At 41.6% G+C, this 288,358-nt stretch overlaps 1 protein-coding gene and 2 long non-coding RNA genes across 11 annotated transcripts; 1 reads left to right on the top strand and 2 right to left on the bottom strand.

The window, feature by feature from the left end:
• Positions 1-18,019: 18,019 nt before the first annotated feature.
• On the bottom strand, positions 18,020-21,662 carry LOC131273443 (uncharacterized). Its single transcript, XR_009180662.2, has 3 exons — positions 21,224-21,662; positions 20,159-20,291; positions 18,020-19,063 (listed from the first exon to the last, which is right to left on the bottom strand). It is a non-coding gene; the product is annotated as an uncharacterized lncRNA (long non-coding RNA).
• A 37,697-nt stretch (positions 21,663-59,359) lies between these two features.
• On the bottom strand, positions 59,360-186,328 carry TSC22D1 (TSC22 domain family member 1). 9 transcript variants are annotated; one of them, XM_004457868.5, is made up of 4 exons: positions 185,635-186,304; positions 182,152-185,204; positions 61,811-61,862; positions 59,360-60,766 (listed from the first exon to the last, which is right to left on the bottom strand). In XM_004457868.5, the coding sequence occupies exons 2-4, from the start codon at positions 185,019-185,021 to the stop codon at positions 60,509-60,511; spliced, it is 3,180 nt and encodes a 1,059-aa protein (XP_004457925.1). In that variant the 5' UTR covers positions 185,022-185,204; positions 185,635-186,304; the 3' UTR covers positions 59,360-60,508. The 9 variants fall into 9 exon arrangements, 7 of the variants coding, with proteins under 7 accessions (XP_004457925.1, XP_012380329.1, XP_071064370.1 ...); XM_012524875.4 differs by lacking the exon at positions 185,635-186,304 and having other exon boundaries at positions 182,152-182,195; positions 182,559-185,485; XM_071208271.1 differs by lacking the exons at positions 59,360-60,766; positions 61,811-61,862; positions 185,635-186,304 and adding exons at positions 123,785-123,922; positions 124,239-124,329 and having other exon boundaries at positions 182,152-182,195; positions 182,559-185,534.
• On the top strand, positions 71,527-200,985 carry LOC131273444 (uncharacterized). The gene is made up of 4 exons (XR_009180663.2): positions 71,527-72,041; positions 113,708-113,767; positions 120,406-120,468; positions 200,325-200,985. It is a non-coding gene; the product is annotated as an uncharacterized lncRNA (long non-coding RNA).
• Positions 200,986-288,358: the final 87,373 nt, after the last annotated feature.

The following is a 288,358-nucleotide window of genomic DNA, read 5'->3' on the forward strand; positions in this document are numbered from 1 at the left end:
ATTCCCTTACCAGGTTCCTGGTACTCTACCCAAGGTAATTTTAGAAGATGTGGTTGAGCACTGCAAGCTACCGGTATGTCATAAAATTCCTGCTGTAAGCATGGATTAATGCAGGGGAACTTCCAGCTCCAGTGGAGTTTCCTCTCCCCTGCTAATCTTCCCATCTCAAAAGAACAAGGAGTGGTCCCCTTTTGGCCCCATGGTTACTCTGGAACACCGCTTCAGAACTTGGCCCTAGCTCACCTGCCCAAGGACCTCTGGAATAAGGCAGCTGTGGCTCAACCTCTAGCTACAGAAGGCTGAGGAAGGGATAAGACTTACGCTGGGAGGGAAAACTCTTCTTAGCAAATGATGAGCTTTCAAGGAAAAAACAAGACTGAATCCGCAGAGGAACAGGCCTGGCTGCAGAGGGCTGAAGGGGCAGTATGGGGTGGGAGGGGAGAGTGGGGGTGGTAAAGGGAAGGTTGCAGGGAGATTTCCTTGCCCAAAAACAACAGCGAGAACTCTATGGAAGGACATAAAAATGTACAGCAATTTCATTTCCAGGAATTTACTCTGCAGATATACTTGAACAAGTACATAAAGACATATGTACAAGCTTTTCCATTAAAGCATTGTTGGCAACCACAAGAAAATGGAAATAACCATCTACTAATAGAGTTCGACATATACTGCATAATCATACTATCATGCAACCACGAGATAGAAAACCGGCTAGTCACCTGGTTTTACTTAAGTAGATAGGACAGTATTGTCAATAAATTAAGTGGGAAGCAAGTGATAGAACAGTTTGTATAGTATGATTCCATTCTTTAAACAGAATTTACCACCAGCCATATATATATACTGGCTGTATGACCCAGCAACCCCATTTCTAGGTATATGCCCAAAGGAACTGAAAGCAGGGACTCAAATAGAAATCTGTACACCACTGTTCAGAGCAGCATTAGTCATAAGAGCCAAAAGGTGGATGCAACCCGAGTTTCTATCAACAGATGACTGGATAAACAGAATGTGGTGTTTACATACAAGGGGGTAAAATTCTGTCGTAAAAAGGAATGAAGTTCTGATGCATGCTACAACATGGATGCACCTTGAAGAAATCCTTCTGAGCGCAAGCAGTCAAAAGGGCAATTACTGTATGATCTCACTTGTGTGAAATAAGCAGAATATGCAAATGCAGAGAATCCAGAGATTACAGGTTACCAGGAGTGCAAGGGAGGGGGAAGAGGGAGCTATTGCTTAATGGGGAGAGAGGTTCTGTTCGGGGTGATGGAAATTTTTCAGTAATGGATCCGGGTGATAGTAGCACAACAATAAAATATAATTAATACCACCCAATTGTAGACTTGAAAGGGGTTAAAATTTTGACTTGCGTATATATGTTACCACAATATAAAGTTATAAAACAATGAAAAAATACTGGAAGGATAGCCTAGAAATTGTTTACCATATTAATTCACTGGAATTCATAGGGGGTGGCAGGGGGCAAGGAAAGGGAGACTTTTACTTTTCAGTTTATATCCTTATATCCATGTGGTTACCATGAGTATGCAATCTATTTATAATTAAAACTAATTTATGAATGTTGTCAGAATGAAACATAGGAGGAAAAAGGAAGAAAATTGGTCAACATCAAACAGGAGTCAAAAGCCAAGAAATCCTTTTTGCCCAGCACAGGTGGCTCGCCCGAGCCTGCGGGAAGGCAGCTGGGAAGACTTTCCTGCTTGAAGGTCCAAAGGGAAAAGCATCTCTGTCCACAGCTCTTCCTTGATGTCCCTCAGAGTCAGGCCTGTACTGAATTGGGGCCAGGACCCGCCTTCTGCCTTCGGCCCAGACATTGGAGTATAATGGGAGAGAGGCGGGTAGGCCAGCGGCACATCTGGGCTTCAGGTCACAGCCTGGCTGAGCCAGTCCAATGATATAGGGAGGCCGCCCCCTCAACAAAAAAGCTGAAAGTTGGTGGCTATTAAAAGCGCGAGGCCGGAGGAGGGCGGACTTGGTGTGTAGCCCTGGCCGTGATCCCGTGGTGGCCGTGGTGGTAAGAGGCCAAACAACCAGCCTGTACTCCTGACCCTAGTCGAGTCTCTTCTTTGGGGTTAGCCCAGAGCAGACTGTGTTAAAGCAGCAGGCAGGCAAGGAGGAGGCAGGGTTGGGGGGGAGGCTCAGGGGTCAGAAGGAGCACCCCCTGACTTCCCACAGACCAAGGGGCCTTTTATGGGCACACACAGCCTGGGGTGCGAACCCACGGCTCTCCTTGCCCACACAGCCGGCCCTGCTCGCCTGCGCCCCGACACCGGCTCGCCCCATCCCAGGGCACCAAGGCTTTTGTTGAAGTTTTCTTTTTTTTCCCTCCTCCAGCTCCCACAGGCTAGCCCCAACTGTTGAGCAGCAAGGACAGTGCGGGGCTAGAGGCTGTTTCCCCACCTGCCTGGCCAGACCATCTCCAGGGATTGAAGGGAGGAGGGGCTGTGAGGCAGGAATCGCTTCAGTTTTTATCCCACAACTGCGGGGGAGACGGTCAGCCTGGGAGTCCACACTCAGACCTCATGGACAAGGGTGCCCAGCAAATCCCATCCGGAGGCCCAAGCCTGGTCCGACTCGAATGGACCGCGGGCCCATCTTCCACCTCCATCCTCAGCCCCCGCCAGCCCCAGCCCCTGGCCCAGGCGGCTTGGTTTTCTCCCTATTACGAAGCGTTCCTTTGAACAACACTCTGAGGACGGTTCCGCAGTGGGGCACCCTCGTGTGGGGTCCGGGGAAGAGGAATTCCTCTAGGCCACCCCCCAACCGCCCGGGGCCTAGCGTGTCCCAGTTGCCGGGTGCTCCTTGACGGAGGCCCTGTCCTGTACAGCCCTCGGCCATGGGGCGGCGGTGCAGGGGAGACCGCACGGCCTGGCCCGAACGCGGCCACCCCGATCCCTTCCCCAGGCCCGGGCTGAGTCCCCGCTCGGTGACGCCGGGAGCGGCTGCGCCCGGGTCCCCCCACGCGCTCATAAAAGCCCGCGGCCGCCCCGAACCCTCGGCCCCGCGGCGTTCGGCCGCCGGATTCCGACCCCGCCGGGTCCCCGTGGCCCGAGCGACTCGGCGCGCAGCGCTCCGGCCCCTGGGCGCGCCCCGACCGCTGGGTGCGGGGAGGACGCGCCGCGGCGCCTGCCTCGGTGGCCGCGCAGGTTAGGGAGCTGGCGGGACCGGAAGGATAACGAGGAAGTGGGAGAGGGTTTCCTGAGATGAGCGATTACTTCCGTCCGGGCTCTGGCCTCTCCCGGGAGCCGGCTGGCGGGGGGTCGCGCTCGGGGTGCGCGGGGCTCGCGGGCCACGCCTAGCCACCTGCAGGGCCCGGCGAGCGCGGCGGCCGCGTGGCCCGGGCGGGGCGCGCTCGCCCCGGCGGCGGGGCTGACGCGGGGAGATCCTTGCAGGTGGGAGGCGGAAGCGTTTCCCGGCGCCCGAGCCATGGTGGCCAAGCAGCGGATCCGGATGGCTAACGAGAAGCACAGCAAGAACATCACCCAGCGCGGCAACGTCGCCAAAACCCTGGTGAGGCGGGGCCGCGCCGCGGCGGCCGGCGGGGGCGGGGCGGCCGCGCGTCTCGCTGTCCTCGTGGGGCCGAGCACCCTGGGGGGTCGGGGGTCGTGGCCCCCTTGGGGGTGGCTGCCGGGGTACCCTGACGCGACGGGGCCTCCCCGGGAACGAACGGGCCCGTTGTCCCTGGGAAAAGCAGGAAGCCGCATCCTTAGGGGACAGTGGAGCCAGAGCCTTGACACGGGGCCCGGAGTGTAGTAGGTGCTAGGATGTTTGTTGAATGAATAAAAGAAAGGGTAAGTGGGGACCATGTCTCATCTCCGCTTCCCAGACCCTACGCCTTGGCCCAACGGATGGGGCCTCTTTGCAATGGTCTGTCTCGTGCAAGTTGAAAGACAGCAGTGAGATTTGGACCCTCATCTCCCTCCATCCTCTTTGACCTCTTCTCCAGGGAGGCCTCTTACCCCCGGGCTAAAGTTTAAAGGCAACTTCCCGTTGTCCCGCTTGTGAACTCAGGCTCATCCTGATGGTATCACCTAGAACTCGAGACACTGCCAGGGACTCTGAGCCCCCCAAAACTGTAGAATAAAGCCTTACATTGGGACTTTTAAATAAAACACAGGGGTTTCTTTTAGCAAATCAGAATCTCTGCAACGGAAAGTGCCAGGCCTGTAACTTTTGGACATTCAGAGGCATGAGTTGTTTGAGTGGGTGGGTACTGCTGGTCTCCCAGGCTCTGAGCAAAGGCGCCTGGAATCTATTAGCCCATAAAGTTAAAATGAAAGTTCCAGCTGAAGCTTGGGGTTTGGCTGGAAAAGCTTGCTGATCTGATGAGGCAATTCCTTTAGCCAAAGAAATTATGCTGGTTTGATTAACTGAGCAAAGAGCTGGATCCACAATCAGCACACCAGAATTCTTGCAAAAACAAGCAAGACTGTGGTGGAGAAATCTTAGGATTAAGCTCAACTTTACCCAGAGTTTTACACACCGCTGCAAGCTTAAATTCTCCTTAAAATTTTCTCATTCCTGGGTTAGTCATTTACTTGAGATTGAGGCAGCAAAATGCCAATGTGCCTTCAAATTGGAACCAGTTTTCCCAGAGATCTAAGTCTTTCTTATGTATTTTTATTCAGAAAAATAAAATGCTGTCCGAATTCATGTTGAAAAAATGTTTTAATTGACATCAAAGCATGCAGGGTTTTATTTTGCTAGAGCAAGTCTTCCCAGATTCCTTGCCTACTGGTTCACTTACTTCTAAGTGATTCTTAAAAGTAATTCTTTTTACTGAACTAAGGAACCAGAGTTCTGTTGTTAGCTAAACTAAGTTGACAGCTTATCTGAGCACGGAAGTAGTAATAGAACAAAAACTCATTTGCAGAGCTGTGTTATCATTAGGCTGGGTAGAATCAAATGTGTGCCACCTTCATGCTTCTCAAGACCACTAGAAATTGTTTGGAACCTGAAACAAAAATTATTGGCTCCAAAATATTAAAAGAAAATGGAACATTGGGGGAGAAACTGTTTAAGTGTCTAGAAAATTTAACTAGTCACCTCCAATTCCACTCTTCTTTCATAAAGCTGCATTTAAATTATATTTAATGTGAGATGTGAGTGTATTTTAATAGGTTTTGATATACCATGTGGCAGGCCCTCCAAGAGTGCCTGGCATCAATGAGGATTTTTAAACAGCCCTACTGAAACTTTAGTGAAAGTTTTCCAAACCAAGTCACAATATATGTTTACTTTCAAATGGTTGGAGGGCCTGTTTGGTTAACTTTATTGTAAATGAAGCAGCATCTAAAAAGTAAGTGAAAGTATCCTTCAAAAAGAAAGTCTCTAAGTCCTAAATCTCATTTTCCCAATTACAGGTCAAATATGATTATACTTTGATAGATGTTAACTTGTAAAGACAACTTGTTCAGGATGAAATCAATAAGATTCCAACTGAAAATTTAAGCTAATAGTTCAAAAGTAAACTCTTTTATTGCAAGCAGAAGCTTCAGTATTTCATTATTACCTAATAGCTATAGGGTCAGTTAGTGTGATTGTCCCAAATCACAGAAAAATCCAAGAACGAGAGAAATGGAGTTTGCATTTCATAATTTTACAGTAGCATCATCTCCAGTAACAACTTTTCCAGAATGAAGGGAGAATTTACACTTCAGAGTTCTGAGTTACTCAGCTGGTATCTCATCAAAGTAAAAGCCATCCTGTCATTTTAGAGCCTTGGGAAGTGGCAAACTCCTGTTTGAAATGAATCATGTCATTTGTGGACAGCAACTGCTTTTCTTACCTAGTCCCATGGCACATGTGAATTGTCCCAATGGAATTATGCTGGACACCCACTCCTTCCAAGAAAGGTTAACCCAAAGCTCTCAAAAAAAGATATATTGGTATTATAATCAACCAGGTGTTCTTAATGAGTCACTGGGAAATGCCATCAAAAAGGTTTCTGTGTTATATGCTCCAAGTCCCACATGCTCATAATTTGTGTTTTTCTGCAAAATAAGAATAAATTTGGCAGAGCGGATATGGCTCAAATGGTTGAGCACCTGCTTCCCACATGGGAGGTCCCAGGTTCAGTTCCTGGTGCCTCCAACAACAGCAACAACAACAACAACAACAAGCAAACAAATGAAAAAGCCAACTCAGGGGAACCATTGTGGATCAGTGGTTGAGCACCGTCTTCCCACGTATGAGGTCCTGGGTTCAACCCCTGGCCTTGGTACCAAAAAAAAGAATAAATTTGGAACCTGTAGTAAACCAGTAATTCATTTACAAGCTCCTGTGTTCACTTATTGGTCATGTTGGAAATAGAGCTAAAATAGCATTTTTAAAATAGTATCACTGGAACAACAGCAACAAAATTGGTTTCTGGTCAAGAATGTCCTTTTGTTAAGAAGGTGGTGGGAGAAGGTGATGAGGGATAAATTTCATACTCTGTTCTGATCATTTTATTTAATATCTCTATGATTTACTTGATCCAATCTTGACCTGGCCCTAAAAGACAAAGAATGACACAATGGAAACTCTGATTAAAGTTATCTTATGCAGTTACTGAATACTGATTTTGTCCTTTGTCTGGTCAAGAGCAACTACCTTTTCTCTAGACAAATGCTTTGACATCATGTTGGCATGGTGGCAGATATACTTCCAAGCATCTCAATGACAGAGAAGTGAATGGTTCCTTTTTTTTCCCCCCTACTCAAAGTCTATCTGCCATTGACACTTCAATCCATACTTCTCTATTAGGAGAAGTGGAGGTACAACCCTTCCACCATTTGAGAAGTATTAATAAAAAGGATAATAACCATCTTAGACCCTGTCTTTACTTAAAACTAAGAAATTTTAGTTAACCAAATTTGTATGCTGATTCTCTCTTCAGCAAATATTTATTGAGTGTCTAGTGTGTTTGAGTTCTGTGCCAGGCATTGTTTTATATTGATACATGAAAGAGGCACAGAGTCTACCCTCCTGGGGCCCACAGTCTATGAGTAGAAAGCCATTAAACACATTATCACAGAATTAAACATAGAGCTAGAAACTATGATAAATGCTATCACGAAAAAGTACCTGGTGATATAAGTAACAAGTGAACCCAATTGAGACTGAAGAGGGAATGTAACAGGTAAGCTGAGAACCTAAGAATTTTTGCCTCCCTGTTAAAAAATGAGTTATTGAACTTATATTGAATAGAACCTATTTTTGGCCCAAGCTAATAAGAAAAATATTTGGCGAATTTTTTTATTTTTGTCTACCTTCTTTCTTCTCCCTTCTTATTTGAGAAACCCACTGCTTTTTCTGATGCCTCTCTCAGAAAGTGTTTCTTATTCCATTGATTAATTTGGTGTTAAGGGGCCAAACCCTGCCTGCAAATAGACTTAGAGAGTTTGAAAAGAGCATGTATGCAGGGCTACCTTCAGGCAAGTACAGCAGTCCCTTTCCACTTCCCAGGGAATGCAGAGATTGCTCCACTGCACAAACTTTGTTACGGCTGAGCAGCTTCATTATGAAATGCTGCTTCTCTCACCTCTACTCACAGTTACTGCAATACTTGTGGTGTTCCCAGGATTTCCACTGCACTGACTCCCCCCCCCCACGCCCTTTTTTTTTGCATGTAGAAGGTTTTGAGAAAATACTGTACTCTGTGACCCTGCTTGGATTTCACTGACATGGGAATAAAGATGAATCCACTTGTGGGAAGCACTCAGGCACTGTCATGAGGCAGGCATAAACTGAATCCCAGCCCTTGTTCTAGTCAACATAAACTTTGAACCTCAGTTTCTCAGCTACAAAATGGAGATAATACTTGCCTTGCAGAGAGTCCTCGATACTGGAAATAATGGATGTGGAGTATAAAATATAGTATTATGCTTTTAATAAGTAAAAGCAGTTATTAATATAGCTTTGGCTTCCAAGTCACTCTACTGGTTTATGTGCGTATGCCCCATCTGTCCCTAGTTCAGGCCACAGGTTCATTGAGTTCCAGTGTGTTAATAAGCTTATTGAATCTTAGCAACCTATCTTGGTCCTTGATAATTGACTTATCTATATCTCAGCCACCTACCCCCACTAGAGCCACTGAGGGCTGAGACCAGGTCTTCCTTGTTCAAAGTCGAATCCCCAGACCCAGCACAGTGCCTGGTGCTGACTGAATGAGCGAGCCTAATCCCACTTTCTTCTGTTGCCTTTTAGAGGCCGCAAGAAGAGAAGTATCCTGTTGGACCATGGCTGCTGGCACTGTTTGTTTTTGTTGTCTGCGGCTCAGGTATGAGTTTTTCCCTGAACTTATAGCCCACTGTCCTTCAAGACACTGTCCTTCCAAAACAGATGTTTTCTTCCCAAGGTAAAGAGGAAAAACAACATATCAGCCCGTGTGTGATCCAAGTAAATCGCTCCTTTCAGCCTTAATCTAATGAGCTTTGAACTTGTTTCGATTAGAGCAGACCAAATATGGGTAGAGACAGAACTGATCTACTATTAAATCATAATCATAAAATGATTAGGTGGAGCAATTGAATTGGCTGTGTACATTTTAGAGTTCAGTTCAGGATTCCTAGGAAGACATCGCCTAAAAAGGGCATATGGAGCAGAAAGTGGAGCACCTGTCTGCCTGAGATAAGCTCACATTCCAGACGGAGGAAGAGCCCTGAAGCCCTAGGAAGCAGCTCTCCTGATAGAACCAAGCCTTTGACCTGAGTCTTCAAGGCACGGTTACCTGCGAGGGCAAGTTCAGAGAGCTTTGCTTAACACACACACAGAAACACACAAGGTGGGGGGAGATTTGAGCACAAGTATCGTGAAGTTGTTTCTAGGAGGATCATGTCACGGGGAGCCTTGCCATGGTTCCTGGTCCCCATGAGTTGGGTGTCTGCCATCCTGGTGAGTAGAGGTCAGTTCAAAGGACAACGTGCTCAATTCTGCAGAAAGTCTCCTCCATTTCTGTATTGCTCTACTTCTGTTAGAAATGTCTGTCCTTTTTTGAACTGCACTGTGCTGTCTTCAAACCTCTACAGTTCAAGTCTAGTTTCCTAGAAGGACACAGGAGGAACTCAATCTCTTCTGAACATCTTGACTCTTTAGAGGTTTTAAAGATGACTGCCTAGTGGTTCCTTCTGCAAACTAACTTCCCCAGTTCTGGTAACCTAAGATGTGTTTCTAGCCAGGCCAGTTCTTTTCCATTCTATGTGTCTGATGCCTGAGGTTTCAACCACAGTTTTTTTGTTTGTTTTCTGATTATCAAACATGTTTCAGGGACCATCTTAGCAGTTCTTTCTGTCTCCTGACTGTGCTCCTTTGCACTCTCTCTCTCTAGCTCACTCTTGCTCTCCTCCTTCTAGATACCCTCAGTGACTCTCTTAAACTGTAGCATTTGCAGCTGCAGAAGGTGGTCTTGGAGTGGTATTGCCCTTGATTTTGCCGCTCTGGTCTAGTAAGATGGCCTGAGCTTGCAGTTACTTTTTTAGTCTCAGCACATTGTTGACTTGTGAGAAGCTAATGGTCAGCCAGGCCTGACCCAGCTCTTCCCGTAAACTTCCTGCAAGCCTCGGAATGCATCTAACCTGTCCAAAGTGATTCCCTACCACCTTCACACATTGTTTTATTTTCTCCATGGCCATAATCAGCATTTGAAGTTATTTAATTTTCTTACTTAGCCATTTTCCCCCACTAGATTGTAAGCTCAGGCAGGCAGTGTTTATTTTCCTTTAAATTTATAGAGTCTAGCACAGTATGTAGTACACAGTAAGTGCTCAGTAGATATGGGTAGAAGGATAGGTGAATAAAATTAGATGTTCTCCACACTGTAGATATCCAGTTGATTTTCTGAGACCTAATATAAAACTTCATGATGATTTCTATCAAAATTTTACTAAGTTGTCTTTCTACAAAGTGGTCATTGAGTCTGGAAACAGACAAATATACATAATAAATGACTTACTGATGTTACATGACAAGAGACAACACGGTCAATGACGTTTCATGGTACATTCAATGTCTTGTCCCTCGTTTAGCAGCACAGAGTTAAAGCACTGTACACAATTGCGATATTTGCCTCTAATGATTCCTGTCTCTCTTTTTCACCAGCAAAACAAAGCCAAAACTGTGCCTTTAGCATGCCACAGAAGATATAAGCAAGAGAACCCATCTCTATCTAACGGTTATCTATGTTTTCAGACCTCATGGCCAACCTTAGCTCATTAGATCTTGAACCTTGAGCCTTCCATCTTATTGTCTTTCTTTTCCAACTTTATAGTCTGGGCAAGTATATTTTCCACCAAGTCACTTACCAAGTCTAGATGTAGGGAACCCCCCTCCCCAACCCAGGGCCCTTTCAGGCTGCCTTTGAACCTCTAAGCAAAACTCACTCAAACAGTAGTCATTTCTGGGGACCCCTCTGTGGGCCCCGCAGGGTGCGGGGCTGTGGAAATGCACACGCCTGCAGGGGCTGGCAGGGGCCTCCGGGAGGCAGATAAGGAGGCTGTCAGTTGTAGGCAGAGTAAGAGGGCAGCGGTGATAGTGGTGTGCCCTGAGGGCTTGGGGAGCTCGGATAAGGGACTATAAATCAGACTGGCCCTAGAGAACGTTTCTGAGGGGAGGTGCTGTTTGAGCTGAAGGCTATTCCAAGTGAGGGAACGTGGTCCACTCAGAAACAAGGAGTTCAGCATGGCCCAAGTCCCAGCTCCAGGAATCTGTGAGTCCAGTCGTGTAGCCCCTGTTGTCAAGGCTCTAACTAGATACAGTCAGGGTATTATATTCTTTTTGGGCTTTGAGATACATAGTAACTATAACTCTCTCCAGTCAGCTCCTTTAGGTACTATGGGAAAAAAAACAATAGAGATATTTGGTCTGGCTTATTTTTCTCAAACCCATGGTAGTTCTTAATATCCATCACTCCTTTTTGCAAAGAGCTTAAGAACCATATACTGAATTTTCAGCCCAAACTTTTGCTGGGCTTATTGATATACCTGCCAGGAGCTATATCTTTCCTATTTGGGTAAACTCAACATTTTAGAGTTGCTGCCAATCCCTGTAGCTTCCCAGGGTTGCATCCATTGGCTCTGAAACCCAATGTGTAGGTTTGTCCAGGGGTCTGGGATGGGAGCCTACCGGGCCTGGAAATTTGGGCTCCACCTGGCGAAAAGGACATAATAACCACTTACTGTCACACCACACCCCCATCCCTGAATGTTCAGTGCGCCTCTAATGAAGCCTGTTCCAATCCTCTCAGAAGACAGTTTGGATAGACATAAAATGGAAGTTGAGTCATCGTATTCTCTCTGTCCTATTAACATGATATCCTGGTCCCTAAGCAATGGGCCTCATCCCGTTTTCAATCACAACTAAAAATAATCCACTGTCACCATCCCCCTCCTTTTTTTACTTTTTTTTTTTTTTTGGTGCCAACTTTAGCATTTTTGCAAGCCTCAGCTCAAATCAGGCGCTGTTCCCACAGAAATGTGTCACTCTTCTCAGCCTGTCCTTGGTAACGTGCCCTCCCTTCTCTCTCGGTCCGCATCCTCCTAAACTGAGCACATCGTGGAAAACCAGCCCGCCCCCACCCCCACCTCTGTGGGGTCAGCCCCGAGTCCCTACATCTGGAGAACACCCACCCCCTCTGGACATTCTCCCTTTTCAGGGTCTCAGGCTGTAGGGTCCGACCTCTCTTCTCTCTACATTTAAGAAAATGTGTGATGTCCTCGAGTCACGCCATCGTGCCAGGTGCTCTGCTTTACCTGCGCGCCCTCCTGCAGGTGCCACGGCCGTGAGGCCCCTCAGCGCGGTCCGTCTGGTTCTGTTCTGGTTTTGTGATCCGAGTAGGAAAGGCGGCCTCCGGCCTCACTGCCTCCCCCGACTGGCTGACTGTCGTCTGCCCAGCACGGGTTCTCTGGCCTTTTATACTCCCTCACCATGCCCTGAGTTTCTCAGTTTCCATCCTTTGCCTGCGGGCACTCCTCTCTGGCCCTTTCCATTACATCTATTTCCTATTGCAAGCCCAGGTCCCACTTCACCAAGTGCCAGCAAGACCTCTTTGAGATTGTATTTCCCTCTTTGAGCCCATGTTGTTGGTTTTCCATATTTTGTACATTTTTATACAGACACTAAGGTGAAATCTTCTAATATTAGTGAAACTGTTGATGACTCTCTGAGTCCCTTGAAACACTCCTTTGCTTTCATGACCTTACTCTCTGAACTCACTTTTCCAAGTGATGGTGGCTTGGACAACGGGCGCTCTTTAGAGATAATGCCAGTACACCTGGAATAAATCCATAGCCAGGCCAGGCAAGTGATAAAGGAAGACACGGTTGGTTGGTTTTCCTAACGAAATTCTGAAAAGAATTAAGACTGGTAAAAGAAAAACATGTAGATTCACTTACCAGTCACTCCCTTCTGCCATTTAATGTGGGAAAGCTGTGAACCCCTCCGAGAAGCAATGAGACCCCTTGATTGTAGGGGTGACGAGCTGCCTCTTGGCTCTTTTCACTTGAACTTCTGCTCCCTTAGTGCTTTGGGGCCGATAAAAGTGAAATCAGGAAAAGGAAGAGGAACCAGGAGAGCAGAACCAGAACACTGGCCCAGGGGCCGCAGGCATGTCAAGCACCCAGGGAGCGGCCGCCCTCCCTGCACTTGCTCCCTGCCTAGGTCCCCGCTCACTGGGCAGTTTGGGTGCACGAGCGCAGAGTTGGGGGAGGCTATCTAAAGAGAGCCCTCTTCAGAGTAAGTCAGCTTCCTCTTCCAAGGTTGCAGAAGTTCTTTTCCACAAAGGACTTCTTTGAAAACCAACAGATTGGCAGCAGGGGACAAGGGAGTTCCGAGGAGGCTAGTTTGGGGATCTGCCAGGTTGGGGTTCGAAGCCTGGGTTTGCTGTTTTCCAGCGGAATACCCTCTGTCCTGGTTTCCTTGATCTAGAAAATGGGCATAGTAAGAGCCCCTCAAGAAGTGGTCCCTGGGAGAGCGGCTGTGAGTGCCTGACCCATAGGCAGCTCAGACCTGGAGCTGCAGCCCTACCCACCCACATCCTCCTGGCCTTCCTGGAAAACCAGGGCACTATGGGAATGCAGGACCCTGCTCGTCCCCCCGAGCTGTGCCTCTGATTGGCAGGCTGGGCCTCCACCACCGATGGTGGACCCGGCCTCCCCTCCAAAGAGTTGTCTGAGCCCTCTAAGTGATGGCACTTCTGGTGCAGGCTATTTTCCTGTGTGATAAAGCCAGACTTTCTGACTTCCCTGCTTGGGGAAAGAAGCGCTAACCTGCAGCCCCAAATCAATGAATAGTGATTTGTACTTTGAGTAGAATTTCAGAAATAGGATGTGAGGTTCAGTTCCTTAAAGCAAACTGTTTTGCTATAGAAATTGTCGTTGAGATAACAACATTTCTGAACAGTGTGTTCTTTCGAGATACAGGGCTGTCCAGATGGGACGTCTCAGGGCCGTATCCCGTGTTGTTTAATTTAGAAACTGGCTGTAGTGTCCATATTCTGTCGATGATGCCAGAAACCTAAAACCTGTTTCTCAATCGAATACCTGTTATGGGTCCCTCAGATTAGCATTTCAAATAGACCGGATTTTTTGGTTCGGATCTTGGCGTGGGATTTTGTTTAAAAGAGCTCGAGCCTTTTTAACGGGCCTCTTTTGTCCTGACCTGCTCCCCAGACCCAGATCCACAGTGAAGAGCCATGACTGAGGGGCCCCAGTGGGGGGCTTCGCCGTTTTCTCTCCCTTTGTGTGAAAGCATTCTCTTCCATTTCTGCAGGTGGTGGGGCCTCTTTCCAGATAAGCCCTCTCGGTCAAGGTTTGGAAACCCGCCTCTGTGCAGGAGGGTGGGATGGCTTCTGAAGAGAGCGCATTTTTATCTCGGCACTCAGAGAGAGGCATGGCTGGATGCCCTCTGGGAATACCCACTCACAGAAGCAGCCACACAGACGCGACCACCGCCATCGACCCCAGACACTTGCAGGCTTGCTATACCTGGTGTGCTGTTTTGTTTTTCCTATCCCTTTTCTCCCCAGCTCTGTTAAAAGTGAAATTGAAAAGGATTCTCAGGCACACACCAGGGCTGGGTGGGGGAGTGAATGGCAGTTGATTAACAATGTCTGCCACGGACACAGCAAAGCCGCCTCCTTGTCTTTGTTTTTTTTGTGTGTTTTTTTTAAGATTATTTATTTTGTATTTATTTTTCCCCCCGCCCCCCCCAGTTGTCTGCTCTCTGTCCATTCGCTGTGTGTTCTTTTGTGTCCGCTTCTGTTGTTGTCAGCGGCACAGGAATCTGTGTTTCTCTTTGTTGCATCATCTTGCTGTGGCAGCTCTCCGTGTGGGTGGTGCCATTCCTGGGCAGGCTGCACTTTCTTTCACGCTGGGCGGCTTTCCTTATGGGGTGCACTCCTTACACCCCTGTGTGGCACGGCACCCCTGTGTGGCACGGCACTCCTTGCGCACATCAGCACTGCGTGTGGGCCAGCTCCACACGGGTCAAGGAGGCCCAGGGTTTGAAACTCCCATGTGGTAGGTGGATGCCCTATCCATTGAGCCAAGTCCGCTTCCCCCTCCTTGTCTTTGGCTTCCCTGGCTGACTCCCCTCCTCTCTAATGGGAGTGGCACAGTCTTCCCAGGACGACCGTGCGCAGCGTTTTTCAGCTTTCTCCTCCAGCCAGACTGCCTCCTGGGCTGGGTCTTTTCCCTGGCCTCCCAGCTGGTGCGGTGACTCTCTGTGGAGAGCCAGCAGCTGCGTGTCCCTCGTGGTTTGGTGGTGGTATTTACCTCCTGTGAGCCCTCAAATGAGTGTCACAGTAGGTAAGCTGTAAGGAAGCGGCAGTCTGAGGTCGCGCTCTGGCTTTGCAATGCAGTTGTATCCTCCTCTGCCCCTACCCTTCAATTATGGTTTTAACTGCAGTCAATGGAATTGCCATTTGATTCACATCATCCTTTGATTCTCCGAGGGAAACCCTTAAATACCAGCCATGCCCGGCTCCTCCTTCGGAAGATTTCCCTCTCAGGTATTCCCAATTTCAATTTTCTCTCTCTCTGGCCACCCCTGATATTCGTTTCCTGGTTAGTGCGTATGAGAAAATTGTTTAAAATTGTGATGGTGGTAATACATAGACAACATAAAATTTCCCATTGTCACCATTTTCAGGTCTACCCTTCAGTCATACTCTTTCTCAGTGTTGCACTGCTATTACCACCACCCATTTCCAAATCTTTTCCATCATAGGTTATGAGAATTTGAAACCAGTGTTCTTGAAATGTCCAAGCTTTCCACCCCATCAAAGAGAAACCTCTAGGGTACTAGGATTAGCGGCTTTTATTGCCTTCTTCATAACTTTCTACATCTTCCAGATTTGTCAATGAGCGTAAATTACTTCCCTAATCAGAAAAAAAATTAAATGCAGTTCAAAACCAAAATCTCTAGACTAATGGTTTTCAGGGAAGCTACAGAATTCTTTGTTCAAATCTTAGAGGGAAGCAAATGAAAAGGTAAGTGTTCTGGTCGAAGTGGGGCATCCGCGTGTGTGGGTGCTCGTGTGGGCGTGCACGTGTGTGAGTGTGTGTGCGTGTGCCTGCGGAGAGGATATCGCCCTCTGTTGCTGCATATGCAGATTTTCTCATCCCTAGAGGGAAACACACGTCTGGACCCTCTTTGCCAATCAAATGGGGGCTTGTGTCTGGCCACACGGGCTTCTGTTATCAGGGAGCCAAAGCCTTTCAGCCGCGAGCCTGCGAGGTTTACGTGGCACCATCGGTTGTGAGTAGCTCCACTGTGTGCAGGCAGGGACGTTCTTTTTGTCTGTCAGTGTAACAGACTCTCCCCTTGCTTGTGTCTGTTGCACCGGGGAGTAAAGGGCGGGTGGAGAGAGACAGATAACACATCACTGCCCGTCCCTTTACTCAGGACAGTCTTTTCAGAAGAGTCGTGAAGGAGTGCTTCTCTGGGGCCTCCTTGGCTGGGCCTCCTCCCCTTCTCCCAGCCTCCTGCCTCAGATGGTCCAACCTTTGTGTATGCCCTGGAGGCCCCTGCATTTCTGGAAGGACCAACACAACCCTGGACTGGCTGTTCTGTTAAGGATGGTATGGAGAGGGGGAGCTCGTAAGCCTCATGTGTACTGGAACCTATGGGGGCCAGGAGCCTCCCCTCTCAGTGCCCCCCTCACTGCCTCCCCTGGGAGGCCCCTGTGTACTTTGGCAACAGCTAGGAAGGTCCTTTGCGAACTCCCAGCTCCTCTCTGAACTGTCCCAAGGACAGAAGATTTGAGGGAGCATGGGGGTCTGTGTTTGTGTGTTCATTGGTTGAAAGCCACCGAATTACAGTGTCCTTGGGCGATAGAGTGACAGCTTGGTGGCCAAGAGCTTCAGTGCCAAGGCCTTCACTCTTGGTTCTACCACAGACGAGCTGCGTGGTCTCACCCAAGTTACTCACACCTGCCCTAAGCCTGCTCTCCCGTTCTCGAAAGGGTGCGATAGGAGTTCCTACCTCCTAGGTAGGAACGAGCCCTGAGGAGGACCAAATGGGGCAGGGCTTAGCAGGAGTTTGGTCATGGCTTTAGCAATGCTTGTCTCTGTTGTCATTATGTTTCTGGCCCTTTGTCTACTGCTGCCCCACCTCTTAACCCACCCAGCAAGGGTTCTGACGGAGGATGACAAAGATTCTGAATCTTATAAGGAAAGAAAGATAACATTTTGACCTTCCCGGTGGCATTGAGAAACAGCCCCAATAAGAGATTTTACCTATCTACATTAAAAAGAGATTTTATTTTAAGGAATTGGCTCACATGATTGTGGGACTGGCAAGTCTGAAATCTATAGGGTGAGCTGGCAGGCTGGAAATTCAGGCCGGAGCTAAGGTCACAGTTTCGAGGCAGAATGTCTTCTTTGTCAGGAAACCTCAGTGTGTGTTCTTAAGGCTTTCAGTGGATTGACAGAGGCCCAGCCACCTTATCAGGGGTGATCTCCTTTACTCAAATGGGAGGAGGCCCAGCCAAGAACGCCCCATAACATTGTAGATGTTAACCACGTCTACAGAATACCTTCACAGAACCTTGTAGACTAGTGTTTGATTGGATAACTGATTTCTATAGCCTAGCCAAGTTATCACACAAAACTAACCATCACAGAAGGTGAGAAGATTTGTAGCATAACTCTGAGATATTGAGGAGCTCATGTGAGCCGAGCCCAGCAGCCACCTGGACAGGTAGGTGGTACGGTTTGTAAGCCAGAAGGTCAGTGATCTTACCACAGCAAGGGCAGCTGGAACCACTCCTCTCCTTCTAGAAAGAACTCTATCAATTAGCCTGTGGGGTGAGCAAGATCTGTACCTACAACTATTATGACGATCATTTCTTGAGTACTTATTATACTGCTAAGATGTGCACGTACATGTCCCTTACAGTCGCACAATCCTTATGAAAAAGCTATTATGTTTTTACAGGTCACAAAACTGAGGCTCATAGAGGAAATCAGTCAAGGTACCATAGCTAAAGATGAGAAAACTAGTGTTCAAGCCTAGTTCTTTGAGATTCCAAAACCCATCTTCTTTCTATTACTCTACATTCCTTCTATTTTTCTCCTTCTCTAAAAGTAATATGGAGCAGAAGAGTTCTTTCAGCAACTCTAAGCATTGAGCACTCAACTGTGTGTTGAAAAGAATCCTTACTTTTTCCCTGTCAAAAAATAGTTGCCTTTTCCATTGGTTGCAGTTGTGCAGCCATCCTGGAATGCTCCAAGGTGGATAAAACCTTGACCCACCTATGGGCTGCTTTTTGCTTGGGCCACCAATGCCCCCACTCACCTTACTCTTTTCTGGACACTTGCTCCAGGGCAGACTTGAATTTTCCATATTTGATGGTCGACCTGCCTTTCCTGGACACTGGCAGAACTTTCCCGAAATTGTGGGCCTCAGAGGGAGTCCCTCCCCTCAGACTCGGCACATGGGATGCTCGAGGAACCGGAGAGCCCTGGAGAAACCCTTGCTTGTCACCGCGGAGGACATCCATCTACTCTGGAACCCCTTCCTTGGATCTGAGATGACAATCTGGAGAAGATGTCTCACCAGCCATTGGCTCCCTCAAGGTGACCCCTCATCCCCCCTTGTTCTGTGCCACCCTCTGCTCTGGTGCATTTGGGGATCCTGTCACCAGCCTCTTTCTGGGAAGAGCTTTCTACTGTCTGCCATTTGAATGTGGATAGGAACCACTGCACTCTGCAAATCATATCACTTCTCTGTATAGTACCTGCCTGTCCTCACCTTTCCTTGGCCTCTCTTTTTTTCCCATTTTCTCCATCGCTGGAGATGCTGCCAGAAAATGGTACCCTGCCTTTGACTTTCTTTGTGCTTATTCTTTTAAAGCATAATGACCCATCTTTGCAATGCTTTCTCCCCTAACTCTTTGTCTCCCCTGGCCCATAACTTTTCTTACCAGCTCTTTCAGAACTTTTTTCCCATCATTTTCATTTTTTTCTTAATTAATCAGAGTTGCATGACTTCTAGGGTTACTTTATCTTCCTAAAGTTTTTCTGGCCTGTCTTAATCCCTTTTCTCAGCATCTTCCTTGATCCCATTTATCGTTCCCTACTATTTTCAGTAAAAGTGATTTGATAAAGCTTGCAATCATCTGGCAGGGCTCCGACTTCCTGCCAGTTTCTTCTAGGACCCACTTGTGCCCTCTCTATGTCCTCTTGACTCCTTGTATATTCATCTCCCTCCTGGCTGGCATTGGTCAGTCCCCAGGGTAAGAATGGGTTGGGATGAAACAGTCCAGGCCTTAAGGAGTTTATGGTCTATCATGACTTTGCATCCCCTCCAAGGACTGGGCTCTTGGGACATTTGAATGTGCAGGCTGCAATTTGTTGCTGACTCTTTTGGTTTGAAAAGTAATCATTTGAGTTTTTTAAAAGGTATTTCCCTCCATGGTTTTTGCAATTATTCACCTTTTGTTTATCCAAAATGTATTTATTGAGGCTTCTACTTTGTGCCAGGTGCTGAGCCAGGCTCAGAGGTAGAGTGATGACTAAAATCATACATGGTTCCTTCTTTTCTGGAGCTTTACAGTCTAGTGGGGAAGAAAGATGAGTTAATCAAGTAATCACACTAAAACATGTAAAGTCTCAGCTGGAAAAATGTTTGTAGGAGAGGTGCATGGGGCGATGAAACATACATGCAAAGGACTGATGTTTTGGGGGTAAGTGGTTCTCCAAATGTGATCCCTGGACCAGCAGCATCACTGGGGAACTTGCAAAAAATATATAAATTCTTGGACCCCACCAAAAACCTACTGGATTAGAACCTCCAATGGAGGGGCTCAGCATCTGTGTTTTCATGTACCCTGGTGAGGCATACTCCAGTTTGAGAACCACTGCTCCAGGTGCTCATTCCGAAGAAAGAACTTTTGGATTATGAAAGATAACTAGGCAGTAGGGAAGTGGGAAAGTAGTTGAGACAGAAAGACCCGTGAGGTTCTGAAAGAACTTCAACATTTATGTTTAATGGTCCAATGGGGGAGGATGACCCTTAGAGGGAAGAGCTGAAAAGAAGGAGGAAAATGAGAAGAATATGACTTCTCAGATGTTGAGGGAGGAGAATGTTCAAGGGGGGATCACTCAGAGGTGTTGAATGAGGGGGTAAGGCAAGAGGAGGCTGAAGATCACTTGGTGGATTGAGTGATGCCAAGGTCATTAGGACTGTTCGAGAGACATCTCAGAGGCGGGAAGAGAGCAGGAGCTAGAGGGAAATGGATTCAGAGGGGGTAGAGACAGTGAGTCTAGACAGCTCTGGAACGGTTGACTGCAAAGAGGAGGAGGGCACTGTTGAAGGGAGATGTGAAATCAGGAGTGTTCCCGTTGGTTTGATTTTTGAACGGGAATGATGCTAACAGGGTAAAAGCCTAAGGATTTGGTTGAGAAGGGGTTTGAGAAGACATGAGGTTAGCTAAGGGCCAGGATCCAAAACACAGGTGGAGGGTGCCTTTGCTCGTTGACTCTAGAGTTCCAGCTCCAGCCTGGAATTTTCTCTGCACCCTTCCCAGGGCCAGATCCAGGGAATCCTGCCATCCCTTCCGTCTTGGCTGCCCACCTCCCTGCCGTCTCACCAGCCCACAGCCCCTTATCCTGCAGCCTGCTCTGCTGTTTTCTCCACTTTGTTCACCCACCGTTCAGTTATTAACTTGTCAGGGCCCAGACTTCCCACTCATCTCCGTCTTTGAACTTGCTGATGACTCCCTTCCTGTTCGACGCCTTGGAAAGTCATCCTTTGGAGGGCTGGAGCGACTCCGCAGATCAAAACTGACAGGCACACAGAATTAGAGGGAATATAATTGCATAAAATGTTGAAGGCTTTTGAAAGATGTTGCCACAACTGGAAGAAGGGAGACTAAACCACCTTCTCTCCATTATCTTAGAGGTGGAGGCAAATGGTGAACTTGAAGTAGACTTTATTCCCCGTGATTTCTCCAGAGGTCTCAGTTTCAAGGGTCTCCTGTACACACACTAAGGAGGAACCAGAGGGTCCTGACGTGTTAGTGCACGGGTTCAGTGAGCATCAGAAATCATTTTTAAAAGCAGATGCAAAGACATAGGTAAATAGCCTTGATGTATTACATTGCTACTCTAAGACCAGCAATATTTTGTCCACCATTTTTTTTTTCAAGGAATTTTCAGCAGTTACTTAAAAAGAATTGAGTGGTTTTATGGTTGCCTAGAACTTTTTTTTTTAAAGATTTATTTTTTATTTATTTCTCTCCCCTTCTCCCCGCCCCCACCTAGAACTTTTTAAGTCATGAATTAACTTGACTGAGAGATATACAGACTGTGTTCAATGACCTACACCACACTGATCGTTTTTCTTGTCTAAGGACAGGATAAAGGGAGAAATGACATTTTTGAGTACCTGTTATGCGCAGATCTTTTACTTATGTCACCTTATTTATTCCTTGCAATCCTTTGAGATACATAGCATCTATAGCATTACAAATTGAGAAATTAGGACTCAAGAGCGTTTTAGTAATTTTCCAAGGTTAACCCCTGCAGAGGGTGGCAGAGTTTGTACTTAAGCTTTGTTCTATATGTACATGCATAGAGGACCCAGCAGTGGTTGTTGACTTAATAGTAATAATAATATAGCAAGAGCTACCACACCTTGAATCCTCAACATATGAGGAACCTTCGTACAGTTCTCATTTAATCCCTTAAAATAAAGGAAACAGGCTTTTACTTACCAGTCACACAATTATTCAATGAAGAACGGGATTCAAACCTAGTTCCATCTGACTGAAACTCTGCTCGGAAGTAAGCTGGTTTCTCAAGCCCAGCGATGTTTCCCCGATGCCAAGAACGAGGCCTGAGGCATGGTAGCTGTAAATATTTTTTTGGTCTAATGTTGCTGAGTATACAGCTGCCTTCCAACCTGTCTATTGAGCCAGACTAAAGAATGTTTATTTAATTTCCACTCCGCGTCAACCTTGGTAGGAGAGAGCAGAGAGGGAAGATATTTTTGCGGGCTTATTAATTTTGGTGGCATACTCTTATCCATCTAGCAACTTGGCCTGTTAAGACCCACCCAAGAACCACGAATAAGCCAAGAAAAGCTCTGAGAGAGCCAGGATTAAATATCACCAGTGGACGAACCCTGGTTTCCGGGCCCCGCACCTCCTCGGTTTATCAGGCGGGGGCCCGAGGTGAACACCCGGCCAGGAGCTAATCCGTGCTGCTGTCGGTGAGGGACAGCTGGCATCCTAGAGGGTGACATGCAGTCCCAAGACACATTTGCCTCGAGGGTGCTGGGCGGCCAGAGAGCCCGCCCCGTGGGTCTGTTCCAAGCACCTGGCCTGCCTTCCCGGCACAGACGCTGTTTGTTTGACAGGTCAAGGCTATTTTTGCCAAGGCTGACTGGCCGGCCTGTTCAGTGGACGCAGGCTGCTGGGAAGCCCCCGCACCCCTCTCCCCTGCAGGAAAATCTTTCGGGGGCCGGGAGCCAAATCTCCTCTCAGCGCCTGAGTGATTTCTGGTGAAATTAGCAGGAGTTATCTGGATAAAAACCCCAGCGGCGGCCATCAGCAGACCGAGCCAGCCCGACTTTTTGCAAGAAACTCACTGACCCCTTGTTCCTGTCGCTCCTTGTTAGGAAGTCTCTAATCAGCTGGGTGCCAACGTGTGCAGGGCCCCGGCTCGGCGGAAGCCGGGCTGGGATTGGCGCCCCTGCCGTGGGCTGTCTGGTGTCTGAGCCGTCTCGTTTTCCCGTTGCAGCCATCTTCCAGATCATTCAGAGCATACGGATGGGCATGTGAGACGGCCCCGGGATCCGGCCCCGCCGGCCTTCTGGGGGCCGCAGGACCCCGGCAGCTCCTCGCCGGCTCTCCGTGGGAAACTCACAAGCCACAGAGAAGAGTAAAACAAACAAACCCGCTCCCTCAGTTGCACCTCATTTCCTCGTGGATGTCAGGCCAGCTGCCTTCTCGCGGGACATCTGGGTGCTCAGGCGGAAAGGACATGTCACTTTTCTCTTGACTGGCTCGGTAGCCACGGGTGGCAGAGCCCTCTCTTTCTTTCCCCTCCGTGTCCCTCATGTGTGCATGCGACCCTCGGAACAATGGCTGGTTTACTTTCTATGGCTCCAGTCCCTCCTCCATTGGGAGTTGCTTTTACAAATAAATGTCTTTGTTCAACCTTATACCCTTTGTGGGTCACAGTGAGGAAACTGGAGTGAAGAAAATATCAGAATCGCTCAAGAGGGGTTGGGTCAGGGGAGGGACACTTGATGAGGCCGTTGGAGGAGGGTCAGGGAATCTGTGGCCTGGAAACCAGAGCTGGATTTACCCAGCAGGGCCCCAGCAAACACTCGCTTTGCCTGAAAGGACGCCCCAGGCAGCTCCAAGGACCTAGGGTTCCCACACATTCTTTTTTTGGGGGTTGTACTTTTTTTCGGTCCAGAAAAGATGCTGACAGGGTGTGTTCAAGTTTGCTCCGCGGTGTCTCCTCAGGGCTGGCCTCAGGATTGAGCAGAGCCGACACCACAGGCCTCTGGGAAAGTGGCTGACGCACAGAGTGGGAATGCTCCTTGCTGGGTGGGGGGCGGTGGTGGGAGTGACGGGGGAGCACCCTGCTGTTGAGGGGAAGCCCCCCTCTTGCTGGTCAGCCTACCTCAGCGTGGGGGGCAGGGCGCCTGGTAAAATGCAGATTCTTGGGCTCCCCCTCAAGCCTCCGAGTCAAAAGCGCTGCACGCAGGGCTAAGAATAAGTGCTTTCAGCCAGCTCTCTGGGTGACGCTTATGCGCTGGAAATATCGAGAGCCTCTGACCCTGACAGAGCCCAGCCAAGGAGGGAAAGGGTCTTTGTGGCATTCCAGAGACGTGCAGGCTTGCCGCTGAGGCAGGGAGGGGTCGAGACTTGGCCTTCTTATATTCAGACTTCTGATACTGAGAAATGACGTTAGAGGTGCAGCTGCCCAGACCACTGGCAGGACTAAGAAAAGAGGAGCACCGGGCAACATTTTCATTTTTTTAAAATTCCATCTTGGAGTTCTTGGCATTTTTTTTTTCCTGTTCCTTAATATTGTGAGAGGTTTTCAAAGGAAAGTGGGAGAGGCAGCCAGGGCCTCTTTCCGCCACTTAAGAGCTTAATTGTGAATGGCTGTGGTGGTTTGGCACTATGACCCCCTAGAAAAGCATGTTTTTAAACTGAATCCATTCCCGTGAGTGGGAACCCACTGCCGGTAGGACTTTTAGATGAGGCTGCTTCACTTAAGGTGGGGCCCCGCTGAATCAGGGTGGGTCTTAATCCTGTTACCCGAGGACTTATTAGCACAGTGAAATTCAGACAGAGAGGGAGACAGCCCTGGAAGCTAGAAGCTGAAGGGCAACCACCAGAAGTGAAGGAAGAGGCCAGGAGAGCGGCACGTGCGTTGCCACGTCACGGGGGAGCCCAGGACCGAGGATGGCGGCCGCCAGCCTCAGAACGCCAGGCTCCAGGAAGAAAGCATTGCCTTGATTTGGACTTGCCCTAGCCTCAAAACCACGTGCCCTTAAATGCCCATGATTTAAGCAACCATTGTCTGGTATTTGCTTGAGCAGTCAAGGAAGCGAAAACAGTGGCGGGCTTTGAGTTAGAGGGAGAGGTTTTCTTGTCCTCCAGAGATTTTCACTCTAGACCCTTCAGTGATGTGCCCTCAGCTTTTCTCCTGGCCTCAAAGTTCTCCTCCCAAAGCTGCCCTCCCTTCCTCTCTTCATTTCCCGCTGGGAAGAGCAGGGCTTACTCAGGATTAGCCGCCCCAGGGCCATCTACCACCCAGGGCTCCCCCACCGCCTGCCCCTCCGAAAGAGGTAGAAGACACACACACCCCCACCCCACCCCCATAGATGCAGGGCGAGCTGGCCCTGCACCCTGCTGGCTCTGCATGGCCACCCACCTCCGGACCACCCAATAAGACCAGTGTTCTGTGGAAGAGCAGGTGGCTGTCTGCCACGAGGCCCCAAGAAGAGAAGTGCCTGGCCTTCAGGTTGTCGAGTGGCACCCGCCTGCACACACTTGCTGGCTCCCATGGAGCACCGGCCTCTCTTCCTTCCCTAATGCCAACAAAGGCACACCTACCAGTGTGTCGTTAAAGCCATGACTGGGTCCTAGCTTGGGGTTTATCGTTGACTAGGTGATCTTTATATTTAAAGAGATATCATTTGGACTTTCCCTCAACTGTAAGAAAGGGAAACTGAAACTGGGACAGATTCGGCTTCAGATAAAGCCAGCTCATGTCGGGGTGACACACTGTGACCAGCCACGTCAGCTGCTCTGCACACCATGGCTGGTGATGGCTTTAGCTCCCCCGCGTGTGTGGTCGTCCACAAACTGGCATTCTATTAGCTTCCAGGTAGCCTTTCTTAAGAACTTGTATAGGACAGTCTGCCTTCCCTGGTGACTTCTTCCATCTGTCCTTTGAAACTGCCTTTTAAACAGTCAGAATAAGCAAATTAGGGGAGCAGTTGATTGCAGCTCTACAGCAAAGACTTACAAACATTTCGCCAGGACACATAGTAAATTTTACAGGGCCACCTGATGCACCAAACACCACAACTTAAACAAGTATCCTTACCCCAGAAGATACATTCTGTTTCTTCCTAGGCTACTTACATACTTTTAAGGCTGGTTACACCTCCTCAGATGATTTTATAATTAAATGATTTTATAAATCATCCTCAGATGATTTTATAACTCACGAACATGTTTGGAGAAGCACTGCTCTTCAGGGAACAAGGAAGCCCTTTGTAGAAGACAGGTGAGGATGGCTCATGAGGTAAGGCAGTTGGAATCCTGCATCTGGGGATAAAACTGAGGACACATCTCAGTCACGGGCAATCAACACCTCCAGTAGCCCGGGATAAATGACTTCTCTGGGGAGTTCAGGTAGGTGACAGTTTGAATATGGTGACTCCCCAAAAGACAAAAATGATGTTTTTGAACTAATCCCTTCCTTTGGGTGTGGGACTCTTTTGATTGGACTACCTCAGTGAGGGGTGACTCGGGTCGAGTCTCTGCCCTCTTGCTGGGTCTGATAAAAATGAAGACGCAGAGAGGAACACAGGAAAAGGAAGCCGCCGCATTTGATCCCGCTGTGTATAGAGCAGACTCTAGGTTCGCCCACAGCCGAGCTCAAGGACAGAACCCCAAGAGGCTCAAAGAGCTGAAACCCAGGGAGAGATGAGCCATTTGCCTGATAGATCACAGCTGAACTCGGGAAGAAAGCAGAGCAGCCGAGCTTGAGAGAGGAGCCTGGAAAGAGACAAGCCTGGCTTATCGGTGCCCAGCTGGCCTCAGCTGAGCTCTGGGAAACAGTAGATTCTGGAGGGGAAGGCAGGGACCTGGGCAGAGATCGGTGGCCTCTGGCTGCTGACTTTGGTGAGAAAGCACTTCTGATGGTGCCTTGATTTGGACATTTCAGCCTTGGAACTGTAAGCTTTTACCACAATTAAATCCCCTTTATAAGAGCCAACCTATTTTTGGTACTCTGCATCAGCAGCTCTTTGGCAAACTAAAACAAGGTACGTTGGCAGATTTTGCAGAGAGAGCTGGAAGCAGAATTGGGGGACCAGGTGAACTTGCTGATCTAGCACCGCCTTGAGCCCCTGGAAACCATGTGCATCAAACATCAGATTCTATTTGTCGGCATTCACTTGCTGCACAGCACAGTCCCTGGGTGTGGGGAAGCTCCTCGAAGCATTCAGCCCACCCAGCCTGCAGCTGAAAATTGAACTCTCTGGGGAGAACATCCATGCATGTGTTTTTTAAAATATCATTAAGGAGGGGGAGTAACATGACGATCTCAATGAAGTAGCCAAGCTATTCAAAATCCACAAAGACTGAAGCCACACAGTGGACTGGGCAAGCACCTCACCTGTAAGCAGGTGGGATGGGGAAAGCAACCTTTTTATTCAGCAAAGTCCTTCTGTGTGTAAGGGTGTGAATGGTCAAGTCCTTTGTGTATATTTTCAATCATGTAGATGAATTCCTAAGGTTCACATGACAAAAATAAAACCTGATTCTTCTAAAAAATATATATATGTGTATATATATATATATATATATATATATATATATATATATATATATACACACACATGTCCAGATGATTCCGATGCTCTTCTACCAATTGGCATTTGGAAACCACTTCACTAGCAAACTCAGTTTAATGAAGCCAAAGCAGGCACCCAAAAGTAATGTCCCACCAAGCAAACACTGCACCAGCCCTAACCCACAAGGAGCCTACCTCCTTCAACGTTGTTAAGCATTTCAGGGTGCTCCACAGAGCTCAGTGTGATGACGCACTGTCTTTTGCTTTTCTCCAGGTTTTGTGTGTGTTTATCACCCCAGACGGGGGCACAAGCGGTTAGCACAACGTAGAAGCATGCTTAATAGGGGAGCTAAGGACTTTTTCCAGCTTCCTGCCCTCCAGGACACAATTGCAGACTCTACGGGTTTCAGGGGAGGCCAGTTGTAAGGATGCATATGCCCACTGCTTCAGAAGTGCGGAAACTCCCGGCGAAAGTACACTCAGAGATGTAGACTGCACTTTGTTATAAGACCATTCCCAGCCTATCCAGACACAAAACTATTCAGACATGACATCCCTGTGGCTATTCCACACCTCGTCCCCTAGGGTTTTAGGGGCAAAATGTCCTTCAGGTGATGATCTTTATTGTACACAATCATGTCAGACTTCAGCTGCAAAAAAGCATATCGATAGTTCTCAGCTGCAGTTCCCTTTCCTTGAGAAATTTTCAAGTCCTGAGGCTTCCATCTGCCAATCTTGGACCATGACCTGCTCTCCAGGGGTAAGAAGACTTTTTTCCATCAAGGATCGATAATAAATATTTAGATAATAAATATGGTATTGAAACTGCTCAATTGTATCATTGCAGCTTGAAAGCCACTATCAACCATGTGTAATCCAGTGGCCATGGCTGTATTTCATTAAAACTTTGTTTACTAAAACAAGTGGACCTCACAAAGTCAGAGTTGCCCACCCCTGCTCTTGAGTAGAAGTTCTCAAAGTGTGGTCCCCTGACCAGCCCTATCAGCCTCTCCTACAAACTTGCTAGAAATGTACATCCTCGGGACCTAACCCAGACCTACTGAATCAGAAGATCTGGGGGTAAGGATGAGTAGCTTGGGTTCTAAAAGCTCTCCAGGTGATGCTCATGCAAGCTCAAGTTTGAGAACTGCTGCTCTAGATCTTGCAGCAAACCTAATGGTTCCAGGAAGTTTTTCCACCATTGGCTAGACCCCCACTTAGCTTCTTCCTCTTCATCCCTCACAACTTTAGATATATGAATAGTACTTAATTAACTATTACATGCCTAGAGCTTGGCTCTCTGCTTCAAGTTCCCATGTTTTGTCTGTCAATTAGATTGAACATTCCCCTGAAAGAAAAGTCTGCATCTTTGACATCTTCTGTCTCTATCCACCATTACCAGCCTTTATTAGCTTCCTGGATCTTAGAGAAGATAGCTAAGCACAGAATTTTCATCCTAAAATCAGTTTTCAAGAATATACATTGGATGCTGTGGTAGTTTGAAGCTTTTGTGGACCCCCCAAAAAGATCATGTTCTTATAGCTAATCCATTCCTGTGGATGTGAACCTGTTGTAGGTGGACCTTCCTTTCAATTAGGTTACTTCAGTAGGGCTTGACCCAGGGCAGGTCTTAGTCCTCTTACCGGACACATTTATAAATGGGATGAATAGAAAGAAGAAGAAAGAAAAGACATGGAAGCTGAGACAGAGGCTCAGGAGCCCAGAGAAACCCCCAGAGAGTAAGTCCCAAGAGCAAGAAGGTGAAATCAGTTGAACCTAGGAGAGAGAAAACCACAGGAGCAGAGAGAAAGCCAGAGGAAGCCAGAGCTGAAGGCAACGAGACCTGGAGAGAAGGGGGAGACAGCAGATGCCGCCCTTGTGCCCTGCTATGTGACAGGAGTCCAGGATCACTGGCAGCCAGTCTTTGGGGATAAAAGGATCACCAGATGAAGCCTTGAGTTGGACATTTTCACAGCCTCAGAACTTTAAGCTTACAAGTTAATAAATTCCCATCATAATAGCCAACCCATTTCTGGTATATTGCTCTTGGTAACTTTTAGCAAACTAAAACAGGTGCCCACTATGTACCAGGCTCTGTCTTAAGGTACTAAGACTCTGCCTTCCTAGAACTTACATTCTTGTGGTATATGCAATAAATGTATGAATATACCAGTAAGTGCTTTGAAGAAGAACAAATCAGGAGAATGCAATGGCGACTATGGGTGGATGGGATTTTAGACAGCATCATCAGAGGAAAGCTGAGATGAAAACTGTCTTAGTTGGCCAGAGCTGCTATGACAAATACCACTCAATGGGTTGGCATAAACACACGAATTCATTTGCTTCCAGTTTTCGAGGCCAGAAGTCCCAAATCAAGGAGTGGGCAAGGATATGCTTTCTCTCCAAGCCTATAGCATTCTGGTGCTGGCTCACTGCAACTACAGGGTTCCTGACTTGCACCTCTGCCTTTGTCATGTGGTGATGGCCTTCATCCCTCCTGTGGCTTTCTCTGACTGACTGCATCCAAATCTCCTTTCTTGATTAGGTCTCCATTAATCTGGATTCAGACCCACCCTGATTCAATCTGGGGGCACCTCAACTAATGATATCTTCAAGAGGTGCTACTTACAAATGGGTTCACGCCACACCCACAACAACAGAGATTGAGTGTTCTGTGGTTCTCTGACTAAGATTAAAAGCATATCTTTTGTCGGGGTACATGATTCAATCTACCACAATGTCAATGAGTTTTGATGAACTTAGAACATGCAGGGAGTGGTTAGAACATGGGAGGTCCCAGGTTCAATTATAGGTGCTTTGTAAAAAAAAAAAACAAAAACAAAAAACCCCACACAAAACAAAGGAACAAATTCAGGGAGCCAATGTGGCTCAGTGGGTTGAGTGCTGGCTTCCCACTTACCAAGTCCTGAGTTCAATCCCCAGTCCCCAGTACTTGCAAAAACAAAAACATAAAACAACATGTGGGCCTTTTGATACGGTCATCACCACAGATGGGGCTGTAGGAGTACCTCTTTCTATATTACTAGGTATTACTGCTGTGCTGCAGTGTGACTAGAACCAAAAAACCTCAGTGGCTTAGCACAATCAACATTTGCTTCTGTCTCTCCCAAGTCTGAGGCAACCTGAGGGGCTCACCTCTACCTGATAGCTGAGTGATTCAGGCTCTGACACCTTCACTAATGCTTTCAAAGTCTCCACAGCATGGAGAGAGAGGTAGGGACAGAAGTGATACTTCATGTGTACTCACCACCCATTGGCCCAGAGTAGTCACATGGCTTCCAGCTGTCTGCAAAGAAGACTGGGAAATGGGGTGCACACGGCTAGTTGGTGAACTCTGCTTCTGCCACAATATGCCACTCATGATCGTCTCGGTATTACATGATGGTAAGATGCAAGGTTGACTTGAGGTCAATCTTCTAACCATCACCTCCTCTTAGGAACCTAGTCTCACCAGCACCTTTTGCCTCTAGAGCCCATCTGTGCACAGCTCACAGATGGTGGCTGAGACAAGGCTAGCTGTGGGCCCTGGGTAGATGACCATTTCATTCATCACCCAAGCCAGGATACCTTTTAAACATCAAAGTGGGTACTACTAATAATTACACCAGGATGCCAGGAATAAATGGAGACTGCCCTGGACAAATCAGGACATAGGTTAGCATGGCCATGGAGAGCTGCACAAACCCTCATCTCAAGGGGCACTGGATTAAGTCGGAAAGTTCTGCATTCCCACAATTCCATTGTTCATTGTATAGGGCAGTCTCTCCTAGAAGAAATTGAGAATTTAAATAATAAAAGTGATATGGGGGAAGTGAATGTGGCTCAAGCAGTTGAGTGCCCACTAACATGGGAGGTCCCAGTGCCTCCTAAAGAAGACAAGCAAGATAGCAAGCTGGCGTGAGAGGCTGATACAACAAGATGATGCATGGAAATGATGCAGAGAGGAGACCCAAAGAGGAAACACAGTGAGAGACACAACAAGCAGGGAGCAGAGATGGCTCAAGTAATTGACTGCCTCCCTTGCATATGGGAGTTCCCAGGTTTGGTTCCTGGTGCCTCCTAAAAAGAAGACAAGTAGACATAGACAGCACACAACGAATGGACAGAGAGAGCAGAGAGAGTGCAAAACAATGGGGGGAGGGGTAAATAAATAAATAAATAAAATGAATCTTTTTTTAAAAAAGTGATACGTGTAGTTAGTTTGCCTTGGCAGAGCTGTGAGGAACTTTTTGGCAATGAACACAAGGGCTATCATTTATCATACCCCAATAGTGGGGAGTGGACATCAGGGACGGGATGTAGAGGCAAAGCAAAGTTTAATGGGGTAGGGGTGAGCAACCCCATTCTTTCTGGAAAGTAACAGGCAACCTTCAGCCCTGCGTGGTGACATCTTGAAAGTCCCCAGGACATGCAGTGATAACACAAAGACTTCTATTTTAGGTTAATTGACAGAAACAAAATCTAAGTATTGCATCCGAACACAAAGACATCTGAGCAGAACAAATGGTTTTACAACTGGCAATGAAATTTTTATTATAACATCCATTCTTTTTTTTTTTTTTTAGAAATTGTGAGTTTACAAAACAATCATGTATACCATGCAGGATTCCATACATTGCCCCATCACAAACACCTTGCATTGTTGTGATACATTTGTTACAGCTGATGAAAGAACATCGTCATATTACTGTAAGCTATACTCTATAGCTTATATTTGGGGTATTTTCCCCACAAACCATCCTGTTATTAACACCATGTCCTAGTACTGTATATTTGTTTTGGTTAGTGAGGGAACCTTCTCATATTTGCACTGTTAACCACAGTCTGTCCTTCACCACGGGGCCTACTGTGTTAAACAGTCCCCTCCCTTGCACTATCCATCCAAATTCTACCCTCAGTGGCTTTCAGTTTCATCACAGAGATGTGCTGTCATCAGCTCAGTCCATTTCAGGATGTTTTTCCTTACTCTGAAACATTTATTCTTGATGGGAATATGAGTAAGGGAAAAGAAAAGTTACTGCTAAGAAGAAAAAGTCAAAAATAAGCAAACAGTCGTCACCCCAATTTTGCTGCAAAACATGTCTTAAGCATTTCATCCTCTTTACAATCTCTCTAGACACTTCCTTTGCAGTCTTTGGTGAGCTGGGCAGATTTGTTTCACAACCCACATTTAGGGAGCGCTTACTGTGTGCCAGACCTTGTTCAGGTACGTAGCTATATTAGCTTGTTTAATCCTCAGGCAGGTACTACAGAAGAGATGCAGAGACTTGAAAAAGTCGTGCTGCTAGCAGAGGCAAGTTGGCATTCAGATCCCAGCAGGCTATCTCCAACATCTGTGCTCTTTGCCACTGCCTCTTCCAAAGGCCCTGCTGACATCAAGAGCTGATTTACTTTTTGTTTGTTTTTCTTTGCTATATAATCAAGACATGAAACAGTGCCCAGCGCTCAGTAACTTTTTGTGAAATGAATGAATGGATGAACCACGAAGAACTCGCCTCTTGGTGAGCGCCACATTGGAGAGGGCAGGATAGAGGCACAGAAAGAGCACCGGCCCTGAAGTCAGCGGGCTGGGGTCACCAGGCTCCTGCCATCTCTTCGCTTCTGTGGACCTTGCTTTGGTCATCAGTGCACTTGGAGGTGCCCTGCCCTCCACATCATAGGGCTGTGTGGGAAACAAATGATAGGACGTGCGTGGTGCTGCTTTGAAAGAAACCATGCAGCGCTATCCAAATGATATCTCTCCATATAATTATACATACGTAATGATTGCCTGCAATCGTATGATAATATAATAATTGCTCCTCAGGTGGGTGGGGACAGCACGGAGCAAAACGTTGCTTCCTATCCGTAGTCCTGCCTCCACCAGGGCCCTACCTTAGAGCATGCTCTCGGCAGCGAGAACGTCCAGGAGGTGTGGGGGCGCCACACAATCCAGATGCGGGGGAAGAGCTCAGAGTTTGTAGACACCGCCACCCGGTCAGGGTCGGGATTTCACAGGTCATGGCTCTTAACAGTAATTTCTAGAGGTGGAGGTTAGGCAAGATTGGAAAGTAATCTGGGTTATCTGGCAATCTTGGTATCTGTTCAGAGGCCAAACTGATGGCTGGTTTAATTTTGACTTTTTTGTTTATCTTTAAACCTCCTACTATGTTATTCCTGGAGAGAATGGAGATGGGCTATGCAGTTGATTCACCCGAACCTGAGATTCAAAGAGAAGGGAGAGAAAGGAAAAAAGGGAGAAAGGGAAAGAGGGAAGAAAGGAGGGAGGAAAAAGAAAGGGAAAGGATTTTCTAACATTTTGGTGCTTCACTTGTTATGGCTGGATATAGTTTGCTGGGCCTGGTTCCAGTGTGCAGCATCTTACACTGCCCACAACCTCACTCTTCACTGGCAGGACCACACCTCAGGGAGATGCTTTTAGGTAGGGATGGGTGAAACTTGTCCTGTCCCAAGACCTGTACTGATTCTGCCTGGGAAGGGACTGATTTTCCCCATTTTGTTTGTTTTAAATCTGGCTACCATTTTGATAAGCCATCTTCAGCCTAGATAAACTTGGGGGCAGTGGGGGAAGGGTGAGAGTAGAAAAAAGGAACATTTCCAGCAACAAGGCAAGAATAGGAGTATCAGGGATCCAGACAGACACAGGAAAAGTTTTGGCAGGACAGGCAGTCTTGGGAGCTGAATAAAGTAGCCCCCCATCCTGCACTCCAAGGCCAGGGCTCCTCAGGCCCCAGGATCCTGCAATCTTCCCTTTCACCCTGGAGCTTATGGCAAAAACCATTGTCCTCCTGAAGTCAAGGTGGCTGCCAGACACACCATGACCTTCAACTTGAGATTGTCACAGAAAATATCTGCATATTAGAAATAGGTCTACAAAACTGGTGTTCCTGTTGTTCTCTCTTCTCTTTCTCTCTCACACACTATTCTGGAAAGTTATTTGGTAAGATAAAAAGAAGGGGAAAGCTGGTCCCCGCTCAACACATGGGAAGACTTGGGAATTTTTTATACAGTAAGAAAAAACTTTTTTGGTCCCCTGTGCATGCTGCTTTCTGTCTTCCAGCAAGTCCTGCTGGCAAAGGGTGGCAAGGGGACAGACAGGACTGCTGCCCTGGGAATTAAGGCCATTCAGGGCCAGAAGTCACCAAACCCGTACTTCAAGGGACGTTTCTCCTGCTTCCATTTCCAGATTGGCCGGGAGCCTAGGCTTGGCTCTTCGAAAGACGTGCGTCCATTTCAGTCTGAGTCAGACAGACGAGAAGGAGATGTGTCTCCCCATTTTCTGGTATCAGGGCTGCCACCTGAGATCCTCACTCATTTGTGCAGGGAAGGGTTCCCGCTGCTTTCCAGCCGGCCGGTCTCCCATGGGCTGAAGAGGGGAAGGCCGCTGTCGGCATGGTCTGGCTTTGGCTGTGCACGTGTGTGTTTAAGAGTTGGGAATACATTCTTCATTCATTTAAAATCTGCCTCCCCGACTAGAATGGAACTTCCTGGAAGGTAGAAATCCCATTTTCTTCCCCCAGCCCATCTACAAATGACCACATTCGCGTGGGTGCTGGGTGGTAGTCGCTTCGAGTTCTTTGACAAAAGGAGGAAACGTTTTGTAGTCTGCCTGTTATTGTCCTGTAAGGTATTAGGGGATTAAACCAATGCTGAAGGGGAACTTTTATTTTAAATCTCACCGACAGTGCTCCAGCAGCCCCTGTCCTCCCCTAGGTCTCCCCCACTCCCTCCAGAATGTCCAGCTGGCCCCTGCTCCGTGGCCAGGGCTGCTGCTTTCATTTGACCACACCGGGTAGTTGGAAAAGATGTGAAAGGTACTGGGGGGGGGGGGGGGCTCAAGCAGGTGCTCGGAGTTCCAGCCGGAGCCCCCAAGGTCAAGGCCGGCTCCCCAGGACCCCTGCTCCCGGAGCGTCCTAGCTCGAGGGTCAACAGCTGGTCCCCAGGGGACAGTGACTGCCGCCGCCGGGCCTGAGGCGCCCTCACCTTGGGTCCAAGGTGCCACCGGGGCCTGAGGACGCCCGCACGCGGCTGTCCCTGGCAGCCGGGAGGACGGGGAAGCGCAGGGAGCCTGAGCCGCAGCGCGTACAACAGCCCGGAAGGCTCTCGGCAAGGGCTCCTGCTCGCCGCCCCTCGGCAGCCTGGCAGCCGTCCTGGGGGTCGGCGGGGCTCCTCCGCCTTGGTCGGGTCCTCTCCCTCCACCTCTCCCCGTCCCTCCCTTCCCCCTCTTTCTCTCCCCCTCCGCCTTTCCTCCTCCCTCCGTGCCCTCCTCCCTCCCCTCGCCCCCAGCTCTCTCTCTAACCCACCCCCCCCCCCACCTCCCTCTGTCCCTCCCTTTCCCTGTCCGGGTCTCAGTCTCTTCCTAGGAGCTGCGGTCACTGCTCTAGGTTCTAACAAGGCTACTTAGTCTCTCCTTTGAAATGCAAAGTAAGGCCGGGCTGGGGGCTCAGCGCCCTTCCCTCTTCCAGCTCCTTGAAGGGCAGCCGGCCCGGGCGCTGCGGGGTGCCTCCCTCCGCGCCCCACTCGCCTGAGCCCCGTGCCCCCTTCCCCGGCCAAGCTCAGGCTCCGTGCGCCTGTCTCCCTTGCCTGCCGCCCTTCCAGCCCCTTCCCTGCCTGCCCTCCCTGCCGCCCTTCCAGCCCCTTCCTTGCCTCCCCCTCCCTGCCGCCCCGCCGCCCCCTCCCTGCCTCCCTGCCCTGCCTCCCTGCCCTGCCTCCCTGCCTCCCTGCCCTGCCGCCCCCGCTGCCTTTTAACCACCGTCCCCGCAGCGCGAGGGCGCGGGGCAAACGCCAGCCGTTACCGGGTTTGCCTGTTCGCTTTGCGCGGCTGAGCGCGGAGGTGGGGAAGGGGGCAGCTGGTGGGGACACCGTTTGGGGGGACGGCCGCGGCCCGAGCCAGCCCGTCCAGCCCCTTCCAGCAGGACTCTTGTTGGGGGCTACAAGAAAATGCGTTTTTAAATAAACGTTAACCAAAGCGTCCCTGTGACGACCTGGATTGTAAATCAGTGTAGGTGGCTTGGGAGTCCCCCCCATGCCGGTCCCCCCGGGGCCTGCACTAATGGTGGGACTCGGTCAAAAGCCGCTCGGGGCGGGAGCTCCCGCTCGTCTTGGAAGGAACCGCACCCTGAGAGCCTTTCTGGGGGCTGCAGTGACCCAGGACCCACCCGGGCCGCAGGGGGCCACAGGCTGTGCGGGGGTGGGGGGCCCTCCTGGCATCCACGCGTCTGGAAAGCAGCCCCGCTCCCCCCAGAGACGCGGCGAAAGCCCAGCGGGGCGCAGAGCGGGGCGCCCCCAGCCTCCTGGCCGGGCCGCCCGCGCCCCACGTCCTGCCCCGGCCCGGGCAGGTTCTCCAGGCCCGGGGCGCGGGGGCGCTGCGGGGAACCCAGGAGGCTCCTGCACCCCGGCCGGCGCCGCTCTCCAGGCCGGCGCCGCTCTCCAGACGTGAAAGCTCCCGGGGCCTGGGGGAACTGGGGAGCCCTTCCCAGGTGTGGGACCCGGGTTCTTCCTCCCTCCTCCCACCCCGCCCTGTCTCTCTCCACCTCTCCCCCTCCCTTGGACTCACACACACATGCACGCACACTCCTTGAGCTTCTCTCTCACACAAACACACAACATGCACCATGGCTCACACACACACACACAGACTTTGGGCCTTTCACACACACACACCTTGGCCTCACACATGTGCGTGTACACACACACACCTTGGCCTCTCTTACATACATGCACACACACATACCTTGCATCTCTCACACACACACACTGTGGGACTCTCACACACATACTCTGGGCCTCTCTCACGCACACCTGCACATACCCCTTGACCTCTCACACACACGCACACACACAGACTTTGGGCCTCTCACACACACATACCCCACACACACACATACCCCCCACACAACCTGTAGGACTTTCATTCACTCACACACACCTTGAGCCTCTCTCACACACACACCGTGGGACTCTCTCTAACACAAACACACATACACCTTGGCCTTTCTCACACACACACACCTTGGCATCTGCCGCACACATGTGCACACACACCCCTAGGCTTCTGTCATGCACACATGTGCACACACACCCCTAGGCTTCTGTCATGCACACATGTGCACACACACCCCTAGGCTTCTGTCATGCACACATGTGCACACACACCCCTAGGCTTCTGTCATGCACACATGTGCACACACACCCCTAGACGCCTCTCAGGCACACGTGCACACACACACCCCTAGGCCTCTCCCACAAACACATGTGCACACACACCCCTAGGCCTCTCCCACACATATGCACACACACACCCCTAGGCCTCTGTCACATACACATGTGCACACACACCTAGGCCTCTCTCACACACATGTGCACACACACCCCAAGGCCTCTCTCTTGCACACATGTACATACACACCCCTAGGCCTCTCTCACACACATATACACATACCCTTAGGCCTCTCTCACACACACATGTACACACACCCCTAGGCCTCTCTCACACACAGTCCAATCTGTGCTCTTTAGTCTCAGAAGCGAAGAGCCCCTCAGCCACACTCTTGCTGAGCCCCTGGAGTTCCCCTACGCTCCTCGTCCCGGGGTGCCCTGAAGTGTCTTGGCCCTGAGACAGCCCTGACAGGATTCAAGTTCGTGGGGAGGAAGGCAAGCTCTGCGCCTCTGAGGCACAGGGCCAGGCCCGTCTGGGTGAGGGGCCGCCCTCTGTCCTCGGCTCGGCTCCAGCCTTAGAGATGAGTGATGGCGAAGGGCAGAGGGCAAAGGGCAAAGGGCAAGACAAAAGACAGTGTCCTGAGCCTTTCTTTCCTGGCACCAGGCCACGGTGGCAGCGGTGCTGAATGGAGACCCAGGAGCGCGGTCTCTCATCCCGCCTCCGTCCTGATGTCCGGCAGGCCGTTGACCTTCTGGGTTGCTGTTTCTCCCCCAGGGAGTTGGGTTATATCAGCTTTTATCCTAGGGGCCCTGCCCTTTGTCCTTGCAAAACCACAGAGAAGCCCACGATGTGACTCAGACCAGCCCACCTGACACCCTCCTCCCTACAACGGCACTCTCCAGATTTGCTCATCTAATAAGCTCTTAGGGAGTGCTGACCACGTGCCCACGTGGGTATGGGGATACAGGAATGCTGAGCCCGGGAGCCCTGCCCACCGGGAGCTTACATCCAGAGGGGGGGGGAGAGACCTGTAAACACAAAAACAGGGGACTTCTCAGCAGGTCCCACGTTCAAGGCTCAGTGAGCAGCTCGAGGAAGAGGGGTTGAGTCTGTGGGTCAAAAAGATGGCCAGAGGGAAACGGACTTGGCCCAGTGGTTAGGGCGTTCGTCTACCACATGGAGGTCAGCAATTCAAACCCCGGGCCTCCTTGACCCGTGTGGAGCTGGCCCATGCGCAGTGCTGATGTGCGCAAGGAGTGCCCTGCCACGCAGGGGTGTCCCCCGCGAAGGGGAGCCCCACGTGCAAGGAGTGCACCCGTAAGGAGAGCCGCCCAGCGGGAAGGAAAGTGCAGCCTGCCCAGGAATGGCGCCACCCACACTTCCCGTGCCACTGATGACAACAGAAGCGGACAAAGAAACAAGACGCAGCAAATAGACACCGAGAACAGACAACCGGGGGAGGGGGGGAATTAAATAAATAAATAAATCTTTAAAAAAAAAAAAAAAAAAAAGATGGCCAGGACTTGACATGGGCTGGGGTGGGGTGAAGAGGGACAGAGGGGGCTGCCCAGATGGCTGTGGTTCGAGGCCGCTGTGGCTTGAATTGTGTCCTCCAGAAAGAAGAGTCTCACCCTGGGTAGCTGTGAAAGGGAGCGTATTTGAAAGTGGGGTCTTCGCAGTCGTCATCAAGTAGAGATGAGGTCACAGTGGATTAGGGTTGGGCCTCGTAAGTGGAGGGGTCCCTATGTGTGGAGGGAGATTGGGAGCCACTTGTGGAGGGGTGAAGGCCATGCAGAGAACGAGGCAGCGGGTGGAACGAGGAGGCTATGAGGCAAGGGGTGCCCAGGGCGGCAGGCGCCAGGTGCCCCGGAGCACTCTCCCCTGCAAGTTCAGCCCCTGCCAGCACCTTGACTTTGCACTTCGGCCTCTGGAACTGTGAGGGAGTAAGTTTCTGTTGTTTTAAGCCTCCCCGTTTGGGGTCCTTTGTTACAGCAGCCCCAGGAAATTAAGACAGAGGCCCTACTGCTATCCCCCAGCATAAGGAGCCCTCTTTGTGGTCTCGGGGCTTTTGGGGTGCCCTTCTGTCACCCAGAAAACTTTTCCCGTAAGTATTTTCATGGCTCGAATCTCCTCCAGTCTCTTTCCCAATGTCTTGTCCTCCAAAAGCCTTTCGTCGCTAAAGCAATGTTCTCACCTGTACGCGTCAAGCACGCACATACCTAACCAGCGCTGCCTCCCTGGCGCTATTTTCCCACCGTCTCCCCTTCAGTGCACATATATTGGCTTGTTTGTTTCTCTTCTGATCTCCCCGCTAGAACATAAGGCTCAAGAGCGCAGGGACTCCGCTTGGTTCACTGTGGTCTCCCGAGCAGGTGCCGCTGTCAATCTTATTGGAAAGAATGACCGACACACAAGTGAGTGGATGGTCTGTCAGGCTCTCCATGCTCCGCCTTGGATCTGAGGCCACACCTCCAGCTTGTCACCATCTCGTCACCAACCCTTTTCCTCAGGTTGCGCTCACTCACTCACGCGCTCTCCCCTCCCCTCCCCTCCCCTCTCCTCTCCTTTCCCTCTTTCTCTCTCTCTCTCCCCCCTCCCCTCCTCATTTCTTTCTCTCAGGAACTGCAGGGGAGGGGATATCAGGTTGAAGACAGGATTTGAGGATTTGATTCAGACTCTCAGCTAAATAACATCTCAGCTCTCACCATCTTCTACCCTTTTAACTTGGCTTTACGGTCTAGATACGAGGAGAGTAACAGATGGCACGGTAGGAGGGGAGATTCAATTTTATAAAACATATAACTCAGTTTCTAAAATAGAATCATACCATTTTTGAGGGGGGACCACAGACTGAACCTGCAACATCGAGAGCATATCTGATTGCCAATGGATCAGATGGCCCTGGGGGCAGTCGGCCCCTGGGGGGCAAGGCTACATTGTCCCCTTGGTCTAGCTCTCCTAGATCCAGGCCACCAAGAAGGGCTTTTCCTGAGAAGGAAAAGGAGCTGTTGGCAGCAGCAACAACTGAGAGGCCCGGGCATGCTGGGGCCAGCGCACAAGATGCGCTTTCCTCTTTGGATTGTTCTGGAACCTGATGGGTGCAGCCGGCACTCGGAGACAATGGTCCTTGCCATCGACTCTTAGGAACCTGATGCTGAAAATTTCTCGTGTATTTCAGCATGTTTTAAGAGCTCCATATCCCCTACCCTACCTTTCACAAATTAGGCTAAAACCTAAAGGAAGGCTGACTTTGAGGATGAATTCTATGAAAAAGCGAAGCTGTGATAGAATGGAATTTTCGTTTGAGGCAAGTAGGCAATCTCCCATTAAATGCAGCACCACTGTCCCTTGGAATCGCCCTCTCCAGCACGGAGGGAGTGCTAAAGGTCATGCAAGGCCAGTGTTTCTTAAGCTGTGGGTTGCAATCCTTAATCCTTGCCTGGGTCATGAAATCAATTTCACAGTCCATAACCAGGATTTAATCTAAAAAATGATGTAGAACAGAACTGAGTAGAAAGGATCACGGTGCGTCACACAGCACAACGGTAAAGCACCGCTTCGTGAAACCTCCCGTGCCATTATAAATAAATATGTGTGTGTATGCTGCCGTGCAGTAGGAGGTAGGTTGCTCGCCATGAAGACCTGGTCAAAAAATTTGGAAACTGTTCTGCTAGTCCATTTTCCATAGAAGGCTCTGCAGGTCTCTCTCCAGCCTCTGCTTAATCCTCCCCTGATTCCTGAGTTTATGGTGTGCCCATGGTGGGGGAGCACTGAGCTGAGTACTGGGGAACAAAGATGAATAGGATCCTGTGTTTGTCCAGCTCTTGCCGGGAGCCAGGTGGCACTCTCTAATTGGGAAATCTGAGGCGAGTTTAATAAAGGAACTATTTAGAAAGGTGAGGGCGGGTAGAGCGAAACCTAGAGAGACAGTGCAGGACTGCGGGGCTGTTACCAGCAGAGCGAGGGTGGAAGGATGAAGGAAGGGAGATGCTTCTAGAACCCAGAGAGAGGGCCGTGGGGACAGGCACTGTTGGCCTCCGCTCGGGAAGGCAGCCAGCTTGCAGTAGCCCTGCAGAGAAGGGGCTGGAGGGGTACATCTCCCAGCCTCACTCTCCTCTCTCCCTCCCACTGGCCAAACCCAACCAGAAGCCAGTGGCCAGGATGTCAGGGACACCATTCTCATTAAAGGAGCAGGGTGAAGGAGGGTGGAGAGGGAAGGTGGAGGGACAGAGAACGATAAGCAGCAAAACAAGATCCCTGCTCTCCAGGAACTTACATGTGACGCATGAGAAGGTATCCCACCAAAACAACAGCGTACAGCGCAGGGGAACCACCAAGGCACTGTGCTGCATGACATGAGCCAGGCACAAAAAGACAAATATTGTAGGACTCCACTAGAAAAAGGGAAATTCATAGAACAGAGAATAATTGGCGGATACCAGGCGCTAGTGGAGGAGGAATGGGGGCTTATGGCTTAACTGGTGCAGATTTTCTGTTTAGAGTGACAAAAAAGTTTTGGTAACAGAAGGTGGTGATGGTAGCAAAGTATTATGAATGTGATTAATTCCAAGAATTGTATATTTAAAAGTGGTTAAAATGAGAAATTCTCTGTTTTATATATAACCACAATAAAACTAAAAAGGGAGATATTGCTAATCTGTACCAGGGAAATAAAAAGAAAAAAGAAAACAGAACAAAAACCCAAGTTAGGCCATGCTGGAAGAGAGCATGGACCTTCTGGAAGCACCAGTGAAGAAGCTCTTGACTCTTCAGGAAAGACTGGAGGAGGCTTCTTGGATCCGTGCTTTGGGGAACCACCTCCCCTGCTTTCCTCGCTCCCTGTGGTCCAGGCAGGAGCTCATCAGGGTGCCTTGACCAGTGGCAAGGTAGCCAATCACAGAGCGGCCTTATTCCCCGGCCTCCGTGATTGGTCCAGGGAGGGCAGGGGCCCAGAGCCCAGCCCCTCAGTCTTCCCTGGGGATCTTCAGCTAGTGAGGAAATGGCCTCTTGCCCCTGAATTCAGGTTGCCAGGAGGATGCAGAGTTTGAATAATGTACAGTTGGAATTGTCAGCTGCTATTCGACGTAGGAAAAACCCGGGGTGGGATGGAGCATCTTCTTGTTGGAAAATGGTTTACATTCAGGATTGCCTTATACTCAAGCATATACCGCCTTAGTGCCAATGCTTTCTCATTTGAAGTGCGTTTGGGCTGAGTTTCCAGCCCAGCGAAGTCTCGAAAGAAGAGTAAGAGCTCACCAGGCAAAGGAAACTACATGTGCAAACGTGTGGACACGGGAAAGCGCAGGGCAGGTTGAGGGAACTGCTGGCCCTGGGGCCTGGCCAGAGCCCAGGGTGCTAGTGAAGGGGGACTGGGATCAGGTCGAAGGGTGGGCTTGGATCAGGTGGTGACAGGCCTGAGTAGGGCTTCATTAGGTTGTTCTTTCTTTCTTAGAGAAGTCGTGGGTTTACAGAACAATCTCGCATATAATGCAGGACTCCCACACACCCCCCACCACCAACACCTTGCACTGGTGTGGAACATTCGTTACAATTGATGATTGTACATTTTTGTAATTGTACTATTTTTTTTTTTAAAGATTTATTTTTATTTATTTAATTCCCCTCCCCTCCCCCGGTTGTCTGTTCTCTGTGTCTCTGTGTCTTTTTGCTGCATCTTGTTTCTTTGTCTGCTTCTTTTGTCCTCAGTGGCACGGGAAGTGTGGGCGGCGCCATTCCTGGGCAGGCTGCACTTTCTTTGGCACTAGTCGGCTCTCCTTACGGGGCGCACTCCTTGCGCATGGGACTCCCCTACGCGGGGGACACCCCTGTGTGGCAGGGCACTCCTTGTGCGCATCAGCACTGTGCATGGGCCAGCTCCACATGGGTCAAGGAGGCCCGGGGTTTGAACCGCAGACCTCCCATGTGGTAGACGGACGCCCTAACCACTGGGCCAAAGTCCGTTTCCCTGTAATTGTACTATTAACTAAAGTCCGTGGTTTAAGGTAGGGTTCACTGTGTAGTATAGTTCTATGGATATATATATTTTTTTAATTCATTGTTTCCACATATATACTAGGGTTTTAATCAGGGGAGTGACAGAAACAGATGTACATTTTCGAAAGCACATCCTGAGAGCTGATTGGAGGGTGGTCTTAGGGGAATAGTCTTAGAGGAGGGGGGAAGCTGCAAAGGTCTAGGGAAGGAACGACGGGTGCCAGAGCTCAGCTGGGGACACTGAGGCACGGAGGGCAGTGCCCAGGGCCAAGAGGGATTCAAGGAGGAGAAAGAAGGCAGGATGCGAGTCAAGACTCTGCATTTGGTGAGAGGCGATTGGGGGCAGGAATGGAATCTTGCTTCACCTGTGCCCCACATCTCATAAAATGGGGACCTTCTCCTTCCCAGAACACATTCTGAGCTGCTCCCTCAACTTCTATGACATGGGGCCCAGGAGAGGACCTCCTGCCCCAGGCATGGTGTGACTGGTGGAGAATGCAACAAGGCACGTTTTTAGGACTGCAGCCCGTGGGTCCCCACGATTTTCTTGGAAGTCATTTCATGGTAGTGACTCACGGGGCGTATATTCTTGCCTAAAACCTCTAAGTCTTTTTTTTCACATAAGCTCCGGATCACTTTTTAATGAGCTCGTGAATATTTTTACGAGTGCATAGTTCTTCTGAAACTCCTGAAACGCTGGTCTAGGCCATGACGCTTAGCCTGCCTTCCCTGCCTCTGAACACCGTGCATTTCCAGTTTAATTCAACAAGCAAGTATGCCAGGAAGGTTCTGGAATGGATACCGTGGGAAATGCTCGACGAGGACATGCTCTTGTTTGCGGGGAGCTGAAAGTCTAGTGCGGCACAGAGAGAGAATGATTAAAGATCCGAAACGACCTCTCATGGTGAAATGTCACTGTGGTGAGCCTGCCAGGATTTCTTAGGTTCTGGAAAAACCCTCACCGTGTGTTTCACCAGAGCATCTGCCCGGCTCAGCACGGCTGACCTTCTAAGGGCCGGTTAACGTTGTCTGCATCATGGGTGAATCTGTGACCGGCACCTGAGAACAGGTTTCTGGATCCAGAGGTATGTCCGGTTGTCCTCTGCTTTCTCTTTTCTGGGGTTGATCTTTTGTTTTGCTTATTTCCAAAATCTCACTAACTCTCACAGATACACTCTCCAGGGGGTGGTGATAGAAAGTAGACTTCCTCCTACGCCCGCCAGGGGCAAGTTGTATGAAAACTAGCTTGAATTCCCCCTTTCCCCCTTCTCCTTGCCTCCTGTTCAGGTAACCTCCTGCTGCGATCAGCTCAGCCATAGGTTGGCCCGAAGGAAAGGCAACGCAGAACTTTACAAAATAAAAGGATAGCGAGAAAGACGAGAGAGGAGATAAAGGTGGGACCAGGGGACTCACGGCTTCTGGAACTGAGAGCCTTGACCCTAGGTTCCACCTTGTCTTTATCGGAAACTACCAAGCAGCTGTGTGTTATCTGAACTGCAACATCATTTACAATAACAGGGAACAACTGCTACATCTATAATAAGGCAACGTCTACAATAGAACGGGTGAAACGCCAGGGGGTGGGGAGAGGGAAGGGAAGGGAAGAAAAAAAATTTTTTTTAAAGAGAACTGACGTGGGAGGTTGTAGGAAAAAGAGTTTCACCCGTTCTATTGTACCCACCTGGCTAGCCATCGTAGACAGGGCCTCCTGAAGCTGCTGTTATAGGTACCGTGTCGCCCCAATAGGATGAGGCTGCCCCACAGGCCTGAGAGAGAGAACCCGGGAGTCACGGGAGGAGAAAGAAAAGCACATACCATGGGATGGTGTGACACTTTGAAGATCTTCTGTGAATCCCCAAAAGAGAGCTAATCCATTCCTGTGGGTGTGAGACCCTTTTGCCTGGACCGGCCAGTGAGGCGTGACTCAGGTTGAGTTTCCGCCCTTTTGATGGAGCTGGTAGAAAACCGAGGACAGAGAGCGGCACGGGGGCAGAGGAGCCACCACATTATCCTGCCCTGCCCTGTGAGAGGGAGGATTGCTGGGAAACAGAAGCTCCGCGAGGCTCAAGGAGAGGCCCGGGCAGCGACGAGCCGTGGGCCTGCCAGCCCGCAGCTGAACGGGAAGGAAGCAGAGCCGCGAGACGGAGAGCCGAGGCCTGCAAAGAGGGCGGCCTGTGCTGGTGCCACAGCTGAGCTCTGGGAGCCGGCGATTCAGGGGGGGGCGTGTGGGGGCAGAGCTCGGCGGCCTTCCTGCTTCACCCCGCAGCGGGACGACAGGCTCCCCAGGAGCGGACTTTGGTGAGAAAGCCCTTGTGACGGTGCCTTGGTTTGGGCATTTCCCAGCCATGGTCTTGTACACTTTTATCCCAATAAATTTCCCATGAAAAGAGCCAACCCATTTGGGAAACTAAAGCAGATGGGGCAGCCAAGGAGCCCCCAGGATCACACAGCCAGCCCCCCAACACTACGACCTACGGGGAGGAAGCAAGCCTTGCCGATAGCTTGATTTTGGAAGGTCTTTTAGCTTCAAAAACTACAAGCCAGTCAATTCCATCTTTTCAGCCGACCTATTGTGTGGCATCTGTGATGGCAGCTCAGGCAACCTGAGACAAGGGAGGGGGCAGGGGGTGTGTAGAGGCCACTCTGGGAGCAGAGAGCAGAGCTCTCCAGCCCAGCCTCCAGGTCACGGGAGGCTTCCCAGAGGGACCCCTGAGCTGAGCCCTGGAAGGTGACAGAGGGGCAGAAAACGGCTGGTCCAAGGAAGGGGGGAGCTCGGCTTCTCTACACGTAGAGGGTGATAAAGGTCGATGGGATTTGAGGAGGGTGAGAGACAGAAGGAGTTTGGGTTTTTATCTAAGGATAGGAGGAAGCCATTGAAAAACTTCAAGGCAGAAGTGATATGATCAGATGGCCATAGTTCCTTTCTGTGATTGCCTGGAAGCTCAGAACCAAACCTGCAGCCACTGCCAGCAACGACAGAGGGTCACAGGTGTGCATTCTGGAGGTGAGTTCACTCTTCTTTCATCTTAGAGCAGGGTTTCTGAACGTCTTTTGTTCCAGGGACCCCTTTGCCAGTCAAGTGAAAACCATGGACCCCTTACTAAGTCCACATATAATGTGTATTATTTAATAAACATATCACACCTGCACCAACACGTCCCCAAAAGAATCATGTGTTTTGGGATTTCAATTCTAGCTCACGGACCCCTTAAGAGCCCCTAGCTTAGATGCTCATTTATTAACTCTTTAGCTTGTTGTGCTCTAGGCATCTTGGCAAGCCACATCAAATATAAATAAATAAGCCATGTTAGTGCATTGACTCTCATCACAGCCCTTGAGTCAAACATTTGTACCCCCACTTTAGAGAGGAGAAAACTCAGGCTCGGAAAAGTTGTCGCGCAAATGCCTGCGCGGCGAGCGATGATTCTAACCTAAGTGAGTCATTTTACAGTGGGTTCAGCTGAGGCCCAGAGAGGGTGGGTGGATCCCTAAGATCACACAGCAAGTTCACAGAGTTTGGGACTCGACGGGGGTTGACGTGTACCTAGAAATGTCTGGTATGGTGTTTACAGTGGCGCTTTGTTCATTAGGAAACACAAATAGTACCTGTTTAATGTGGCTTGCTCATAAAACTAAGGTATGTTTAGAAGGTCTGGTAAGGAATTATTTGAAAAATATTTTTAAACCACAGCCCTGGGAATGGTTCCACCCATGATTCTGCCCCAAGACTCCTGATCCAGAGAGAAATGGAGCTAGAAAACGTTCTTTTTTTAAAAGATTTATTTATTTATTTCTCTCCCCTTCTTCCCCCCCCCCGCCCCGGTTGTCTGTTCTCTGTGTCTATTTGCTGCGTCTTCTTTGTCCGCTTCTGTTGTTGTCAGCGGCACAGGAATCTGTGTTTCTTTTTGTTGCATCTCTTGTTGTGTCAGCTCTCCGTGTGTGTGTGGCGCCATTCCTGGGCAGGCTGCACTTTCTTTTGTGCTGGGGGCTCTCCTTACGGGGTACACTCCTTGCGCGTGGGGCTCCCCTTCACGGGGGACACCCCTGCGTGGCACAGCACTCCTTGAGCGCATCAGCACTGCGCATGGACCAGCTCCACACGGTTCAAGGAGGCCCAGGGTTTGAACCGTGGACCTCCCATGTGGTAGGCGGATGCCCTAACCACTGGGCCATGTCCGCTTCCCTAGAAAGCATTCCTGTGTGCTCCTTGGGGTCCCAGCTCCCTTCAGACTGAGCACTCCCCCCGGGCTATGCCATCCTCTCCTAAGGCTCCAGCCGTCACTTACCACCTGAGAGCCCACAGGTGAATATGCACGAGCGCCTTAGACCTCAGGCACTTACACACCAGGCATTGCTCTAAGCACAGTAATACCTGGTCTCATTTAATCATCATCGCAACCTACTGTGATCCACCTTGTAGAGAGGAAACCGAGGCACAGAGAGGTCAAATGCCTTGCCCAAGGTGGCGGGCAGTCGCGGTGGACTGGCACACACGCACCGGGCTCTGGACACACACTGGACACATGCTGGGTGTCACACTTTTCTCTCCTGACTCCGTATCCTTATGTCCAGGTACCTACTGGGCTCCCCAGCCAGGATGTCCCATCAGCAACTGCACGGGACCCAGCGTCTTGCCTCCGAGCATGTGTGTTGCCTGGGGCGGGAGGTACCTGGCCCTCCTTCCATTTCCTGACCTACCACCTTCTGCCCATCACGGATGCTCCCCAGACCCGTGCGCTCCTCCCAGCTTCATGGCCATTGCACGTGGCTGTGGTTTCCCAAGTGGCCTCTGAGCTAGTGTCAGCCACTGCCACTGCCTAGCCCCTTGCCCCCAACCCACCCTCCCCTCGAAGGTCAACATAGGATTTCCAAAGGGGCAAAAATGGGCCCGTTTCCACCTGCTTCGATGCCCTTGAGTGTGAACCTGGGCTCCGGCTGGATAACCAGGTCGCAGGTCAGCTTGTGCTGTTCTTAGCCTTGTCAGATGTAGGTGTGGTATTTGCATGTGTCTCCAGACTCCTGGTGTGGCATGTGGCGTCTGGGCCTGGGGATGAGTGGTGGGCTCAGGGAGCTTGGAAGGCCTGGACTTGACCTCTGCCTCCTGCAGTTCTCAGCTGAGGGACACGGGCCAGTTACTTCTCTCCACTGGTGACTTGAATCCACCAGGCCTGCAAAGGGCAAATCTTTTACCCAGCAACCCACAAATCCCTCTCCTCCATTCTCTACCCAGTCGCAATGTTCCTCCCCGGAAGGACCCACTGACTCAAGCGGGGGCTGCTGCAGCACAGCTGTCCTCCCGAGCTTCCTGCCGGCTCAGCTCGCCCGGCCAGTGCTCCCCGGGCTGCGGAGATGTCCTCTTGCACTCAGTCCACCCCGTCCTTCAGGGTCCGTCCCGTGGGGCCTCCTTTTGGAAGTAGTCCCTGATGTCGCCCCGCGCCCCAGGCAGATGTGGCGGTTTCCTCCTCCATGTCTCACGTTTTATCCCCCATCTCCCGTCCCTGCCGACGCGGGGACCAGGTGATGCTCACAGTTGTGGCACCAGCACTTGCGCTGAATGAAGCAGCGAGTGGATAGGTGAATGAATGAGTGGCCCCCGCTCCTCTCTCCTCCCCACCTCTCTCCCACTCTTCCCTCTTTCACCACCCATCAGTTCGGGTTCCAGTGCTGGCTCGGCCACTAACTCTCGATTACGGATAAATGCCTTCTGGCCCCATGGACTCAGTGCCCCCTCATTAAGAAAGGGGGGAGGGCTAGCGCCAGGGGCTGCTTAGGGACCCTCCCTGCTCCTCTATACTGTGGTTCTGTTCTGTAACTTTGGGTCAGTATCTCCTGGGTTGGAGGAGTCCTCCAAGGTCATACTCTCTGCCCCAGGCACCGACCCGGGTCTCGGTTTGGTCAATAGCTCACCCACTGCCCAGACAGAATTAATTCTTCTGCCTTCTGTGCCCACAATGCCTCAAAGTATAATGATGATAAGGGAGATAGCATTTTCCATGATAATTTTTTTTTCTAGATTTATTTTTTATTTATTTATTCCCCCGCCCCTTGCGGCTTGCTCGCTTTCTGTGTCCATTCGCTGCATGTTTCTGTCTGCTTGTCTCCCTTTGTTGCGTCACCCTTGCTGCGCCGGCTCTCCGCAGGCGTGGGCTGTCAGCGCGGACCAGTTTGCCTTCACACGGAGGCCCTGGGACAAGAACTCAGGGCCTCCCATATGGCAGATGGGAGCCCAATTGATTGAGCCACAGCCGCTTCCCCATGATAATTTTTACTGTATCTGTCTTTGCCGCTGGACTGTGGCTCCTTAAAAGCAGAAGTAGAGTGGTATTTGTTGTTGTTGTTTTTAAAGATTTTTTTTTTTTTAATTTACTTCATTTTTCTTTATTTATGCCCCCTTCCTCCAGGTGGTTCTCTCGTCTGTCCGCTCACCGTCTGCTCCCCTTCTCCAGAAGGCACTGGGAACCAATCCCGGGACCTCCCACCTGAGGGGCCACATCCACCCCGTGGGCCACAGCGTCTGGTTTGTGGCCTCTGCTCATTGCAAGGGGGTGAATCCAGCTCTGCTGTGGTGGCTTCCAGCTGTCATGTGGGGGTGGAGTCTAGCTCTTTTGTGGAGGCGTCTAGCTCTGTTGAGGCAGGAGCTCCTCTTCTTTTAGGAGACACTGGGATCGGAACCCAGGGCCTCCCATGTAGTAGGCGGGCACCCAGGTGGTTGAGCCACACCCGCTTTCCTAGAGTGTTTCTATATTGGCATCCACAGCACCTAGGGGACTCCCTCAGCTTGGCACATTGTGGGTGCTTAATAAATATGGTGGGGTTTTTCAGTGGTTGTTTTTGTGAGGTGCCAGTTCTAGGGATTGAACTCGGGACCTCGTGTGTGGGAAGCTGGTGCTCAACCACTGAGTCGCATTGGCTCCCTTGAGTTGGTTTCTTCGTTTGTTGGCTTGTTTTTTTGTTCGTTTTTAGGAGGCACTGGGGACCGAACCGGGGACTTCCCAGATGGAGAGCCGGCACTCAACCGCTTGAGCCACGTCTGCTCCCACCGTGGGTTTTATAAATGAAGGAACAAATCATAGCATCATCTGTAGAAACACCAGATCCTTTAGGGCCTGCTGTCAGGGTCAAGTGGCCAAGAGCTCTGAAAGAGAAAAGCAGTCGTGTCCTCTCTGCTGTGGTGGGCCCACTTGGTGCCGTGCTGGGGTGGGGGTGGGGAGCTGGGTGGGAGGAGGGACTGTGGGCTTTGTGCCGTGGGGTGGCCCAAATTACGTACCCCAACGCAGATATGTTCCTAATCTTAATCCCTTTCCTGTGGGGGTGAACACAAATGGAATCTCTCGATGACATTATTTTAAATGACAGTGTGGCCAACTGACTGAGCTAGAGTCTTACTCTGGGTTGCTGGAGGCCTAGGGAGGAAGCCGCAAGGGAGGAGCTGGAGGTCCACAGAACCTAAAAGAGAAGGGAGAGGTGACACCAGGTGACACCAGGCAGGCCATTAAAGCCACGGAAGCCTAAGGGTCGCTGGCAGCTGGGACCAGACCGTTTCGGACTTTGGGGAGGAAGCATTGCCTTGCTGACACCTGATTTTGACCTTCTCCTAGCATCAAACCTTGAGCCAATAAATTCCTATTGTTTAAGCCAACCCATTGTATGCTCTTTCTCATAGCAGCCTGGCAAACTAAGACATGCTATATCTGACTCAGTCAGGACCTGCTCTTCCTTTGTGGTTTCTTAAAGGACAGAGAGTCCCTTTGGAGCCCACCAGCCAAGCTTGATAGCCTGAGAAGAGTCTGGGGCAGGGTCATGCCTGATGCTGCTTTCTGGAGGGGACGGGATTCCTGGGCCAGCCCTGAACTGTGCCGCCACATGCAACGTCTTTGGGGCATACCTTAAGGGGATGGGCAGACTCTAACACTGGGGGCAGCCAGGGGCCCTGGACACGTTCCACAGGAAGGGGCTGCCCATCTTTAGGAAGCTGCCAAAATGGTGACTGAGAGCACAGACTTTGGTGTTGGACAAACCTGGTTTGAATCACACCAGCTCTTTATTTTTTTTTTTTTTTTTTTTTTTTTTTTAAAGATTTATTTATTTAATTTCCCCCCCTCCCCTGGTTGTCTGTTCTTGGTGTCTATTTGCTGCGTCTTGTTTCTTTGTCCGCTTCTGTTGTCGTCAGCGGCACGGGAAGTGTGGGCGGCGCCATTCCTGGGCAGGCTGCTCTTTCTTTTCACGCTGGGTGGCTTTCCTCACGGGCGCACTCCTTGCGCGTGGGGCTCCCCCACGCGGGGGACACCCTTGCGTGGCACGGCACTCCTTGCGCGCATCAGCGCTGCGCATGGCCAGCTCCACACGGGTCAAGGAGGCCCGGGGTTTGAACCGCGGACCTCCCATGTGGTAGACGGACGCCCTAACCACTGGGCCAAAGTCCGTTTCCCCCAGCTCTTTAAATTAGACTTGGCAGGTGGCTCATTCACTCTCCTTCTGTAATACAAGGGTACTAAGACCTTCTTCATAGGGCTGGTGTGAAGAATAAGTGAGATACTGTATTTCCAATGCTAAGCACATAGTGAAGGCTCAATAGCTTGTACAAATTGTGGTAAATTGGTTCCATTTTCCTTTCCCTAGCAGGAGATGAACAATTTTCATACTCTGGTCCAGTTTGATCATTTTACATCTGTGATGGTTTGGAACTCTATGCATCCCAGAAAAACGTGTATTTAATTTTAATCCATTCCTGTGGGGTTAAGTGGGACCTTTTAATGGGGTTACTTTAGTTAAAAGTGTGGCCCACCTCACACACAATGGGTCTTAATGTGTTACTGGAGTCCTTTACAAGCAGAACGAAATTCAGAGAGATAGAGAGAAAGCACTGGAGGCAAGGAGTGGAAAATCACTGGAACCTGGAGGAGAATGGAGAGGCCGCCATGTGCGCTGCCGTGTGACGGAGGAGCCAAGGACCCAGGGTCACCAGCCAACCCCAGAATGCAGTGTTCAGAAAGACAGCGTTGCCTTGAGGATGCCTTGATTTGGACTTTTTCCTGGCCTCAAATCTGAGCCGTTAAATTCCCATTGTTTAAGCCATCTGTTTGTATTGTATTTGCTTGAGCAGCCTAGGAAACTAAAACATCTATAAAGGAGCTGGCCTAACTGCTCATTTCCAATAGTTTGGATCTAGAAAGAAAAAAAAGATAATAGAACATGATCGACCCAGCTCCCTTTTTAAAGGGTTTGAATTATGTGAATTTTAAAAGAAGGGTTAAAATGAATTAAGCCACAAAATTTTACGCATCAGGTGTTAAAGAGTCTGGCTTTGGAAACACAACTTTGAATGCCCATCAGAACCAGAGCCAGGCAGGAAGCAGAGGAGAGAAGGATGCTGGTAACCGACAGTGCGGGGCCATGGAAAGTGTGGTGGTGGACGGTGGCCTGGAGGGCCCAAGCCGCGTAGAGAGTGGACAGAGCCACAGCTGATGGCTCCATTCACAAGAGAAGCTGGGACAATATCCCAGTTTCACAAGGGATATCACTAATTTACTTTTTTTTTTTTCCCCCTTTTCTAAATGCCTTGAATAAATGTGTCTCAGAGCCAGCTCTGGTCAGTGGGCCTGGTGTTTCTGTGATGTTGATCTCAGCTCACCTCTTGCCAGTGGTGTTTCTCCAAAAAGGACTCTACAAGTACGGCCGCCAAATTCTCCCTGCATAGAAGAGTTTCCCTGAACTCTTAGGAGGGTGCTTCATTCCCATTAACACGGAGAGGGAGGCGATTGTTTTTGATAATGATGCCAAAAAGTAATGTTATTTTATAGCTCTTTCAAAAGTCTACCTTAAGATTCACCTGTATCTGGAAGCCCTCGGTGATTTCTTCATTTTACTCCAATCGCTGCTCTTTGGCGCTGACACACTCAATCTGCACTGTTGTGATGGTTTGCTTTGTGATATTACTTCAGGTATTTGACGTGTTCATGTATTAGTTAAGGTAACAGATGTAAAAATGTATGCCTGAAACCTCATAAAAGTTTGGTTTTTGCTCTCACAGAACAAGCCTGAGCAGTTCTAGGTTGGGGGATGAGGAGGCAGGAGAAGGGCTCAGTTCTACTCAGTCCTTCAGGGTTATCTGGCACTGCCATCGCCATCAGGCAATTCTCAAAGTGGCTGTAAAACTGTCTCCAGCCAGTTGGCTAACAGGGAAAGACCGTGGAGGACTGACTGTCCACTGCATGGGACATTTTCATTTATCAGTTCTGATTTCTGCCCACAGCCCCTGGCTAGCATCTGGTCACATGGAATCCTCACCCAGCTGCATAACGCAGTCTGCATGCCCAGCAAGAGGAGGTTTTTTGGTAAACAGGCAACAGATCCAAGTATCTGTTGCGCCCACAGATCCCACTCTCCCTTCCCAGGTGCGTCAACCCAAAGTCCCCTCCAGCTTCTGTACCCGGCTCCAACTCCAAGAACTGCAGGAAGGAACGGGCCTGGATGTGACTCGCAGAGACCTGGCAGCCTATCAACTGCCAATGACGCTCCCCTCCTCCGAGAGTGCACGATGGTGGAGCCGGGACGTGATAGCTGCAATAACGCTGCCTCTAGGAAAATGGAAGCGCGGGAGACACAGCGGATCCCAGGTGCCAGCCCCTGTGAAATCCTGCTAGCCAGGCAGTGCGAAGACCCCCGGACCCTGGCAGTGGGGGAAGTTGCCTGATGGGCCCCTGATTCTGCTCTCAGAGAGGAAATCCCTGGCTCACTGTGCCCCACAGCTCTGGGCTCCTCCCTCTGGGAGGATTTCCTTGTCCAGTATCCTCCGTGGCCATGTCTAAAATGGGTACTGGGGAGAATGGTCTGTTGGGGAGCTATTCAGCTTAGGTGCCCACTCTACCCACTTCCGGCTCATGTGAGATTGGGGGCCTGAGTGCTGTTTGAAGCCTTGAACAAAGTTTTGTTATTGTTGTTGTTGTTGAAGTCTGGGTTTGTGTTTTCCTTGGCAGGAAGCCACCCTCAAAGACTTTGTAGGCTTCTCCCTGTTTGCTTCCTGTCAGTTCAACGTGTCAGTATCAAGACCCAAAATATTTTCCTGGACATATTTCCCAAGCCTGTTTTATGTGTTGTTCCTTCCTCTCCCCTCCTTCCAAGAGCTGAACCGTGGCCGCCTAGAAGCCATCTGAAACTAAAGATAGGGGAGTCCAGACACTTAATCTGTCTTTGCTGAAGGGATAAGCACCTTGTTTAACTGAAGAGTCTGACTGGGACTTGGTTGCTTTTTTTAAGCCCTATTTCCCACTCTAGGCAGTCTAAAAATAATAGGCTTTTCCATCATGAGGCAGCCCCCAATTGTGCACTTTTTACTCCCTCCTTTCCTTTCTACTTGCCAACTGGCTAGTTTTTTCCTCAGCTCGCCATTTTCTTGAAGTCTTTTGCTAAACACAGCGTGGAGCAACAGGCCGCAGCCAGTTCTGGCTCCTCAGGGCCACACTCTCACTGGGCACGGTCTTGGTCAGTCCTCTCCGTTGTCACATGCAAGGTTTATACAATGCTTTGCCCCCCAGCAATGTGGGTCTCGATCTCTCCAGGTCCAGACACTTCATCACCACCCACAACCCAACTGTGAAGTCAATGCCATATATCTTGGGGCTTTGCCACAGCAGCACCCCACTTGGGCATACTTACTTCCCTGGCAGTTAAGGTAACGCTGAGCAGACTCTATGATACCCAGTACCTGCAGTAGTTGCTCATGTAAGGCTAGTGGTTGGCTGGACAGGGCACCCTACTCCACAGCCATGTGGTCATCTCCACGGTCACCATGCTTCCCTCTGTCCAGTCAGTGGAACGGGAAGGAGCACGGCATATCACTGAGAAGATGTCGTACCCTCTTATGGGTCAAGTCTTGAAGTGGCGCTTGGCCACTTGGGCTCTCAAACCTCTGACCAAACTGAGTCAATGGTCAGACCTACCCCAAAGGAGCGTGGGAAAGGTCATTTAGCGGTGTGTCCAGCAGGAGAAATTGGATCAAGGGCAACCAACTTGTCCTGGTGTACCTGGGACTCCCCGAGTTTTAGCACTGAAAGCCCCACATTCGAGGAAGCCCCAGGGCAAACCAGTTAGGATTGGTCACCCTAAAAGTCTCCATCCCCTTCTCACTCCCCTTAAGGCGAGAAGCTAAGTCCTCTGCTTTCTTTGTCTGCAGTGACTACCTACCCCATATCAGGGATGGATCTAATGCACTGGTGAGACGATAGGGCAGATTTCATAAAATTTGGGACAGGTGTGATATTACCTTGTAGCACACACATCTGCAAATGCTGACTTTGTCCCTAAATGAAGCCACTATAAAATCTAATAGTACCACTACCATGAGGGGGTGCAACCTGTTGAACAAGAGTTCAGAAAAGAATTCCTAAAATATTTTTGCTAAAAGGTTCATCTGGCAAGGAAAAGCAAGGGAATGCTTCAGATATATCACGCAGGCAAATTTTCATTGATGTTAAAGGCAGCTATGTGAGTTATCCTTGAGGGCAGGGACTCGCATGTTCACTATCATATCTCGGGCACGGAGGAGGAACTCAATAACCATTCTCTACAGAAATCAAAACATCGCATATCAGGTAGCCTGTGCCCACTCCTCTAGTCAAAAAGAAGAGGCTGTTTTTGTGTGTGTGTGTTTTTTTTTTTTTTTGAGTTGAAGTGAGAGCTGCCACTTAAGGCAGGAGTCTGGTTCTTGACACAATCAAAAGATAAAAAGTAGGGGGTGAAAACGCATGGCCTTTGGGCCAGATCAGGGAAGAAGATGTCATTTGGTCTACACGAAATCAGGAAATCAGGAGTTTTTGCTTTGAAGATGTCATGTTGCAGAGAATGAGGAAAATATGAAAGGACAAATGCTGGATGATCTCACTGATATGAAATAATTAGAGTAGGCAAATTCATAAAATCAGAAAGCAGAATATAAGTTTCCAGGGGTTGGGATGGGGGTGGGACTTTGGGACTTAATGCTTAAATTGTAGAGCTTCTATTTGGGGTGATGGAGAAGTTTTGGTAATGACTGGCGGTGATGATAGCACATTGTCAACGTCGTTTAACAGCACTTAAATAAATATATGAACATGGTTAAGGTGGAGGTTTTGGGTTCTGTATATGTTATTGGAATTTTAAAAAAGCAAAAAAAAAACAAAAAACAACCACCCATAGGGCTGTACAACACAGTGAATCCAAATGCAAACCATGAACTGTAATGAACAGTATGATTATAAAAATGATTTCACCAAATGTAACAAATGTACTATACTAATGCATGGTGTTCCTAATAGGAGAGTGTATGGGAACCCTATCTTATGCATGATTTTTCCATAAACCTACAACTTGTCTAATAAAAAATATAAAGTTTATATCTGTGGATGAAAATAAAATCAGGAATTTTCAAGCAGAAACGTGGATCTCTGGACTTTGAAACAATGGAATTCAAGATAATGCTTGAATTCCCATATAGCAGCAGGGTGGAGCTCAGTAGCCGCCGCCCCAAGGTGGGCCAGATGTTCTCCAACCGCCAGCCACTACCACTTTCCGTTGCTTTATTCACTTCGCTCTAGGACTTGTCAGGTCCTATGGACATCTGCGTCCCACACCTGGTTTAAAGTGCACATTTCTGGTGTAGCAGTTTTGTACATTTTAATATGGCCATGGAAACTTCCAGTAGCTGTTGAGAGGGGTTGATTACTAATCCCGGTGACTAAGGTCTACCTGGCCTTCCATAGCATTGGAAGAGGTTTCCCCCATCATGATGTTAATAATTTTAGACATATATATATGCCACCTGTAATTGTTCATTTACCTCCACCAGTATTTTCAAACATGGACAATTCCCAATTCACATAAATAAACGGTTGCCTTTTGGTGCTGTTTTTTTTAGATAAGGAAGAAATGGTGCGCTTCTGTCCATATTCTAAAGGGCATTTTCTCCTGTTTGTTTTTATAATAAAATATAAACAACCATTACCATTATCAAATGCTAAATCACCTATTAGAAAATAAACTGCCAGTTTTATTCTTAGGGAAAATACGAACTTAAAACAGAGGATGACTCAAAACTCACAGTAACACCCAAAATTCACTTGTATACTTCCTCCAAACCAATTTCTGTGCTTTCAGCTTCCCAGTGTTAGCCCTTTCAAAAACACTGTGGAAGACAGCATGTCCCTGTTTCAAGCATGAGGAAACAGACTATACTAACAAGTAACTTGCCGAGTTAGGTTTAAAGCCAAATTAATTTCATGCATTTTAGCTCAAGAAGTTAAATGAGCAAACCAAAACCTTAATTCCTTCTCCTCCAAAAGTTAAAGGAATAAAATAACGCCATTATTTTTTTTAAAAATCACAGGACTGCAGTATCTCATGGCAGGACAGAATCTCAATGATCTGATCCAACTCCTAATTTTACAAATGCAGGTCAGAGAGGATCCATTCCTTGCCCAAAGGTCAACTAGCTGGTCACTGCAGGGCCAAGCTTGCATTCTTTTCCCACACGGCAGTGCACGAAGCTTATCCCACACAATCTGCTTCCAGGTTCTATTCCTGGGCATGGCACATGCCTCCGTTTTCTGGTAATCTCTTAAGAGGAAACTTCATTTTCTCTACCTCGTTTCTGATCTTTATGCCCGTGTTTGCAGTCTGAGATGGTTTGGAAGTTGACGTCTAAAGCAATCATGCTGACAAGGCCGCTGATAGCCTAAACAACTATTTTACGTAAGGGGTCTTTGTAGTGTCTGTGGTGAAGTGAAATTTCATTTCTAATTTCAGTTATAATTAACAATATTACATTTCTTACATGTGTCAAGACACATTTAAAATTGATTCTGGCATTGCATAGTCATCACATAATGAAAATTAAATTTTTGCTTTTAAAGTATGCAAAAAAAAAAAAAAGGCCCAGAATTACTAAATTATGAACACCGTTAATTTGAAACAGAAAGCATTTTGTTAAAATCAGGTAAAATTCCTTGTTTCTTCTTCACTGAACAGTGGTCCTTCCTGCTGGAATGGATGATGTCATGAACACCCAGCGCGGGTACAACATTCCATTCCCTTTAGAAATCCTTCTGCTCCAGTGAACAGAAGTGTGACATAATCAATTACATAACAACTCTCAGGCCAACAAGAGCTAATCAGGTCTAAAGGCAAATAGTAAATTGCCTTATGTAGAAGCCAATCAATTTACTTAGTAATGACTGAAAGGAGGATCATATGTGGGAAAATATATTTTGATTTTAATAATTCTCACTTGAATGTTTGATGCAAGTATTTTAACTGTATTTTGAGTACAAATTTCACATACAATATTCACCCACCAAAGTTCCACAGGACTTGTACTTTTTAAATTAAAAGGGCCACAAATTCCATTAAATAATGGAGATGGTTTCCATTATCTTAATACACTGACATGAAAGATCTTAAGTTTCCTACAGTTGCTGCCTTTGGTATTGAGGATCATTAAAAACAAAATCTGAAATGCCTGGGGATCTGCCTAGTATGGTTTTCTTTTTACAGGCAATGCAATTGCTGTTGCTGTCCATTTAAAAGCAAAGCTATACAACCTTCAAACTAATAGGACAAAGATTTAAGTTCTCTCCAAATTCCCTCACACCTCTCTATGGCAGCTGCCCTCAGCCTGCTGGGAGTCAGGTGCTTGAACTCAGGCTTGGGTTGCCACCTCCTTACCTTGTTGTTTTGAGCCTCCAAACACCTGCACACCACCCAACAATTCTTTTCAGGGACCTTGGAGGTCCCATGCACCTATCAAAACCCTGCCAGCTCTACATCAGAGAAATGGTGGGCTCAGGTTAAGTCCTCGTCCTGCAAGGGCTCAGATACGCCTTGGAAGCTTAGGATGCCCCAGGCCCCATGGGTGGAGGGCTGTCCCTGAGCCCACCGTCCCCCCCCAAAGTTCACATGCACACCAACTGTGCTTAGAGCAGAGCCCTGCTCAGGCTCTCTTCAGGCGTCCCTTGGCTTAAGGATTCCACCACATGCTTTTTCATTTCAACCTCGACTTAAGGAACCAACTGGGAGAGACTTCCGTGCTCTTCTGCTTGCGCCAGCTATCCAGCCCAGGAGACGCCCTTTGCCACACCCAGACAGGAATCCTCCTCTCTCGCCTGGAGCCCTCTGGGAGGCGGGAACTCATTCCACACTAGGGACGAATCCCAGACGCAGGCAACAGAGTCCCAAGCTTCCCTCTCTGTAACTTCCATCTTCAGATTCTAAAGGTACTTATTGGAATTATATACGGAGTAAGGTTCCCTTCCTTTTCAGTTCAGTGAACATCAGATTAAGATTTTCATGGGCTTCTACAGTTCTACGTCCACAGGGATACCTCCCAACCCCCTACACGTCACCAGCCCAGAGGGCAGAGGGACCTGCCCAGGTCACAGAGTTAGAATTAGATGCTTGCCTCCACTAGGTTTCTTCCCTTGTTGGCCAAACAACGTAGTGTCTACTTCTTGGAACTCCACAGTTAAGCCGTTTGCACCCCTACTTTGTCCAGCCCTTTCTTTTCCCCTCAAGATTTTACCAAACTGTTTTAACTTGACCTGGAACTATTTGTGAAAATAGCTACAATTACGTTAACACTGTAATATGCAAACACTTGTTAATCAACATTTTATATGCTTTATTGAAAGTTGACAAGTGCAACAGTTAAATACAGTGACACCTTACAGCTGTGTCGAAAACATGCACAGGAACATATGCATAGAACTACTATACAAGTAAGAGGCAGAAGCCCTACTGGGAGGTCATCTCATCAGCTAGAACTCATCGGTTCTCAAAGTATTCAACTGGCTCAATCAAAAACACTTTGGTGAACAGGGATTTACTTCAGGATATTCAGCAGCTAGAAGATTGCAGATTACACAGACTAACTGTGCCAAATCCTTCAAATTTCTTGAGGTGTGGTTTTCGTCACGTAGCGTTTTATATGTAGGTCTCTATAGAAAAGACACGCCACACCTCTTCAGACAGCTGATGAAACATCTACGTTTCAATCTGTACAACCTAAACAGTAGTTACAGTCTTCTATGGTACAAAATAGTTACACTACGTACACAAATATACAAGAAGCAAAAACAACCTTCATGGTGAGACAGCCCAGGTTCCAGCTATCTGTCACCATTTAGTCACACTAATCGCCTTGTGTCGTCCACGGTCTCGAAAAGAGGCACAGTACTGTTGGCTGCACAGACTTTGGTGACCGTCGTCAATCTGCGCACTGGACTGTGTTCCCCCTCCTTCTAGGTGAGACTACGCAGCAGTCTGTACTTGTACCTCCCTTTCAAGTCCTCCTGGAGTTGAGCAGGGGGGCGGGGAAGTCCGGCGGGGAGCACTGCTTCACAGCCCCGCGGTAACCCACCTGCAGGCCTGCAGGCCGGAGAGACGTCGCGCAGGTGGAGGTGGGGGCAGGGGAGGGACGGCAAGACACAGGTCCCTCAGCAGGACTCAAACCATTTCTCAGCTATTTGCCAGGCTGCGTAAGGTCCCAGTATATCCATGCTAATTCTCTGATTAACCTTTCATTCGCCCAGCTAAGAAATTTCTTCAAGCCAAAAGCATATGACTGTTTAATACTGGGAGGAAAAAAAAAGAGACAGAGAGAATGGCATTTATCAGTCTCACGTCTCTTCTTCTGCAGCCAGCAGTGAAATGGGCGACTGTGGAGGCGGATTCCTGCTGGGACGTCTTCTCGGGCTGCTCGGTTCAGTTCGGGTGGCGTCAGCCAGTTCTGCAGGGCCGAGGGGGGCTACGCCGTGGGTCCCGAGCCCTGGGACGCGGGCTGGGCAGGGGGCTGCGTGGGCCCCTGCGGCTGCGAGGTGGCAGGCGGGGAGCCAGTCTGCAGCTGGGCCTGGAACTGGGCGAGCTGCTCAGGACTGGCCAGCGTCTTCAGCAGATTGTTTTCCTGCTCCAGCTGGGAGTTTTTCTCTATGAGTTCTTTGATTTGTTCCTTGAGCACCTCCACTTCCTCTCTAACCGCATACATCAAATGGCTTTTCACCAGATCCTGAAAGGGCAGGGAGGGGAGAAAGGTTTAACCGAGTGTCCCGCCTTCCAGGCACTACTGGGTTTCTACAGCCTGGCGCGCCGGGCTCTCCTCGCCGGCACCAAGCCCGCCTGCACGCCCGCCCGGCGGGACCCTCAACAAGGCTCACCTGGACGCGGGCGGCTCCTTTAAGGCCTACGGGTGCTCGGCGGCCCCAGGCCAGGAATTCAGGCTCCCGGGTTTCCCGGGCGACCCGGCTGGGGCTGGCGGGCCCCGCCCCGCGCCCGCGGCCGCCCCGCAGCCCCAGCTGCAGCCGGCTCGGCGGGGCGCGCTGCCGCAGTTCCCCCACCCCGCCCCCCGCGCGCCGGGGCTGACGTCACAGAAACCTGGGCCGACACCGCGGCCAATGGGCGCCCGAGCTATTTATAGCTCGGCATTAAAGGTTCGGAGTTTGCCTAGCAACAGCGGGCAGAGAATCCCGTGAGAAGAGCCACAGGCGCTGCTCCAATAACAAAGAACGGCCGAGGCGGAAATGAAAAGGAGGAGAAGCCCCGGCGCAGGCTGCGAAAGCCAAACTTTGCGCCGGCTCTTCTCCGTCGCGCAGTCGCCCCTGTCCCTGGGGACCCGGTGCACAGTTTAGAGGGCCCGTCCTCGAGGTCCCCGCTTCTGGGGTTTTCACCTCCGCCCCCCCCCCTCCAGCTCCCTAGTAAACCTCAGGATCCTAGGAGAGCCACCTCGCTCGTCATGTGCCCACGACCAGGAGCGCGCGGCCAGCAACTCCCTACGAATTCCCTAGCAAAAAGGGGCCCTTCGGCAAGAACGCCGGCGGGGGGGGGGGGGTGTGGGGGGACGACGACATGGAATGTCCTCAGGGCCCCTTCCCCCTCCCCACAGCCGCGGAATGTGGCTTTCTGCTGGCAAGATGGAGAAAGCGCCGGCGTTTCCAAATGCACGGGCACCCCACCACGTCGGGACTTAGGGATGAGGAGCGGATCCCGGCCCCAGACCTCTGCCTTTCAGGGCTGTGCCCACGTTCAGTGCAAATGATTGTTCATCGGTACATACCATAGCTTGCTCGATTTTGTTGTCAATAGCTACCACACTTGTACCAGAGGAGCTGGAAAAGAAAAAAAAAAAAAGACCATCGATAATCTGGAATCTCTATTAAAGATCCAAGATCAAAAGGACCTCTTACTCCGTGATGTTCCAGGCATCATTTTTTTTTTGTCAATAATTAACGCTACGGGAGTAACGTTAGCACCCTCCAGGCAAAGCCAGCTACTCGTACTAACGAATATCCAGATATTTCCCTAATTTTCGTGAGCCACAAAGGACTAAATTACATAACGTGGTAAAAGCCTGTTCTCCGACCAGACCTGCGAAAAGAAGGCTTATGCTGAACGTTTCAAAAAGCGACGTTCAAGTCACCGGAGCCTCTCAGCAATGGACAAAGGAATTCGCCTGGGCATGTTCCACCTGCATTATTACAAATACCTCCCTACTAAGCTTAAACTAGCACGGCCATTTACCTATTGTCAAGTCTCACAGAGGCGTTTTCAGTTCCCAGCAAGGATGACAAGAAAGAAATGGAAAAATGTCTCAGTTGGTAAACTCCTAGATCCATCGCCACTGGTCTACACCATTGGGATTTCATGCAATTGCAGCCAAAAAATAACACCCTCGCGGAAAAAAGGAAGAGGGGGCGCCTGTCGCCTTGTTGGAGCTAGATAAAATCTTCCAGCTTTCTGCAGGCCAAAGAGAAACACAGACCAGCAGGTCGAACTGAAAAAGGCTTGGAGCTCCTGCCAGACGCGTGAAGCACTCCTACCCTGCAGCCCAGTTCGGCTCGGCTCTACACCCGGCGCCTGGGCGCCGCGCGGCTTATAAGCCGGCCGGGCGGCGCCGATTGGCCGGCGCGCCCTGGGGCCCCGCCCCTCCCCGCCCCCCGCCGCCCCGCCCCCACCGCGGGTCCCGCTCCTCGGGTGGGCTGGCCCAGGCCGCGTTCGCGAGGTCGCGGCGGGGCCTCAGGCTTCCGCGGCCCAGGGGCGCAGGGCGGCATCGGCGGTGGGAAGCCGCGGGGTGCCCGAAGGAGAAGGCCGGGGCGCGCACGTGCTTACGCTGAAGGCGCCGGAGTCGTCCCCGGAGCTGCCTGCGCCCGCGGCTGCCGCGCGGCGTAGAGCCTCCCGCTGCAGCCAGACCCCCCGGCGTACTGGGCATGCCCAGTCCCGCCGCCTAAGACTGATTCCAATTACCCAGTTCCTGCAGGCAGCGCTCGCGGGAGCCTTCTAGAGCAGGTTTTATTGATAAGGATAATATAGATCTACTGCAATAATACTTTTTTTCTTTTAAGCCAGTGAAGTTTAGAGGGAAAAAGCACCTTTGCTTTTTGAAAGAAACGACTTTTCCATGACTTTGCTTGTAGAACTAAACAGAAAACATGACATTCGTGGCTAGGCATACATAAATTGCATCAAAAAGGAAATCGACCGGATGAAATCTCCCCAATGCCATAAACCTTAAAGTCACAGCTCCCTTACCCCGCATCAGTACCTTCTCAAAAGTAATTAAATATGTTTTCTTCCATTTATAACTAGAAAAGGCAAATCCACAGACTGGATACTACATAGATCTATTTTTTCAGTAAGTCCCTAAAACAAGTTTTTGAAGTTAAGATTAAGTGGCAATTCCGCCAAGACTCAATTCTGAGTCTCATCTTACAACACAGAGATGGAAATATCGTGAAGTATGTATTTAAGGCCCCCAAGTCCTTGAAATTAGTTTTTCTGACGACTCGCTGCGTAGAGACCAATAGAAAAGGAGATTTGAAGGTGGATAGAAACAGTTAAGCGGTCAAAAGATGCCGTAGGCTCACCTCCCTCCCAGCTCACCCTATGGCCACAAAGAGCAAGGACCAAATCAATCCCTTCTTCCAACCAAAATCAAGAAAGCCGAGTGTGAAACAGGATAGGCTTTGTAATTGTTTTTCTTTTATTAATTTAAAATATTTTCAAGGATGCATCAATTGACGTTACAATTTAATGTACTATAACCCTAAAGCCTAAAGTTTGCTTTCTAGATTTTAGACAGTTTGCAATTCAAATAAAGGTAAGCAGGCAAATTTAAACTCTACAATACTGCCCTCTATTGGCATACTACTAAAAAACAAACAGAAAATCTATACTGTGCCAGGGGAGACTTCCCTAATGCAGTCAAGTGAGCGTCACAAATAAAAACTTGACCACAGAACATACATTTGTATATATTCTAGTCATACATGTGTATACACACATATACACACACACACTCTCATTAAAAGCATTCTCCCACAAGCAGCGTCCTTTCCAAAAATTGCCATGGAAGCTTCTTGCACATTATTGGTTTTAGAAACTGTCCAAAATGACTAGGAACCAAATCTGGTGAATGCAGTAGACCCCAAATAACCGAAGTGTGACTTACTATAGAGTAATTACATTCTTTTTTATTGTAAACTTTATATTATCCCCCCGGTTTTAAGGCTTTATTTTTAAATAAATATGTTAGCTGTTTATGATTTTTTAAAAATTTAAATATATATTAATTTCATATGGTACAAAGTCCTTTGAGTAAGGCACTCATTTTCAGTAAAGAAACTACAGTAAGAGAGTTAAGTGGAAGCTTAAAAAGCATAATAATTTGGGGAGCAGGCAAGTGGCCCCCTTGTCTCAAAATGCTAATAGGAATTATTTACTACACGATGGCTTATATTTTGAAAAGTTAGAAGTTATGAGTAAAACTATGTGTGACTAAGTCTATTTACATTTTCAGCTGTGAAAACATTTGAGAAAAGCAACTTGTGGGTCATCTTAAAAAAGAATTTTAAATGAATCGCTAGCTAGAGTAAGATGACTGAATTGACTGAATTTTACTTCTTCACACAGTTCTTAAACACAAAGAAGTACGGTAGTTATGTTTTCATTTCAGTAGTTCAGCTGTACCCACTGCACTAAACTATAGAAGCAAATATAAGCATCGATAGTCTATTTAACCCATTTTCCTGAGGGACATTGGGGTCAACTCCAATCCTTTGATATTTTAAGTACAATTTGTTTCTTAACACTTGTACAAGGATTTCTGGAGAATTTGTTGGGCCAAAGGATATGTAACCAGAAAAAAAAAATCAAATACAATCTTTTCCTATCTTTCACATAGATGTACTGGAATCCTTTAAAACTGCATTTTTACATCAACAACTGAAAAGACATATTTTGGAAAAGAAGGCAAAGGCAGTGCAACAACAGCCCATGGAGGATAACCCTAGGGTCAGAAATGTCTGAGTATTACTTTCAAATGCTCTTCTGTTGGCGAGACAAAATCACTGTGCGTCGTGCCTAGTCAGAGCTCAACAAAGACTTGCTGAAGGGACGGGGAAGGGGCCACACGGTGCCTTCAGACGCCCCCAAATGGGAGGCAGCATCTTCAGGGAGGGGGTCTTACTCAGGAGGGGAACCTGCAGCACAGGAAGTGGTTTCGAAGTGTTCCACTTAGATGGAAAGCAGCTCTTTCACAGGAGCTTAACTCCTGACATGTCTGCCATCCGAGTGTGATACAGGGGTGAACTTCTGTTGGGTGGGTTTGTTTATGCCTGAAAGTTTTTCCCTTAAATTCCAATTCATTCAGATCTGCACATTGGTTGCAAAGAGGGGCCTGTATATTTCGATTACTAACACATGCCTGCCCTCCAAACTTGGTGTGACTTGGCCACTACGGGCTTGTTGGGGACCTGCCACTCAAATAGATCATCTGCTGCTCCCCCGTCCAAACCAGGGGAAGGCTCAGGCACATCCCCCGCTCCCGAGCAGATCACTGCCATCGGGGGACTCGTAGGTCACTTCTGCTTTTCTAATTTATTTTCTCTCACTAGAGAAAAAATAGGGAGTAGGATTACCAGGTTTGGCAGATAAAAATAAAGGACTTCCAGGTAAATCTGAATTTCAGATAAACAATGAATAATGTTTTCGTGTAAGTATGCTCCATGCAGACTTGGTTGTGTGCCTAAAATTCAAATTTGACTGGGCATTCTGTATTTTATCTGGCAACCCTCACTGGGAGCATGATGCACATTAATGAATAAAACCCATGGGTAACAGGCTAAAATGATGTTTCATTTTATTTTATGAGGTTTGACAATGCCCATCAAGAGCACCTGAGAATATTTAAATGCTTATCCTGGGTAAGCAATTAAGTAAATAAAATCATTTTGTCTTCAGACTAATACGACATGGTCCTATAATGTAAACAACAAAGTCTGTATTCAGTTACTAATTCCAGCAGGGAAATTTGAAATTTGAATCTTTGGACAAACCGCTATAATGCTGGTGAAAGGACACTGCTACAACTTTCCCCCAAGGCGTTACTCCTAAGGAAAGCAAGCTTATGAAGTAAGGCACAAGTGTGAGTCCCACACATTAGCAGAACAAGAAATGTCAGAGAAAGTCAACCAAGAAAAAGTCGTTACATTCAGCCATATTTAAACTTCCACAGAAAGGTAGAAATTTAGATAGAGCTGAGAAAATCTCCCAGAATGTAGAATAAAAGAAAAAGAGATGGTCTTTGGGAGGTAAAAGACAAGACACTTGAAGGATGAATCTAAGAAATCCAGCTTCAAAATAGGACACGTTTCCAAAATAGTAAGTAAAGGGGAGGAAAGTCTCAAAGAAATAACTTAAATTTTCTTCTGGTACTAAAGGGCAACATCTCTAGATTACAAGAGATGACCAAATGTCTTGCATAATAAATGAAGAGTCCTACAGCAAATCATATCATGAAACTTCAGATCACTAAGCACATAGAGAAAATCCTAAAAGCTTCCAAAAAGAAAAAACAAGTTATAAATACAGGAACTAGCATCAGAATGATTTTGCTGGTTGCTGGACTATAATCAAGAAATTTTTTTGAAAATTCTGAGAGAAAAATATTTTTAATTTATAATTCTACCTGGCCAAATCCTCATGTGAGAGTAAAGGTAAAGGAAAAACATTCTCAGATTTTTCAGGCACCAAAAGGGAGGTGCAAATCAAGGAAGTGGAAGGCATGGGAAATATGAAACAGGGACTCAAATGCTGGAGAGCATGGAAGCAAATCAACAGGACAATGGAAAAGGGAAATCTCAGGATGATGGCTGCCAAGCAAACACAAGCAACTGGTCTGTGATGGTGCAGAAATGGAGGGCTTCTGAAAAAGATTATCTAACACACTGGAGCATTTGCAGGGGCAGGAGAAGCCACTAGTAAGTATATGACAGACCTAACAGAGCAGCTAAATAAGTTCAGAGACAGTTTTACAGAATACAAGGCAAAAAAAACAAACAGGATAAGCTCTTAAATAAAATTTACATGCTTATATTAAATTTTAAAATTTTTTTGATTTAACTTTAAAAGTTAACTTTATTTAGAGGGTGATAGGAAGGAAAACAAATAGTAGGAACAATTTAAAAGTGCTAAATCCTTATCTATTACAACGTGAATTTATAATATCTAAAATTGAAAAAGAAATAACAGTGAAATTATACTACATAAAAATGTGGAAGCAACTATGAGAAAGTAATTAAAAATTAAAAGTGGCTGCCTCTGAGAAATAATGAAAATAGGGGAGTGAAAAAGGGGAATTTTTAATACTTTTTCCTATTCATTCTATTTGATCTTTATATACATACAATTACTGTTTTGATTTTTTAAAGAAACATTTTAAAGTAAAAGGTATACAGAGAGGCATCTGCAGAAAGTTGCCCCTCTCCCGGTACGTATCAGTACATGTACTTATCAGCACATGCATGTGAGGAAATTACCCATTGGCGGGGAAAGGGTTACCCAAAAGGAGCAGGCAGAACAATTTTCAATAATCACAAAGGGTGAGGAATAATTGGTGTTACCATCACCTGAGTGGGAAACACCCTGCAATGCACCCACGTCGCATACTCAGAAGGAAATGGCCTAAGAAGCAGGCAAAGATTAGTCCTTTCCAGCTCATTCTATGGGGCCAGCATTACCCTAAACCAAAACCAAAACCAAGAACATTATGAAAGAGAGTGAGAGAGAGCGAGAAAGAAAAAGACTACAGATGAATATTCCTAACAACATAGATTTAAAAATTTTTTTAATTTTAGCAAACTGAACCCAATTATATATAAAATGGATAATACATCAAAACCAGTGGTTTATCCTAAAATGCAAGGTAAACATTAGAAAATCGATGAAATTCACCAGACTAACGAAGAAAAACTACAGGATCATTTCAACAGATGCAGAAAAAGAATTTGACAAAATTCAGCATCCATTCATGATTGAAAAAGAATAAGCTTTTAGCAAAGTAGGAATTGAAGTGAACTTCCTCAACCTGACAAAGGGCATCTACAAAAACATTTACCTCACATCATACTTAATGCTTACACACTGAATGCTTTCCCCTTAATACTGGGGAAAACACAGGAATGTCCACTCTCTCTCAGCATTCCTGTTAAACATCATACTGGAAGTCAGGCAATAAACATCCAGATTAGAAAGAAAGAAAGAAAATCATCTCTATTCACAGAATCCACAAATAAGCTACCAGAACTACAAAAAAAAAAAAAAAAAAAAAAAAAAAAAGCTAGGTATCAAGATCACAGGCTATAAATTGAATATACAGAAACAAATGTATTGGGGCATAGGTGTAGCTCAGTGGTTTGAGTGTCTGCTTCCCACGAACGAGGTCTCAGGATCAAGCCCTGGTACTTCCAAAAAAAAACCAAAACTATTTCCATATTTAACAGTGAATTAAAAATAGAAAGTCTAAAAAGTTTCATTTTCAAATGTATAAAATGCATGAAATCTAACAAAATGTACAAGATATGTATACTGAAAACTACAAAATCAAACAGGGACCTAAGAAATGAAGAGATATACGATGTTCCTAGGATAGATGACTCAATTTAATAATTTAATGTCAATCCTCCCCCAAGCCCCTCAGGCCTACAACTGATGTATAGATGCAATGTAATCCCAACCAAAGTCTCAGCAAGACTTTTTGTATAAACATGCATAAAAACAAAAAAACTTGATCCATTCCTCACATTGTATGAATTACCAACTTAAATGATAATAAACCTAACTGTAAAATCCAAAACTAACAACCTTCTCTAAGAAAACTCGGGAGAAATCTTTGGGATATAAGGTTAAGTAAAGATTTCTTAGATATGACACTGAAAGTACAATCAGTAACAGAAAAAATTGATATATTGAACGTCATCAAAATTGTAAACTTCTGTTTTTTGAAAGATGTTATAAGAATAAAAGACAAGCTATAGACTGGGATTAAATATTGAGAGTCACATTTCTGATAAAGGACTTATATCGAGAAAGTATAAAATACTCAAAATTCAACAACAGAAAAACAAATATCCCAATTCAAAAAATGAGTAAAAGACTTGAACAGACACTTTGCAAAAGAAGATATACGGATGGTAAATAAGCACACGGAAAAAAGGCTCAACATCATTAAATATTAGGGAAATGCAAATTAAAATCACAATGAGATAACTCTATGTACCTACTAGAATAGCAAAAAAAGAAAAAAAAAACCCCGAAACCTGAAAATACCAAGTGTTGATGAGAAAGCAATGACAAGCAACTGAAATATTCATATATTGATGGTAAGAATGCAAACCGGTACAACTGCATTGCAAAAACAGTTTGGCAGTTGCTTTTAGACGTACATTTTCCATAAATCAATAATCCTAATCAAATTTATTTACCCAAGTGAAATGATGTGCTCACAAAATCTGTACATGAATGTGTAGAATAGCTTTATTTGTGATTGCTCAAAACTGGAAATCCAAACATTACTCAATTGAATACTGGATAAACTTTGTATATCCATTTCATGGAATCCTACCTATTCAGCAATTAAAATGAATTACTGATACATAGCAGAACATGAATGAATTGCAAGTATATTATGGGGGCCAGACTCATGGGGCTGCAAACTATATGATTCCATTTAAAAGGCATCCTAGAAAGTACAAAAACATATAGGGACAGAAAACAGATCCGAGGCTGCCAGGCCTGGGAGTATGAGAGGGGGCTTTGGTCAGTGATGGAGCTGTTTCATATCTTGATTGTGGTAGTGGTTACACCCAGTTTGTGTTTGTCAAAGTTTGTAAAACTATACATTAAAAATTAGCTGCCTCTAAGTAGCAGACGGGGAGAATTTTTTAAAAAAAGGAACTAATAAGATTTTTTCTATTCTATTCCATCTTCAAATATGTGCATGTTTTATTTTAATTAAAATAATGATATTTAATTAATTTTAAGTAAAAGCAAAAAATCTATTAATAAAGATATAATCCAAAGACTTGAATACTTTCATTGAAGAAACCTAAAATTGCCTATTTTATAACTAATTAACTGCTCTGTAGTCATATGAAATGTTGTTATTAGACTTGAATTTTAAAGAATAATTTTGCTTTGTTTTGAAGGCTGCCAAGTTTGTTGGAGACTAATCTACAAGAGAACTGACTCAGATATATTAATAGCAGAGGTTCCCTGAGTCCCAAATTAGTTTGAAAAGACTTAAAAAAAAATACTTGCTTGTTTTAAAAATCCTAACAAAATGCTAATAAAAGTAAACACAATCTTTTATTTATACACACAGTAATGCATATTTATAGTAACACCTATTTATACACATATATTCACATATATACACCTATATTGTATATAAAACTCTAAATGTATATTTTTCTCTTTCAAAGCATTTAGGATTACTTTTAAGTTATTGCTACAGTTCCAGAAACAATTTCCAGTTCTCCCACATTCCTCTATTTTCTTTGCCTTATTTAATCTAACTACTAATTGCAAAAGAATGCCCACATGCTAAAAAGACTCAATGCCTTTAAGCAATAGGATTCAAATGGCTAACATTCTTATTTTACTTTTAGCTTGTAAATAAGTTCTTCAAAGCCAAATTTCTTTATAAATTGCCACTTCTGCTTAATAGTGGTAAATTATGAAAATTATGAAAAGTTTTGTTGTCCTGATCATGATTTTCTATCTAAAACACCTCACACATCTCTCCTATCAAAAAGGAATAATCTATCTGTATTTTATTTTTGCATAGCTATTGGAATAGACACTTCAGGCTCTTTGGTGTTTTTAAAGTAACTAAGTACTGGAAGCTAAATTTTGGTGTTAAATTCCAGAAGATCCAACAATGATAAGCAGTGCAGAAAAGAAGAGCCAGTAGGAACTAGATTAACCATTTTTCTATGCATATAGAACCACTAAGGGCCATCAGAGGTGATCCCCTGGTGATCTAAAAGTAATTAAATGAAGCTCAATCGAAGTTTATTTATGAAAGTTAGATAAATTCAAGGGTTTCATATAGCTACGGGATTTCTAATACAGGGCAGACTGAGGCAAGCAGTAACGCATTGGAAAAGATGTGCTAGGGAGCGAGTGTTTGATAGCTGCTCTCTGCTTCCATCAAGGGATACATTTCCAGATTATGGTCTCTCTGGGTTCCAGCTCTGTGTCTTCACTGGTGCCCCGAGGGTTTTTAAGTGATCAGTTGAGAACCCTGGAGCTGACTGGATCTTAGAGATCATCTAGCTCTAATTTCCTTATTCTGTAAGTTTGGAAATGGACGCTCAAAGACACTAAAGGCTTTGTCTAGTGTTTACCTAATTAATTGTAGGGCACGACACAGAACCGACTTTTGTTTTGATAGACTTTGCTCCGGAAGTTCGTGCCAGGATCCATAACTAGAGATCTAAGCTAAAGTGTAGTAACAGTGGAAAAGCAAACGGAGAGTACGCTGGGGACCCCCTGAGCAAGCATCTCCAGCTGGCCGTTTTACAGATGAAGAAAGGCTGGGGGCTGTGTGGGGACCAGGGCCAGACCCAGAGGGCGCCCGAGAGCCAGGCAGCCCGGCTGCGGGGTTTCTAGGCCTTCCGGGGAGACGTGCTCGCGGCGAGGGCTGGCGAGGCAGGCCCGGGGCGAGGTCCCGGGCAGCCGGGGGTGCTCCGGACACGCGGGGACAGCCTGCTGGCGGGCGTGTGCCCAGGAAGGGCCGTGAAACTGTCTCATAAGCCCTGCTAGTTCCTTGGAGAGCCCTCGAGAGCTGTGAGAAGAGGCAGCGGGAGTCCAAACCGGCTAACGAAGGCCGCCAAGCTCGGGGAGCGACGCTCCCGCCTGGGAAGGCCGGCAGGCCCATGCGGCGCCGCTCGCCGCCGAGCAAGGCCCCCTCGGCGGGCATCACCCGCATCTCCTTCCGCCCCTTCCAGGTAAGGTGATTCTGGCACTGCTACATTCTCTTTGATTTGCAGTTAAGTAAGGGTAAGAAGAAATCTAACGAGAAGAATGTCATGTAACGGGAAATGTAAACTCACATTGATCACTAATGTCAACTTTTAGTGTATAAACTTGCTGCCATGACCGTCAAAGGAGAGGGCAATGTAATACATCTTAGCTAGAAGGATATAAACCGGAAGAAAAAATTTCTCTATTCGTGAACTCTCCAGGCATCCCTTCATTCAATTTATACATATTTAGGAAACATTGAGCACCCACGAAAGGCCAGGAACTTTCAGCTTAGCACTAAAACTCTCCAGGGGAACAAGACCCAATCCCTCCTTTCAGTGAGCAGAGCTGTTGGTGGGGTGGGGGACTGTAGAGGAAGACGGGGCATCCGGTCTACCTTGGGTATATGTTCTGTGGAGAGCGACGGCCAGCAGGAGGCGGCCAGAGCCTGTGTCCAAGGTCTTGAAGCAGCGGCTGCGCGTGGCTGAGGGTTCGTGGTGGCAGGTGTAGGGCCAGGCAGGAGCAGGTGGAAAGGCTAAGGCGGTGCTCGTGGGCCACCCAGCGGCGACTCGGCTTGAGTCCGGGGCTGTGAGGCAGGCGAGCAAGTGGTGGGCTCTGCGCTTTGGCAAGGCTGCCCTGCCCACAGCGTACAGGGCTAAGGAGATGGCCTTGGGGGAAAGGGAAAGCGTGCGGACCAGAACTAAGGAGGAGAGGGAAGACCGGAGAGAAGGGGGGCGCGGGCCCCCAGGATTCTCAGGAGGCAGGTCGCCGGACAGGATGACTCGCAACCCCCGGATTAGGTGGGCGGGTGGAGAGCGGGGCTGCCGGCAAGAGGAGGAACTGGTTCTGGGAAATGACAGTGACGGGACACCTTAGGAAGTGGAAATGTGGTTTTGGAACTTAGGAGAGAGATGGTTTGAGAAAAAAAAAATCTGGAAATTGTAGGGTGGCAGTCAACAACCATGGGAGTGGATGAGATCACCTCGGGGATGTATGTGGGAGAGAGAATGTGGAACTGGAGGTTACGGGACGCTCCGGCAGCCAGCATTTTCACTTGGCATCGCAAAGACACCTGTGTTTTCTGTGGGTCAACTGCAGAAAGGGGCTCGGCTGGAGCTATCTTGCGAGAACCTCGTCTGGAAGAGCAGCCTATCGGATGAGGAGACCAAGAAGCAAGAGGAGCGAGGTGACCTGTCTGTGGAGGGGAGTGGGAGGGATGAGATCAGGACAGCTCTTTAATTGCAAGGGACCTGAAGGGACCCCCCAAAGAACCCCCAAAGGTCTCCCATGCGAAGCCCACCAAGCACAGCGGTAGCCACTATGGCTACCAGGGGCGGCCAGGAAGGCGCCGCTGTGCTTTTCCTCCCCCGACTCCCAGCCCTGCGCCAAGGGAGCTGGATCAGGGAGAGGGTCAGATGTGGGAAGGGATCAAGCCCTCTGCCGAATGGTGAGAGAGACAAGCTTAGCCTGAGTTGGCAAGTGGAGAGGAGAGCTTTGAAGCAAACACCATGTTATTAAATAACAGCACTAAGGCTTACCAACTAAAATCAGGCTGTTCAAGTAAACCAAAAGTTACCAAACATAAGGAACTAAAAAGCTATCGTGACTCATTCCCACTATACAGCAAGGAGGAAGGGTTTCAAAAGGACAAAGCTGGTAGCAATTATTAGAAAAACAAAACTGCTTCACATCCATACCCCCTAAAAACTGACACTTCCCAATAAACCGGTTTATTTATTAAATCTTTACAACTCTGATGCAGATACCATTATTTCCTGCATTTTAAAGGAAAGAAAACTGAGGCTTAAACAACTTGCCTGCAGTGACAGAATGCTTCACTTGATGGCAGAATGAGATCCAAACTTAGGTTGATCAACTCTAGTGTAGAGTGTGACACAACTACCAATCAGAACCAAAACGTGGTCTGTTTCGAGACACCGAGGAACGTGCAATCCAATGAATTTAGTGAAAAACTGATTCCTCGCCTTAAAATACTAAATGTTGCTTGTGGTCATTATGACTAAACCCTTTTGGACAATTCTGCACAAATTACACAAAACCAAATTCTTCAAATATATATGGTGAGTAAAAATAGAATTAAACAACTCTGGCAGTCTTTAACAAATGGGGGTGGGGTGGGAAATTAGGTTAGCTTCCTTAAGCAATTAAAAAATAAATAAATGGTCTTCCCTAATCAGGGCGACGAGATTAAACCTGTTTTAACACTGAAGCACCTAGGGAACCTATATGAAGTTACGAGGCATGTCCACAGAACCAGCACCCCGAAGCAGGCAGGACCAGCACCACTGCAGGCCCCGGCCGTGCCTCGCTACGCTCCAGCCCCCAAGAGCGGCTCTTCCCGAGATCTGAACCTCTAAAATCCCTTTCACGGACTTACTCACAGTGTTCACTGTCGGCCTGCCTTCACCGGAGCGGAAGCTCCACAAGGGCAGGGGGTTGGACTATTTTATTCACCAAATCGTCCCGAGCACCCAGGTCAGAACCCATCCACGTAAGAGCTCAGGACAGCGTGACCCCACGAAGGCAAGTGAACAGCAATACCAACAAGAGCAGCGAACGCTTGGACTTCTTACTAACATCCGCAGGCCCTACTCTAAGCCTGTTCCACGCAGTAACTCATTTAATCCTCTCAACAGCCTATAACCCCGGTGACGTTACTGTCCCCTTTTATGTGGATGAGGAAACTGAGGCACACTGGAGTTCTGTGACTTTATCAGGGCCACACTCATCCCTGTCATGAAAAGCAGTCTTTAACAGAGCAGAGGCCACAGCATTTTTGGGGAATTCAGTCTCTTGAATGACTGGTTATGACTGCTCTCGACACGAGGGATGCAGGAGTGAGCAAGACAGACAAAAGCCCCTGCCCGCATGGAGCTGCCATTCTAGCAGGGTTTAAATGAGACAAGGGAGACAGTGACAAGTGCTGATGAGAAAAGTAAAGGATAGGAAGGATCAGAGAGTGTGGAATTTTAGATAAATAAGGTGATTAAGGAAAGCCTCCCTGAGAAGGGGAGTTTTGAGTAAAGACCTTAAGGAAATGATGGAAGTAGTCATCAAGCTTTTCAAAAAAGAGATCAGCAAGAGGGAATGCCCATGGGATGTCAGGGGTCAAGGCATCCTGGCGCCTTGCGGGAACGTGCGCTAAGCATTCCCTGTACAAGAGGAATGGCTCACTTTGGTGTCTTGGTATTCTTCAAGATTCGGCTTTTCTTTGCGGGCAAGCACACTTACTGGAGTTGTAACTATGATACGGGATACACGGAAGAAGTACTGCTATGCTTATAATATAAATAGGCATATAATATTTATATACTTCTTCAGTATTATATATACTTTATATTCTCCCAGGCTAGGTTTTTCAGAGATTAAAAGCTTTTCACCTTCCAGTAAACAAAATAAAATAAAATTCTTCTCCTGTGTGGAAGTACAGACAAGTGATGACCTTCTGTGAATCACCTGTCTACAAAGTTTACACACGACAGAAGGATGTGCAACGATGGCTCTTTTTTCCGTCTTGGACTGGATGGCTTCATGCAGCTTCTCATAGGGAAATGTACTTTCTTCTTTTACAGAGCTGTTCAGAGCAACGTCTGATTAAAGAGAGTGGGCTGAACACACGCATGTATCTATTTCTTCCTATAAACTAAGAAAGGGACAGGGAATCTAGTTTTAAACATACAAGGGTAGACAGAATAGGAAGAAGGCAATTTCAACAAAGTTTTCAAAGCAGGGAAAAAAATAGTAATTGACTTAGCAGATGTACAAAAAGCTGAAACCTAAGGAGACTGAAAAAAATCCACCAGAAGGTGGTTGATACGTATTGAAGAATCCAAAAGGGCACCCATGCACTACCAGAAGTGTGAGGTGCAGGCAGAGTGAGAGCCTATTCAAAGCCAGACCCCTTCCCCATCCCGGCCTTGCACAACCAAGGGACTGAGCAGCAGTAAAGACCCCTAACACAACCAACACTCGTAGGAAACGGAGACAATGTAGGGAACTGCAGAAACTCAGAAAATCTTAACATATGGCATGGATAAAATAGGAGGGGCAAAGGTGGGAGGACAACAGTAACACTCAGAACACCAAAAAGAGCTCTTGGAAATTTGAAAAAACTGATACTATGAAAGCATACGTAAAAATTCACTAGGATGATGGAAAGTACAGCTGAAGAAACATCTCAGGAACTAGACTAAAATGTCAAAGAGAGAAAACAGGAAAGAAAAATATAGGAATTTCCATTTGAGAGAGCCAACGTTTGAGCAACACAACAACAAACAATATAGGTGGGAGGAAGTTATCATAAAATAATTTAAGAAAACTTCCTAGAAGTACAGATCATGATTTTTAAATTAAAAGAGCCTATTGAGTATAATCAATTCTGTTATAAAGCCAGTTTTGAGTAAATGAATTTGTTCCTAAGCAATTGATACATTACAGAACATAATGCACATTTCTTCCTTACCTATGTGTAATTGTAATTTCAGTAGCAAGAAAGCCCAAAAACTATGTAGGAAAACACAAAATACAAACACACACACATCTCAAACATATGCCAGCTATCTTCTTTGTTCACCGTGCTTGTTATCCTACGAGATTATGTTAACTACTTTTTCACGTTTGTATTCTCTATGAAAAAGTACTCATTCAACAACCCAAACTTGTCTAAGTGTCCTGGTTCAAAAATATCAAGCAGTACATGCAAGAGGAAAACTAAGTCTTGGAGAGAAGCATGAAATAAGGTTTTATGAAAGAAAAGAGAAAGTGTGGTATTGTTGACTAGTAGGCACAAAGAAACACATGCTGGACTGTCAGAGACAATGCACAAAAATAAAAGGCAACTTCAAGGGCTGCAAAGTCAAAAAAAGGACAAGCCCTTAAGAAATGGAAAGATGGCTGAATTTATGGATGGAGGACGAAGAACGAAAAAAATCAGAAACAACCTTTCTCGCAATCAAAAAGAAAGCATTATCTACTGCCAAATCCTGCATAAGTCTCTTCGTTTAGTGATGGTAGAGGCTCAATTAGTGATTTCAAATCTCTCTATAATTTCCAAAGCTTTCAGCTGTCAGGTAAAGCAGCAAGTGCAGATGAGAAAGCTGCAAAGGTATTTTCAGCAGGGAAATATAAGTTAATGAAGAAGGTTCAACACTGGATCAAATTTTCAACTTTGGTGAAATAAGTATCCATTAGCAATGCACGCCAGATATAATCTACTGACACTTTTATATATTGGATGGACTTTGAAAATTAAGGTTCCAAGGATTCCAAGGTAGAAAAAGTTCTAGGACCTACATTCACTCCTAAACAGATCAGTGAAGGCTTTGATTACTTTAAGGCACTATATTCTAATCAAATTTGATCCTCCTAAAATATTTCTCACTTAGATTTAGCTATCAGGCAAAATCCATCATAGCATGATTCCATTTGCCTAGGAAAGAAGCCAAAATGATGCCAGTTTCTCACTTTTCATCCCAATTAAAGTGCCACTTTCAAACAATCTCTAAAAACATCTATGATGTTATTTTGGTGACATAAATCTAGACGTGCAATTGCAATTTCAAACCTCAAAGTCTACTTTGTTCAGTACTGAGTTTGTTCATGCAGTTTTAAAGAGTAAGGGTCAAATTCTCTGCTTTGGAGTTTGATCTTAATTCAATTTTCAGTACTGAGTTTGTTCATGCAGTTTTAAAGAGTAAGGGTCAAATTCTCTGCTTTGGAGTTAGATCTTAATTCAATTTTCCAAAAACCCCTTCTGTCTATGAAAAATGGGGCAATCATATCTACTTCATAATGTTGTAGAGAATTAAATGAGATAATACAAGGAAAGTACCTGGCATTTCTCACAGCAACTAAGGTTGTGTGTTCTGAACTACTTGACCTCAGATGTAATTGAGATTAATCAAAAGGGATCAGTGCATTTCTCTACTTACTTTTTAAAGTAGACAGTTTTTTGAAAATGGCTTAGTATAGACAATATTGCGATAAATTATTTCAAAAAAAAAGGTTTTTTTAAATACTATGAAAATCACCTTTATGCTTCTCTTTTCCATGACATATAATAAATCATCTTGAGAATCAATTCATAAGCGGTCTTGTGACAATTTACAGGGTTCTGGGATATCGTTTTGGTCAAAATGCAACTCAGGTTTTGCCTGAATCTCTGTGACAGGATTAACTGGTTCAGAGAGTGATTCTAATACTGTTGTTTTATATCTTTAAAGAGAACCCCACCTTTTTCCCCATACCCATTTATTTGATATCGCAAGTGTGCCGCTGTCCCCTGGCCTCCTTCACATAGGCCGCCTCTTCTCAAGGAAAAGCTAGGGAGGAAGGCTCACTGTCAGCTGCTCTGTATTTTCTTTTCGTAATTCTGGCACGTTTGCTGCTCCAGCAGGAAATCAAGTGACCTCGACCCTAGAGCAAGGGGATATGCTCTTTCCCAATGTAGCTCCCTTCCACAAATATTTATCACACAAATATTTATTACAGATATATATTTCACAAATATTTGTGCCTACCATGTTACAAGTCACTGGGGCTTCTTTTGAAGAATGAAGTAGTCCTTCCTCTAAAAAGCCAAAATGAAATTTAACTAGGAGAAGGGAACATGCATTGACCAAGCATGGACCAGGCAATGTGATAAACACTCTACATATTGTCTTGTTTAATAATCAACTCAGCTCAGTCATCACATATACAGATGAGCAAATTGAGCAAGATTAGTTTGTCCAAGGTCATGCTGCTGGAAAATGGCAGACCTGGAATTTGCACTCAGGTTTGTCTGACCCAAAAATCCAGCTTCTTTCCACCACACTTAAATATTTCATTAGTGCCTACCTGTGCTAAACACCGTGACAGGTCCCAGAGTCCAGGAGAGGAGGCAGGTTTGCAAGTAATAAACATATAGCCAAGTGGTAAGTGTGACATCTTAGGTGTGGCAAGTGCCTTGGGGTGCAGGAGGAGAAACCAACTAAAGGCGGGGAGGAGGGTGTTGGGAGGAGGATAGGATTCAAAGGAGTTTTCTCCTAAGTTAAACAATGAAGGATGACCACGAGATCCCTAGTTAGAGCAGAGAAAGAGAAGAGCAGTTCAAGGAAAATGAGAAACATGTCCAAAACAGAGACAAAACCAACATCCAAAGGGAAGGTACCCCCAAAATAAGAACATCTGAAATAATTACAGAATGTAGAACATGGAGGCAGAGAAGGGAAATCAGAGACTCTCCTGTTCCCCAGCCCCCACCCCCAAATCTTGGAAATCATCCTTGCTAAGGAATCTGAAATATACCCTACAGGTCATGAGCACCAGCCAATCAGAACACATACAGCCAGTTCAGCCTAACTGGTGCAAACCAGCTAAACATCAACCCTGCCTGGAGGAGACCAGAGCAGCCACTGTGGGGTTTTCTGCAAGGGAGTGACCTGGCCAGGCATGCATGCTAGAAAGGGAATTCTGGATACAGTAGAGAGGCTGAATGGAAGGAGGACAAGAGCTGCGACCAGGACAGGGAGTGTTGAGGAATCCATGTTGGGGGAAAAGAAGATGTGATTTTATAGGAAGCAGGTACTCAAGCTAGAATCATCATTTTATGAGTTTATGACCATAACAAATAATTGTATATGTATTACACAGCAGCCATTATGCAATAAAAATAATTCAGACCTAGGGCTCCTGATCCACGCCCCTGCCCACATATATATAATATGGCCCTATAAAGTCTGCATTACAATGGCCTCATTTAACCTCTTTTATGGGAGGGGGAAAAAGCAGTCTTTGTGACCATCTTATAGCAAATGCTCAAGATACAATTCAGCCCCTGCCCCTTTCAGTCAGGTCATATACTCCAGTAAATCATTCACAAGGCTGTGAATGGCATGAGCACAGGTACAGCAAGAAAACGCAAAGAAAAAAGCGTTTACAATAGGAATAAGTATACATAGAATTAAAAAGTCCATTCCAGTGAGATATAAGATATGAGAGGTTACTCTACCCCTTGAAAGTTATCTGGGCCGTAACGTACTTGATACAGGCTCCATTTCCACATCGAAAAAAAGAAAAAATTTTTAGAGAGAGCCCTTGAAAGGAGAAAAAAGAACTTGAAAAGTTATAAAACTCGAGAAGAGAACAAGAACAGGGAAGAAAATAGACACATTATAATGACAGGTCCATTAAGACAGTGAGTATGTCTGGAAATTTTTTAAAATTATTAACTTTTCTGTGAAAACTCAAGAGTTGCAGGCTAATGTGTAGTAATATAGGAGGTTTTAGATGCATGTTACACTTACTAAGGCTTGAGAAACAATTTAAATCATACCACTTATTTTTATGAAAACAGACCCACTTAATTCTTAGTCCTTCCCCCCTAATTAATCCTAATTTTGAAATAAAAATTAAAGCTGATCATATAAGAAAATATTGCTTATTAGTTTGTCATGTGTTTGATTAAAGACGCCGATTTAATTTAACAAAGTAACAAAAACAGACATTGCCATCTGTATATAAGCATAAGGAGAAAAGTATAACTGGATATGATTTCCTAAAATTATAGAATTTCAGTAGAAAGTGCATGGAAATTACTTTAAAAGTACAGCCATTACCTAACATGTATAAATCAAATTAAAGTTGTCGTGACATATGTCTAAACATCTCACATATCTCTATGAATCGTCCACCTATCTAGAATTGGAGAATCAGCAGCTCCAGCTAAAGTGGGTAAAAGCCTGTATGAAAAACACCATGCACTCTGACTCAGAGATGGGTCAATGGAAATTAAATCAGATTAACTGCTGAATTTCATTTAGAGGTTTGTTTAAATAGAGTAGCTCACTCTTTTAAGATGGCTTTTTTGTTGTTGTTTTGTTTCTTTTTTAGTTTGTGAGTCTTAAAATGGCCTTTTTAAACAAATGCCTAAATCCTTAAATGTGTGGCATTTGATTAGAAGATTTCATGAAAAATTATATCTGCAAATTATATTCACTTGCTCTTAAAATATACCAAAGGAGAAAAAGGTTTTAAATAATCCTTACCTGCAATCCAATCAAAGTAATTGTCAAAGAGCAATACCAGAAGTAGATCAAATCATGAAAGAAAAAAGAAAAAAAAAAATCAGCCCTTTTCCATATTATTATACCCACAAATGAGTTATTTTATACATATGTACATAGCTTTCATTTTCTTATATTCAGGAATATATTGGCAAATTAAAAATGCTTAGGGTATGTACAGAGAGGTTACTCAATGCCTGTTGAATTTGAGAGAAAATTAAGTGTAACTAAGTATGGTTTATAATCTCATAAGAAGAAACAAAAGAAACTAGAGAGTTATTTATAGTCAGCAAAAATAATAAAACTAAGCAATGTGGGAGAAACACTTACATGATATTAAGTGAACAAAAAGCAATATATAGAATTGCATGCATCCTCTGATGATAACTATAAAAAGAATTGTGGTAGCCAGCCTTTGAGATGGCCCCCAAGGTCCTCCTAACAGTCTTGCCTTTGTATGGTCCCCGCCCACAGCGAAGATTGCTGAAAATATCACACAAATGATGGTGTGTGTGATTCCCTAGACTAAGTCGTGGGGCGATCACTCTGGGAGGAGCTGGCTGGCACGTTGGGAAGCCCATGCAGCCCTGTGGAGAGTTCCAGGGGGCAAGGAACTGAGTTCCCGCCCAGAGCCAGCACCACTGCTAGCCACATGAATGCGCCGTCTTGGAAATGGACCCTCCAGTTCCAGGGCGTCTTCAGACGATGGCGTCTCATGAGGGCCCTGAGCCAGGAACACTCAACTAAGCTACTCCCAAATTCGTGATCCACAGAACTGACTAGGACAGTAAATGCTTACTGCAGTTCTAAGCCATGAAGTCTCAGAGTTACTTGTTACACAGCAATAGAGAACTAATATCTATTTTAAAAGGCACATGCAAAAATAATAATAATTGTTTTGGAGTGTGACGGTAGTGTGAAATCGGGGTGGTCGCTCCCTTAACTTTCCAAACTTTCTGTAAGTTCATGCTACTTTCATGGTTCCATTTTTAAAGAGCACATTTGATGCTCATATCTTTAATCACTCCCACAATTTTCTTAGGGAAGTTTCACCTAAGCCATTGCTTCCACAAATGCCTACTAGAATGGCAAGTCCAAACAGTCCCCGCCACCAGGGTCACTGACCTCAAGTAGCTTACAGTCAGGTGGGAAAGACAGATCTTAACAAGTAATGCCACAAACGGGTCTAGAATTACAAATTGTGACATACAGCATATTTTTGCTACATCATCTGTTTCTGAAAGGCAAATTAATATGTAAGTGATCAGTAAGGTTGCAAATAACAGAATAACACAAAAATTATGTTAGCTCACAAGGATTTTTCTTACATAAAAGGCACCATAACAGGCAGTGAATTACAATCTCCAGCAAGAAAGGAAACAGCTCTCAGCTCCGCTGTATACTCCCTTCGTCTGTATTTTAACAAAACTTTAAAAGCAGCGCTTCACCAGGAAGCCCTCCCAGCTTTGTGCTGCTTTCAGCTTATGCCATGTTACACTGCAGCTCCACTGGCTTAGTGCTCCACTTGCTTCTGTGTTATCTCAGCACCTGCCATCACTCTGCATATTAATATCTACAATGAAAGCTTCCAAATTTGTGAAGCTAGTGCTAATTTTTTATTTTCTCAGTGCTTCAGTTACAAAGATCCCAAAGCTTTGCTTGATTGGCTACAGCTCTATTTTCCCTAGGAGAGGTCTTATTTTTAGAGTGCAATTTTGCAAAATGGGAAGGTTTTTAGAAGCATATGTATCATATAAGAGAAGAAATGCCTGTGCTACTGAAAAAAAAAAAAAAAGCAGAGCTGGAGAGAGAGGACCAAGACCAAGGAACGTGCATCCAGGTTTCCGGGTAATGGAGCATGTAGGACGGGCACCTCAGGGCCCCTCTGAGCTCCAGGGCCCATGATCCCCATGGCCCCTGGAGAACATGGGAAGAGGACAGGCGGCAGGGAGGGGAGTACTCAGAGCTGGTTCCAGGAGGATTTAGGTAAGATTCAAAAGGCGCTCCTGATTTATTACACTGAAGCAGCAGAACATACCATTTAAAAACATGGTCATCTTTTAAATATCAAAATAAAAGATGAAAATATAGAATAATTTAAATCCATTCTTATTATATGAAAGTAGGATAGTGGGTTGCAACAGAAGTTTTTAAACTTGGTGATCAGAGATGCCTGAGGGAATATTTTGAAAATATAGATTCCGGAGTCCATGTCAGACCTATGAATTAGAATCTGCAGAGGTAGGACATATTAAATTAACAAGAACAACGGCTACTAGCATTTATTCTGCATTACGATGTGCCAGGTTATCTTCTAAACACTCTGTATGTATCATCTTACGTAGTTCCTACCACCCTAATGGTTAAGTGGGGCACAGAGCAGTTAAGTCACTGCCTTTGGTAAGTAGTGGGGCCAAGATTCAAACCTGTAGACCTAGTCTGTGCTCTTAACTGTGACATTCTGGATTATTACAAAACCCTTCCCAGCCCTCAACAAGCCAAATGATGTTGAGGTAGCCAACATTCATCCACTCTTTGAGAACCACTGGATTGTGTAAGTCAGTTTTAGCCATCTAGTTCCATGAAATCAAGCCCCAACTCAACAGTGCTCCATTACTGGGCTTTAAGTCAAGCAGCATTATTTCCTTTGTTATGTAGAATTTACAATATGCTAGATTGACCGAAACCTTTTTCATGTAAAAGATGAAAGACTTTGGTCTCTGACAAAAATAGAAATTTATATAACATACTTTTTTTCCCTTAACCTCTCTTAGGAAGTTCAGTAATTCTTGTCGATTATTCCCTAGCAAGATCTCTGTCTTTTTGCTTCTTTTTTGGTTCCTACTGCCGCCACGTAAATCCAGACCGGTATTATATACGACTTGCAGATGACTGCCCTAGCAGCCCACTGATCAGTCTGACTGCAACCTCTCTCCAGCCCAATCCAATGCCATCTGTCTTGCATACAGCTTCAGGTTAATTTTCTTTAAGCACTGCTTGCCTATTATCCATTCAATTAGAAATCCTTCATTGATAGCACACCACCTATATGATAAAATGCCAATCTTTAGGCTGCCCCCTACTCAACTCCAACTTCCTTTTTTAAAAAATTCAGTCATAATGCATTTTTAACCCAAAGTCTTTCATAAAAACAAGCTTTAAATATGTTTTAAACTATGTTTAAAATGAGGAAAAATACTTGACTTGCATGCTAATTCTTTAAGTCCTTTTATTAAGATTCTAGCTACCTTAGAGTTAACTGCTCTAATTTGGTACAACTTCAAACCAGCTGCTTGTACAACAGATCTTAAACTTTTTGTAGAAGCATAGGAGTATGTTCATAACACAAACTAAGTTCTTACATCTGATCTTTCAGATAATCTCAAAGTTAGAGTTAATTTAGTCTCAGAGTGTACAGTTACACAGAAACTCTGCCACAAAGCAACAGGGAGTAAAGGTTTAGCCTATTTCTGAAAGCATGAATCTTTTACTTTGTCCATTTTGAATAGGATTTTTATTTCAAAACATAGAGTACTTTACTAAGAAAGAAATGTATATATCCTAGAAAATTACAAGCTAGGTAAATTTATCTGTATATTTTTCGGCCATGGAAATTCCACTTCCTCATCTACTCTGAGGCTAAAAAAAAAAAAAAAAAAAAAATTCTGCTACCAAGGAGAATTGAAAAGAAATGATCAAGTGTCCAAGCTCTAATATCCATTTCAGGGGGAAATAATTTATCAGTCATCTCCTCCAGCGTCATGAAGCTCTTATAAAAGTTCTCAATTACCCCAGAAAAAATACCGTCCATGAGCTGCTGATTTACGCAGCCACCATGTAAAATGCGTAAGGGTAGGAATGAGGCAAGCAGGCAATGAGCACTGCAGAGAGCCAGAGAAACAGGACTGCTGGAGGAAACCTATTCCCTGCCCCTCTCCCTTTCCTTTGTAGCTCTCAACTATTGCTGGCTTACTGTTTATGCAAGGTTAAATGCATTCATTCTAGAATTCATTGTGCAAGCAATTCTATGTATAATTGCTCTTAAAAGATTAGAAAAATATACAAATAATGAAGGAAACAAAGGCACAAGAAAGTCTCTTAATAGTCCAGTCTTTCATAAAGATTCATACCATGAATCTAGACCTGGAAGCATACAGGAGGGGAAAGAAATGCTCTGGTTCAAAAATTTTTTTTAAAATTTTTTTAAGTAGCACCCATCAATGAATGAACCAAGAGGTCCAAGAGACTGACGAGTCCCCAAGGCTTACTGTACCACCCACAAAGGCACACCTGCCAAGGACTTCACCAGAACTTCAGCAGATTTGTATCTGTTCACACCTTTTATAATCAATACCCGCTCATTCATACAAATTATATACAATTCAGAGTCAAACACATTATTACAACAAGATTTCTCAACGTTGTTCCAAGAGCAGTTAAATTCGTTTCTAATGACCCTCGGAACTATACAAAATCCCATCAAATGACACGGTGGAGCACTCCTGGTCTGGTACCACCTTTACAAGAAGAGCCTTTGATGAAGAATTTGTAAAGCCTCATACTTTGTTTTCCCCAACACCCAGTCATAAAACTCCAGGTTTCCCTTGGTTTGCCATTTAGTTTTGCAGAATGCAGTCATGCTCTACCACACCAGAGCCTGGCACACTTCTAATTGGGGAAAAAATGCATATAAGCAAAAAAGCAAGCTGATGTCAGATACCGTTTCTAAGAGCACAAACTCCAGAGCCTCTGCTCGGACCAGTCTTTATTCCCCTCTCCACTGCCTTCTGCCTTTCTTAAAAGAAAAAGCACCTTTTCTTAAGATTCATCTTAATCACAACCAGTAACTGGCATTCAAATGGCTCATTGATAAAGGGTAAGTTATATACTTCTGCTTAAGAATTCAGGAAAGCATGGGATGTAGTTTTAAAAGTTTTCCATAAGAAAATTGAAAATGTTAAAGTTCTGACAAATAAAAGGCTTAACAGTTTCACCACATGGAAAACTTCCATGTTAGAAAACCAACCCTTTGCTGAGCATTGAAGCAAAAAAAAAAAAAAAAATCAGAAAAATACAATCCTGCCACCTTGTGGCACATATTCAAAAGTACTTTACCACATCACACTTTCAACCACATTTTTTTTTTCATTCCACATTTACTGAAAAATGTACTAGCCACTAGGAGAATCCAAAAATTAAAACCACACACATATATACTCGCTCTCCTAAAGAACTTACAGTCTAATAATCAATTAAATTTAACTTACAGCTAACATACAAGGGAAAATAGAAGTGTTGAAACCTAAGATCCAAAGTACGTAGGAAATCGAAGGAGGGTCATGTTTAGATGAGCATCATGAAAACCAACCTGAAGCAGGGTCGGATATGCAGTACATCTAAGGATACGTGTGTATCTTTAAGAAAAGGTACAGTTAAACTTTGCTGTAACATAATCAACTGAATTTTTAAATTTTAAGTAGGTGCTTATTTGGAAAAACATTCAACAAGATAACAAGTATTTTTAAATCTCAAATACTGAGACTTATTGAAATTCACTGAAACTTACTAACTCATCAATGTTTGGCTAGTGAAATTTTTCTAGGATTAAAACAAATTCTCTCCAAGTATAAGGCGACAAAATGTGAATGTGTAGCACCTGGAACTCTCTGACTTATCAGTCGTGGCTCACGCTTACCTCTCTGTTTGCTGAATAACTACTAGGTTAAACAATTGGAACTGTGAGATTTTTATTGCTCACTAAATAGCACTGCTTGATCAATTTAAAAATATGATGTACGCATAAATGAAGCATGGTAAATTTCCACAGTACCGTTACTAAATATATTTTACAATTCTTAGATTGTTCAGACTCCTCAATGAGCTGAAATAAAGCCTTAAGTTTCTTAATATTATGCTGACATAAAAAGATTAGCTCTAAAATAGTGCATAAAAATAGAGGATTGCTGACATTTTCTGAACACTATGCATTATGTATAAATTAGTTATTCCTATTTAGAAAAGTATTAAAGGATGACTAAGTCTCCTCTGACATATCATAGGATAAACTTTATCCTATGAAAATATAATCCACAATTACAGAATGTGATGATAATATGACGCTTCTATTTACATAGGTTAAAAATGGTTGAATATGGTTCAGTGTAGCAACTAACATTTGTCGAGAGCTTCCTGTGCTATGTACTTCACCTAACCCATCTCATCTTGTGGGGTATTACCCTATTTAACCAACAGGCTCAACGAGGCTTAGAGGTACAAGGACCTGCCTTCAGTAGCAAAGCCTGTCTGCTTCTAGTTCCCCTGGTCTTAGCCATATCCGATTGGATGGATATGGAATATCTATTTTAAGTGCTGCTGAAAAGATAATCACTTGGAAAAATTTTTGTTTTTCTATTAACGATGAAACTCAACAGCATTTATGTGTCCTTCATTACTCTAAAATCTTTGGGGAGGGAGGGCAAAAAGGTATTGTTGCAAGTTACTTTGATTAGGAAGCACGGGTCACCTCTTACATCCCACACCCCAGCACTTTCCCCTTCCTTTTCTTATCTGAGCCATCATGTTTTAGTTTGCATGCTAGGCTCTCCTCTGGAGATTCATAAACCACACCATAACATGGGTTATGGTTTTTCTCTCCCGTCTCATTCATCTATCCAACAAATATTTGAGAAACTCCTATGTGTACCAGGTGCTGAGGACAGAAACAAGAAAGCATGGTCCTCAGCCTTAAAAGTTTATAGTCTATTAGGGGGTACAAGGAGGGATGGTACAATTTACAATAAGTACTTCAGGACAAGTATCACAGAATATAATGGAATCATGGAGGAAAGGCAACTAATTTTGTTTTGAGGTACCTATTTCTGCCCATTCTTTCCATCTCCAAAAACGTTCCACCAAATAAATTCCACATTTATACTCTGTTCAGTTTTCATTCATTTTCATACTATAAAGTATTGTACTAAAAAGAGTCACAATTTGCATTAATAGATAAAAGTACAAAAAAAAGTTTTATCAGGAATAATGATTATGCAAAGAAACTCTTCTTCACATTCTTTCATCTTCCCTGTTCATAAATTAAAATGCTCAAATAATCCACTAAATGGCTACTGGCGAAGACAATTCAAGAAACAAAGATTTGCAAATTGATTTGCTTTAGACTCCATTGTTTTAACGGAGTGCCACCTTTCAGAGCGCCACCACAGCTCTTTCTTTATTCCATTTATCCTTTCAAACTTCTTGATAAAATATACATTAAAATATATATAATTCTTAGGTTTCTCCCTATGACTAAAACAATTTTCTGTAAAATTATGTTTTCCTTCACATGTCAAGCAAAAACAGAATTAGATTTCATTAGGTTTTCAATCTAAATTCATTACTTACTCACATAAAAACTAATAATCTTTATCATGGTACAAAATTTAAAAATATAAGAACTATTTCCAGAGATTTTAGGATTCTAATTCCAAATAAGTCAAAAGTACACACATAATATTTTGCCCATGACTGTGTAAAGCTATGGTTTTCACTTCCAAGACCTCCTTTACCCACAACTTCAGCATTGGTAGTGGTCTACCTACAAGAGTCTTTAAAAATGAGGAAGGCCCTTTACTTTAAGATATTGTAGGCAAAACAACTTTAAAAGCAAGAAACATTCTAGAAGTACAATACACAACTCATTAGATCACAAAATATCTAAGGAGAATCATTTCCTCTACAAATGTCAACTCATTAAACTGGCTACACAATGAACCATTTAAGGCTCTTTAGATTATGGTCTACAACTGAAACAAATGAAAACAATTTCATTATGAATTATTAGCCTTATTACGTGAATGGTCCTGCAATTGGATAAAAATTCCTATAGAAAAGCTTCTTTCCTCAGACAGGATCTATTATCAGGTTTTAAAAATCCAATAAAATAATTTCAGTTAAAGACACTTACATATATGTACATATATGTATATATCTATATGCACACATTACACACTGTATTTATATATTTCTAATGTGCATGTAGATATGTAATTACATTTCAATATATTACAATCATATACGTAAGCTGTAATATTTACACTAATTCACTCCATGAATATTTATTGGGTATATATTTACATGTATCACATACATATGTGAAGTAGAAAACGGGGAGTTAAAAGACTGGGTATCTAGTCTGACTGACTAGCTAAGTAAAAAACCTCTGACTTCGTTTTCTTCACGTGTAAAATAAGGATGAAAATATTTGCCTTGCCTCCCTCACAGGTTATTTCAAGGTTCCAACTGAGACAACACACTCTTAAAGCAGTATTAAGTCACTTCCAATGCCAATAATCAGAGATCTGAGCAAGTCACATTTCAAAACAGTTGGGCAAATAAGATTATTTTCTGTTAAAATTGAGAAGAAATTTATCTTATGTATCTAAAATATTTTCAAATAACTATTAATTTCAGTGGAATGTTTATTTGTGAATCATCAGTTCAAATTGGTCTACCAAAAAAAAAGGTGTTTTTTTTTTTTTTAAATCACCACAGCCGGTTCTAAAACAAAAACAAAATGAAAAGTATCTTAAAACACAGCTTCTGGTTGTCTATTAATATCAACAGCTAAAATCTAAATTACTGCAGTAATCTTACCAAATAACCTTTCTATCCTCATCTATAGCCATAAAAACAAACTTTATTTGACCATTGGTAATCAAATATTAAACTATCTCTTAGTACCCTTTCTGCTCCAAAACTGTGACTTTTTTAGGAAGTTTACAAACATGTCAGAAACTGACAAACCAAAAAGATTTTAGGATTTTTAAAAGATTGACTCCGTTTTTCACTAAAAATAATTTTTTATAATTTGCCACCATAAAATGAGAAGGGTTAATTTAGGCACAACACTTATTTCTCTTTTAAAATTCAAGCATTTAATTCACAATAAGCAGAAATTTCTCATTTATAATTTCAGAGCTAATGTGTATTTTCTGTTGAAACAGTTAATGTTTATCAATCTACAAATTTAATCATAAAAGATTTAAAAATTTATTTGCCTACTGCCCTTTTGATAAACCTCCCTTTAGGTAAAACTAATATATGACTTTTTATAGGAACCTAACTATACCATTTCGGTAACTGTTTTCTCTAATTTTAAGTAGCTAGTTGCTGGTTTTTTATTTTTTTAAAAAAAGGAAGTAGCAGGGATTGAACCCCAGACCTTGTACATGGGAAGCAGGTGCTCAAACCACTGATCTACATCCTTCCATGTTTCTTGTTTTGAAATGTAAATGTTTTGCAATTCTAACTCTAAATTAATAATCTGAAGAATACAGACTCCTCTAAAGTATTTTAAATTTGTGAACCACACAATTGTACAAATACAGGAGAAATAACATACACTGTTGAGTATATATGTACACATTTTTAAACCATTAAACTAGAATTGGCCAGCTCTGAGCATCCATAAACATTTTAAACATTTCAGAAGAACTGTGTAACCAATGCTTTATATATAAACTCAAAAGTCTCTATTTCTAAGACATAGGGAGGTACAGTTAAGTTTATTTTCAACTATGGATAAATGAAGCTAACACTTTCTAATAGAAAAGTTTAATATAAAATCCTGAATCATTTAGTTGAAGTCAATTCATAATGGTGTCGACTGGGTAATCACACAAATTAAAAAGCTAGCACTCTGCAACTAAAACCTTTAAAAATCCAAAAATAAAAAAGGTCTTTACACAATTCAACCCAGTTAACAAGGGAAGGAAAAAATTCTGTCCATCATCTCCAAATAATTCCCAAGGGATTTTAAGAAAAGCTTTTAAAATGCTTCAACTAAGAAAAACACAAGACAAAAATGGCTGAACTGAACCTAATTTCATCCTTGAAGAGGGGTGTTTAGAAGCCAACTGCCTTTCCAGGTAATAAACAGTGTTCAGGACAGATTGGGAGCAGCTCCTGCCACCATTCCTGGCCTGACCGGTGAACACTCACTCCAGCCGACCAGCAGGCCGCAGCAGGCTTTCCGTTACACTCGAGGGAGGTGGCTGTCCTGGGCCCTCTCCAGCCAGGCCCAACCGACGATCTGGTGGCCCAAGTGCTCCAGGAAGCAGCAGTCCCCAAGTTCCATCAGCCCGCAAGGCAGTTTCCATTTAAAGGGGCAGTGAGCCAATTTATTTATGATGGCTCGTTGCTTCCGCTGCTTCAGAAAGAACAAAAACTATGAAGGCGGCGATAGGCCATGTTTCAAGGGTTTAATGGACAGGGGAGATATTTATTTAGGTTATCTGAGAGTGTAACAACTGAGTAACATATTGCCCCCATTGATCGTTTCTCCCTGTTTCAAGAATCAGGAGGACCTAGTAGGGTGGGGGGAGGGTTCAACTTTTGAAACTTGTTTGTATTTGGAAAAAACACATACACAATAAGAATTCAAAAATGGAAGGAAGACGACATGAAGAAGAAAAAGGATGACGGAAGGGAGAGAGTTAGAAATGAGGGAGGGGAAAAGGAAGAAGAAAGGAAGGAAAATCTAGGCAAAGCAAAACCAAAGCAAGCAGATATGGGAGGACCCAAAGAATGCTGGCAGCCTGACGGCTCTTCTCTTCCCACAAGGTCTCATGGTACTTCCAGCAATTCCTGTCTAAGATATTCTCCTCCAGCCTTATATCATTTTACTGAAGCATAAGTAGGTATGGGGTGGTGAACAAAGAGAACCTTATCGTTCTTAGTTTGTTTTTCTTTTAAACAATTTGCAGTGCCACTCCAGAAGTTACAAAGACTGACAAAATCAACCAAAGGAAAGTAGAATGAATTGACATGAACAAAAGAATGGTATGAACTATAAAACAGAAAACAATAAAATAAGATTAAAAAAGTAAATTACAAGTTAGATCATTAAAACAATAGGTTAAATTTAAGAAAATTAAGGAAAATTTGCCATAGAAAAATACAACAGAAAGAGGCCAATACCACAGAAAGACGGCTATTTTTTAGTATAAGACTGAACTAACTATAGCAAATGTACTACATATAAAAACTTGAGAGTGACATCATCAACATGGTGATGTAAGACATCCCCTCGGATCGACTACTAAAAGGCCAAATCTTACTTGCTTGGAACTCTGGAGGACAATAGAGACTGGAAAAGCACTCTACAAATGCTGAATCGAAGAAAAAGAACCTCCACGACCAGCAAGCGATTTCCCCCCTGGACCACCCCTCCACAGCGTGGGAGTCCCGCGGAGGCAGTGCGGCCTGGGTGCAGAGCAGACAGCCACTCACAGAGCCAGGAAGAGCCCCACGCACGTCGGGGCACAGGGACCCACGGCCACAGGGACCCAGGGCAGAGCACAAGTTTCTGAGGAGTGCTGCACACAAAAGAGCACCCCCCCTCCTCCCGCAAATAAAAGAGGGGGGAACATTGTGGCAGAACGGTTGGCGAGAAGTGCTCACTGCAATCCAGCCTGTTTGCTGGACCACCTAAACATAAAATGGACCTTTCTGGATTGACACATCTTCCTGGATTGAGCCCATATGGCCCCCAGGGCAGGAGAGTCTAACAGGGAAGAAACTGGAAGAAGAAAAGCCTCACTGAAAGAAAGGGGAGAGTGGGGTACTGAAATGCAGTAAGGCAGGATGGGTCCCAGCGCTAAAAAGTGGAAGTAAAAGAGAACACTGAGTGATTTAAACAAACCATAGAGCTGGGGAGAAAATTCTGTACAAAAACAAACAGAATAGATCAAGATTCCTGGGGAAGGAACAGAGGAAAGGAAGTTTTCTCCAGGAGGTGAAATAATTGCACCACATATCCAGGACAAGAATCAGATGAAGAAGAACTGAGAAAATCTGAACAGTTAAACAAGGGCAATTCCAAAGGTCAAAGAATAAGTTGGATCAAAGAAGAACCTTAACAAAAAGCCCATCAAAAATAAAATCCTAGGGAAGCAGTTGTGGCTCAACTGATAAAGCATCTGCCTACCATATAGGAGGTCCAGGGTTTGGTACCCAGGGCCTCCTGACCCATGTGGTGAGCTGGCCTATGCATAGTGCTGCCACATGCAAGGAGTGCCATGCCACGCAGGGGTGTCCCCCACATAGGGGTGCCCCCTGTGCAAAAAAAATGTGTAGCCCACCCAGGAGCGGTGCCACACACACACACAGAGCTGATGTAGCAAGATGACACAACAACAACAAAAGTAACAAAGTTTCCCAGTGCTGCATGACAGGAATACAAGCAGACACAGAAGAACACACCGCGAATGGACAGAGAGAGCAGATGACAGGGAGGAAGGGGAGAGAAATAAATAGAATAAATCTTTAAAAATAATAATAATAAAATAAAACCCTAGCCAAGAGGGAGAAACTGACCATCAGGGCTAACACATCAAAATAATCAGATGCCCAGATATTAGCAAAAAAAAATTACAACCCTCACTAAAAACTGGAAGATGTGGTTCAGTTAAGGATCAAACTAGAACTTCAGAGGAAACACAAAATTTGGAACAACTAATCAAAGAAGTTCAAATCTACCAGATCAATTCAAGGAGATGAAAAAAATATGGATGTAGAGCTAAAGAATATTAAAAATACAATGTGTGAGCATAAAGAAGAATTTTAAAGAAGAAAAAGAAACTTCAGAAATTACGGGGATCAAGACACAATAATGGAGATCAAAAATACACTAAAGGCAGATAACAGCAGATTTGAACAGACAGAAGAAACAATCTGTGAACTAGAAGATAGGACAATCAAAATCATACAGTAAAAAACAAAAAACAAAAAATACAGCATATCTTCAATAAGACTAAGTGCTGATTTCTCATCAGAAACCATACAAGCAAGAAGTCAGTGGTATTTAAGGTACCGAAAGAGAAAAACCGCCAATCAAAAATTCTTTACCCAGAAAACTCTCCTTCAAATAAGAGGGATCATTTAAAACATTACACATAAACATAAACTGAGAGAGTTCACTAACAACAGACCTGCCCTGAAAGAATTGCTAAAGGTAGTCCTCCAGACTGATAGGAAAAGACAGGAGAGAGCAGCCTGGAGCAGCATGAAAAAGTAAAAATCTTCAGTAAAGGTAACTACACGGGTAAATGCAAAACCCAACAGTACTGTATCCTCAATATATAATTCTAATCTTTAATTCCCATAAGAGTTAGAATGCAACTGGGAAGAAATCATATTTCCTAATAACAGACACACAAAATATAAAGAGATAATATGGGAAAACAAAAAATAAAGAAGGGAAACAGAGAGATATGGGAACAGAAAACATGTATGTTATTGAAACTATGTTAGTATGTAGTGGATTATACATGTGGGTTGTGTAATACACACCCCAGGGTTACCACAAAGAAAGTATTTATGAAATACACAGAAATAGAGAAGAGAAAGGGATCAGTCACATACATCACAAAAGATCAACTATACAGAAAAAGGAAGTAGCAATGAAGGAAAAGAGACCAATAAAAACAATGTGGCTGAAGGACAAAATGGCTGAAGCAAGTACTGCCTTTAAAGTAATAACATTGCATGTTAACAAAAAAGACTTTAAGTCAAAGCTGTTATAAGAGACAAAAGAGGACTCCATTTCTTACTAAAATGGTCAATCCACCGAGAAGAAATAACACTCATAAATATTTATTCACCTAACCACAGTGCCTCAAAATACATGAGGTAAACACTTGCAAAGCTGAAGAGAGAGACACCTCTACAGTAGTACTTGGAGACTTCAATATGCTAGACAGAAGTTCAATAAGGAAACAGAATTAAAGTAATATGATAAATGAACTAGACCTAACAGACATATACAGAACATTGCATCCAAAAAAACAGAAGGATGTATGTTCTTCTCAATTGCACATGGATTGTTCTCCAGGTTAGACTACATGTTGGGTCAGAAAACAAATCTCAATAAATTTAGAAAGATTAAAATTATACAAAGTATCTTCTCTGACCATAATGGAATAAAGCTAGAAATAAGTATCACACAGAGAACTACAAAATCCACAAATGTATGCAAATTAAATAACTCACTCTTAAACAATCAGTGGGTCAAAGAAGAAATTACAAGGAAATCAGTATATATCTTGAGATCAATGAAGATGAGAATGCAATATATAAAAACTTATGGGGTGTAGCAAAGGCAGTGCCAAGAGGGAAATTTATAGCCTTATGTTAAAAAAGAAGAAATCAAAGACCTAAATATATACCCAGAGGAACTAGAAAAAGAATTAACAAACTAAATCCAAAACAAATAGAAGAAATAACAAAGATTAGAGCAGAAATAAATGAAAGAGTATAAGATAACAATAGAGAACATTAACAAAACCAAAAGCTGGTTCTTTGAAAAGACCAATTGACAAAACCTTAGCTAGACTGACAAAGAAAAAAAGAAAGAAGACACAAATAACTAAAATCAGAAATGAGAGGGAGGACATGACTACTGACCCAATCTAAAAAAAAAAGGATAAAAGGATATTATCAATAACTGTATGCCAACAAATTAGACAACCTAGAAAAAAATGGACAAATTCCTGGAAACAACCTACACTGACTTTAAAAGAAGAGAATTAACAGACCAATTATAAGTAAAGACTCAGTCATCAAAAACTTCCCAACAAAGAAAAGCTCAGGACTAGAAAGCTTCAAAGGGGAATACTACCAAACATTCCATGGAGAATTAACACTAATCTTGCTCAAACTTGTTCCAAAAAATTCAACAGGAGGGAACAGTACTTCTATGACTAATAGCAAAGCCAGACAAAGATATTATAAGAAAATTACAGACCAATTTCTCTTATGAATGTAGATGTGAAAATACTCAACAAAATACTTGCAAATTGAATCCAACAGCACAGCAAAAGAATTATACACCTTGATCAGGTGGGTTTTACTTCAGGTATGCAAGGGCAGTTCAATTTAAGAAAATCAATTAACGCAAATACAGCACATTTAAAAAACAAAGGGGAAAAAACCCATGATCATCTCAATTGATGTAGAAAAGGTATTTCACAAAAGCAAGCATCCTTTCTTGATTAAAAAAAATAGAAAACAGGAATAGAAGGACACTTCTGACAATAATAAAGGGTGGAAACACTCACAGCTAATATCGTACTCAATGGTGAAAGAATGAACACTTTCCCTCTAAGATGTGGAACAAGACAAGGATGCCAACTATCACCACTGTTATTCAACATCATACTGGAATTTCTAACTAGAGCTGTTAGGCAAGAAAAAGAAATAAAAGGCATCCAAATTGAAAAGGAAGTAAAACTTTCACTATTTGCAGAGGACATGATCCTATATATAAAAAGTCCCTGAAAAAATCTACAACAAAGCTACTAGAGCTAATAAACAAATTCATGAAGTGGCAGGATAAAAAAAATCAACATGCAAAAACCAGCAGTGTTTCTATATACTAATAATGAACTAGCTGGGGAGAAAATCAAGAAAAAAAGTTCCATTTACAAAAGCACCTTGAAATATCATATATCTAGGAATAAATTTTACGAAGGATGTAAAGGAGTTTTATATGAAAAACTATAAAACTTTGCTAAAAGAAATTAAAAATCTAAATAAATGGAAGGACATTTCAAGCTCATGGATCAGAAGACTACATATTTTTAAGTACCCCAAAATAATTCACAGATTCAATGCAATCCCTAGAAAAATTCCAACAGCCTACTTTGCAGAAATGGAAAAGCCAATTATCAAATTTATTTGGAATGGCGAGGGATGCTGAATGGCCAAAAAAAATCTTGAAAAATCTTGAAAAGGAAGAATGAAGTTGGAGAATTCACACACTTCCTGACTTTAGAGCATATTACAAAGCTCCAGTGGACAAAACAGCATGGTACTGGCACAAGGATAGATATCTTTAGACCAATGGAATCAAACTGAGGGTTTAGAAACAGACACTTACATCATTTCTTACAAATGATTTGTAACAAGGCTGTCAAGCCCACTCAATTGGGAAAGAATAGTTTCTTCAACAAATAGTGCTGGGAGAATGCAAAAGAATGAAAGAGGATCCCTATCTCATACCATATACAATTATTAACTAAAAATGGATCAAAGACATAAATATAAGAACTAGGACTAAAAAGCTCCTAGAAGAAAATGTAGGGAAGCATCTTCAGGATCTTGTGTTAGGCAATACTTTCTTAAACTTTACATCCAAAGCACAAGAAACAAAAGAAAAAATAGATAAATGGGACCTCCTCAAAATTAAAAACTTTTGTGCAAAGGACTTTATCACTAAGTGAAAAGACAACCTACTTAGTGGGAGAAAATATTTGGAATCCACACATCTGATAAAAGGTTTAATATCCAGAATATATAAAGAAATCCTCAACAACAAAAAGACTAATTAAAAAATGGGTCGAAGACTTGAATAGACATTTCTTCAAAGAAGAAATACAAATGGCTAAAAAGCACATGAAAAGATGCTCAACAATGTTAGCTATTAGGAAAATGCCATTCAAAACCACAAGGATTTTGAGTGATCTATGTATTTTTTAAAGAACAAAATAATAAAAACCACAATGGGAAACCATTTCACACTTGCTAGAATAGCTATGATTTAAAAAAAACAAACACAGAGGTACAACTGTTGGAAGGTTTATGGAGAAACAAACACTCATTGTTGGTGGGAATGTATTAATAAAGTGGTGCAACCGCTGTGGACGATAGTTTGGCAGTTCCTCAGAAAGTTAAGTATAGACCCAGCAATCCCTCTACTAGGTACAAACCCACAAGAGTTGAATGCAGGGACTCGAACAGGTATTTCCATGCTGATGTTCATAGCAGCATTACTCACAATTGCCAAAAGATGGAAGCAACCCAAATGACAACCAACTGATGAATGGATAAACAAAATGTGATAATTACATACAATAGAATATTGTTCAGCATTAAAAAAGAATGATGTTCTGATTCATGTGACAATATGGCTGAATCTTGAAGATGAGTGAAATAAGCCAGTCATAAAGGGAAAATATTGTATGCTCTCACCGATATGAAATGATTAGAATAAGCAAACTCACAGAGTTCAAATCTAGAATATAGGTAACCAGGGGATAGGCTGGGGATAGGAAATGGGGAGTTAGCTTAAGTTGTAGAGAACTTCTTTTTGGGCTGACTGTAAAATTTTGGAAATGGATGGTAATGATGGCAACACTATATTGTGAGTGTAATTAACAGCACTGAATTATATACGTGAATATGGTTAAAAAAGGGAAACTTTAGGTCATTACTAGAATAAAATTAAAGGATCAAATATAGGACTGTACAACTCAGTGAACCGTAATGTAAAAAATGGACTACAGTTAATAAAAATGTTTTTCATGAATTATAATAAATGTACCACATTAAGCAAGGTGTTACTAATAGGATGGTATATTGGGAAAAAGTAATACATCCTACTGTAAACTATGGACTGTAGTTAATAATGCAATTATAATATGCTTTCTTCAGTTGTAACAAAGGTACCACCTTAATGCAAAATGTTAATAATGGGGTGAGGTGGTGGGTGTGGATATAGGAATGCTGTCTTTTTTTACATTTTTCTGTAAAGCTGCAGCTTTAATTAAAATTTTTTTTTCTATTTAAAAGAACAGGGAAAAAAAACTTATAGGAAGTAACTAAAGTAAGTCTTAGAATGAAATATAAAGGCTAAAGGTTTGTAGGATAAATATTTATCAAGAAAATCCAAGGACATCCCCAGCAAAATAATCTGAAGAAAGTACAAGCAAGGAAATAAAGATAACAAAAAAGTCAAAAGTTGGTTCTTTTTTTAAAAGACTATAAATTGTCAAATCTCCAATATAAGAAATTAAGAAAGAAAGAGAGAAGACAGCAATAAAAATTATCAGGCATGAAAAAAAAAAGGATACAAACACAATTTAAAAGATACAGATTAAATGGGCAAATTGTTAGAAAAATATAATTTACCAAAACAGACTGATGGAGACATAAAATTGGATTGATCCTGTATTGCCATTAAATAAAACTAAATCAATAGTGAAAAAATCCTTCCACAAATAAAACTCCCAGACTAGATAGCTTCACCAGCAAGTCTTACAAAATATTCAAGGAACAAGTAACTCTAAATTTAATGCCTAACACAAAAAAAGAGAATACTCCTTAACTCATTTTATGAAGTCAATGTATACTTGATACCACAATGTTACAGAACACCCCAAGAAAGGAAAATTACAGGTCAATGTCACTCATGAACATAGATGCAAAATCCTTTGAAATGTATATATTAAAATAAGACATCATGACCAAGTTGGATATATCTCAAGTATTCTTAACATTAGAGAGCCAATTATTGTAACTCACCTCACTAAAAACGTTAAGGGAAAAATATCATTTGATAATCTCAAAATGTTAAAAAAGTATTTGAAAAAATTCAATAGCCATGATATTTTGAAAGCCTAGAAAACTAGTAATAGAAAGGAACTTCTTTAACCTGATAAAGGATATCAACAAAAATAAACCTATAGCAAACATAATACTTAATAGAGAAACACTGGAAGTGTTCCCTTTGGTATTAAAGATGCCTGCTAAGAACACCTGTGTGCAATATTGTATAAGAGATCCTAGCCATAGCAACAAGGTGAGAAAATAAATAAAAATATAAGGGTTAGAAAGGAAGAAATGAAACATTATTCATAGAAGATGGGTCTACAGTTCAAAGAAATCCCAAAATAATTTACCAATGAATCATTTGAATAAATAAGAGATTTTTAGCCAATACAATTAAAGATGAAATTCTATTTCTCTATATCACACATTAGAAAGTGTGATTTTTAAAAGATACTATTAAAACATTAAAATAGCACTAAAATACTAAATTCCAAGAAATTAACCTAATGAAAGACATATATAAGACTTACACAGAGAAAAAAATCATAAAAATTGTTGAAAGACTCATGGTCATGGGCAGAAGATTAAATATTATAAACAATGTCAGTTCTCCCCAAGCTTATGTGTAGACAATCCAGTAACAATTTTTTTTAGTATGTTTTTTTGTGTGATATTTAACACAAAACATAGCCTAAGGAAAAAAAGATAATTATATTTTGTTAAAAGGCAAAACCAAACTATACTGTAAACTTTAGGGAATGTATATATAGGTGGTAAAACTATTAAAGAAAGCAAGGAAAGGGCTACCATAAAGTCCAGATAGTTATTACCTCTTCAAGTGAGGGAGAGGGTTGAGACTAAGAGAGACATACAATGGGGTGGGGTATGGGAACTTCTGGAATGCTGATAATATTCTATTTCTTATAATTATACATACAAACACATATACATAAAAGAGAGAGAGGTACGTAAGATCTCTAACAAAATAAATGCTCAATTCTATGCTAATAATTAGAAAATCTGGATGAAATGAATTAGAGTCCAAAAACTCAGCTGTGCAATTATGAAGGAGTGAAATTGATTGCTTTGTGATGCTGTGATAGATTTCAAGCAGACATAGGATTACTCCATCTGTGAAGAGATTCCCACACTAAGAAAGCTTAAGTTAGATGACTTCTACATCCCTTCCAAATGTAAGATTCTATGCAATTCCACACTTTAGAATCCTCTAATTATAACTCTGTCTCATTTTTATGTGAAGCAAGAAATCTGATGAAATTCATGTTAAGCTTTTTAATTATTATAAAAGAATACTCTGTCCCCAAAGCACTTAGATCTCTCTTGAATCCATAAAGTAGAATGCCTGCTCCATCACATTCTCTAAAGAATTTTTTTAAATTAATTTATTTTTTAGCTCCACTTAAGAACATAGCTTAGCTGGGGTTCTGGAATTAAAATTGAGAAGGATGAGCTAAGAGATAAATGTCAAACTATTTACTCTAATGGTTTATAACATCCATCTCGGTCTCAAACTAAATAATCAGGAAGCAGTGTGCTTAGATTTTGCTTTCAGTATGTGCTTTCAGCTTCAAGAATGTGCTGTGTTAAAAATGTCAAAATAATTAGCTGCCATATCAAGACCATCTGGGGATCTTCTGCAAAACTGTTGAAGAAACAATTATAATAGCCATTTAAAAATGAGTAAATTGAAACTCATAAACGCCTAATGAGTTACAAAAGCTACACACCTAACAAGTGACAAGTCCAGACCAGAGAACTTAAGGCTTCTAAATCAGAACCTTTTGCAATACCTAATCGCCTCACTGAGAAGAGAGACAGTCTTCTATTTTTGTTATCTCCTCCTAAGAGAACTCAAAATTAAGTGCATAGTATTTATTAAGTATTAACAGAGATCTACTGTTGAAATAAGACAGCATTTTAACGTAGTGTTACAAAATTCTGTTAGGCCAACTTTCACAACTAGAATATTAATAATAATGTTTTGGTATTATTATCCCTGCTGTAGCAAACACCAAGGATTTAAACAGTTATGCTACCACTTAGCAAAGTTTCCATCTTCTTTCCAGTGACTTAAAAAGAAAACCCGGAATGGAATCAATCAAAAGTTATTTGCACACTATATCATCAAAAGGAAGCTATTTATTCTAGAGAAATCAGATCTAATTGCTCAAACATGATGGAATATAACTGGATTAATAGATTATGAATAATGATTAAAGCCTTTTCTAAAGTTTTACAAGTATCTTAATCAAATATTTTATTTGTAAAATTAACATTCCAATATTAAAAGAATTTACTACAGAAATATTTGCATCGTTTTAAAGTATTATGGTAATCTTACCCATCTGTAGTACTTAGAAAGAGTATATATGGCCATAGAATGAAAATATTTGATTTCTAAATAGCAAGCACAAAATTCAGTATGGTGTTTGTAGTTTTATAAAGATCTCCATGGATTTTTCTCTTTAAGAATATGTTCTGGGGAAGCGGACTTCACCCAGTGGTTAGGGCGTCCGTCTACCACATGGGAAGTCCACAGTTCAAACCCTGGGCCTCCTTGACCTGTGTGGAGCTGGCCCATGAGCAGTGCTGATGCACGCAAAGAGTGCCATGCCATGCAGGGATGTCCCCACGTAGGGGAGCCCCACGTGCAAGGAGTGCACCCCGTAAGGAAAGCCACCCAGCATGAAAGAAAGCGCAGCCTGCCTAAGAATGGTGGTGCCCACACGGAGAGCTGACACAACAAGATGACGCAACAAAAAGAAACACAGATTCCTGTGCTGCTGACAACAACAGAAGTGGACAAAGAAGACGCAGCAAAACAGACACAGAGAACAGACAATCAGGGTGGGGGGGAGGGGAGAGAAATAAATAAATCTTTTTTTTTTTTAATTAAAAAAAAAATGTTCTGTGGTTTTCTCACATTTGTAGAAAATGAGCTTATATGGGTCCCCATTTTCTTAGATGGTATTTTCCATAGTAATTCTATTAATCACCACTGACAAATCAGGACAATGATTAATATAATAATGGGTCAATAATTAATCTTTCTGTTTTAAAGCAACCACATAAGAACCATTTCAAAAAACATCAAATGATATATATCTATTTATCAGTCAATCTGATTTGCCCTCTCTGTCTACTTTGTGTGTCCATTTGCTGTGTGTTCTTCTGTGTCTGCTTGTCATCTCTTTGGGCAGTACCAGGAACCAATCCTGGGACCTTCCAAAGTGGGAGAGAGGTGCTCAATCTCTTGTGCCACCTCAGCTCCCTGGTCTGCTGCATCTCTTATTGTCTCTCTTCTGTATCTCCTTTTGTTGCATCATCTTACTGCACCAGTTCTCTGTGTGAGCCAGCACTCCATGCAGGCCAGCACACCACGTGGGTCAGCAGTGGAGAATGCAGGCCAACTCACTGCATGGGTCAGCTTACCTTCACCAGGATGCCCCGGGAATTGAGCCCTGCACCTCCTGTATGGTAGGTGGAAGCCCAGTCACTTGAGCCACATCTGCTTCCCTACATATTGTTTTAATAGCATAGAATAGCAGCAGGTAAAGTAAACTAATCTTTTCAAGATACACTTCCATTTCATTACTAACATTCTACTACCTTAATATGGTGAAATAAGACAATATTGTTTTTCACTTGAACTGAATGGTTTACTAATGGTGTGAAAAACAAGATAGGTACATTAAAAATGCTTTTTGTTAAGCTTAGGTTTTATTTGTTACTTAGTTTTTATCCAGTTATCTATGACAATAAATACCTTAAAATATGTAAAAGAGCATCTAAATCAGGGGTTCTTAACCTTTTTTGTTCCACAGACCCTTTACCAAGTCCACACTATACTGTGTATTATTTAATAAACATATCACACATGTACCAACACGTCCCCACAAGAATCATGTTTTTTCGAATTTCAATTCAAGCTCACAGACCCCTTGTTAAGGACACCTGATCTAAATGGAGAACACTCCAAAGGTTTAGGGGATCCCACCTTGAGCCTAATCTGTACTGGGCAACACCTCATGGACTGTCTAGTCAATACAGACTTTGATTTTAAGAATGTACTGGACTTCTGGGAAGAAGGCAGACTAGAATGGCACAGGACTCTCTTCTCCTCAAAAAAAATACTGAGAGGACAGGGTGAAACAGCCTAGAAAAAGATTTTCTAGGGTTCAGAACACCAGGAGAAGGCCGCACACTGCCCAGGCAGAGAGGGACAGAAGGAAATTGCAACGACAGAACCATGAGCTGAAACCAGTGGCTGCTGCTGCCAACACCCTCCCCCACACGAAAGATACTAGAATTCTCAGGCCTCTGGTCCTCCAACTACAGACAAAGGGCACTCCAGAGATCTACCACCCCAGGGGAAGGAAGAGAGAGGGACACAACCTAAGGCTGACCAGCTTCTGACCCACAAATTTGGTCTGCTGTGTCCCAGGAGCCTTCCAGGCCAGGCAAGGCTGCACCATTATTTGCCTTGGAGGCAAGGAGCTAACGATACACGACCCTCCCAATCTCCTCCTCTACTAACAGGGACTGATTGTTGAGGACTCAGAGGGGAGTGGAAATATTTCCAACCTGGGAAATGGGAGGGGGCTACCAGAGAAGGCTGGAGAACTGTCTCAGGTAAAGTTTGAATTGCAAGGCTCCTAGCCTCCAGACAGGAAGCTCTATCACACTTTCAGGTTTGTGTTGCAACAAATACACTCCAACCAGACATTGAACTGAGAGCTGCCAAAGAGTGCCACCTGCTGGGTGACCAAGGAACTACACACAAGAAAATTAAAAATAAGTAGAAGAGGCTTTTTCCCACCTCTACAGCCTCCCTCCCCAAGGCCCTAGGAAGTGACCCTACAACCAATTACCAGGCACAGGGCCCAGTTTTCAGCAACCAGCAGGACAATCCTAATAATCCAGGTCAAGCCAAGAATCAAAGAGCAGTGGTAACATGCAGCCTCCTGCCACTAAATCCCTGCAAAAGAGAAAGAAATTGAGCATCTGAGTAAACTACATCCTAATCAGATGCCTAGACATCAGCAAAAAATTATGAACCATACTAAGAAAATAGAAGACATGGCCCAAGAAAAGGAATATATCAAAGCCCCAGAAGAAATGCAGAATTTGAGAGAACTAATTAGGGAGAGGTACACAAATTTCCAAAACCAAATTAATGAGTTGAAAGGCAATATATTCAAAGAGATAAATGACATCAAGAAAACATTGAGCAAGCACAAAGAAGAATTTAAAATCCGGAACAGAAAAGTAACAGAGCTCATGGGAATGAAAGACCCAACAGGTGAAATAAAAAACACATTTGAGACATACAACAACAGACTTGAAATGACAGAAGAAAGAATAGTGACACTGAAGACAGAACAGCTAAAATCGAAGAGAGAAAAACTGGAAAAAATTGAGCAGGGTCTCAGAGAGTTGAATGGCAAAGCTAAACACAGCAACATACGTGCCATGGGATCTCCAGAAGAAGAAGAGAAGGGAAAAGGGGCAGAGAGAGTATCTGAGGAAATCATAGCTAAAAATTTCCCAACTCTCATGAAAAAAATGAACTTACATGTCCAAGAAGCACACTGTACCCCGATCAGAATAAATCCAAATAGACCTACTCCAAGACACATACTACTCAGAATGTTAAATGTCAAAGATAAAGAGAAAATTCTCAGGGAAGCAAGGGAGAAGCAAACCATCATATACAAGGGACGTCCAGTAAGACAGCGCAGATTTCTCCTCAGAAACCATGAAGGCAAGAAAACAGTGGTATGATACAATTAGGATACTGACAGAGAAAAACTACCAGCCAAGAATTCTTTATCCAGCAAAACTGTCCTTCAAATATGAAGGTGAACGTAAATGATTCACAAACGAAAGAAACTAATAGAGTTTGCAAAAAAGAATCCACCTTTGAGGAAATATTAAAGGAAGCCTTAGAACCTGAAAGAAAAAAGACAGGAGACACAGGCAGGAGAGTATAGAAGAAAGAATAGCAGAAAGGACAGCCAAAAAAGTAAAAAGACAGACAAAAATATGACATATGAAAACCAAAGAATAAAATGGAGGAAGTAAATAGTGCATTTACAATAATATCATTGTATATGAAAGGATTAAACTTCCCAATAAAAAGATACAGGTTGACAGAATGGATAAAAAACATGAGCCATCCATATGCTGCTTACAAGAAACTCACCTCAGACCCAGGGATACAAACCAGCTAAAAGTGAAAGGTTAGAAAAAGATATTCCATGCAAATAGTAACCAGAAAAGAGCAGGGATAACTATACCAATATCAGACAAAACAGACTTTAAATGTAAAAAAGTTATAAGAGATACAGAAGGCCATTATATATATATATATATTTTTTTTTTTTTTTTTTTTTTAAGATTTATTTATTTTAATTCCCTCCCCTCCCCCGGTTGTCTGTTCTCTGTGTCTATTTGCTGCGTCTCGTTTCTTTGTCCACTTCTGTTGTCGTCAGCGGCACGGGAAGTGTGGACGGCGTCATTCCTGGGCAGGCTGCACTTTCTTTCACGCTGGGCGGCTCTCCTTACGGGCGCACTCCTTGCGCGTAGGGCTCCCCTACACGGGGGACACCCCTGCGTGGCAGGGCACTCCTTGCACGCAGCAGCACTGCTCATGGGCCAGCTCCACAGGGGTCAAGGAGGCCCGGGGTTTGAACCGCGAACCTCCCATGTGGTAGACGAACACCCTAACCACTGGGCCAAGTCCGTTTCCCCCATTATATATTAATAAAGGGACAATCCACCAGGAAGATATAACTGTCATAAATATTTATGCACCTAACTAGGATACCCCAAAATACATGAGACAAACTCTGGGAGAACTGAAGGGAGAAACAGACATCTCTACAATAATCGTTGGGGACTTCAACACCCCACTCACATCATTAGAACTACTAGACAGAAGATCAACAAGGAAACAGAGGCGGCGGACTTAGCCCAGTGGTTAGGGCGTCTGCCTACCACATGGGAGGTTCGCGGTTCAAACCCCAGGCCTCCTTGACCCGTGTGCAGCTGGCCCATGCGCACTGCTGATGCGCGCAAGGAGTGCCGGCCACACAGGGGTGTCCCCCGCGTAGGGGAGCCCCAAGCACAAGGAGTGCGCCCTGTTAGGAGAGCCGCCCAGCGCGAAAGAAAGTGCGGCCTGACCAGGAATGGTGCCGCACACACGGAGACATGGAGAGCTGACACAACAAGGTGACGCAACAAAAAGAAACACAGATTCCCGTGCCGCTGACAACAACAGAAGCGGACAAAGATGACGCAGCAAATAGACACAAAGAACAGACAACTGGGGTGAGGGGGGAGAAGGGGAGAGAAATAAATAAATAAATCTTTAAAAAACAAAACAAAACAAGGAAACAGAGAACTTGAACAATATGGTAAATGAGTTAGACCTAACAGACATTTACAGAACACTGCATCCAAACTCAGCGGGTTATACTTTCTTCCCAAGTGCCCATGCCTCTTTCTCCAGGATAGACCACATGTTAGGGCACAATGCAGCTCTCAATAAATATAAAAAGACAAGTTATACAAAGCACCTTCTCAGATCATAATGGAATGAAACTGGAAATCAATAACAGACAAGAAAAAAGTAAACTGGCAAATGGTGGAGGTTGAACAAAACACTCATAAATAATCAGTGGGTCAAAGAAGAAATTGCAAATGAAATCAGTAAATATATTGAGACAAATGAAAACAAGTACACAAGATATCAAAACATATAGGATACAGTGAAGGCAGTCTTGAGAGGGAAATTTATACCCCTAAATGCCTATAGTAAAAAAGAAGAGCTAAACTCAAAGATTTAACTGAACAACTGGAGAAACTAGAAAAAGAACAGCAAACCAATCCCAAAGCAAGCAGAAGGAAAGATATAATAAAGATAAGAGCAGAAAAAAAATGAAATTAAGAGAAAAAAAAAATAGAGAAAATCAACAAAACCAAAGTTCTTTGAGAAGATCAATAAAATTGACAAACCCCTAGCTAGATTAACAAAGAAAAAATGAGAGAAGACACAAATACAATCAGAAATGAAGGGGGGGGAGTTACAACTGACCCCACAGGAATAAAAAGAATAAGAGAATATTATGAGAAACTGTGTGCCAATAAACTAGACAACCTAGATGAAATGGACAAATTCCTAGAAAAATGCACAACCAACTTACACTGATGCTACAAGAAATAAAAGAACCTAACAAACCAATCACACTTAAGGAGATTGAATCCATCATCAAAAATCTCCCAGCAAAGAAAAGTCCAGGACCAGATGGCCTCACAGGTGAATGAATTCTACCAAGCATTCTGAAAAGAATTAACACCAATCCTGCTTAAACTCTTCCAAAAAATTGAAGGAGGGAAAATTACCCAACCATTTTATGAAACCAACATCATCCTAATACCAAAGCCAGATAAAGATACTACAAAAAAAGATAATCACAGACCAATCTCTCTAATGAACATAGATGCAAAAATTCTCAACAAATACTTGCAAATCGAATCCAAGAGCATATCAAAAGACTTAAACATTACGAACAAGTGGGATTTATTTCTGATATGCAAGGTTGGTTCAACATAATAAAATCTATCAACATTAATACACCACATTAACAAAATGAAGGAAAAAAACACACGATCATCTCAATCGATGCAGAAAAGGCATTTGACAAAATCCAGCATCCTTTTTTGAAAAAAACACTTCAAAAGATAGGAATAGAAGGAAAATTTCTCAATATGATAAAAGGCATATATGAAAAATCCACAGCCAACATCATACTCAATGGGGAAAGGTTGAAAGCCTTTCCTCTAAGATTGGGAACAAGACAAGGGTGCCCACTGCCATCACCATTGTTATTTAATATTGAACTAGAAGTTCTAGCTAAGGCAATTAGACAAGAAAAAAAAAAAAAAAAAGACCTAAACAAATGGAAAGACATTCTGTGTTCATGGAATGGAAGAATAAATATTGTGAAGATGTCAGTCTTACCCAAACTGATTTATAGATTCAATGCAATACTAATCAAAATTCCAACAGCTTACTCTTCAGAATTAGAAAAGGCAATTACCAAATTCATTTGGAAGGGCAAGTGCACCCAAATAGCCAAAAACATTCTAAAAAAGAGCGACATACAAGGAATTTCATTGCCTGACCTTGAGACATATTATAATGCTACAGTGGCAAAACAAAAAATAGATAAATGGGACCTCCTCAAAATTAAACAGTTTTGCACCTTACAGGACTTTGTCAAAAGGGTGAAAAGCAGCCCACTCAATGGGAGAAAATATTTGGAAATCACATATCTGATAAAGACTTAATATCCAGGATATATAGAGAGATGTTACAACTCAACAATAAAAAGACAAATAACTCAATTAAAAATGGGCAAAAGACTTGAACAGACATTTGCTCAAAGAAGAAATACAAATGGCAAAAAAAAAAAAAAACCACACATGAAAAAATGCTCAACATCACTAATGATTAGGGAAATGCAAATCAAAACTACAGTGAGATATCATTTCGCACCTATCAGAATGGCCACTATTAAAGACAGAGAACTACAAGCGTTGGAGAGGAGGTGGAGATTTAGGAACACTTACTCACTGTCAGCAGGCATGCAGAATGGTACAGCCACTGTGGAGGACTGTTTGGCAGTTCTAAAGAAATTGATTATAGACTTGCCACATGACCCTGCATTACCACTACTGGGTATAGACCAGAAGAACTGAGAGCAGTGACACGAACAGACATCTGCACACCGATGTTCATGGTGGCATTATTCATGATTGCCAGAAGTTAGAAACAATCCCGGTGTCCATCAGCAGATGAATGGATAAACAAACTATGGTCTATTCACACAATGGAATATTACACAGTTGTAAGAAGAAATGAAGTCATAAAGCATATGAAACATGGACGAACCTGGAGGACATTATGTTGAGCGAAGCAAGCCACACACAAAAGGACAAATACTGTACAGCTGCATTACTATGAACCAAATACATTGTGTAACATATTGTATGATTCAAATCCAGTACACCTGGATTGAGATACATATGTTTTAACTGAGAAATGTATGGTTTTATTCAACTGTGTTTTCTTTTTAGTTTTTAATTGTTTATATTCTCAATTATTAAATGTACAAAATAAAGTAAACAAAAAACAAAACAAAAAGAATGTATTGTATGAGGAGCTGAAAAATATCCTGGGGGAGAATTAAGCCCAAGAAAAGGAAAGAGACAGTCAAGTATACAAGCTTGGCTCAGTAATAAAATAAAAAAAAAAAAAAATTAGTCACAAGCTGGAACTGGAAATTCTAAACATAGCATGGTATTATCATTTTTGGGTCTTCTCTGCACCGTCCCCATTTCTATTAGTGGAATAATTTCTCATTCCTACAGGGGAAGAAAAGGAGTGTCTTCTGGCACCTCTGGGATCAACTCTAATACCTATCGGTGACCTGGCCCAGTGGTCCCTGCAACAGCCAAGGTGAAGATCAGCAACAGCACCCACAGAAGGGGCAGTGCCCAGTGCACACAACAGAACCCGAGTGGGTGGTCAGCCCGAGACAATGAAAACCAATGCCGTGTGCTGACAGACACACCATGAGTCCAGGCAGGACTCCTTTGGGAACTACAAAACTAACTGAAGAGGGGCTGGTGCTCCCATTAGCAGGTGGGGCAACTGCCCCTGGAGCATGGATTATACAATCATGAGAAACTCATATTCCAATAAAAATTATTTAAGCCACTAGGAATATTGAGTTGTCAAAAACTAGCTGAAATGTGATTATTGAACAGAATACCTATATGAAGCATTATTCAAAGTCTATCCCAACTTTCTACTTTACCATAGTTAGGTAAACTATGTACAAACTATAGAATGTGTATAATATATGTCCAGAAATATAAGTATAGAAGGAAGATACATTAAAATTATTATAAATACACAAAAGCAGGGATGTGCTCTATTTAGAAAAAAGAAAACGTTACGATTATTCATAGACTGTGTGCTCTGACCTCTGAATTATGGAAAATAATGTCATATTTTAGGCAATCTTTAATCTTAAAAATCACTGTGAATTGAGTCATGATTATTTTGTACATTTAGTAATTCCAATTTACATTCAACATCAAGTTTCTTTGTATATTTCCTTATACATTAAGAAAATTTTTAAAATTTTAAAAATTAAGACTGCTACATGGAAGCTATTTAACAGGAAAATACCATCACTACCGACAATAGAAACTAACTATTTTTCTTGAAATACACTTTCTTCATACATAACCCTGGCTTCTCAGGGCCTTTCAACATCCATCTCTGCCTGAAACACGGCCCCCACAGGCCCTGCCGTGTCTGTTCCTCTTGGGGGTAACGCAGACTCGGCCCTGGGTCCTCAACTTCAGTTTTCCAGAAGGAAGCCTTCCCTGAACCCTGGCCAGGTCAGGTCTCCCTGTGCAAAGCTCTCAAAGACAGGAATTCCAGTTCCTGGCAGGAGTGCAGCGCCGGTAAAGGTAAAGGTCTGGCAGCCCGCCTCCCCGCGACCCCACGTGGAGTGGGCAGGGCCCGCTGTGGCACCGCGGTCCCTCACATACTTCCTGGAAGGCAGGTGCGTTTGAACAGGAGGAAAGAGGACCATGGAGACTACAGCAAGTACTCTATTTTAAAATCAAGTCCTTACGTAAAAGGAAAAGCAGGGACTACTTTTAAGTTGCTCAATTAGCCAAATCACAACATTCTCGCAGAGATGCCAGAAGATTCCAGAATTCTTAAGTTGGAAGAAACATTAACGTTGACTTATATTTCAAGTGTTTTCCATGGTTAAAAATTATACATGGAGATAGAATAATAATACTGCCACTGTGGACTCCAGACACTGTTCTACTACTTTATACCTAAACTGCCCCATGCAATCGTCATAATAACTCCATTTTACCATTTTATAGGCAGGAAAACTGAGGCACAGAAAGACTAAGTAACAAACCCAGGTTCATAGGCATAAGTACGTTTTTGAGTCAGGTTTGGAACCTGGCAGCCTGATGCCTCAACAAAGAGTGAAATATGAGACAGTTCAAAACAGAAAAGAATAAAATAAGGGGGTTCGAACTTTTTCACATTTTTAATGCATAGCAATTTTTATAAAGTTAAAATAAGCCAATGATAGTAAATTTACAACATATGTCAGTATATAAGCCAGCATCAAACACTTACGGAAAATCCACACTTAGTTTGATGGCCCGACACTATCTAGTCTTCATCTGCCTACCAACCACTCCACTTTTACATAAGACTTTTTTCCAACATTTTTTTAAGCCTATGATTGAATGTTTATTTAGGGAGGCTTTACTGGGGACTAGGCAATGGAAATTAAGAGGTCTTAAACGCCCACCTCCTCTTGGCCTTACAGTCCCACTAGTTGAACTTGGGTTCCAAAGATGCATGGCAAATAGAGGCACCCAATCACCAGCACATGCGCAGGCTCCTGGGCGTGCCAGCAAAACCTGTAAGGCGAGAAGCAGGGCAGGTGCATGATAGAACCTAGGAAGACACTGACATTTAAGAGAGAGAGGGATAAAACAATCCGTAAGTGAAATTGCAGAAGAAGGCCAAGAGACAGAAGAGGAACCAGGAGAGACGGGTGTACCAAAACCAGGGGAGGACTTCAGGAAGTAACAGGCAGTAATGCCAAAGAGAGAGATCAAGGAAGGGTGGGACTGAAAAATAGCCCCTTGGACTTGGCAGCGAGGAAGTCTGGGGATATGTGCAAGCAAACCATTCCAGAATCTTGGGTTGGGGGCGGTGAGGAAGAGAGAACAACAGTCAAACCACAGCAATACAGATGAACGCGTAGGAAGACAGAGGTTGAGGGGCAGTGCTGGTTCACACGAGGAGAAACCAGAAGAGTGGAAGACTGAAGATACGAGACGATGTACACCGCTGAGCAAAGTCCCAGGGGACACAGGAGGAAATCTATGATGTTACACAGAAACCAGACCCGTGTATGATGAGAACACTAGCTCCAGTTACTACTAACGTGATAACTGGATTTGGTGTATTCAAGCTTTGATGAGCATCTCCCCTTCTCAGGAACGATACTCAAAAGTGTTGATTGTGTAGCTTCCTGCACTTTGAACAGGGCTGGACACACCCACGGCTTCGGCCACGATGCTTGCAGATACCATGAAATCAACAGGCTTCTAAGAATCCATGAGTGGATTTTTACCTTCTGTAAATCATCTTTGAATGCATAAGGGACCACAACACAAAAAATGAATAACAGTAATAATAACACGGTGACAAGGGTAGGAGGCGGCATGGATACTCGGTCCAGTGTAGAAAACTTGCTTTCTTTGAACTCCTAAAAAACATGATCTGTGTAATTCCTTTAGCAATCATGTACAAACAATTATATCTCATCTCCTCATACACTCCTTGAGAATGTCACAATGCCTCTGTATGCTTAAATTCCAACACAGTCTTTCAGACATAAAGGATGGTGCTCAATATTTATTTTATATTTATGAGTAACATAAGGTGGAATTATAGAAAGATAAGCATGTTCGTCAATTTCTAGTATGCTACTAAAAGGGAAAATGAATATTTATGCTCTAATTAGTCTACTAAGGGCCAAGAATGATAAATATACATGTTATCATTTAATCCTCAAACTCTTTTTCAGAAGAGGAAACTGAAGTTCAAAGAGGTTAAATAATTTACTGCAAGTTACACTGCTGTGGGGGAACCAGGACTGGAGATGCACAAGGCCTGCTCCTTCCACTCTACCATACTTTCCTCTATTCTAAATAATGCTCCGAAACACACAGAAAACATTTTGAACATTTATATTCTTAATTTACATATTTTAAGTCAATATTATAGGTTTCATTGGCAAAGGAAAAAGAAACCTCTTAGTTACTAAGATAAAATATATGAAAGCTTTACATTCACTATATTTACTCTGAATATATCAACAGCGATAAAAATACTGTTAATAATGACAATGACTAACATTTATTAGGGATTTAGTCTGTGCCAGACACTATGCTAAAGGTTTAGAAGGATTATCTTATTTATACTTTACAATAATCCCAAGAGATTATTTTTCTATTATTTTACTATTATTTTTCTCTATGCTTTACAGATGAGAAAACTGCAGCTCAGAGAAATTAAAGTTGATGGTCTGAGGATCACAAAGGTACAAGTAAGTGGTAAAGCTGTTACTTAAACTCAGGGATTCTTAGAACAAGAGCTTATGCTCTTAATAAGTGAACTATAGAACCCAACTTTACAATGTCCTTTCAAGAAATAAAACTCCAAAAAAGGAACTATATTATTTGGACACAGGTTCTCCCTCAATTATCACTATACCCAATATTGTGCTATGCAGAATTAAGTAACAAGCAACATGCTGAGGCATATAGCTGCCCACGGATCATCTTTCAACTACAAATGAGACTTTTGATTTAAATTCCAATTTTAATCCACTGGTCTTTTTATAACCATGATCAATAAATTAGCAAATTTTTAAATAAGGATGCAGTATGGAAACGTAGTATAATCAGCTAGCTTTATTTAAAAATCTCAAACCCTCAAGAATATTATAGGAAATTTACCATTGCTATTTTGACAAGAATAATGAAGCAAGAGCTCCAAAAACCGACCAAGCCTGAATACAGACAGGAATATCATTTGAACAGCCCAAAACACGCCGTCTCTGATGACTGGTCAATAATAGCCACAGTAATAAAGAGGACTTAGAACATGGCATTGGGAAAAATCTAAATGTGCACCAAGAAGTGACTATTCTTACGGAACGGTAGATGGCGCCCACAGATCATGTCCTATTAAAAAAACAGCTGCTCGTCTTACAGGAGAAACACAATCCAGGCTATCTTAAATTAAGTAAAATATTTCTTTATGTAGTATCCCGTGTAATTTAATTTAAAACCGTTTTTCTTCAGCTGAACATGAAGGCATCTTATACACAAATCCGGGCCATTTTTTAAAGAAATACATTACTTAGAGAATAAAAGTTTGAAAATTTGTTAACAAATATAACTGACACAAAGATTGAAAAATTGGGGGAGAAAAAAAGAACAGTTAAAATAAATTCAAAACAAACGACTCCTGTGTGTTTTGATATTTTTAAACTATTCAAAGTACAGGAAAAAAGTATGCAGTTTCCAGTTATCATTTATGAAACCAGTAAATTCTTATGGAGTAAATGAGAGTTGGAAATTATTTCTATAGTCAAATATTCAAAATCCCTTTTAAAAATCTCAATAATGGGATTTCCATTTCTGCCAAACCCTTTAAGATTCTAAAGAAATATACTAATTTCCTACTGACAAACAAGGTTCATACTAGCCTACCTTCTAAACATAAATAATTGTGCTTCTCAACCCAAAGGTAAATAACGCCCTGAGCGTTGGGCTTTGGAGCCACCACAGACCCATTGGTTATCACCAGGCACTCTGGCCTAGGATGGGAGCTGGTGTAGGGAAAGAAGGAAGTAGTATAAATTGTGAAAAGTTATAGTTCTACTCATGACACACAGGTTTAGTGATCTGTGGCATGGGGTAACCTTCTCAAATCCTAGAAGTAAATCTAATTATAGGTCACTGAAGCACCAGAGAATAACTGTACAGCAATACTCCCATTTGAGGGGCCCTTCTACACATCTGACATCAAGTCACGCAGGCATTTTTCCATCTGCCTGGCCTGTAGCGAGGCCTGATTATCACAGGATGCTGTTACTAAAATGGCCCTAGACTCATAGAAATGCATGAGAAGTTATGTTTCAACTCCTAGCCCCAACACTTACTTTGAGAAGTCATTTAACCAACTTTCAAACTCAAGCTCCTCATTTATAAAATGGAAGTAAGGTGGGGCTGTAGAGAGAATATTAAAATTTAAAATATGCAAAGTATATTGTATGAGTAATATACAAAAGATTCAATGAATGTTGGACTCAATCTCGTTCTTTTACCATATTATAGAAGTAATAAGGAGCAGGCATAAATAATAGTAAAAATTCACAGAAGCTGACTTCAATCAAGGCATCAGAAAATGAAATTTTTTTAAAAATGCAGATAACTAACCTCATCATCAAGAACTAAAAAGTATGAGTTTTCCTGGGGCTGCAGTGGTGGTGCCTAGTACAATCAAATGTAAGTTCAGAGAGATAAATAACAATTGGCACTATAAAGAGTGACTTTAGCTACAAACCTAAGGGTAATAACTGCACTTAAATTATGCAAAGTTCTTTTCAGTTTTTAAACATGTAACAGTTCTGCCAATAACCTAATGCAAATTTTGTACAGAGGTTATTAAGAGGTTTTTGGGAAAGATTTTTTTTTTTTTTTGCTAAAACTACATAATGAAGGACTTCTGATTACATTTTTCATTAAAAAAAGGTATTTGAAAATTGACTCAAATTTGGAAACAAACCAGTTTGATGTGAAAAGTTAAATTCAATACATAAAGATTAGCTCTTGCTCTGGCAGAAAAAACAAAGGACTAGAAAAAGTTTCAATCTAGAATCTGGTACCCAGGCCTTTCAAGAACTAGAATGAAATAAAGACTCAGATAACATTAAAAAAAAAGAAAAAGAGTTTAGTACCATTTCATATTTACAACAAAAGAACTTCCAAGAAATATACTTTAAGAGGAAGAAATTAACTCCCTAAAAAAAGGTACAAGTTACAAAAAAGAATAGCAGGCAAAGAAACTGTTAAACATGTGGGTACAGCTAAACAAACACTGTTTATATAAAATAATAAGCCAAAATTGTGGGGTTATGAAAAAGATGGACTTAAAATTATGGACAATAATATGTAAATTGTGGGAGGTGGGAAGGAAGGTGGTAAGTAGTGCTAAAAAGTCTAAGTTTTAAAAAATTTTTTCAGGACAGGAAGAGTGTAGGTTTGAAAATATTGATTAACTTTAGAATTTAAGTTAATGATACAAGGGTAGAAATGAAAAGAAAACAAAGAGAAGGTATAATTCCCAAACCGGAAAAGGGGAGAAAACAAACAAAAAACAAAAATTTTAACCCCCCCCCAAAAAAAAAGTCAAGAAAGAAGAAAAAAAAAAAGTAATGGGCAAAGCACAGAAAGAGGAAGACAAATTGAAAGCACAAAGATGGAAGACAGAAATTCAAATATAGTGACAGTCACAATATATAAATGGATCAAACTAATCCACTAAAAGATTTAAAATGCCCTCCTCCCAAATTCACTATATAATATTTGCAAAGATACACTAAAATATAAGGGCATGGAAATGCTAACAGATGAAAAGTAGAAAACATACATCAAGGGCAATATCAATGAAAGAAAGCTGGAATAACCTTATAAAATAAGACAAAATAAACCTAGATAGAAGGGCATCATTAGGGTTAGAGAGGCCATGACATAACAGGTTCAATGCACTGGAAGATAAAAGAAGTCTAAATTAGCATTTACTGAATAAAATACATATAAATATACAAAGCAAAATTTGATAGAAGTATAAGAAAATATTAAATCACCTCTCTTCATTACTATACATCAAGCAAGCAAAAGATATTGAATAGCTGAACAAAACAATTTAAAACTTAATAGACATATTAGAATTCTCAACCTCAAAATTAAAGAATAAACATCTAGATAAACTGTTTATGTACTAAGCCATAAAACAGGATCAAACAAATTTCAAAGACTCAGCATCATACAACCAGTTTGCAGATCACTATGAAATTAATGTATAATTCAATAGCAAAATGATAAAAATGTAAAAACACCTACAATTGGAAATTTCAAAACACGTCTAAATAATTTGTGGGTCAAAAAGAAATAAAGGATATTTAAAACACTTAAAATCGAAGAAAATGCAAACTTGTGAAATATGCTGTGAAACTAATAACTAAGAAGGAAATTTATAGCCTTAAGTGCTTACAGTCTTTAAGAAAGGTTGAAAATTAATGAGCTAAGTTTTCAACATAATATGACAGAAAAGGAACTAGATTAAACTAAAAATGCAGAAGGAAGTACATAATAAAGCAGAAATTAATGAAATTTTAAAACAAGAGCAATCTCAAAGCTAAAAGTTGGTTCTTTGAAAAGACTATAAATAGGTAGACTTCTGAAAAGATTAATGAAGAAAAAAAGAAGCAAAAACAATATCATGAATGAAAAGGAGACAGTTATAGATACAGCAAAAGTTAAAATATAATAATCATATGCACTTTAAGGTAATAATTAGAAAATTCAGAAAAATATAACCTACCAAAGCTAACTTGAAAAGAAGTAAGAGCCTAAATGAATCCATAGTCATTAAAGAAACCGATTCAGGAGAAAAAGACTTTCCATAAAACACCAGACCTAGGCCTTATAGGCAAAACTTCATCTACACTTCCAAGTAACAGATGATGGCACTCTTTCTTAGAAAATTTTCTAGAGAGAGAGAGAGAGAGAGAGAGAGAGAGAGTATGTGTGTGTGTGTGTGTGTATGTATTATACATATATAAAGGGAAATTCTTTAATATACTGCTTATTCCAAAAGGCTAAAACCTTGTAACCAGAATCAGAAAAGGTTAGTTTGAGAAAAGAAAATGACAGGCCATTCCCTTTTATAAAGTGCAAAAATCCTTAAAAAGAAATAAACAAAGGTAAAATAAATGTAGTAGTGAATAAAAAGACAGTATACCATGACATGGGGGGGTTGTTTACCCCAGGAAAAAAGAATGGTCAACTATGAGAAAACCTATTTGTTTATAGGTTTATGTTATTTGTCATCAGAACAGATGAAAGAAAAGGGAAAAAAGATAACTTCAAGAGGTACAAAAAAAAGCATTTGATAAAATTCAATATAAACTACTTATGAAAAAGAAAACATAGTAAACTGGAAACAGAAAGGAAACTTTTTTAACCACATAAAAGATATCTACCAAAACCTATAGAACATATCCTTCCTAAGAGTGCAACATCCAAAGCACCTGCTTCCAAGCCAGGGACAAGGATGCCTAGGGCCAGCCTTCTGTGGAAATCCCAGCCCTGTGCTGCCTATAGATACAGCAGCCACTAGCCACCTGAGGCCACGAGCCCGGAGATATGCCTGGTCCACACGGAGATGCACTATGAGTGGAATTTAGTTACGAAAAAATTTAAGATATCAATAATTGTTACATCAATTAAAGGTTGAAATGATAACACTGGATTAAATATATTGGGTTAAATAGAATAAAGTGCATTATTAAAATTAACTTCGCCTATTTCCTTCTACGCTTTAATATGGCTACTAGAACATTTTAAATTACAAATATGGCTCACGTTATATTTCTATTGGACAAGGCTATGCTAGTCAGTTCAATAAAGTAAGCGAAAGAAACAGAACAAATATTGGAAGGTATGAAACAAAGCTGTCATTCTCAGTTGCTCTATCTACACAGAAAACCCAAATTTATATCCAGAGAAATTACTAGACTCGATATGATTTAGCACGGTGGCTCACTGCTTTTCTCTACACAGTAACACTTAGAAAATGTAATTTTCAAAAATATACCACTTATAAAGCAACACAAATATGAAACACTTAGGATTTAACAAAAGATGAATCCCGTATCAAATAGCAAAATACATATTTCAAATATATAATTAGGAGTTCTAATATTTCCCCAGAAAACTGCTCAACAGATACTCTCCTGGATACCTATGTATAATCTGATAACACCCCAACGCCTCTGTCTTTCTCTAGTTCTGACAATGCTTACCTCTTCACTAAATTATCTGCAAAAACCACCGCGCCCTTCCCCTCACCATCCCTCACATCTGCTCAGGCATGGAGTCAAAGTAGCTTCTACCCCAGGTTTATGTGATCCCCTCCCCTCCTTTGTCCTGCCTCTGTCCTGCCTTAATCCAGGACTCAGTGCTCCTTCTCCCACTAATTACAGCTCTTTCCCATAGTCCAGCAGCTCACAGAGCTGTTCCCCACATCTAATCCATTCTGAGTTGCTGCCAGACCCATCTTTCTGAGACGCAAATTTAATCATACCCCTTTTCAACTCAAAATCCTCCCTTGGTCCCCTACAGTTTTCAGGTTGAAGGGCAACTCCTCAGCTAGCCTGTCGCGCCCCTCTGGCCTCATCTCCAGCCATCCCTTCCCTCTCCCCACCATCCTTGGGGTATGCTCTCTGTACTTCCTCTGCCTGGGAAACCCTTTCCCAAGTGAGTGACTGCCTTCAACATTCAACAAATGAATGTCTCATCCTCTTTCTGCCTAGGATTTTTCAGCACACTCCGGGTAGAGCTGGCTTATTTCCTGTAGAGGAGATAATCCCCTAGAAGCCTCTACGTCTGAGAGCAGGGCCCAAGACTTTATCACATGTAGAGCACAAGTACCTGATTCACCCAATGTTCATTCCTTCAGTCGGTCAGTCAGCCATAAAATAATTCAGATCTGCTCACCCTTTGCTACCCGAGGGCTGGCCATCAAGTCTTCATGGCTAGCCAGTATCTGAGAGGATAATTAGCAATTTGTTTGAGCAATGTTTCTGCTTAGTAGTCTGTCCTCAAACTAATCAAGACAAGAGCTTCTGGCTTGAGTAGGGCATTTAAATACCTGAAAGAATATTTCCTAATCCTTCTTATTAAAAAACTGAAAACTGCTCTTACTCAATCATTAAGGAAATACGAAATAATCCTGTATTAAATAAGGCTACAGTCAAGGTAAAAATCCCTTAATCAGTTTTGAGATGAAAAGCCTAAATATAAAAATGCAACCAACTGTTCTCTCCCTCATCATCAAGGCTTTAAAGTTAGATACACAGTTATACTCATTCTCTGCTCTTTCCTTTAATAGCTTCCGTTGAAGACACTTGAGGTCTGAGAATGTTTTTGACAATCTGAATTTGAAAGGACCCAGGTGAGCCCACGATGAGCAAGAATAGTTCTCTAGACTTTCTCAATAATTAGAAATTGGTGTTTTCAAACCCCTAAAATTTAGAAATATCTCCTATAAAACTGTACTTGTTTGAAAGACCAGTTACATGTTTTCATTATTAATGGGTTTAGTCTAACTTCAACTGCTTCATTCCAATCTAATTTTGCCCACTTTATAACATCTCTACAGCCAAAAAGTTCGATGAAGCACAGATATGAACATACTTTCTCACAGGAAAGACTGATTTTTCCTAGGGCTATTTCTGCCGACCCAAAACATTGTCTCCAATTCTAATTAGATCACCAAATTCAGGGGAAAAAAACAAGGGAAAATATTTTCTCAATATCAGCAATTCTTGTTCTTCTCTTGAGTATTACTTTGTTTTATATGTTAAAGACTTAGAATCAGTAATTATTACTTGCTTTTTTTTTGCATTAGTGCTGGAAAGCTCACAGCTAATTTATGGCTGATTTCTAGACTTCCGTATAAGCAAGTTGGGTATTATTCTTATTCTGAGGTCTATCTTATCGTTTTCTAATCTCTTTTTCTCCTTTGCCATGATAAGTATTTAATCTTAATTTTGTTACACTGGATAAATTTTGTAAGTTGCTTTAAACTCGTTCTGGAAGACACACTTAGAAAATCGCATGCACATACTTAATCAATGATTAGCCAGTCTGCTTCTGGGCTTCCAAATGTCACAGAAGCCAGTCAGAAGCCATTCCAGTGCATTCTTGGTTGACTATAGCCCCGTTCCCATAGGAACCATTACATACTTTTTTGTCCATTCTCTTTGAGCCATGGCAATTTATCTCACAATCAACAGGTGACATCTCTACCTAGATTTCAGAGATGAATCAATCAGTTAAAACTCCCTCCCTCTCCCCTAGACACCCCGTCTTGAAATGTCTTAATTAGGAGAGCGGATGTAGCTCTAGTGTTTGAGCACCTGTTTCCCATGTAAGAGGTCCCAGGTTCAATCCCTAGTACCTCGTTTAAAAAAAAAAAAAAAAGTCTAAATTAAAGTCTCAAGCAAACAAAAAACAAAACAAAAGGCTATCATCTGTGTTCTAAATGCTAAAACTCTTTATCACTATGGCCTCGTGCCATTGCATATATTACAGGCACCCACTCCGCTGGCTCCTTCATGGGCTATAGGAGTTTTATAAAGGACTCTGCCACTACCATTCTCCTGGCAGGGCCAGAGGTTCACGCAGTGGGCTGGGAAGGGATAAGGACTTAGAACTCAACACTGAGAGGTGGTGACCCAACAGTGGGCAGTGAGGGTTAGTTTAGACTAGAAGGTAGAAAGCAGATAGAACTCTGACAGCCAACAGGTAGTAAATGGCATGGCTGACACCAGCTACCATATCTCCCAACAGATGGGTGCCCTGCTCTGTCACCCTCAGAGTGAGTCAGCATCAAGGGTCCATGTACAGACACAGTTATCAAAGCAAAGACTCTGCAAAGAGAGATAAAAGGAACCCAGGTCCATGGACTGGGGTGCAAGGTGCTCAAGTGAACACTGAACCAAAGCAGAATACCAATTATAACTACTGAACTCGAAGCATCAACTAGCAACAACGGCCTCAGAGTCAAATCCCGCACCACTAACCCGGAACTTTCCAAGTGCTGCCTAAGGTGGGACTTGGCCCCCCAGGCTGGGCCGGGGTGCGCTCTGCATCAGAGCAGAGGAAAGGAAGTGATTGTGGCAGTGGCAGGCAGCGTGACGCTCAGGGAAGAGGGACCCTGACATGGGATGACGAGGTAGGAGTCTACAACAGTGGCAAAAATAGACACTTCTTAATAAGCACGTGACTTGTATCACAGCCACGTAAATGTACAAATATCATATTTAAACAGCGTGTATGAGAACGTGTGTGCGTGCAAGGCAGCACAGGAATGCGTGCACTGTGGTGTAACATTTCACAGACGGGCATTTTCCCCAGCGTCACCAATGAGCTTTATACGCGACAGCTGATTTTTAGTACTTAGCCTTCCTAAAAATTCTACTAGCAGGGCACTGAACAGCAAATGAAATAGATTTCTCCTCCCCAACCTGTCTTTATATATGCAACAAAAAAAATGTGTGTCACATAGTAAACACTCCATATGCTATCTCTTGCTCACCAGAAATTTTTACAACACGCTCTCAGTTTCAGTATGATATCTGTACATTTATATGACTTTTATGCAGATAACAGGCTAACTAAAAAGTATTCTTTACCTATGTAATCCTGCATTCAATGATCAATGCTTTTCTGACTGACAACTTTAAGCTGTTGATCTTTCAGGTTCCATCTTGGTCCCAGAGACAAAAGTAACTGCATACTTGCCTGAGAGGGAAAACATTTTCAGATAATCTTTATGTAACTTTGCTCAGCCTGAAAAAACCTTTACCTCTGATGAATTAAATCCTCTTTATTTTTTCAGAGTCCAACAACAATAATAGCTAACACTTTCAGGCACTGTTCTACATAATCGTTCATGTAACTTATTTAATCCTCAACTACCATTCCTCATCTGAGGTGCCACACACAGAAAATGATCTGTTTCTCAAAACTCCTAAGGATGGTTGTCAATTAATACCATTGTTGATACACAGAAAATAAGTCAATTCATTACACGCAGTAGAGGCGCCTTAGGTAATTATGGCTTAATTCTTTCAAGAAATTGCAGTTGAGATAAACTACAATACACAACAATCCCAGTAGGTAGGCTGTATTATCATCCCCATTTTACAGATGAAGAAAACTGAGGTAGAGGTTGATTCACTTGAGCAAGCTACATAGCTAGTAAATGGTACAAAAAAGGACCCAAACCCAGTTTGGCTCCAGGGTCCTTACTCCTTCTGTTACCTCTGTGATTCTAAATCCACACAGCTCTTCCTCTGTGTAGATGTACTTTATGACCTAATCCTTAATGATCTGTTCTTTTAAAATTTTAGTAACTGTTTTTTCCAACATCCATAAATGTTTTCCCAACAACACTGCAAGCCAATTAAAATAAAAACTACAACAAACTTCCCTTCTATTCCCACAGTGCTAGGCCCACAAAAGATATCCAGAATTTGTTTAATTGAGCACTGCAACTAATAATAGCCATAGAAATTCACGAAACAAAGAAGGGTGAATTCAAATAGGTATGACTAGCTCACTTGATATTAGTCTCACTTACGCCAAACCACAGACAACACTCATTAGAGGCACTCTCATTTGTGCATCTTGAATGTATTTGAAACTTGAAGTTAAAAATATGGAGACTTATGGGAGCAGTGGTGGAGCACCTGCTGTCTATGTATGAGGCCCCAGGCTCAATTCCTGGTACCTCCTAAAAACAAATGAAAAAACCAACTCTCATTGAGGAGCAGGTATAGCCCAGTGGTTGAGTACCTGCTTCCCATGTATGAGGTCCTGGGTTCAATCTCCGGTGCCTCCTAAAAAATAAAATGGAGATTTACATAAAATGGGCATATCTACAGTCAATGATTTTCAAGTTATCATACAAATTACTAATATGAAGGCTGCTATTTCAGCAATCCACTCTCTGGTTCCTTCTGGTGGTTTCTAGTGATTTCATGTAACTACCCCAGAGAACAACAGCGAGAGAAGTGACGTACTGAAAGATGAAAGTCTCCAGAAATCTGCTGAGGCTCTATTTAGGAATATAGAGATCTAGACTAAAGCTAACATGAGAAGAGAAAGAAGAGCGAATAATTTCCACCAAAATTCCAGGATTCCCTTGATGAATACCTCGGAACTCGCGCTGTTGCCTTTGCTGATCCATGTGTAAATCATTTGCTTGGCCCAAGAGTTTTCTTCAACTGCGGGTGGGGGGGTTAATCTGGAATACAAAAATCTTTCGGTATTTCCAACTCTAAGGTAGGGAGAGGAGGGAAGCTTTCAGGATAAACTTCTGAGTATTTCAGCATGAATTGAAAAGACAAATGAAAAAGAGAGAGTAAGACTTGGCAAGTTGATGGGTAGGTCACTCTACTCCTGATGAATATTTCATCTCTATTACTTGATGCCTTTCCTCCTTTTACTCCAATACCGATCTATTACAAAACATCCATTTATAGACTTTTCAATATATGTACATTTTGTACTAGAAATGCTTAAAGCACTTTAACATTTGAAATAAATTCATGATAAAATTAAGACATTAAATAAATCCTTATAAAGCATATTAACATAAGAACGTGAAAATTTAGTTTTTAACTATATGTCAAATGTGAATGATAATATATCTGGACTTTATTATAACTAATGATTGATTATTTACTTAAAGTTCGAGCTACTGGGTAACTGACAAGATAGAAATCTGGTTCTTTGCCAGATGATCCAAAGCCCCTGTAAAACTATAGGGTAAAAAAAACTACTTAATATCACCAAATGGAATAACATGTTAAAGCAAGAAAAATTATTTCACATTCTTGGGGCATTTAGCAAGGTTTCTTGTTTTTTACTGGTGAAATTCAATTTTTCTCCTCTTGGAGCCAGAAAAATTAAGCCCATATTTGATGGGTGTTTTCCCTTATTCCCATCAACACCAAATATTACTCTAAATTTCACCTGTGGTCTAGTTTTTTCCCTAAATCCTTATGAAGAATCTCAAGAAAATTCTTAAAAGTAATTTAAATGAAATATCTACTCCCAATGATGTTTACTATTTAAAAGGATATAAATAAAACCACCCAAAATGTCAAATACTTAAGCTTGAAATGTCATTACCTCAATTAACAATGTACTAAAGTTTACCATATCTAGACCAACAGCAAATTTTAATCCTGAACATCTCTTATTCAATAGTTACTCAAAAACTCTATTATATACCTCAGAAAAACCAAATGCATAAGCAGGCTAAAACTCTAGCATAGAGCTTTAAGCTAGTGTTTTTGAAAGAAAATTATACATCATTATTGGCTTGTTCTACTCTGGCATGTTTGTACTTAGATGATTGTCTCTATTACATGCAAATTGTTGCCCAACATGACTTCTGTTTTCTTATTTTAAAAATCCCAAAGCTTGGGTCTTAAGTTTTAATGTTTAAAGTTTCACTATTTCCTCACCATCTTAGGATTTTGCTTAAAACATATATTCTTAAAAACCACAACACTGGGTTTTTTCCCCCCAAACTACACAATTGAACAAGGAAAATGTATACACTGCTATTAAATTATCTTGTAAAAACTCTGACCTCGCTTTTTGAATGCTGAAACTACTCTGTACAAGTTTAAACAACCTTACCTCAAAACCAAAAGTGGCTATTTTTGGACAACTGGATTTTCCAAAAAAGTTCAATTTAATTCAGTAAATATTTTTTGAATGCTTACTATCTATAAGGCACAACGCTAGATTCTGTGGGCATCCAGAGAATATGGCATTTCCTATCTTTAAGCAGTTTATGGAAAAGGAGAAATCTTTTTTCACATGTAATAATAATAGCAAACATCTTTATAGTACTGGGCAACATTAAGTGTTCTAAACATATATTAACTCACTTATTCCTCACAACAGCCCTGTGAGATGGGTACTGTTACCAAGCTCCCAATTTACAGATGAGGCAAATAAGGCTGAGAGGATAAATAAGCAGCTCAAAGTCCAGGGCTATTAAGAGGCAGAACTGGGATGAGAATATAGGCCGCACGGTCCAAACTTCTTAACCATTCTGCCCCCACTGACTTGGAAACATGAGTAAGGCAGAGTCTGGACACATAGCAGTTTTTAAATGTAAGTACAAAAAATATTCATTGAGTTTCCAGAAGGAGATCACATCCAATCAGGGAGTCCTTGAAATGCGGTCCCTGAAGGATGAGTATGTTTCAGGGAAGAATGGAGCGGGAATTCTGGGTGAAGGCAACGCAGAAAAAAAAAGCAAGGAACTACATTAAGGTGGTATGCTAAAAGTATGCGTCCGAAGTTTGCAAGAAGCAAGCAATGGGGAGCCACTGAAGAGTTCTGAGCTGGCTGTTGAGAGGACAGCTTATGGCTGGGGATGAGAGAGGGAGGTGGGTCAGGTGCCCACCACAAACAGGCAAAGACTCAACGGCAGCCTGGACCAGCCTGGACCGTGGTGTTGGTACTGGGGATGGAGGGGAGGAGGACAAAAAGCAAGACTCATTACAGAACCACAGGTCACAGGACCGGGTAACTCCTGAGGGCTGCTGTGGACCAGGCACAGGCGTGCAGGAGTCAGGAGAAAGCAGCCCCAGGTGACTGAGCTTTAGAGCCACGAGGTCCGGAAAGTCAGGACAATCGTGAACAGAATCGGTAAACTCAGGAAAAGGCGTCCGTGTGGGATATGCGGCAGTTGCTCCGACACTCAGGTTGAAGATAAGGATTTGCAGCCATCTGCCGAGTTCAGAATTTAACAACTGTGGCAAATGTGTCAGGAGTAAGACAGAAAAGGAACAGAACTGAGGAGACAAGTTTCCATGCCCACATGGGGCTCAGGAGAGGGAGGGTAAATAGCCAAGAAAGGAGATAAAAATAGCAGAAGGAAGAAAACTAGAGGAGTGCAATGACAAATAAGGGAGGTTCAGAAAGAAGCCAAAGACCAAGCCTGCAGAAGGTAAGAAGGCAAGGACCCAGGGCAGCACGCACTGAATAAGTAAGGGTCTGAGATCTTCTTGCCAAAATTTTACACTCAAGTAAATTGTTTTCATTAAGTAATTTTTTAAAACTTGCAAATTCTAATAATGTCAGTATGATGCTCTTCCCTAAAGCCAACACAGGAGACTAAAGTACACTTCACACTGGAGAAAATGGCATGCTAAGCACATACGAGGCCAAAGAACAAACAAAACTTACAGCTTCCTTTACTCAGTATTAGTTCATTTAAAATATTACTTCATATGGAAACAAATGAAAATGTATTAGAGACTGAAAGAGAAGATTCACAAGATTTCAAAGAAATTTCACACTCAAAAGCCCCATGGAGTTTGCCACCCACACTCTCCCCACGCTCGGATCTGTTGCGACCCCCCCGCCCCGGTCTTCATCCTCGTCCTGGAAGAGCCTGAGGATTCAGCAGGACGAGCGCGTCATCAAGGCGCAGCATCAAGGCGCCATGGCAGGGCAAACGAGGGGCATCTTCTCCAGCCTTGGGGGGATCAGAGGCAACTCTCCAGAGGAGTAACAGAATCTTTAACTTGGGACACCAAAAAAATAACATATGCCTAAAATGTGCACAAAACTCCCAAATTCCATCCAGACCCTGAAGTTGTAATAGATTTAGAGGGAATTAAACTAAAAGCATGATGTGGACCAAATGGTGCTTGTAGTTAAGAGAAACTGACAAATGTTTTGCTTTTATTTCAGTGCTCTTAATGACTGTACTTCCTATCCTTCACATATAAAATAGCAATGACTACTTCTACATTCACTAAATTATCTATAATTGAAGAGCATTAGCCTCTCAGGGATAGTTGGCAGTGAACTTTTGAGATTCATATGCAAACTAAGCCTGTCTTTAATCAGTCCAGTTGGTTAGAGTGCGACAGTCATGACCTATAGTTCCAATGTTCCTATGTTCTAATAAGCTCCGCTTTCCCACGGCGTACCCTGGCCGGTTATCCTCAATATGCTGCAGGCAGGCTTGGTGGGGAACAACTGATGAACTGCCTGGGTGACAGAAAGAGCCTCCCAATACCTCTCCTGCTTCCATCTTTTTACTCCAGCATCTTTTTCTCCAGCCAGCAGCCAGAGGGCCCTTTGAAAACACATACATCAGGTTATGTTACCACCCCAACCCCAACTAAAGCCCTCAGCGCCACAAGAACCTAACTCCTAAGGGCCCTGCAGCACCTCGCCCAAGCCCGCGTACTTCTGCAGCTTCACTCCAGCACCACCGCCCTTGACCCCTGCTCCAGCCGCCCTGGTTTCCCTTCTCTTCCTGGTGCAAGTCAGGCTCCTTCCCACAGCAGCTCTGCACCTCCCTTGCCTCTGCCACTACAGAGACAGAGACAGGCATACGGGCCTGAATCAACTGTCCAGTTAAGAATTTCTGAATTAATTGTCCAGTCAAAAAGCAACAACCCTTAAAAATAGCTCAGGAGCCTCCATGTGATAAGCATAAATAGGGCAGAAAAGCATCACTCTTGGTGGAATAAAATAAGTTGAGGGAAAGCTAATGCTAATAAGCCATGGGCACCAAATGAGAGACTCCATTAGTAATAAGCAGCCAGTGTACCCTAGAAATCTCAGCTCAGTATGCTTCTGTACCCAGAAAAGCCAGCAAATCTCCACAAAATTACTAGAAGCAAAATAGTAAACAAAAGAATCGTTTGTTAATGCTAAGAAAGCTACAGGCAACACTGGTGAATTCTAAAGCAAACATTGTAATGCTGAAGGAGTAATCAAAATGATCAAGAGGGTAGGAAAACTTCACTACATCTTGAAGACCAAAAAACCTGGGACACCTTGCCCTGAAAAACATAAAAGCTAGGTATCAGATCAACGTCTATTAAATCAGGAAAGATACAGTAAGAATGTGCAATTGCTCACTAAGGAGAAGAAAAAAGGGAGATAGACAACTGAAAGAAGAAATATACTATTAACATGTTTATCTTGACTAATAAGCAAAGAAATCCACATGAAATAAGATACTTAGTTATCAAATTAGAAAAATAGCAAATCAGCAAAAAAAAAAAAGGAAAAGATAATGCTCAGTCTGGGCAAGGGAAATAAGTACTCTCATACATTGCTAGTCGAAGTACAGTCAAGGCCTTTTTGAAAGGTAATTTGACAGTATATATTAGGAGCCTTAAAAATGTCCATATGCTTTCACCCAGTAAACTCACTTCTGTTAATAAACTCTAAGGAAACAACTCTAAATGCATAAAAAGATGAATGCGTATATAAAAACGTTCATTAAAGCATTATTTATAGTGAAATAGGAATGTCTAACAATAAGGTAATATAACCTCTCATAGATCATAGTGTTTCAATGGAGCAAGTAAAATTGTTCCTGAAGAACTTGTAATAACATGGAAAATTGTTAAGTTAAAAAAATTATGAAAAGCTGTGTATAAAATATAGCCAGATATCATTTCAAACATTTCCAAACAATATGAACAAAAATCTATGCCCAGAATCCTTCTGCTTTTCTACAGTTGAGCATCTATCACAGTAATAATGGAGGAAAAATAAGGTTAATTGGGCAATAAATTAATTCTAATATACATTTGGGAGGAGAGAATAAGGGAAGCTATGAACTTCATAAAACATCCACCCAGCTGTCTATTTTCCCCATCAGGCTACTGGTACCCCAAGGTCAGGAACTATATTATATTTATCTCTAACATCTAGCACATTGGTTAAACTGCTGCTCAAGAAATGATTAGATATGAGGATCCTAAAACACCTACTCATCTAAATACCAGCTTTCTAAATAAAAAGGAAATATACAGATGTACTTTAAAAAAAAATTAAAAAGCAATCAGGAACCAGCCAGGCAAGGTAAAAATCTGGGAATCCATAAAAAAGTGGTATGTGATTATGTTTAAAAATAAATGCTACCCCACAAATGCTTTTTTTTTCCCCCAACTGTCAGAGAAAGTAGGAAAAATGGTTTCGGGGTGAAGACACGTTTGGGCACTGAAGAACTGATTCGATTTGACTGGGTGAGCAGGTGAGGTACCCAGAGAGCAATTCAGATAAAGAGGACCTGCCCAAGCAAAGGCAAAACTAGAACCTTGCCATCTCTCAAACGCTGCGTGCCCAGGAGCTCTGACCTCAGCCTTCTGTTCTCATTCTACACACACTTTCTGGCTGATCATAGCTACTATCACAACTTTATCACTTTTAAGAGAACAGCTCCCAAATTCTTATCTTCACTTCAGAATTTTATCCCAACCTTTAGGCTCACATTTTTTGGCCATCTCTACTTGAGTACTATCTCAAACTCAACATGCTCAAAACTGAATTAATCACCCTTTCTGTAAAACAGAACCATTTCCCACCTAGACGACAGAGTCATTCTTAATTTATCCCTTTCTCTATGCCTACATTCATCAATGAACAAGACTTAGGAATCCCTAAGTGTTTCTTAAATGTCTAGGGTTTAAGTATTTCCTGAGTATTTCACTTCATTTCTATTTCTAAAGCCTCCAGCCTAATTCAGCCCACATTAGCTCCTGTCTAATTCTGAAGTTGCCTCCTAGTTGATTTTCCTGCCTCCACTCCTAACTCGGCAGTCCTCTTCAGAGACTGGCTTCAGTGTCACCTTCCCAGGCAGGCCATCCCCTATTCCAGTTTTCGCTTAACTGTTCTATCATATAGTCATCCTCCACCTCCCCCGTCCTAACACTTAAACAAAATGCTACTCTATTAAGTCAGTGTATAGGCTCTAGTAAGTGACAGGTCGAGCACATCTCAAACATCTTTTTATTTTTTAATGTATCGTAGGTGGTTTTTGTGATCAACACAATATAAGTGAATTTAAATTTCATTGCTGGAAATGATAGACTTTGGTCGTGCATTTTCTTAGTCACTGTGTACAAAAAACACAAAGAACTGTGAAGCTTTTTTGATATCAGAAATAAGTCTTCACACTTTAAACACGGAGATAAGTAAACCGGGGATGAACAAAATAGTGAAAAGTTTAACAATAGAAAGTACTCCAGAAATAATGGGAATTGATTAGAACAGAGATTAGCTTATTGAACCTAGCTATGTTGTTTGGTTTTTGTTTTAGAATTTGTGTAAACCACTGGAAATGCTAACAGAGGAGCTCTCCAACTACAGTTGCCATGAACAGTATCAGCCAGTGCTATGCTGAAAAAGTGCAGAATATTGTCTTACATCTCCCACCTTTTCCTTCCTAGCTCAATCTAGAGTTAGCTAATTAAGGCCTTGGAGAGAAGAGAATTCAGATGACATATCATCTCAGTAGGCAACAACCCCAGGTGCCAATTAAAAAGTTTTGACAGCTAAACCTTGAAGATAACTATCTCATTAAACCCTAACAAATGTAGTAGAAAAGTTTGGGTAAAAGTACCTACAGGAAACCAAAATTTGGTCACAAAGTCAAGGACAATACTCTTCTTTCTATGACCCTCATATGTAAAACATCTTAAGGACATTCTAATTAAAATTCATTCTGAATATGATCTGGAGAAAACATAAAGTATTTAATAAATGGTTTTAGAACTAGTAACCATGTGAAAACAAAAACAAAGTTGGGTCCACTCAGTGCACCAAGATAAATGCCCAAGGATTAAATATATTTACAGAAAAAATGAAACCAACAGTTGAAGAAAGTATAATTTCTTTACAACCCTGGAGTAGGGAAGGTCTTTCTGACTCAAAATTCCATAGACAAAGAAGGAAAGTTGATGAATGTGACTACATAAAAATAGAAATTAAAAAATCTCTGCATGGCCAAAATCAAAACCCAAAAATCCCCATAAGCAAAATCAAAAGATAAATGTCAAACTGGGAAAAAATATTTGCTACTCATCTCACCAACAAAGGGCTAGTCCTTATGATGTATGAAGAACTCCTGGAAACCGATTTAAAAAAAAAAAGACCAACAATAGAAGAATGGGCAAAGGATATAAAATGGAGGTACATGGAGAAGAAAATATATATGAAAAGATAATTAACATCACTCATAACAAAAATGCAAATTAAAACTACTCTGAGGTAGTTTTCACCTACCCAGTTGGGTAAACACCCAGAAGTTCACCAGCATACTCAGTGACAAGGAAAAAGGAGAACAGGCACTCTCTTTCATTGCTGGTGGGAATGGAAAAGCATGCCCGTACACCCTCATGTACAGTAATTTGGTAATATTAGTCAAAATCACAAATACATATCCTCTGACCCAGCAATTCTATTTCAGGGAATTTAACTGAAAAAAATATCTTTACACAGATAGGAAATCACACTTGTGCACACACACACATATATACACACACAGAAGGTTATTCATTGTTATTGTTTGCAGCAGCAAAAGAAACCACCTAAATATACATTAATTGGAGACTGGATAAATAAATATGGTACATGCATGTGCTACAGTACCATACAATTTTAAAAAAGAATGAAGCATTCAACTTACTACATATAAAGATTGCCAAGAAATATTAAGGGCAAAAAAAAACTCAAGGGGCTCAATAATATGTATAGCGTGCTAAATTACATAAAAATTTTAAAAGTGAAAAATTAGAATATAAATTTTTAATTGCTTGAATATGTATATAGGATTTCCGAGATGGGGTACTGGGTGAATATGACATAGAGTCAAGAGAGAAGCTTTGCAATACGTACCATTTTAAGCCTATTAAAATTTTTTAAAAGAAAACCACATCACTATGAAGTAAGTCACCTCACAAAAGGAAAAAGAGGATACAAATATGAAAAACCACACTTCTAGTATACTATTGCTGAAAACAGGTAAACATTTTTGATCTCCCACCTTTATTATACTTTTTGAAATGGAATGTTGAAACAGGAAGGGAAGTTGATTTTAATGAAAACATATTCCATTTCCAAAAAGTAGTTTCTAAATTCTTTAGGTAATAGGTATTATCTCTAGAGTAACAGGTTACCCTGTCTGCAGAACTTCAGTACCTATGCTATTGGGGAAAAAAAAATTCTTGTTGAGCATCATTAATGTGTTGGGAATCCTTGGGGGCACTAGGAATTGGTGAATGATGAAGGGGCACACCCCCTTACCATCTCCCCTCTATCATGGATAACCTCCCCTTAATCACACTCCTGAAGGACACCTGGGTACAATGACCAGTGACAACTAGCTACATGGCAACCCAGGTGACAGGAAAGAAACCCAGGGTACTACAACACACAAAAACGCACCCAGTGCCTCATCATTCAAGTAGAAATATTCTTCCTCACTTATCATGAAAACAAAAAAACACCTAATATTACAAGTGAAATACTATTTGAATTACCTTTAAGAGTAGCAAAGCGCACAAAGGGACAATTTTAAAACACTCCATCAGAATTAAGTAGAAAAGATGAGAACAAGGCATTGCAGTATAAGATAAGGTTTTAAAAAGTTAAGTTTTCCCTTTATAATTCTCTCCCTTTCCCTTCCTATTTCTGGAAACAGCAAAACAGCTAGTAACAGGAGTTTCTCAAAGTAGAATATAAAACATTTCAGCAAAAGCAGATGGATTACCGCTAAGACAAGGGAAAAAAGGGAAAGCGGTCTCTCCCCCCAGTCCTGCCCATTTGTCACACCCTCTTCCGGCCACCTCCTACCTTAGCTCTACAACAAGCCACGGGTTCTCAAAAAGCAACCTGAAATTACAGCTCCCCTCCTGGTCCGGAATATATCTATACACACACAGATGTGTATATGTGCATAACTAGATTCAGATCATGTGTGTGTAATTAACACACATATACACTTTCCCATCATCAGAGGAAACAGAAGCTGTTTTTCAAAACTTATCTATCTTGTGCCATAGCACATTTCACACACCAATATTTATTTTCTCACAGTGGGCACTTGTCTGTGACCATTACATCTAAAATACAGGAGAACAATGGTAATATCATTGTTAAATTTTAAAAAATTAAATTACCCCCCTTTCTTCAAAGTGTTGGTAAAAATTGTAAACAATTTCATAGAAAAAATTATCCCCTACAACTTCTAAGACATATCAATAACTAACAGAAGATAATCATTAAACTATCAAACTGAAAATGTTCAGGAATACTATTTCTTGACCTGTCAAAACCTAAGCATTTTCAAGTATTTACCAGTCTAATGCTGTTATTCTCTTTAAATGTCTACAAATCACATAAATTTCAAGGACTGATCTCAGCACCTTCAAAATAGTTTTGATGAAAAATGAACTTTAAAATCCCAGAATCAAACTAATACGCTGTTTCAAAATGGAGAACAAATTTCATGCTAACACACAAGGAATATTTCTAATTAATCTAATGATCTCATCCCCCAAAACAGGAATGGTTAAGAACAGGCTACTTATGTAATATAGACAATCCTAAATGTAGAATCGCAATATCAAAGAATCATGAAAATATTATCATTACTTTCATCAAACTTTGTTTTAATATTTATCCTAGATTGTACACAAATTGCTTAATTCAGAAAGAGTTCAATGATCTTTAAAATGAAAAAATTTGAGGGAATTAGGATAATGGAAAAAATCAGGGATTGTTAAGGCTGGAGTTTAATTGGCATGCATTTTTTATTTTGAAGGATTATTGAAGAGAAAGCCCCACTTTTTTACAGCTATACTCAACACCAGTTATCCCCAAGACTGGGTATGAAAAGACAATCTACTTGGTGCAGGAAGAAAATATCAGAATCTCCATTTTCATTTATCTCAAAAAGTTAAGACAGACATTGAGCTCTGCTGATATTTAATAAGCAAGCTGACATGGCACACTCGTCCCATCCCTGGGCGACCACCACTCCCATCAGCCATTGTGTTCAAGTTGTGGTTTCTTCAGTGGTGGTCTCACAAAGATACAGGAATTTTAGGTAGCAGCCTTCATTGGTTACTTTAAATTTCACTGCAATTTATGTGTGTCTGATTAAATGAGTTATTGTATTAATTAAAATCATCCATGCCAAAGGAAAAAGGGCTTCAAAATGTTTCTGCAAAGGAATATAAACTAGGATAATAGCAATAATGTAAACACAAGCAAATACTGTAAAAGGTAAAAAAGCAAGGCTCAACACGTCTAGCACATTAGGTGAAACAAAGCAACATGCTAATCAGACCTACCAAAAAAAACCCCCACAAACTGCCAAGGATTCTATTCCAAATACAGATTTACATCCATGACCAAAAATGATCATCATAGCCCTAAATACATATTGCATTCTAAGTTCACTGATTACAATGAAAATATGAAGCCATCATCACTATTCATAAAACATCGAAAAAATTAAACATCTAGGACATAAAAACCAACCTCTATATTTTTTAAGAAATGTGTTAAGCCATACAGTATTCAATCCAGTCCTTTCAACGTTTTACAATACTCACCAAATATTAACAAATAATAAATAGCTGTATTCCATTGGAAAAAAATACTTGTTTTTCCTTTCGTGGTAAAAATGGATGAAATGATACATGGAAAACAGTACAGTGAGGAATTAAAATGCAATCCTTTATCAGTGAATATTGTTGGAAGAATTTCATGAAAGATTGCTTAATGTTTGAACAAAGAAGTATTAGAGCAATTTCTGTAGTACAGAAGGTCAGATACCAGAGAAAAAGGAGAGCGATTTCTTGCATGTCTCAGCCCATGGTATTGCTAAATTCTGTTTCCAAAATTAAACATTCTGCAAGTGTGTGTCTGTTGAGGATTAAAGGAAAGTTTTATTGGAGAAGATACAATCTCAACAGCAAGTTATTTTTTTTAATAAACTGTGTATGTCCAACTTCTGAGGTAGCAGCTGCTTAAACCAGAAAAGGGGGTTTCATTAAATTTATAGATAGCCACTCTTATATCATTCAGCAACAGAGAGATCATTGCAGCAAAGAAGCTGAAGTGTGCACTAAATGCCCCAAGATATCATCAATGTGGCTAATTTTATTAAAAACAAGACCTTTAAAATAGAAGAATCATTAGGATAGTTTTAATGAACTATAGAGTGACAGAAAAAATTACCCTCACATAGGTCACTAATTATCTATTATAAATAAGAACTTAGGAATTGTTGGATTTAAAAGATGGGCTACTGTTCTTTCTTTTATGAGAAAACAGTCCAAATTTGCTGACCTTTTCTGTGACAACAATAGATTAAGTTACAAAACTGAATCTTCAAAATAATGCACAAGGAACCTGTACCTTCCATGTAAAGGGAATGCGTTGACAACTCATGAGACAGTGTCAGCTTTTCTAGAGTATTTTATGGGAAAAGTGTTTTAAAGATGAATGTTTTAAAAACATCCCCATCATTTTGTGATTTATACTAAAAAATACAGAGAGAACAATTTTTAAAAACCCCTTATTTGCACTGGAAAGCTTGAAAATAGACTCCGACTTGTTTCAAAATCTTCCAAATTAAATGGGTTTTTAGTCTATTTCTTAAAGTGATACAACTAAAAACCTTCAGATTAGGTAAAAGGGTTGACATTTGGGAAGACAGAAAATCACTAGCTGAATTTCACCAAAACCCTCTGCTGAACTACTGAACGGTGTTAAAATCTGAGTATCGTAATTTAGGAAGCATTGCCATTTGAATCAGTGTATTTTGTAAAGTAACTTACCCAGTCATGACAGCCGCACACACAAAAAATCTCTAAACTGACCTTAGAATCAGATTCATATCACTCTGTTAAAGTGTTTAAAATTTTAAAAGCCAATGAAGCATGCTGCAGACAGGTGTTTGAAAATGTCCACATCATTTTGTGATTTATATGAAAACATTAAGTCATCTTAAAAACCTCCCATTTCTCACCCTCAAAATATGTACCTATATCAGAGCTAATAAAACTTGACTCATGTAATTAAATCATGAAAAACTAATTTATTTAACAAAATTTGGTCCTCCTATAGAATCCCCTTTTCCAGTGAAGAAGCCAAACTTAAATAGAAACCAAGATGATGTTTCCCCAAAAGCACAGCCAGTAATAGTATCCAATTTTTTTAGGAGGTACCAGGGATTGAACCTGGGACCTTGTACATGGAAAGAAGGCACTCAACCAACTGAGCTACACCTGCTCCCCAGTATCCAATTTTTAACTGAAAAATTATGAAGTTAAAATTTACATGTAAATTTCTTCCTTCCTACTAGAACCCTCATTCCCAATTAAAATACTTTTCCAAGAATGGTCAAAAGGAACTGAATCTTTTGGTATAACCTCTTCTTCATTATAGGGAACCTGACATTTTAAGTGAGAAATTGAACTATAGGAAGCTGAACGTAATATATTTAAGTAAGGATTTTGGAATTTAAGGTACCTAACTAGAAAATGTGCATGAAGTATGTCTTCATTCAGTAAATCCACTATCATTACAGAGTTCAAAGAACAAAGAAAGTGACTGTTAGGAGTTTACTGCTGGTTTTTCTTTTTAACGCACCGAATTTTGCAGCTAAGAAACCAAGGCCCTGGTTTAATATTAATAGTTCATATGAAAATGGAAGCACAGCTGCTATTTTGAAAATCTGATAGCCATTACAGGATTGTTTTTAATGACTTCTCAAAGACAATGTTGAAAAATAGTTAATTTTTGTTAAGCAACACTTCTCAAAGACAATGTTGAAAAATAGTTAATTTTTGTTAAGCAACACTTCTCAAAGACAATGTTGAAAAATAGTTAATTTTTGTTAAGCAACATTTTTCATGAAGACAAGACTTACATGAGGACACTTACACATTGATCGTAGAATGCTACCAACTTTTTTAAAAAATTAAGACTGTGTAGTCTTAATATTATTCAAGTGTTTGAATAAAAATTACTTATGAAAAAATACTGAGTCCTTATGAATAAAGCTTCAAAAATTTTAGGAGGCATTTTAATAAATTATTTTACACAGAAATTTAACAATGTGATGATAGTGACTGTTAATTCTTAAACAGTAAGTTATTTGCTTTCAGAATAAAGAAATGCAGTGATTTCTTTTAGCAAAGAAAGCAGGCTTAAGTTTTTAGAAATGCTGGAGGTGATTAGTTTTCTATTAATTCAAACAAGATATACATTTTCTCAAAATAAAGTTATCAGTATCTCAGCAAGGAAAAAAGTTTCTATGCTTCAGTGTGCTTTTTTTTTTTGCTCTATAAAAGGTCTTCTTACTACCAATTTGATTAGTGGGGAATGAATAGTTTGTTGTCCAGTAATGTACTTTAGTAGCACTACCCAATTTTCAGAATAAAAACATACACTAAACTCAATTGCCACAAAGTTCTTCTAAACCATGTTAGGCAATTCAAGTAAGAAAACAAAAACAGCTAATGAGTATTTTAAGTGATAGCAAAATGCTGAAGTGATTAGTTTATTCCAACTACCAAATGCCAGACCACCACAAGCATTTGTTACTCGGACCCTAGCAAAATAGGCCCTAAATTTACAAAAAGCGTTTTAAGATAGATTTTTTTCACATTTTCTTTAAGAAACTACAAAAGTTTAAATAGCAAAGTGAGCCTTTCCATTCTAAATTTCTCTTATATAAGGCATAAATTGAGTCAAGGCAAAAATGAAGTCTGTTCTGAAAATGACCTTTTCCTCCCCATTCTTTTTAAGAACAGGACAGAGAACCTCCTAACAGTGAAGAGTGAAAACAGAAAGGAATCTTCCTGTAAGAAACAAAAACATGAAGAGAAAAAAAAAGGGTTAATTATTAAAATGAAGAGCTAGACAAGCAAGCAAGCAATGATTCATTAAGCATCACGATAACTAGGAAATCCTTGTTCTGGTCTTTAAACATAAACTATCATAAATACCTTTCCCTAGAAAATATCTCCAGTTGAAATTACTTCAGCTCAGAAAGTTATCAAACCAACCACATTTAAAGCTAAATTGATTAAAACTAGCTTGAACATTTTCAAAGTTAGAAGCAAATCTAATTTTTGTTTTGGAAGCCCTCAGGAACAATCAAGTGTCAATTTTTTTTCCTTTAAGTGACAGTCTAAAGCAGGAAATAATCTGAATTTTAAAAAAATAACATTTATCACCATTTAGAAGGGTAGGGTCCTGGGAAAATGTTACAGTTCAAGTTAATTCAGCTTTCGTAGAGAATTTTTTCAACAATGTTTTTGTGAACTTTCATTGATTCTAAGCAGCCCTCTTTTTTCATGTTTTCACGTGTCTCAAGTTTGATTTCTTTTATTGATCACTTTTCTTCCTTTTTTTATTAGTAAAAGAAAACTAAGTGTAGCCTCTTAAAATTTGATGAAATGAAGGGTATAAGCCAGGCACTGTACTAAGCATAGGTGAAATGGTAAGCAAAAATAAATACCTCACTTGGTCTCTTGGGGTCCTCTGGCTAAAGGGAGATATGTAAAATCGTGACCATAAGGATTGATGCAGTAGGTATATGGTCCTATGAAAGCAAACAGGATGGTGATCTAACCCATTCCTGAGGTGAGGAAGTGATCACCTAAAATGAAGGGATAAGAGAGAGAGACAAAGCGCTCAAAGGTGAGACTGGAGAGGTAAACATGAACTTGGTCTTTCAGGGCTTCAGACTAAGGATTTTGTCTCTATCCTCCCATAGCATTCTAAAACAATGAGAAGCCAACTAAGTGTCTTAAACTTACTATCTTTAAATTTTGTTTCTTGAAAAACATCATTCCAGTTCCATCATGGAGAATGAATTCTACAGGGCAAAGGTGCAAACAAGGAGACCAGTTAGGACTGAACCACAGTAGTTCAAGTCAGGAAATAATGAACTAAGCCAATGTAGTGGTGACAAGAGACTGCTGAGATATTTAAGACAGGAAAATCAATACTGGCTGATGGTCTGGGTGAGGTGTAAGGAACACAGAGGGATTCGGGATTTGGTTTCCAGCATGCTTAAGTGGATAGCTGGAGTGGCATTCATGAAGATGAGAAACACTAAAGGAAGCCCATATTTTAGAGCAGAGAAGGGATGGACCATAAATTCATTAAGTGTTGAAAATGCTTCAGGGACAACAAAAAAAGAGATGTCAAGTAGCTTGTGAGATCTACAAGACTAGATTAGTGTTGTACATGTGAGTCATTTAATCTACAGTAAGGATAGAAATGTCTGAAGAACTGAGAAACGATGACCAAGGACCCAGACTAAGAAACCCGCGTATGTAAAAGTTGGATAGAGTATGAGTCTGCAAACCAGCTAGGAAGGCAGGAGGAAATCAGAGTGAAGACTCACAGAAGCCCAAGTATCAAGTGAAAATGGAGCCAGTTGTGTTGAATGATGCAGAACAGATATGAGAAGACTGAAAAATAAAATGTCCATTTCACTGCTGCTAAGGTCACTGGTAACCTCTATAGGAGAAATTCAGTGAAGTAATGAGGGGGTGGACGCTAGAGTGGGCTGAGAAGTGGGTGGGGAGGAAGAAAAGGAGAGAACATTACTGTTCTTAAATCGGTATGTGGAAGAAGAGCTGAGGCAGTAACCAGTTTAATAGAAAGGAAAGTTGTTTTTTTTAATGTGGAAAGACTTGAACATGTTTGTACTCATGTGAGAAGTATACATTTGAAAGAAGTTGAATGTAGAAAAGAACAATTTTAAAAATCTTAAGACATCTAAGGAAACAAGGAAATGAGATCCAAATCATAGGTGGAGAAGAGATGGGTGCTAAGGAAGTAGAGTATTTGGTATCGGGAAAATGATGCTTTTTCTGTAAAGGAGGAACTGAGGTATCTGCTGAGAAAGCAGTGTGTAATTCGATATGTGTACTCTAATGTAATAAAATTTTAAATTAGAAGACTTCTACATACTAAACTTTTACTACAGTGCCTGACACAAAAATGCTTTACATATATTAACCAATTTAATCCTTAAAACATTCCTGTGAAATAAGAATTTTAGCCCCTTTTACAGATTAGGAAATTGAAGCACAGAGGTTAAGGGACTTGCCCAAGTCATGGTTGTTTGAAGCATTCAAACTCAAGCACCAATGCTCAATCAGTATGCCCTATGACCTTAGTGGGCCTGAGACAGACCCCACAATCCATAGTGTCACTAAAGATTGGTGGGTTCTTGGGACTCTTGAGACTCTTAAGTCGGTGGAGCTAGAATGAGAGTTACATTGATTCCACATCATCAATAAAAAAATCCAAACTTAGAGCTAAGAAGCCAAGGAAATAAGACTTAATTGACACTTGTACCCACTAGTTCACACTATATGAGAAATAATCCCAAAGAGTTGTGTTCTTTTTTCTTTTTAAATCTTTTATTGCTTATTTTCCAGGACTACAACAGCTTTCTTACAGCACCAAAGTGGCACTGCAATTTATTTGTGTGTGACTCCTCACAAAACTTGAGAATCTCAAAGGCTGCCTATGTCTTCTTCATTAAAATACTTGTTCAGTGTCTTTTGTATGGCAGGTACTGTGCCAATGGCTAAAATTACAATGGTAAACAAGACATACAAGATCCCTGTTCTCAAGAAGTCAGGCAAAAAACAGACAAGATATGCTCTTCATTTGAGAAAAATACTAGTAAAGAATCAACGTAATGTTAGAAAATGTGAGTAGAACTGGATGTTTAGATATAGTGACTGGAGAAGGCATCTCTAGAGGAAACATTTAAGCTGAGACCTAAAATGGGTGCATTTACCGGGGAGATTCCAGCCATTGGGAAGTCCTTAAGATAGAGGTTTAACAAATTCAGACACTGAAATAAGCACAAGGTGGCTGAAGAGTAGGAGAAAGAGTAAAGTTGAAGGAAAGGGTAGGGCTGAACCATAAGCCATGGCCAACTGAATTTGGATCTTATTGTTTATACAAAGGAAAGCCATAGAGTATTAACAGGAAATGAATATCAGATTTACACTTCTAAAATGGTAATTCAGATGCTGTGAAGAAAACAGAGATCAAAAGAGAAAAAAGGAGACCAGTAGGAAGGGATATTACCACAGTTCAGGCAAGAGATGGGAGTAGAGGTTGGTAGTTGGAAATGGAGGGATATAGACAAGTTTGACAGATATTTAGGAAGTAAAATCTGATCTTGGACGAAAGAGCAAAGGCAATTCATTGAAGACTGGATAGTCTTTCCAGCAAATGTTACTGGAATAAATGGACATACACATGCAAAAAAAAAAAAAGAATCTAGCCACTGACCTTACACCTTTCACAAAAGTTAACTAAAAATGGAACATAGATCTAAATGTAAAGGGCAAAACTATAAAATATCTAGAAGATGATACAGAAGAAAATCTAGGAGACTTTGGGTTTGACAATAAGCTTTAAGATAAAACACCAAAAGCATGACCCATAAAAGAATAACTTGGTAAGTTGGACGTCATTAAAGTTAAAAACTTCTACTCTGTGAAAGACACTATTGAGAGAATGAAGACAAGCCACAAGCTGGGAGAAAATATTTGCAAAACATGTACCTGGTCAAGGACCTGTATTCAAAATATATAAAGAACTCTTAAACCTCACAACAAAAAACCCAAGCAAAGAGTGGGCCAAGGATGTGAACAGATACCTTACTGAAGATGTATAGTTGGCAAGGAAGCATGAAAAGATGTTGAACATCACTTGTCATTAAGGAATTGCAAATTAAAACATTAAGGTATCACTATATACTTATTAGAATGGGTAAATTCCAAGACAATGCCACCACCAAATGCTGGCAAGGATGTGAAGAAACAGAACTCTCATTAATTGCTGGTGGCCACTTTGGAAGACAGTTTGGCAGTCTTTTACTAAGCTAAACACAGTTGTATCATACATTCCAGCAATTGCACTCCTAGGTATTTACCCAAATGTGTTGAAAACTTATGTCCACACAAAAATCTGCAAGCAAATATTTACAGCAGCTTTATTCATAATGGCCAAAAATTGAAGGCAACCAAGATGTCCTTCAATAGGTGAACGGACAAACTGTAGTGCATCCATACAATGCAGTATTATTCAACAATAAAAAGAAAAGAGCTATCAAGCCACAAAAAAAGGAAAAAAAAAAAAACATTATGGAGAAACCTTAAATGCATAGTGCTAAGTGAAAGAAGCTAGTCTGAAAGGCTATTTACTATCTGATTCCAACCATGTAAGATTCTAGAAAAGGGTAGAGACAGCAAAAAGGTCAGTGGTTGTCAGGGGTTGGGGGGAAGAGAGAGGGAAGATGAATAGGTGAAGCAAAGGGGAGTAAACTATTCTGTATGATACTATAATGATGGGTTGACAAATAACATTTGTCAAACCCATAGAACTGTACAACAGAGTAAACTCTGATGTAAACTAAGGACTTTGGCTAATAACATATCAATATTGTTTTTAACAGTTATAACAAATTTACCACCCTAACGCAAGATGTTAATAACCAGGAAACTGAGGGATTTGAAGAGGGGGTAGGAGTATGGGTAGGTATATGGTTACTCTGTACTTTCTTCCCAAATTTCCTGTAAACTGAAAAAAAGTAAAAATAATAAAAGAAAATCAGTTGCACTAATAAGTAATGGATTGTATATGGGAAGGAGTTAAAAAAAAAAATCAAGGATGGCTCCACAGCCTTTGCTGTAAATAAACAGTGGCGTTGTACCGATGAGAATTGGAGGAAAATGGTTCAGGGTTGGTAATGTTAATTTTTTGAGCTACCCAAGTGGATAATGTGATGAAGTTCTGAGGAGGTAGCTGGGTGGGAGAGAGAAATTTGGGAAAGTGGGCAGAGAGAGAGCCATGAGAATAGATGAGATTACCTAAAGCAGAGGATAGGGGAAAGGCTCATGAACTGAGCTTTGAAGTACAATCATGAGGAGCAGCCACAACAAGCAAAACGCAAAGGATGGGAGGAAACCCAGAAACCGAGAAAAGGATGTTTGCAGCGAGCAGGAATGTTCACCCATTTGCTACTAAAAAGCCAAGTAAAAAGGAGCAGGTTCAGTGTTTACCAGGGAGGCCCCTTGGTAACTTTGACAAGACCAAGGACAGTGGTATCAGAAGCAAGAGCCACACTAGAATAGATGGGAAAGGAAGTAAAATTGGAACTGTTGTTACAATTCAAGTAGATAATTCTTAGCAATGAAGACAAGTATAGAATTACAATAGAAGCTAGAGGAAATAAAGGGTCAAGGTAGGGTACTTTCTCTTGTTAGGATGAACTATGAGAGCATATTTAGATGCTCATGTGAATGATCTAGTAGGGAGGGAGATGTGGGGATGGAGGGAAAAGATAATATACTGAAACCATAAAGTTCTTAAGAACATAGAAAAGAGATCCAGCTTAGAGGACAATGGAAGAAAGTCTTTGAATTGAAGGGTGTAGATTAGAAGCATCTTAATATTTCAGTACTTGGAAAGATGTGTGAAATTTAATAGGCTGATACTCAATAAGGCTCAAATGAATCAGTTGACTATAATGGTTCAAATGGCTCCTAGTAGAGCACCATTACAGCTAAGCATTAGGACCCAAACTAAATTGAACAGGTATTCTTCAAGTCAGGGTACACCAATATACAGAAATACACAAGGCACCTACTGGGATAACTTTCACATTATAAGCAATTCTTCACTCTACCTTAATATTCTGGGCTCAGGACTAATGAATATGGCACTCCCATAAAGCATGTAGAATGATAATCTTTTCTTTAAAAAAACTGTCTTAATTCCGTATAGTTGAATTATGTGAAAAGGTTTTAAAATTTCAATGCATTATATGAATTTAAGCAATAGCATTTCTGTATTCTCATACTACTCCTTATTTGAATTATGTCAGCTATGTTTCTAAAGTATTTAATACTCCCAGTAACCTGGCAATCAGGGGAATAACTTTTTAAAATATAGATACTAAGAGTACACAAACCTCACAGAATTCTAAGTAGAAATATTTAAGTGTAAAAATTATTAAATGAGGCTTTTGTAAAATAAAGCATAAAGCCCTTTTAAAAGATGAACTAGGACACATTTCAACCTTGCTGATATCACAAAGCTTATATGTGACATACAGTCAGTCATTCTGTGATACTGATGATTTCTCAAACAGCTAATAACGTAAAGGGGTCTACAACTAGGTAACAGGAACTACTTTTAATCAAAATAAGCCATTCATCAGTTTGAAAGAATATCTAAGCCATGAACACATATCACACATGCTGGGAATAGTGAGCAATAAACAAATTGGCATCAAATTTCACTGAAAAATTATCTCACCTTAGTTGGAACATTTTATTGATTTCAGGTTATTTTTAGATTCTATGTAATCTATGGGATTATGAAAATCTACAGGTAAATTTTATCTGCAGTAATGGAAAGCACACATTTGTGCAACATGTGGTACATAAAAAACTGTACCAAAGGCCAGAAGACCTGGATCCTAATTACCCTTTGCTACTTCCTTCATTGTATATGAAAATGGGCACATCTCTTTCTCTGAATCTCACCTTCCTCAATAATCACAGGCGGCGGCTGGGATTAGACCAGTGGTCAATTTCTTTTAATAGGTGCCCTCTAAATTTATTAAAAAACTGAGAATGTTTTAAATTATATTCATGAATATTGCAAGCACTGTAAACACATAAAGGATATAACAAATAATTTTAATATTTTTTTCTCCTACTCTAATGGGTAATCATAAACGGCACTTTGAAGACTATAAAAGGGACAATTACTAAAAAGTTACTATGAGCTGTTTTAAAATATCCAGATGAAGAAAATGAGCCTTTTATGACAAAAAAGGGGGGGGGGGGCTGATGATATATATAAAATGCTTATTTGTACCTACGCTTACTCCTCCTTCCCCCAGAATTTAGCAACATTTGTCACACGATAGATTTGGTTAGTGGATAACTGTTTCCTTCAAATTCAAGTTAACAGCAGCCATCAGAAACATCTGTGACTTAGTCACATTATTCTGATCTCTAAAGCCTTGCATAAAGCAGAAGTATGCCAGGTGGGAAGGCATATAATTGATAGTATTTATCTTCAGTATATTCTTAAGAAGAAAACTTCAGCTATCATCTTCAAAAGATTAAAATAGAAAACCCTGCACACTCATTACTTAAATGAAAAAACAATTATCAAATTATGGACACCATACTTAGTCTTTTACACTGAATAAATCCTGCATTTTATCTTGGGTCACTGGTTTGTATAAAAATACACATTTTCTCAATGAAAACCTCAGGCATACTGGTTAACCAATAGCAATTGATCTAATAATAAACTAAGATGTCTAAGCATGTATATATTATATGGTTACCTCCTATTCATATGGAAAATAGTCTGCAGTGCAAGAGCTCTCAAACAGGTGCTTCAAGGTTATATATAAAATACATTACTTGGATGCTACAACTAGTACCTATTTTATCTCCAATTTCATTTTTAAAAAATCATCAACTGCCATTGCTCTCACTCATGTTATATGAAATTTAGTCTCAATAAAGATTAAATGAATCAAATTAAATAACTATAATACTATCGGTGGCTATTTAAGTATTAGGACCCAAACTAAATTTTTTTCAATCTACTTTAAACATCAAGGTTCTATGTGAAAGTTTTACTGGGAATATGAATTCTTTTTAGCAAAGATGTCTGAAATCAATGGTGTAATAAAAATCCTTAGAAATTTGACAGATCTGCTTTCTAAGACCATCTTCACTGCTTACTGATTATCTACCCTTAGGCAGGTTTTGTAACCTTTCAGGTCCAGTATCTTTACGTGTAAAATGGGAAAGAAAAAAAAACCCATCTTCCTCACAGGACTGTTAAGTGCATTAAATTTAGAGAATGTATGTAAAGCACCAGGGGTGCACAGAGCAGGCACGTCAATATTTGTTCTTTCTTCCTCATTTTCCCTAAAATTCAAATTCAGTTAAGGTAGACTAATAGACCTTGTATCTCAAGGTAGTGACTCTCAAACAGGGATACCTGTACCCATAGAAGCAAAGCAACCATTAAATAAGTACCTTGTATTTTTTGGTGTTTTAAGATTTGGGGAACACAAGCTCAATGTAACTGGTAATTTTAAACACTGTTACACCAAAACAAAGCAGCAACAGCATAATATCTAGCAGGTAACATAAGACTAGGCCTGCATGAGAATTTAGGCCACATTTATAGATTTCCAAGTCTACTTCTCTTCAGCACCCTCTGCTATTTCGTATATTTCTCAAACTCTTCTGCTGAAGCACTGCCTTTTATTTCTCATTTTAATTATGTTACTAAACACAACTTCACTTTCTTCCAAAGCCTGCCACGTGATAACAGCTTAGCTCCAGGGGGTCCAGCCTGGTTACTCTTAAATTAGCAAGGACAACCTGAAAAATAATGTTTTACATTATACAAAATCACTTAATATGCAATTTACAGTTATTTAAGCCAGCAAACAAAAAATAACTTGAATGCAGAATGTATTTTTTAAACTGACTTCCTCTCTAGATATTACCTTGAGTCCATCCTTTCCTTTCAACTAACTGTGCACATTGACATAGAACTTATCCAGACTACTATCCTGATTTTCAGACAAAATATTTTGCCTGTCACTTTATAATTTCTTCTCCTAACAGTGTGTCAACACACACAAAATGAAGCACTCTACAGGATAAATATGCAGGGACAAAGTGGTGTGACTATTCCAGGGACAAGCACAATACACGGGCATGTGTTCCAGTAGGCCAGCATGGTTAGACCCGCACTGTGCTGTTTCAGCCTTAGACTCTGAGCAGCATTCATCGGCTGCAGTATGTGCACAGAAGACATGCAACACCTTTAAGGATCTCAAAACCATGTCACCGTAATAAGAGCGAAGAAAACGGGGGTGCTTAACATGGAGAAAAGAAAACTTGAGCTTAGAAATAATGAGGTCTAAGATCTCTCTTCAAGGACTCGAAGGGCTGTCCTACTTAAGACTTGCGGTGTTGTCTGGAACTGGGATCAACATTAGGGGGCCAATCTCTGAGTTAGTAGTCGAGAGATTTGGGTCCTACTGACAATTTGTTGCTTATCATTTGCATGATATTGGGAATGTCTGTGATAATCCTGGGTATCAATCATCTTATGCACAAAATGAGGGTACTAAATTAGATAATGTAAGGTACAATTTCAAAGAACAAGTGACATGGGAGCAAAGTCTATATCAGCTCCTCACTGTAAGCACATGCTGAGCATGGCACGGCCACCTCAGGAAGCAGTGAGCTCCACCACGAGTTCACATCAATCCTCTACTTTGTTCTCAAAGAGGGGGAAAGTGGAATAGATAGCAAGTTATTTGAAGCAGAAAGCCAAAAGATCTGAACTGGAGTTCTTATAAAAGGAATTAAAAGCCAGCATAGATTGCTGTATATTCTACATTACCCTTGTACTGATTAAAGTAGGTTATACTAGTACTTCAGTAATTTAATTCTAAGAAAAAATCTATCCATTTTTTCAGGTCATCTGTATTTACTATTGCACTTTATTTCTAGAAATGACACTAAGCATTATGCTAACATTCAATTTTTTGGACCTACTTAAAATTCCATCAAAAATAATAGGATAATTTCCTCTGATTTTATGTATTAGTCAACAAAATTAATTCTTAATTTATAACAGATGCCTGAATTACAATATAAATGGATGTTTATAAAGCTCCTAAATTATTTTCTGAAACCAAAGTAAAATTCAGTCCATAGCATGATCACTTTCTGTTATCACATAATAATAATAGGCACACACAGCAGTAATTCACGGACTATGTACTCAACTTTCTATGCAAAGCACACTACTTTTATAGTGCTCAGTGCCTAAAAATCACAAATTTACATCTGAATCACAAACACTGAGGGCAAGGGGAGGAATCTCCTTAAAACAGAGGAGCTGAGTGTGCAGAGGGCCCAATGTGTACATGTATTTCCAGACCCACTCCAAAGTCAATCATACAAAAACAAATTTGTGGCTTAACTATTTCTCTTTTCTGGGAGAGGATCTGAAGAGAAATTACTTTCCTAATTCCACATCTAATGGGAAATCCAAAGATAACTGGTATAGCTTACTTAAGGATCAGATATTTTTATAAAAAATTACATTGCATACATTTTGAACATTTTTCTACCTAGACCATACCTTACCTCTTGAGCAGAGATCCTTTGGATCATAATTCCTGAAAACTCCGATGCATATTGTGAAGTTTCCTAACATTTTTACTTTAGATCTAAGCTCAACTGTTTCAATATATAGCAAAGTAAAATGTGACAATGTGCCCATAATTACAATGAACTATAAGGATATCAGTACGTTGCAGTTATACTGCTTATATGTTCTTTATACATGCACACACAAAAACCTTCGTTTCTTCACGAGAACCATCAGATCTTTATAATCTAGTTAATCAAGCAATGGTGGTGAAATAGAAATCATGTATTCTTATACCTTAAAGATATAATGGTAGCCAAATTCAACATCCTGAAATAATTTTATTTTGAAGCTACTTATGGTTTAAGGGAAGAGTCCATGTAATAAAAAAATTACTTAAATTATTTAAAACTTATTTCACCCATTACATCTTTGCAATACTTTTGAAGTTTCTAGTGTGGGATTTTTTTTAACCCTCACCTTTCCATAAATATAAAGGAAAGGCTTACAAATTGTTTTCGAACAAAATACAGCCTTCACTGAAATATACTAGACCTGAATATCTTCTAATTCTAAAAAAATTTTGTTCACAGAATATTCCATAGTCTTTTCCAAACTCACCAAACTAAAGCCAACAATTTTAGCCTCTTCCCTCCACACACACACAAAAAGTTACTTTTCTAAAGCACAATTTCCTTTTATAATTCTTATTTTTTCAGAGTATAAAACTGTATCATTTTAACCCACAGGTTGTTGTAAATTCAACTTTTATTTCTTGCCCAGGACTCTTCCCCTTAATGTTTATTTTTACAATGTGGAGACCACTTCTGGTATAACTCTTCTTCAAATCCAAAAGGAAATCCCTCTTGCTTCTAGCAGATCCCACATAGGAAAAGTAAATTGCTCCTGTGGTGTCAACTAAATCTATGTAGCTATGAAGACAAGAATCTTTGTCTTCATTAAAATCAAATTTCATCCTTTTCCATGTTGTCTTGATACTTGGTTAAAAGCCAAGAGACTTTTAAATCAAGATTTCTCCTACAGTTATTTGTTCAAGTAGAACATTAAAATACATTTTTCTTCTTATAAGAATTAGGTGGTTTTCCAATGAGCGATTATTTTCAAATGTTCTTTTTGCTGAATATGAGACATTATCTTTTGGTATGCTATTTTGTAAGGGGTTGTATTTTCATCAATCTAACTTTGATAAAATTGCTCCTGATACATGCAGTATTAGCTCAAAAATGTTAATGGTTTGTAAGATTGACATAGGAAAAAAAAGCATCTAAAAAAAATCCAATTCTGGAAAGTGCTAAAATGAAGCTCATCAGAAGAATGCAAAATGAGACTAAATAAATAGATCGCCAATTTAATATGTTTGGCACTTGGTGACCCCAACGGAAAATTATTTTAAGAGTTTAAAAAATATTTTTTTTGGTCAAAAAAAGATTTAAAAACGCAAGGATATAATATTATTCAGAAATATTTAGAAGAAGACACATAAAATTAAAATACACTTAAAAATACTGTTGGAGTTTTCATTTTCTACTCCTGAAACAGAAATAAACCATTTATGAGTAAGTGCATTTTTTTCATGGAGAAAATATTTATTAGTTTTCAAAATGATCACATATACAAATATTACACAATTAGTCATTCTAGGAAAAAATTATCTTATACCAATATTCATAAAATAAACACTGAAAAATATAGGACTGCATATTGTGACAAAATATTTAAAAATCTAAAATGAAAATGCATCAAAATAAAGTTTAAATAAACAAATCAATTCACATTAATACACAAAAAGATTAGTTTTTAAATAATTTTTAGAGGTATGAAGCAAACAGAAATGCACTTACATTTCTTTTGCACACTCTAAGGAACACAGCTAAAATATAATCAGAGCATGAGATTAAGAGATTAAATCACTTTTCTTCAAAGCTGAAACAAAAGGCTAATAATCACACAGGCCATAAAACTAGTTTGTACTATAGTTCCAAGAGTTCAACCAACTCAATTTCCAAGCAAATTCTACTTTGAGTTCACGGAGTTCTTTTAAAATGTTGGGTTTTTGGGGTTTTTTGTTTTTTTTTTTAACTCGTATGTGTTCTTAAACCAGTTTGTTTTTTTAAAAAAAAACATTTAACAAAACAAAAAGTAAAAGGCTATAATCATTTATTGGAATTCAGAGCTCTCTAGGGAAATTTTAGTTCAGATAGATCTTTTAAACTTGCTTTTAAGTAATATATTTACAGAAATTTAGTTATAATCAATGAGGAAAAAAGCAGTTCTCATAGATATCCAAGAAAAAATACAGATGTTGGCTTATATTTTAGCAAAAGTGGCTTCTAAAAACTCTGGGTTCCTAAAACATTTTAGATCCTCAAAGTCAAATTATTAAATCTTTCATATTGGTAATTCTAGAACTTCTATTCTTAAAATTTATGCCAAAATAAAACAAACTGGCAGCACGAGGTGACCTAAAAAAAAACTTAATAGCTTTGACTGACCAGTTTGAACAGATACTAGAAAGATAAACAGAAACATACTGATATCTACACTTCCAACAGTTAACAGATATTTTGGATAACTCTTTTGCAACACTTACTCCTACCTAAGGGCTTATTCTAAAACTAATTAATTGCCTTTGCTCTGTGAAATACCACTTTGTGACAATATCATTCAAACTTTAACATGCCTCAGTGTAGCACAATACCTGAGGTTTAACTGGTATTTACTGCTTTAAACAATAGACCAAGCTACTTTGATCTCAAAAGGTATCTCTTCTACTTCTCTACTGGAATCTTTGTAAATCTGACAAATATAATAAGAGTAAGGCTCAAGACCAGAAAAAAGAGAAGCCAAAAGAGAATTTCCTAATATTAAAAATGATTTGGGTATAATTTAAAAGTTCATCCTTTATTTATTTACTAGTTCCTTTCAGTGTCAGGCAACAGACATCAGTTCATTAAGTTTTTTGGATTTTTTATACTTCTTAAAAAAATAAATTTGCCTGTTTCATTAAGGAGAAGAGATTCAATCCCACAAATCTTTTCAGTGAAACAGATACAGAGAGCTGCTTTTTAAAGAAAGGAGTCTCTCATGCTTCCTCTATTTCAGTCTTCTGAATAGAAAGTAATATTTTCATGGCCACGTCAAATTCCAAACTGAAAAGATTATTTCATTATCTGAGCCTTTCCATTTCCAGACCAAGAGTAAATAAACCAGAGTAAATCTTTGTTTATAGTTTATAAATAACAAGATCAGGTGGCTCTCTCATCCTTGTGTCTTCTAGACATATTGCATGGATCCATTCACCACTGCCTTCCAAACTGCAGGTGCTGGCATGTGTGACAGATATCATCCATGAAGGCTCTGTTAGGAGAATTCCTTTTGCTGAAGAAGTATGATGTTTACCAGTTGAAAGAAATCTGGGCAATTAGAGAACAAATAAACCAGTCTCCCATTATCAAGATACCTGGAGTCACAGAAGGAATCCACCAAGGAAAAATGAAAACTTGCCAAAGGCACCAAGTTCATGTTCTACCCACTGGAGATGATAAGAACTTCCTGGAACCAAATCCTACCTTTGGCCTCAAAGAAACTAAGAGAAACCCATCTTAATGCCATGGGGGAAATCTAGGACAAGGCTTTTATGCCACAAATGGCATTATTCCTAGGGACTGGAAAACTACTTTTGAGTATAGTAAATGTAGCTTTTAAGGACATTATATCCTGAAACTTAATATTAATTCATATTTAATTTATTAAAGAATGAAGCCTAGATTTGACCATAAAACCATAAAGGTTCTTTCATTGCATCTTCTAATTATTCTAATTAGAAGATCTAATTAATATGAAGTCCTAAAGTCTGAGGTAGGAAAAAGACCAAAAAGTTCTCACTAATAGGGTAGGATATCACCCCAGACATCTGACTGCTTCAATTAAGAGATTTCAGATGTCCTGCTTGCCCAAAGATGAAATACAGACACTTCTAAATTACTGCAATATAAAAGGGCATTCAGAAGTCCAATAATCCCATTAAAGGCTAAAATGGGCAAATATTCCCTTTTAAAGTTCCTGTGACTACACAGGCATTCACCAAAGCATGTGCCCCAAATCATCTACTGCTTTAATTATCTGGAGAGAAAATTAAATAAAGTTAGGTCTCTGTTTTGAATGGGCACTAGGCTAGTATTCTTAGAAAAACAAACAGATTGCAGCCCCACTTGGTTCTAATATGAACCCAAGGAGTTCACCAATAGAATTAAATGGGTAATGGAAGGACACTCCGCTCTATAAATAAACCCAAGCAAATAATGGAAAGCACCCACTTGTTTATTATCCTTTCCCACTCTCTCCAGAAGCTGGATATTCTGCCTCCAAGGGTTCAGTGGAGAAAGTGGACCCCTGACGTCAAAAGCTCTCCGTGGTCTTGGCTGTATCTGTGGTTCTAGGATCACTCCTTGCACCTCTGGTAGGAGAGAAGCACTGAAATAGAGAGCTGAATATAGATTTAAGAAAAAATTCTTATTAAGAAATTACATTCTCTGGTCATTTGAGTTTGTGTAATGGCTTATCCTCAGGATAATCAGAAGCTACCTCTGGGCATACTTTCTTTAGTGCCTTCTTAATTTGAATTTTCTAAGTCTGTCACCACAAATGATTAATTCCTCAGGAACTACTAAAAAGGGTCCTATCTTAGGTCTAAGCCATAACACACTCTGAGACTTACAGCTTCAAATGGAAGACCAAATCAACAAAAGACAAATTATGACTGAAAACAAGATCATAGTTGTCTTAAAGGGACAGGGCAAAGGCATACAACCTCAGGCATGTCAAAGGAGGAGGCCCAATTAATTCTTCCGTCAAAGAGAAGATGATGGATTGAAAAGGAGAAACAAAATAATCAAGGATATTAACAGGAATACAACCAAACCTTGGGAAATGTCTACGAAGCTGAATTTATTTTCAGTTCTCAAGTCTTCAGTAGTTTAAAGAATTAATCAGGCTACAGTTCCATATCATAGCAATTAAAAGCTAAATCTGAATTTTATCAAAGTTATGACTACTGTCACTAAAAAAGGTTTATTTCTCAAGTACTCATCCTTAAAACAGGGAGGGCAGAACAGTGGCCATAGATAATTCAGACTCAAAATCTTTTTTAAAAAGCATGATCATTAGGTTTGGGGTCAAGAAGGACCAGGAAATAATCACTAATGGCTACAATGTATAAATTAAAGCGGTAAGACATAAATAATAGAGGATGGTAAAGATATGGGAAATCATTTACTTTATTTTAGGAATAAGGTAAATAAGAGAAGAAAGTTCAGAGCACACAGCACCTGATCAAGGAAAAGCTCAAAGGAGAATAAGAGGCAGATACATATTTAAAGTTCTAGGGACTTCAGGATAAATTTTAACAGTACTGCCTTTGGAAAACAGATCAATTTTACTTTTTAGTACAGAGTGACACAGCCCTATTAAATGTCAGATAAATTTTGGCGCTATGGAATATTATAGTCATATTTTCCTATTTCAAGGACACATTAGATTTTGGGAAAAACTAAGGGGAAAAAAAACACTACTAAGTAATCTCTCTCTCAAAGCAACTGGTTAAACTGGTTATCACAAGGGTTCCTTACCTGTTAGTGGAACGAGGAGATTGTGCTCTCTTGTTCTCTATCAACCAACCAACCAAGGTTATAGTCTCAGCACTAAGAAGGTAGCAACCAGCCAAAGTTAGTGTTTTAATACCTTCGGCTTCCTCCTGGCTCTGCTGGCCAAAAGCTACCCAAAGCTGAAAGGGAATTGTTATTCCATTACCTAACAACATTTGGACTAAATTTTTTAAAAGCCTAAAGATGAAATGAATGAGTAAACCCTTCTGCTTAGGAATACACCCAATTCTGTAAAAACGGGAAAGGGAAACAGTTTCACCTAATGATAGAGGGAAGGAGGAAGGAAGAAGGGAGGGAGGGAGGGAGGAAAGAAGGAAAAAAATCTGAAAGAAGTCAGTCAAGGGGGAAAATTGTCACCTAGCAAGAGATCAAAGAAATAACTACTTTACCAAAGTATTTCATGAGCCTTTGGTGGCAGCCACTTCTTCATTTTAAATTTCCAATAACGTTTCAATAGATTTTAAGTCCTAATATTTTTTAGTTTTGAAGAAACTATACTTTTAAATCAGTAGGCTAGAAAAGTATTTTATAATATAATTGCACTGAGGAAGTATTTGAGATATGACAAGAGAAAAGTAGCACAATTAGAAAAAGGTTTGAATGTTGAATAGCTTAAGAAATACAAAGTAACTCAGTACTCTCAAGAGTCCCCCCACCCCAAAAAAAAAAAACCCTAACAGATTAACACAGTATTTCACAGCTAGTGTTTTTAAGGGATGGACTTTAAGAGTTGAAAAAGGCTTAAAATTAGTACATCCAAGCTAACATGTTTATATTTCCATTGTACCTATACTGTGTACATAGGTGCTACAAAAGAACTTTAATGGCATAGAAGTAAAATTTAACTTTAAGACACAAGCATACTCAAAATCTACAAATAAGAGATGATCTTCCAAATTTTCCAGTTTTCCTTCATTTCCTGAATACTAATCAGCAATAACAACATAGCTGGATGGAAATATAGGCAAAAAGGGAGAGGTCCTTTTTGAAATAGGAAATAATGGCAATTTTTTTTTGTAGTCATACTTAATTTTGAAAATGAAAAACAACTTCCAAAATATAATATCTTGCTCAATCAGGGCTAAGTTTACAATTGCTCCTTCAGTAGGAGCTTGAAGTACCTTGACTTGTTTACCATGCCCTACAGAATTCACTGGTTAAAAAAACAACAAACTTGGGTTAAAAATGAAAACAAAAATAATTGTCCTTAGGTTAGGTTACAAAGTTAAATACAAAAGTTGGCTGCAGAACTGGATCCATTTTCAAACTTTTCCCAAGTCAGATCACTGTCAGAGAATTTTACTTTTTTATTTTGCCTGAAGTACCAAATTTCTGGGTATAACATATACTCTAAAATAAGGAAACAGGCCAATTTTCCTAAACAGATATTATTTTGAAATCTTTGGAAAGAGCTGGTGTCTCCACTGCTTCAGGAGTTAATAATTTACGAAGACTCCATGGATTTGACAACACACCATTTATATAGAAAAACATAAAAGGGCTTTCAAAGTGCAGTCATTATTTTAACAAGTAACAACAGCTCAGGTGTGTCTATTATTGTTGGAGGCTCATAAGAATGTTACAGTAGCACCTTATCTAATTCTATTTAATAGACTGCATTCTTTTGTGTGATGATTTAAGAGGGGAAAAATATTCTTGTGGAACTTCCATTTCAACCATGAAAGAATTCCAAACCAAAGCTAACAAAATCAGCAATGCTGAGATGCTACATAAGAATACAAACCGGTGTTTTATAAGGTCTAGTCATTTTAACACTTTCCATAAATACCTATAAAAAACTTTAATGGATTCTTACTGAAAGTCCAGTTATATTAAAATCAGAAATAAATCTAGTTTTATATATAAACAGCACTGAGAAATTCTGATATGAACATCAAATTAGACTATTTGCAATATTTGTCCTTAATACTCAATTACTAAATGAGCATATACTGCTTATTAGTTTTAAGCATTTCTAACATCAAAGTAAAAGGAGAGGCTACAACTAGTCATTTTTAAACTATGAAACAAAAGGTATGTTTCTACCAAGATTTTATGTTTTACTTACTTGTGTCTACAGTTGAGTAATCTGAAGTTGAACTTGTAAAAGTTTGTACATTTACAGAGATTATTCATAAAACAAGATGTTCTTTGCTAAATTGGAAGCATGATGCCATACCTTTTTCTTTTTATCTTTTATCACTTATTCTTCCTGGTTCTAAGGCACTTCTATGTAGAAAAAGAATTTCTCACAAATATCCCTAAGTTTCCAACACAGTCCCAGGTGGCATTAAGAAGGAAAAAAAAAAAAGAACACACTTAACAGAGCAGTGAGTCTTTGTATCTCTAGTCCTTAGAGGAGTTCTTGGCAGACTGAGCAGATAAAAAATGTTTAACATTGATCTACTGATCAAGAAATAATAAAGTAAAAGGAGAATTTTACCAAGTGGCTGATACCTAGAGAAGATACTAAAACGGTCAACTTCCTACTCCCAAAGGAAATAAAATATTTTATCAGAAGTATGACTTTCAGAGATCTCTTACGGAGTCATCAATTTCTTGAATTAACTTTGAAGCATAAACTTCAACAGGATTATTATCCTAGGATAATGCAAATTTTTGCCAAATGATGAAACCCAGCTTAGATTTTCCAATGTTCTTTTCCAGAGATTTAAAATTAGTGAGAAAACAGATCAGATATTGCCAAAACACCCAGTTTCAAATTTTTCAATTTCAAAAAGTTGAGAAATCTGCCAAAAGAATAACTTCCTTAGCCGAGGCACTGGACTGACTCTGAAGGGAAAAGATTACTTCTAAACCACAAATCTCAAATAGTATATATCTTATAAACTCCAGAATAGGGTTAAGAAAACCTGGAACTTAAAGGAAAGCATAGCATTATGAGGTTATACAATTAATCAAGGAAAACAATTTCTTAAAAGAAAAAAAAAGTTGAAATGAGAATGAAAAACAACTATTAGAATATTTTAAAAAGTCAACATCTAACCTAATTTCAGATTTATCCATATTTTTCAAAATATATTTTCCCTCATGATCTTTTCAGAAAAGACACCATTCAAAAAATGTTACTGGAATTCGTTACTCCACGAGAGTTAAATGTCAACTATTTGTTAAAAGATGGACAAGCAAATAGATATCTAACCCAACCGTCTCCTCATGAGTTACTCCACTAAGGTATAATGTAAAAAGAAGAAACAAAACAGATTAAAAAAAACACACACACACACATACAATACATATTTCAGAGCAGTTATATCCACTGTAGAGTGAAAGAAAAAAGACAAATCATGAAAATAGAGCTGATGTCACAGTCGATATGACCACAACAAAGATTAAAAAGACAACCTCAGGGCCAAGAGGTATAAGCCTAAATACTTAAAACTGTCTCCTCTGATTCACAAAGTTCATTATCTACAAAAAAGAAAACCTTCATGAAAGGGATTTTCAGAAAATCTCTATAAACTACTCTAATACATTCTTTTAATAAATAAGCCCACGACTTGAAATTTCTCTAGCATCTTTTTCACCTATTTACCAGTATGAAATATTTGTCTGTTTTCATAATGACCAGCATATGCTAAAGTACATATAATCTATCAAAAAGAATCCTCTTTCTACTTTATTTTTTCGAGGTACCAGGGGCCAGTGATTGAACCCGGTACTTCGTATGTGGGAAGTCAGCGCTCAACCACTCAGTCACATGGGCTCCCCTGAGCTGGTCTTTCCATTTGTTTTGCTTGCTGTTGTTTTTTTGTCGGGAACTGAACCTAGGACCTCCCATGTGGGAAGCAGGTGTTCAACTTCTTGAGCCACATTTGCTCCCTCTACTTTATTTTTTATTCCAGGATCTTGTACTGTGCTACATTCATAATGACTGCACTCAAAAAAGATGAATATAAAAGACCAGCAAGGTAGACATTTACATTTTATGAATCAGGCTGCCTTTATATTAATTCCATCAGAATTCTTATCCATCTATGACAAAAAAAAATCAGTCAATAACAGTAACAAAAAGACTTTAAAGAATTTAATTTTAAAAGTTCTAATCACGCAAGAATCCTCAATGGCTGCTAAAACTACGGGCCAAAATATGATGATATAAGATATTTGCAGAGTCTCAAAATCTCCACAAGATACTTGTTAACTACGAAGGGGAAAGTAGAAATTTCACAGTGCAGAAGAACCTTAACCAAATAATCAAGATTAACATCATCTGTAATGGGACAAATCGTTATCATGTAAAATATCTCCTGATAGAATGCACTCCGAAGGTTACAATATTACTTTTAGGGTATACTGTTCAAAAATGCGTAATTTTCAACCTGACCATAAAAAAACATCAAACACACACAATTTGTGGGACATCCTACAAAATAACTAGCTAAAAGTGTCAAGGTCATGAAGGGCGAAGAAAGAACTGACAAACTGAAGGAGACTAAGGAGTCATGACAACTAATTACGATATGGGTTTTACTAGACTGGATCCAGAAAGGTACACAACAGTCAAAATCTGAAATAGTTTATAGATTAGTAAACAGCACTGTATTAATATTAATTTCCTGGTTTCAGTATTTGTATTCAGTATTTATACAATGGTTAGGTTAAATTCAAAAATTAGGAAAAGCTTGGTAAAGAGTATATGAGAACACTACGTACTATTTTTGAAACTTTTTCGTAAATCTAAAGTTATTTCATTACAAACAATTAAAATACTTTTTAAAATATTGAATATGGTACCATATTTTGACATATCTAATGGAATAACTATTGAGAATCTAAGAAATATAACTACATTTTTTATTACTCACATGAAAAGTTTAGCCCAATCTTTCTTCAAAAACTAATCCTGAGGGAAATGACAGCATGTGATGTTCTGTATTAATATCATAAAATTAATCAGATGATACTGGATTTTCTTTTTTTCCCCCCACTAAATAGTTCTCTATAGAGAGCTCTGAGAAGCAATTATGTTAGAAATCAAAAGAGAAACTCTCCTACAAACAGGAAAACAATTACGCCTATGTTAAAACAACTAATGTAGGGGGAGCAAGTGCAGCTCAGTGTTTTGAGAGCACCTGCTTCCCATGCACAAGGTCCCAGGTTCAATCCCTGGTACCTCCTAAACAAACAAACAAACAAAAAAAACACAAGAGTAAATGTAGAAATTAGTGCTAGAATTCAGCAAGCATATGGCAGAATAGGTGGATTAAAAACGAAACAAAAAAACTTTCCAATTATCATGGTAAAAATTTTATTCCTGCATTATTCAAAATGGAAAATACTCTGCTCCTTGTTTTCTTTTAAAATTTCCATAAGAAATAAACTTAGTGCCATAAACATCCCTCTTGCATTTTTTCAAAGAGATGAAACTCCCAAATAATTCACCTCTATTTACAAAGATTATAAGTAAATGTATTTATAACCTTTTGTCTTATTTTTTAGCATTTATTGAGAGCTTAGTATCATCGTCACAATTTTACCAATAAAGAAACTAAGGCCCAAAGTGATGAAGTAACTCAACCAAGATCACAAACCTAGTAAGCTGTAGTAAAGGAATTCAAACCAGTTTAACTCCAGGATGCTGAATTTTAACTAATTTATCAAAATAATATGGTTTGGAAAAGTATAAATAACAAAATATTCTTAAAATACTTAGTATATGATAATGCTAGAATAAACACATTCTTTTTCAAGCAGAATTATGAACTTAATTTCTTTTAAGCACGTATCAATTGATGGCTATGTGCATTGTCTTTTCTATCTATTAAGTTTGACCAGGCAACAGAACTTTTGAAGTGTAGCAGAACTGAACAACTCAAAATCAGCAACCTAAGTAATCTAGGAACAGATGTTTCTACTCAACATGAAAAGCCTGTATCTAAAAGATGAAATGGTAATCAGAAATTCCTCCCACCTTTTAAGTATCTGCAAAAAAGCAAGACACAGAAAGGTTTTCTCCTAATCAGAATTTCAGATATGTAATTAGATTACGTATCTATTGACGTGTCTAACAAATAGGAGTCTTTTAAATGTATGAGAATTCCAGTTTAATGAGTTTACTCATCTTAATTTAAACACTGTAAGTACAATTTAAGTCATCCTTTCTGTTATAAGCATAAAATAATCTTGCAAATATAAAATGGGCTTTTTTCTCTATGATTCAGATCTCAACTCTTTTGCTCAGAATAGTTTGTTTACACAATACTTAATAGAACTGAATATTGTAGTGGTCTTAAATTTCAAAGTATTTTAAATATTATTTATAGACAGTTCACAATATATCTACCCCAATTCTTCCATCAAGACAAGATCAAAAGTCAGTCTTGCCTTTCTGCGTCTCCATTTGAATCGATATAAATTTGGTATGAGACTGAAGAAGTACTCAAAAATCTAGGTAAGAAAAGGCTGCTTATCAAATTCTTTTATCAAAGTGGGGCAAATTTTTAAGAAGACAGGACAGCTATGCAACGACAAGGAAAGCCTTTAATCTACAGTATTGAAGGATATAGCTCGCCTGGCAATTGGGCTTGCCATGAACAAAGAGGAGAGTCATCATGGCAGAGTCCTGAACCTGAGGGCCCTTTTCATAAGAAAGCCAGCTACCCTAACATAATGGACATTTCCCTTCTGAACAACCTTTATTCAAATTATGCTTCTGGCTACTTACAAAAACTAACCCTTCAAAAAGTCTCTACAAAAAATAGCCAATGTCAGTTATCGTGCAAATTAACAAAATGTTATTCTGGTTACCATATATCAGTCCCCTTTGGGTTTGGGTATGTTAAGTGACTTTTCCATACCTTGATAACCTTCGGATCAACTAGCAAAACCTACACATTTTCAGATATACTGTTCATTTTAACTTAAATATATCTACAATGAGTTATTTAAGTTTATAGGTCTTTAGAAATCTGTTACAACATTAAGACATATTTCACATAGAAACTTTGTTCAGGAAAAAATCTCAAAGGATATTTTCTAAACAGATCACTTTAATCATTTTATTTATACACAAATATAAAACAATTCTAACTGGGTCGAGTCACTGAGACCACGAACTGTTAAGGTGTTTTTGACAATGAATGAAAACAGTTACAGGTAAAATATATCCAGTATTTGTCATCAGGTTTGACAACTATTCACTAGGTTATCTCAGTACTAAGACTACAAACCAGAAAAATAAAAAATATCTCACCTGACATGCTATCCTCAACTTAAATCCAGGGAAAAAACTTTTAATCTTGGTATATTCTACGGATCATTCACAGCCTTCCAGCAACATTACCAATAACCATCTTTTTAACCACTCTGATTTTTCTCCTTAGAATTCTGACATCTCTTTTTGTACTTTTTTTCTTATTCCATTTCTCAAATGAGCATAACACAGGACATACACAAACAGGAGCCAAGAATATTTCATTGGATCCTTTAGTTAGTATCAAGAATTTAACTCTCCAACTTAAGAAACACAAAGTACTGTTCTAATAGTCATGGCAAGTGAAGCATAGTGCCAAAGTGATTAGTTTCCCTAACTTTAAAGTTTAGAGAATTAATTCATCCTTTCTATACTATTTACAGATTTCCCCCCAAAGAATGTAACTACCACATATAAATAAAGGCTATACCTAAGGTCTGCAAACCATTTACAAAGACAGGGCCAATTAAATGAAGCTGCAAATGCGTCAGTGTTCTACTTTTCAAAATGTTTTTAAAGGTCTGCCAGATGGTCAACTTGGAATGTACTTTCTCATAAATGGCAACAATTATACTTTTATTTTTAATATGAATTGTATTCTTATGGAAAATAGGGTGGTATAACAGAAAGGGAATTTATGGTAGAATGATAAATGCAGCAATGGGCTGCAGCTGAGGCCTGCCATCACTTAGTGACATGACCAGAACATTCCACGTACATAAAATGGAACTGTGTTCCAAGGAAAACTGATTCCACAGGACATTAAGAGGTGTTACATGATCAAAAGGGCTGGAGTCAATCAAATAAAACTCTTCTACAAAATTTCTCAGTCTCTAATAAATTGAAATTCAAGTCAGCCTCCAAGATGGATGGGTATATAACAAAAAACATTCCTCAAACTTCCTGGGTTTTAAAACTATTTTTTTCACTTGAAGAACTAGTATTCCAAAAACACTATTTTGAAAATGTATACTAGATGCTAAAATCTAGCTGAAGGAATCTTTGATATTTAAAACCAGGTACTGACTCATTATCCTATTAAAAATAAACTGATTAATTCCATTCATTCTAAGGAGATAGTTTTCAGTTCCATATGGGCCCAAGATGGAACAGACAGTCTCCAGGGCACTGTGCCCCCCTTAAAAGCCCTTAGAATGAAAAAATTTGAGAAATCACTTGTTTAGAATAATGGTTCTATTTTGGAGTATTAACAACTTAACTACAGGACATTACATTCTTTCTAAGTATCCCCCAGTAACAAAAGGGGAAGGAGTGCTTTGCATTAACTTTTTTGTTGTTGCTGTGAACTAAAGAATTGTGAAGCACTTCTAAAACAGATAAAAAATAGTCTGATAAGACTGGGAATCAGCAAAATAATTAAACCCTGGTGTGTCCATTGTATATAAATTCATTTTTCTCTTATGCTTCTAGAATGAGGATACTAGCTACACACCATCCTTAAGAGAAATGAAAAAGTCACTTTTTCAGTAGGGATTAATTCTCCTGTGGAACCCCAGTTGAGAAAGGTTGCACCAAAATGTCAAGAAAGGTACAGCATCATTGTAGTTAGAAAGTCTCTGAACATGTAAGTAAACTTGATTCTAATTTGCAACGCTTACAAAAGTAATCACTCTTATTTGCACAATAATAGAAGGAGCAGCTACCATTTGCAGAACTACCAAGAACTGAGCTCAAGGAATTACATATATATATTTTTTAATATTTGTTTATTTCTCTCCCCTTCCTCCAGCCCCCAGCCCCAGTTGTCTGCTGTGTCCATTCGCTGTGTTCTTCTGTGACCGCTTCTATCCTTATCACCGGCACCGGGAATCTGTTTCTTTCGTTGCGTCATCTTGTTGTGTCAGCTCTCCTTGTGTGCAGAGCCATTCTTGGGCAGGCTGCACTTTGGCACTGAGCGGCTCTCCTTATGGGGCATAGTCCTTGCTCGTGGGGCTCCCCTATGCGGGGGTCAGCCCTGCATGGCAGGGCACTCCTTGCGCACATCAGCACTGCACGTGGGCCAACTCCACATGGGTCAAGGAGGCCCGGGGTTTGAACCACGGACCTCCCATGTGGTAGGCAGACGCCCTATCCATTGGGCCAAGGCCACTCAACAACAGTGAAAGGGTAGCTTTGATACCACTGAAGAGGTAAGGAAACCTGGTCTTAAAGAGGTTAACTCATGTGCTAAGGTCATACAATAAAGAGGTAACAGAAACAGCATTACAAAGCAGGTCTGATGCCAAGGCTGGTGATAATTAAACTACCTTATAGACTAGATTAACCAACTAATTTGAATTTAAAGAAACCACTGAGCATAATACAAGTTAATTTGGATAATGCAGAAGGAATATCAAGATCTTATGATGCTTCTTCAGAGTACTACACAAAACTCTTAATGACCAAAAACTTATGATTGTCTCTCTAGTATCTTTGCTCTTATTTTTTAGATAAATAAATCATCAGAATACCAAAAAAAGAACTGTTAAAGCCTGACAGGCTAACAGACAACTCATTAAATAGCTGTGTAATTTTTAAAACTGCTTTATTTAGCAAGGTTTAAAGACATCAGCAACACCGGCACATGCCCTATAGGATGCCTGCGGCGAGTGTTTAGGAAAGCAGCATGAGCCGCAGATCCTCTTCCACCTGCCTGCCTGCCCGCCTCAGTGATGCCTACCCGCTTCAGTGATTGTCTAGCCAGTTCTCCTGTTTCTTTCCACTCACCTTAAGGCTCAACTCAGGTCTTTGGCAATAATAAAATTTAGGTTACAAATTCATACACTCAATGCAGCCCAACTTGGTTTTTGCTAGGCCAGTATGTCCACCTGCTAAAAGTTTTTATTTTCATACTAATGTAAAGCTAATGGTAATCCTCATGGCCTCAAAATCTGAGTACAACTGTAAGGATAACTAAACCTCTAAATAAAGGGAAAAACTCAAAGCAGCTCTTTAACATGCCCATTTCACAAAAATTAACACCACTTCCTTAAAACATTCTCTCTTTCCTGTGATTGCCTACCTGAAAGAGAAAGAAAGGCACTTTTAGGCTGTCAAAAGAATCAAATGAGTAAAATATCTAGAAATTTAATCAAGTTGTACAAGATGTGAAAATTATTGGCTTTTAGCAGCTTTTGGTCATTTCATAGTAGTGGAAAATAAAATATACAAATAAGAGCTATACTATATTACTATTTAATTATAAATTAAGCTACTGCTGCCCACTACCAATTCAAAAATAATTCCAACTGCTTCTTTCTATAGCTCCAATGTTTATTTAATGAATACGAACAATCAATGAAAATGAAGGATAGCAGTTTTGAATTAAAAGAATACCTAATGCAACTAACTGTCTTAGGCAAGAAATAAAACTTTCCTCCTTCCAGGACAGTGAAAAGGTAAATCCTATTTTTCACCTGAATATGAAAACTTTCATATAAATTAGAATTTTCTTTTTCTAATAATAAACATGCAATGCTAATATAAATTACAACCCTTCAAAACTACAGATTTGCAGCATAAAATGTGCTATTATGATTCAATTGATATTAAAGTGGGGTTCCTATTAAAATTTATTTTAATGTAATTTGATCAAGCTTAAAGAAAATGCCAATAGTAATGGTATCAATACCATACTTTCTAGTAAAATGCCACTAAATGATACAAATGGATTCTACCGGTCTGACTGAAATGTTCATATAATTAAACTTAATGCCTCAAAAAAGAAAAAAAAAAAGTGTGTCTATATTCATCTATTCTCCAAAGATTAGATCCTGCTTTAGCAAAGTTTTCAAATTTAAAGTTTACTCTTCAGCAATAAATTTGGAAAATGTAACCATTTGGGGCAGAAAATGTTTTCAGAATATATTCAAGAGTAACAATTAAGATTAAAGTGATTATCATTAGGACCATCAATTACCATACCACTTTCTTTTTTAACAATTGGTTTTACTTTTTTTTTTAATTTCTCTCCCCTTCCCGCCCCCAGTTGTCTGTTCTCTGTTTCTATTTGCTGCGTCGTCGTCTTTGTCCGCTTCTGTTGTTGTCAGCGGCATGGGAATCTGTTTCATTTTTTGTTGCGATATTTTGCGTCAGCTCTCCGTGTGTGCGGCTCCATTCCTGGACGGGCTGCATTTTCTTTCGCGCTGGGCGGCTCTCCTTACGGGGTGCACTCCTTGCACGTGGGGCTCCCCTACGTGGGGGACACCCCTGCATGGCAGGGCACTCCCTGCGCCATCAGCACTGCGCATGGGCCAGCTGCACACGGGTCAAGGAGGCCCAGGGTTTGAACTGCGGACCTCCCAAGTGGTAGACGGACGCCCTAACCACTGGGCCAAGTCCGCTTCCCTACAACTCTTTAAAAGAGTGGCACCCTGAGGAACTACCGAAGTCTAAAGGGCTAAATGGTTCCATATTCACTGGCTAAGGACTGCTCTTTTAAACTTGTCAGCTGTCACCTCTTGCTACTGATCAGTGGAGTGGCAATCTCCAGAATATTTTTTAAGAGTGCAGGCTTTGGAATCAAACTGCCCAGGTCTGGAATACTAGCTCCATAATTTGGCAAGCACATGACCAAGTTACTTAACATCGTAATATTTTACCTATAATGATTTATCAGTCAAAAATATAGTAAATGAAATTTTAAAATGAACTCTCACAATCCTCAGGTCCCCTACAAACTTATCATCCATCTTACATAAATTGAAGGGGAGAAAAAGGAACTAAGGAGATTGCTAATTGAAATACTATGTACCATCAATAACCACTAAACATACTTTCTCCTAGGAGGCTTGGGATATCACAGCTTATTATTACGGGGTTTGGGGATTGAGATAGGAAGTTAGAAAGATATATCTAGTTTGAACTTATTCCAGGTCCTCATTCTGGACCCATTCTTCCTGCCTGGAGCCTCAAAACAGGTAAAATTCCTATTAATAAAATATAAGCAGTTATACAAACGTATAAATCCTGCTATCTATCATATCAGAGAGTAACTGATGAATAATGTATGGTGGACCCCCAAAGAGGAAAATAATATAATGAAGATGAAAAATACCTTAGGAATGTTCAAACAAACCCCTTATTCCAAGACTCTACAGTACACGGAACATCAGGGAGAGATAAGACACAGCCTCATACCTGACTCTAAAAGAATAGTTAAGATGAACTACAGAATTAAGGTCTTTTAAAAGACAAAGAAAAGGAAAGACCCAGGCTTATAATGGCCTATCAGCACCTCATCTGTGGACAAGCACTACAGCCAAGACAAGGGATCGCCTTAATTTTTTAAATTCACACACCTACCTCATCACCTTGCACCCAAAGAAACACTTTAAGAAACAAAAAAACAAAGTTAACTTATAAAGCAGCATTCTTTCTAAAATAAGTTTACTAAATTAAGTTTCACTATTATATTTTAAAATTAATTTGTAAACATTCCTCAACAGAATGGGAATACTTGCCATTGTTGAAAATACCACAACAAAACTGTCTGAAGGACACAAATAAGAAACAATATTAAGCATAAACAAAAACTTTCGAATGAAAGAAAAAGTTGGTTGGGTTGTCCATTTCTAAAACAAAGATTTTAAAAATGTGAATGAGAGAAAAGTAATAAAAAATTTCAAGGAAAAGAATCGGCATAGGTTATCTTTATTATGCCAAAGTATCTAAATCGTAACACCTCATGCATAGTAGATACTTGATGTCATTATTAGTAATTTCATTAAAAATAAAAATCATCAATAATTACTTAAATCTGAGCATCTATTAGAGACTTATTTTACAACTGAAAATGTTCTCTGTAATTTCTATCTGTAGAGGTCCACCTTTATTTCTAACATATTATGAATTTCTTACAGAATAAACTCACTATTCCCAAAAGCTGGTAAACTATAAAGCACTTGTCTTATCTTACAAATGGAAAAAAGCAATATGGGACAGAATAGCAATTTGTTTAAGATTAAAATGATACAGTGAAGGTAAGTACAACTGAAAATTAGGGTCTCTTTATATTTGTCCAGAGCTAATATTTAATACCATTTGGTATTTATCCTTTATATACATACTTCCTTAAAATAACATACCAGATATAATCTTACCTTCAAGTAATGAACATCTAATACCAAATCACATTTCTTTGGGCTTTTCTTAAAATGTCTAACTTCTACCTTGAGATAAGGCTATAAAATGTCACTTTTCCGTTGTCACTTCATGTGCCTCAAATTCCCTTTTTCCTTCCCCTCTCTCAACTGTCTGAAGAAGCTAAAAGGTAGGAAACATAAGGTGACAATAAAATAAATCCAAAAAAGGACATGAAATGCTACACAAACTTGGTTGGGGGGTGGGGGTGGGGAACAGGGAACACCATGGCTTTATTTTGTGGAAACGACTTCTAGGAGGCCTTTAAATCCTAAGAGCTGTTCCAAAGGATTAGGCTATTCGAGCTCTGGATAAGTGGACAGTTACCATATGTGGATCAAGTCCTGGCCTCCTTACCTTTCCTTAATGAGGCTAAAGTCACTGATTTAAACAACTACCTCGGATTACAACCCAAAGAGAATGCGTCCTCATTTCCACCACTGAGGGAAAATAACAACAGAATTTCTGGTAGCTCATATCCCTATTAAGGAAGGAAGAAACTAGAAACTGCAAGAAAAGCCAGCAGTTTCTTAAAACACAGCACTGATCAGTGCACTACTCTGCTAAAATGAACCCTCCATTCCAAGTCTAAGGTTTCTCAACTTAAGACTATGTCCTCTATTCTCTTCTATGACCACTCCCTGAACTCTGAACCTTTCTTGTTTGTTTTCTCTATTAAGATGACCTACTATTCCCAGTTACTAAACTCCTCTCAAATGTCACCTCCTCAAGAGTATGTCATCTTTACCTTCCCTGGCTCCCAATACTCCTTTATTGGTACCTCTTCTGACACATTATATCCTATATCTTGTCATACTTTTCCCAGTTACTGTGTTTCTATCTGAAACTGTTTCCTATAATACTTAAAGCAGATTTCAAAGACATACATATATTGCAAGATAAAATAAATGTAAAATGGGTGGGAGGAGAGGGAACAGAGCAAAGAACCAAAAATGGTAGGAGAGTAATATATGGCATCTGCTATTTCATTCATATATATATTCTTTAATTCAACTCTTGGCTCAAGGACAGTGTTGTGCATACTTATTAAATAAATTACATTCTTTCACATATCTACAAGAATTTTTAAAGATAATTTCAAAACACCCTTTTTGAAATATTGTACTCCTTTACATATAAACCTACATTCTTCAACTTTTAAAATGACAAGTGAAAAAAGGCACCAATATAAAGTAATAAAAGTTAGTTTTGTGACACATTAAATGTCATTAAAATAATCAGTTACATTTCGTATCAGTGGTAGCATTAATATATTCCACATTTTAAATAATTTAAGATCTATACCATGTCTCTTTTGGTAAGAGTCCTCAGGGTAACCCAGGGGATAGAAATAACTCTTCCTCTTTCCACTGCCTGGATAACAAGCAGCAAAGAGAATCTGGGTTGCATGGAAGGAAGCAGGTAAAGATCTCTACAATCACAAATGTAAAGACCCAAAATATTATAAATATAATATTTATATAAATGTAAATATTAGTTCACATTCACTTGGTTTTCTTTTCACTTTACTAAACACATTCAGGGAACATCTGCTTTGGATTACAAACATGGATAAACCCAATGAAAACTTATTAAACCACCAAAAATTCTATCTTAAGGTTATAACCATTTATCCTTCAGACCTTTAAAATTGTGTCTGTGGATAATAGATTTTCCAGGAAATTAGCTTTTTTCTTTTTCAAAATAAGAAAAGAAACACTGCTTTGAAGGAGTAGTTAGGCAAGTGAATACAGGATTTTTACAACTCAAGGAATCTGCTAACCAAAGGATTCTTTCACTAAATCACTTCACAATAGAAATCACTGGGAAGTGGATTTGGCTCAACTGAAAGAGCATCCGCCTACTACATGGGAGGTCCAGGGTTCAAACCCAGGGCCTCCTGACCCATGTGATGAGCTGGCCCATGTGCAGTGCTGATGCACGCAAGAAGTGCTATGCCACGCAGGGGTGTCCCCCACGTAGGGGAGCCCTACACGCAAGGAGCACACCCTGCAAGGAGAGCCACTTAGTGTAAAAAAAAAAAAAAGGTGCAGCCTGCCCAGGAGTGGTACCACACACACACACGGAGAGCTGATGCAGCAAGATGACGCAACAACAAAAAAGAGACGCAGATTCCTGGTACCGCTGACAAGAATGCGAGCAGACACGGAAGAAAACAGCAAATGGACATAGAGCAGACAACGGGGGGAGGAGAGATAAAAAATAATAGTAATAATTTTTTTTTTACATCACTATCTCCCTAAATTCCTTCAAATAACAGGAAAATTTACTTTCCTACTAACTGGTTCTTCCTGCTTCCAGTTGTTCCCCTACTCCAATCCAAACTACAGATGCCACTTAGATTAATCTACACTGAATACCATTCAGTTAACAAGCGGGAGCCAAATCATCCCCCAATTCAATCTCATTCCTTATCACATCCTTAGACAAACTTTCTTTAGCTGAATCTAACTATTGCTTCACTGTGGCCCGGAATGTTTTTCTTATTCACTCCGTTTTTATTAATAGTCTCCTGCCTGAAAATTTCTTCTCCACCCCAAAACCTTTAAAAGTCAATTTGAGTAACACTGCTTTCCCGGCCCACCAAAGGTCAGCTCTATCCCTTTTATGAATTTTGAATGCAATTTTCTATATCATTTTGAAGAACAGAGTTCCAATTACAGACTAAGAAATATTTTGCAGTACTATTTTAGAGAATTCACTTAACCTCTCTGAACTTGTTCCTTCATCTATAAACCAAGGGTTGAATGACATCTCAAGATTTCTAGCTCTGAGTTTGATTCCTCAATTTCTCATTTCATGTTAACACTATTACTTAGCTCTTATACTGCCGTATATTCTCCCCATGTATATGGTCTTATATAATCCTTGAGGACAAAAACCATGTTTGAGGACACCTCTGCCTACACCCCCTCTAGTTATAATATACACCTCGTACCTGCTCAGTAACCCACATTTGATATACAGGGAAGGAGGAGAGACAGAATTTAAAATAACAGATCTAGGAAGAACCAAGCCTTAGTCCAATCTATCAAAATGACTGTAGATCTAATGGTAATAGGATGGCAAAATATCTAGTGTGATTATATTCCCTTCTTGGATGCTTTTCTTCTGCTACATGTTTGGATTCACTTATTCAACAGATATTACAGAACTTTAACCATGAGCCAGGCACTCGTGGGATTACAGCAGTTTAACTAGAGCAGGGCTCTGACATCATGGAACAGAAATTCTTGAGTATAGAAACAACTAGCGTAACCACCCAAACTGACTGAAGAAAGAGTCCCAACACATTGGTTCTGATCATATGCTATTGAGGCAACTGATCAAAGTAATCAAGAGTAAAAACTCTAGAGCCAGAATACCTGGATTTGAATCCCAGTTCCCACTTACAAGCTTTGTGACCTTGAATAAATTAGTCACTCTCTGCCTCAGTTTCCTTACACCTATAAAATGGGGATAATGATGGTACTCATACTGCATAAGGTTGTTCTGAGAATTGAGTAAGTCAATCTATGTCAAGTGCTTGGAAGAGTTTGGCTCATAATCTGTGCATTATTTTCAAATACTCCTACTACAACTATTACTACTACTATAGTTACTGAATCGTTGTAGTCATTCTATGCACAAGCTGAGAAAAGTGCATAATACACAGTAAAATCTCGTTTAATTATTGACTAAATGAGCAAACTCAAGACTCTTTCTTCCTCTGTGAAACTGAAACAAAAGCACCCTATCAACCTTAAGACTGCTTAGACTCAAGAGAAAAAACCTATTTCAAAGTGCTTTTTAAAAACAACCCCAAAAAATCATTTAGAAATAAGGTTCTATTACTATCAACACTGAGATATATCATAGCTGTCTGACAGGGAAAATGTAATGCTAGATATTGTATCAATTGTAAATGTTTATACCTTCAAAGCACCCCTAATTAGTCAATCTTAGCTGTTTGTTACCATGAGAATCACAACAAAAAAGTCTAATAATCTAAGAAATTAGATCACTCAGCTGGAAGAGAGTGAATCTCAATCAACAACGAGCAATTTTATAACATGATCCATCTACAATTCACTCAGAATACTCTGGCATACATACCTGAGCAGCCAGCTGATACTACAAAAATGATCTGGGAGGCCTGGAAGAACAGGATGCTATTTTGCCTGTCTTGTGCACGCCACATCAAGCTCAAGGTCCCCATTATTTCTATGGCCACATGGACAGAGTGATACCTTTCACCAGGAATTAAAGTTAATCCTTAATGAAATCAAGCCACAGTAACTTTTCTCCCCAATTAACAAAAATATAATGGTTTCAAACTCAGGCAAGCAGGTTTAACACAGATATCCTCAAACAGGAAGGGAAAACCTCCCTTAGTTAGAGACTCTCAGAATTAGCAGCCTCTGATTATCACTGCACTTCAACATCAGAGTCCATATTTTCCCTTCTGTTTTGAATTGCTCCAACTTTAAAACCAAAGGCCTCATCTCAATATTTTTACTCCCATTTAAAACCCAGACAAGCAATAAAAAGTAATTGATAAAAAGTTTATGGTTAAGTTCAGTCACTGCCAACCTTTTTTCATGGTTCCTCTCTCTTTACATAATACATAACTTATTGGTTTAATAACAAGTAACTAGAATAACCGTAAGTAAAACATACCACAGTTACAAAGTTTAAACTAGTAATCAACTCACTGCTTATTAAACTGCTTAATAAAGAACTCTGCAAACAAACAAGTGGTATTATCCAAGTTAAATACTTACACCTTCAATGGCAGAGAGAGCACCAAAACCTCTAAGGTAATGCTCAGATACTTAAGAGTCATAATATGTTAAATAGCTGAACCAGTCAACAGGAGATAAACAAAAAAGAACACTGATATTCTAATTTTGAAATAAAGGGGAGATTTTGTTTTATTTTCAAAAGTTGGAGAATTTTAATTGGCATAAACATAAATAAATGCAAAATAAATATAAATATAAAATGTGTGATATTAAAGCAGTAAATAAGCATGCTTTTTTGGCTCACAAACACAGCAAAAAGTAAATTCTCAGTCATCTCTCTTAAAGGAAAAAATAGTGATAATACATGATAATCTATAAGAAAACTTCATTATCTTTGAAATCCATAATAGTGATATATTTCAAATTCTTATGTCAATATTAAAAATATTTGTCTTCATTTATTCACTAAGCAGATTTTTATTGAGTACATACTAAGTTGTCAGGCACTGAGGTTGCCTTTGGATATATAGCAGCAAACCAAACATCCCTGGTTCCTCGACCTAAAATCACCAACATATAAACATCAAAAGAAAAAAAAAATTAACTACAAACTATAATAAGCATAATGAAAGAAAAGAATAGGAACTATGAAACAGTGTGACAAAGAACCTAAATTTAGAATGGTATGTCAAAGAAGGCCTCTCAAAAAGTGACAGTTAAGCTTTAAAGATGAACAGGGGTGGGGAGGAGGGGGGCCCTTGGGCAATGTCCTGGCAAAAGGAACAGCCTGTGCAAAGGCCTAGCAGAAGCAGTAAGCATGGGAGACAAGTTAAGGAGATGAAACGAAGTCACTGCTGTAGGAACACAGAAAGGGGGCAGGATGGGGGAGTGGCAAGAAAGGAGGCCAGAAGTAATAAGCAAAGGAGAGGAAAACTTATCTTAAAAGAACGTGAAATTACACGATTGTTCTGTAAACCCACAACTTCTCTAATAAAAAATAAATTTAAAAGATTTTTTTTTAAAAAGAAAGAAGGGAAAGCTTGATGGTAGTTTTAGACAAATGAGTGACCTGAACGTTATTTCTATTTTTAATACCACTGTGTCTACAAAATGCAATATTAAGGCAAAGATGCGTGCAAGAGGTTCTCTGAGGAAATTACTACAGTACTTTGAGAGCTGATGTTATTTTAGACCAGAGTTGTGCAGTAGAGATGAGAAAAATAGATGAATTCAAGGTATATTTTGAAAGTGAAGGTCATGATATATACAGTGAAGATAACAGATCAGAAATGACTTCCAGATTTCTCAAGTGAAGAACTAGAGTAAGAAATGACATTTATTAAAATGAGGGAAGTGGATGTGGCTCAAGCAATTGGGCTCCCGTCTACCATCTAGATAGGAGGTCCAAGGTTCCATGTCAGGGCCTCCTGGGGAAGGCAAGCTGGCCCATGTGGCGAGCTGGCCCACACGGAGTGCTGGCGCAGCAAGATGACGCAACAAAAAGGGACACAGAGGAGAATAAGAGACACAGCAGATCAGGGAGCTGAGGTATAAGAGAATGACTGCCTCCCTCCCATTCCGGAAGGTCCCAGGATTGGTTCCTGGAGCCACCTAATGAGAATACAAGCAGACACAGAAGAACATACAGCAAATGGACACAGAAAGCAGATGGGGGGGAGGGGAGAGGAATAAATAAATAAAAACTTCTAAAATGACTGGAGAAGGAAATTTGAAGGTTGGGGAATCAAGAGTTAAGTTTATGACCTGTTGAGATTTGAGAGGCCTATGAGAATCCAAGTAGAGATATGAAGACAGCTGACTCTATCTGTTTAAGGTGAAAAAGCAAAATCTAGGCCAGAGATAACCACTTAGGAGGTGAGGTACCAGCATACAGAATGTAACTGAGGCCTAGGGAAGGGGTAGGAAGTGTGAAAAGGGCTCAGGGATTAAAACAATCTCCAACACTGAGAACCTGATGGAGGAGAGAAATTTGAAAGGGAGACTGAAAAGGAGTGGCCAGAAAGGTAGCAAGAGAACTAAGAAAGGTAGCACAGAAAGCAAAAGGAGAGTATTTGTGTGTTTCAAGAAGGAAGGAATGCACAGGTCAACCAGTTTTATTGATCCTGAAAGGTCAAGTAAGATTTCCAGGTCAAACTTACCGGTAAGGAAGAAACAGTAGGGGGAAAAAAGGCATTTGAATATATGTGAGACTAAAAGTCAACCAAAAATGTAAAACTAATTAAAAAGAGTTATTTTTAAAAGCATAACCATGCTTTAATTTTCCTTCATGTAAGTTTCTTACAATAAGCCATTAAAGCATATTCTTACAAAGAAATATTCAACTTTAATAACAGTGACAAGGCAAAAGCCAACCACTAAGGTTGCAGCGTTTCTAATATTACAGTATTAGAACAGCTCATGCTTTGCAGTTCCAGATCTTGAAATTAAACTTTCTGAAGAATAAAACCTACCTGTTATACAATTCTGAAGCCAATGCTATAAACACTGAATTTAAATTATTAGAAAATTAAGATGATTTTCCTGAAAAGATAATTTCCATATAAACTTGAAAAAGGAAAGAGATTAAATAAATTCACTTAACATTTGAATACCTACACAGTTCAGAAACACCTGTGACAATTTCCCCCACCAAGGGCTTATAAATCAGTATTGGTAGGTTCTTTAGCAATTCCATTATTTGTATTAACACACAAATTAATGAAGCGATGTAGCCAGTTTTCTTTTATTTTCAGCCACTCTACTATTAAGGCCATCACGCCTACCTATTGTTGGCTTTATAAGTAGTAGAAAGAGCACAGGATTTTGCACTGGAAACACAGCTTCTAATCCCAGCTCTACTTTACTGCTATGTATGTAACCTTAGGTAACTCATTTGGCCTCTGTAATAAACTGAGTAAGACTTCAGTTTATTCACCAGAAGAACGAAAAAAAACTTCATTCATGAGGTTATCAAGGTTGGGTAAATGTAATAATAAATATTAAATGACTCAAAACCTAACATTTTCAACCACTTCTGTGAATTGAAATACTGAGTTTTATGCTATTCTTATTTCTGCTGCATGTATGCCAAGCAATTACACTCTTAAAGTTTATGTCCTCATTAGAGATCATATCTTGGAGCAACTGATTTTAGTAAAATTAGCATCAGTCTTTATATTAAACGCTGCCGTATTCTACAGTAATGATAAATTAAGAGAGTACACTCTTCTATTTTTCACTTTCCCTAAAAACTCCAGTAAAATGACAGAAAGGGAATTTTTTAAAATATAAAGATATGAGTCCACAAAAATGCAAAGGATGAAAAGACAGTAGCAACAAAAACTTAGAAGCTGGAAAGCAGATGGCTGAGTAACAAATGACTTAGCAAACAAGGAAAATCAAATCCTTAGCAAGCAGTGGATAAAGGCAGGAACAAACCCAATTTAAATTTCAAAATCCCCCAAAGACTCAAGAATTGGCAGTACTGCTTACATCTGAAGTGGGGTGTAGGATGGGGAGGGGATGCTAAAAAAGAAAGATTGTTTAAAACCCAACCAGCCCCACAGATCTCAACTAACCCCTTCCACCGCAACAAAAAACAAACTGATTTTATAAAGCCTAGAGAAGGTAAAATATAAGATCCCAGGATTGAGGGAATCTGTTACAGAGAAGGTAGGAAAAAATAATGAAAAATGGGGGCATATATAGGAATGAAACATCTATAGGGATCTTGCCCTCCAGAAGGCTTACAGACAGGCCTTCACTCTACAGGCAAGAAATCAGTGTCACCTTCTCTGGGGAATCTAACCAGCCAGGAAGAAAGATAAGAAGATACTGATCAAAAGACCCACCAACCAAAAAACCTGTCAGGTCACCAGTGAAGCTAACAGTTGACAAGACTCTCTTGAGAAAATCTAATCAGCATTTTAGTCCCCTACTCTTATACAAGATTATCTACAATCTAAGGGAAGTCTATAACATGAAAAATGAAGACCAAAGCAAACAAAAAATGAAATCTGGAGGAAACAGACCACATGATAAGAAAACTTAAAAAAAAATAAATAAAATCTAGCCTTTATATATTCAGATAATTAAAAGAAAGTACAGTCATGAAATTAGAACACAGTATCGTTTAAAAGGAACAAGGAATAACAGAGAGCTTAGAAATTAAATACATGATAACAGAAATAAAAATGCAAAAGAAGTAGAGCAAAAAGAGATAAAAAACAGTAAAGATACAAGAAAATCTGACAGCCTAGAAAGTCTTTCCAAGTAAGAGGAGTTTAAAAAAAGGAAAAAAAAAAAAAAAAGATAAAGAAATAATCAACAACCACATTCAAGAAAAAGTCCCAGAATTAAAAGATGTTTCCAGACTGAAAGGACACATCAGGAATTCAATACCAGGGATGATTATCTTTGCAAAGTTTCAGAACAATGGAAACATATTCTTTCAGAAATTTGAAAAAGGGAGGAAAAGAAAAGGCAGGCCAAAGAAGAGAAAAAGAAAACACATACACAAAGATCACATATAAAATATGAGGAACCAAAATGGCTTCAGATTTCTCAAAAGCAATATGGAAGTTAGAAAGCAATACAGCAAAATTATAAGCGAACACAATTTCCCACCTGGTATTCTTTACTCAGACAGACTCAAACCAGTATCAGGGTAAATTAAAGTCATTTTAAAACATCAAGAAAAACACAAATGAAGATGACATCAGTCACCAAAAATTGCAGATCCAGCATAGGAAAAAGTGAAGGGAATCCAGTGAAGGAAAAGAGCTGTGCTCCAAGCTTAGGGGGCAATCAGTTCAGAATGGAGGTCAGAGAATATAAGAGAAATTTCCTCATAAGATAAAACTGATAATATTTGATAGGTGTGAATATTTTGAGAGACAATAGTGAAAAGCTGAATAAGAGATAAATACACAGAAAACTAAGCAAGGAAAAACAAACAAAAAAGACAATGAACTCCAGCCAGATCATGCTAGCAGTCAAGAAGCCATAAAGAGAATTTGAAATTACATCTTAAGCCCCATACTTAAGTGCAGCAGACAACCAAGAATTACCAGATACCTGAGAAAGGATCTATAATGAAAGGTAAAGTTCAAAATATACAAAAAGGGAAGAAAGGCAACCTGCAAGAAAAACAGACTATTTCTGATAGATCAGAAGTTCTTAACCATTTTTGTTCCACAGAGCCTCCCCCCTTACTAAGGTCACACTATACTGTGGATTATTTAATTAATATATCACACCCGCACCAACACATCCCTACAAGAATCATGTTTTTTTGAATTTCAATTCAAGCTCACGGAGCCCTTGTTAAGAAGCCCTGTGATAGATGAAAAAATTCCATATACTGGACAGCTGCAGGATAGGGTGGGAGGTAGCCACAGTACACTGTACAAGATAGGGAAAGTAAAACTTTGTAAGAACACTAAATGATCATTAGTGATATAATCGGGAAGGGGGGCCAGCTGGATAGGTGACCATGGAAGACTTAAATTTAAAAACAAAAGAAGTATTTTCTTTCACACACACTTAAGCATGGCAAACAGAACACAGTTGTAAGGACTGCCAAACTCATTTAATTCTAACAACCCTATCAAGTAGGTATTATCCCGTTTTTACAAATAAGGATACTAAGGCATAGAGAAGTACCCCAATGTTAAGTAAAACAAGTAAATGACAGAAGGATCAAACCTAGGCAGTCTAATTCCAGAGTCCATGCTCCTAACCATCAAGCTATGCTGCATATCTAGAAGCAAACCAAGCATGTTATTTTAGAGAATAGGAGGTAAATATCACAATAATCATCTAAAAGAGGTGAAAAGTGACTGCTTCTGGAAAAGGCAAAAGGGGAAGATTATTTTTCTTTAAATATTTTGTAAACTATTTTGACCCTTTAAACTGTGCATGTAAAACAGTAAAAACTTAAATTACCATTTAGTATTTCACAGTTAAAGTACTTTAACTGATACAACCACCCTCTGTAATAGGCACAATGAATATTATTCCCATTCTACAGATTTAAAAAACTCTCATTCATTCCTCTTTAACAAATATTTGAGTACTTACTAAATAGCAGGGACTGTTTAGAAGACAGCCACCAATTCACCTCCAGGAACAATGAAGTACAAAAAAGCAATTCTTTTTATTAATTTCTTTTCAACCCATTGCATAAATTATATGATCCTACATCTCTCACTATCGTGAATAAGATGAAGGACAACATAAACTTGAAAACATGAATAGAAAAACTGACTGCAAATCCAAACAGCAGAGAAAATATTTAGTCATTGCCTTTGAGGAACGCAGTCTTGCGGGGAAGAAGGGTAAACAGATAATTAGAGTTCAATGTGCACAGTGCTTAAATACAGGAACACTAAAAAGAGCTAAGGAAACAACATTCCCTGGAGAAAGAGAATGCTTCAGAGGGAACATCTGTGCTGAGTCTTGAACGATAAATAGAAGTATGACCAATTTAACAAAAGAAACCATTACTCATAATCACAAAAGACTACATTTCAGTGTGAAAATCTTTATCTTCCCTTGTTATAAAGGTAAGTTCATGCTAAAGACTAACATAAGACTTTAAGATCTTTTCAATAAAAATAGGTTTTTAAAAATAAGATCATCTTACTGCTTTGATCCATTTTCTAATCTTTACAGCCTCAGTAGTGGCCAACTGAAAGCATTTTCCACATGTCCAATGTACATTTTTTAATCTAAAGCTTTAGGGTATTATTTCAAAAGATTAATAAACAACCATCCTTTGTTTATACTACCATCAAAAAGTTGTATTTGTAAGCAAATTTCCTGAGTCATGGTACTGAAATTATAATATACCCTTTCCACCTCTCCCATGAGAGACTAAATGATAGCCCAGCTTCCAGAGGATAAAAGTGACAGAGAAGCTAATGTGGGAAGAAAGATAAAAAGAATTTTCTTTAATAGTATTCTATTCTTTTTTTACTCATGTAGTTATCTTCAAATTCCCTTCCAAGGACAAATTCAACTGAAAGAACATTTTTTTTTCTAACAGTTGTTAGATACTGTGATAAAAGAAATAAAGCTACAGTAAAACACTACACACACACAATTTATCTTTTCAGACCTCTACAGGTATTTCAGGGGTGAAACATTTTGACTTTTCAGAATCTGGAGGATATTTCTGCAACAAAAATTTTCCAGTTTTGGTGACTAACTTTGATGTTAACAAAGGTTCAAATATGTAAAGTCAAAACAAGGGACAGTTTGAAGGCTACTCAAGCTACTTAAAACAATTATTTTTCATCTCATTTCTCAGGATCTCTTCATGCCCCTAAGCTTTCTGCATAATTCGCTCCTAATCAGTCTTTACCTCAGTTACTAGCTGGAAATATTAACTTTGTACTAATATGTGACTCTATCCGTGCAGTTAAAAACCTGATTTTAAGTCCTAACATCTGGCTTTAATTGCCTGAAATGAAACAGTAAGCTGTGGAAAGCCCTATCACCCCTGACCACACCACCAGGAGGGAAAAAAAGAAAGTCATGTCAGAAGACCACAAATTGCAATTAACAAAACCATAGCAGGTTTGGATGCAAAATGTGGCTTTTCATTTGTGTATTTCAGCCCATCTCTAAATTTAGCATCCACATAATTTACCTGTTTTTACAGGGACTTCACTCAGATCACAAATTTTAGATTTAGAAAACAATATCTGGGGTAAATAACTCTTTAAATTAAAATCACAGGTTGTATTAGCATAGTAATGACAAAAATAAAAGGCTACCAGTAACTATAATGGACTATTTAGGACGCTACCTCACAGAGGACTACCAATTAAAGTACAGTTTCATATGAATGATACTGAGTGTATTTAGTGAGGTAAACAAGATTTTAATTAAGTGACTGTTAGAAAATTCAAATTCTCATATATTTTAAACAACTAAATGTATTATGAAAAGCTTGCTTGGCCTTTGTTTTCTTTTGCTAAAACTACAATTCTTTTTGAAACAGGCTCAATTTTTCCCAAGTACGAACCAAAAACATATAGATTACAAATGCTTCAATTGTTTTGATGAAAGTTCAATCACAAATATCTCAAACTAACCCTTAAGTAATTAAGTACCTTGCAAAGTTTATTCAAAATTTCACGGTGAAAAACAGTACCCTTTATCATAACTCCTACAGTGTTATTTTGATCAGCTAGTCACAGACTAGCAAATTTATGAAAGGGGGCATTCCTTTTAAAATAAATTTGGTAAAAGCAATGTAGACTCCCAAGAGATATCACAACTTTTCAAGGCAGTCAGTTTCAAAGACAATCTGATTCCATAAACGTGAAGCACATTATTTCCAACCTGAGAAAACGGTGGTTTAAGAATCGATTTTAGGGTTTTTTGGGGTTTTTTTTTGGTTTTGTTTTTTTTTTTTTTTCTGGTAAGGAAAGGAGCAGGTGGAGTAGATTAGCAGGGGAACAAGGTCTTGCTCTCCTGCCTCTCTAAACCAACCCTTTCCTCTTTTTAAGTCTAAGCCAGGCTTCCTTTACTCTTTAAAATGGCTACCACCTTGGTCTACCAAGCACAAGAAAAAATGTTCAGATAAATTTGCTTGTTTGGACAGTGCAAGCTCTTCTCCCCTGCAAAATATTTAAGATTCCCATTCCTTTACAGGTCCAGTAGAAGACCATTAAAAAGTATACAGAAGTTGGTCAGTTATAGTTTGAAGGCAATCTCTATAACTATAACCCAGATTAGATCATCCTATAGGAGCTGGCTAGGAAAAGCAGGTAACATTATCACCCAGACTACAATCGAACAGTAAAATGGAAAAAGGACAGTCTAGTAGAGGAGAAACAAATGTGGAACCACAAACCCTCTAGAGATGATCATAAGGACTTTAGTACCTCAATAGAAGGAATTAACTATTGTTTGGGTTAGCAAAACTCACACTTTTGTTTATCATTAACCTTTCTAAAAAATATTTTATAAATAACAAAAACCACTTGGTGCCCTCGCATAAGCTTTTAATGTGAACTATTCTGACAAGTATAGTTTACGTATTAAATGTAAACCATTTCCTACTCGCTCTGAAACCATTCCATAACACTCTTACTCTAATAAGAAAACACTTACCATGAAAATACATTTTCACATACAAAAATGAAAACACGTAAAACAGATTAACTTTGAATCTGCTCAATGTCTGCAGAAACATGGCATGATCTTACCTCTCCTCCTCGCCATCCACCAGGGGTGTCGTCAGCGGTAGCACCTTCAACGGGAAAAGAGAAGCAGAGGCTGCTAGGCTGCTGCTACTCCCATCTGAAACTGCTGACACTCCCCCACTGTCACCACTGATAGTCTGAGGTAAACCAACTAAGGAGGGTTCCACTGGGCGCCTGGCATCTTCGATTTGGCTTCCAATTGCCTGAGCTAATGATTGTGCAGAGAACTGAGTAGAACTTAACGGTATCTGTTGTGCCAAAGGCAAATTTATATTAGTCGCTATCAAGGGAGGTTGACTAACACTTTGAACCAAATTACCATTTTGGGTTGCAGAGGGCTGTGCTATATTCTGTGGTGGAACCAAGTTTGTCGGGGCAGAAGGCATTCCAGAAGGAACAGATGAACTAACCTGATTTGTAACAGAAACACTACTAGCAGAGGGCAAAGGACTAACTGCGGGCAATTGCTGCACAACTCCTTGAGCTACTGATTCTGCTCCTTGTGGGTGGGGAGGCACAGTTAACAAGGTACTCTGGGGTGCAATGACCAATTGTTGAGGAAGGCTCGAAGCACTAGTTTGAACTCCCTGATGAAGAATCCCAGTTGGAGCAGGTGGAACTACTTGTGAAGATGGAGGAGCACCTTGCTGAGTAACTGAAGGTGTGACCTGGGTGGAGGGCTGCTGCACTGCAGTGGGTAGGTTGGCTTGCTGACCAATATTTGCCATCTGACTGCTAGTCGGTACAGCAGATGCTGCTGGTTGAGCCTGGCCAGTGGGCTGGCCAGCTGCCCCTACAGGTGGCGCTTGGACCGCCGTGGGCTGGACTGGCAGCTGGATGCCCTGTGGCTGGGCCACAGGAATCCCCGTTGTTCCTGCTCCCACCCCGGCAGAACCAGGCTGTCCAGAGGACACCGCCGTTTGAAGAATCGGCTGCTGCTGGACATACTCTGAAAGGGGATTCTGAGTCATTGATTTCCCATGGCCTGGAGCCATCTGTGTAGAAACGGCTGGGTGCTGTTGTCCGTATGGTAGCGGTTGGGGTGGTGCCCCTGGAAGGGGAGTTTGCACTGGAGGAGCCATCTGAGAATATGGCAGTTGGGGTTGAGCCAAACTGGAAAGGGAAGGCTGCTGACCTAAAGCTGAAGTTCCACCAACCACGTTAACGGGGGGTGGCTGGACACCAGTTGCAGCATTGATAGTGGCTTGAAGAGGTACTGCTTGAAGACCTGGCTTCTGCTGATAGCTCAGTTCTTGAGACTGTAACTGTACTTGGGAGATCTGTGACTGAGAAATACTCTGTGGTATACTAGCTGTTGAAATACTCTGTGGACCAGCGCTACTGAAATCCATCTGTAGAGGGGCCACACCTTGGAGAGCGGGTGGCTGCTGCTGCTGCACTACCACAGCAGGGGCTCCCATCTCCCCACTTCCCACACTCTCTGTATAGTGACTCAGTGTGCTGACACTACTGCTCACCGAACTCCCACTGGTGCTCTCCCTCTCAGAAGTCACTTCTGCAGGGTTTTGTTTCACCGTCTCCACCACCTTATTTATCACACCTTCCGTGGCAGGTACAGCATTTTCTTTTTCATAGAACTCCGTGCAAGTCCATCTACCTTTCTTAAAGGGCTCAGAACTGGTATCTAACTTCACAACCCGGAACCTGGATGTGTTGACTGCTGGTTGTGGCTGCTGACTTGAAACCGGTCCCACAGTCATCCCAGCCACTGCGTTGGGGATGTTAACAATCGCCGAGGAGGAAAGGGCCCCATTGCCCATGCCGCTCAAGATATTCCCAGAAACACTAACTCCGGGCCCACCACTCACACCAGCAGCACTGGGGATATTGCTAGTATTGATATGCACGTGACCAAGCACGCTGCTGGTCACACTAGGGTGAATGCTACCCACAGCAGCAAGGTTAACGTTACTCACTGCGCTAGTGCCAGTAACAGAATTTAGACCCACACCACCAGGAGCACTGGAATTGCGGATATTAGTCATTGCAGATGCAGGTGAGCCACTGGATGATACAGCAGAAGTCGGTGCAGCTGGTGTAACACCGTCAGAGCTTCCCATTGTGGAGAGTCTCCTGGCCACAGGGCTGGCGGGCGGCCCTGCAGGCACAGGTGCACTGGTCACACCGGCGTGGGCGGCGTGGTGGTGCCCATGGTGGAGGTGATGTCCGTGGACGTGGTGGTGGTGATGGGGGTGGTGCGGGTGGGCACTGCCATTGGTCACGACATTCTGGGGTGGAAGGTGAGGCAGGTGAGTCTGAGGAAGGTGGGGCTGGTTGGGAGAGACGGCCCCAGGTGTCTCGGCTTCCTGGAAGTTATTCAGAGTCTCCTCTGAGGAGCTGCGTTCCGGTTCCCCTAAGTCAGTCGCCCTGGAAAGCGACACGTCCAGGATCTCGGAGGAAGACAGGTCCTCCGTGTGCGATTCATCCAGGTCGTCGTAGCTCTCAGTGTCCTCGGCTATGCTGTTGTTGGAGCTGATACTGGCGGAGATCTGAGCCGGGGTAACGCTAGTGATCTGGAAGCCACTTTTCTTTTTCATCTGAGTTCCGCCTGGCGCCAGGGGCTGCGCCTGCAGCTGAGCCTGCGAGAGGAGGTTCAGGCTTTGTGGAGGCGGAGGCTGTGGTCCCGACGCGGAAGATGCTGCGGGAGGCGGCGGCTGCAGCAGCGACGGGGGCGGCAGATCCTCGGCAGATGTGGCCTGACTCCCCCCAGCGCCGGTACCTGCTGCGCCGAGCGCAGGGGCGCTGCCACTCCCGCTGCCCCTTCTCGGGAACATCGCCGGGTGCGCCATCTTCCTGGCGCTCATGTCTGCGGCGGCGGCCGCGGCGGCGGTGGCCTCCGGCGGCTGGTGCATTGTGTGGGGGCCGGGGGGGCGGAGGAGGCGAGTGCAATTGCCTTCGGCACCGTAAGCTCGGGGTTCACGACGCCGGGCAGGAAGACGGGACCCGACGCTCCGCCAGGCTCGGTTCCTCCGGTTCCTCCTCGTCCTCCTTAGCCGCGGGCACCGGCGCCGGTCGCTCCTGCCTCCGGGGGCGAGCTTCGGGAAGGGAGGACGAACGAGGGTGAACTGGGCGGCCGGGGACCCGAAGGGGGGGAGAGCCCCTCCAGTCCTTCGCCCTCCGCTTTCCCCTCTAGTCTCACACCCCACCCCCCTTTATACTCCGCTTCACGTGGGGTGCGGGGCCGGAGGGTGGGGGCCGGGGAAGGGAGCGGGCAGGGAAGCCCGAGAAATGCCCACCTTCCGCGGCCGAGCCGCCAACTCGGAAGCCACCTCCACCCGCTCCTCCCGCCGCGGCGCCGGCGGCGGCTGCAGAGCCCTCCCGGCCGCCCTGCACGGAGGCGGCGCGGAGCGGGTCCCGCCGGCCTTCGCCGCCCCCGGCCCCGCCGCCGCCGGCGAGCCCCGAGCTCAGCGGCGCCCAAACCTCCCCTCCCGGCCCCGCGCCGCCCTCCCCCCTCGCCCCGCGGACCCTTTCAAACCCCCTGGGCTCGCGGCGGCTGCTCCGAGGGGAAACGCTGGCCGCGGCCGGCACCGGGGCGGCGAGGCTGCGAGCGGGGCGGCGGCGGCGGCGGGGCGCCCGGTACGCGGAGCGCGGCAACGAGGCGCGGGCGGGCGCGCAGGGACGCCGGGTCCTCGCGGAGCGCGGCCGGGGCGCGGCGGAGCGAGCGGGAGCCCAGGGAGCGCTCCATCACTGGCAGCCATGGAGCCCGAGCATTTTCCTCCCTCGGGGCGGGCGCTCGGCGCGGCACGCGGCCTCGGGGAGGAAGGGGCCGGCGCCCGAGCCACCCGGGGGGCGGCGGGCCTCTCGCGTCCTCGTCCTCCGCAGCCGGCTCGTCCTCACCCCGCTGCTCCCGGGCCCGGCGGGAGGGGGCCGCGGGCGGCGGCGACGGCTCCTCGCTCGGCGGCGGCGGCCAGACGGGCTGGTGCAGCGGCTGCAGCCGACGCCGTTCAGAAGCGCGAGGGGTGGGGCTGGTCGGTGGCGGCAAACGGGGCGGGTGAGCGGGTGGGTGCTGAGGGCGGGCGGGGGGCTGTGGTGGTGGTCACTAGCGCTCTTCTCCGGCTCCACCGTATCGCCGGGTCTCTCGCGGCTCCGGGAGAGGAGGGACCAACGCCGAGCGCTGGAGGAGAAGGAGGAGGAGGGGCGACCGCGGCTGGAGGAGGCGGTGGCGGCGGCAGGGGGAGGGGGCGAGGAGCGGAGAAGGAGGGAAGATGGCGTCTGCGCATGCGCCCCAGCGCCGCAGACAGAAAGCCTCGTCTGGCGGGGGAAAGGAGGCGGCGAGTGTTCGGGCCAGCAGGGCGCTCGGTCTTTCGGCGGAAATTGCCGAAGGCTGGCGGAGACGCCGCTGGCGGAGACGCCGCCGCCGGGGCTGGTGGGGGTGGGACATCGCGACCAAGGGAGCGAATCCGGGTCGGACTGGGCGAGTCGGCCCGCGTGGGGGTGGGGCAGGCTGGGGGGCTGGGGCCGCGCGAGTGCGCGCGCGCGCAGGTTAGGTGTGTCCGCTCTTTTTTCTCACGCGGCCGAGGAGGGGGCGCGACGGGGAGGGGAGAACCCCGCGAAGGTGGCTGGTGCCCCGCACCCCGGGCGTACGTCCCCTGCGGGGCGGGTGGTGAGGTTCTTCTCCGCTGCAACAGCATCACGAGTCCCGGGACCCTGGGGCCCGCCGCCGCCACGACATGAGTCAGGCTTTCTTCCTCGGCGCGCGGCGGGCCCCTCCCCCTCGCCGCACCTGGGCTCGCCCCCGGGCGCGCCGCCCTCGGCCCTCGGGGACGCGCGGAGGCTCCTCGCGGCGGGGCTGCCCCTGTGCCCCGCGGCGTGGCCGCCACGCGGTCCCCTCGGTCCCCTCGCCGCGGGCAGAGGTGGCCGAGGTCCCCGGGGCACGCGCCCTGGAGGGGAGGGGCTGCAGGCGTCCTCACGTCGAGGGAGGGCAAAAGCCACCCAGCCCCGGAGACTCGCCTGGCCTCAACAGGTGGAGCCCGTTCAGCTCCGACGCAGCCTGGTTTCATTGTCCAGGCTGTGGCCCCCGGAGGTTTCACTTAAAAGACAAGTGGGCTGGTCCTGGTGGGAGCACGTGGAATGAGAACTGAAAAATGCCTTTGAGGGTTAGGATAAGAAAAAGAGCTGTCCGAAATTCCAGTTTAAAAAAAAAAAATCACCATTTCGTGTCACGTTAGGTTTGAATGGACTCCATTTACTGAAAGTCGCTTGCCCGGCATTTACATGTCAAAACCTTCTAGTTCTGAGCATTTTTTTGAAAACTACGTCTTGCTCGGGAATTTAAAAACAAGCAAGCAGAAGTCTCCAGAGAATTTTTTTTTTTAACTTAGGTTGTTGGGGGCGTAAACGTTTTTACGGTTACAACGCTGGCTCGGGAAACCTTAAAGGACGCAGAAGATCCACAGCCAATTTCAGGAAATTGTTAAAACGTAAACGTATAGTCGTCTTCAGTTTTTGGTAAACCTGTGGTTGTCAGCTCAACATCTAACCTTTAGGTTTCTCTGAAACTTCTCTCATGCCCTCCCTCAAAAAGCTAATATTGTCACCATTGTCTTAAATTATTGAATAGAACCCTCCACATCCCGTGCCTATCAAAGCTATGTTATATTGTTCCTGTATCTGTGGTCTTTCCAACTAAACAGAAAAAGCAGAACTATGTAATATTTTTTACTTCAAATTGTTAATGTGGAGCTCTGTGCTAGGTGCAAAGGAAGGCGCTCACAAATACTGAAGATGATATGGTGATAGATATCAAATACATTTGAAAAGACCGTACTTTATTTCTTGTTTTATGGTAGTAATTCTCGAATTAATACATGAATTAGTGTGCATTTTGATCTGGCCATTTGCGTATTTTACAAAAATAATCTTTTGAATCCCCTAACAGCTTTTTTTTGAAAGAGATATTTCTGATTAATGGCCATCTTCCATTGTCAAAATGCAAATCTGACATGATTTTTCACCATTTTTTTAATGGAAAATAGATATTATCCTAACCGCTTGAAACTGCAGTGGAATGTAGATAGGCAGAATTCTATTTCTTTAGACTACAGAGTGAAAGAAAATGCTCTTGATAGCTCTCAAAATGTTGCCTTAGGTCAATGTTTTAAATTACCCCAAGCAACCATTCAACTCTCCTTTGGGTTCCTAAATACCTGGTGTGTGTGGATTGAAGCTGAAAAACATTTAAAATAATTAAACTCTTACCCTAAATTGACAGAATGAGTTGTTGAGATAACACCGAAAAAGCAGATACTAACCATTAACAAAGGATAGTGTTTTGTTTTGTTTTACTTTTCATAAGAAAATATGGTCCTTTCAAAATGTATTTAATTTTTGCCTGCCACTTTTTTTTAAAATTTCTCTCCCCTTCCCACCCCACCCCCAGTTGTCTGCTCTCTGTGTCCATTCACTGCGTTCTTCTTGTGTCCACTTGTATTCCTGTCAGGAGCACCCAGAATCTGTCTCGTTTTGTTGCCTCATCTTGCTGCATCAGCCCTCCGTGTGTGCTTTTTGCACTAGGCAGCTCTCCTTATGGGTGCACCCCTTGGCGTGGGGCTCCCCTATGCAGGGGACAGCCCTGCATGGTGTAGCACTCCTTGCGCGCATCAGCACTGCGCATGGGCCAGCTCCACACGGGTCAGGAGGCCCGGGGCTTGAACCGCCGACCTCCCAGGTGGGGGACGGACGCCCTAACCACTGGGCCAAATCCGCTTCCATTGTGTGCCACTTTCAAACCTCTGTTTGGGCTGCATCAAGTCCCATCAAGATATAAAGAGCCACTCAGGGAAATCTGAGTTTGGAAAAATGTGATTCTTATTTTTTCCCCCATTATTTCTATAAACAGCAATGTGTGAACATAAGTATATTAAAACAAGCAGAGCACCTGAACAGCCCCGTGTCACCATATTACTACCTTTTTGTGAAAAAGTGGATTTTTTTTAACCTAAATATTAAATGCTTACTGCTATGTGTAGTGAAGTCATTCAATCCTTTGAACCCAGTATTTAGAGTTATCTTTTACCTTTTGAAAGAATTTCACTGTTTACGTCAGGGGCTCTTTTTTTGTTCCACAGACCCCTTTGCCAGTCAGGTGAAAACCACGGTCCCCTTGCTAAGACCACCTATACTGTGTTTTATTTAATAAATATGTCACACCCACAAGAATAATGGTTTTTTTGAATTTCAATTCAAGCTAACAGATCCCTTAAGAACCCCTGGTAAGTTGTGAGAGTCTATCCCTGAATTACCTTTCTACTGAAGAAGATATTAGTCTGTACTACAGTGTTTATTTCAATCTAGTTATTGCCACCTTGCAAACCAGCATGTATATTTGACTATGTTTAGTATTTATTCTACCATAAAACAGAACATTTGCTCAACATTCTAGCATAGTTTACTTATTTGTGCAAGCTGCAATGTGGATCAGTATTTAAAACCAAGTAATTCTCCAAAAGCACTGCCCAGGAAAAGTACAACAAGGAAAGCTTACACTCAGAATGACTGAGTGGTAAAGACAGATATTAAAGATAAACGTGTGCAGAAAGTATGCCACTGTTTCACTCCAGTAATTATTCTGGGTAATAGTACTTCAGTCATGTTATATTACTTATCTGTAATTTTTAAATGCCATCTGAGAAGAAAAAGGAGTTAAATTTTTAAATGGGTGTTATAAACATGACAGACCCCACATTTTTACACATGAGGAAACGTACAGGGATATTGCAGCACGTTTATAAATGCATTTGTTCTCTAGAAAATTGTTAAAACGAGACCAAAAGTAGCATGTGCTATTTGAATATTGTAAATACCGCAGAATACTTACTCTGAAACTTTTCATTCGCATGTCACTGCGTATAGTGTAGCTTATCGCTGGCTAATTTGGGGTAGCATTTGTTAGATTTTCGATGTAAAAACACGAAGGTTTGGCGACACAATTTTATACCCTCAAAGGAGAGCATGCTGATAAACCAGAAAATAAAGTACAGACATCTGAATTTATAGCTAGCAAGGCACACCGGTCCACACTGGCTCCTTTAATTCCACCCTTTGGGGGAGGAGGCATTGTCATACTCCTTCTAGAAGTAAATGTTCACAGAGAAGTTAAATAACTTGTCCAAGGCCTGTGCCTAAATTGGGGGCTCAGGTCCTCTTTGTTCAGATTCTATGCTTCCTTTTTGAGAGATTTATCTGAAAAAGCAGTCTGAATTCTAGGAATTAGTATTTCTCAAAAATCTCCTGGAAATTACTAAGGGTTCCTTTAATGTTTTTGAACGCCAAGGAAGATACACTATAACACAAATTGCATACCTTCCGTGTGAAGAGGCTAAAAATGTAAATGTTATATATTCTACAGTCAGTCTTTCTGACTTATGAATGTAAATTTGGAGATTTTTCTCAGAGCTTAAGAAAATCATTTCTAACATCCATTGCAGATTTGTGAAGAGACATTGGAGAAAAAAAAGAACATGTTAATTAAAACTTTTTTTTAAAGTCTAATCAAATAACCCTTAAATCTTCCCAGATGATAACTAATATTTGTCGATACCTGCCACATACTACGTATTGCTCTGAATGCTTTAAGTATTTTATCTCATTTAATCTTCACGACTGCGCAAGGGAGGAACTATACCTCATTTTACAGATGAGAAAGGCAGCCACAGAGGTTGAGGTCTTTGCACCTTGGCAAGTCGAGGGGCTAAGATGGATGTAAATTCCAGCAGTCTTACCACGCCTTTGCAGCTACCTCCAAAACATATTTTTAAATCAGGTTCCTGCCAACTCTAGCTCCCAAGTTAAAAATTCTGCAGTATACTCATGTTTTAATTTTCATAATTAGGTATCTCCAAAGAATCTGAGCACCGTTTTCTCCTATTGCAGTCATTCTAGGAAAGAATGTATATTTTAGAGACTCAGCCTTGGACACATAGGAATTGGGCATAAATGAACAGACCAATGCTTCAGTAAGTTTGATGATCTTTTACTGATCTAAGACCGAAGCCAGATGCTTGAAAAAAGGTTTTAATCACAACTGAGAAATGCTATGTACATAGGACTAGGTCAATGTTTTCCTTATTTTAGCAAATAGCCTTTCTTGAGCATGTGAGAGCCTAGAGAATAACTTAGTCTTTCTAACATGCTCTAAGAACCAATTTGTATTTTTGTACATCTTTTGGAATATTGAGTTATAGATACAAGCACATTTATCATAGTTATTTGTATCACAATTCTAATAAGACTTCCGTCTTCCACCATAGATGAACCAAAACCAGGTCAAGAAGTACAAACAACCAGTATCCCTTTGTATTCAAAGATTAAGTTCACAAACAGGTCTCAAAGTTCAAGTCTCAAAGCTCAAGGAAAAAGGAATGGCTATTGAGGTCATTCCTTACTATGGAATTTTCCTTTGCTTATTTTTCTCCCTCTTCTCCAACTTATCTTTTAGAAGAAGAAAATTGATAAGATAGTTTTAGTCACTTAAATTGACATTTCCAGTTAATTTCACTATGGAAGAAAAACAGGAACTGTTGTCTTAAAGGCCAAAATCTTTTCTAATTTTAATTAAGCTTTAAACAGAAGAAGAAAGGAAAATCTGCAATGCATAGCAAGCTAATCTGTAGTCAGAAGCACAAAATAAAGTCCCCACTAGTATTATGATCACAGGAAGTTAAAGAAAACAGTTTTTCACAAAAACTTTTCTGTATGAATGGTAATATAGAACCATTAAAGAGGAAATGCTGAAATTTCAGAGAAAAACATGAGATGAGATTTATGAGGAAAACCGATTTGTTTTATTACATGCAATTTATACACACACTTGTCAAACTCAAGAAAATTAAGTACATGACTGACTCAGCCTCTTCATTGAGTTAAATATAAAGTTAATTGCAAAGATGCCAACAAAGCTTTCCATCAAAGGCTGGAAGAAGAGAAGTTTCAGGTGCTTTCTTGCCCTAGTTATTTATAGACAGGAATTGAAACCACAAGGTAATGCCAACTCAGTGGTTTAACTTTAATATTTTAAGAGTTTCTAACACTCTTTATTCAAGTCATATAAAAATGGCTTTTTAAATTACAACTCTATCAATGCATGTTTTGAATAAAATAATTTCACTGTTACTCCAAAAGTTTTATTACCAAAAATTATCCCCAAATATTTGATAAAGAAAAACAAGAATTTTGAGATATATACTTTCATGAGCTGCATCTTGAGAAAGGAGCTCCGTTTCCATTATTCTGTCAAGCATAAGGTAAGAACTCAGTAAGTACTAGTAAAGAATTTCTCATATCCCACATTCTGTAGGAAATACTGCCAACATAATTTAACATGTGAACTTTATTACCGGACTGGCTCAAGAGGTTCCTGAACACCATTAAGTTAAAAAATCACGGCATTAGAAATCAAGTTCATAATTAAAATTTTGGTCAAGGGCACCCAACAGTACTGTTTCCTTCTCTGGTCTTTATCTGATGTCTCTAAAATTCTCCCTACCCAGCCTGAGCCTATAACAACTTGCTGACTACTCCTTTTCACCAAACACCATGCCCAAAGCATTTTTTATTTTTGTGAGAAACTGAGTTTAGGGAAAATGGTAAGAAGATATGAGTGAAATCTGCATCTCCTTTTCTGATAGCTCTGCATTTGTTTAGGAGCAGTGCACTAGGTTAAATACTAATTAGAAGAGGAACCCTTAACTTGTGTGGATTCTGGAAATGCATTCCTTACATCCTACCCTACAGTCCCCGAGGGCTTCGTGCCCAAGGTCTGTGCTCCAGAACTATTTTCTAAGAAGCTTGCTTGGTGATCTTTTGCATGACAGGTTGCTGAGCTCACACAAAGCCTACAACGGAGAATTTCAGGTACTATGATCCCTTTTTTAAAAAGTTACTGACTTAGTTAATAAACCTATAAAAATTTTTAGCTGTTTTTCCTAGCTGTTTATTGATCACAACTTCCATTTTGAAGTGTTCGTATTAAATGAGGATTCTGTTATTTTGCATTTCTCCCCATGGGAAATGTTTTTTTCTTTTCTGATTGTATAATAAAAACGACCCTCTCTTACATAACTAAGATCAGATTAAAGAAACTGCCTTGTAGATTATGATGCATATATTTTTAAATTAAGCACATAATATTTTGATGATAATGATTCTGTAGCTGAAATACATTCCCAATGGATCCATAACTGACCGAAGATGGGACTTCTTTATGCATCCCCTTCATTTGAAAAAACAGGGAGATTTTGGTACTGGAGCCTCTCAGATTGGTAGAATCTTCAGAGGAGGCAAATCACCATTTCTACCCCGTGTTGCATTATTAAAATGTCCAACGATAATAGTCTTTGGCAATGTTTTCAATGATTCTGTTCTAATTAGACATCAACTTAGCATCCATCTTATTACTAGTTGTACCAGATGAGTCATACTTTGTAGGCTCGGGCCTTAACAAAATCTTCAGTGGCTTTTATCTACAAGTCAAGTCCTTTGATTGCCAAATACATTTTATAATGAGCACTCTTTCGCTTCCCTTTCCACGCTCTTCTCAACCCAACCCTTCCTCCACTGGCATTTCCCTGACCATACCTCGGAGATCGAAATTACAGCCACCTCCGACTTTGATGAAACCCGGGAATAGTAATATTTCATTTTCTTCTTTTCTTCATGATAATTGTGCAGCAGTCATCATCTAATAACACTGTTTGCTATTCCATTCATCCTAAGTATACGATGAGTTGTATTTCATGAACAAAAACAGGGGATAAAAACAAATTATTATTTCAAAAAGAACATTCAACGTTTCACAGATACGTGCTATTAACAGTCATGGCTGATCTCATCTGAATCCTAATGCAGATATTTTTCACCTCAGTAGGATAAAATACTCTGTAATATTTCTACATATGGTTTTCCCTGAAAAGCACTTTTAGTAGAATTAACTAAAAGGATGTAATAATTTGTGTGGGCTGCTATATTTTTAAGGAGTAGAAGATTGGAAGTATGGAGTTTTGTTCTCCCTAGAATAACTGGGAACATGAAAGAAAAGATCAAACCAATTTGGGTGTCAATAACTATCATCCCCTATATTTTTATGTAGCATTTATGTAATCTAAATACCTTTAAAAAAATAAAATACATATTTTTTAAAATCTGAATATCTACTCCTCTTCTTTGGGGGACAAAGTTGCCTGGTGCAATAGTTTTCTATTCAACAATGAAGGCACGGAAGGAGGCAACATTTTCCCAACACCAGCTCAAGGATATATTTCCATAACCTTATTGTAAACTAAGGACAAATGGAAAGTGGCGGGAGATCAGTTTGGTTCATCTATCATCAGAGACATTTTTCCTCCAGGTGAAAGGTAACCAGAGACCTCCATGTCACTGCAAGTATCTTTTAATCCACCGATTCCATAGAGGTACAGTATGGATCTTTGGAAATTAGATAAGAATACTTTTCCTGTGAAACAATGGCAGCTATATAGTTTAGAAGCTGCGGTGATGAGCCCTCATTGATGCATACATCTTCCCAGGTGCATATGGTTAGTGCCAAGACCAGCCAATATGGCTCCTCAGTGCGCGCATTAGTCCTGCCTAAGTCTCGAGTTTTATTGGTTGTTTTTAAATTTGTTTCTGATTCAGTTGTTGCTGCTGTTTATTTTTTTAATGGCAGACATTTTAAAAGAGAAATATCTACCAAAAGGAAGACTATGTTCCTCCTGTAGCAAAATCTCCAAAGTATCAATACTAAGACAAAAAAAAAAATACACAAAACTTAGCGGAAAGCAGGGACGGTGGCAATAAACTAACCAACCACTTGTGGTGACTTGTTCCCTAATAAACACCATGATCGCAAACACCCATGGATAGAAAAAAGTTTGTGTCCCTAACTCTCTCTTATTATTCATCACTTTTATTCTATGACAGCCCATTAGATTGCTGTTGTTTCAATGAGGTCTCCACCCACAAACATTTCTTAAGGCCTCACCTAAGTTGTAGCTCATTTTAAATGCAGACCAGAAAACTCAGCTTGTGCCTACACACATCCTAACAGAACATTGCAACCATATATTTCAAGAGACCATACTGCGCTTTTATAACCAGCAGAACCCTGACTAATACAAAGCCTTAAGAAATGTCTCTCAAACTATTCACAAGGAGACACAAAGGATTTGCGTTTATCCATCAGCTTACATTCCGCATTGGTAAAGGGTGGCCCTGTGGATATTAAGTCCACTGCCCGCCCCCTCTCCACCCCCCCCTCCCCGAAGTGGTCCCTCATGCATGAGTTGGGAGCCTGTTGGATAACACCACACCAAGCAGTGGGCCCAGGCCAGCTCAGGCCCATCCCACTAATGCATAGCCAGTCAGGCTGCTGGAGAAATCAGTGACAGTGGCGAGTAAGAGGGGAAGGAGGATTTTGAAGTGCCTAGTCATCACAGGACTTCGGAACTGATTGCCATCATTTTAATTAGAATGCAAAATTATAATTCTGATCAAGTATCTTTTAATTAGTATTTTGTAGAGTCATTTAAATTTCCAAAGAACAACCTCGTTAACACATCTATTTGAGAACAGAGTAAGATCTTACTAATTCAGACTATATTAACCATCATGATTCGTGGACTGAGAGTAAATTTGCATTTGTATTACCTATTTTTTTTTAACAGATCTGATTAGAATTTAAGTGTATAAATCTGGCATCAAGAAGCATTTTAAAATATTTACCTCTTCCATCACCTATATACAGATAATTGTATGTTCAAAAACTTACCATAGTAATAGTTTGAGAATAATTTGCTGAAATAATGAAAATTTAAATTGACATTACAAAGCAACTTTATTAATTAAGCAATGGGTCTTCTACTATCTTGATTCTAGTCATTATGTGTACCTTAAAATTATAAAAAGTATTGTTTTGAGGGGAGCAGATGAAGCTCAAGTGCTTGAGCTCCTACTCTCCATGTATGAGGTTCTGGGTTCCATCCCTAGTACTTCATAAAAAACAAACAATTGAAAAAACCAACTCTCACTGGGGAGTAGAGTAGCTCAGAAATTGAGTGCCTGCTTCCCATGTGTGAGGTCCTGGGTTCAGTCCCTGGTACCTCCTAGAAAAATGAGGATTGTTTTGAAAATCAGTGTATAAGTCATCAATATGCCTGCAGGGAGTTTGAATTAACCACATTTCTCTTGATAATAATTAGGAATAACTAGGGAAAGAACAAGATCCATTGGATATTTCACAAGGAATTCCAATAGACTTTTCATACCTTTCATGTTTTTTTGAACTGAGATTGTGTTTTTCATCTAGTCAGTCTTTTAAACTCCATCTTCTTTCCAAACAGCTGAGATATCATTTATATACCATCAAATTCACCCATTTTAAGTGTATAATTCAATACATTTTCTCCATTTCTAGAGATGTACAACCATCACCACAGTCTAATTTTAGAACATTTCCATCACCCTAAAAAAAAAATCTTTGTCCATTTACAGTCACTCTCATTCTCTCTCCCAAACCTAGGCAACCACTAAACTAATTTCTGGACATTTTATGGAAATAGAATTATACAAAATGTTTTTTGCATCTGGCATCTTTCACTAAGCAAAATGCATTTGTGGGTCATTCATGTTTTTTAATCTGTATCTTTTAAAATCAGCATATATGGTTGTGCTATATGGAGTCTCCTAATAATCTTATTCGCGTTTCATGGCAAGATTTCTATGCAATGTCAAATAAAACTACTTGGAGAATTATGAAATGATGAGCACAAAACTTGATTGGATATGCCTCACCAAGAAGAATCAGCCTTTAAATACATTTTTTTTTCCAATTATAAAAATAATACAGAGTTCAGCATGTTAGAATACTGAAAATAGAGAACCACGGAAAAGTGTAAAGTGTCATTTTAATTTTACAATAAAATAAAGCCACTATTAGTAGCTCAGTCCTTTTTAATGTTGCATTTACTTTTCAACATTATTTTCTCCAATTTTAAAACCACCAGAAAAGTTGCAAGATTATTAGGATGAACCGCTTATACTTTTCATCTTGACTCACCAATTGTTAACATTTTGCCACATTTAATTTTTCTCTGAGAAGTGCTCTACTCACACAAAACGTACACACATGCAAGCTCCTGTGTGGTGAGCAGCAGACATCACAATACTTCAACCAGAAAGACTCCCAACATGTAACTCTAAAAACGAGGGCATTTTCATCCACAATCAAAATACCATGATCAGGAAATTTAACCTTGATTCAATGCTATTATCTAACATCAAGTCCACGTTCAAATTTCCCAACTGCTCCAATAATGTCCTTCATAACTTAAAATAAAAATGAGAAAACCCTAAAGTGCCAACTGAGGAAAATCCATTGCGTTTGGTTCTTGTATTTCTTTAGCCTTCTTTAGTCTAGAACATTTCTTAGTCTCCCAATCTCCCTCCCTCCTTTCTTCTTCTTACTTTTTCTATCTCCTTCCTTTCTTCTTTCTTTCCTTCCTACCTTCCGTCCTTCCTTCCTCCCTCCCTCCCTTCCTTCCCCCCTTTTTTTTCTCTTTTCTTTCTCTCTCTCTCTTATGTTTCTTTCTCTCTCTCTTTCTTTTCTCTTTCTTTCTCTCTTTCCATTGACATTTTTGAAGGCCAGTTCTTTTGCAGTGTGTCCCTCAAGCTACATTAGTCTGATTGTCTCTTCATAATTAGATTCAGATTAAACATTTGGGGAGGGTCATGAATACTACCTACATGTCATTTTATCTTCTCAGGCATAGCATCAGAGAACCTTCAGTCTTTTTAAAGATAATTACGTATACATTTTATTTTTTATATATTTGGCATATTGTATGTAAATGTTAATCCTCTGCCTTTAAAAATAAGCGTTCTCTCATAATTTCTCCATATAGGAAATTCTTCAAAATCATCACTTTAAAAAAATACATAATAGTGCATCCTTTGGCCACCTAGGATTCCTGCCTTGGGGAGTCCCCTTTCTCACTGCACCGGAATCGGTCTGTGTGACCAATAGAATATGGCAGAAGCGAAGGAATGGCGATCCTAAGGTTAGGTTATAAAAGACGCTGTAGTTTCTGTCTTGGTCCGCTCTCTCTTTCCTGCCACTCGCCCTCAGAGAAGCCAGCTGCCATGTTGTGAGGACCCTCAGGAGAAGGTCCCATGGTGAGGAAATGAGGTCTTTGGTTGGCCAACAACCAGGGCACAACTGAGCTGACAGTAACGGTGCCAGGGAGCTGAGAAGCAGGTTTTCCTGCCCTGCTCAAGCCAAGAGAGTGACAACACCTTTGTGAAAAATCAGCTAAGCCACTCACAGATTCCCGACCCGCAGAAACTGTGAGATAATAAATGTTGTTTTGGCTGCTAAGGTTTTAGGTAATTCCCTACACAGTAATAGGGAACTAATATAAGGAAGTAGGAATCGCTTTATACTCTCACTAGCACAGTCTGGGTGCCTGTCTGACCGTACTGCGTTATATTCTTTTAAAAATCATTCCAATTTTATAGGTTTATAAAAAATGGCATCCTTGTATTTCAGAATGCATTTCTTAATTCATGTTCTATGAATTGGACTAGTCCCTTCGTATCTTAGGCCCACTTATTTGTAAGACAATTTCTTCTTCTTATGTATAAAATCATTCTCCATTTCCACTTAAATTGATTGTAATATTTTCCCAATTTTTAAATTTTTAAATTTCGTTTATCATGTTTTGCTGTTTTTTGACATTCTGAAGTTTTAAGTAGTCGAATTTATGTTTTGGGGATCTCTTCTATTATGCCTAGGAATTACTACTAAAATTAAAAAGCAGGTTAAGGGGTTGACGGATGGCAGCACAGGGGTAGGGTGTAGGTTTTCATTAGATGGTCCGAAAAGGCCTTGCTGGTACCATTTGAGCAGAGACTGGAAGGTCATGTACATCTGAGAGTAGAATATTTCAAGTGTTGAATTTTAACAAATATTTTTCTGCATCTATTGGTTTTTTGATCTGTTAATATGTGGATTAGATTGACATATTGGGATAAGCTTTACTTGATAATGACATATTTTAATACATTATTGGATATAATTTGATAGTAATTTATTTAGAAATTTTGCCTTTAAATTAATAAATGAGATGAATCCACAATTATCTTTCCATAAATTGCCTTTGTCTGGTTTTATGATTTTCAAAGACCAGATTTTTGTTGTTGTTGTTGATGATTATCTTTGCTTATGGGCCACGGGATTTGAACCCATGTGGTAGGCAGACGCCCTATCCATTGGGCCAAGTCTGCTTCCCTCTATTTTCTTAATTCCAGCTTTTATTATTTTCTTTTTTCTACTTTGTTTTCTCCTAGCTTTTAGAATTGTACATGTAGTTTATTTATTTTCAATTGTTCTTGTATCTTAAATATATTCATTTTCATTTAGACCACTATAGCTACATCCCACAACTTTTGATGTTGTACCTATAAACATATTTTATAATTGCCATTGTGATTTTCTCTTGAATCCATGAGTTCTTTAGGAATGCTTTTTTTGTTTTGTTTTGTTTTTCAGTTTGTGACCCCTGAATTCTGCTTTACAGAAAAAGAAGTCTGCAAAAATTAAATCTCTTCCTTAAAATTGCATAGTTAATCCATGGCCTGAAAATAAAATTTCCTGATTGCTACTCCACTCTGTCTAGCTAATTTCTTAATTTATATTCTTTCCTCATTAGAAAGCATCTTGAAATTAAGCCAACATTTTCTTTAACTCATGTCACATCTAGACTTCTACTTTTTTTTTATTAGCCCCATCTGTTATACATTTTTAAAAAATATTTGTTTAAACCTTTTTTATAAATATATTTGGAAAATTTTCTTGCTGACTTTCTTGTCCTGTCAGGGTTTATTGATTTCTAACCGTATCATTTGGCGTAGTTCTTAGCACCTACTAGGTTCTCAGTAAAAAGCTTATTGAGGATTTTATTTAATGAATACTTAAAGAATATTATCATGCCCCTATGAGCTTTTGGTGGTTGTTGTTGTATTTTTTTTAGGTACCAGGGGCTGGGGATGGAAGGACCTGGGACTTCTTATGTGGGAAGCCAGTGCTCAACCACTGAGCCACGTCGGCTCCCCTGAGTTGGTTTTTCAGTTTGTTTTGTTTGTCTGCTTTTTTGTTTTGTTTTTAGGAGGCACTGAGAACTGAACCCGGGACCTGCCATGTAGGAAGCAGGCACTCAACCTCTTGAGCACCATCTACTCCCTATGAGATTTCTTAAACGTCAGATGTTAACTCCTGGGTTGGATGGAATCTGCCTGGAGCATCAGAGCACAGCACCAGTGAGTTAGGAGTTGAGATGAGATGGACAACAACCAAAAAAGCAGAATGACCATTGGTCCGAACAGCAGTTAGTTCATGGTCAAAAAAAAAAAAGCAAGGAGAAATATCTGAAATAATAAAAATGAAATATGAGTGATAATAACCATCTTTCAGGAAACATCTACAACCATGAGAAATAGGTTTTATTGCTCCCACTGTATAAATGGAGAAAGAGAATCAGAAGTTTGGGTGACTTTTGTCCAACCCAAGTGACACAGCTGAAAGTGAAGACTTGTTTGGAATGCTACTTCTGCCTGACTCCACAGACCATTCTCTTCCTCATCAGCCACAGTCTTCTCTCAGAGCCCTTCCTCCCAGCTCTAGCCCAGCTCAGTCAACATGGGAGGGGGGGGGGGCCCTCTTTCTGTAATTGGGAAATGGGCAATAGCTCTAAAGCAGAGAGAGGAGGTGGTGGTATTTGGCTCAATCTCCTATAAGCACAAAATATTTTGCTAGAGATTAAATACCTACCTGGTTTTTTGTTCTTATCCTTAAGAATAGTCTTTGTTTGGTGGAGTGGTGGGGTGGGGGGGTGGGGGGGGTGAAGAACAATTGCCTAAGCACTGGAAAGTTCTCCCATTCACATACTGCTTACCTTCCCACTAGAGCTGTTAACAAAAGGACTCTAATTTCAGCACCTACAGTGCCCCAGTAGGAATATTATTCTTCCTTGCAGCTAATAAGCGCTTTTGTGCATTTTCTCTCTAGGCGCCTTTAAAAAATTGGTGATTTCCCTCTTATTAGTTAATAAAACTGCATTAATTAATTTTACCAATATAATTCGGTGCTGCACAGTAACAACTGTTTTCTTTGAATTTAAATATTATAAACTATGTTTGCTAACAATGATCTTATGATTATTTTATAAATTTACCAAAGTAACTTCATTGGTCTCCTATTAGTTCCTAAGATTTTCATTAAACATTCCACAGAAACTTTAGGATTTGCAGATTGGTAGAATTTCCCTTTTTCTCCCCAACTTTTGGTTTTGTGGTTTCTCCCTAATATCTATCACCATTGTTTTTTGGTAGAAAGATATGTGCGATGATTAACAAGAGTGATTTGATGGTATAGAGAAATGCTTACAACCCAAAGTAAAAGAAGTAAAGCAGGATTTTAAATTGTACATATACAGCGTAAATCCAACTACATAAATATTTACATATTTATTTTAAAACTTTGTTTACTATACTAAAATATTACTAGTTATTACTCTGGGTGATGAGATTAAGTGATTTTTTAAAATTATTCTGTGCCCCCCCCTGTGGCTTTTGGCGTGCTGTCTGCTCTCTGTGTCCATTCGCTGCGTGCTCTTCTGTGTTTTTGCTTGTCTCCCTTTTTTGTTGCGTCACCTTGCTGAGTCGCCTCTCTGCAGTTCTTGCGGACGGGTGGCTCTCCGCAGCGTGCAGTTGAGCCCACCTTCACAAGGAGGCTCCAGGACGTCAACCCAGGGCCTCCCCTATGGTAGACGGGAGCCCAACTGCTTGAGCCGTAGCCGCTTCCCTGTAAGTGATTTTTTAACAGTATTTTTCTCTGTTTTCCACGTCTCCAAATAGCATGTATTTTGTCAGACCTGGGGCAGAGCCGAAAGCCAGAACTCGACTGCAGGGCTGTTGGTGCCAAGTGCTCTTTCCACGGGAGGACGTCCCCTGCTGGCTGTGTCTTGAGCAGGTGGTCTTGTGGGCACTGGTGTGGAGGGGATGAGGCGCAGGTATGTGGGCGAGGAGGCGAAATCCAAGGGAGAGGGCGGGTGGTCTAATTTCTGTGGGGAGAGGCCAGAACCCTCTGAATCTGGGCATTCTCTAAGTCTGCAGTTAAAAGCAGTGCTTTCTTCTTTTGGGTGGGCTGAAGTAACATTTGGATCCTTGGGGAAGCTGAAAGTTCAGCCTCTACCACATCCAGTTTACTTTCCAGCCTGGGGTTCAGTTCCTCAGAACTAGAGTATCTGAGCAAGTCCTGGTCTTTTCACTTAGATTAACAGTGTAACATTGATATATTTCTCTGTATCCCTTTGCCTCAGTTTTCCCAATTGTTGGGAGCCTAGTAATAATATGACCCCGCTATTATATTAAAGCTTCTTAGGAGGATTTAGGAATAAATGTCTCCTGTGCACTTTGCGGCTGAGAGTGTGGCTCTTTACTGCTAAATTATATGGCCTCTCCAGGCTAGGGACGCTATGTGTGTGTGTGTGTGTACATACCCTTTCCTTTTCCTTTGAACTCTGCACTCTTTCTCTGTTATTCTTCTTTCTGAGAAATGTGACAGAAAAACGGAACTCCTGTCTGGTCCTCTTGAAAGCTTTGCTTAATGACGATCCCATGCGAACATACGTGGTCTTAGCTGAGGAGCATGACTGATGTGAGCACACAAGCCCATAAGACCGAATCATTCATCAAATATTAAAGAGTCATTTCATAGAATGGCTTTTCCAGTCACTTTTCAATACAGTGGAAGCCTGGGCAATTATAAGAAAAGCAAAGGATGCTGAGGTATTTTATTGAAGGGTCATCTAGCCATTTGGGACATCTGACACAATGACCTATGTGATTTCCCCCCCCAGCTAAATGTTCTCACACTGAGCAAAAATTGATGTCATTTCCCATGGCAAATAAACAAGAAGAAAATACATTTTCAAGGGACTATTTTCCAAAAGCTAATGCCTCCAGCTCAGTTCTTATCCATTGTATCGTGTTCCCCCAAATCCAGGCTCTGGCTCCACCTAAGTTTTTGCATTAATTGATTGAGCTGCTGACTAAAATTGAGATGATACGGTTCTGATAATACATTAATATTATATGATCCCCTTGTCTTCATGTCTAAACTGGCAACTAATTTAGGTTGGTATAAATGTGACTGCAGACACCAATTGCCAGAATATGAAATTATTGTAAAATAATAATTTTATTTTTGGATGGGAGAGATTAGGACGTGATAAAACAACTAGGTAATAGTTAAGAACGACAATATTTACGATGGGTCCTCTTTATTTGTACTCATCATATCTGATGTTTGTACATTGCTAACAATAAGGTGTCCTCATGTGTGTGGCTTGAGGAGGGAGACATGGATCCAGGAGCTAGGGTGGGCTTCTCACCAGCAAGATGTGCCCTAATAAAACTAGCAGTGGGAACAGGATGACGACTGCTAAATCTCCCTTCTATCTTGAGTCATTCACCCACCAACACAGAACTGGTGTAACTGGTCTGACGTGCCCACAACTAGCTACACATGTGGAGAAGGGTCATTTGACCCAAAGATTGCTATCTGGCTCTCAGTGGGGGAGAGCCGAGGCTACTCCACTTTGCAGCTTATGTAAGGACAAAGAGCCATGCCATTCCCACACTGTAGTTTGGTTAAATCACAGGAGCTTTGCCTTTTAAAAAAATTAGAGCTTTGATTTAATCATATTTATGACTTGCATATATAAAGTGTCTTATATACGGGGGAACTTTAGATATAAGATCATTTAGGGCACCGAAGCACACCAGATACTTGTCAGTAAGCCATTCTCTAGGAAGATGTTTGGAATTTAAAACATGCAAACTTAACCTCATTGGCGAAGTAGAATAACAGTTTCTAATTCAACATAAATGATGACTCTTCTTATGAACCCCTTTCCCCCCCCAAAAAAAAGTCAATAAAAAAGCTCAGTTTGAACCCAGACATTTTTTCCAAAATGAATAAGAGTTCATTATTTTCTCATTTAAGCTTTGGGATTGCTTGTCTCTTTTTAGGCATTTTGGTATCTCATTTCCAGTACAGGAAAACCGTCAAGGCTTTCACAGAGAATTTAATCCTTGGCAGTGAAAAGAAAAGTATCCCAGGGGGCAAGGTCAGGGGTGGGAGTGAGAGGGGTGGGGGACTAGGCAAGTTGAAGGAGTTTAATTTGAATTGAAAAGTCCTTTAGTCATGCCAAAGTTGTGAAATCATCAAAGACACAGAGATTTACATAGTGAAAACAGAGGTAAACGTTTGCTTTGCAGGGAACACATTCTCAGTTTCCATATTCAAAGCTGTGATATCAACCCCACAATAGGTAATCCTTGAAAAAGAATATTGCCCTCATCTTTTGGCCACACTCTGCTATCTACTGGTGTGATTACAGTTGCTCCTAGAGATGTGCCATGATGATTGAGCAGGTTTTCACTTTGATTCAGATTTAAATTAGAACGGTTGGTCCCCAATATATACTGTTTTAGGAACTGAAAATATATTTTTGGTGAATCTCATTCCAGGACTTAATTTTAGCATTTTTTTTTTTAAAAAGATTTATTTTTATTTATTTATTTCCCCTCCCCTCCCCTGGTTGTCTGTTTTCTGTGTCTTTTTGCTGCGTCTTGTTTCTTGTTTCTTTGTCCGCTTCTGTTGTCAGAGGCACGGGAAGTGTGGGCGGCGCCATTCCTGGGCAGGCTGCTCCCTCCTTCGCGCTGGGCGGCTCTCCTTATGGGTGCACTCCTTGCGCGTGGGGCTCCCCTACGTGGGGGACACCCTGCGTGGCGCGGCACTCCTTGCGCGCATCAGCACTGCGCATGGGCCAGCTCCACATGGGTCAAGGAGGCCCGGGGCTTGAACCGCGGGCCTCCCATGTGGTAGACGGACGCCCTAACCACTGGGCCAAAGTCCGTTTCCCGATTTTAGCATTTTTTAATCACTTATTTTCTTCTTCCTTGGTTGTATTAGTGTCTTTGGTTGCAAGCAATGGAAGCTGATTCTGGCAAACTTAAGCAAGAAAGGAATTTATGGGGCAAATTGCTCAAAAAAATTGAGGAGAGAAAGCTAAAGAACCAGTGTTGGGGACAACAGAACAAACAAACAAAAAATAATGACAAAACACAAATGGGATGAAATACTGCTCAATGCTTTCTCCTTAAGATGAGGAATAGTACTGGAAGTCCTAGTAAAAGTAATAAGACAAGAAAAGGAAATAAAAATTATTCATATTGAGAAGGAAGAAATAAAACTGCCTTGGGGAGTAGATGTAGCTCAAGTGGTTGAGTGCGTATTTCCCATACACGAGGCCCTTGGTTTGATCTCCAGTACCTCCTAAAAGCAAACTAACAGACAAAACAAATGAAAAAATCAGCTGTCATTGAGGACCAGATGTAACGCAGTGGGTAAGTGCATACTTCCCATGTACGAGGTCCTGTACCTCCAAAAAAACAAAACAAAACAAAACAAAAACTGCCTATGTTCATAGATGACATAAATGTCTGCACAAAAAATTCCCTAAAATAGGGGGAAAAACCCTGAAACTAAGAAGTGATTATAGCAAGGCCACAGGGTACAAGGTTAATATACAAAAGTCAATTGCTTTCCAATACTCCATGAATGAACATTGGAATTTGAAATAAAAAACACAACACTATTTACATTGACATGCCCCCAAAATAAAATATTTAGGTATAAGCCTAATAAAGTCTGTGCAAGATCCATAGGTGGAAAACTACAAAACTCTGATGAAAGAATCAAAGAAAGTCTAGAAAACAGAGAGACATGCTATGCTCATGGATTGGAAAATTTCAGTATTATTAAGATGTCCTTTCTTCCCAACTTAATCTATAGATTCAGTGCAATCTCAGCGAGAACTGCAGCAAAGTATTTTGGATTTTGACAAACTGATTCTAAAGTTTATATGGAAAGGCAAAGACCCAGAATAGCCAAAGCAGTATTAAAAAAGAAAAAAAAAAGTTGGAGGACCGATACTACCTGAATTCAAGATTTACTATAAACATAAAGTAAGTAAGACAGCATGATATTGCCAAAGGAATAGACAATTAGATTAATGTAACAGAATGGGGAGCTCAGTAATAGACCCACAGAGATCTTTGACAAAGAACCATGGCAGTGACATGGAAAAAAGATAGTCTTTTCAACGAATGGTGCTGGAAAAATTAGATATCCATATGCAAAAAAAAAAACCAAAAACCTGATTTAGACACAGATCTTACATCTTTCATAAAATTAACTCAAAATGGATCATAGACATAAATGCAAAGTGCAAAACTGTAAAACTTCTAAAAGATAACAGAGAAAACCTGGGTGACATTGGGTTTAGCAATAAACTTTTAGATATAGCATCAAAATCATGATCCATGAAAGAAAAAATTGATAAGGTGAACTTCATGAAAATTTAAAACTTCTGCTCTGTGAAGGACACTGTGAAGAGAATGAAAGAATAAGCCAGAGACTGGGAGAAAATATTTACAAAACACATATCTGGTCAAGGACTTGTATTCATAATGTATAAAGAACTCTTAAAATTCAACAAGAAAATAAGCCATCCAATTGAAGAGTGGGCCAACAATCTGAACAGACATCTCACCAAAGAAGGTGTATTAGCTGACAAACATATGAAAAGATGCTCAACATCATTTGTCATTAGGAAACTGCAAATTAAAACAATAAGATACCACTATACATCTAAAATCCAAAACACCCACAATGTCAAATGCTGGTGAGGCTGTGGAGCAACAGGAACTCTCAGTCATTGCTGCTGGGAATGCAAAATGGAATAGCTGCTTTCTAAAAGAGTTTGGCATTTTCTTTCAAAGCAAAACGTAGGCTTACCCTGTGACCCAGCAATTGTGCTCCTAGAAATTTACCCTATTGAGCTGAAAACTTAAGTCCACAACAAGAACCTGCACACAACCGTTTAGAGAAGCTTTATTCATGATTGCCCAAACTGGGAGCACCCAAGATCTCCTTCAATAGATGAACGGATAAACAAACTGTAGTATATCCATAACTAGCATATTAGTCAAAAATTTTAAAAAGTTAAAATTTGTCAATATCACAAAAAGACATGGAAGAACATTAAATACATACTGCTAAGTGAAAGAAGCCAGTCTGAAAAGGCTACATACCAAGAGATTCCAATTGTCTGACATTCTGGAAAAAGTAAGAATATAGAAATGGCAAAAAGATCAGTGATTACCATGTTGCCAGAGGTTCTGAGGAAGAGAAGTAGGTAGGTGAAGCACAAGGAATGTTTAGGGGAATAAACTATTTAGTATGATACATTGGTGAAAACATGACATGATGCATTTTTCAAAATTAAAATACACAGAACATTAAAATACAAAGAGTGAACCTTGATGGATGCAAATTTTAAAACATCATTTATGAGTGTGGTGGAGCCCAGGATATAAAACAATCTGTGACAAGAGAATCTAACTGCGTTACATATGTATGAAATAGCCTCACTGAAGTTGGAAAAGAAGAAGGTGCTGACCGAAATGATTCTGAAAACAAACGGAGCCTGTAAGAGAAAGACAAATACAACTGCAAGGAGGTACTGTTGTCTAGTTGATAAGGTTGTTTCCCACAGGGATGTGGATGAACTATTGTGATACTGCTCTACATATATAATGGAATTAAAGAATTAAGTAAATTGATAGCAGAGGATGGGAGTCTCGTTTCTCTCTGTTGGAGAGGGAATTTATGATTGGGAAGGGGAAGAGGTTAGAATGATCCACGTGGTAATGGGTTAGAGTTGGAGACATCGGTAAGAACTCGTGTTTAGCTTCATATACATACAAATGGCAATATATGGAAATATCTTTAAATATGTGTAAAAACGTAAATGAGTATACACACGTATATTTCCTTCCTGTCAACTGAGAGTACATTAAAGGAATGATAATCCAGGAGGAATGAGCTCTCTTTCCTTTCCTGTTGAGAGTCAATGCCGTTCTACAATAAAGAGAACTAGGGCTTCCTGGAGAAATCCTTTTTCTAGGACTGGGGCAGGAAATTTATAAAATAAGCCTAGAGCATCTTGTAGTGGCAAAAAGTAAGGAAGTGCTAAACACACACACACACACACAGAACCCACAGTATGTCAAAGGGGCATGGGAGCCCACCGAAAGAGTTCCCTGTGGCCACAGTAGGAACAATTTGAGAAACAAAATAAATAAAATAGTATTGGACTGTAACCCAAAGTATAAAATAAATATCCATGAATCCATACTTATATAAACAAATGATCAAATAAATTAATTCATTGGGGAGAAGAGCTAAATCTCCCATGCCAAAGAATTCCAAATAAAACATGAAAATACTCCATCCTAAAGGAGGGGGAGAATAACTTCCAACTCCTTAAGTATAGACTGAATCTAGTGACTTCCTTCAAAGGAGTAAGATGTAGAAAGGGGGAGAAAAGAGTAACTTTACAGTGGAGAAGCCTGGCAAGTACAACTTCAGTCAGTTGATCAAGATTAATGTTGATACAGTCAGTCACATTGATGGTAGATATCCTTGATAGGATGTGATGAAAATAACACTTTATCTCTCTGGTCTTCACCCCTAAAACTCATAATCCCAGTCTAACCCTGAGAAAAAAACTCCATCAGATGAACACATGACAACTAATTGTCATGTGGTGTCCTGGATGGGATTCCAAAACAAAAATGGACATTAGGTCAAAACTAAGGAAATCTGAATAAGCTATGGACTCATTAATTGTAACAAATGTACTATACTAGTGTCAGGTGTTAATATATAGGGAAACCATGCACAGGGGATGGGGAGTTCTGTACTATCTGCCCAATTTTTCTGTAAATCTAAAACTGTTCTAAAAAAGAAAGTCTAGGGAAATGGATATGGCTCAAGAGATTGGGCTTCCATCTACCATATAGGAGGTCCAGGGTTCGATATCCAGGGCCTCCTGGTGAAGGCAAGCTGGCCTGAGTGAAAAGCTGGCCCATGCAGAGTGCTGGCCTACATGGAGTGCTGACCTGTGCAGTGTGCTGGTCTAGATGGAGAGCTAGCACAGCAAGATGACACAACAAAAAGAGACATAGAGTAGAGACAATAAGAGATGCAGCACACCAGGGAGCTGAAGTGGCACAAGAGAATGATCACCTCTCTCCCACTCTGGAAGGTCCTAGGATCAGTTCCCAGAGCCACCTAATGAGAATACAAGCAGACACAGAAGAACACACAGTGAATGGACACAGAGAGCAGACAATGGGTGTGTGTGTGTGTTGGGGGGGGGGGGGGTAATAAATAAACAAATCTTTAAAAGAAAAGAAAGTCTATTAATAAGTTTTAAAAAACAAAGAGGTACTCTTCCCTTCCATTTCCCCATCACTTTCTCTCTTATCTTTCTTACTTCTTCCTTTCCATTGTCCTTCAGAATTTATCTTTTATTTTCATTTTAGTTTTGGCTGGAATTTTTGTCATTGATCCTACTTCTCTGTTAGAAACCTGAATATTGAAACCATATCACCTAAACAACTCTGTGGGCAAGTGGTGTTAGCTCAGTAGGAAAATGTCAACATGGCATGATTTTTGAAGGGCTATTCCAGAAGTTTTACCCCTTCCAAACTATGAATTCACTCAAATACCTTCCATTGGCCTGGAATTTAATCATTAGAAGTTAATTCCTTTGATTGACACAATGAGACTAGAGGAATCTATCAGTGGAAGGGTATTAATCAATTATTTACAATTTCCATTTTGTCATGAAATGAGTCAACCTGTGTTACCAGAGTAAGTCAGGGAACAACACACCTAGCCATCATAAAGGTGGTAGAGTAAAATGAGCATTGGTTATGGAGGCAGAGTTACAGGCGTGACCCCAGGCCCACCCCTTTCTAGCTGTGTGGCCTGGGGGATATTATTTGTCTTCCGTAAGCTTCATTTACTTCATCTGTGAAATGGGGAATATAATTCTTATTTCATTTGGATGTTGTGAAAAGTCAATAAGATTATATTTGCAAAACATTGCCTGGCACACAACTGGTATTTATTAAATGTTAACATCTTCCTTCTTTCAACAAATGTTTAGTGAGCACCTACTATGTACCACACATTATGCTAAATGTTAAGAATACAATGGGGGGAAGCGGACTTGGCCCAGTGGTTAGGGCATCTGTCTACCACATGGGAGGTCTGCGGTTCAAACCCTGGGCCTCCTTGACCCATGTGGAGCTGGCCCACACGCAGTGCTGATGCGCGCAAGGAGTGCCCTGCCAAGCAGGTGTGTCCCCCGCGCAGGGGAGCCCCATGCACAAGGAGTGCACCCTGTAAGGAGAGCCGCCCAGCGCAAAAGAAAGTGCAGCCTGCCCAGGAATGGTGCCGCACATATGGAGAGCTGACACAACAAGATGACGCAACAAAAAGAAACACAGATTCCTGTGCCGCTGACAACAACGGAAGCGGACAAAGAAGAATATGCAGCAAATAGACACAGAGAACAGACAACTGGGGCAGGGAGGCAGAGGAAGGGGAGAGAAATAAATAAATTAATTAATTAATAAAAAAAAAAGAATACAATGGGGGCAAAACAGCCCAGCTACCTGCCTTCTGAGAGGTTACAGTGTAATGGGAGAAATACATATTAATCAAAATCTGTATAAAAATACTGGTACCAATAGACATATTAATTAGATATTCACAGGCAATGGCACTCACACTATAAATTAAATACAGACATAAATTAATTAAGGGAAGTATTCACATTCTGTAGAAGCCATGGTAAATTCACTGGAGATATGTGATTGACATCTCTGGGTATTCAGGAGAAAGAGCTTCATCTCTCATGTAGCCAAAGAAGATTTTATTAAGAAGATAACTTTTCTATATTTGGGCTAGAAAAATTAGAGATTGGGTTGCTTGATGTAGAAGTTCCAACTATAGGATTTTGCATAAGGCATCTTTGGAAAATTGAAATGATGCATTTTAATGATGTAGGCAATGATTCAATTAGTCTGTGAGCAGAAGTTGAAGAGATCAAGAAGAAGAGACAATCCAAGAAATCCCAGTTTAACAAAGATGTGTTTAATGTTCGTAGCAGGGATTGCTAGTTGCATCCCAATATCTAATCTCTCCTTCCTTAAGAAATTTAAGTACTCCAAAATTTAAGTTGGCACACTGTTTCTTAGCTAAAAGACCACATTTCCCAGCTTCCTTTGCAGCTTGGTGAAGCCATGTAATTAAGTTTTAGGAAATGAGAAGAAAGCTGAGGCATTGTGTAGTACATCTGGGAATTCTCTTAATAAGAAGACCACTCTTTTACTCCCGTCTTTCTCCTTGTTGCTGCCTGAAATATAGTTGTGATAGCTGGATATTTGGCAGACACCTTAGATCATGAGGCGGCCTTTGCAATGGAGAGCCATGTGTTTATCTGGGAGAAGAGCTTTCCAAGCAGAGAGAACAAATGAAAAGACCTTGATATGGGAGCCTGAAGACAAGTATGGAGCCAGTATGACTGCAGTAATGGGAGATAGGGAGGAGATGGAGATGAAGTTGAAGAGGCAGCATAGAGCCAGATCTCCGAAGATCTTGGGATCATGGTAAAGACATTGGATTTTAGCTATGTATTAAGAATTTTGCACAGTTCAGTGGCATAATTTGACTTACATTTTTGAAAAATAAGAACTTTCTCATCTGGTGTGGTAACCTCAGTAATTTGGATCAACGCTCCCTCTGAGAATGGAAAAAGAATACTTTTTTAGAAAGTGTAAAAAAAAAAAATACTTGAAGACATTAGAGAGCTAATAATTCCATGAAGAACCAGAGGGCCAAGATCCAGAAGAAGAAAATCTGCAGAAATGAGCATGGTATCTGGAGCCACTTTACTAATTCTGGAAGAAATGACGGAGAAGTTGAGAAGCTAATTAATGCTTTTAAAAGGCTTGTACACAAGAAAGTCCCATCCATTGGCCCTATGGGATCACGGCCCCCTCTCAATTAGAGGTGGAGTGGACATCACCATCCCAGAATCCTCAGGATTGGGGAATGAGCTATGGACTAATGTAGACTTACTGATATTCCACTATAGTCCTATTGTGATTCTAGCAATGGAAGTAATTATATCATTGATGTGGAGGCAGTGGACACTAGAGGTTCAGAGGGCAGGGAGAGGGAAAATCAGGTGTAATATGGAGGCATTTTCAGGACTGGGGCATTGTCCTGAATGACATTGTAATGACAGATAAAGGCTATTATAAATCTTGCCATCACCTACAGAATTGGGTGGGAGAGACTGTAAACTACAGCACTTAGTGGCAATGCTTCAAAATGTGTTCATCAATTTCAATGAGTGTACCTCACTAATGAAGGATGTTGTTAATGGAGGGAAATGTGGGAGGAGTGGGGAGCAGGGCAAATGGGAATCCCCTATAATTTTAATCTTTAAAAAAAATTTAAAAAAAGACTTGCTGAGTAGTTGAATAAATGAGTGAATGAATGATTTAAAAAAAAAAACAGGCTTGTACAGCTGACGAACAAAATTTGATATTATGAAGAGGCCAGGGTCAACTTGATAAACCAGCCATATTCTGGGTTGATAGTCCAATATGATATACCTTACTGGAAAGGGTGAACTGGAATCTGAACGACCTTCATAGAGACTGAATTCTAGCTTCGAATAATCTTAATCCATAAAATTGGATTGGTGAGTCCCTTGCAGCATGCAAATCTCTATCCTCTCTGGAGGAATATAACATTTTCCTAGACCTCAAATTATTTCTACAAATTTCTCTAGTTAATGTCTGGAAAGCAAAATAACTAAGTACATAAGAAGGGACAAAACAACATGGATAGGAATCTAGATAAACAAGAGACAATAGAAACTGACCTATTGGTCACAGGCACAGACTTAAAAATAACCATCTTTAAAATGTCAAAATCATAAAAGACAAATTGAGATTTTGGCAAAGAAATGGAAACCTAAAAATGACCTAAATAGAAATTTTAGAATGGAATGATACATTCATTGAAATTAAGAATTCAAGGGAAGAGTTTAATAGCAGATTAGACAAAGCTAAGAAGAGAATTAGTAAACTCAAAGGTAGAGCAGAAGAAAATATTCAAAATGAAGCCTAGAGATTAAAAAAAAAAAAAAGAAGATGAAAACACAAACCAGAGGTTGAAACATAGAGGCTACAATGAGAAAGTCCAACATATGTGTTATTGGAACACCAGCAGGAAAGGAAAGAGAGAGTGGAACTGAAGCCATATTTGAAGAGACAATGGCTATGAGTTTTTCAGAACTCAAGAACAACATAAATGAACATCAATTATCCATACAAACTCATGCAAGTTAAATAAAATAATACCACACAAGATAAATCATAGTAAAGTTGCTGAGAACTAAAGATAAAGAGGAAAAAAAATTAAAACCATCTAGAAAAAAAGGGAGACTACATTCAAAGCAACAAAAATTAGACGTACATCAAAAAAGAAGAAAGAGCTAAAATTGAAGAACTAACTGTACATTTGGAGGAATTAGTAAAAAAAAAACAAACTAAATCCAAAGGAAGAAGAAAGAAAGAAAGAAAGAAAGAGAGAGAGAGGAAGAGAGAGAGAGAGAAAGAAAGAAAGAAAGAGAGAAAGAAAGATCAGAGCAGAACTCAGTGAAATAGAAAATAAGAAAGCACTTGAAAAAATAAACAAAACCAAGAGCTGGTTCTTTGAGAAGATTGGTAAAATTGACAAACCCTTAGCTAGAGTAAAAAAGAAAAAAAGAGAGAAGATGCAAATACACAAAATAAAAAATGAGATAGGGGATATCACCACTGACCCCACAGAAATAAAGACTATCATAAGAGGATACTTTGAAAAACTGTATTCCAACCAGAAGAACAATTTAGAGGAAATGGACAAATTCCTAGAAACACATAAGCAGCCTACATTGATGAAGGAAGAAATTGACAATCTCAACAAACCAATCACAAGTAAAGAGATAGAATCAGTCATTAAAAATCCCCCAACTAAGAAGAGCCCTGACCTGGATGGCTTCACAGGTGAATTCTACCAAACATTCTGGAAAGAACTAACACCAATCTTGCTTAAACTCTTCCAAAAAATTGAAACAGAAGGAACATTGCCTAACTCATTCTAAGATTCCAACATTACCCTAATACCAAAGCCAAGCAAAGACACCACAAGAAAGGAAAATTACAGACCAATCTCCCTAATGAACCTAAATGCAAAAATCCTCAACAAAATACTTGCTAATTGTATTCAACAACACATTAAACAAATTATACACCATGACCAAGTGGGATTCGTTCCTGGTATGCAAGGATGGTTCAACATAAGAAAATCAATTAATGTAATACACCATATAAACAGATTGAAGGAAAAAAAATTACATGATCATATCTATAGATGCAGAAAAAGCATTTGACAAAATACAACACATTTTCTTGATAAAAACATTCTGTAAAAGATCAGAATAGAAGGAAACTTTCTGAACATGATAAAGGGTATATATGAAAAATCCACAGCTAACATCATTTCCAATGGTGAAATCCTAAAATCTTTCCCTCTAAGATCGGGAACAAGACAAGGATACCCACTATCACTCCTTCTATTTAACATTGTGTTAGAAGTACTTGCTCAAGCACTGAGGCAAGAACCAGATATAAAAGGTATCCAAATTGGAAAGGAAGAAGTAGAAATTTCACTATTAGCAGATGACATGATCCTATACATAGAAAACCCTGAGAAGTCTACAACAAAGCTTCTGGAACTTATGAGTTCAGTAAAGTTACAGGTAATAAGGTTAATGTGCAGAAATCAGTAGCATTTCTGTACACCAATATGGAGCAATCTCAGGAGGAAATCAAGAAACAAATACCATTTACGATAGTAAATAAAAAAATCAAATACCTAGGAATAAATTTAACTAAAGATGTAAAAGACTTATACACAGAAAACTATACAACACTGTTCAAGGAAATCAAAGAAGACCTAAATAAATGGAAGAATATTCCCTGTTCATGGATAAGAAGACTAAATATTATTAAGATGTCTATCCTACCAAAACTGATCTACAGATTCAATGCAATCCCAATAAAAATCAACACAGCATACTTTAATGAACTAGAAAAACTATGAACTTTATTTGGAAAGGAGAGAGGCCCCAAATAGCCAAAGAAATATTGAAAAAGAAAAACAAAATTGGAGGAATCACACTACCTGACTTCGAAACATACTACAAAGCTATAGTAGTGAAAACGGCATGGTATTGGCACAAGGATAGACACACTGACTAATGGAACCTAATTGAGAGTTCTGATATAGATCCTCATATATACAGTCATATGATATTTGACAAGGCCACCAAATCCACTCAACTGGGGGAGAATGGCCTCTTCAACAAATGGTGCCTGGAGAACTGGATATCCATATGTAAAAGAATGAAAGAGGATTACCATCTCACACCTTATACAAAAATCAACTCAAGATGGATAAAAGACCTAAATATAAGAGCCAAGACAATAAAGACCTTTGAAAACAATGTAGGGAAGCATTTACAGACCTTGTAATAGGAAATGTCTTCATGAACTTCACACCAAAAGCACGATCAGCAAAAGAACAAATAGATAAGTGGGACTTCCTCAAAATTAAACCCTTTTTACACCTCAAAGGAGTTTGTCAAGAAAGTGAAAAGACAACCTACCCAATGGGAGAAAATATTTGGTAACCATATAACTGATAGGAGACTAATATCCTGCATATATAAAGAATTCCTATATCTTGAAAATAAAGACAAACAACCCATTTTAAAAATGGGCAAGAGATTTAAACAGACACTTCTCCAAAGAAGAAAGACAAATGGCTAAAAAACACATGAAAAAAATGCTCAAAATCACTAGCTGTTAAGGAAATGCATATCAAAACTAAAATACCATCTTACTCCCACGAGACTGGCAGCTATCAAAAACCCAGAAGACTGCAAGTGCTGGAGAGGATGTGGAGGAATGGGAACACTCACCACTGCTGGTGGGAATGTAGAAGGATCCAGCCATTCTGGAGGACAGTTTGGCAGCTTCTTAAAAAACTAGTTATAGGTTTGCCATATGACTCAGCAGTGGAACTGCTGGGTATATACCCACTAGAACTGAAAACAAGGACACAAACAGATACATGCACACCAATGTTCATAGCAGCACTACTTACTATTGCCAAAAGTTGGAATCAACCCAAATGCCCATCAACAGATGAATGGATAAATAAAGTGTGGTATATACATACAATGGAATACTACTCAGCTATAAAAAGGAATACTGTACAAACACATGTGATAACATGGATGAATCTTAAGGACCTTATGTTGAGTGAAGCAAGCCAGGCATTGAAGGACAAATACTACATGACCTCTCTGATATGAAATAAGTAAATCAAGCTGTCTCAGAGAGCTAGAGACTGGATGATAGGCTTAAAGGAATTTGGGGGGAGAGGAAGGTTGTGAGCTGACACCTACATGGGTGCAATCTATGGTAAGCTAGAGGTAAGTATTTGTACAGGGAAGGTATAAAATGGGGGCATAGGGATACCTTTGGGTGGGGCTTCATGGGTTTGGGGGAGGGAGGCGGGTTAGGGATGGGAGGATGGGTCAGATAGTCCAAGAAATTGAGGAGAGAGTGGGGGGAACATTTGAACATAGGAGATTTCAGGTATGTGGTCGAAACGAAAATGTTGAGAAAATTCTTTAGAAAATATAATAAGGAAGGTTACCTGTTTAAGATGCTTAAGGAGGGGCATCTGACACAGACCAGACTTCTAGGGAGTGTGTGAGTGCTCATTTTGTCATAGTGGGTTATATCACTGGCTGGAGACCCATACAATGAGTGTGAAGGTATACCCACATCCTGGGGAGGACTGATGTTCTCAAACAGAGGGAATTGTGTCTCTCGAGAGAATTGGTGGCTCCCAGTGGGTTAGGGTAGTCGAGTATGTCAAGCCCTCAACATTGTTGCAAGTATCTGTGAATATGGCCCTTCAAATAATGAAGATTGATTGTCATTTTGGACCCTTAGGGGAGGGGCAGAGAGGTATTGAACAGATGGAATCAGTGTAACTGTAGGGCAATGGAAGTGTTCCACAAGATCATGCAATGATGGATATAGGACATGTTAAGTTACACCAAAAATGTATAAAAGTCTATAGGCTAAAATGTAAACCATTATGTAAAACACAAGATAACTAAAAATTTAGAAAATTGTATAGTCTAAAATATAAACCATAATGTAAAACCAAATGGAACCATGTTTGAAAGCTATGTTTCAATATCTGCACATCAGCTGCAGCAAATATAATATGAACATGTAAAGAGATCATTGCTGGGGAAGGGACAAAGTGTTTGATGTTGAACATGTGGGAGTACCCTATATGGTATATGTGAATTACTGCGATCTAAAACTTTTGTGAAGACAAATATAATAATTAGGAATAGTTAAAAAAATAATTAAAAAAAAAAAAAAAGAAAGGATGTAGACACTGAGGAAGAAAAGAAAGAAACTGCCTTGTCACTATACATACAGGGCAACACCTATTGCAGTGATGAAAGGCAAAACATCAAAAACAAACTTCTCCATTATTTCATTTTTTGATACCCCAATTTATTTTTACTTTATTTAATTTTTCTAAATTAGTATGTATTCTATATCTAACCTTTAAACCCATCACTATATTCCATTTTACTATTAATGGAACTTGGCAATATATTAGGCTGCATTTTTAAAGAAGTTTTGGACTACAGAGAGGCTCAACTATGGCAGAGGAGGAACACTGGTGTGGGATGTTGTTGATGCGGGGGACACATGGTTGTCAGGGAGTTCTCCAGGGCATGTGCACAGGGTACATAAAAATGTTTGGATATTTTCATAGTAGTTACAGTTAGAAACGACAACTGAGGGAGTGTAGAGTTCCTAGTCAGGGGAGCTCTATCACATTTCCCAATGAAACAGCAACAATCCCCTAAGTGCAAAGGCAAAGTCCAATAAAGAATGATGGTCCAACAATGAGCCCTTGATACTGATGACCATGCTTATGAGCCTGTGCACCTGAAATATGAACTAGGTCTAGAGCTGCAGGGTACCTAAGAGTTACTTACTGAGAGCTTCCATGTTGCTCAAATGTGGCCACCCTGTTAAGCCAAACTCACCATGTAAATGAATTACATTCCCTTAGCATGGGACATGACTCCCAGGGATGAGCCTTCCTGCACCGAGGGATTACTACCAAGCACTAGCTGATGATGTAACTAGAAAAAGACCTTGAATAAAAGGACCAACTCAGACCAGCAGAATATAATGTAATATCAGGTGTTAAAAACTGCTTTTTGCCCTTGAATAAAAGGGAAAAATGGAAAGGACAAATGAGTTTATATGGTTATGAGTCTCCAAAAGAGTCAGGAGGTCATCAGAGGGATAGCGCTTATGCATCCCTCAGCAGGGTCCCAGAGACATTAGATACAACCCCAGGTACTGGCTCTCCTGAGGGCTACAGAGACCCACAAGTTCTATGGTCATGGCAGATGGCTCTGGAGTTCAGTGCCATGTCAGTTGGCCCTACTTTGGAGTTTGTGTTCGTGAGTGTGATGGAGTTGGACTCAGATGTGACCTTTCTACACAAGCCTCTTCTGTCACTTTTAGTGAACCTGTGGTTGGTGCTGGGGTTGGTGTATACTCAGGAGATCTGAATCTCTGGACTGTCCATGTGACAGCCAAGCCCTGAGTCTCATCAGACTTGAAACTCCTATCCTCTGGTTTATTGGACTTACCCTGGCCATCTAACAGGGAGGTGAAGAAGGTCAACCACCACACCAGGGAGCCAAGAGTGCCTACAACTGCAAGCAGGATGAATTATATCCATCATCCTCTCAATTTGGAGGTGGAGTGGACATCACCATCCCAGGGTCCACAGGATGGAGGAATAGAGTATGGATTAGAGTGGACTTACTGGTATTCTAGTATGGAACTATTGTGATTAGTAATGGAAGAAATTGTAGCATTGATGTGGAGAGAGTGGCCATAGTAGCTGCTGATGGTAGGGAGAGGGAAGAACAGATATGATGTGGGGGCATTTTCAGGACTTGGAGTTGTCCTGGGTGGTACTGCAGGGACAGATGGTGGACCATGTATGTCCTGCCATGGCCCACTGTGTGGACCAGGGGAGAGTGTAAACTACAGTGTAAACCAGTATCCATGTGGTGCAGCAGTGCTCCAAAATGTATTCACCAAATGCAATAATGTGCCATGATGATGAAAGATGCTGATGTGGGAGGAGTGGGGTGAGTGGGGTGGGGGGTATATGGGGACCTCTTGTATTTTTTTAATGTAACATTTAAATAAAAATAGAGAAAAAAATTAGATGTACAGCTAACTTTTTAGTAGAAGATTATAGAATGATAAATTCAAAATACTGAAAGAAAATAACTGCCTTCTAGAATTCTATATCCAATGAAAACATCACTCTGGAATGATGCAGAAATAAATATTCAGACAAACAAAAACTGAGACAATTCATCATTAGCAGACTCACAGTAAGCAAAATACTAAAAACTGTTGTGTAGGCAGAAAAAAAAAGGTCCCAGATGAAGCCCAGAGATGCAGGACAGAATTAAAAGCAATGAGGAAGGCAAATATGTAGATATATCTAAATAACTATTGACTGCATGAAATAATAATAATATTGTCTTACAGAGTTTTCAATAAATACAAAATTAAAATCCAACAACAGCATATAAATCAGGAGGAGGATAAATGGATGTAAGGGTTCTAAGACCTTTGCATTGTCTTGGAAGAGGGTAAAAGTACCAAATAATATTAAACTTTGTTAATATTTTACTATAATCTCTGCAATAAAAGAATAATAAAGGAATGCATAACTTCTAAGTTAATAGAGAGGGAGTACAGAGCATTAATAATAATAAAATCAATCCAAAAGGGGCAGGAAATTAGAGAAAAGAGAACATAGAACAAGAGGAACTAATAGAAAGCAAATATTATGATGACAGATTTAACCAAAAATATCTCAATAATTACATTAAGTGTAAGTGAACTAAATGTTTTAATTAAAGTATAAAAATTGTCAAATTGCCTAAGGAAACAAAATCCAACTCTATGCTGCTTACAAGAAATATATCTTAAACACAAGATTGAAAATAAAAGGATGGAAACTGACAGAACCATGCAAATATATTTAAAGGATCATTCTGGCTACCATGAGGATAATAGATCAGAACTAGGGGGCGGTGGACTTGGCCCAGTGGTTAGGGCGTCCGTCTACCACATGGTAGGTCCGCGGTTCAAACAGCGGGCCTCCTCGATCCGTGTGGAGCTGGTCCATGCGCAGTGCTGATGTGTGCAAGGAGTGCCTTGCCACGCAGGGGTGTCCCCTGTGTAGGGGAGCCCCATGTGCAAGGAGTGCACCCCGTAAGGAGAGCCACCCATTGTGAAAGAAAGTGCAGCCTGCCCAGGAATGGCGCCGCCCACACGGAGAACCGACACAGCAAGATGACGCAACAAAAAGAAACACAGATTCCCATGCCGCCGACAATAACAGAAGTGGACAAAGAAGATGCGCAAATGAACACAGAGAACAGACAACTGGGGGAGGGGGAAGGGAGAGAAATAAATAAATACTTCTTAAAAGAAAAAAAAAAAAGAACTAGGAAGGCACTTTGATGGAAGCATGAGATTTATTTCAAGTAGGAAGTGACAGAGGTTAAGAAGTTCCAATAGCTTACATAAGAGGTGATCATGCTGAAACTTATAAATAGAAAAGCACTATAAAAAAGATTACATATAAAAATAAAAATGGATGTGTTCCTAAGAATGCTAGGTACGAGATTTACTGTCTCTCCTACTGTATTCCCCCATTTTCTATCTATTTGTTTATCATTAGGATTAAACTTAGGGACAGAGGCCTCCTGAGACTCATATAAAGAGGTCTTGCAAGATGTAAAATACCCCAGGTTGAGGCCACCTCACTTCAGTTTACTGTTCAAACCTGCCTCAGATAGTGGCATTCTTACCAGGCTACCCTAAAATGTTCAATTTCAACCCAAAGGTATTCTTTCGAAAAAATTATAATTTTTCAGATTCAGAAATATTGGTGTGCAGATCCCTGAAATAATAGGACTATTACTTTTTTCTTTCTTTTTTAATACAGTCAATACCATGCAATGTATTCTTTACATTGGATTGGAATATTATGTTTGCACTATGTTCACCTATCACCTATTGTTAACAAATCCACAATGTAACAAAAATTAATATGCTGGATATTGTTATAACGGGTGGATTTACTGTATTTTTTCAGTTACTTCATACAATCATATATATACTTATTTTCATAGTAGTAGGGCACAGAGCCATATACATAGAATCAATGTGTAGTACTCAGTATAATGTACTAGATATTAAAATGCACATCTACTGAAATATTCAAATACACCATATATATTGCATATATAAATATATAAAATTATATATCATTATACACACACAAACACACAAATGCCTACATATTTTCCTATAAATATATGTGATATATTTGGATGTGGGTATATATTGAAATGGATGGTTCTGTTTTGCTGAACCAGTATTTACCTTTTTCTGTTAGTTTATTTTTTATAATTACAAACAAACCCTCCAGTCATTAGACAGAAGGGTGAGGGGAAGAGTAAAAGAATTCTTTATGTTAGAGGTTTGCAATAATTAACAAGCTGTAGCTCAGTTTCCCCTGACATGCACTGGGGAAAGGCTAACCCCATCCCCCATAAGCCGACGTGTTCAAGGGCATGGCGCTTCCCCACAGGTTAGATAAAGAAACCACATAGAGATGGAGTAAACCTTCCCTACCTACCCATCAGAGGGAGATAAAATTCCTACAGAACAAAGAAACATCTGCTCCTGCAGCATTCCAAGAAACCATAACTCCCTAACCCACTATCTTCTAGTCATTATCAGGAAAAGTTTTCATCTTTAGGGCTTCCCATTGGCCCCTGCACTTCACTCAGATCCTCAACCCCCTCCCCCAACTATCATTCCCCTGCCTAGGAAAGTTCTGTATAAATTCAAGTCCCACCCTTCTAGTAGTGGGCTGAAGTCTCTCTTCAGACCCCCACCATGCTGGTGGGGGGGCTGAAGTCTGTTCTTCAGACCCCCTCCATTGGGAGAGCTTCTGAATAGATTTTTCTTTGTCTATAGTCATTTCAGTCTCCGTGTCCCAGTAAGCGCTGTATTTTCTCCAACACTTTACAAATTCTACTTACTTTTATGGTCCCATTATTAAGAATATACAATTTGCTATTTTATGACTTCTTCATTAGCTCATTTGTCACATAATTTAAAAGGGATACTATGCAACACATTCATAGATGTTTCAGGCATTATTTTGTAAGTGATGCTGCTTGCTTATCTTTCCTTTCTGAACACCAAAATCTTGATTACAATGACATTTAGAGTCAGTTGGTTTAGGTACCTTTCCACTAAACAAAATATAAAAGAATTCTTGAATAAGGACTTAAGAAGGAGAACTGTAAGTTGAAAAGAGAAGAACCCAAACTGTGAAATGAACTAGGCTCTGTTAACTTAAGTATACATACATGCTATGGAAACAGTAATTAAAATATAGGCACACAAAGGTTCTGGTGTCATCCTCAATCTTCCTCATAGTTCTATAAATTTGAATGTTCCGGATTCATAGTCAAAAGGAAAACCAAATTTAAATCAGCTTAAACATAAGAAAACTGTATTTCATGTAAATGAAGGTCCACAGTTAGGGGAGTCTTTAGGGTTGGTCGATTTAGTAGTTCGACAATGCCACCAGCTATCAAAGTTCTTTCCGTCTATCAACTCTGCCATCTTCTGAGTTTAGGTTTGGTTTTCAAACTGGTTCCTTTCATGAGCTCAAGATTACTGCAATACTCCTGGCTTTAAATCCAGGCGCGATTCTACCCAACTGAGGAAGTCTATTTTCCTGTCTCTTTCTTAAGAGGGAGAAAACCTTTCCCAGAAACACCGAGAAGATTTTTCTCATTGGGTCACTGACAAAGATAATGGGATTACCACAGTTAGCCTGGAGTGATCATCTGGTAGGTGGACTGGGGAGTGGGGAGACAACCACAACAAGCACTCTACCAGGGATCTAGTGATGAGGGAATATTCCCTGCCTGGTCTGGCTAGTATCCTCTCCTTCCTTTGCCACTTGGTTCTGTGTCATTCCTACACCTTCACCCATTCCAAAGTGCTAGAATGTTTTCTTACTGAAGTAATGTCTTCAGAGTAAGCTCATTCTTTTCATTTTTCTGTATGCAATTACTGAAAATGCAAACTTTAGATGAACATCTTCATCAGCTTAAGCTCTGGTCCTATTCACTTTCAAATAGATTTGTGCTACACTAGACCTCAAGGAAAAGGAACTCTATTTAATACCTACTCTGCAAAAACATGCCTATAGCATTCACTGTGAAATGTAAAATTCTCTTTACTCTGCTGTACAGTTTGGAAGAAAGGGTACAGGCTAGCTCAAGAATTTTCTTAATTAAATTATCTCCCCATTTTTTTTTCTATTGTTATTTTTTTTGTATGCCCCTAGCAAGTTTACATCCTGATCTCAGTAAATGCAGTTAAAACTTTCCAGTGGCGGCCTTACTGAGGTTTTGTCATTTAACTTATTTATGTCCAATAATGTATGGATTTTAAAGACAAAGTGGTTGTAATTTAACTTGCCTCAATAGACTGTAATTCTGTAAGATTATCAAAATATGTGACTTGAAGGCCTCTTGGTCAATTTTAATTACTCTTTGGTCAGTCTAAGCAAGGAAGGTGAAAGTGGAATATTTTTTTCTGAGTTTTGTAGTTTAATTTATATATAACTTATACAAAAAGAAATCTGCTAATGAGAAAATTTTCTCATGCAATTTCTTTCCTTGCCACCTTCAAGGAAATGGATGCCCCCAAAAGGCGTAGTAGTGTGAACATAGATTTGAGTAAAGGAGAAAATCTTCTAAATTTGAATTAACTCAGGAGAACTTCTTTTTTATTCCACTTTTGCTGTCTATTTTCATTATTCTGTTTTCATTGTCTCTTTCTGGAAAGGGAAAAAAATAGTGCTTCCTTATAGGCCCGGAGGGAGACAAAATTAATTAAAGTCTGAAAAGCGTATTTGAAAATGAGGACTGTTCAGCCAGAAATAATTTGTAAAGTGTTTCACCCCAATCTGTGTATCACCTGTGGTTAAAAGAGAGAAGAGAGAAAAAGTAGAATTAAAAGAGTAAAGAAATTAGGGAAATATTAAACTGATTGGTCTGTTATTCACCACAATAAAGAACAGAATCCCCTAGGCAGTGGTGCCCACTTTGTGGGAAGGAAAGTAAGGTCCTGTCAGCAATGGACTGCTGTTAAAGAACATTCTGGAAAAAGTATGTGGTCATCATATGTAATCAGGTGAGTCCTGCATAGGACTGCATAGGAAACAGTAAAATCACCACGAACAAAAAAGTTCTGCCTCACATCATGTGTATGGCCCAGTATACACAGCATTCCTTTCTACTCAGCCACTTGAGGTGAATGAATGGGGCAGTCATGCATCTCACGTGCTATGTTTCTGGAAAGGTTTATTTCTTCTCATCTCTTCTGAATGAAAGGCAACATTTCATTTCTTTGGCATGTGTATCTTGTGCTCTTGTTTGTTTTTGTTTTATTATTTGTTTTCCTTTCGAATTTCTCATAGTTTTCCACTCTGCATAGAATTAATTTATCAAGCCTAACAGCCATTAGTGAGATTACTGCTTGAGAACTGACCAATTTTTCAATGTAGTCATCAAACAATTTGTTAATTGAAGAGTTGGCAATCATAGTGCTTGAAGTAATTGAACACAAGGAGGATGCCATTATCGGATGAAATTTTGAACTACAAGAGGTGACATTCAGCATTATTTTCTGGTTTAGTCATTGGTATCCAGGCCATACTAGAGTGCTCTGGGAATGTGGTTTACGGGCTCTCTTTTTGGACTTGACCTCTTTATTTTAAGCACAGGCCCAACCTGTAGTTGGCAACTTTCCATTGGCAACATACTCTTGCCTACTCTCTAAGACTGTAGTACCACAATTTTCAAACAGGCATGATATTTTTAAATGAACAAGGACATCAATAAACAAAGACGTAATTAGACATAAAGGGTATACCTGGGTTAAACCCGGTTGAAAAGAAATTGTCTAAAATAGAGATTAGCATTGTGTTCCAAATGTTCCCAGAGTATCTTAAGCAACACTGTTTGCCTTGGTAGGGAGAGCACAGGATCAGGACCAAGAAATTGAAAACCAAAGCTAAACTTTTAAAGGACCTTCGCTTACCTAAGTGTTTTCCACTATATCCCTCTTGAGAGCAAAAGGAATAAGGGCGTTGAAAACCTAGCCACAATTCTTCAAAAATTACAAACCCGAGGATTTTCAGATTTTCTCTTTTGCCCCTAAAATATTCTCAGTTCTCACTTTATTGTTGATGTTTTTTAAGTGAACACAGCTCACACGACACAACCTTCACGAAGTGTTCATCCTATGAGGAAAGAGACCATCCCTGTCATGCAAATGTATACCTCATAGCAACTGATTTGCTGTCATATGCCTCTGAGACCCTTAACAAAGGGTCGGCTAAAGTCAATAAACTATTGATGGCGAGGAAAATAAATGATGAAATGCTAGTGAATTTGGATGAGATTCTGGACACTGTTTATTTGAATTCAGCTCAGAAGGAAGAGAATATTATCCCTCCTTTCATTTTAAATCTTCAAAAGAAAACCTTACCAAGATATTTATGAAATATGTGAAATTTGGAAAATTATGAAATTTTGTGATGACTTGAAGGAATCAAGAGCAATTAACAGTTTCCCATACATTTACTGCTTGTCTGTATCAGAGGACAAATATCTCTATGAGGTAAGGTAGTACACAGGACCTGTCAGAAACAGGTCTTGAGGCTTCTAAAAGCACAATGTTCATTCTGGTCTAAGAACTCTTCTATCTACAATTACGAAATTAAAAATGATTGTGAGTTTGACAAAAGAATATGGATTGTCAAAGTTAATTGGCTTAATTTTCAACAGCTTAATATTTTTTTAAGGCCAGAAACCATCCATTTTTAATTTCTCATGAAGTCTGTCTCTAATAAAATAATTGGCTTTAACAATTTACTTAAAAATCAAACTTTATTTTAAAAACAATAAGCAAATGGTTATTGTTTTGTTTTTTTTACTTTTTTAAAATTGAAGTATATCACTCATACATAAACATACATAAACAATAAATGTATAATAGTTGTGAACTTACAAAACAAACATATAACATCAAACATATATAACATCTCACCCTACCACCAATAACTTGCATTGTTTTTAACTCTTTTTAACTAATGATTAAAGAGCATTGTCAAAATATTACTACCAAAGTATTTTCCCCTAATCAATCTTATTGTCTTTATATCATTTATATATGAACATATATAAACAATTAAGTGTACAATAAAAATTGTGAACTTACAAAGCAGGAGTCCAATACACCAACCCTCCACCAACACCTTGCATTGTCATGAGATGTTTGTTACAAACTATGAAAGAACACTGTCAAAATCTTCCTACTAATCATAGTTCTTATCTTACAGTTGGTGTTTTTCCCCCAATCCACCCTATTATTATTTTTAAAATATTTTTTAATGACAAAAGTTGTAAACTTATAAAACAATCATCCATATGTGCAGAATCCCAAACAACACCCCTTCATCAACACACCACAATGTAGTGTGTCATTTCCTACAGATGAAATAATATCATCTGATTATTGCCATGTCCACAGCATACATTTGGCTCACGTTTTCCATACTGCCTCAGTATCAACACAGTACATCTTTTGCATAGATGCAAGAATATTACACTATTACTACTAACCACAGTCCATAGGTCACTCCAGCTGTGTTTTTCACATGCTTCTCTACATTCCCAACACCCTGCAGTAGTGATATACATTTGTTCTAGCTCACAAAGGACACTCTTGCATCAATGCCATCAACCACAATTCTCACCCACCTCTTGGTTTACTGTGTTATCCAGATCCTAGATTATTCTCAACCATTCTGTCAATTGGCATTTACATAGCTAGACTACCATTTTCAGTCACATCCCCATTTATAAACTAGCTGTTACTCACTGTGTGTTACCATCCACTCTCTACATTTCCACATTTTCACAGTAAAGCTAATTACAACTTCTACATACATTAAACATCAGTAGTCCATTCAGTCCTTCTCTTATCTCCTTTAAGAATCCACCACCTACCACCAGGTCTTGAAGATATTTTCCTACAATTTCTTCTAGAAGTTTTATGGTTCTTGCTTTTATTTTTAGATCCATTTTGAGTTAATTTTTGGACAAGCTGTGAGATAGGGGTCCTCTTTCCTTCTTTCAGCAGTGGATGTCCAATTCTTTCAGCACCATTTGTTGAATGGATTGTTCTGCCCAAGCTATGTGAGTTTGATAGGCTAGTCAAAAATCCCTTGACCATACCTGTGAGGGTCTGTTTCTGAATCATAAATTTGGTTCCATTGGTCTATTGTGTCTGTCTTTAGGCCAGTACCATGCTGTTTTTACCATTATAGGTGGGTATTACGATTTACAGTCTGGAGATGAGGGTTCACTTTTTCTTTTTATGATGTTTCTGGCTAATCAGGACTCTTTACCCTTCCAAATAAATTTAATGGTCATGTTTTCAATTTTTTCTTTAATGCTGGTGGAATTTTCATCAGAATTGCATTAAATATGTATAGCAATTTGAATAGAATTGACATCTTAATGATATTTAGTCTTCTAATCCATGAGCATGGAATGTTCTTTCCATTATTTAGGCTTTTCTGATTTGTTTAGACATTGAGTTGCAGTTTTGTGAATACAAGTGCTTTACATCATTGGTTACGTTTATTCCTATTTGAGTTTTATCTGTCATATTTTATTTTCACCACTCTTTTGACACTTTTAATTACTTTTATTGATATAATCTTCCTTTCTAGACTCTCTTCCAGGCCTCTCTCTCTTTTCTTTTCAGGCTCTAGCATACCCTTTAGTATTTCCTGAAAATCTTGTCTCTTGCTTAGAAATTCTCTCAGTTTTTGTTTATCTGTGAATATTCTAATCTCGCCCTCATTTTTGAAAGACAGTCTTGCTCAATATAAGATTCTTGGCTGGAAGTTTTTCTCTTGTAGTATCTTAAATATATCAGACCACTGTCTTCTTGCCTTCATGGTTTCTGGTGAGAAATCAGCACTTAATCTTATTGGGTATCCCTTATATGTTATGCATTGCTTTTCTCTTGCTGTTCCCAGCTGTTCTCTTTGTCTTTGGCATTTGACATTCTGATGATAATGTGTCTTGGAATTGATCTATTCAGATTTTTTTGGATGGAGGTACATTGTGCTTTTTGGATGTGGATATCTATGTCCTTCAACAGGGTTGGGAAATTTTCTACCATTATTTCTTTAAATATTCCTTCTGCCCCTTTTCCCCCCTTTTTCCTTCTCTTTGCCTTCTGGGACATCCATGACACATATGTTTGCATGCATTTTGCTGCCATTTATTTTCCTGAGACCTTGTTCAATTTTTCCCATTCTTTTCTGCATCTGTTCTTTTGTATGTTTACTTTCAGAGGCCATTTCTTCAAGTTCACCAATCCTTTCTTCTGCCTCCTCAAATCTGCTATTATAGGATTTCAATGTTTTTTTAATTCATTGATTGCACCTTTCATTCCGTAAGATCTGCTATTTTTCTAGGTGTGCTTTCAAATTCTTCTTTGTGCTCATCTAATGTTTTCTTAATATCCTTAATCTCTTTAGCCATCTCATTGAACTTATAAAGGAGATTTGTCTGAACATCTATAATTAGTTGTCTCAACTCCTTTATGTCATCTAGAGGCTTATCTTGTTTCTTTAACTGGGCCATAGCTTCCTGTGTCTTGGTGTGGATTGTAATTTTTGTTTGGTGTCTTCACATCTGGCTTACTAGAGTATTTATTCTGGGTTCAATTTTTCTCTTTAGTTTAGGGCTTGCTATCATTTCTCCTTGCTGGTTGTGCAGTAGGAGCCAAGCATGTAGTTGGTGCTGTAAGCTGGGGAGGCTCAAGCTGCCCCCTTGCACCAGGGACCAGTGATGCTTCTTCCAACTTTCCCTTTTTCCAGGGGTAGGGACAGAGTCATAGCTATGTGGAATAATTCTCGTGCAGTTGCCCAGAGAGACTGATGACGCTTCACATCCCTTTCTTCCCTGCCTGGGGTGGGGATGGAGCTGCAGGTGTGGGCAGCAATCTATGTAGAGCGGGTCCAAGATGACTGCAGTTGCCCTGGTAGATTTGTGATTTTTCAGTCTATGCCAGCCAAAGTTATCTGCAGTTACCTGTATAGGCTGGTGCAGGGCTCCTCAACCTCCTCCCTGCCAGAGGCGGGACTGAAGCCTAGGCTAGGGCTACAGGCTGATCTGCATGAAAGAAACTGGTTCCTGCGGACATTGAGACTCTCAGTCACCCCGGCTTCCCCTCAGGCTGGGGTGGAGTCAGAATGGCAGCTATCGGCCTCTTTCTGACTTGGGCTGGTTTGCACCCCAGCTGTTCCCAGGGTTATCTCTTAGCCAGCGGAGTCTACCAATCAGTAGCCGAATCAGCAGCCAACCATCTCCTCCTCCCCTGTTTCTGGGAAATGGAGCTTCCAATTCCCGTCAGAGAACAGCTCCTGGGGCAGCTTGTGCCGCCAGCATAGGATAATCACCAGCCTCCACGGCTTGGCCAGTAATTTCCCGGAGAGGCTGGTGCAGGTCCCCGCAGCTCCCTCCCTGCTGGAGGTGGCACTGGGGCCTAGGCTAGAGCTGCCATCTGACCTGGATGGGAAGAAGCCAGTCCCCACCAGCACTGGGATCCTCAGTCCGCCCCGCTTCCCCTCGTGCCAGGAGCGGAGTTAAGATGGCGGCTCCCGGCCTCTTTCTGACTTGGACAGGCTCAAACCTTAGCTGTTCTCAGGATCATACTGTAGCCGCTGAATTTCCTCATCATAGCTGAAGTTGGTGCACAACCGTCTCTTTCTCCCCCGTTTTGGGGAAGTGGAGCTTCCAATTCCAGCCGCAGAACAGCTCCCGAGGCGGCTTGTGCCTCTAGTGGAGAATGGGCACCGACTTCCGGGGCGTGGAGCCTCTACTTACGAGTCTTCTCTGCAGACAGGCCGTCTCCTTCCACTCCCCTAAGGATGTTGCAGGATGTTCTTCTGGTCTCCCGGAGCCGCCAAACAGGTGCTCAGCTAGCTCCAGAGAGCCCTGGGTGTTTGCTAACTGCCCTGTAGCAGGAGCTGACTCTAGGAGCTCCTTACTCTGCCGCCATCTTGCTGGTTCTCCTTGTGTTGTTTTTTAATTTAATTTGTGCCACAGAAGGAAAAGGGAAAAGGTTCTCTATGAGGTTTACAAAATAAATTGCTCCCTGATCACCCAGGGGAAAGAAAGTGAAGCTAGAAATATGCAGTGTTTAGGGGAAGCAAGTATCAGTTTGTAACTGAGACATGAAAATCCTGGCTTATATTTCTGTTCAGGACTACCTCCCTTACAAGAACCCAACTCTCCCCATCTCCCCACCTCCCCGTCTCCATCAAATGGGTATCCTTCCACTTGTTCAGATGTTATGGCAGAAGCTTAAGTCCTGGAAGCACCAAGAAAATATTTCAGTTAGGAGCCATGGCAACCTTAGACAACCACAAGATGAACACATGTTGTATAGAAATGGTACTTCTCCTTTCAGCTCTCTGTCCCTAGAGGCAATGTTTACATCTTGGATTAAGAGCCTCTGAATGCAAATATTATGTAGTTATTTACAGGGGGTAGCACATTTCATTTCCATTGTTATCCTAACAAAAACAGGTTGGCGAACAGGAAAACAGTAATACAAGCGAGGCATGGGGAGGGCAGAAGGCAAGACAGAGGGTGGTATGTTTCAAAGGATAACCTTCTGGACCAAGCCTTGAGTTTGTCTAGGAGAGTTACAGGGTCATGATGTTGGAAAGACAGGCTGGAGAGAGATGACAGAGAGCCATGACTACAAGCCTGAATTAGCAGAGTTTATAAACCACTAACCATGTGTCCAGCATAAGGCTCAGACTTCACACGTTCATTTTATTCGTTCTTCACAATCAGTGTTGCTAAGCAGTTGGTCTGCACCATTAGCCTGTGTCTTAGATTCTTAGCTGCTAAAACAAATACGATATAGTGGGTTGGCGTAAACAACGGGCATTTATTGGCTCATGGTTTCAGAGCCTGGAAAGCTTTCTCTCTTCCCAGAGTCGGTGTCTTCTGGCTGGCCAACTATCTTTGGGGCTCCTTGGCTTTTCCATCCCATGGCAATGCACATGGCGGCATCTTCTCCTTTCTCTTCAGGGTTCCGTCAACCTCCAGCTTCTGGCTGCTCCCCAGGGCTTCTCTCTGATTGTCCAATTTCCTTTGCTTATAAGGACGTCAGTTGTACTGGATTAAGGCCCACCCTCATTCATTTGAACACACCTTAAGTAATAACATCTTCAAGGATCCTATTTACAAATGGGCTCACACCCACAGGACCAGGGGTTGGGACCTGAACATGCCTTCTGGAGGGGCAGGATTCAATCCCCACCACCGTGAGAGCTATTGTTATCCGTTTCTCCCAGAGTTTGGAGGAGGTGGGTAACTTGCCCAAGTTACACAGTTGGTAAGTGGCAGAGTGGGTCACAGAACTCAGGTCACTCTGACTCCACAGACTGAACTCTTAGACTCTCAGGAATTTGGGCTTCTTCTGACAGGTTTGGGAGGCTTTTTTAAAAAAGTTTTTATTTTTATGAAGATTATGCATGCATGCAGGGTCAAACAGTCCTACAAAGCTTAATATGAGAAGCAGCAGTCCTCTTCTCTCTGTTAATGTTCTCGTCCCTGAGACAAAAGCACTTTTAACTCATTAATTGTTCTTTTTTGTATTTACCTTTACATCTTTAAATAACATACTGGACTGCTGTTTCTTGATTTGTCACTATTACATAATATCTCTTTTCCACTATAAATGATAAAGATTGAGCGTTCTTTCTCCACTTCCCTGCCTGCACCACAAACATATATCTTCCATTCAAATATATAATTTTGTTAAACAATATTTACTGTTTACAATACTTTTGACTAGGTAAACACTATTCATAACTGAACCAAGTAGTATCGACCAACACAATTACTTTTCCTTTCTTGAACATTTAATCATTTCCTTTGTGATTAATCATTTCCTTTGTGTGATTGTGTGTGTATGTTTCCTTAGCTTAGTTTTCTATCCCCAAACTCTCCCCAAGAAGTGTAAATCCCCTTCCTCGTCATGTGTTCACACCTGCCCAGTGTCTTTCAGCTTCCTGTTCCTGGGGATGTCTCTCCCAGGCTGCTCATCCAGTTCCCAGTGTGAACTGACCGCTCTCTACTGCACAGCTATGCCTTGGAATTTCCCTTCACTGTCCTGCTAAGTATTCCCTTCGCCTCTCTCTTTTGTTAGATCCCTTGATCCCTGAACTCATGTCCTCCTCTTTCTTTGTTTACACCCCCGTCCTCTTATTTTTTGGAAGACTATATCCTTCATCGCTTGCTGAGGAAGGGTGCTTGGATGGCAAATTTTTTGAGCGCTCCCATTTCTGAAAATGCCTTTATTCTACACTTACATTTGCTGTTTTGGCGGGTCATAGGAGTCTAGGTTAAAGTATTATTTTTCCTGCGAGTTTTGAAGGCATTGTTCATTATCCTTTACTGTCCTGCTGAGAAACTGGAAGTCAATCAGATTCTTGACTCTTTGTATAGTACCTGTCCTCACCAGCCCACACCACCTCACACCACCCCATCCTGCCCCTGACCCAACCAGCTTCAGTATCTCAGATTTGTGTTCTTAAATTTCATGATGAAGTGACTTGGTGTGGATATATATTTATCCACTGGGCTGGGAACTTGGTAAACCTTTAATGCTCAGAAATTTTCTTGAACCTTGTAGTAGGGGGTGGTTTCTTGTACCTTACACCCAAAGCACGCGCAACAAAAGAAAAACTAGATAAATGAGACAGCCTCAAAATTAAACACTTTTGCTCCTCACAGGACTTTGTCAAAAGGGTGAAAATGTAGCCAACTCAATGGGAGAAAGTATTTGGGAATCACATGTCCAATAACGGCTTAATATCCAGGATATATAAACAGATGTTACAACTCAGCAATAAAAAGACAAACAACCCAATTAAAAATGGGCAAAAGATTTGAATAGACATTTGTCCAAAGAAGAAATACAAATGGCAAAAAAAAAAAAAAAAACAAAACCAAAAACGTGGAAAAATGTTCAACATCACTAAATTGATTAGGAAAATGCAAATCAAAAGTACAATGAGATATCATTTCACACCTATCAGAATGGCCACTATTAAAAAGACAAAGAACTACAAATGTTGGAGAGGATGTGGAGAGATAGGAACACTTATTCACTGTTGGTGGGAATGCACAATGGTACAGCCACTGTGGAGGACTGTTTGGCATTTCCTAAAGAAGCTGAATATAGACTTGCCAGGTGTGCCTGCAATACCACTACTGGATATGTACCCACAAGAACTGAAAGCAGTGACACAAAGAGACATCTGCACACCTGTGTTCATAGAGACTTTATTCACGATTGTCAAAAACTGGAAACAACCCAGGTGTCCATCACTGAAGAATGGATAAACAAACTGTGGTGTATTCACATGATGGAATATTATGCAAATGTAAGAAGAAGTAAAGTTGTAAAGCATATGACAACATGGATGAAACTGGAGAACATGTTGAGTGAAGCAAGCCAGACACAAAAGGACAAATACTGTATGACTGCATTACTACGAACCCAATATATTGTGTAACATATTATATGATTAAAAAAAATTATACGTATCCAGTACACTTAATTGATAAATGTATGTTTTTATTCAACTGTATTTTCTTTTTATTTTTAATTATTGTTACATTTTCAATTATTAAATGTACAAAATAAAGTTTTTAAAAAATTGTTTTGAATCATTTCTTCGATAACTTCCCCTCTTGCACTTTCTCTATTTTTTCCTTTCTGGAAAACTTATTTAAATGCTGATCCTTTTAAACTGCTCTAATAATTTTTTCTTGTCTAATTTCCATCATTTTGTCATTTTGTTCTGCTTTCTTGGAGATTTCCTCACCTTTATCTTACAATTCTTCAACAGAGTTTTTCCACTTCTGTTACCATATTTGTAGCATCTGAGAGCTTTTCCATTCTCTGAACTCCAGTTTGCAATAATTTCTTTCTTGTTAATCATAGAAATATCTTCTCTTTTCTCCCTGAAGATGTTAGTGGAAGTTTTTTTTATCTTCCTGAATCATTTTTGCTTCCTCCAGGTCACTAGCCTGGGACGGCTCCTCGCTCCTGGTTGGCTGTTCTTCGGGGTAGGGGATTTAGAGAGTTGACTGGAATGGCTGTGCTGGGGGTGGACCTTGTTGACTGCGGGCTTCGGGTGGGGAGATCTGGCTGGACAGTTTCACTTCTGAGTCTCTGCTGTCCCTCTAGTTAGGCCTTTCCTTGTGGGCTGGCCAGATTTCTTTAAAAAGGCTTTTTTGGTCTCTTGATGGAAACAGCAGCCTGGCCATCAGAGGGATGAGAGGGCTGCAGGGTTTGCCTTAATTCTCCAGACCTCACTGTGGTAGCCTACCCTTGAACTGTGCCTGGTAACTCCCAAATCAGCAATGCTCAGCTTTACTCCCTCCAGAGACTAAGAAACCTTTTACCCTCTAAGAAAAGAAGAAAGGAAATAACTACTAGAGTCTCTGGGTCCTTCAATTTCCTATGTAACACACAGTTCTTGGATATAGATTTCAAATATCTTAAAAATGGATGTCCCTGTAAATTATTTTTTAAAAGTTTGATGAGTTTGGCCAGAATTTCTGTTATACTTTGGATACTCTAAGAAAATAATGCACTTTTCTCTCAGTCTCAACACTCACCAGTATAAAAACGGAACCCATCAACTGCCCCCCAAACACCTGCCTTTTCTTTTTTTCATTACTTCTCTTTATCTCCTTAAGTCAATTGGTCAACAAATTCCTTCTTTTTAAATTTTCAACTGTTCTTAAGATTTTGTTCTTTCTTTTCACTTCCTTTGCCACTGTCATATTTTAGGTGTTTTACTATCTCTCTTTCGCATTTTTGCCTGCTTCCCTGACTTCATGTATTATGTTTCTGCCCCTCTAATTTATCCTGCATTTTGAAGATGGTTTCAGCTTCCTAAAATAAAGTTTTCACTAAACGCTTTCATATTAACTTCTGGTTTAAGATGACAGATTAAGCAGATATTTTCTTCAGTTCTTTCCAAAACCCCTCAAAAATTAACAGTAAAAGGTGGGAAGCGGACTTGGCCCAGTGGTTAGGGCGTCCGTCTACCACATGGGAGGTCCGTGGTTCAAACCCCGGGCCTCCTTGACCCGTGTGGAGCTGGCCCATGCGCAGTGCTGCTGCGCGCTAGGAGTGCCCTGCCGAGCAGGGGTGTCCCCCACGTAGGGGAGGCCCCACGCGCAAGGAGTGCACCCCGTAAGGAGAGCCACCCAGCACGAAAGAAAGTGCAGCCTGCCCAGGAATGGTGCCACGCACACGAAGAGCTATGCAGCAAGATGACAACAAAAAGAAACACAGATTCCTGGGCCGCTGACAACAGAAGCGGACAAAGAAGAAGACGCAGCAAATAGACTAAGAGAACAGATAACTGGGGTGGGGGGGGAGTAAATAAATAAATCTTAAGAAAACAACAGCAACAAAAAAATAGTAAAAGATGAAATTTAGGCAAAATTCAAAAGATGGCCATAAGCCCATGAAGACAAACATGGTCAGCATTTTGATATCTGTAAGGCAGATGGATGAGAGGGATTGCTGACTTAGCAGACCTGAGAAAATGGAATCCTAAGTAAGGGAACTCCAGAAAGGGTCTGACTTACCTCATGAAATCTCTGAAATCATTGGGAATTAGAATCCCAGGAACTTGGGCATTGACAATGGACACCAGTGGGAAAAAAAGTAGACGGCTTGAAAGTCTGCGTAAGAAACCACTAACCCCTGGACCCCTTCCACTACTGCACCCAGCAAACAATGACCCCTTCGTCCTGGGGAAATTTGCCCGTCTCACTCAGGAAACTGAAGGACTTGGGTGATTTTTTTCCCTCATGTTTCTATACAGCAGTTCAAAATATGGGAGTTTCTCCCACCTTAGAACATGACATGTGGAATATCTTTTACCTGGTATCCAGCATCAGAGCTTGGCAAGAGCTTTAGGAATATCAGGAAGAACCACCAGCCAGGGCGGAAATGTGCCTGGGGCCACTGTGTACAGTTGGGAAGTCAGAGTATAGTCAACCGCATGCGCTTAACCGTAGTGCAGGCCAGGGCTGGTTCTGAGACTCACGCTCAGACAAATGGTGCACGGGAAGCAGGTAGTAGAGGATCTCAGTGGGGTCTGTTCTTGAGAATCAGAACTCCAGCCTGTCATGGGTCACACTTATCCCTTTAAGGACGTTGGCATCTGAGGTTAATTGTAATAAAACCCAGCTAAAGCCAGCCTCAGGGATCTATAGAATTTCTCCAGGGCCTTCCTTTGCTTCCACTGCAGTCTCGCTGACTTTTTGGCCTTTCACATCTGAATTTGGCCTTGCTCCAGGGACTATATCATCCTGGTGTGACATGCTCCAGCTTCCCAGCTTCCATCTTCCAGGCTTGCCAATGGCCCTTTCCAAGGAGGCAAGCTACCAAACTGGTGCTGAAAGGAATTACCCACAAGGGTAGAAGTAGATTCTGGAGGCTGATTCAGAAAGAGTGCTCTAGACTCTAGAAGAATGGCAGGAATTTGAAATGGAGGATAGCAGAGAGAGGCTGATAAACCAATGGCCTGATGTTGCTTCCAGGTCTTCTTACTTCTCCAGGCCCTTTCACTTTATGCTTCAGTCAGGTTGAACCACTTCCAGTTTCCTAATGTTAAATTATGTTCCTAGTTTATCTTGCCAAGAGTATTGGGTTATGTTGCATTCTATGAGAAGCAGACTCCAAGAAGGGATTAGATGTACAAGAGATTTATTGGTGGAAATGCCTGTGAAGGATAAAGAGGAGGAAGAAAGAGAAGGTGAGAAGAGTTTTTAGACTATGGTGCAAATTTGACACTTGTGGAGAAGAATGGGCAAGGGAGATGCATTGGAGAGGAAGAGTTCCAGGCACAGCAGAATCCTAAGATAGTTTCAGCAAGGCTTATAGGGAGTCCTTGAGCCAAAGTTTCCTGGAAAAGGAGTTCCTCATCTTGCAGTAATGGCCTTGCATTAGCTCCCCTGCCGTGCTCAGCTGTTGGCTGGGAGCTGATCCTCTGGAGGGATGGATGGCCTTGGCATACATGTGGGATGTCTCCAGCTGGAGCCATCAGTCAGCTGTGATGAGCAGCTCATGTTAATGTCACCCGAGATATAGCATCTTATCAGATGAGAAGTTGCCTCACAAAGGAGGAAGAGACAGCTTCTCTGAACAACATTTTGCCCCATGAGGCTCTGCATCTATTGGGATTGCTTTTAGCTGCAAGTAATAGAACACCTAATTTAAAATGGCTTCAATCAACCGGCATTTATTTATTTAGCATAACAAGAGGTCTGGGCTTGGTTCAGCAGCTCAACAATGACAAGTTTGCTGTCTACAAATCTCTTGGCTTTTCACTTATACTCATCTCCTCCAAGTTGCATGATTTTCATAGCATCTCCATGTTCAAAGCAGGAACAAAGGAAAAGAGAGTGGGTGGTATAGCCATATCTGTTTTCTTTTATCAGGGGAGAAAAAACTTTACAGAGAGAACCTCTACCCTCCATAGAGTTCTACTGAGATTTCACTAGCCAAACCTGGATGACATGAAGGAGAAGCTGGGAAAGCCGGAATAAAATTATCCTGCTAGCTCAGGTCAATCTTGATTCATTGCCCTGGCTGGGGATGTTAATGTTTTAAGTAAAATTGTGATTCTATCAGCAAGAAAGAAGAGAAGAGATATTAGGTCACCAACTAAGAATTTGTCTCATCTTCCACAATGGGGCCTTTAGTCTCTCTCTCATCTTGTCCAATGGCAGAAGAAATGTCAAAATCTGCATTCTCAGGCAATAAACAATTATTGAGTATGAATATTTTCCTGGTCCAGGTCCTAGATTCTGGGGAAACAACTGCCAATCCCTAGGAAAACTGAAAGAGTGCATTTATACAGTTTTTAATATTACACAAAGTGCAAATACTTATTTTTATAATGAATAAGCAACGAAACTCTTCTATTGTAAATATATTAAGAAATCTAAAATTCTTATAAAAAACACTCCTTATTCTTCCCTTTTCCTTTTAAAATGCAATTTTCATTTTGCATCACCCAGTCTATCATTTTCCAGATTTTAGTGCTGTACCATCCAATACAACTTTCTGTAAAGATGAAAATGTTCCATATTTGCATTGTTCCACAGGGTAACCACAAATTACATGTGGTTCTTTTTTTTTTTTTTAAAAGATTTATTTATTTATTTAATTTCCCCCCCTCCCCTGGTTGTCTGTTCTTGGTGTCTATTTGTTGTGTCTTGTTTCTTTGTCTGCTTTTGTTTCTTTGTCCGCTTCTGTTGTCGTCAGCGGCACGGGAAGTGTGGGCGGCGCCATTCCTGGGCAGGCTGCTCTTTCTTTTCACTCTGGGCGGCTTTCCTCACGGGCGCACTCCTTGCGCGTGGGGCTCCCCCACGCGGGGGACACCCTTGCGTGGCAGGGCACTCCTTGCGCGAATCAGCACTGCGCATGGCCAGCTCCACACGGGTCGAGGAGGCCCGGGGTTTGAACCGCGGACCTCCCATGTGGTAGACGGACGCCCCAACCACTGGGCCAAAGTCCGTCTCCCTACATGTGGTTCTTAAGCAAAGGAAATGTGACTGGTGCAACTGAGGAAATGAATTTTTTATTTTATTAATTTTGGTTAATTAAAATTTAAATTGCCAAATATGGCTAATGGCTAGTGGCTACTGAACAAGATAGTGTAGTTCTAGAGGACTTGAATATTATTTTTTCTATAAGATTGGTAAAGGTAAAAATCTCGTGTTAATCCACTTCCCTCACTTCAGTTGTTATAGGGACAAATAGAAATTAACTTTAATCCTCTTCAATATTCTCAATATCTATACATTATTGTTTTTCAAATGAAGTTATTTGATTAAATCCTTTCAAGTTCAGAATTAATTGTTTACAGGTGGCAGAAGTAGATGGCAAGGCTCTTTAGAAACTTGAATCTAGTTTATGTATTTTCTACTTATTTGAAATTAACCATGGTTTTTATATGTTCATATCAGAGTCCAAATATGTGCTGTTAGACCTTGTGTGAGAAAGATTATTTTCTGTTTGCAATAAATGTACACATTGATTCTCTATCAGGAGTGATAAGTTTCTTCTGAAAAATGCTTACCCTCCTCTCCACATTCGGCACTTAACCACTAGGTAAAATTTTGTGAAGAGCTATTCTGCATTATTACCTAAAACTTGCTTGTTATTTAACTCTTAATGTTTGGATACCTTTAGCCAGTCAAAGGGGTGTTGATGCAAAATACCAGAAATTGGTCGTTTTTTTTATAAAGGGTAATTATTTAGGGCAGAAGCTTACGGTTACCAGACCATAAAGCGTAAATTATCAAAGTCTATTGTCTCCTGTTGGAGCAAGATGGCTGCCGACATCTGCAAGGTTTCAGGCTTCCTGGCTTCCTCTCTTCCCGGGGTTCATTTCTCTCCAGGCTCAGCGGCTCTGATCTCTGCCGTGTATTTACTTCCCCGGCTCCAGTTCAAAACTCCAGCCTCCCTTCTCTGAGGTGTGGTCTTTCTGTACTCAGCATCCTTCTTGTGACACAATCAAAGCCCTAATTGTAATTTAATCATACCCAGAGGAACAGACCAGTTTACAAAGCTAATCTAGTATCTATTTTCGGAATTCATAAACAATACCAAACGGCCACACCCTGTCTTGCTAAATTTTATGTCTCAAACATCCTGAGAGCAAGATACAGGTCAGGTTTGGTGGAAAGAACAAACCCTGGACCTATGACTCAATCTTTCTGAGACTCAGATTTCTCATCTGTAAATTGGAAATAATAATAATGATGATGTGGGAAGGCAGGAACACTTATTCATTGTTGGAATGGTCCAGCCACTGTGGAGGACTGTGTGGCAGTTCCTAAAGAAGTTGAATATAGACTTACCATGTGACCCTGCAATACCACTACTGCGTAGATACCCAGAAGAACTGAGAGCAGTGACACGAACGGACATCTGCACACCGATGTTCATAGTGGCACTATTCACTGTTGCCAAAAGTTGGAAATAACCCAGGTGTGTAACAGCCGATGAATGGATAAACAAACTGTGGTCTATTCACACGATGGACTATTATACAGCTGTAAGAAGAAATGAAGTTGTAAAGCATATGAGTGCTAACACAGTGAGGCATGTCCTAAATGCTCTGTTTCTTGGTATCCTTCACAGAAAGGCCGTAGGAGGAGCTAACTGAATCGTCATTGAGTGAGTGAATGAATGGATGTGGAAGACTAAAGACTGTAGTTCTCAGTGATTAAAAAAAAAACTTTTATTTTGAAAAAGTTTAAAACTTACAGGAAAGTTGCCTTATAATACAAAGACAATATAGCAAATTGTAAAATACTCCCTTCCTAGAAGGGAGCACAAGGAAGCAGAGTAAACACCAGAGGGGTGGGAGTAACACGAGCTGCTGGGGAGTCGGGGAATGGGGTCTGTCACCAAGAGCGAGGCCCATCTTCCTTTCTTGCTGTGCTGAACTCAGACACCACAGCAAGGGGACTCCAGAAGGGCTTCAGATGTACATCTGTTCTGGCCCACACGTGTGACAAGGAGAGAAGGGGTGGTACGCCTTACCCCTTGCCTCAGCTTCCTGAGGGGAAGGTGTCACTGGCGCTAAGAAACCGCTTTCCAGCTTTTCCAGGGTCTAGGCTAAGAAGAGATGAAGCAGAGGAAACTGGGAACTACTTGAGGGCAAGTTCATCAACACCAACGACAACACCTTCATTGTCATCGTCAGCGGGACCTTTATGAGACGCCCCCTTGTAGCGACACTAGGTGTGCTTGAGGCTGGTCAGGGCCATCTGGATCGAGATGCCCTCCAGCCGTGTGGGTCCTGGGCCTGCAGAGACACTCCTGCCAGAGGACAGTGGCATAAGCGGGCCTCTCCCACAGGCATCCGGGAGGGGTTTTTGTTTGTTTTCTTAAGGAGGCACCAGGGATTGAACCTGGGACTTCATACATGGGAAGCTCAACCACCGAGTTACATCCTCTCCCCAAAAGGTTTTAGCGGCCTTGGCATGCCTATAGGGCAGGCTACGAGTCATGCCCAATTCCATCCCCATCCCACCCCACGAGCTGCAACTTCTGTCTTTTCTCTTGCTCAGGTGATGCAACAATGGCTCCCGACACCAGAGCACACACCGCTGCTCTGGGGATTTACCATCCAACAGAATTAATTATGTGTGTAAAGATTCTGACACCATGCAGACAAGACTTTCTTTCCTTTAGGTGAACAGAGCAATTAAGCCATTCTTTGATTTACTTTTCGTCAGCAGGTGCCCAAGGGCAAGAAAGAATGGTGAAACATAGGGAACTTCTTGGAATAAGAAAAGCATTACCTCTCCTCTAATAATTCCCGAAATGCTTTTTTGTTAACAAGTACCGCCTGCTCTTGGCATATTCAACTTGACCTATAGTCTTTGACATATCAGTAACTAAGTTACTCTAAAAATTATTGGAAGAGGTGTTTATATTACAACAAGCGAACTTCATTTGTTTGCAAAATTACATTTTTCTTCTTATTTAATTACCAGTTGGCCAAGGAGGAAAAAAATCCACCTCGGAGAAGATGTGGCTCAAGTGATTGGGTGCCCACCTCCCACATGGAAGGTCCTGGGTTTGGTTTCCAGTGCCTCCAGAAAAAAACAAAACAAACAATAAGCAAAACAAGCGAGAAAGCCAACTCAGGGAAGCCAGTGTGGCTCGGCGGTTGAGCTCCAGCTTCCCACATGTGAGGTCCTGGGTTCAATCCCTGGTCCCCGGTTAACCGCTCCCCCCCCAAAAAAATCCACCTTACTGAAGAAAATATTTGACAAATCATCATCCTTGCCCTATTAAAATTTCAGATAGATCTATTTTTTGAATTGTTTGCTTTAATATGGAATGACATTTATAGGCAAGTTTCTCATTGCGAATCAGTCTATTTTTGCACATTAACTATATTAGAGTTAATTACATGTTATGAAGATTTTTTACCCCCAGCTACAAACTCTGTGACACAGATAGAATGGGAAAATGTGATTTCCTGGAAAATGAAATTAAAACATGAAAACTATGCAGTATGGATAATTTGTCATTCTGCCTTTCTTTTCTCTAAGGAGCAAAGTAGAGATTTATCCCTTATTTTAAAGATGTTTCTTATGAGTGCTTAAAATATCTGGAAGCCTGATAATACATTTACATACAGTTAATCATTTTGAGAGTTTCTTTGTGTCCCAGGATTAAAAAATGTGCAAACCTCAAATGTAAATTTTTATCTGGTCCTTGTTTGGTGATTGTAATTCTTTCCTCGATTCTAGAATCCTTCTGCCATGTGCCTTGCCTGATTTTGAACATCTCTGTAGACACTGGGTATAAGAACTTCATCAATAAAATGATTTTTATTCAGTTTGATTTTTCTGGGCTGTGGTTCAAAGAAGAGGCTGTTACAAGGTATGGACAGAAACCCTTCCTTTGTGTTTCTGATAGAGGAGTAGAGAATGAAAATTTCTTTTCTCCTCTGGGGACGAGTACAGTATCTCCCTGTGGCCGACTTCGCTGCTTTGCCTGCTGTGGTACAGTCCACACTGCAGCGCACTTTCTGCTCAGAAGAGCCATTAACCCTAGTGATGAAGGTGCCGCTTTTTTGGGGTAATGTCTCTGAACTCTGAAAGATTTACCTGGGCTGTACCACCACCAACAACAACATTGTGTGTTTAGCCGCACGACCAACACCTAGATAGCACAGTATGTTTTTATATCATCTCAATTAACACTTACCATGACCTGATCGTATTCCCGTTTTCCAGGTGAGAAAACTGAGGCTTGAAGAGGTTAAGAAACTTTCCCAAGTTCCTTCCGTAGTTAAACAGCAGAGATGTGATTTGAACCCTTAGTGTTTGAAAAAGGAAAAACAACAGTCAATTGTCCTGGCATGCTGGCCACGCCAGAATAACAGCATCAACAGGGTATATATTAAGAGATTTCTTCCAAGGAAATCGACTCATGTGATTGCTGGGGTCTGGCAAGTTCAACATCTGTAGGACTCTGGCAGGCTGGGAAACTCAAACAATTGTTGGTGTGCTATTTCTTGAGGCAGAAATTCTCCTTTTCCAGGAAACTTCAGTTTTTGCACATAAGGCCTTCAACTCACTGGATGAGATCCACACATGTTATCCAGAATAATCTCTTTTAGGAAAAGTCAACTGACTGTAGATGCTAATCACATCTATGAAATACCTCTCTTGCAACACCTAGGTGTGTATTTGGCCAGACAACTGGACGCCATCACCTAGCCGAGTTTACCCATCACGCAGGCAATGTCGCAATTGTGTGACCACCGGTTCCTTGCATGTTTGGGGCCATGAGGGTGGAGCTGCAGCACCAACTGGTCTCTACGCCAACTCAGTGACAGGAGGGTGTAGAAGGAGCTCCTCTGAAATAGAAGAGTTAACTGAACATTGTGCTGGGTGAGTGCCTGTGACCAGACCGCAAGTTCCGGAGGAAGAAGGAAGAAAGACGCTGCACCTGAGGATAGTCATGCCCCAGCAAGGGGCCCAGGGAGATGCTTCTTGGACCAGTGATTCTCCTCATGGTGGTTCTTGGACCTTAGTCTCATCACGACACCCAACACAGAAGAGGTTCTCAGGGCCTCATCACTGGGGTAGCCACAGAGGGATTCTCCATTCCCCATTAGCCACCAGCTCCTCCCAGACTACCTACCTCCACCCCAGGAAAGCTCACTGGAATGGACCTGAGTGAGCAGATATTATTTTAAGGATAACGTTAATCTGCTCACATTATTTGATAATAATCACAGTCACGTTAATAAAAGCTCTACAACTTCATTAGTAGTATTGTGTATGTGTGTGACACAATTTGCAGCTGATCCTGACACCCCAGGATGTCTCAGCTACCGGGATAGTTGCACACCTACAGTTTGGCCCACGAGGAAAGTGACCCATCTGACTCAAAAGAGAACGACTGGTCACAGAGGGGCCCAGAGACCTGTGCTGCCCACCTCTGATCTCTTTGGGGGTCTCCTCCCAGCTCTTGTTATTTCCTCCTTGACACACCAAGACCAACTCCAGCATGAAGATGCCGTGCTGCACATAGAGCTATTATCTGCTTTGCTAGTCTTGAATATGGAGAAAAATTATCGTAAAAGAAAAAATGAAGTTAACAAGCCCCTGATGCATGCCTGAAAAATAAAGATCAGATTTCAATAATAAAGAAGGAAGAGGGAAAGTCTTAAATTGAGCAATTCTTTTGTGGCCCATGGGGCAGCCTGTGCAGAGGAAGTTAATCATCTGGCAGAACAGTCGAATCGATATCCACGACCTTTTCCTTCGGTTGTCTTTCTCCTGTCTTCTCTCCTCTACTCCTACAGCCAGAAGGAAGATGGTGGGATCATTCCCTTAGGAAATAAAGGCTAATATAAAGCAAGTTACTAAACTATGTGTTATTATAATGAAATGCTCTAGGGACATTATGTTGAGATATCATAATTATAAGACTTACATTTGCCATTATTTAGAGTTTATAATGTCTTCTCATAAATCAGTTTATCTGATCTGTTATAGTTTCCATTACAGTGTCTCACAGAGAATGGGCAATACATTTCTTCTGGAAAAGTGAAAGTGTTAATTTCTGTACCCTGTGGATAGGTTGAGGCAGGGGAAGAAAAAGTGAGCTGATTAAACTTTCACAAGCCACTTCATTGAGCAAAATATTCGGTATCCTTCAGAATTTTATAATCATGTCTCTATTGGTATCTCCAGAAATTAAACTCAAAATACGAAAAACATGGGTAGTTTTCTAAAGATGTTGATATCCTTGAAAACCAAGATAGACCCAGTCAAGGTAACTGCTTCTCAGAACCACTAGAATTCATGGTCCTGGCTGGGGAGGCCCACCTTATTGACCTTCTCAAGTTTCTCTGCTAAGAGACAATAAACAATCCTTCCCTGAAGAGAGGTGAGGAGTTCGCTTCTCAAGTTAAAACGGCATGGGAAGTGTGAGGTGAGTCCAAGAACACTGTGGCAGATATGTGTCAATGTTGACTGTGCTTCAAAGATAGAAATCCCAAACCTGAAGGTCCTCAAATTTCAGAGAAATTGAAGCGTCTTCTTTATTTGCTTTTAGCAAACCACTGTTTTAAGAGCAGCATGAAATGTTCTTATGATAAGATCTCTCTTAGCTATGAAAAACCATGGCTGATTCCAGGGAATCGTCTTTTTAAACAGAGGCTAGCCATCTACTTTGTGATTTTCCAGGTGTCTTCCTGTAGGAAACCTTCCTGGAAATTCCATTAGGGCTTGACTGGCCCCTCTCTGAATCCTCGTAATACTCAGAGCTCTCCTCTAAGTTCCTTACTGTGTAATACTGAACATCTGCTCGTGGGGTGAATATTTTGTGGGGCAGGGGGGTCACTCTGGTCGTGGTGCAATGGGAAGAGAGGAGAGTTAAGGAGACCAGACATAAATCTCTTATGATAGAGTGAAATGACGAGAATCTGAACAGAAGCAGCAGGAGGATGGCTGGAGAGAGGACCAAACAATTTAACAGGAACCTAGGACATGAAATCCACAGAACCTGGTGATTGGTTGTATGTGGAGGCATGAGGGAAAGGGAAAGGATGTTTGAATGATGAGCAGATAGTTGTGCCACATACTGAGGGAGAGTGGTAGTCTGAGACCGTACATACCCCAGAAAAGGGTCCTGTCCTTAGAGCTAATCCAGTCCTGTGGGTGTGAACCTATTGCAGGTGGGACCTTTCAATTACTTCACTTAAGAGCCTTTGGTTAGATTATTTTGGTAAGGCATGACCTAGGGTGGGTCTTAATCCTCTTATTGGAGTCCTTTATGAATGGGCTGAGCCACAAACACAGGGAGAAACTCCCAGAATCTGAGGAAGCCAGAAGTCAAAATCAATGGAAGATGGACTCACAGAGAGAAAGTCCCAGAAGCCAAGAGAAAGCCAGAGGAAGCCAGAAGCTGAAAGCAGTGAGACCAGGAGGAGAAGAGGGAGGCACATCACCTGATGCCTTGATTTGGATATTTTTCTCAGCCTTAGAACTGTAAGCTTATAAATTTAGAAATCACCACTGTAAAAGCCAACCCATTTCTGGTATAATCCCTTGGCAGCTTTTAGCAAACTAAAACAGGTAGGGAATATAGAGAATATGGAACTTTGAGGGATGAGGCGAGAAGATAATGAGTGGAGGGTTGAACGTGCTGAGTTTTACATTCTAGTGGGTTGTGTATGGGGAACAAGTGGCTGGGTATAGGAATGGAGTTCAAGGAAAGGTCGGGACTCGAAATACGGATTTGGAATTTGTAGTGATGATGGAGGCACATTCTCTGGTCTCCAATTGTGAGATCCTGCTGCATGGGGTAGTCGGCAGACAGGCTTCAGCTCCTCCACCTTCAGCCCACCCCAGTGCTCCTGCCAAGGCCACGGTCTCCCTGATTCCTCCCGGCCGTGGCTGGGTGTGGGCCGTGTCCTGCAGGATTTCTGTAGCAGCAGGCTTGCTCTGATGCTCCCTATCCTCCTAACCAAGACTTTCTCAGCGTCGTTCTACAATCTGAGACTCTAACTACTCAACCTTCCCTCCTTGCCTCTCTTCGTTCACAAGTGTCAGTCGACTTCATGGGCTGAAGTCTCTCCCACACCTTCTTGCTCCCTTCCCCTTTGTCCTTCACACACTTGCCTCACAATAAATCTCTTGTCCATTGTAGTGGCCTAGAGCTATGCACCCCAGAAAAACATATTCTCCAACCTGCTCCATTCCTGTGGATATGAATCCATTGTCCATTGGACCTTTTGATGAGGTCGCTTCAATTAAAGTGTGACCCACCTTAATAGGGGTGGTTCTTAAATCTTATTACTGGAGTTGTTCACAAGCAGAATTAAATTCAGACACACAGAAAGAAAGCCATGGGAAGAAAATAGAAGTCAATGGAACCCAGAGAAACCAGAAGAGGCAGCCATGTGTGTTGCCAGGAGACGGAAAAGCCAAGGACCAAGGATCACCAGCAGCCAGCCCCAGCATACCACAGTCTTCTGGGAGGAAGCATCACCTCGCTGACACTTGATTTTGGACTTCTCTTTTCCTCAAAGCCATGAGCCAATAAATTCCCACTGTTTAAATCAACTCGTTGCATGGGATTTTTTGGGCAGCTAGAAAGTGAAAACACCCATCTAATTTCATTTTGGTGTCTGCTTCTTGGAAAAGCTGAACCGATACAGAGTCAATGATACATTAAAAGAAAGGAAGTAAATGCGATATCCCAGGGAGAACATCTAGAATGAGAAAAAGAAAGGATTGAAATACTAAAATATTAAAAATTTTGCAAGATTGAGGAGAAAAATTAATATTCTAGTAGAGATGAGAGGAGTTTGTGGGATTAAACTGCCTGTGTAGCCCACTCATTCAACAAATTATTTATTTTAATGAGCCCCAAACTGCTTACTGGCTGGGCAGATAACCTTTTAAGTCTCACTTCCTTTTGTATAAAATGGGTATATACAGAGTGTTCAAAAAATGGTTATTGAATAAATGTTCTCTCCCATCTTCAGTTGGCAGTGTGCTTGTATGACGTTTTCTTCAAAAGCCATTTTGCTATTGAGAGTATTCTCACGGGGTTAGGTCCTAGATCAGCTGTAACCTCCAAAAATGTCACCGCAATGAAAGATGCAAAAAGTGGTTGGACAAGGAAATGCCTGTGCTCTTTTATTTACCCCCAACAGAAAAGCTACTTAAAAGATTACGACCGATTGGGAAACGGCATTTGGTTGGGCAGAAGCACTTGACCTCCCCCCGCCAACGTCACTAACATTTCCATCGAGGGCCCTCCTGAGAGTCAGAATTGATGTGTGGATTGTTTTAGTTTTGTTGTTAATAATATCTGGATGAAAACACCTGCCAAAAACATTTCACTGAAGGATTTATAATATGCTTTCCAAGTCTATAACCAAAGCTGGTGTCAATGAGTGCATGTTGGCATTTTCCAGTTCATCTGAATGACTGAAAAATAACTGAGTGTCCTCCAGAACACTGTGTAGTCTTGATACTTTTAAGTCAAAGTCTAATCTGTGCTCTTGTAATTATACTAGTTAAAAAGGGAATGGTGGACAAATCATCATATAAGGCATTGAATGAAGAGGGCCCTGGATTTCAAGTACCTCGTGGACTGGGATTCTGTCTTATTTAAATTCCAAGTTCATTTTAGGGGATTAATGCAATGCTTGGCACACAGTGTATGCTAAATAAATTCTTGCTGAATTAAGTTGAACTGCACCAAGCCGGCAGACACGGTGTGGGCAGGGATCTGCAAGCCATTTAAATCTGCTTCGTTTTTCTTCTAGAGCAGAGCAAAGGACTGTCACACCAAGATGCTGTGTGCATGAATACTCTAATTCATTATTGAGATTCAAAATGAATTATTAATCCCTGAGAATAAACCACAGCCAGGGTTGTCTGTCACTGTAGCCGCAGGAGAAAGAGTAACTAATCTTCCTAGATTGTGTCCTTTCTTCCCCTCTTCAAGTCTTTGTTTTTGTAGCTCTTTGGAGCTGTGGTTCTAATTCTTATTCTCTCCCTGACATGCTGTTTGACCTCAAAATGAGTCACTTAGTCTCAGTTAATAGCCGAAGTTTCTCCTTCCGCGGCAGCCAGAGGGGCCTGGCTCTAATAGTTAGCAAATATCAAGCCTCAAAACTTGGATGTGGAGTCCAGCGCCATCCATCGTGTCTGTGAGGCTAACGGAAATGAATCACAAACACGGAGCCACGGGGACTCTGTCCACTCCTCCCAGGTTAGCCCTTGGGTTTACTCAGTCCCTTGGTGGTGCCGTTAAGGGGAGAAAAAGAAAGAACCTGGGGATGGTTGCCTCAGACTCAAAGAGGAGGACACCCTGGTGACAGAGGGCAGCAAGGAGAGTGCTCAGCTACCCGGCCAGACATCACCATGAGGTCCTGATCACCATGCCGGCCTGATCACCAGGACCTCCTGATCACCAGGACCTCCTGATCACCACGCCGGCCTGATCACCAGGACCTCCTGATCACCAGGACCTCCTGATCACCAGGACCTCCTGATCACCAGGTCACCCTGATCACCACGTTTCAAACATCCGTATAAGCATGGATGAACCTTGAAAACATTGTTACATGAAAGCAGCTGGTCACAGAGACCACAATCGTATGATTCCATTTCTATGAAATGTCCAGGGCAGGCAAATTTATAGAAAGTAGATTAGTAATTGAATAAGGGGGGGGGGGGTGGCGGAAGGAGAAGGAATCGGAAGTCACTGCGAATGGGTGTGGGGTTTCTTTTAGGAAGTGAAAACAGTACACTTGGAATCGTTGTGATAACAGTAGTTTATAAATTTGGTTTCTTGGGACAGTATGTACACTCTCCAGCACATTCAAGATGATAAAGCATTGAAATTGGAAGTAATGGCTTGCACCTGGAGAGACTAGTCATGGCTATTTCCCAATATTTAGAGCGGAGAAAATGTAACCACTCAAGAATTTGTTTGAAACTAACACCACACTATAAATTTATAGATTTATTCTGAAAGGAACAATTCAGTAACAAATGATTTCAGCTGAATCCTACCCAGCCTTGGGACCACTGATGATGTCTGGGGCAGTTCTCTGCCAAAGGTACAGATCCCAAAAGTAGCAATCAGCTGGAGATTTGGGTTCCACTTGTTTGTGACGGTCTGCTGCAAAGGAGGGCTGCTTCACTTCAGCTCCAGGTGCAGTGAATAATCCACCGAGTTACGACTTAAGGGAATTAAGGCCAGATCCAACCCAGTCATTACCTTTTCTGTTTTCCCCTCATATTGCAGTTGTTTAGGAGAAGCAGTGGGAAAGTTTGGATTCCATTCCATCACATCACATCCATGAGAGAAATGGGCAGGGTTTTCTAAGGGGCTGGTAACTCTTGCTTTATGGGCTCATATTGTTGAATGCTTATAGCTCTTGATTTGCCTGAATGATTATATTTAACATTTCAATGTTCTTAGCAATGGGAAGTTGTTATTTTTGCCAGGCATGCCCCAATTTGCCTTTCTTTTGTTAATAGAAATAGCCTGTATATGATTAAAATACATAATTTGGTGAGTTTTGACACAGGTGTACACTTGCAAAACCATCACCCCAATCCAAATAACAAGCATTTTCATCACCCCCAAAAGTTCCTTTTTTACCTCTCCTCCAACCCCATCTACAAGCAACTACTGACCTGCCACTATAGATTAGTTTTCATTTACTAGAATTTTGTATAAATGGAATCAACATTATGTACTCTTTTTTGCCTGATTTCTTTTATTCTGTTTGATTTTGAAATTCATCCATGTATCAACAGCTTGTCCCTTTTTATTGCTGAGTGGTATTCATTCTCTCTCTCTCTCTCAAGCTCCTTCCTACAGAGACTCATGGATCTTTCTTCATTCAATGTTTTACATTCCACTATTCTTTTTTATTTTATAAAGATTTATTTAGTTTATTTAGTTAGTTCTATTCCCTTCCCTCCGCCCCGATTGTCTGTTCTCTGTGTCTATTTTGCTGCGTCGTCTTCTTTGTTCACTTCTGTTGTTGTCGGAGCACGGGAATCTGTGTTTCTTTTTGTTCTGTCATCTTGTTGTGTCAGCTCTCTGTGTGTTAGCTCTCCGTGTGTGCGGTGCCATTCCTGGGCAGGCTGCACATTCTTTCGCGCTGGGTGGCTCTCCTTACGGAGCACACTCTTTGCGTGTGGGGCTCCCCTATGCGGGGGACACCCCTGCGTGGCAGGGCACTCCTTGCGCGCATCAGCACTGTGCATGGGCCAGCTTCACACGGGTCAAGGAGGCCCGGGGCTTGAACCATGGACCTTCCATGTGGTAGACGGAGGCCCTAACCACTGGGCCAAGTCTGTTCCCTCCACTATTCTTTTTGATACTCAAATTGTCCCAAACATGGCCAATAAAAAACCCTCAAGCTGGTTTCTGTGATATCTTGACATTTCCCTCCCCGCCATTAGTTTTTGAGTACTTCCTTGCTTCCCTGAATAACAAGCTGTTCCAGGTTTACCTTAACTATATTACCAAGGCGAAATAAGCCATCTCTTAAAGATCCCTGGTTTTGTCAGTGGGGAATTGTGGCAGTTTGAGATTGTTCTATGAATCCCAAAAAGAGAAGGTTTATGTTTGTAAACTAATCTGTTCCTCTGGGTGTGACAGCTTTGGATGGCACTAAATTCAGTCAAGGGGCCTTTGATTAACATTACTTGATAACATCAAGTTAGGGCTTTTGATTGGCGCTATGCCACTGAAGTCTCCACCCCCTGGCTGGGTCAGATTTTAAACACAAACACAGAGAAAGACAGACTGAGACAGATACATGGGAAGAGAGCACTCCATCATTTTTGATCCTGGGTCTAGGGAGAGAAGAGTCATTTGCCTAAGAGTTTGCAGCTGACTTGGGAAGAGAACAGAACATCGGAGACTGATATAGAAGGTCCAGAAAGAAAGGAACCCTATGCCAGGAGAGAGTGGCCTGGAAGGAGAGACCACACAAAGATTGCCCGCCATCTTGCTTCAAATGTGGCAACCGACTTTGGTGGGTAAGCACCTCTTAGGGTACCTTCAGCTGGACTCTTTAAGGCTTTGTAACTGTAAGCTTTTACCTGAATGAAATATCCTTTGTGAAAGGGTACCTTGCATTGGTACCCCTTAGGCAGATTAATACAGGAATGATATTTGGAAACCAAAATCTGGATACTAGATGTGCTCATTCCTACTGGGGTGTCATCACTTTCAGCTTTTTCAGTGGACAGAGCTATAAGATAGTTCTTAAAAATGAATTTTTACTGATAATTTATTTTATTTTTAAATTTAAAAAAATTTTTAAAGATGTGTTTATTTCTCTCCCCTTCCCTGCCCCCCCTCCCAGGTTGTCTACTTTCTGTGTCCATTTGCTGTGTGTGTTCTTCTGTGTCCACTTGGATTCTTGTCAGCGGCAGTGGGAATCTGTGTCTCTTTTTGTTGCATCATCTTGCTGCATCAGCTCTCTATGTGTGCGGTGCCACTACCGGGCAGGCTGTGCTTCTTTCGTGCAGGCGGCTCTCTTTACGGGGTGCAGTCCTTGTGCATGGGGCTCCCCTATGCGGGGGACACCCTGCGTGGCACGGCACTCTGCACGCATCAGCACTGCGCATGGGTCAGCTCACCACACAGGTTAAGAGGCTCTGGGTTTGAACCCTGGACCTCCCATGTGGTAGGCAGATGCTCCATCAGTTGAGCCAAATCCACTTCCCTTTTCTGATATTTTAAATTAAAATTTGATACACAAGGTTTTTCCTCACTCCCATTTCATGTTTGTACCTCCCTTCTCCCACAGTTGTGAATTCTCTGGTTCTCAATAGTATCAATGTAATTACAGTCTCCTACAACACACAAAAAAGTTTCAGAATTATGACACCAATATAATTGCTAACAATCAAACTTACTAAAATTTAAGGTTTCTTTTCTTCCTTTTGACCTTAGAGCTTTCCTCATTAACTGTTGGGTTAGAGTACTGTGTTCAGAGTTACTTGGATTATTTCTTTCTTCTCTGTGTTTATGTTTTCAATTTGATAGCCAGTGTGTTCACTAGTTAATGTTTGCGTTCTATTTGAATGGTTGGTTTCTTTCATTCTTTTAAATTTAGTTTCATTTTTGAATATGTAAAAATTTATATATTTGTGGCAGTTTGAAATTATTTTATGAATTCTCAAAAGAGAAAGATTATGTTTGTGGGCTGGCCCAGTTCTGTTGGTGTGAGACCCTTTTTTAGATTGGACTATGTCAGTGAGGCATGACTTACGTTGACTCTCCACCCTCTTGCTGGGTCCAACAAAAAAAATCAAGACACCAGAAAAGAGGGCTCTGCCATTTTCGATTCTGCCATTTGACAGAAGGGAGAGGCTCAAACAGCTGAGGCTCCAGGAAGAGATGAGCCATTTGCCCGACAGCTTGCAGCTGAAATTGGGAAGAAAGCAGAGCAACTGAGCCTAAGAGAAGAGTCCTGGTAAGAGAAAAGTCCTCTGGTTGCCTTTAGCTGAGCTCTGGGAGACAGTGTCGCCCGGACGGGAAGGCAGAGGCCAGGCAGAGATCACTGGCCAGCTTGATTCGATCTGTGGCAGCTGGCTTGGGTGAGAAAGAAGCTCTTGTGGTGCCTTGAGTTGGATTTTTCATGGCCTTGGAACTGTAAACTTTTATCCCAAATAAATAATACCCTTTATAAGAGCTAACACATTTCTGGTACTTTGCATCATACTCCTTCCATAAACTAAAACAATGTTTCAAAAGTTAAAACTTTGGGAAGGCTTGCTCCCAGCCCTATTGCCCCTCTCCCCATGTTTCGTGCATTGGTGATCATTTTCATTAATTTCTGGTTCATTCTTCCGTGTTATTTTTCATGCAAAAATAAGCAAATACAATATACATTTTTAATTTTTCTTTCCTTTGTAAGCACAAAGGTAGCGCGCTATAGACACTTTTTGCACCTTGCTTTTTTTCTTTTAACAGTATAACACTAGAAATTACTCCACTTGTTAGAAAGAAAGCTGCACCTGTAAGAAAATAAAAGCTCACCTGATTGTGGAGGAGAAAAGAATTCTATTAACCATCTTGCTAGAAGGGGCGCTCAGCCCGGATAAAATGGCCAGCAGGTCCAAACAGCAAGAAGCACTGACATTTATACCCTAAACCTAATACGCAGGTCCCTCCCCTATTCCTCACTGATTGGGTACTTCAGGGGTTACAGCCTATCCAGAGATCTAACTAGCTTATGCGGTTACACTCTGATTCCTCGCTCCTGCGCTTCCCACCCTCCGGGCGGGCGGGGCAGGCTCAGCACGGCTTTCACCCCGGCAGGGTTTTCAAATTGGGCGCCACTTTCATTCCTGGCGGGCTTTTCAAATTAGGCGTTTTCATTACTGGCCCCGCCCCCATCACACACCATTGGCTCTACCCACTCTAGCCCCGCCCCATCACACACCATTGGCTCTACCCGCTCTAGCCCCACCCCCAGCATTCACCATGGGCTCTCCCTCATTTCAGAGCCACTTTTCAAAATCTTGGCATGCGGAAGCCGCTGGACTCCTACCCACCCTCCTCGAACAGGAGCATCCGCTCAGGTTTTCCCTTGTGAAAATTAAACTTAACCCTTCCCCACACACTCAATCTATAAAATCTTCCAGAGAGAAGAGGTACGTGGACTATGACTCAGTGATAAAATAGAATAAGTTGCTGATACACACAACAACATAGATGAATCTGAAAATCAAGCTGAGTGAAAGAAGACACACACAAAAAGAGCACATACTATTTCTTTTAGTGTTGCATAGTATTCAATTGTGTGGCTATTCCATAATTTATTCAACCAGTCTTCTAAGGATAGATATTTAGATTATTTCCAAATAGGTCTATTAAAAATTGTCACAATGAAAATCCTTACATATGTGTTATTTCATATTTATGGAAGTATATTTTCAGGGTAAACTCCCACAGGTGGCATCATTGGGTCAAGGGGTAAACGAATATGTGATCTGGTTAGATGTAGGCAAATTTCCCTTCTGTAAGGGGTTGGTAAAATTTTTTTGGCACACAAAATTCAATCTTATCTTTTAGAAATTTTATTCTTATTTTACATTCCCCACAGGTTTTTGTATGCCCTTCAGACACAATATATTTTTTATTTATCTTTTTATGCTTTATGACACCTAACATAGTTTATTGCTCATAGAAGGTGCTCAATAAATGTAAATAAGTGAGTAAATGAATGAATGAAGAAGTTATTCTTTTCTATAAAGTCAGCATTGCTAACTCACTTGACAGAAAACTGGGGCCATTTTCAATACCACTCTACATGTTAGTACAGAGGATATGGAGGATTGGCAAGAATGCAGACAAGCAAGAAATGGTGAGATGTTTACTTGAACTTGGAAACGACAACCAAAGCACATTTGATTAGCATCTACAGTGTGCCAGGCATGAAAAATACAAAAAGGATGAAGATGATTTTTGAAGCTCAAGGAGCTTACAATCTAGTTGCATCTAAAGGGATACAGACATAGATGTTTCCCATGTCCTTCGTATATAGCTCCTCACATGCCTACAAGAATAGGCAATGTGTCTCAGAAATCAAATGGATGGTGCAGCTGTATTAATGCAATAGGAGTTAAAAGGAGGGAAAAAGAAGAACTGTAGTTTAGAGTAGGGGGATGGGGACACAGTGGTCAGACTCCATTGACGTTTTGAGTCTTGATTCAGATGAGAAGCAGGTCTGAGAAATAACTATGGGAATATATAAATTGCATTCAAGGAATAAGTAAGAAGACAGTCTGGCCGGGAGGTTATGTAGGACGCCAGTGGGTATTAGAACTTCTGGTTTGAGGCCAGATTTCAGGGAAGCCATAAATGCCCTGTAAAGAAATACCGTAGAAGACTCCAATAGCTCTAGTTTTATTTTGCACATGCCTTTCCTCACCCCCTCTCTTGTGTCTTTGGGATGGTCCTTCTCCCCTCCTGTGGTCCCAGCGAGTCTGTGAAAATGGGGTTACCCCTCCTCTTCACCTCCTAAGGGTTGGGCTGCTGTCAATCAAAGGGAGTCCGTGTTGATCCCAGCTGTTTAAAGAGGAGCACTTCAGCCAAGCGGGAGCACTCAGAATCGTTCCTGGGATCTGCAGAGGGCCATGGGCAGGGAGAAGTTCCCTTCTCTGGGGTTGCTGAGCTGCAGTGTGTGGAGGTGGAGATGTCAGTGGTGATATTAGCCACCTTGCAGAAGGAAGCCTGGCTCAGACAGGCAGATTTGAGTGCTGGAGGGAAAGGCAGAGCTCCGGCCTGCATTCCAGCCCGTGGGTCCACCCTGCCTGCAGACAAAGGTCCATTCTTGGACTTGTCGGTTTTGTGCAAACCATTCCTGGACTTGCCAGTTATGTGCAAACCAACAAGCTGTCTTTTTTTTTGGAGGTACTGAGGAACCCAAGACCTCCTACGTGGAAAGCAGGTGCTCAACCACTGAGCTACATCCGCTCTCCAATGAGAGTTTTTTTCCCCCTCATTGGTTGGCTTGATTTTAGGAGGTAAAGAGGAATCGATCTTGGGACCTCATAATGGGAAGCAGGTGCTCCACCTCTCGAGCTGCATCTGCTCCCTAACAAACCCTCTTCTGGTGTAAGCTAGTTTGAGATTGGTTTCTGACACTTTCATCTGAAATAGGCTTGACTGATACAAGAGGATTGGATTTCCTCCCACAGGTCAAAGCTTCTCAAATTGGTTTCTAAGAAGTCCTGCTGTGAAAACCTGTGCTGGAAACCTCCCAGCTGTCCCTCCAGATCCACTGTCCACCCTCATCCTGAGAGCTCTGTGCCTAGGGAGGCTGACCTGATGCTCTGTTTAGGGGGACACCCTTGTCATTTGTCTGTGTCTGGCCATAGAGCTGCAGCAGGCAGGGGGGAGGGAGCAGAGTGATGTCGGAGTATTTATTGCCCTGACCCTTTCCTGCTAACTTATGGTGGGCATGGATCCCTCTGCCAAAGACAGGTCCTGGCAGGTGTCCTCTGCAGGTACAATACACCTTTCTCTACTCTAGGAACCCTGAGCCCCCTTCTCCTATCAAAGCCCACCCTTTAAGGAAAGTCCAGCTCATGCCACCCTTCCCCGCCAGGAACATCCCCCTGTGCTGGATCTCACTGTGATCTCTGCCTCTTGATTGGCCAAGGTCACATTTTAAACTTGGCCCCAGCTGCCTAACATTTCTCAAACTTGGCTTGTGTGTCTTGAGCTAGATTGTAAGCTCCTTGATGCTAGGGGGGATATTTCATAATATCCTCTTTCAAATATCGCACGACTTCTAACAAATGCATGCTGTTCTACACACAGGGAATGGCCCTTCCTCTTCTCCCCACTGCTCCTCTGTGCTTCTCCATTCTTGCATACTTGGTTCAGATGCCATCACTGTAATACCACTTCTTACAGGTGGCGGACTTGGCCCAGGGGATAGGGCGTCCATCTACCACATGGGAGGTCCGCAGTTCAAACCCCGGGCCTCCTTGACCCGTGTGGAGCTGGTCCATGTGCAGTGCTGATGTGTGCAAGAAGTGCCCTGCCACGCAGGGGTATCCCCTGCATAGGGGAGCCCCACATGCAAGGAGTGTGCCCCGTAAGGAGAGCTGCCCAGCGGGAAAGAAAGTGCAGCCTGCCCAGGAATGGTGCTACACACATGGAGAGCTGACACAAGATGACGCAGCAAAAAGAAATTCAGATTCCTGTGCCGCTGACACAACAGATGCGGACAAAGAAGATGCAGCAAATAGACACAGAGACAACGGAGGTGGGGGGGGGAAAGGGGAGAGAAATAAATAAATAAAATAAATCTTAAAAAAAAAATAATACCACTTAGTACAAAGTCTAAGGCTAACGTAGGGCCATCCAGCAAAGCAAACACCCACACACTCCAACATACAGTGTCTTCTGGAATTATTGGTTAAGTCCTATTACAATTATATTTGTGTGCTTCTATTATGGATCCTTAGTAAGTTTACATGAACCTCAAAGACAAGAAACATAATTTGGAGCCCCATAGGGTTCCTATATCACCTCTGACAAGTTAATTTACTTCTCTGAGCCTCAACTTTTTTCCTCTGTTATAATATCCACTTTGGGAGGTTGTTTTAAGAGTAAAGATAACGTGTTAAAATGCCCAGCACAATGCTTTGCCCAGTTTAAGTGTTCAGTAAAGGATAGGTATTCTAATAATATAATCCTCTTACTTGACAAGTGGGAACCTGGCAACTGCATATACAGTGTGCCCATCTAAGCTTATACAGTTAAGAAGAAACACACTTTCCAAAAAACTCTAAGTTTGCTTCAACTCCTATGTACAGTACAACATCTTGTCTTTGCTGAAGAGAATAATTAGTGTGGTGGCATTAATAGGATAGCATTTTGCATGATTTTTTCGCCTTACTGCTATGCTATGCTACACTGGGGCCTTGAATTCGAGGTGGAACCCTTTGCAGTGTTTTCTATTCACAGATAACTGAGATGAATCATTTCTTAAAGCATACCATTGAACAATTATTGTTCCTTTTTTAAACAAAATTTAAATTCATTGTCTAAGAAAGATAGGATGTAGTTTATTTGTTTAGTGATTATAAATAAGAGGAGAAAGATTTAAAGGAATAGAAAAGTAAAACACCACCAATTATGCACAGACTCTTGCACAAGTGTTATCAAATGATGCTTGGATTAATTTTAAATTTATATTTCTTTCAAGTGCAAGACCTTTACCTTCTTCACAACTTGCTTCCCTGATGTTTTGAATGGACCAAATGTGAAGCCTGTTGCAGAACAATTGTTGTTGCTTTTTTTTAGCAGTTAATCTAAAAAAGTACCTATATTGGAAAGCAGATGTGGCTCAAGCAATTGTGCTCCCACCTACCACATGGGAAGTCCCTGTTTCAGTCTTTGGCACCTCCTAAAGAAGACAGCAAGCAGGCACCACAGATAGGCTCAGCAAGCTGACACAACAAGAGACACAGAAGATAAAACACAATGAGAGACACAACAAAGCATGGAATGGAGGTGGCTCAAGCGACTGGGTGCCTCCCTTCTGTATCAGAGGTCCCTAGTTCAGTTCCTGGTGCCTCCTAAAAAGATAAGCAAGTGTAACAGATACAGCAAGTGTAAACAACGAAGGGTTGGGGAAGTATAAATAAATAAAATAAATCTAAAAAAAACCAAAGGTACCTGTACTTAATCTGAGGACATAAGCCAAAACTAATGATGTTTATTAAGCCACCATTTTCTCAAATACTTGCTAATCAGTAACCATGCCTTTTTGTGCATCAACATGCTGCTTATCAAACTATCTGTCTCAACGTGTTGAGAAATCAGTCATAATTTTGCTGTGCTGGTGGGGCACAGCAAAAGTTACTTGCACCCTCTAAAGAGGTTGATAATCCTGTTTTAAATGCTGGATGGATCTTTGACATATATGCTTTTGTTCCATCACTTTAAAATGCAGTTTACCTAGTAAAAATCATGAAACGAGAAGGAATATAAAGGGCTGAATGAATTCTGAAATCACAACAAGTTTTTTTATTCTCTTCCATCATACCATGACAATTTGTATCAGTGAAATATCTTTTTTTTTAAACTTGTGAAATGAAATATCTTCACTTGAAATAGAAATTCAGAAGCCCTTACTCTAGCATTTGACAGATTAGCTTTAATTTTTTTTTTAATTTTGGAGGATCTAATTCCCTTTTTCCCGACAATGTCTCTCAATCTCTCTGATACATCAGATTTGAACATCAGATTTCCCCATCGCATGATGGGGAAAGAAATCTTCAAAGCTAAAAACAAGTCTCCTCAGACTCAGAATCACCCCTTGTCATCAGCCTCTCCAAGGACAGTTAAAGAGGCTCCCAGGGGCCACAAGGTGGGGTGGAAGGCAATCCTGAGGGTTCTCTTTCATCAGCTGGCAATTTCAACAGCACCTGCTATTTTTCCAAACTTCAAGAGTGATCACATAAACCGATCTTGCTTGTTTTCCATAATCCCGTGATAAAGACCTTTGTTGACAGGAGCACAGAGTATACCAGGCCCTGCCTTCTGCATGTTTTCTGTTTACTGGACTCAAAAGGAGTATTTGGTGGCCTGGCTCTTTGCTTTGCTACATGCCTAGATGGCTGGGCTGAGGGCAGGATGTGAGGGGAGAGAAATGAGTGGGTCTTTCAGTTGCAGAAAAAAACTTTTATTTTTCTCCAGTAGAAGTTCCAGGCTTGACTTCCATTGATTTTGGTCTGCGCAGTGCTGTGGGGGATTCGTGTGCGAGCCTCTTCAAAACCGAGCATAGGTGCAGAGGCGCATTTGTGAGGAGGTTTCCAGAGTTCTCAAGGGGTGTGCAACTTTTAAAAAGGTGAAGAACCACTGCTTAATAGAAGAGTTTCTTAATTTAAAGCCTATACACACACACACTTAACCCTAAAATAATAATAATATGACAAGTTGAACAGGGTAGTTTTAAGAACATTCTAGTTAAGTGTAACTCCCGTGTGTTTGGTTGTGAAGAATAAACACAGAAAGAAAATATTGCTTTAAATGTTCGGGGTGGTGAACGCTGCTAGCGAGTGATGGTTCAATTCAGTGCAGGTTCGCTGAGTGCTAGCTGTTTTGGGCAAACAGAATTGCATACAACACCATCTCTGACCTCAAGGGCTTACTCTCTTTGATGGAATAGAATACGAAAATACCTGAGGCACAAACCAGCTGCAGTCTCAAGTATGAATTGAGATTGGGAGAGACTGGAGATTGGGGTGCCCATTTGGTTTGCCTGGAAATAACGATGATATGGATTTGTATGATGTCAATGGAAAGAAAGCAATGGACGTGGGGAACGTGGAAACATTATGTGCTCTGAAGAGAGATTTGTTCCATTCATTCATTAATTCACTTGTTTTTATTTTAATTCATCTCCTTTAACGTATCAGGCACTTATGAGAGGCACTTGGAAAGTGAAAAATGAATAAAACACAGTTTCTGCCCTCACAAAGCTCTCTGACCAACCCTGCACAGCTCCTTTGATCTAGCAATTCAACAATTACTGCCCACACCCTTCAAAGTGTTCACAGCCTCCATCCATCCAGAACCAGTCATTCAGGCGCTCTAGATTCTGTTCCCCAAACTACCAACTTCTGATTACATCTAACTTTCTTGATTATGGTCCCACCTCACCGTACCCCCTCTTGGCACTCATGCAGTTCTCGTCTCTGCCTTTACTTCTCAGGCTCGCTTCCTCCCGACTGTTCTGGTTGGGTTGGTCTTAAGGGGTTTGGCTACGTTCTTGTCACGTCCAGCCAAGCCCAGTGGTCTTGGCAATTAGGCACAGGCCTTCGGGGTTGCCTCCCCCCCCCCCCCCCCGGGCCTGAACACTCACAATACGATTGCACCATTCATGGGAGCACAGAGGTGGGTGTGGAAACTCAAGCGTTTAACACGGTTTCAACGTTAACAGAACTGCTTTCCTAAAGGAGCATCCCTGGGCTCAGGCCAAAAGAATCATAAACTATTAGAGCAGGAAGGGGCTTTAGGGATCACAAATTCAGTCTTGTTTTTTTTTTTTTACCAAAAAAGGAAACGGAGTCACATGAGCTTAAGAGCCACAGGGCATTCGTGGCACATTCCTACATGCCCGGTGCATTTTTCCAAATAGCGCTGTCTCACAGCTGCTCTGTTATAAATGGAAGGCCAAAGATGTGGGTCGTTTTGTGCCCTGAACTATCGGGAAGGACGTATTTCTTAGGTGACCCATCCAAGTCCTGATATGCTTCCCTTGGAGTCCCAGAGGGAATGGCAACGCCAAGCACAAAAATGTAGTTGAGAAGTGAACGGGCTCCATGCAAATGGGTGTGCTCATTGTGCCCGTCACCGAGCACGGCAGAGACAAGCTGGGATGGGATCCTGAAAAAAATGAAGTCCAAATTCACAATAGGGACAGTGTCTACTAGACCCCAGTCTTCCCACTCCACCTGCGGCGCAGGGACCGTGAACCTCGGAGCACCCGGGAGCTGGCTAGAAACACCACTTCTCTGGCTCCATTTCTCACCCCCGAATCAGAACTTGAACCCTGACAAGATCTCCCAGAGATTTAGATGCACATTAAAACTTGAGAAGCAAACAAAGAATTGCTGACTTTGGATTTCCCCCCCCAGGCTAGTTTAAATTACCTTGCATGTTAGACAGCAGAAATTGAAAACTTGGACAAATGAAATTTGCATGGGTGCACCTGGGGGCATATGTGTGTGTGAGACAGTCCATTCATCAGAGAAATCAAGGCAAGCTTTGATTCTTGAGTCGAGTGTATACTTGAAGCAACTACTTTCCTCTGAGCTTTAATTAATTGTTTTGCATTTAGTACACTCCATTGCCAAAGGGCCTGTGTTTGCAATTAGGTGGCTTTGACAGATGGGGCAGGGTGATTAGGTGCTTCTGCCCAAGGGGCAAGAGAGTTATCTGTGCCCAAGAGTATATTTCTCACAGATGAGATAGAAATTATCCTCCTCCCCTTTTTCTAAAAACCTATAGCGTACTTGGCTTCCCAAAGAAATTCTTGGCTAAATTTAAAAAAAAATCATTTGGAGGAATAAAATAAAAAACGGGGGCACTGAACAAACAACAGCGAGGCATGAGCTGCTGTCCATTCAGCTGCATTATATGCGAGGGATTGACACATTTCTAGATTCTGGGGAGGGAGTGGGGAGCAGGAGTTCCAGTCCTGCTGTGCATCTGTAAACCTGGGTCTGTAAAGGTTCTGAATTCAAAGTAAGTTGTCGAGCCAACTGAGAAGCGACAAATGCCTCCTAGTGGCTTTTCCCATGGGAAGTCAGAGAAGCGGAAAATATTTCAAGCAGCTTGGACAAGCTTGCATAATTCTTTTGTGGAAATTCCTGCACTAACAATTGGCAATTAAAGTGAAAGAGACTAAAAATAGAATGACCTCTCATGTCCGCAATGTCTCCATTTTGCAGATTTGTGTATGAACAGGTTTTACACCTGACTCATAAAAGATGGCAAGGAGAGCAAAAAACCATCCGCTTTCTTCAAACCTGTCCTATAGTGGCTCTATCAGGGACACAAGCCTTAATGATAATCTTAAGCTGAAACATAAACCATGGCTGCATAAAATGTAAGTAAATCAATAGCCAAGTAAGGACAGGAAAGTAAATTCACATTATCTGTAATAAATGTGGTCTCCCAGCTGTCTAATCCCTGAAACTCCCATATTTTGGGGTCACTTCCAGTTTAACATTAACTGCAGGATATGCTGGAATAAGTTTTAAATTCTTATCAATCTAAGGAAAGCTTCATGAGAAAAATTATATACTCTCCATATGTACATGAAAAATATCATATAATGTAGTACATAAAACAAATTATTGTGCATTTCTATACTTATGCTGTGTGTTATCTGTGCTATTTCCTTCCCTTAGCTTAGATAAATAAGAGTTCAGTGTTAACTGGAAAAAGTTTTGAGAATTGCTCTGCTAATATTATTATGTCGTGATTCTTTCAAACATTTCTGTAATGCCATCAGATGGTCTGATTTTTTGGTAAATGCTATAATTAATGTGTAGAGTATTTATGCCACTGGGTGAATAAAAATATAAGCCAGAGGAAATTTTCTGGGATTGAATCACCTACATATGCTAAACAATTCAAGCAGAACTGGGCTGTTCTGCAAAGGAGACAGCATGTGAGTGAAGATGAAGTGTTGATGAACTGAAACTGTAAACTAAGCAGAGGCCACTTCCCACTCAGCCTGGGTCCAGGCGACTTCAGGCAAGGGGAGAGCATAAAACGACAAATGGAGCTCGACTGGGAAGGGTGTGAAACGCCCCACCGATGATTCTGGCCATGGATACTTGTCAAAGATATTTGAGCAAGTGACAATGTAAGGTTCTCCATTTAGAAAAGACGCCTCTGACCTCGGTGTGAAGGTTTCTTGAAGGGAGACCCAGTTTGAAGGCTATGGAAATTGGTTCCGTGAAACCTTGGGAGAGTTGGAATTAAGCACAGTGAAAAGATGGGGCAGAAGTGACATTGACAAAATACAGCGATGAAATAGGAGTTGAGGTGGGGGTGGGGGGGAAGGCTGGGTGAGGGGCAATTCTAAATTCTCTCCTTTGAGTGTAGGTGGTAGGTTCCATTCACTGATTTAGGGGGTACAGAATTAAGTGAAGGAGATATCGTTGGACATGCACAGTCAGTCTGAGGGTCCTCTGGAGAGGCAGGGTAGGCTGTCAGAAATTCAAGTCTAGAGTTAGGGAGACTCTAGACTAGTGATTTGGTTGTTAAAGTGCATGATATTGCTCAAAGTGAGAGAGTAGTAGGAAAAGACAAAGGGGCTATCAAGATGGTGGGCTCCAGAAGAGGCAAAGAAAGAGAGAAACAGGTTAGAGAGAGATCTGCTATGACAGTAGGAGAGAGGAATTTCAAGTCCACAGAACGACACACCACAAAGAGAAGAGTGGGCTGTGACACTTTGAGAGAGCAGTTCCAGTAGCTGTTGAATGAGCCCACTAGTCACAACCTGTAACCAGGGCTTGAGACATGATGTGACATGGAACTGAGCAGGACAAGACAGAAACTGTGGAAAGAGACCAGGTGGGGAATTGAAGTTGTGTAGGAATGGAGCGGTGGAGGGTAGAGAGGCCGCTGGCTCCTTAAACAGCAGTGCAGGACCGCCATATTGCCTGAGCACAGCAGCACAGCCTCAATTCCGGGAAGAGTTGACTGGTGGAGAGATGGTGTAGTCATCTCTTCAGAAACAGTACTGATAGGGTATATATATATACATACACACACACACATATATAAATATTATGGGATTTACGATAGGAATTGTCTCACAAAACCGTGGGGATTGGCAAGTCCAAGTTCCATAGGGCAGGCTGCAAGTTGGAAATTCCAGTGAAGGCTTTGATGAATTCCCCAGGAGAAGTGGGCTGGCTGAAGTAGAGAGGGAAATTCTTCTTTCTAAGTGCTGAAATCCTCAGTGCTCCCTTTTAAGGTTTCAAATGATTGGCTGAGCCAGCTTGCATTGTTGACGGCAATCTCCTGGGTCAACTGTAGATGTAATCAGCCAGAGATGCCATCAATGGACTGACGGTTAAAATCCAAGAAACACCCCCGTTGTAACAACCAGGCCAGTGCTTGCTTGACCAAACAACTGGACACCATAGCCTAGCCACATTGTGCACGGACTTACCCATCACTGATGGGATGAGGCCAGGCTGGGCGGGCATGTTGGATGAGTCAGTTTTCCACAAGAGCCACCATGGCTTTCACGTGGCAGGTGCTTCCTATACATGATCTCCTTTAATCTCCAGAGCAACTTTGCAAGATACGGTTTAAAAAATGAGGAAAGTAAAGCTCAGAGAGTAGAGGTGAGAGCCTGCTCATGTCCACCAGCAAGACAGAGCAGAAGTGGAACCCAGCGCTGTGTGACGTCAGAGCCCTGTTCTTGCCTCCTTGAGATTCAACCTCGTGGCTCGGAGGTCTGTCCCCAGGCAGTATGTCCTCACTCCAAGACAGGAGCAGGCCCTCAGTGCTAGAGAGAAAGTCCAGCCCAAGACGAGCAAGGCCTCGGGGTCCCCAGCCACCAGCCCCAGTGCAGGGAAGAGTTGGGGTCCCGAGGGAGGTTGTGGTGTGAGAATGGGGACATGTGAGGACCAAGGAGTCTAGTGAAAGCCCTGCCTGCAGGACTGGGGCAAAGGAAGAGAAGGCGAGGCCGGGGCATCCCAGGGACGCAGGATCAATAGCCACGACGGGCAGGGAGCCCTGGGCCTGGGCTTCGGGAGGTGGGCTGTTTGTGTAAGGGCGGTGGGGACCAAGCACGCACAGGATCAGCGAGCAAAGACGGCGGCAGAGGCAAAGACAGAAGGGCCGCGCGAGCCAGCCAGGGTCAAGACCCCTGGGAGAGGGATTAACTCAGAAAGGAATGGAGGCTGAGGTTTCCCCTGACACCAGAAGGCGTGCAGGCTGGGTAATGACGCCACTAGCTTAGCAGATGGAGGGGCGTGAAACTGCAAAGTGCCGCCGACAGCCTCCGTTTTCTTACCGAAGAAGGACGATGCATCATTTCTGGAGGATACAGAAGGTGCAGAAGACGGTAAAAATCCAAGGATCAGGAAAGGAGAAAACAAGTTGGCTGGCAGGAGGATGGCAACACCTCATCAGGAACCCACCAGGTGGGACAGCAGCCCCTGGGAAGGGACCAGGTTGCACAGTTCTAGTATTTCCTTGTTTCCCTCAGCTGCGCAAGGGAGCGAGGGCATGCATTAAATGAAGTCACGTGGGGGGAAATACTTCATAAATATTAAAGTATAATGCAAATCAAATGCATCTGAATTACTTTATTCCTTTTACAGATGACGAAACAGGCTCAGAGCAGTTAATGGTCTTTCCCAAGGTCACAGACGGGGCAGTCCGGGTCTCACACTCCATCCAGCCGCGCCCTGCCCCAGGCCTTTCCACATACCCTTTCCACTCTACTCAGTGCAACATTACGTAAATAACATTAGAAATGGAAATGGGGAGGGTGCGGGAAAAAACTCTTCTCCCGTTTAATTCTTGTGCTGGGTTACAGAAAAACAGAATCTTACATGTCTTCTACCCTCATATAGCAACCATTGACCTTGCACAGCTGCTGCTTTTCTGCTGTGAAGCCCAAGAGCCGGGAGAACAAACGGGCAAAAGTGAAAGTGTCAAAGTTGGTGGTGGGAAAAGAGACAATAGCTGGATTCAGAATTATCATCACATGACCCAAACATATTAAAAGTTAACTATTTCACAGACAACCCTAACCCAAAAGAGCTCCACAGAACCAGGTAAGTTTGGGAGAAGCAACATCAGCACTGTCTACAGCGTTCTAAGGGCGCTCGTGTGGAATAGGGGCTCAATTTGGTTCTGCAGGAGATAAGGAATCCGTTAGGGCCAGGCTGTGTAACTATTAGGAACTTGAGTTCAATTTAATGATGACTAATAGTCTAAGGGAACCATTGAAAGATGGAATTCGATAGCTCTTCAGGTAGTGAGCTCCCTGTCACTGAAGGATTTCAAGTACAGGCCAGATGAGAACTTGGCAGGATTGCTGTATTGCATCAAAAAAGTTAATTTGCCTGGAGCAAGGTTTCCCAATTTGTGTGTGAAAGACCTCCAGGATGGGGGTGGTGAGCCCTGGAGGTGTCACCAGTGTCTGTGACATCTTGAGCACAAGCGTTGTTTTATGAGACACACGCCTGGTGATTACGTCTCCTATTCATTTTCAAACTACAGAGACACTATTATGATTAATAAAGTGCAGATTAATTATGAATGTCACTGAAAGCAGAAAGGTCTGTTGTCATTTTGCATTTTCTCAAAAGACATGTTGAAAGTGCCACGACTATCATGAGAAAGTTCTAGAATTCCCCCCCTCCCGGTTAAAAGGTCCTCATGCTCAGAAAAGTTAGAATCCACTTCACCAGAGAAACTTCAAAATCTTTTCCCGTGCAAAGATTATGATTTCATGGCTTTATGATTTCATGATTTAGGATTTCATTATGATTTCATGATTTATGATTAGGAACTGGAAGGGCCACAACTGGGGGAAAAACCCACCGAAGCCCCAGCAGTAGTTGTGCATGCATCCCTTGGCACTTTTGCACAGGCACACACAAAAAACACTCCGAAATGCCACCCACAGAACCGGCTAACCAGCTGTGGCTCATCAAAGCAGCATGTTTAGAGGCCCGTCATTTCCTTGTTCCATAAGCTGACGCATCTTCGCTTGCCGCTCCAAATAGCCAGGGTAGAGTCTTTGCGACTGTATGTACTTAAGCAGTTGTCCAATTTTTGTCATGTCCAAATAACAGGACACTACCCTCCTTGTTTCTTTCAATTTTTAGAAATCTAGGTCATGTTCTCTGCAACTTGTGTGATGCTAAGGAAATGCTGTTTGTTTAGAAAGAAGCTGGGAAACGGACTTGGTCCAGTGGTTAGGGCGTCCGCCTACCACATGGGAGGTCCGCGGTTCAAACCCCGGGCCTCCTTGACCCGTGTGGAGCTGGCCCACGTGCAGTGCTGATGCGCACAGGGAGTGCCCTGCCATGCAGGAATGTCCCCCGCGTAGGGGAGCCCCACGCGCAGGGAGTGCGCCCCGTAAGGAGAGCCGCCCAGCGTGAAAGAAAGTGCAGCCTGCCCAGGAATGGCGTGGCCCACACTTGCCCACACTTCCTGTGCCGCTGACGCGGACAAAGAAAAAAGACACAGCGAATGGACACAGAGAACAGACAACGGGGCGGGGGGGGGGGAGGGATAAATAAATAAATAAAAAAGAAGCACTTACATTTTCACCACCATCCCCTCATAATCATTCACTAAGTGGAGGCGTTGTATGTTAACTGTGTCAGAGAGTGGAGATGAGATCTGGTTTTTAATTCATACATTAGAGTGCTGAAACCTCTCCGGCGTTATCTGTTAGTTCCTTGACTGAGGTGGCCTTGCCTGTGCCGCGCAGGAAGTGGACAACCTGCCTGCTGTGACGAGACCAGGTGAGGAGCCGGCTGTGTGCGGAGGGGAGCTGAGCGCCCAGGTATTGCATTCCACTGTATTTCTGGAAGTTCTTTTTTTCGAAGCTCCAAAACTTCTCTGAATAAGGGAAGGAGATGCTTTCCTGCTGAACTCTGCCATCCCCGTGGACGATTTGGAAAGATGAGACCCTAAGAATGCCTCGATGATATTTGCTGACTGACATAGTCTTAGAAGGAGCTTCAGGTAATGGAATTCTTTTATGTTCCATGTTTCATATGACCCAGTACTCTTTGGACCCTCAGAGGTTCCTTTCAGGAATTTCATGGAACTCTAATATTCTTTAGACCATTATAATTTCTGCAAGCAGAAAGATCGCATAAAAAAGATAAATAAATAAACAAAAACAATTAAAATCAAACCAACAAATAAAAAGAGAGGCAATATTTTGCTCTGTTAAACAGAAGTTTGAGATAAAAAACAAAACAAAACAAATGGATAGCTAACTCGTTATCTATACGCCAACTTTTCCTCCCCTGTCCCCATCACTGGGAGAGGAGGGGGGGCACAGTGACGATGGTTGTGGGACATAGTTTTGGCCAACGTTACGTCAGCAGGAGTTGGCTTCCATCTTCCTGGGTAACCAAAGGCTACGGCTGCTGCTGGCCTTATCCCACTTCTTCCCATCTTGAAACGTCTGTGCCTAAAACTGAAGCAGCCGTTTTGTGATGATGAACCAAACCTAGGCTTGGTTCACCTACTTCCAGTTCACCTACTTCCAGCCTTCTCACAATGTAAGTTAAATAATCTGCCATCTGTTTAAACCGTGGTGAGCCGAATTCTCTGCCACTCAGAGCCAGCCGTATTTATAACCGATACAAGGAGATTTTCATAGTCTTCACAGAAGAGAGATAATTTTGTTGTGAATTTCTCCCAATAACATATGTCATTTAATTAAAAAAAAAACTTCCTAACTATGAATATCAGTCTGGGATCAGGCTGCTATAAGGGTACTTTACAGCTCTCCAGTGTCAAATGAATCCTTCCTTAGAAACAGAAATCTAACACAAAAGGAAAATAAAAGCAGTCAGTTCACTTCTATTTGATTTGTTGATTTATAATCAAGTATAATTATAATTAATTCAAGGTTTCTAGAATTTCTCACATTGATTCATTTGGTTGTTAATCTTACTGAAACTTCATACCAACCGACGATATGAAAAATTCCTGTAATAAAAAGATCCTTTGGGTCCAATAAAACTTTGCTTGCTCTCAGCTTGAAATAAGAATCTTATAATCTGTTTAATCTACTTAATAAGTCTCTGTTCCATTTCATAGAAGCCAAAATGCCACAGTCCCCTGCAAAGCACAGGGCTGAGGCAATTTTCCGGTAACTTAGGGTAAAGGGGGCAAAATTTGCCTCCCAGCAGGCCTCAGACACATGCTTCTCAAAGCGGGGACCATGATCAGTGGCATCCAATCAACTGGGAACTTAAAGAAATGCCGGTTCGGGCCCCACTCCAGACCTACTGAGTCAGAATCTGCATTTTAGCAAGAGCTACAGGAGATTTGTGTGCCTGTTAAAGCTGCTGAGTCAGAAGCTCTGCCTTGGAGTTCCTTGAAGGTCTTTATGTCTGGTGTGCATGGAAAACAACTCCTGTGCCTCCAGGGTAGCATCTGATAGGCCATGGGTTAGATCCAGGCCAGGCCCTATTTCTCAAGTTGTGGGCTACATGTGTTTTCTCAGGAGTTTGAGACCCTTCCTTCCTCCCTCCCTCCCTCCCTTTCTCCCTTCCTGTAATGTTGGGTTTTCATTTCAATGATAATCTTAAAAGTACATAATAGGATCAGAACCACATAAAACTCAGTACATCTGTGCAATACTTGATCGTCCAATGAGAATGCTATACAGACAAAAATTTTGCAGGAGTTTGAAAAAAGGAAAGTGCTGAGGGAGTTGATTCATTAATCCCAGGGGCAAAGTTCTACATTCAAAAGAATCGGCCCCACTGCAGTCACCGTGTGCTCTTCTTGTAAGCAGATCTTTTTTTTTTTTAGAAAGTTTCGGAGATTGGACCCAGGACCTCATCCATGGGAAGCAGGTGCTCAAACAATGAGGAACACACACTCCCCAGATCCCACCCTGATATGTGCACCAACCTGCAAAAATTCTGTAGCAACAAGAATAGTAAATGTACAGTGAAGCATTTTCCTGTTTCTTATGGAAGCAGTAATTGGGCTTGTTATCCACTTAATGCATATTCCAATTACGTTGTGGTGTTAGCTTTATCTTCAAGAAGGCAAGACAGTTTTACAGTGCTACTGTTAAAATTTGACATTCATGGATTGCTCACTCACAGTTTTGCTTATGCACAAGTTAGGACTTTATGGAACTAGAAAACAAAGTCTTGAAAATGTTACTACTGTCTTAAAAAGGATACTCAGGTGAATAGGCTTTAGAATTAACATTATTAAGCTACATCGATACTGTTGGAGTCTCACAAAAAGGGAACAACAACAACAACAAAACATATAAAATCAGACAAGAGGCTGCGTCAGGAATTTAATTTGGCCAAATAGCATTCTCCACCCCATTAGAAATGTGGGTTTGGATATTTTAGTTTTGTAGTTGGACTTGTATTTAATTTGTAAATTTATCTTGGCTTTATAGTTGCATTATAACTGTAAGCATAATAGCTAAAGCATATATCTCCTTTTATGATTTTCCTTGCGAAAGTAACATAACATAAATAAGTCAATAGTGAAGATCCATGACAACCATTTCTTAAGACAGCTCTCCAGTATTTGAATTTGAGAAACAGTCCTGTAAAAGGGCTGCTTATCTGTTTTTGCCCACACTGGAAACTAGAATCCACCCTGAACATTTGTGAGTTCTCCCCAGGGCAGTTATCTCCTTCTAGCATCCCTCAAAAAGGCTCTTAAATGGGGAATTTTATTAAGATCAAATGCATCGGCCCCAGTAGCTAAACTCACCCTGTGGGATAAGAACTGTTAGTTAATTTATATGCCGCCTTATTCCAAAAAAGATGTAGGTAATTTTCAAGTATGAATAAAACACTCTAAGATGAAAGGAAGGTAAAACAGATGAGGGAAGTAACATAAAGGAAAATGGAGTATGAGCACCAGAGAGAGCTGGGTGAGGATGGTACAAAAATGCCTGCCTGGAGTCCTTCTAGCACGCTTAGAATGGTTCCCGCTTATCTGGTTTTCTCCATAGATGAACCGTGCCTGCCTGCCTTCCCCACAGAGCCCTGGCATCTTTCACACCACCTGCTGCTTTGGAGGTATGCAGTAAATTAATGAAAGAATCAATGAATGCAAAAGGTGGGTCTCAGAAGTAAGAAGAGAGACAATAGGTTAAAAGCAAGACAGAAATAAATCAGTTGTTCAGCAGAGGCATAACTGTATCTAAAATGAAGAAGGAAAATCTTTCCCATGGGTGACTGCAGGTTAATATTTTCTTATGCAGTTTTCTTAGGCATAAACACATTTCAGTCATCAAATACAAATAACTGGAAATACAATAATCAGTATTTACATTTGAAAGAATCTCCTAGTATACAGATACATATAGCTAGCGAAATAAGAACAAATAATGACCCCAGATCCCAATTTGTAGTCACGTGTTGGAATCTGGGAAGCCTTATGTGGCAGTTTGAGATTGTTTATGAATTCCAAAAAGAGAGATTATGTTTGTAAACTGGTCCGTTCCTCTGGGCATGATCCCCTTTGATTGTATTAGATTAAACTGAGATGCCTTTGATTAAATTCTGTTAAGATTAGGGCTTTGATTTGATCACATCAGTAGGTTGTAGCTCAGTTTAAGTTCCCGCCTGCTTGGGAGCTATATAAATGGACACTCACAGAAGAAGAAAAACAGAAAGAAGAAAGCTCAACCAGTTAAAGACCTGGGAAGAGAAACCAGCCCTGTTTCAGCCTACAGCTGAGATTGGAAGAAGCTGGGACCATGGAGCTTTAAGAGGAAGGAGGACGAAGGAGAGACCAGGCAGAGACTGCCCGCCATCTTGCTTCCACATGTGGCAACAGCCTTTGGTGAGAAAACAACCTCCAGCTGGACTCTTTAGAGCCTTGTAACTGATAGCTTTTACCCCAAATAAATACCCTTTATAAAATTCAACAGATTTCTGGTACTTTGCATCAGCATCCCTTTGGCTGACTGATACAATTTACAATTGAATTAAAGGATTCCAAACAATTTGTCCTAATTTGGAAAGCCATCCATTGTCATCAAAGGCATTCCTATTGGTATGGATTTAGCTGGTGAGTAATATGGGCCACAGATTATGTAACTGAAACCCAATTTCATGTCCCAGCTGCTCAGTAGATACTGTGGCAGAACAGGTACAAAGGCTTGTAAATGTCCCCTCACCATCCATGTAGATTTTGGCTGGGACTGTGAATCTCATATGGGCATTTCCAGGTTCAGGGATGGTCACAAGGACTAATCAGCTTTCTTCCTCAGGATCTGTATGTGGATTCTAGGGGAAAGAAGCTTGCTTTCTCTGCCTGAGTTACTAATTTGGAATGCTGAGGCCCGGGCTTGTTGGAGGCTCCTTTTCCTACTTCTTGAAGAAAGACTCTCAGTAACGGAAATGGTGAGGCCAACCAGAGATAGAAATGAGCCAGAGCAAGAGTGAGAGAGACGATGGGCCAAATGGTACTTGAGTTTCCAGGTGCAGCTCCCCATCTGGACTTTCCAGTTTTGCATTCCCTTTTTGCTTCAGCTAGTTTGACTTGGGTTTCTGGTATCTTAAAACCAAGAGTTCTGCCTTAATATAAATCCCAAATGTATATTTTTCTCCTCTTTCTACTTCTTCAAATTCAATGGCCAAGGATAAAAGTATTGAGTATATTCCTGTAGAATAAATAGCACTGAAATTTCCAGCTAAAAATGAGCTCTAAGCCCTACTATATTTTCTGCTTATATTTGACAGAATATACTACTTTCTTACATTGGCACTGCATTTGAAACTTCTGAAAGGGTTTTCTCATGTATTTTGTTATTTGACCTTAGAGTTTATTTTTCAGTGGGCTTTGACCTGTACAAAATGATGCTGCTCAAATCCTCCCCTAGCTAACGATATTGATGAGCAAACGGAACATCAATTTTGTCAACCCAGTGAAGTCCATTATGTTTGGGCATTTAGCATTGCCAGCTTAGCATGTCAGTTTTCCAAAGGTTTGGCAAAAGTTACAGTGAAAGTAAGGATTAGGATCAGGTTTACATTTTCAGTATTTTCATTTATAGGATGAACAATAGTTCTTTAATATTCAGTTGCTTGTTTTGTGCTGGAAAGAGATCACAGCTCTTTTCTCTAACTGTTGTTCAGTCGTTGTTATGAATGGATTTATCTTCCTCATTGCTCGTTGCTGACCCTACTCTTATGAGGAACAGATTTTCCTGTATATTTCAAGCTGTTTGTGCTCATTAAGGGTGCAATAATCCTGACATCAGTCTGTTTGGAAGCAACGCATGCTGTAGAGAGGCCATCGCTTTTCCATAGGAATCCAAAAAGGAAATTATTGAAATTGCTGTGACTGTTTATTAATACAAGTCTTCGAAGACAGCAAAGCAACATAACCAGAATTCCTCCCCTTTCACAAGGAGAAGAAAAAAGGTGAGTGCATCATATGGTTGTATTCAAAAAGAAGAGTCAAACTTTGAACAACTTCTTGGTTTCTTTCCAACTTAAAATTTCCTGTTTCTACATACAAATTAAAATGCAATTACTTCAGACTTACTTAGCATTTACTGTAAAATAAATCAAATTTCCCAAAGCACATCATATCAATGGTTACAGTAGAGGAAAAAAAGGGGGGCTGCCAGATATTTCCTGTATTACAAATTGTTAAAAGAATTTCAACGGCCAATTTTAAGAGTTTGTTTTGCCACATTCTAAAACAACATTCTGTAACAGAATGTGTTGGGAAGATTAAAGTAATATTTTTAATGCCAGTCCATCAAGGTTGCTCTTGAATTGTAAAAATCTTCATTACTTTGGCATATTTTTTTTTATATGAACTCTCTTTCATTCTTAATTTTTCCAAGAGTTTATATGGAGACGTCTCATTACATACATCTGTGTAGAGAATTTGGTGGGAACGTGGTTTTTGCAATGTATGTTGCTCCAAAGCAGAGAATGGCCACATGGTTTCAAATGATGATAATCAGTGTTAAAAGAAGGCAATTACCACTACATTCATATATTCGCATCTTTCCTGATAGCTCTCTTACCTTCCTCATCAGTTGGTTTGTCCTTATGTTTCTTCAGTGTGTACTGAAACCTTCTGAATTAGAACCTAATAGTTTATTGAGAATAATGTCTGCATAATAAGCTGATGTCCATTTTACTCTAAGTGGGCCCCCCTTCACTCTTAACCTTAACAATGATGTCTTAGGCTCAAGCAGTTTCTGCAGTGACATGGTCCTCATTTCATTGCAAGGTGGGTTTTTTTTTTTAAAGATTTGTTTTTTATTTATTTCTCTCCCCTTCCCCGCTCCCCCCCGCCCCCGGTGTCTGCTCTCTGTGTCCATTCGCTGTGTGTTCTTCTGTGTCCGCTTGCATTCTTGTCAGTGGCACTGGGAATCTGCGTTTCTTCTTGTTGCATCATCTCTCTGCATCAGCTCTCCGTGTGTGCGGCGCCACTCTGGGCAGGCTGCACTTTTTTTTCCTGTTGGGCGGTTCTCCCTACGGGGGCACATTCCTTGTGCATGGGGCTCCCCTATGTGGGGGATGCCCCTGCATGGCAGGGCATCCCTTGCACACATCAGCACTGCACGTGGGCCAGTTCACCACATGGGTCAGGAGGCCCTGGGGTTGAACCCTGGACCCTCCCATATGGTAGGCAGATGCTCTATCAGTTGAGCCAAATCTGTTTCCCTGCAAGGTGATTTTAAGGTCTCATGCCTTCCCATGAATTCTGGTTATTATGCCTTATATGTCACGCCACACACCTAAAGTTTATAACAAGTTTGTATTAAGAGTGAGAATGATGAGTCCAATCATCAGGTATAGAAATCAACACCTGAATGCTATACAGAATCAGGGTTTTTACAGGCAGACCACAAAAAATATATACATATATGTATATACTAACATACAAGCTTCATTACCACTAATGGAACTCTCTGAATATCTGAATATTGGTGAAAATCAAGGGTCAATGTTATTTAGGTTTAGGAATTCTGTTAACTCAGCAGAAGGACTTTTCCAAACCATAGTGGGTGGCCAAAATGACTGCTTGCTCAAAGCCAAATGCTACTGTGGAATGTTCCTGCAGAGCAGAGAGGAGAATGCAAAGTTTAATTAAAAAGAGCTCTTCAGTAGCTACAAGATCAACCCTGTTGTTTAATTAAATTGTAGATATTTTGGAGAACTGAATATTTAAGTTCTATATCTTAGTTCTCAGACATCCTCAGACAAAACCCAAAGCCCACTAAATGCTGTATGTCTTTTCTTCCCCCCTAAGGAGAATACACAGTGTTCCATGATTTGACTTGCTATTTCTCTTTCTAGGCCTAAGGAGCCGGGGCTGGCATTTTCCTTGCCATTCTCTTTAATGGGACTTCTCTCTAGCCCAGACGTTCTAAAAATTTATTTATTTATATTTCTTTTCTTTTTTTTTAAGGTGCCCGGGTCAGAGATTGAATCCAGAGCATCATATACAGTACGCTGGTGTTCGACCACTTGAGCTACACTGACTTTCTAGCCAAGACTTTTTGCACTAAAATATGGCCTTCAAAAGGTCTTAGGAGTCATTCTGTGCCCACAGAAAGCCCAGATTATTCTAGAGATGCAGAGAGAAGGATAATGGTGACATTTGCAAATCCCTGCTTTTAATATGTTTCCATGCTTACTTTTATGCCACAGAGGCAGGGAGAATCTGGAAAAGCAAGGATCACTGTCTAGATGTAGCAGAAACCGAAAGTTTTTTTTTTTTGCCTTCTGGAAGCAAGTGTAGACTTATTATCTTGACAATTCACCCTTCTTTCTGGGGGATTCTGGTCACTCCTAGGCCACTGGAGGAGGGAGAGAGGACTCACAGTTAGTTATCTGCAATCTTTGGCTTTTCCATCAATTGATCCCCTCTGGAGTGAGATGTACTCTATGTGCTTGAAACCTAATGATTTTGTATGAGATTATCCTCTTCTGACCTAGCCCCAAGTTTTCTCTACTTCCATAAGCAGTACTCTGAGAGTCAGCAGGGCCCATGGCTGCGAGTGGAGAAGGTTCTTTGAGAGTGTGATGGTTGGGCTAATGTGTCAACTCGGCCAGGTAATGTGCCCAGTTGTTTGGTCAAGCAAGCACTGGGCTAATTGTACTACAAGGGCATTTCATGGACTTTAATCATCAGTGAGTCGACTGCATAGATGGCTGGTTACATCTGCAATCGACTGAGGAGTTTGCTGTCAGCAGTGAGTGCTATCCCATCTAATCAGCCGCAGGCCTTAAAAGGGGAAGAGATTTCAGCATTCAGAGGGAGAATCCCATCTCTGCCTCAGCCAGCCAGCATCTCCTGGAAGCTCATCAAGGACCTTCATCTGGCAGCCTGCCCTACAGAATTTGACGTGTGCACCCCCACGGTCGTGTGAGACAATTGTATAAAATCTCCTGCTATTCACAGAGATCTCCTATCAGTTCTGTTTCCTTGGAGAGCCCTGACTAATCCAAAGGGCTGCCAGAAGACTCACCTACCCGAAGAAATATACTTCCACTGACCTGCCACGATATCCATATACTAGTAATATCCAGGGAAACCCTCTGCAATAAGCGAAAACAAAACTTCTCAGGGCACCCGAGGCAAAGCTCCAACGTGTGACCTAGAAGAGGGATCCTCTCAGCCCAGTTAGAACCCACTAACGTTTTACCAGGTTTTTAATGCTTCATGTGAGCCTCTGCTATTGTTGAGTTAGAAGGGTTTCAAGATCATCTAGACCCCTTTTTGCATTTTTCAAAAGTGGAAAGTGCATTTAACTGACCTGCTCCAGGCTTGCAGTAACATAGACGAGGATCCCGGGTCCTCCCCTCCTAGGCCAAAGCTCTTTCCACGCCAGTACCTTGTGACAGGGGCAAGGCCAGCGTCCCTGGGAGGCGCCGGGCGCTGGCAGTAGCCGTGCGGGCACGTGGGGAGCTCGGTGGGCTGGACTCTCCCGCAGGACTCTCTTACCCCAGGGATGGAAGACTGAGATCATGTCACCTGCACCCACCCCGCGCACACACGCAAACGCCTGCAATAACTTTATCTCACCCGAAGCCTGAAACCTCACCTCGCTCTCGGGGACTCTCCGCCCTCCCGGGCTGGCCCCGTCTGCCCCGTCAGGCTCTACTGCTCACCGGCTGCTTCCCGCCAGGCCCTCTTGCTTCTTGCTTTCCTCCAGCACAGTCTTTCCTAACCTTTCCGTGCCCGAACCCTTTGGCAAGCTGGTAAAGTCTGCGGATACCTTTGCAAAAAAAGAAGAGGTTTTTAAGTGCATTAATATAAAATACATAAGCTTAGAAAGGATACTCCTATATTAAAATATGGTTATCAGAACACTGGAAAAAGCAGAGGTTTGATACAGTAATGCATGTGCTTTTTCAACCTGTTGAATAACAGAATCTAGCAGTGGATGTAATAACTAACATAATTTTGAAGGAATAGTGAGCAGAAGTGCTATTTTGAGTTATCTGCAACAACTGTAATGTGATATGAAAGTATCTCTGATTTTCATTGGTGACCAAGTCACAGGTGCTGCTGATACCACAGCAGGCTTTTGGCTTACATTCATTACTGGAGGAAATGCTACATTTTCAGTTAGAGAGGTTAGTGAAAATAGAGACGTCATTTTTTTCAAGTTTAGGGATGCCTTGTTTCTATCCATGAACCCCGAATTAAGAAACTCTGCTTAACACATCAAATTCGTGCCCACCTCTGGGTCTTTTGTCTTATTATTTCCTTACTTGGAATGCTCTTCCCCTAGATCTCTGTATGGCTCACTTGTTCACCTCACTCGAGCCTCTGCCCAAAGGATGCTTTCTCAGAGACCTTCCCTCACCACGCTGGTGAAAATGGTACCCCCTGTCCGTCTTTCATACTTATCACTCATTGCAGTCGTGTTCTTTATGTATTTGCTTTCTTAGGTGGTGGCCCCATTGTCTGCCTTGGTCTCTGGAGCGCCCCAACATCTGGAATTGCAGGTACAAGAAAGCACTTAGAAAATATTTGTGGGATGAGTGCCATGAGTGGATGAACATGACTTGTACTTTCAGAGCCATAAAAGTATGTTTCCTAGGAAGTAATGAATTGTTCCAAATTTCACTCCAAAGGTACACTTTTCCATAGATTTTCAAAAAATAGGATTTCTAACAGAGAAAATAGGTTCCATTTTTAAATAGTTTTATAAATATGGTTCATGACACAGCTTGGGTACGTACATGGACTGAATGAATGTTAGATCCCCGGAAGGTTGCAGATCATTGTCTCCATGAGCAATTGCTTGGTTGGACGCCCTCACCTTAAAGTGAAATAGATTACTTCTAATAATAGCTATTTTCTTTCAAACTGGCTGTGACCATTTTAAATTCAGCTGACACCGAAAAGAGAATTTCATTGAATAACATTATAATTCATGGGAATGATAATAACATTCTAGAGTAAATACAATGGTTTATCTCTTTTTGTGGGGGTAAATTAAGCTCAATCTTGATGGTAAGGGCAGTTTAACATTGGTCACACTATGTCTGAGGCACTGTGGAACCTCCAGGGGATGTTTCAGTCATTTAGAATTTGAGTCTAGTGGAGCAGGTGTAGCTCAGTGGTTGAGCACCTGCTTTCGTGTGTATGAGGTCCCGGGTTCAATCCCCGGTACCGCCTTTGAAAAAGAAAAAGCATCTAGATCTCAGGAAAGTAGACAGGCCTTCAGAGATAACTAGCTCTTATTCTTGCAGATGTGGCCACTAGAGCAATGAGATTGGGTGGGATTTCCCAGGAAGAACGTTCAGAAAAGAGAAGGAAAGAAAACCATCTCCTAAGGGAGTCTGCGGAAGAGGAAAAACCAGGAAGGAAGTCTTGGAAACAGAGGCACCGAGTTATTCAGGCATCTGCTTCTTCAAGTATGAATTGACTTCTTGGTTACCCGAGGGATGTAATTCCTGGTTAGTTCTTGAAGATAAGGAAGAAGAAAGAAGGAAAGGTCATATATATTCCCTGATCTTTAAAAAAAAAAGAGAGAGAGAATATGATGGAGTGTAAAAAAATGCAAAAACAGCATCTGAAAAAATGCTACTGATTTCTCATTCGCAAATTATCTTACAAAAGCAAACACCTAACTGGAAAGTTGGCAAAATGTAGAGCTTCATAAAGAAAGCTGGAGAAAAACATACTAAGGCAAGCCTCAAGTGAGTACAGAAATAACTCTGAGAGCTCAAAAGGAAAGTTAAAAAAAATAAATAAATAACACCCCCAAACCACAACTTATTAAATGCCAACCAAGGGATGTGTTTCTTCTGTACCAAGAAATGGTTGATTCTACCAGGCTATCTGTGTTAAGTATCTGAAACAAAATGTTTTTATTCATATAACTGCATTTCGAACAGAGACATTCAAGCAAAGTGAAGCAGAAGTCATGCAATCCTAAAACAATCCAGCCTGTAGATCATTTGAACACACAGTAGCGACAGGCAAGTTTTTTGACCAGTAATGACTGGCAGATAAATGGATAATATTTCTAAATGGCAAGGAGTATAAGTCTAGGGCGTGTACTCCTTGCTCCTAATGAACATGAACTGACTGGGGGAAAAAATGTAAACTTTCCTTTTAAGCAAAATCCCTTCTAAATGGACGTCTTTCATAGAGCCTCCCAACAGAAACCAGTTGAACCTGATGGCATCTGATCGATGGCGGCCCTAGACGTCTGCTCAGTCAGCCTCCCTGAGCTCCCCCACCTCACCCTGGGCAGACGCCAGGAACCTTGGGGGAAGCCGAGAGGTCTGTGCAGCCCAGTTTGTAAACCGCTGGATGAAAAAAGCACACTGTGTGGGAAACTCTGAGTTCACTCCTACTGTTTTACTTGGTGTCTTGATCCAAGAAAAATGTAGCCACTTATTATCAGGAAGAGCCTTAAGCAGAGAAAAGGCGAGCTCGGGACCCCCCATTCTCCTGTCCTTTGTTGACCAGGTCTGCCTATACACACTCACATTCTGGGCTCTGGTTCCAACATCCACAGGACGCTGGTGGGAAGGTCAAAAGGGTGTGCCGGGCATTTTCCTACTTGTTTGCAGAGAAGCCAAGGTAGGTAGGTGTGGGGGGTTGAATAATGCACCTCAACAAACACACGCTCTTAAACTTAATCTGCTGCTCCGTGGGTGTGAACCCCTTGTAAAAACCTTTTGAAGATGTTATTTTTAGTGAAGGGGTGGTCAACTGAAGTGGGGTGTGCCTTACTCCAGATTCCTGGGAGCCACAGCAGGTAGAAAGAAGAGAGCATCACCATGTGCTGGGAAAGTCAAGGAACCCCTAGTCTTCAGGGAGAAAGCAAGCCTTGCTGGCATCTTGACTTGGGGGCCTCTTCTACTTTCAAAACCATGGACCAATAAATTCTTGTTTAAGTCAACTCACTGTGTGGTGTTTATGATAGCAGCTCTGGTAAACTAAGATAATTGGTAAAACTGGCAGATTTACAGGAAATTAATGAAAGGGTTGTCACTCACAAGTCCTGGGCCAATGAGTGTCACCAATCCAAAGAGTGTTGGAGATCAGTTTCTACCCGAACCTGAAATGCCCTGAAATCTTATAGGTCATAAATGAAAGAAACTTGATGGAAACTTGCCCAATTCCTAAAAGTTTGCATGACATGAGTAACAACATGTGAAGCAGGGAGAAACTTTTAAAAGTATCGATGGTTTTAAAAAATGTTTGATGAGCCATTCTAGAGGAAAGACTGAATTATATTTCTTTTATCATTGTAGAAAATTTTACTACAGAATCATTGTAGCAAGAAAGAAGCAATTAATAAGTGTGCAGCCAGAAAGATGGGGTGAAAAGAGCGTTAGAGAGATTTGCCAGGCAGTAAAGCCATAAAAAAATATTATGCTCTTTCTCTCTGGGTTTTGCAATGTTTTTGTTATTTTTCAGCTTTAGAAACTTTAAATGTGTTTTATTTTCTCATTCTAAACAAATATTCACTCTTTTTTTTTAAGGTGGTACCAGGGATCAAATCCAGGACCTTGTACATGGGAAGCAGGGGCTCAACCACTGAGCTATATCCCTTTCTCCAAATAGTCACCTTTTTTTGTTTCCCTTTCTATCTGGCTGCGTCATTGTTTTTTTGGTGTGTCCGTTCACTGCGAGGTGTGTGGGGGCCTGCACCTCTCTACACCGTGCAGTTCTGGGACACTTTTTTCTTTTTTTTTAATTGGGAGGTCCTGGGGACTAAACCCAGGTCCTCCATATGGTAAGCAGGAGTTCAGTTGCTTGAGCCACAGACATTTCCCAAATATTCACTTTTGTCCTTGACTCTTATATTTGGAATTTTGCAGATTTTAAAACTAAAGATGACATCAAAAATTATTCAAGCTCCAAGTCCCACACAGCCCAGATCTACTCCTGTGTAGCATGGAGGTACAGCAGGGCAGGCAACGTTTGGCTCCAGACGCTGCGCTTCTCTGCTAGAGCTTGCAGCGGTCAAATATGCCGAGCTAATAGACAGAAAGCAAGTCTTCTCTGAGACCACCTTCATAACAAAGGTCAGCTCATGCTCTCTCTCCATTCAACCCAACTGGACTCTTCAATGTACGGGTATCATTATGGACAGAGAAGGAAAAAACCACTCGTGTAATAGGGAGCCCACCTTCCATCGAAGTTGATGTTCTGCAGTGTCTGGGCATAAATTATAAACCGCTGGGTTGGGCCTACCAGACATCATTTGCATGAGGGGCAAAGGAGCTTTCTGGGAAATAACTCACCCTAAGGGAAGCAGGAACCTCATGGGAACAGCTTGACCCAGTCGGAGGCTTTGGAGTAGACCAGGGCCCTGTAAAAGTACTTTTTTAAAAGACCTTATCAAAAGGAGTGTGTAGTATAAAAATAGGGCAGAGTGGGAGGTGGCAAGGTATGAGAAGTTCAGCCAGTATGGGCATGAGCCAGTGAAGTTTAACTTGTTACTAAGACTGTGGCCCATTCTTAGGTGGGTGAGGCTATGTTGGAAAATGGGGTACTTATATTCAAGAGGACCTCAGTTTTGTCTGCCACAAGCTTCCTGTGTCACTTGAAGCCTAAATTTGATGGGGTGTTGGCTTGTTTCTGGGTGTCTGTTATCTTTGAGTCTAGGAGAATTTTTTTTATGGTCTTCAGGATTGTATCAAGCAATTATAAGAGTTTTTTTTTTTTTTTTTAAGGAAAGGGGACATGTTAAAAGAAAGGCAAGACCAAAGTGCTCCTAGCATGGTTGCCTCGTGGACATTTTTATTAATTTCAGTAGTGAGCACATACATTCTATCAAGAGAGGAAGCCAAAGCTTCTCTCATAGGCCCACACACTTGTACACTGTCAGTATAATCTACTAAGGACCGGATTCTCTTTCCCCTGAGCCTCTGTAGCACCTGGAATTTGGGGAAGCAACTCAGTGTGACCTGTCAAAGGTCAGTTCTATGTGGCAGTGATGTGTATGTGACCCAGCCGATGCTGTGAAACCAATAGGTGTGCACGTATACTGCTGGCTTCTGAAGACAAAGAAAATCCTGATATGTCGCTTATCAGCAATGATGGGAGAGGGGCTTCTGTCTGCATGGATATTTCATTTGGCCTAGAGTGCGGTTATTCTTTGGGTTCTATCGTGAGATGCCTTGCAGCGTGGTTTCCTTCCATAGTTGCTCTCCGAGAGAGCCTGGATTTTCCCTTGAATAAGCTGGTAAATAGCTCTAAGGGAAAACCAAATCCAAAATGTGTAAAACGGAAGACCAGAGAGAATTCAGACTCGGATCTGGCCGTCGAAGCGTTTGGATTAATGTTCTCTTGATTATATCAGAGAGATTATATACCAGTTATTTCAGCCATGCAAATAACTGGGCTCCCACAGTCCTAGAGAAAGTGACTGGTAGAATTGCGCTGAGACCTGCAAAGGATGCGTCAATTTCTAGATGCACAAAAGTGAAGCGGGGAGGAAACAAGGGGCTGCACTGGCCTGGCCGGTCTCAGAGCCACAACTGCAACCAGAATCTGGGGCCTCCGAGGAGTTGCAATTCAAAGGAAAATGCTTCTGCCAGGGTCGCTGCATGTGGCTGTGCAGCTGGCAGTGGGGGAAGGCGGCCGTGGGTGCCATCGCCACGCGAGGATTGCCCGTGGAGCCACTAGAATTGTGCTTTGTGTCACCTGCCCTGCCACACAGTGGCCCTGCTCTGTCCCCCCGTCCTTACTTACAATTACCTGGTTCCAAGCTCTGTGAGTGGAGTCCCAGGAAAAGGAAGGGTGTGGCAGGGGAGTAGCCGCTTCCTCTTTTTTTTAAAGGCTGCTTACAAAATGGAGCTGATGGCTTTCCCAGATGCCCAGTGATCCCACAGTGCTGCAAACACCGGGAAAGCGCAAAGGAATCCTAATGTTGACGCGAGAAGGCGGGCGACGGTGGGCGAGGGTTCAGCAGATTAGATTCCAACCTAGTCTAACGTTGGAAAGGTTAGATAGGACATCAGGAGATCAGGGAACTGTGCAGAGAACTGGAAATCCGTAGCTAATTTAGGAAGATGACGGGCTGGAATTCTCCAGTCTCTTGCTTCTCTGCCAAATGTAGTCACTCCTAAAGAGAATCTGGACCCAAAGGGAGCACATCTCCTAAAATGTAGCTTGGTGAGCTTCAGAAAGCAGGAGTCTCAGGAGGCTTCTACTGAATGCCCTGAATGTTAAAAACCACCAGATCAGGGCCTGCAGGTTTCCTCATCATCTTATCAGGTGCAGAGAGAATCATCCTGATGTCACAAATAAATTGGCTACTTGTCCCTTCAATGCCCGCCATCAGGTTCCTTGGGCTGAAATCAGACATCAACATCTGAAGCTGTGCTGACAAGAGCTGTATTGAGCAGGATGTTGTCAACTAAACCGGGAACCCTGGACAAGAGACCTCTGGCTGAGAGCACGTGGCAGTGCCTTCCTTGTGACGAAGACAGGGATAAAGATTTTTTTATGTTTTAAGGAGGTACCAGGGATTGAACCTGGGACCTCATATGTGCGAGGCAGGTGCTCAACCATGGAGCTACACCCACTGCCCAGTAGGGATAAAGATTTGTGGGGGACAGACCAGCACTACGTTTGCCTGGGGCACAGCCCACTGCTGTGGCACCCTCAGCCCTGCCAGCAGCACAGGTGAGGAACATGAGGGTAACCTGGCTTCAGGTGTGCGAGTTCCCAGGTCTTTGCCGTATATTGTGCCATGGAAAAATGGTGGAAATGCACAGTAGCTGAACGTCTATCACATCAAATGCCCAACCCAAGAAGACTTTTGCTTCTTCCTGCTACCAGTGGGTTCTTCATTTTCCCTCCTAATCTAATTATAGAAAAATAAACTGGACTTAATAAAAAAAAGTTACCACAAGAAAGATATCATGGCAGGAGATGACCCCAAGTTACACATCCTAGTACAAGTCCATGGCAGGGAGCATCCCAGGTTTGGTACAGATGCAAAGAAAGCCACACGGGGCACGCGTCGAGCTCCTTTGCGAAATCCTGCCCCTGTGCTCTTCCCGCTAATGTTGAGGGGTTTTCTCACATGCACAGACCCCTGCTGTCTAGAAAAGCACACCTCCATACCTGTAGCAGTTTGGTATTATTTATAATTCCAAACATAGATATAGGAGTATGTTTGTAAACTGGTCTGTTCCTCTGGGTGTATTAGATTGTATTATCTCCAGAGGTTTCACTTTTACTTGATTAAATAACGATTAAGGCTTTGATTGGGTCAGGTCAGTGGGACATTGAGTCCCTGCCCCCTTGGTGGGTGGAGACTCACAGAGAAAACTACGTGGTAGAGGAGTTTTGATCCTGGAGTAAGCACCCGGAGAAGCAGATACATGAGGAAAGAGAGAAGCCTCCATTAGACATGGCAGAGGCCCTGGGAAGAGAGAAACCAGCCCCGGAGAGAGAGAAGACTTGTCCCAGCCTGCGGCTTAGACTGGAAGAAGCTGGGACCACAGAGCTTTGGGAGGAGGAGGAAGGCTGAACCCTCGCAGACGTCACCCGTCATCTTGTGTCAACACGTGGCGACAGACTCTGGGTGAGAAAGTACCTCTTACGGTACCTTGAGTTGGACTCTTTAGGGCCTTGTGATTGTAAGCTTCTACCCCAGATAAATACCCTTTTATAAAAACCAATAGATTTCTAGTATTTTGTATCAGCACCCCTTTGGCTAATACAACACCTTATCCCCGTTTGTCTTCTCTCTTCCTTTTCCGCCACTGCCCCTCAGTGCGGTGTCACGTCCACGGGAGGAACTGATGCAGGAACCACAGAGGCGAACATGTAGCCCTTGGCTCTCCAATAAGCTGCACGATAGAATCATCGGGGGGGCTTTTAAAATAACGCCCATGCCTGCCTCCCACCTCGGACCAAGTCAGTCAGCACCGCGGGGGGTGGATGCAGAGTGCTAGCGTTTGTTAAAAGCTGGGGTAGGTCAAAGCATTGGCAAAGGCTGAGAGTTAAATCCGTGATTCTTAGACATTACTCAAAACCCCAAAGCCCCCTCCTTTGCATTTCAACTCCCCAGGGGCCCCGGATTCTGATTGCCTGCTTCTGGGGGGGGGGGGGGGGGTGAAAAATCCCAATGCCTAAATCGCACCCCATATCGATGAAATCAAAATTTTGGACTCAGGCATGTTATTTTTTAAGATTTCGTAGATGCTTCCAAAATTTAGTCAAATCCGAGAACCAATGAATTAAATGATTGGAAAAAAAAAATCCAACCCAATGCAGGGTCCATGCAGGGGCACCTGGAAGAGAGTGTTTTTCAAGTCAGGGACAGGAAGCGAGCAGAGTGTGGCTGGAGCCTAGCTGGTGGTATTAACAAATCTAAAGATAGAACGCGTCCACCAAAGGGGCACGTCTGCCTGGGACAGGGAAAGTAGCGGTGGCAGAGGAAGCACTCAGCGAGGCAGGGGTGGGGCTGGGCGGGGCAGGGTGAGGCGAGGAACTCCAGGAACATCCCGTCCTCTCTCTTGGGCAGGTCCACCCCCAAAGAGGAGATGAAGGCAGGAGCTTAAGAAAACGCACACCCTTTGGCATGGAAACCGCCCCCTCCTGTCCACCGGTCAGGCTGTGCGCTCAAGCTGTGTTCTCATTACCATTTGTCTTCCTATTTAGTTTCCCACTGGGAGAGGACATCTTAGTCAAGGTGACACAAACGTCCACTCGGCTTCGCAGCTCTTGTTTCTCATCGCAAATGATTCCGTTGCTCTTTGGGTGTAGAAGCCGTCTTTGGAGAGAGTGACTGATGTGAACTATCCCTGAGACTCTGACCCATCCCCAGCCTGGTGACCAAGTCTGCAAATCAATGTCTCCAAAGTGCCACGGTCGCCACAGTTCTTGGGCTCGGCACAGAGCCTCTTCTGTGATGACTCTCCACCGGCTTGGGAGCTCCTGGAGACGGGGGCAGGTGCTAAGAGCTAGATTCGCGCTGAGACGCTGTCTTCTCTGCACAGTATCAGCTCTGGAGCTCCTAGAGGCCCCTGCAGGACCAGACACTAACCTGGGAGGGGATTCGGGGCGGGGGTGGGGGTGGGAAGGGGTCTTGAGGAAGGGCATGGTATGGCTGGAGCAGAGGAGGGCACTTGGAGGACTCAGGTAGTGGCTTTTTACCAATCAGTACACTAGGATTTTGCTATTTTAAAAACCAGTCGAAGTAGCTGCCCTGGTGCCCAGCACCTGATTCTTAGCTTTGCTTGCAGGTAACAAATATTTGTTTTGATTAAACTCGCCAGTGAAGCGTCCTTCCCTGGCTGGTGGCTATCCTCTGTCTGCTCGCCCAGGACAAACGCCATTCACTTTCCTACCAAGAGATCCTTGACATCAGTCCCCTGCAGAGAGGACCATCAAGGAGGGTCTTAGCTCCAGGTTGCAAATCCTCGTGAGCTGGTGGGCTTAGTGGCTGGGGAGTTAGGGACGGGAAAGCAAAGGAGCACCACCTCCTCACAGGCTTGAGAATACAAAGCTCAGGCCTGCCTGAGCTTCTGCCTAAAAAGAAGTTACCAAAGGCCCGCGTCTTTTGCAATTGTAAAACTCCTTTGGCGAAAAATCACACCCCTTTCTGGGCAGAAAGCTGTGTTCTGATGTGAAAGCAAAAAACTCCTATCTGTGGCGCGGCAGCCTGATGGGATGAAAACAGCACTTTTGATCCCCTTGGAAGTGGGATCCACTGTGCTTTCCCCATGGAGCGACTGTCTCAGAACAGCCTCTTGAGCATGCGGCGCTGTCCCTTACATTTGATATTCTGCGACTGCTGAGGAATGTCACTGGATGAGAACGCTGGAAAATCACTTGTTTACCGTGTCATTCCTGCTTTGTCATTCTG

This window comes from Dasypus novemcinctus, chromosome 15, assembly GCF_030445035.2.
Source record: "Dasypus novemcinctus isolate mDasNov1 chromosome 15, mDasNov1.1.hap2, whole genome shotgun sequence".
NCBI lineage: Eukaryota > Metazoa > Chordata > Mammalia > Cingulata > Dasypodidae > Dasypus > Dasypus novemcinctus.

Coding starts and splice junctions, on each gene's coding strand:
- TSC22D1 (XM_004457868.5), bottom strand. CDS start 185,021: ATGCACCAGCCGCCGGAGGCCACCGCCGCCGCGGCCGCCGCCGCAGAC. Junction 61,863..182,151: donor GTGGATGGCGAGGAGGAGAG/GTAAGATCATGC, acceptor TTTCTTTTCCAG/CTCCTCTGGTACAAGTGTGG. Junction 60,767..61,810: donor ACAAAATCGAGCAAGCTATG/GTATGTACCGAT, acceptor CTGCCCTTTCAG/GATCTGGTGAAAAGCCATTT.